We start from the raw sequence: 288358 nt of genomic DNA, 5'->3' as shown, positions 1-288358 counted from the left end.
GAAGTGCAAAAAGTAAAGTTCTTACATTTCCAGGAGGGATTACAGAGGAAGTGCATAAAGTAGAGTTCTTACATTTCCAGGAGAGATTACAGAGGAAGTGCATAAAGGAAAGTTCTTACATTTCCAGGAGGGATTACAGAGGAAGTGCATAAAGTAGAGTTCTTACATTTCCAGGATGGATTACAGAGGAAGTGCATAAAGGAAAGTTCTTACATTTCCAGGAGGGATTACAGAGGAAGTGCATAAAGTAGAGTCCTTACATTTCCAGGAGGGATTACAGAGGAAGTGCAGAAAGTAGAGTCCTTACATTTCCAGGAGGGATTACAGAGTAAGTGCACAAAGCAGAGTTCTTACATTTCCAGGAGGATTTACAGAGGAAGTGCATAAAGTAAAGTTCTTACATTTCCAGGAGGGATTACAGAGGAAGTGCATAAAGTAAAGTTCTTACATTTCCAGGGGGAATTAAAGAGGAAGTGCATAAAGTAAAGTTCTTACATTTCCAGGAGGGATTACAGAGGAAGTGCAGAAAGTAGAGTTCTTACATTTCCAGGAGGGATTACAGAGGAAGTGCACAAAGTAGAGTTCTTACATTTCCAGGAGGGATTACAGAGTAAGTGCACAAAGCAGAGTTCTTACATTAACAGGAGGATTTACAGAGGAAGTGCATAAAGTAGAGTTCTTACATTTCCAGGAGGGATTACAGAGTAAGTGCACAAAGCAGAGTTCTTACATTTCCAGGAGGATTTACAGAGGAAGTGCATAAAGTTCTTACATTTCCAGGAGGATTTACAAAGGAAGTGCATAAAGTAAAGTTCTTACATTTCCAGGGGGAATTACAGAGGAAGTGCAGAAAGTAAAGTTCTTACATTTCCAGGAGGGATTACAGAGGAAGTGCATAAAGTAGAGTTCTTACATTTCCAGGAGGGATTACAGAGGAAGTGCCCAAAGTAGAGTTCTTACATTTCCAGGAGGGATTACAGAGGAAGTGCACAAAGTAGAGTTCTTACATTTCCAGGAGGGATTACAGAGGAAGTGCACAAAGTAGAGTTCTTACATTTGCAGGAGGGATTACAGAGGAAGTGCGCAAAGTAGAGTTCTTACATTTCCAGGAGGGATTACAGAGGAAGTGCATAAAGTTCTTACATTTCCAGGAGGATTTACAGAGGAAGTGCATAACGTAAAGTTCTTACATTTCCAGGAGGGATTACAGAGGAAGTGCACAAAGTAGAGTTCTTACATTTCCAGGAGGGATTACAGAGGAAGTGCACAAAGTAGAGTTCTTACATTTCCAGGAGGGATTACAGAGGAAGTGCGCAAAGTAGAGTTCTTACATTTCCAGAAGGGATTACAGAGGAAGTGCATAAAGTTCTTACATTTCCAGGAGGATTTACAGAGGAAGTGTATAAAGTAAAGTTCTTACATTTCCAGGAGTAATTAAAGAGGAAGTGCAGAAAGTAGAGTCCTTATATTTCCAGGGGGAATTACAGAGGAAGTGCATAAAGTAGAGTTCTTACATTTCCAGGAGGGTTTACAGAGGAAGTGCATGAAGTAAAGTTCTTACATTTCCAGGAGGGATTACAGAGGAAGTGCATAAAGTAAAGTTCTTACATTTCCAGGGGGAATTACAGAGGAAGTGCAGAAAGTAAAGTTCTTACATTTCCAGGAGGGATTACAGAGGAAGTGCATAAAGTAGAGTTCTTACATTTCCAGGAGGGATTACAGAGGAAGTGCATAAAGTTAAGTTCTTACATTTCCAGGAGTAATTAAAGAGGAAGTGCACAAAGTAGAGTCCTTACATTTCCAGGAGGATTTACAGAGGAAGTGCATAAAGTTCTTACATTTCCAGGAGGATTTACAGAGGAAGTGCATAAAGTAAAGTTCTTACATTTCCAGGAGTGATTACAGAGGAAGTGTCTAAAGTAAAGTTCTTACATTTCCAGGAGTAATTAAAGAGGAAATGCACAAAGTAGAGTCCTTACATTTCCAGGGGGAATTACAGAGGAAGTGCAGAAAGTAAAGTTCTTACATTTCCAGGAGGGATTACAGAGAAAGTGCATAAAGTAGAGTTCTTACATTTCCAGGAGGGATTACAGAGGAAGTGCATAAAGTTAAGTTCTTACATTTCCAGGAGTAATTAAAGAGGAAGTGCACAAAGTAGAGTCCTTACATTTCCAGGGGGAATTACAGAGGAAGTGAATAAAGTAGAGTTCTTACATTTCCAGGAGGGATTACAGATGAAGTGCATAAAGAAGAGTTCTTACATTTCCAGGAGGGATTACAGAGGAAGTGCATAAAGTTAAGCTCTTACATTTCCAGGAATAATTTAAAGAGGAAGTACACAAAGTAGAGTCCTTACATTTCTAGGGGACATTACAGAGGAAGTGCAGAAAGTTAAGTTCTTACATTTCCAGGAGGGATTACAGAGGAAGTGCACAAAGTAGAGTTCTTACATTTCCAGGAGGGATTACAGAGGAAGTGCATAAAGTAAAGTTCTTACATTTCCAGGAGGGATTATAGAGGAAGTGCAGAAAGTAGAGTCCTTACATTTCCAGGGGGAATTAAAGAGGAAGTGCAGAAAGTAAAGTTCTTACATTTCCAGGAGGGATTACAGAGGAAGTGCATAAAGTAAAGTTCTTACATTTCCAGGAGGGATTACAGAGGAAGTGCAGAAAGTGAAGTTCTTACATTTCCAGGAGGGATTACAGAGGAAGTGCATAAAGTAGAGTTCTTACATTTCCAGGAGGGATTACAGAGGAAGTGCAGAAAGTAGAGTTCTTACATTTACAGGAGGGATTACAGAGGAAGTGCACAAAGTAGAGTTCTTACATTTCCAGGAGGGATTACAGAGGAAGTGCACAAAGTAGAGTTCTTACTTTTCCAGGAGGGATTACAGAGGAAGTGCATAAAGTAGAGTCCTTAAATTTCCAGGAGGATTTTCAGAGGAAGTGCATAAAGTTCTTACATTTCCAGGAGGATTTACAGAGGAAGTGCATAAAGTTCTTACATTTCCAGGAGGATTTACAGAGGAAGTGTATAAAGTAAAGTTCTTACATTTCCAGGAGTAATTAAAGAGGAAATGCACAAAGTAAAGTCCTTACATTTCCAGGGGGAATTACAGAGGAAGTGCAGAAAGTAAAGTTCTTACATTTCCAGGAGGGATTACAGAGGAAGTGCATAAAGTAGAGTTCTTACATTTCCAGGAGGGATTACAGAGGAAGTGCATAAAGTAAAGTTCTTTCATTTCCAGGAGGGATTACAGAGGAAGTGCATGAAGTAAAATTCTTACATTTCCAGGAGGATTTACAGAGGAAGTGCATAAAGTAAAGTTCTTACATTTCCAGGAGGGATTACAGAGGAAGTGCATAAAGTAAAGTTCTTACATTTCCAGGAGGGATTACAGAGGAAGTGCATAAAGTAAAATTCTTACATTTCCAGGAGGATTTACAGAGGAAGTGCATAAAGTAAAGTTCTTACATTTCCAGGAGTAATTAAAGAGGAAATGCACAAAGTAGAGTCCGTACATTTCCAGGGGGAATTAAAGAGGAAGTGCATAAAGTAAAGTTCTTACATTTCCAGGAGGGATTACAGAGGAAGTGCAGAAAGTAAAGTTCTTACATTTCCAGGAGAGATTACAGAGGAAGTGCATAAAGTAGAGTTCTTACATTTCCAGGAGGGATTACAGAGGAAGTGCAGAAAGTAGAGTTCTTACATTTCCAGGAGGGATTACAGAGGAAGTGCACAAAGTAGAGTTCTTACATTTCCAGGAGGGATTACAGAGGAAGTGCACAAAGTAGAGTTCTTACATTTCCAGGAGGGATTACAGAGGAAGTGCATAAAGTAGAGTCCTTACATTTCCAGGAGGATTTACAGAGGAAGTGCATAAAGTTCTTATATTTCCAGGAGGATTTACAGAGGAAGTGCATAAAGTAAAGTTCTTACATTTCCAGGAGGGATTACAGAGGAAGTGCATAAAGTAGAGTCCTTACATTTCCAGGAGGGATTACAGAGGAAGTGCATAAAGTAAAGTTCTTACATTTCCAGGAGGGATTACAGAGGAAGTGTATAAAGTAAAGTTCTTACATTTCCAGGAGTAATTAAAGTGGAAATGCACAAAGTAGAGTCCTTACATTTCCAGGGGGAATTACAGAGGAAGTGCAGAAAGTAAAGTTCTTACATTTCCAGGAGGGATTACAGAGGAAGTGCATAAAGTAGAGTTCTTACATTTCCAGGAGGGATTACAGAGGAAGTGCATAAAGTAAAGTTCTTAAATTTCCAGGAGGGATTACAGAGGAAGTGCATAAAGTAGAGTTCTTACATTTCCAGGAGGGATTACAGAGGAAGTGCAGAAAGTAAAGTTCTTTCATTTCCAGGAGGGATTACAGAGCAAGTGCATAAAGTAAAATTCTTACATTTCCAGGAGGATTTACAGAGGAAGTGCATAAAGTAAAGTTCTTACATTTCCAGGAGGGATTACAGAGGAAGTGCATAAAGTAAAATTCTTACATTTCCAGGAGGATTTACAGAGGAAGTGCAGAATGTAAAGTTCTTACATTTCCAGGAGTAATTAAAGAGGAAATGCACAAAGTAGAGTCCTTACATTTCCAGGGTGAATTACAGAGGAAGTGCAGAAAGTAAAGTTCTTACATTTCCAGAGGGATTACAGAGGAAGTGCATAAAGTAGAGTTCTTACATTTCCAGGAGGGTTTACAGAGGAAGTGCATGAAGTAAAGTTCTTACATTTCCAGGAGGGATTACAGAGGAAGTGCATAAAGTAAAGTTCTTACATTTCCAGGGGGAATTACAGAGGAAGTGCAGAAAGTAAAGTTCTTACATTTCCAGGAGGGATTACAGAGGAAGTGCATAAAGTAGAGTTCTTACATTTCCAGGAGGGATTACAGAGGAAGTGCATAAAGTTAAGTTCTTACATTTCCAGGAGTAATTAAAGAGGAAGTGCACAAAGTAGAGTCCTTACATTTCCAGGAGGATTTACAGAGGAAGTGCATAAAGTTCTTACATTTCCAGGAGGATTTACAGAGGAAGTGCATAAAGTAAAGTTCTTACATTTCCAGGAGGGATTACAGAGGAAGTGTCTAAAGTAAAGTTCTTACATTTCCAGGAGTAATTAAAGAGGAAATGCACAAAGTAGAGTCCTTACATTTCCAGGGGGAATTACAGAGGAAGTGCAGAAAGTAAAGTTCTTACATTTCCAGGAGGGATTACAGAGGAAGTGTATAAAGTAAAGTTCTTACATTTCCAGGAGGGATTACAGAGGAAGTGCATAAAGTAAAGTTCTTACATTTCCAGGGGGAATTACAGAGGAAGTGCAGAAAGTAAAGTTCTTACATTTCCAGGAGGGATTACAGAGAAAGTGCATAAAGTAGAGTTCTTACATTTCCAGGAGGATTTACAGAGGAAGTGCATAAAGTAGAGTCCTTACATTTCCAGGAGGGATTACAGAGGAAGTGCAAAAAGTAAAGTTCTTACATTTCCAGGAGGAATTAAAGAGGAAGTGCAGAAAGTAGACTCCTTACATTTCCAGGGGGAATTAAAGAGGAAGTGCAGAAAGTAGAGTCCTTACATTTCCAGGAGGGATTACAGAGAAAGTGCACAAAGTAGAATTCTTACATTTCCAGGAATATTTACAGAGGAAGTGCAAAAAGTAAAGTTCTTACATTTCCAGGAGTATTTACAGAGGAAGTGCATAAAGTAAAGTGTTTTCATTTCCAGGGGAAATTAAAGAGGAAGTGCAGAAAGTAAAAATCTTACATTTCCAGGAGGATTTACAGAGGAAGTGCAAAAAGTAAAGTTCTTACATTTCCAGGAGTAATTAAAGATTAAGTGCACAATGTAGAGTTCTTACATTTCCAGGAGGGATTACAGAGGAAGTGCACAAAGTAAAGTTCTTACATTTCCAGGAGGAATTACAGAGGAAGTGCATAAAGTAAAGTTCTTACATTTCCAGTAGGATTTACAGAGGAAGTGCATAAAGTAAAATTCTTATATTTCCAGGAGGGATGACAGAGGAAGTGCATAAAGTAGAGTTCTTACATTTCCAGGAGGATTTACAGATGAAGTGCAAAAAGTAAAGTTCTTACATTTCCAGGAGGGATTACAGAGGAAGTGCATAAAGTAGAGTTCTTACATTTCCAGGAGGGATTACAGAGGAAGTGCATAAAGGAAAGTTCTTACATTTCCAGGAGGGATTACAGAGGAAGTGCATAAAGTAGAGTCCTTACATTTCCAGGAGGGATTACAGAGGAAGTGCAGAAAGTAGAGTCCTTACATTTCCAGGAGGGATTACAGAGGAAGTGCATAAAGTAAAGTTCTTACATTTCCAAGGAGAAATAAAGAGAAAGTGCAGAAAGTAGAGTCCTTACATTTCCAGGAGGGATGACAGAGGAAGTGCACAATGTAGAGTTCTTACATTTCCAGGAGGGATTACAGAGGAAGTGCACAAAGTAAAGTTCTTACATTTCCAGGAGGAATTACAGAGGAAGTGCATAAAGTAAAGTTCTTACATTTCCAGGAGGATTTACAGAGGAAGTGCATAAAGTAAAATTCTTATATTTCCAGGAGGGATGACAGAGGAAGTGCATAAAGTAAAGTTCTTACATTTCCAGGAGGGATTACAGAGGAAGTGCATAAAGTAAAGTTCTTACATTTCCAGGAGGGATTACAGGGGATGTGCATAAAGTAAAGTTCTTACATTTTCAGGAGGGATTACAAAGGAAGTGCACAAAGTAGAGTCCTTACATTTCCAGGAGAATTTACAGAGGAAGTGCCTAAAGTAAAATTCTTACATTTCCAGGAGGGATTACAGAGGATGTGCATGAAGTAAAATTCTTTCTTTTCCAGGAGGGATTACAGAGGAAGTGCATAAAGTAAAGTTCTTACATTTCCAGGAGGAATTATACAGGAAATGCACAAAGTAGAGTCCTTACTTTTCCAGGAGGATTTACAGAGGAAGTGCATAAAGTAGAGTTTTTACATTTCCAGGAGGATTTACAGAGGAAGTGCATAAAGTAAAGTTCTTACATTTCCAGGAGGATTTACAGAGGAAGTGCATAAAGTAAAGTTCTTACATTTCCAGGAGTAATTAAAGAGGAAATGCACAAAGTAGAGTCCGTACATTTCCAGGGGGAATTAAAGAGGAAGTGCATAAAGTAAAGTTCTTACATTTCCAGGAGGGATTACAGAGGAAGTGCAGAAAGTAAAGTTCTTACATTTCCAGGAGAGATTACAGAGGAAGTGCATAAAGTAGAGTTCTTACATTTCCAGGAGGGATTACAGAGGAAGTGCAGAAAGTAGAGTTCTTACATTTCCAGGAGGGATTACAGAGGAAGTGCACAAAGTAGAGTTCTTACATTTCCAGGAGGGATTACAGAGGAAGTGCACAAAGTAGAGTTCTTACATTTCCAGGAGGGATTACAGAGGAAGTGCATAAAGTAGAGTCCTTACATTTCCAGGAGGATTTACAGAGGAAGTGCATAAAGTTCTTATATTTCCAGGAGGATTTACAGAGGAAGTGCATAAAGTAAAGTTCTTACATTTCCAGGAGGGATTACAGAGGAAGTGCATAAAGTAGGGTCCTTACATTTCCAGGAGGGATTACAGAGGAAGTGCATAAAGTAAAGTTCTTACATTTCCAGGAGGGATTACAGAGGAAGTGTATAAAGTAAAGTTCTTACATTTCCAGGAGTAATTAAAGTGGAAATGCACAAAGTAGAGTCCTTACATTTCCAGGGGGAATTACAGAGGAAGTGCAGAAAGTAAAGTTCTTACATTTCCAGGAGGGATTACAGAGGAAGTGCATAAAGTAGAGTTCTTACATTTCCAGGAGGGATTACAGAGGAAGTGCATAAAGTAAAGTTCTTAAATTTCCAGGAGGGATTACAGAGGAAGTGCATAAAGTAGAGTTCTTACATTTCCAGGAGGGATTACAGAGGAAGTGCAGAAAGTAAAGTTCTTACATTTCCAGGAGGGATTACAGAGCAAGTGCATAAAGTAAAATTCTTACATTTCCAGGAGGATTTACAGAGGAAGTGCAGAATGTAAAGTTCTTACATTTCCAGGAGTAATTAAAGAGGAAATGCACAAAGTAGAGTCCTTACATTTCCAGGGTGAATTACAGAGGAAGTGCAGAAAGTAAAGTTCTTACATTTCCAGAGGGATTACAGAGGAAGTGCATAAAGTAGAGTTCTTACATTTCCAGGAGGGTTTACAGAGGAAGTGCATGAAGTAAAGTTCTTACATTTCCAGGAGGGATTACAGAGGAAGTGCATAAAGTAAAGTTCTTACATTTCCAGGGGGAATTACAGAGGAAGTGCATAAAGTAAAGTTCTTACATTTCCAGGAGGGATTACAGAGGAAGTGCATAAAGTAGAGTTCTTACATTTCCAGGAGGGATTACAGAGGAAGTGCATAAAGTTAAGTTCTTACATTTCCAGGAGTAATTAAAGAGGAAGTGCACAAAGTAGAGTCCTTACATTTCCAGGAGGATTTACAGAGGAAGTGCATAAAGTTCTTACATTTCCAGGAGGATTTACAGAGGAAGTGCATAAAGTAAAGTTCTTACATTTCCAGGAGGGATTACAGAGGAAGTGTCTAAAGTAAAGTTCTTACATTTCCAGGAGTAATTAAAGAGGAAATGCACAAAGTAGAGTCCTTACATTTCCAGGGGGAATTACAGAGGAAGTGCAGAAAGTAAAGTTCTTACATTTCCAGGAGGGATTACAGAGGAAGTGTATAAAGTAAAGTTCTTACATTTCCAGGAGGGATTACAGTGGAAGTGCATAAAGTAAAGTTCTTACATTTCCAGGGGGAATTACAGAGGAAGTGCAGAAAGTAAAGTTCTTACATTTCCAGGAGGGATTACAGAGAAAGTGCATAAAGTAGAGTTCTTACATTTCCAGGAGGATTTACAGAGGAAGTGCATAAAGTAGAGTCCTTACATTTCCAGGAGGGATTACAGAGGAAGTGCAAAAAGTAAAGTTCTTACATTTCCAGGAGGAATTAAAGAGGAAGTGCAGAAAGTAGAGTCCTTACATTTCCAGGGGGAATTAAAGAGGAAGTGCAGAAAGTAGAGTCCTTACATTTCCAGGAGGGATTACAGAGAAAGTGCACAAAGTAGAATTCTTACATTTCCAGGAATATTTACAGAGGAAGTGCAAAAAGTAAAGTTCTTACATTTCCAGGAGTATTTACAGAGGAAGTGCATAAAGTAAAGTGTTTTCATTTCCAGGGGAAATTAAAGAGGAAGTGCAGAAAGTAAAAATCTTACATTTCCAGGAGGATTTACAGAGGAAGTGCAAAAAGTAAAGTTCTTACATTTCCAGGAGTAATTAAAGATTAAGTGCACAATGTAGAGTTCTTACATTTCCAGGAGGGATTACAGAGGAAGTGCACAAAGTAAAGTTCTTACATTTCCAGGAGGAATTACAGAGGAAGTGCATAAAGTAAAGTTCTTACATTTCCAGTAGGATTTACAGAGGAAGTGCATAAAGTAAAATTCTTATATTTCCAGGAGGGATGACAGAGGAAGTGCATAAAGTAGAGTTCTTACATTTCCAGGAGGATTTACAGATGAAGTGCAAAAAGTAAAGTTCTTACATTTCCAGGAGGGATTACAGAGGAAGTGCATAAAGTAGAGTTCTTACATTTCCAGGAGGGATTACAGAGGAAGTGCATAAAGGAAAGTTCTTACATTTCCAGGAGGGATTACAGAGGAAGTGCATAAAGTAGAGTCCTTACATTTCCAGGAGGGATTACAGAGGAAGTGCAGAAAGTAGAGTCCTTACATTTCCAGGAGGGATTACAGAGGAAGTGCATAAAGTAAAGTTCTTACATTTCCAAGGAGAAATAAAGAGAAAGTGCAGAAAGTAGAGTCCTTACATTTCCAGGAGGGATGACAGAGGAAGTGCACAATGTAGAGTTCTTACATTTCCAGGAGGGATTACAGAGGAAGTGCACAAAGTAAAGTTCTTACATTTCCAGGAGGAATTACAGAGGAAGTGCATAAAGTAAAGTTCTTACATTTCCAGGAGGATTTACAGAGGAAGTGCATAAAGTAAAATTCTTATATTTCCAGGAGGGATGACAGAGGAAGTGCATAAAGTAAAGTTCTTACATTTCCAGGAGGGATTACAGAGGAAGTGCATAAAGTAAAGTTCTTACATTTCCAGGAGGGATTACAGGGGATGTGCATAAAGTAAAGTTCTTACATTTTCAGGAGGGATTACAAAGGAAGTGCACAAAGTAGAGTCCTTACATTTCCAGGAGAATTTACAGAGGAAGTGCCTAAAGTAAAATTCTTACATTTCCAGGTGGGATTACAGAGGATGTGCATGAAGTAAAATTCTTTCATTTCCAGGAGGGATTACAGAGGAAGTGCATAAAGTAAAGTTCTTACATTTCCAGGAGGAATTATACAGGAAATGCACAAAGTAGAGTCCTTACTTTTCCAGGAGGATTTACAGAGGAAGTGCATAAAGTAGAGTTTTTACATTTCCAGGAGGGATTACAGGGGATGTGCACAAAGTAGAGTCCTTACATTTCCAGGAGGAATTAAAGAGGAAGTGCAGAAAGTAGAGTCCTTACATTTCCAGGAGGAATTAAAGAGGAAGTGCAGAAAGTAGAGTCCTTACATTTCCAGGGGGAATTAAAGAGGAAGTGCAGAAAGTAGAGTCCTTACATTTCCAGGAGGGATTACAGAGAAAGTGCACAAAGTAGAGTTCTTACATTTCCAGGAGGGATTACAGAGGAAGTGCACAAAGTAGAGTTCTTACATTTCCAGGAGGGATTACAGGGGATATGCACAAAGTAGAGTCCTTACAATTCCAGGAGGATTTACAGAGGAAGTGCATAAAGTTAAGTTCTTACATTTCCAGGGGGAATTAAAGAGGAAGTGCGGAAAGTAGAGTCCTTGCATTTCCAGGAGTGATTACAGAGGAAGTGCAGAAAGTAGAGTTCTTACATTTCCAGGAGGATTTACAGAGGAAGTGCAAAAAGTAAAGTTCTTACATTTCCAGGAGGGATTACAGAGGAAGTGCATAAAGTAGAGTTCTTACATTTCCAGGAGAGATTACAGAGGAAGTGCATAAAGGAAAGTTCTTACATTTCCAGGAGGGATTACAGAGGAAGTGCATAAAGTAGAGTTCTTACATTTCCAGGATGGATTACAGAGGAAGTGCATAAAGGAAAGTTCTTACATTTCCAGGAGGGATTACAGAGGAAGTGCATAAAGTAGAGTCCTTACATTTCCAGGAGGGATTACAGAGGAAGTGCAGAAAGTAGAGTCCTTACATTTCCAGGAGGGATTACAGAGTAAGTGCACAAAGCAGAGTTCTTACATTTCCAGGAGGATTTACAGAGGAAGTGCATAAAGTAAAGTTCTTACATTTCCAGGAGGGATTACAGAGGAAGTGCATAAAGTAAAGTTCTTACATTTCCAGGGGGAATTAAAGAGGAAGTGCATAAAGTAAAGTTCTTACATTTCCAGGAGGGATTACAGAGGAAGTGCAGAAAGTAGAGTTCTTACATTTCCAGGAGGGATTACAGAGGAAGTGCACAAAGTAGAGTTCTTACATTTCCAGGAGGGATTACAGAGTAAGTGCACAAAGCAGAGTTCTTACATTAACAGGAGGATTTACAGAGGAAGTGCATAAAGTAGAGTTCTTACATTTCCAGGAGGGATTACAGAGTAAGTGCACAAAGCAGAGTTCTTACATTTCCAGGAGGATTTACAGAGGAAGTGCATAAAGTTCTTACATTTCCAGGAGGATTTACAAAGGAAGTGCATAAAGTAAAGTTCTTACATTTCCAGGGGGAATTACAGAGGAAGTGCAGAAAGTAAAGTTCTTACATTTCCAGGAGGGATTACAGAGGAAGTGCATAAAGTAGAGTTCTTACATTTCCAGGAGGGATTACAGAGGAAGTGCCCAAAGTAGAGTTCTTACATTTCCAGGAGGGATTACAGAGGAAGTGCACAAAGTAGAGTTCTTACATTTCCAGGAGGGATTACAGAGGAAGTGCACAAAGTAGAGTTCTTACATTTCCAGGAGGGATTACAGAGGAAGTGCGCAAAGTAGAGTTCTTACATTTCCAGGAGGGATTACAGAGGAAGTGCATAAAGTTCTTACATTTCCAGGAGGATTTACAGAGGAAGTGCATAAAGTAAAGTTCTTACATTTCCAGGAGGGATTACAGAGGAAGTGCACAAAGTAGAGTTCTTACATTTCCAGGAGGGATTACAGAGGAAGTGCACAAAGTAGAGTTCTTACATTTCCAGGAGGGATTACAGAGGAAGTGCGCAAAGTAGAGTTCTTACATTTCCAGAAGGGATTACAGAGGAAGTGCATAAAGTTCTTACATTTCCAGGAGGATTTACAGAGGAAGTGTATAAAGTAAAGTTCTTACATTTCCAGGAGTAATTAAAGAGGAAGTGCAGAAAGTAGAGTCCTTATATTTCCAGGGGGAATTACAGAGGAAGTGCATAAAGTAGAGTTCTTACATTTCCAGGAGGGTTTACAGAGGAAGTGCATGAAGTAAAGTTCTTACATTTCCAGGAGGGATTACAGAGGAAGTGCATAAAGTAAAGTTCTTACATTTCCAGGGGGAATTACAGAGGAAGTGCAGAAAGTAAAGTTCTTACATTTCCAGGAGGGATTACAGAGGAAGTGCATAAAGTAGAGTTCTTACATTTCCAGGAGGGATTACAGAGGAAGTGCATAAAGTTAAGTTCTTACATTTCCAGGAGTAATTAAAGAGGAAGTGCACAAAGTAGAGTCCTTACATTTCCAGGAGGATTTACAGAGGAAGTGCATAAAGTTCTTACATTTCCAGGAGGATTTACAGAGGAAGTGCATAAAGTAAAGTTCTTACATTTCCAGGAGTGATTACAGAGGAAGTGTCTAAAGTAAAGTTCTTACATTTCCAGGAGTAATTAAAGAGGAAATGCACAAAGTAGAGTCCTTACATTTCCAGGGGGAATTACAGAGGAAGTGCAGAAAGTAAAGTTCTTACATTTCCAGGAGGGATTACAGAGAAAGTGCATAAAGTAGAGTTCTTACATTTCCAGGAGGGATTACAGAGGAAGTGCATAAAGTTAAGTTCTTACATTTCCAGGAGTAATTAAAGAGGAAGTGCACAAAGTAGAGTCCTTACATTTCCAGGGGGAATTACAGAGGAAGTGAATAAAGTAGAGTTCTTACATTTCCAGGAGGGATTACAGATGAAGTGCATAAAGAAGAGTTCTTACATTTCCAGGAGGGATTACAGAGGAAGTGCATAAAGTTAAGCTCTTACATTTCCAGGAATAATTTAAAGAGGAAGTACACAAAGTAGAGTCCTTACATTTCTAGGGGACATTACAGAGGAAGTGCAGAAAGTTAAGTTCTTACATTTCCAGGAGGGATTACAGAGGAAGTGCACAAAGTAGAGTTCTTACATTTCCAGGAGGGATTACAGAGGAAGTGCATAAAGTAAAGTTCTTACATTTCCAGGAGGGATTATAGAGGAAGTGCAGAAAGTAGAGTCCTTACATTTCCAGGGGGAATTAAAGAGGAAGTGCAGAAAGTAAAGTTCTTACATTTCCAGGAGGGATTACAGAGGAAGTGCATAAAGTAAAGTTCTTACATTTCCAGGAGGGATTACAGAGGAAGTGCAGAAAGTGAAGTTCTTACATTTCCAGGAGGGATTACAGAGGAAGTGCATAAAGTAGAGTTCTTACATTTCCAGGAGGGATTACAGAGGAAGTGCAGAAAGTAGAGTTCTTACATTTACAGGAGGGATTACAGAGGAAGTGCACAAAGTAGAGTTCTTACATTTCCAGGAGGGATTACAGAGGAAGTGCACAAAGTAGAGTTCTTACTTTTCCAGGAGAGATTACAGAGGAAGTGCATAAAGTAGAGTCTTTAAATTTCCAGGAGGATTTACAGAGGAAGTGCATAAAGTTCTTACATTTCCAGGAGGATTTACAGAGGAAGTGCATAAAGTTCTTACATTTCCAGGAGGATTTACAGAGGAAGTGTATAAAGTAAAGTTCTTACATTTCCAGGAGTAATTAAAGAGGAAATGCACAAAGTAGAGTCCTTACATTTCCAGGGGGAATTACAGAGGAAGTGCAGAAAGTAAAGTTCTTACATTTCCAGGAGGGATTACAGAGGAAGTGCATAAAGTAGAGTTCTTACATTTCCAGGAGGGATTACAGAGGAAGTGCATAAAGTAAAGTTCTTTCATTTCCAGGAGGGATTACAGAGGAAGTGCATGAAGTAAAATTCTTACATTTCCAGGAGGATTTACAGAGGAAGTGCATAAAGTAAAGTTCTTACATTTCCAGGAGGGATTACAGAGGAAGTGCATAAAGTAAAGTTCTTACATTTCCAGGAGGGATTACAGAGGAAGTGCATAAAGTAAAATTCTTACATTTCCAGGAGGATTTACAGAGGAAGTGCATAAAGTAAAGTTCTTACATTTCCAGGAGGATTTACAGAGGAAGTGCATAAAGTAAAGTTCTTACATTTCCAGGAGTAATTAAAGAGGAAATGCACAAAGTAGAGTCCGTACATTTCCAGGGGGAATTAAAGAGGAAGTGCATAAAGTAAAGTTCTTACATTTCCAGGAGGGATTACAGAGGAAGTGCAGAAAGTAAAGTTCTTACATTTCCAGGAGAGATTACAGAGGAAGTGCATAAAGTAGAGTTCTTACATTTCCAGGAGGGATTACAGAGGAAGTGCAGAAAGTAGAGTTCTTACATTTCCAGGAGGGATTACAGAGGAAGTGCACAAAGTAGAGTTCTTACATTTCCAGGAGGGATTACAGAGGAAGTGCACAAAGTAGAGTTCTTACATTTCCAGGAGGGATTACAGAGGAAGTGCATAAAGTAGAGTCCTTACATTTCCAGGAGGATTTACAGAGGAAGTGCATAAAGTTCTTATATTTCCAGGAGGATTTACAGAGGAAGTGCATAAAGTAAAGTTCTTACATTTCCAGGAGGGATTACAGAGGAAGTGCATAAAGTAGAGTCCTCACATTTCCAGGAGGGATTACAGAGGAAGTGCATAAAGTAAAGTTCTTACATTTCCAGGAGGGATTACAGAGGAAGTGTATAAAGTAAAGTTCTTACATTTCCAGGAGTAATTAAAGTGGAAATGCACAAAGTAGAGTCCTTACATTTCCAGGGGGAATTACAGAGGAAGTGCAGAAAGTAAAGTTCTTACATTTCCAGGAGGGATTACAGAGGAAGTGCATAAAGTAGAGTTCTTACATTTCCAGGAGGGATTACAGAGGAAGTGCATAAAGTAAAGTTCTTAAATTTCCAGGAGGGATTACAGAGGAAGTGCATAAAGTAGAGTTCTTACATTTCCAGGAGGGATTACAGAGGAAGTGCAGAAAGTAAAGTTCTTTCATTTCCAGGAGGGATTACAGAGCAAGTGCATAAAGTAAAATTCTTACATTTCCAGGAGGATTTACAGAGGAAGTGCATAAAGTAAAGTTCTTACATTTCCAGGAGGGATTACAGAGGAAGTGCATAAAGTAAAATTCTTACATTTCCAGGAGGATTTACAGAGGAAGTGCAGAATGTAAAGTTCTTACATTTCCAGGAGTAATTAAAGAGGAAATGCACAAAGTAGAGTCCTTACATTTCCAGGGTGAATTACAGAGGAAGTGCAGAAAGTAAAGTTCTTACATTTCCAGAGGGATTACAGAGGAAGTGCATAAAGTAGAGTTCTTATATTTCCAGGGGGAATTATAGAGGAAGTGCAGAAAGTAAAGTTCTTATATTTCCAGGAGGGTTTACAGAGGATGTGCATAAAGTAGAGTTCTTACATTTCCAGGAGGGATTACAGAGGAAGTGCATAAAGTAGAGTTCTTACATTTCCAGGAGGGATTACAGAGGAAGTGCATAAAGTAAAGTTCTTACATTTCCAGGAGGGATTACAGAGGAAGTGCATAAAGTAGAGTTCTTACATTTCCAGGAGGGATTACAGTTCACCTCTGGGAACAGTGTCTGGGAGGCTGTTGTGGCTGCTGCACGCAATGTTGATGGAAAACAGATCAAGCAACTGACAGAATCTATGGATGGAGGCTGCTGAGTGTCATCATAAAGAAAGGTGGCTATATTCATCACTAATTTTTTTTGTTTTTGCATGTCAGAAATGTTTATTTCTATATTTTGTGCATTGATATTGGTTTACCTGGTGAAAATAATCAAGTGAGATGGGATTATATTTGGTTTTTATTAAGTTGCCTAATAATTCTGCACAGTAATAGTTACCTGCACACACAGATATCCTCCTAAGATAGCCAAATCTATAAAAAAACACTCCAACTTCCAAAAATATTAAGCTTGGATATTTATGAGTCTTTTGGGTTGATTGAGAACATAGTTGTTGATCAATAATAAAAATAATCCTCTAAAATACAACTTGCCTAATAATTCTGCCCACAGTGTAGAAACATTTGTATCACAATGATATCACAATACGATCTTCTATTTAAAAAATGATGATAAGGAAACTCACATGAATATACAGCGCTCTCAGAAAGAGACCACTGCACAGTTTTCTAACAATCCCCATCTCTACATGTCTGACAGCCATTCTATTCCAGCGTCAGCTGAATTCCAACCACAGTCCACCTCATTCTACTTAATGTGCTTCTGATTAGGTGATCACCTGAACCAAATCTTATGTAACCAGGGAAAGTATAAAAAACACTGCTGTGGTCTTCACAATCCTCTTGTAATAGGACAAGCTGGATGGCAAAACAAGTGCTAGGAATAGCACAAAACTAATATGAATGAAAAACTAACTTTTAACCATGCCAAAGGAGTTGAAAAGAAAAGTCTTGAGTGAGGAAAAGAAGGGCTCAATTCTGGCTTTACTAGCAGAGGGATACAGTGAGCGTCATGTTGCCTCCATCCTTAAAATATTGAAGATGGCAGTCCATTACAACAAGGTCAAGCAGCAGACATTGGGGACAACAAAGCTACAGACCGGCAGAGGGCGAGAGCGACTCTCCACTGACCGGGATGACCATCATCTTATTCTAATGTCACTCAGCAACCGCAGGATGACATCAAGTGACCTACAAAAGGAATGGCAGCTGGGGTGAAGTGCACGGCAAGAACAGTTCATAACGGACTCCTAGAGACCTCAAGTCATGTAAAGCTAGAAAAAAGCCTTTCATCAATGAGAAGCCAAGGAGAGCCAGCCTGAAGTAAGGTACTAGAGGACCGGAGTAAGGTAATCTTCTCTGATGAGTCTAATTTTCAGCTTTGCCCAACACCTGGTCGTCTAATGGTTAGACGGAGACCTGGAGAGGCATACAAGCCACAGTGTCTTGCACTACTGTGAAATTTGGTGGAGGATCGGTGATGATCTGGGGATGCTTCAGCAAGGCTGGAATTGGGCAGGTTAATCTTTGCGAAGGACGTATGAATCAAGCCGCATACAAGGTTATCCTTGAAAAAACACTTGCTTCCTTCTGCTCAGACAATGTTCCCCAACTCTGATGACTGTTTTTTCCAGCAGGGCAATGCCCCATGCCACACAGCTAGGTCAATCAATGTGTGGATGAAGGAGCTCCACATCAAGACCCTGTCATGGCCAGCCCAATCTCCTGACCTTAACCCTATTGAAAACCTCTGGAATGTAATCAAGAGGAAGATGGATGGTCACAAGCCATCAAACAAAGAAGAACTGCTTACATTTTTGTGCCAGGAGTGGCGTAAGGTCACCCAAAAGCAGCGTGAAAGACTGGTGGAAAGCAGCCAAGACGCATGAAAGCTGGGATTAACAATCATGGTTATTCCACCAAATATTGATTTCTGAACTCTTCCTGAGTTAAAACAGGAGTATTGTTGTTTCTAAATGAATAAGAACTTGTTTTCTTTGCAGTATTTGAGGTCTGAAAGAACTGTTTCTTTATTATTTTGACGATTTCTCATTTGTTGCAAATAAATACAAAATTTTTAGCTTTGATTTTTGGAGACAAGTTGTCAGTAGTTTATAGAATAAAGCAACAATGTACATTTTAATCAAAAATAGACCTATAAAGAGAAAAATCAGAGAAAATGAAAATTTTGCAGTGGTCTTTTAATTTTTGCCAGAGCTGTATATACACTGCTCAAAAAAATAAAGGGAACACTTAAACAACAGAATATAACTCCAAGTAAATCAAACTTCTGTGAAATCAAACTGTGCACTTAGGAAGAAACACTGATTGACAATCAATTTCACATGCTGTTGTGCAAATGGAATAGACAATAGATGGAAATTATTGGCAATTATCAAGACACCCTCAATAAAGGAGTGGTTCTGCATGTGGGGATCACAGACCACATCTCAGTACCAGTGCTTTCTGCCTGATGTTTTGGTCACTTTTCAATGTTGGTTGTGCTTTCACACTCGTGGTAGCATGAGACGGACTCTACAACCCACAGAAGTTGCTCAGGTAGTGCAGCTCATCCAGGATGGCACATCAATGCGAGCTGTGGCAAGAAGGTTTGCTGTGTCTGTCAGCGTAGTGTCCAGAGGCTGGAGGCGCTATCAGGAGACAGGCCAGTACATCAGGGGATGTGGAGGGGGCCGTAGGAGGGCAACAACCCAGCAGCAGGACCGCTACCTCCGCCTTTGTGCACGGAGGAACAGGAGGAGCACTGCCAGAGCCCTGCAAAATGACCTCCAGCAGGCCACAAATGTGTATGTGTCTGCACAAACGGTTAGAAACCGACTCCATGAGGGTGGTATGAGGGCCCGACGTCCACAATTGGGGATTGTGCTCACATCCCAACACCGTTCAGGACGCTTGGCATTTGCCACAGAACAGCAGGATTGGCAAAGTCGCCACTGGCGCCCTGTGCTCTTCACAGATGAAAGCAATTTCACACTGAGCACATGTGACAGACGTGACAGAGTCTGGAGACGCCGTGGAGAGCGATCTGCTGCCTGCAACATCCTTCAGCATGACCGGTTTGGCAGTGGGTCAGTAATGGTGTGGGGTGGCATTTCTTTGGAGGGCCGCACAGCCCTCCATGTGCTCGCCAGAGGTAGCCTGACTGCCATTAGGTACCGAGATGAGATCCTAAGACCCCTTGTGAGACCATATGCTGGTGTGGTTGGCCCTGGGTTCCTCCTAATGCAGAACAATGCCAGACCTCATGTGGCTGGAGTGTGTCAGCAGTTCCTGCAAGATGAAGGCATTGAAGCTATGGACTGGCCGCCCATTCCCCAGACCTGAATCCGATTGAGCACATCTGGGACATCATGTCTCGCTCCATCCACCAACGTCACGTTGCACCACAGACTGTCCAGGAGTTGGCGGATGCTTTAGTCCAGGTCTGGGAGGAGATCCCACAGGAGACCATCCGCAACCTCATCATGAGCATGTCCAGGCGTTGTAGGGAGGTCATACAGGCACGTGGAGGCCACACACAATACTGAGCCTCATTTTGACTTGTTTTAACGACATTACATCAAAGTTGGATCAGCCTGTAGTGTGTTTTTCCACTTTAATTTTGGGGGTGACTCCAAATCCAGGCCTTTATTGGTTAATAAATTTGATTTCCATTGATGATTTTTGTGTGATTTTGTTGTCAGCTCATTCAGAGGAGCACCGTCGCGAACACGCCATACATGCCGCCGGCCGGGATCAGCCGAATGATTCACTGACCGCTGCCATCTTTGTACAGGAGGAGCGCATGCACAGTTTTAATGTGACCGCCGGTATCTGCCTGCACAAAGATGGCGGCGATCTGATTTACTGCACGGGGAGATAGCTCAAACGAGAGAACACATGAGGGAAGAAGACAGCACCGGGGTGGAGAGAGAGAGCAGACAAGGGGGATAGCACATGGGGTACACAGGTCAAAGAAGAGATCACATAAGAGGAGAAGACAGCAGATGGGGGAGAGAGAAAGTGCACGGAGGGGAAAGAGACAGAGCACAGGGAGGAGACAGCTCAAACGGGACAGCACATGAGGAGAGAACACAGCACAGGAAGGAGAGAGACAGCAGACAAGGGGGAGAGCACATGGGGTACACAGGTCAAAGAAGAGAGCACATAAGAGGAGAAGACAGCAGATGGGGAGAGAGAAAGCGCACAGAGGGGAAAGAGACAGAGCACAGGGAGGAGACAGCTCAAACGGGACAGCACATGAAGGGAGAACACAGTACAGGAAGGAGAGAGACAGCAGACAATGGGGATAGCACATGGGGTACACAGGTCAAAGAAGAGATCACATAAGAGGAGAAGACAGCAGATGGGGGAGAGAGAAAGTGCACAGGGGGAGAGAGACAGAGCATTGGGGGGAGACAGCTCAAACGGGACAGCACATGAAGGGAGAACACAGTACAGGAAGGAGAGAGACAGCAGACAATGGGGATAGCACATGGGGTACACAGGTCAAAGAAGAGAGCACATAAGAGGAGAAGACAGCAGATGGGGAGAGAGAAAGCGCACAGAGGGGAAAGAGACAGAGCACAGGGGGGAGACAGCTCAAACGGGACAGCACATGAAGGGAGAACACAGTACAGGAAGGAGAGAGACAGCAGACAATGGGGATAGCACATGGGGTACACAGGTCAAAGAAGAGATCACATAAGAGGAGAAGACAGCAGATGGGGGAGAGAGAAAGTGCACAGGGGGAGAGAGACAGAGCATTGGGGGGAGACAGCTCAAACGGGACAGCACATGAGGGGACAACACAGCACAGGAAGGAGAGAGACAGCAGACAAGGGGGAGAGCACATGGGGTACACAGGTCAAAGAAGAGAGCACATAAGAGGAAAAGACAGCAGATGGGGAGAGAGAAAGCGCACAGAGGGGAAAGAGACAGAGCACAGGGGGGAGACAGCTCAAACGGGACAGCACATGAAGGGAGAACACAGTACAGGAAGGAGAGAGACAGCAGACAATGGGGATAGCACATGGGGTACACAGGTCAAAGAAGAGATCACATAAGAGGAGAAGACAGCAGATGGGGGAGAGAGAGCAGACAAGGGGGAGAGCACATGGAGAAGATAGGTCAAAGAAGAGATCACAGACGGGAGAAGTCAGCACACGGGGGAAAGAGAGAGTGGATAGGTGGGTGAGCACATGGGGGGGGAGAGATTCTCAGCGATTCAAAGCCTGCCCCCATCGTGACATTACTGCTCTCCCGATGAGACAGCATCGGGCCTCCATCTAGTACACTATCTAAAAAGACACATCTGCATGTTTTTCTCAATATCTGACATGAAATCAGAATAAACCTTTCCAGTTTTAGGTCAATTAGGATTACCATAATTTTTAATATTTGCTAAATGCCAGTATAATGAGAAAGCGAATGTTTTAAGGCATCATTTTTATTAGTTACTGCAAAGTCTGTAACATCTGTCTCTGCTGAAACGACACTATGAATATCATATCCTTTATACAGTATATAAGTATAAAGTCAGTAGGCTGTAGGCTACAACATAATTTTGTGACAGGAGCCATATAGTAATCATCAGTAACTGTGATAGGAGTTTCTAACCCCCTCGGTGGAGAACTTCAGTGGCCCCATATGGTTCCCCAAAGCGTAATGGCCCCATATGGTGCCCCACAGCGTAATGGCCCCATATGGTGCCCCACAGCGTAATGGCCCCATATGGTGAGTCACAGCGTAATGGCCCCATATGGTGAGTCACAGCGTAATGGCCCCATATGATGAGCCACAGCGTAATGGCCCCATATGGTGAGCCACAGCGTAATGGCCCCATATGGTGAGCCACAACATAATGGCCCCATATAGTGAGCCACAGCATAATGACCCCATATGGTGGCCCACAGCGTAATGGCCCCATATGAAGACTTAATAGCTGTCTACAAATATGTCAAGGGCTGTCACATTGTAGAAGGATCATCTTTATTCTCTTTTGCACAAGGAAAGACTAGAAGCAATGGGATGAAACTAAATGGGAGGAGACACAGATTAGATATTAGAAAAAACTTTTTGACAGTTAGGGTGATTAATGAGTGGAACAGGCTGCCACGAGAGGTGGTGAGTTCCCCTTCAATGGACGTCTTCAAACAGAGGCTGGACAGACATCTGTCTGAGATGATTTAGTGAATCCTGCTTTGAGCAGGGGGTTGGACCAGATGACCCAGGAGGTCCCTTCCAACTCTACCATTCTATGATTCTATGATGCCCCACAGCGTAATGGCCCCATATGCTGAGTCACAGCGTAATGGCCCCATATGATGAGCCACAGCGTAATGGCCCCATATGGTGAGCCACAGCGTAATGGCCCCATATGGTGAGCCACAGCGTAATGGCCCCATATGGTGAGCCACAGCATAATGGCCCCATATAGTGAGCCACAGCATAATGACCCCATATGGTGAGCCACAGCAAAAGAGCCCCATATGGTGCCCCACAGCGTAATGGCCCCATATGGTGGCCCACAGCGTAATGGCCCATATTCTGAGCCACAGCGTAATGGCCCCATATTCTGAGCCACAGCGTAATGGCCCCATATGGTGCCCCACAGCGTAATGGCCCCATATGGTGAGCCACAGCGTAATGGCCCCATATGGTGAGCCACAGCGTAATGGCCCCATATAGTGAGCCACAGCGTAATGGCCAGTAGCGTAGCTACTGGGGGGGCAGAAGGGGCCCACCGGGAGCTACGCTAGTGTAACTGTATCCAGCGTGCGCATCAGGTCCCCCCGCCCATCACTGCCGCAAGTTCCCTCTCCCAACAGTCCCCTTTCTGTGACGGACGTCTCAGACGTCATCACTCGGCGCCCGGCCCGCTGTGCGGAAGACTTGTGCGGGCTGGGCGCTTGAGCAGCGAGGGAACGAGGAGAAGAGGTGAGTACTGTTTATTTATTTTTTGCTGGGTGGGGGGCCGCATTATATTACAGACTCTGCCTATGGGGAGGGGGGGCATTATACTACAGACTCTGCCTATGGGGAGGGAGGGGCATTATCCTAAAGACTCTGCCTATGGTGAGGGGGGCCATTGTACTAAAGACTCTGCCTATGGGGAGGGGGGGACATTATACCAAAGACTCTGCTTATGGGGAGGGGGGCATTATACTAAAGACTCTACCTATGGGGAGGGGGGAGCATTATACTAAAGACTCTGCCTATGGGGTGAGGGTGGGAGTATTATACTAAAGACTCTGACTATGGGGAGAGGGGGGGAAGCATTATACTACAGACTCTACCTATGAGGAGGGGTAGAGCATTATACTAAAGACTCTGCATATGGTGAGGGGGGGAGCATTATACTAAAGACTCTGCCTATGGGGGGGGGGCATTATACTACAGACTCTGCCTATGAGGAGAGGGGGAAAGCGTTATACTAAAGACTCTGCCTTTGGGGGGGCATTATACTACATACTCTACCTATGAGGAGGGGTGGAGCATTATACTGCAGACTCTGCCTATGGGGGGAGGGCATTATACTGCAGACTCTGCCTATGGGGGGGCATTATACTGCAGACTCTGCCTATGAGGAGGGGGGGGAAGCATTATACTACAGACTATCTGGTGTATTATACTATATGTAGGCTATTTATACAGTGTGGGAGATAATGTGGGGTCTTTGCATAGTGTGGGGGCCATCATACAGTGTGGGAGATAATGTGGGGTCTTTGTACAGTGTGGGGGCCAACATACAGTGTGGGAGATAATGTGGGGTCTTTGTATAGTGTGGGGGCCATCATACAGTGTGGATGATGAATAGGGTCACACACGATAGTCACTTCAGTACCTTTTACTGGTGGTATTCAAGGCACAATCCGGAGCACTGTAGGGTGAGGAGTGCATATCAGGACTCTCCCCAGTGAGCGGGTGTATGGCCTCCTGTCTCTTGCCTTTGTTTGGTAAGTCTCTGACCTGCTTGGAGCTAGGCCTAACTTGGTTTCTGTCCTGCACCGGCTGATCTTGTGGTAGGGCCTTCTCTTGGAGATCACTCTCCCTGCTTGCGGGGCCTTTGTGACTCCTGGCTCTGGTACGTATCAGCTCTTAGGTGATGCTGGGACCTGAAGTCTTCCAGGGGATCCCGGTTGTCTCTACAGGGGAATATACGGCCCTGTAGACGCGGACCCGGTGTCCGGTATATGTTTTCTGGGGTGAGCTGGTAAAGCTCCTCTGCCCCCAATGCTACTGGGTCTTATTACACGGGTAGGCGCACTGGCATCGGGGTCTTATTACACGGGTAGGCGCGCTAGCATCGGTGTCTTATTACACGGGTAGGCGCGCTGGCATCGGGGTCTTATTACACGGGTAGGCGCACTGGCATCGAGGTCTTATTACACGGGTAGGCGCTCTGGCATCGGGGTCTTATTACACTTGTAGGCGCGCTAGCATCGGTGTCTTATTACACGGGTAGGCGCGATGGCATCGGGGTCTTATTACACGGGTAGGCGCGCTGGCATCGAGGTCTTATTACACGGGTAGGCGCTCTGGCATCGGGGTCTTATTACACGGGTAGGCGCGCTGGCATCGGGGTCTTATTACACGGGTAGGGGCACTGGCATCGGGGTCTTATTACACGGGTAGGTGCCCTGGCATCGGGGTCTTATTACACGGGTAGGCGCTCTGGCATCGGGGTCTTATTACACGGGTAGGCTCGCTGGCATCGGGGTCTTATTACACGGGTAGGTGCTCTGGCATTGGGGTCTTATTACACGGGTAGGTGCTCTGGCATCGGGGTCTTATTACACGGGTAGGCGCCCTGGCATCGGGGTCTTATTACCCGGGTAGGCGCTCTGGCATCGGGGTCTTATTACACGGGTAGGCGCTCTGGCATCGGGGTCTTATTACACGGGTAGGTGCTCTGGCATCGGGGTCTTATTACACGGGTAGGCGCGCTGGCATCGGGGTCTTATTACACGGGTAGGTGCTCTGGCATCGGGGTCTTATTACACAGGTAGGCGCGCTGGCATCGGAGACAATGGGAAAACCAGTGGGCAAGGCTTCACAGATACAGAAAATAGCACAGAATTTACTAGTAGAAGTTGCCTATTTATTATGTAAACACACGTTTGGAAATGATATAAGTAGATGGCCCAAGCCCTCCACAAAGCTTTTCATCCTGGAGGGCACAGGCTTTACCAATGTGACCCTCTGACATATGGGAGCATCATTATAATAGGGTACTGCCATTACATGCCAGCTAGTCCGTGTCCAGTTACTGCTTTCTCTGTGACAGGGTGTACATATTTGCGTGAATGTAATGTGGATAATGACTGTATACGCCATCTTGTGCTTCAGGTCTGGAGGCAGATGCGGCACATTGGGGTAAAGCCGGATGTAATCACCTATAACCTGCTTCTTCGTGCCACCCGAGACTGTGGGATTGGAGACACAGCTGACTCTCTACATTTACTTACGCACTCTAAGGAACTGGCAGCCCTGACTTTAAGTGCAGGCAAAGAGAAGCAAGACAGGAAAAGCCAGCAAGCGAAGAAAAGAAAGGATAGTCCTGAAGAGGTGGGGCACTTGCAAATGTCAATACCCCATCTGACCGATTGGCACTGATTGGCGACTTCGGGGGCGTTCTTCAGAAGATGAAAGAAGACAACGTCTGTCCTACAATAAAGACCTTCATCCTCCTAGCGGCAGTCATGACAGCAGAAGTGGGGTCAGAATCTGCCGTCCTGGCCACTATGGACGCCTACGGAGTACAGCCAGATCTCACCTTTTTTAACACTTTGCTATTGAAGAGGAGTAAAACTCTGAACCTGCAGTCGGCTTTGGGAAGGGAATGGTTTTTATTTTATCATTTAAATGTTAAAAAGCCATCATAAAACAATTAACACGGCTTGTGAGAAGATCCACGATATCTGACAGTAAAGAGGCTGAGGTACAGTAGGTGAATGATGTTACCGCATTGTGGGATTATATTTGCTGTATGAAATTATTTGTAAAGTGTGTGACAGATCTGCCTGACTTTTTATATATATTTTTTTTCTTTAAAGTGAATGCCTTTTTTTTTTTTTTTTTTTTTTTTACTATTGCTTAATAACGATCCAAAACAAATGGTTCCAACCGTGTTCTTTTCATTGAATGCCTCTTTTTTTTCCCTGTACACTCTATGTTGATGCTTTTTCCCTAAAAGCTCTACTTTTGTCTCATCTGACCAGAGAACATTCTTCCAAAACGTTTTAGGCTTTCTCAGGTAAGTTTTGGCAAGCTCCAGCCTGGCTTTTTTATGTCTCGGGGTAAGAAGTGGGGTCTTCCCGGGTATCCTACCATACAGTCCCTTTTCATTCAGACGCCGACAGATAGTACGGGTTGACACTGTTGTACCCTCGGACTGCAGGGCAGCTTGAACTTGTTTGGATGTTAGTCGAGGTTCTTTATCCACCATCCGCACAATCTTGCGTTGAAGTCTCTCGTCAATTTTTCTTTTCCGTCCACATCTAGGGAGGTTAGCCACAGTGCCATGGGCTTTAAACTTCTTGATGACACTGCGCACGGAAGACACAGGAGCATTCAGGTCTTTGGAGATGGACTTGTAGCCTTGAGATTGCTCATGCTTCCTCACAATTTGGTTTCTCAAGTCCTCAGACAGTTCTTTGGTCTTCTTTCTTTTCTCCATGCTCAATGTGGTACACACAAGGACACAGGACAGAGGTTGAGTCAACTTTAATCCATGTTAACTGGCAGCAAGTGTGATTTAGTTATTGCCAACACCTGTTAGGTGCCACAGGTAAGTTACAGATGCTGTTAATTACACGAATTAGAGAAGCATCACATGATTTTTCAAAGGGTGCCAATACTTTTGTCCACCCCCTTTTTTAGGTTTGGTATGGAATTATATCGAATTTGGCTTTAGGACAATTCTTTTTGTGTTTTTTTCATTGAAGACAAATTAAATGAAGAGAATAATAAGATTTATTGCCTTATAAATGGGGTTGGGACCATCAGTTGTGTTGTGCAGAAGTCTGATGGATACACAGCTGATAGTCCTACTGAATAGACTGTAGACTTCTTGTATTATGGCAAGAAAAAAGCAGCTAAGTAAAGAAAAACAAATGGCCATCATTACTTTAAGAAATGAAGGTCAGTCAGTCCAAAAAATTGGGAAAACTTTGAAAGTGTCCCCAAGTACAGTTGCAAAAACCATCAAGTGCTACAAAGAATGTGGCTCACATGAGGACCGGCCCAGGAAAGGAAGACCAAGAGTCACCTCTGCTTCTGAGGCTAAGTTTATCCGTGTCACCAGCCTCAGAAATTGCAGGTTAACAGCAGCTCAGATTAGAGACCAGGTCAATGACACACAGAGTTCTAGCAGCAGACACATCTCTTCAACAACTGTTAAGAGGAGACTTTGTGCAGCAGGCCTTCATGGTAAAATAGCTGCTAGGAAACCACTGCTAAGGACAGGCAACAAGCAGAAGAGACTTGTTTGGGCTAAGGAACACAAGGAATGGACATTAGACCAGTGGAAATCTGTGCTTTTGTCTGATGAGTCCAAATTTGAGATCTTTGGTTCCAACCACCGTGTCTTTGTGCGAAGCAGAAAAGGTGAATGGATGGACTCTACATGCCTGGTTCCCACAGTGAAGCATGGGCCAACAAGTGCTAAGCTTCTCTGGGAACTCCTTCAAGATTGTTGGAAGACCATTTCCGTTGACTACCTCTTGAAGCTCATCAAGAGAATGCCAAGAGTGTGCAAAACAGTCATCAAAGCAAAAGGTGGCTACTTTGAAGAACCTAGAATATAAGACATAATTTCAGTTGTTTCACACTTTTTTGCTAAGTATATAACTCCACATATGTTAATTCATAGATTTGATGCCTTCAGTGTAAATGTACAATTTTCAAAGTCATGAAAATACAGAAAAATCTTTAAATGAGAAGGTGTGTCCAAACTTTTGGTCTGTGCTGTACTCCTACCCAGGATGGATGGAGGGGCACATACATCTACCGAGGATGGATGGATGGAGAGGCATCTATGCCTTCCCAGGATGGATGGATGGCGGGGCATATACACATACCCAGGATGGATGGATGGGGCATATACACCTACCCAGGATGGATGCATGGATAGAGGGGAATATACTCCTACCGAGGATGGATGGATTAATGGAAAAGCATATACATCTACCCAGGATGGATGGCTAGCTAGAGGGGCATTTACACCTACCCAGGATGGATGGATGCAGGGGCATATACACCTACCCAGGATGGATGGATGCAGGGGCATATACACCTACCCAGGATGGATGGATGGAGGGGCATTTACACCTACCCAGGAGGGATGGATGGATGAAGGGGCATATACACCTACCCATGATGGATGGATGGAGGTGCATATACACCTACCCAGGATGGATGGATGGAGGGGCATATACACCTACCCAGGATGGATGGATGGAGGGGCATATACACCTACCCAGGATGGATGGATGGAGGTGCATATACACCTACCCAGGATGGATGGATGGAGGAGCATTTACACCTACCCTGGATGGATGGATGGAGGGGCATATACACCTACCCAGGATGCATGGATGGATGGAGGTGCATATACACCTACCCAGGATGGATGGATGGAGGTGCATATACACCTACCCAGGATGGATGGATGGAGGGGCATATACACCTACCCAGGATGGATGGATGGAGGTGCATATACACCTACCCAGGATGGATGGATGGAGGTGCATATACACCTACCCAGGATGGATGGATGGAGGTGCATATACACCTACCCAGGATGGATGGATGGAGGAGCATTTACACCTACCCTGGATGGATGGATGGAGGGGCATATACACCTACCCAGGATGGATGGATGCAGGGGCATATACACCTACCCAGGATGCATGGATGGATGGAGGGGCATATACACCTACCCAGGATGGATGGATGGAGGGGCATCTACACCCACCCAAGATGGGGACCTTATTCCATATACCAGGATGGGGCATATACAAGGATGAGGGGCATATACTGTAGGGCATATATTGGGCCATTACGCTGTAATGCAATATATAGGGCCATTACGCTGTGGCTCACCATATGGTGTCATTACGCTTTGGCTCTTTTAATACCTGTGATACGTCTGACCTCATAGTATGTCCCCCCCTTTTTACTCTTTTGAAGGAGGCTGTTTTACACTTGGAAGCATATATGTGTTACAATCCATAACTAAATCTTGTATATTTTTTATTTTTCCTCTTTAGTGGTTAACTCTGGAATGAACCACCGCTTTGTATTCATTTATATGAGATATTTTCATGTGCTGAGTGTCGGCTTATTTGTTACCCCCCCTCTTTTTCTCAGATATGATTGTAATTTGATTTATCTTGAGACGATGGATTTTCGTTTTTTATACAGTTCTTCCCATTTTTGTATTGTTTTAGATAAACCTTGATAAAGGCTGAGGCCGAAGTGTTGGTCATACATCTGTATAATGAACAATTTATTGTCTGAATAAATACCTTGATTTGCATCAATATCCATTGTGCCTAAAGGTTTTCTTTACTTTTTTATATAGTGTATGTAAACTTCTGGTTTCAACTGTGTGTATATATATATATATTAAATATATATATAAAATAAGTATTTTTGCATGTGAGTTTTCTTATAATGTTTTTAAATAGAAGACCTTATTGCGATATCATTGAGATACAAATGTTTCTGTTGCGATCCTCAGCTCTACCTGAGAACACAATCTGCGTGGGACTGGGCCGAGTGGGGGGCATCTGGCCAACATATAGCGGCGGGCACTCTGCAGCAACTCAGCACTGTTGACTTTGGAGGTCCTCTTCATTCCCTGGTGATCAGCGGCTGCATGCATCCCCTAGAACTGGATATGCTAAGACTGTTTGCTGTGGAGCCCTCTAGTTTCGATCAGATAAATGTGGAGGACAGCTCAACATATCTGTCATCATAGACAATCTGTGCCGAATCCGCACCCCTCACTGCTGAGCAGCTACCCTGTCTAGGTGGCAGCACACAGTGCTTTGTGTGTGTCCCATTGTGTTACTAGTGATATAGCAGTATACTAGGGATGCACCAACTCCACATTTGTATTAATATTACTCCAGATATGGACGAAACCCTCCAAGATGCAGTCTTTATTATACTACAGAATTTTGGTGCATCCATAATATATGCTCAAGCACTTTAATAGAAACCTGTTCCACCATGTCCATCCTTCACTGCGTTACTGGTATTTATTTGGAAACACAGGGATATTCCAGGAAAACGTGTTTTATGCTTAATAAGAATAAACTGATCACATTTTCTAAGAATTTCCATTGGTGTTTATCTCCTTTTTGTATTTTACCTGTCTGGTTAATTCACACCTTTCATGTTTTTTCTACAACCAGTTAATGGGGTGGTCTCAGTTTCTTAAAGGGAGTCTGTCACCCCCAATACTCAAATCATTTATGGATTTGTATAGGAATCTTGGCCCCTATAAAAAAAATTATACTTTAGGTACAGATGATATTTTTATGCAAAAACAGCATTTACACCCCACGCTTAATTACCATTCTCTGACCCCTCCCCCTTATGATGATTGACAGCGCTGCCTATATTGAATCCTCAGCCCTGCACACACTGACACTGCAGGAGCTGAAAACTCAGTGTCCGAGCTTGGGGGCATCCTCTGATCCCCTTGTCCAGTCTACAGTTGTCTCTTTCAGTGAGCAGAAACAAGCTTTTACTTAAAAATTGTAAGGCTCGATTTGAGTTTGCCAAAAGACATGTGGGAAACTCCCAAAATATATGGAGGAATGTGCTGTGGTCAGATGAGACCAAAATTTAACTTTTTGGCCACCAAGGTAAATGCTATGTCTGGCACCAAACCAACAGCTCATCACCCCAAGAACAACATCCCCACAGTGAAACATGGTGGTTGCAGTATCATGCTGTGGGTATGTTTTTCTGCAGCAGCCACCTCCATTATCTGAATGCAAGGAAGATTGTGAACTTGTGCTACTTGTGCAGTAACACTTTGTCATTTCTGCTCCATTCTGTCTTCAAGCACAGCGTTAACAATGCTCTGACTCCATATCCGGCTTCATGGCTTGATCATAGATGCTGGATCCTGATTCCCAAGAAAATCCCACCAACCCAAGATTGTGAAAGAAATGCGCAAAACACTTTTAGTGAATGTTAAATAGACCAAATTTTATTACAAATCATATTATTTCATTCAGTGTCTGAAATTTAGAATCAGCCAATTGCTATGAAAAAGACACTGAAAATGGCAAACCTCCGACTCACGAAGAATCATCCGTCAGCACTCAGGAGAGGAAAACCCCCTGTGGAGGAAACCTCTAGGGAACCATGGCTGGAGGACTTGCCCATCCCTCGGGCTTAGAAGGATAGTGCCAACAAGTAACAGCAAATTGTACTAGAATTTGTACATTGTATCATATTTACAGTGAGACATAATATACATCCACTATAGATATGATAGCAGTGACATCATATAGTCACACAAGTTACACATTACATCATCAGAAAACAGACAGTAATGGAGAAGGTCAAAGTAGGTGCCCTGTGCGAGCACCATATGGAGAAGTCTAATGCGACATCTCCAGGCCGTACACATAAAGGTGAAGGCAACTAGTACCGGACGTGAGGGAGATCTGGCTGCAACATCTGTCACCCCATTGATCGCTAGGGTTAGTTTGATCTGGCTGGCTAGGCAGTACGGCTGATCTGGCTGGCTAGGCGGTATGGCTGGCTAGGCGGTATGGCTGATCTGGCTGGCTAGGCGGTATGGCTGATCTGGCTGGCTAGGCCGTATCCCCTTCCTCCCTTACAGGTTATGGAGTGATGAAGCTCCAGGTCTCCAGACACATCAAGTATGGCGCTTCATACGGCTGAATGACCTGTGGTTCCGGAATCATCTTCTATATCATAGATGTAAGTGTTTATGACATCAGCACAGTTGCCGTAGTTACCACAGGTTCATTACTGGTGCTTCACTGGCTAGAAAGTCTCTCTCAGTGTTCCAAAGAATTAACCCTTGAATGACTGGCACTGTACATTTGTCCAGAATCCTGTAACATAATCTTGTCACTGTGCAGGACCATTATCAATATTATACTTTAAAATTACCCTAAACAAAGTCTAATTAGTAAGCGCATCTACAGATTTGATGGGTAACAAGCACAATAATCCCCTTAAGCCCTACTAAATGCATAAATGTCCAATATGAGTACAGAGCAGTCCATACAGAATGGATGATATAGAGGGCAATACAGTTAGATAAAGAAGTAGAAAGCCAAACCAAGTAAATGTCTCCTGAGATCTCGGCTACTGAGGTCTCAATTGCGCATCTGCTGCCTCAGGCGGCCATTTGTGTAACACAAGCGATCGGAAGATCACAGCTTCTAGTCTGCTAAGGAGACTATTGAAGCAGGTAAAAAGTAAAAAAAAAAAATATTTAAAAGTTCAAATCACCCCCCTTTTACCCCATTCAAAATAAAACAATCAAAAATCCACGTTTGGTATCGCCGCATTTAGAATCGCCCGATCTATCAATATATAAAAAGAATGACTTCGATCAGTAAACCGTATAACGAGAAAAAAAACAAAACTCCAGAATTAAGTTGTTTTGGTAGCCGCAACATTGCATTAAAATGTAATAACAGGCGATCATAACATCATATCTACACCAAAACGGTATCAATAAAAATGTCAGCTCAGTGCGCAAAAAATAACCCCTGACCCGGCTCTAGATCACGAAAAATGGAGACGCTACGGGTCTCGGAAAAATGATTATTTTTTTTTACAAGCTTTGAATTTTGATTTCACCACTTAAATAAAATAGAAGCTCCACATGTTTGGTAACTACGAACTCGTAATGACCTGGAGAATCATAATGGCCGGTCAGTGTTAGCATTTACTGAACATGGTAAAAAAAAACCTTTTGTGGAATTGCACTTTTTTTGCCATTTCACTGCACTTGGATATTTTTCCCATTTTCCAGTGCACAATATGGTAAAATCAATGGTGGTGTTCAAAAGAATAACTCATCCCACAATAAAACAAGCCCTCACATGGCCATATTGACGGAAAACTAAAAAAGTTATGGCTCTGGGAAGAAGGGGAGCAAAAAATGAAAGCGCAAAAACGGAAAAACCTGAGGTGATAAAGGGGTTAACTGGAATTTTCTGCCATGGACTCATTGGCAAATCTGAAATAGATATTTCTCGCTCCCTTATCAGTGTGGAAACATATATCTTTGGCCTCATTCAGACGTCTGTTTTTCATGTTTGTGTCCTCTTCATATTTGTTACGGATAGATCACATACACAATATAATCTGTGGAGTCGTCCACGTGTCATTTTTTTTTTGAAAACCGTGTAGTGTCCGTTTTTTATCCTAGTGGTTGATGAAAATTCTCCAGTCAGATCTATGGGTCCATGACATCGCTGACAGCTGGCATTGCCATCCATGTGCTGTCTGTGATAACACTGTTACCAGAGGAGAAGCTTCTCAATTTATGGATTTATTTTGCATACAAGAAAAGCTGATGAAACGCTGAAGATAAAAACTGACCACTTTCAGACATTTTTTGCATATACGATAAGTCACTGACATCTGATTAAGGCCTAAGTCCCCGTTCACATGTCAGGTTTTAATCAGTGTTTTTTTCTGATTTTCATCTGATTTTGGTCAGTGTGGCAGTTTTTCTCCTCAGTGGGGCATATTTTTTTATATGTAAAGTAAAAAGCTAAAGGTTTCCTGGCCTCGCTTGCCCGGCCTATAGACCCTGGAAAACAAGCAGTACAGGCAACATGGTTGGTTCTGGCCATTTTTCTGACAGACTCATTGACTTCAATAGATGATTTTTATCTACAAATCGGATGAAAATCGGACCAGTCTCAGTTCTGATTTACAGATCAATCGTCCACAAAAAAATAGAGATGTAAACCTGTCCCCGGTCTATAACGGAGCATATTCTACCTGTTAGAGAAATAACCAGACGTGAAAAGAGCCGTGTGCTATTCTTACAGGGAAGGGGCCACCATTTTATGTTTTGTAATAATAATTATGTAATCAATTATTTTTAATACAAAATTAAATGTCCCACTTTATTAGTTTTTTAGTTATTTATTTTTACATTGGCCACTAGGGGCTGCCATTTTTATTTGGGGGGTGTAAGAAGCGCTCTTACACACCTCATTTACAGCAGCCCTGGCCATAAGAGACAGTAGTCTGTCACCGACCCTATCTCTAACATTAGAGGCCGCTCCTCCTGCCTCTAGCTGTGACCTGGGCACGCCCCCTTGGCTGTCCAGGTCGCAGCCGTAGGAGGAGATTGCAGCCATCTTTGTGGAGCCTGCAGTGTAAGCTGTACATTCCCCCTGTCGTCGCACGCACTGCTCAGTCAGAGCGTGCCATGACAGGAGCTGCCGGGGAGGAAATGCCTGGGAGTGGACGTCCCGAGTGAGTATCTGCGGCGGCGCCGTGCGGTGATCTCAGCTTCTCTGCTGTTATCACTGCCGACATCTTCAGGCAACACAGACACAGCACTGCATGGGAACATGGAAGGTGAGTAGAAGCGTTTATTGTTTTGTTTTTCTTTGCATTAAATATATGGGGGCATAAACCCACCAGGATGGAGGAGGAGGCATAAACCCACCAGGATGGAGGAGGAGGCATATATCCACCAGTATGGAGGGGGCATATACCCAACAGGATGGAGGAAGGAAATATACCCACCAGGATGGATGGAGGGGGGGCATATACCCACCAGTATGGAGGGGGTGCATATACCCACCAGGATGGATGGAGGGGGGCATATACACACCATGATGGATGTAGGGGGGCCACATACCCACCAGGATGGATGGAGGGGGGGCATATACCCACCAGGATGGAGGGGGGCATATACCCACCAGGATGGAGGGGGGCATATACCCACCAGGATGGATGGAGAGGGGGCATATACCCACCAGTATGGAGGGGGGCATATACCCACCAGGATGGATGGAGGGGGGCATATACCCACCATGATGGATGTAGGGGGGGCACATACCCACCAGGATGGATGGAGGGGGGGCATATACACACCAGGATGGAGGAGGAGGCATAAACCCACCAGGATGGAGAGGAGGCATAAACCCACCAGGATGGAGGAGGAGGCATATACCCACCAGGATGGAGGAGGAGGCATATACCCATCAGGATGGAGGGGGGGAATATACCCACCAGGATGGATGGATGGAGGGGGGGCATAAACCCACCATGATGGATAGAGGGGGGGCATATACCCACCAGGATGGAGGAGGCATAATCCCACCAGTATGGAGGGGGGCATATACCCACCAGGATGGATGGAGGGGGGCATATACCCACCAGGATGGAGGGTGCATATACCCACCAGGATGGAGGAAGGGCATATACCCACCAGGATGGATGGAGGGGGGGCATATACCCACTAGTATGGAGGGGGGGCATATACCCATCAGGATGGATGTAGGGGGGGCATATACCCACCATGATGGATGTGGGGGGGGCATATACCCACCATGATGGAGGGGGGCATATACCCACCAGGATGGATATAGGGGGGGCATATACCCACCAGTATGGAGGGGGGGATATACCCACCAGGATGGATAGATGGAGGGGGGCATATACTGACCAGGATGGATGGAGGGGCATATACACCTAACCAGGATGGATGGAGGGGGGGCATATACCCACCAGGTTGGAGGAGGAGGCATAAACCCACCAGTATGGAGGGGGGCATATACCCACCAGGATGGATGGAGGGGGGGCATATACCCACCAGGATGGAGGGCATATACCCACCAGGATGTAAGGAGGGGCATATACCCACCAGTATGGAGGGGGGCATATACCCACCAGGATGGATGTAGGGGTGGCATATACCCACCAGTATGGAGGGGGGGGATATACCCACCAGGATGGATAGATGGAGGGGGGCATATACTGACCGGGATGGATGGAGGGGCATATACACCTAACCAGGATGGATGGAGGTACATACGTTCCTCTCCCAAAACGCCAACAATTGGTCTCCTCACTACCCGGAGGTTTACTGACTGCTGTACAAAGAAGAGGAGATGCCACACAGTGGTAGACATGACCATGACCTGATTTTGAGTTGTGTTGCTGTCGTCAATTTCTACATTAGGTAAGTTTTTCAAATGAAATGGAAAATGTCTGATGTTCACCCTCTGATCTGTGATCTATGTTCTGTTGTGAATAAAATGTGGCTATAAGAGATTTCCCAATCATTGCATTCTTGTTTTCTTTCCATTTTTACACACGACCCCAACTTTTTGGGAATTGGGGCTGTAATATATGGTCATGTTCACAGAGCCGGCCCGAGAGATTACGGCGCCCTAGGCGAAACTATTTTGTTGCGCCCCTACTATTCTTGGCAGTAGATGAAAACTTGGAATATAAATTTAGGAGCAAAATAAACCACAACAACAATGATTAATTAACTCTCTCCTAACTCTTTAATCTTCTGAGAAGTTGTATAGGACAAATATATACAAAGTAATCAATAACACAAAACAAAAACGACCATAGGTAATTAAAATTTTTGTTTCCTTGCCTTTATTTTTTTTTAAAAGGATGACACTAAGTCACCGAGATTAATTTGTTTAGCAACTTCAGATTCTATCGAAATTGTTGCCAACCAAACCAACCTCTCTTGCGTCATATTTGCCCTTAAATATGTTTTAATTAGCTTTAGTTTTGAGAAGCTTCTCTCTCCTGAGGCCACGGACACAGCAGAGTCAAAAGAATTCTTAGAGCCACCACCAGGTTGGGGACACTTTCTTTCAAGTCAGATTTAAGCAAAAGTTCAAGAACGTCTTTTGGTGATGAATCTTCTGGAACACGTCTTGACATTGCCTGCAGTTCACCACATAGCCCTATGGCATCGATGTCTTTTACTTCGTTGTGTGTAAGAGACTTTTCCAGAGCTTTACACTTATCCAGAACAAATTTGCTTGGTTTTCCCTCAAGTGAACGGATGTGGTACAAAAATCCAAATTTCAATTCCATTTCTTTCAGCTGAGTGAACCGCTCATCAACTGAATTTATAGCAGTATCTAAGATCGCAAAGTAAAAGTTAATTTTGAAACTCTGTTTCTCATCTCTTATGGGCTCATCTTTCCCTTCATAAGAGAACTGTCTGTTTTTTTTCTTTAAACGTTTTGGCGCAGAACTTGACTCAAAATTAGCTGGTATGCCAAGCTCTTCTGCGATTTCCCTCGCATCAACTACTAGCTTCTCAAACTCTTCATCGCTTCTTAATGATTGCTGGTATTTCTTTGTTTTGTCAAGGTGTTGAGAAGCAGCAGCTAAATTGAATTCTTGTGACTGAAGTAACTTACTTGTCAAATTGATTTCGTACAAAATGTTGAACCATACTAGAACAGATGTAACAAAAGAAAAGGTTCCAACTTGTTTAGCAAGACCTTCAGCTTCTAGCCGGGAGACATTTCCAGAGCTTCCTGTGAGACTAATATTTTCTGCTTTGTCCATTAGGGCATCATGGACTTCGCTCAATTGGTAACGGAAGGGGGCCAGAGCATCAATTCTACTTTCCCACCTTGTTTCGCTTAGAGGTTTTAGAGTCAGAGATGGCAAATGACGCTCGAGTACTTCCCAACGCTGAGTTGACGAAGAGAAAAATACGTAGAGATTTTGAACTAACAGGAAAAAAGTTGTCGCTCCAAAACAACATTTAGCGGCATCGTTGACAACTAAGTTTAGAGAATGGGAGCTGCAAGGCACAAAGAATGCACGTGGGTTTATGTCCAAAATTCGTCTTTGTAGTCCAATGTTTTTTCCCTTCATGTTGCTCCCATTGTCGTAGCCTTGCCCTCGTAAGTTGTCCACAGAGAGCGACAGTTCTTCAAATTTGTTCAAGACAGCGGCTGTCAAACCACCTCCAGTTGTATCAGAAACAGGAATGAATCCCAAGAAGTGCTCTTTAATTTCAAACTTTTTGTGTTCTGATGTGGAAACAAACCGAACAATGATAGTCATTTGTTCAACATGAGACGCGTCAGAAGTACAATCCAGCTCTACAGAAAAGTATTTTGCAGTTTAGACATCGTCAAGAATCTTTTCCTGAATACCATTACTTAGCAGTTGAATCATCTCATTCTGTATTGTTTTTCCCAAATAATGTGCATGAATCTCTTTGTCCCGGATTTTCCGAATGTGCTCACACATGACGGGATCGAACATAGCCAAATACTCCACAAATTTCAAAAAGTTCCCATTATTAGATGCAAACAATGCATCATTTGATCCAAGGAACGCTACGTTTTGCGTACCTAGTACCCTTACTAGAGCTATCAACCTTTCTAAAATTTGATGCCAGTATTTTTCTTGCTCTTCAATTTTGCGTAAGTGTTCTTCGTCAATGGTCTTGTTCATCTTAAGTCTATTTTCGAGTTCCTTCCATTTTTGAAAGCTAATCATGTGATCTTTGCTTTTTTCGTGGCTGGCTAAAATAGCAGATATGTTTTTCCAGTCATTTACACCATCAGTACCTAAGGCTGAGCGTTTGATGATTCCTAGTTGAAGTGATGAGTCTGGAAACAACGTACAGCAAAAACAAAAAACTGAATTTTTCTGAATAGAATACGTTAGCCAATTGCGTTCAAGACTTTCACCATTGACAAGACGACGTTTATAGTGAACACAAGAAAATTTTCTACGATTAGTGTCCAAAGGAAAATCGAAATCTTTAACTTGTGTGGGGCCGAGTTTTACTACATCTAGGCGTAAGTCATCATTGATTACGGTCCACGTAGCGGGATCGTCCGAATAGTATTTCTATAGATGTACCAGCCTCCATGTCAGTACTGGTACTTTGATCAGATCTACCACCAGATATTGATGGTTGTAGTTCACTATTTTCAGCATGAGAAACAAATTCTATTTCCACATTCGATATTTCCGAGGCAACAGAAGCCTGTTGTTCCAACGTTTGGAATTCCGCGTCTTCATTTCTCTTGCTTAGATATTTTAAAAATGACCCTTTGATTTTTGAAAGTGATTTCTCCTTCTCAGCTTTTCTTTTACGGTTCTGAAACCCCGAAAGTTTTTTCTTCTTATCAGCCATGACTCATTACAACACACAGCATTTACCTAAAAGTTAACGCGCCGATTAAAATTGTTATCTGAACATTATATAATACGATTTTACTTTTAAGACAAAAAACACAAATTTCTTTAACAATTTCCAATGTTTCCAATATTTTTGAAAATCAAAACAATATACCTACCTCGCAGCGCCTAACACTTTAGAACCTAGGCCAAAAATTTACTAAAAACCTCCTATTTTCTATTTGCATTCATGAAACCTCATGGAACAATGAATCTAATGAATATATAAAATAACAGCAATGGCTCACATGATAAAGCATGCAAACAGTAGAGTCATACCTCGAAAATATTATAATCGCGCGCGCCGATATGCAAAAAACGTAGATACTATCTCCCTTGCCTTAGCTGGCCTGACTGGCAGTCCAGGCAGTCTACGCCAATGCGTCAAAACAGACTCCTCCCACTAGCCGCATCGACTGCTGATGACATCTATCAATATAATCGCCAACTAGTACCTAGTACCTAAAGTCAAAACTACGTATAAATAGACCATATGGTACACCTACCTTTTAAGTATACGTATTTTTTTCTCTCGGGCGCCCCCTTAGTGTAGTGTGTGCATTTTTGGTTGTTTGCTTTGCTTTGCCAACATTTGAAAACTTAGGAGCGAAATAAACGCACGGGATCAAACACCTGTCAGCAGACGATGCAAACGACTCACGTCCGTAGTTTAGCGCCTCCTTTCCGTGCGTAAATTGAAGCTCAACGGTTTTTCTTTTAAATTTATGGAAAAAAAATTTATGTACACTTTTCTTTCCATCCCTAAAACTTTTTGCCTTTTGAAAAGATTTTTTATAATTTTTTCTATTTTTTCTCTGGCGCCCCCTTAGGGTCGGCGCCCTAGGCGGCCGCCTAGTTCACCTATACGTTCTGGCCGGCCCTGCATTCAGTGGGCGTGTTTGCTCCAATGTGATGCGACCGGCTTGCACTTACTGTAAACAACAGCATCGACCCACCAGTGGCCTTAATCAGCTGCTTAATGTCCGGCCCAGAGGGCATATGCCCCTCTACCCCCTGACCCAGCCCTCCCCTGCTCACATATGAGTGAAGTGACTGTGTGATGACTGCTGGAACCTGCAAGCAGAGCTGAATCCTGACAGTGAGTATATTACACACTGTTAGGATTGGCATGCTACAGGGCTTCATTTTATAATTAAAGGGTTTGTTCAGGTTTGAGATGAAATTCTGCAGTCACAGCACATGCAGTACACACTTTTAGGAGTCTCCCTTGCACAAGTATGCGATTTGTATACTTCTGGCCACATTCTGACTAGACGTATCCAGCCTCACTCAATTCATTTTCATCGAGTTAGGCCACACATGTCTAGTTGGCATGTGACCGCATTTATGAAAATCGCCAGCACAAGAAAATCCTGACAGTGTGCAGTGCACTGTTAGAATTCAGAAGCCTGCAGTCACATAGAGTGACTGCTGACTCACCACAAACTTGGACAATCCTTTTAATGCTTCTAACATAAATAAAAATATGAGAATCAGTACTGAGTTAGTATCACAAATAACATTTACATCCAGGTACCTTATAGATGTTGTTGTTTCTAGTCGTTCTCTTTCTTTTCTTCTTCATCTTGTCCAGACTCCATAATGAGTTTTCTCATCCAAAGCTCGTCTCTGCAGACTTCTATCTTCTCTGATCTTCTGCAGCACATCCCACACGATGCCCTTAAAGATAACAATGGCATTATAATGCTCCTGAATAAAAATATGTGTCCTATGCTGAACCCCTGAATAAATAATTGCCCCTCACTATATTCCCGGCATGAATTATCACCCCCACACTGTCCCTCCTATGGTACATGCTCTGTACACTGCACTCTCCTTTCCATACTGGGTCCCTTCTTCACACTGTCCTCTCACACTGTGTCCCCCTTATAGGGCCCAGTGTCTATTCTATGCCCCTGCACCATACTCTCCCCCTCCTTGGCTTACTATCTCTTCCTGGCTATGTCCTTACACTGTTCCCCAATGCTTACCCCCAACTACTCAATCTCTATTCTGTGCCTTCTCATCACACTGCTCATCCCCTCCTTGGTATACTGTTCCCTCCTGGCTGTGCTCTTACACTGTCCCCCTATGGTACCCACTACACCACTCAGTCTCTATTCTGTGCCCACTCACACTTTTATCCCCCCTTACTGTCTCCTCGCACTATTCCCCTCAATAGTCTCCTCACACATTTCCCCCTTCCTCTTCATACATTTACCCTCTCACTAAACAATACTGCCTCCTCACACATATCCTCAACTCCCCAAACTGTGTCTGAACCCATCCCATCACCCTCACTGTCACGCCAGGTGTGGGAAAGACTAGTGCAACACAAAGGGAAAAGGGAAAGGGAAGTCCAGACTCTAGGGAAAAGGGGGAAGGGGAGACCTCCTAGTCTGGTCTAGTGTTACCCTGTCTCAACTACCCTCCCTATATTGGCTCTTCATCAATCGCTACACAGGTGCCTCGCCCTGACTTTCCCTGGCTTATGGCTAAGGCTAGGGACGGGAGGAGATGAGCACTAGTAGATCTCCACTAAACTCTATAGACAGCAAGGGTAGTCAAACAGGGGGATATTGCTTAGCTTTAGACGACTCCAGACAAATGCACACATGGCCTCAAGCTCCAGAGAGGACGAAGTACTGCTCTTGCTAAAGCCTCACAAGTCGTAATGACACACCAGGTATTTCTACACCCAGGCCAGGGAGCTAATTAGCCAGAGGGAGGTAGTCACTGGGTCCTAGAGACAGCCAGCCTCTAACAAGATGTCTGTAATGCCAAACGTAGAGATCTCCTGCAACCAACTGCAGGGCGACTGTCTGTCACCTCTGACACACCCATGACAGTACCCCCCCCCCCTCTACGAGTGGCCTCCTGACACTCAGGACCGAGTTTCTCAGGAAAAGAGGTGTGAAATGAGCGAACCAATCTGGGAGCGTTCACCTCTGATGCTGAAACCCACATCCTCTCCTCTGGACCATAGCCTTTCCAGTGCACCAAGTATTGTAGAGAATGACGTTGGAGACGAGAATCTACAATCCTCGAAATCTGGAACTCCAGATTAACATCAACCATTACTGGGGGCGGTGGTAGAGGCGAGGGTTCAAGAAGTTCCACATGTTTTTTAAGTAAGGACCTATGGAACACGTTGTGGACTTTAAGGGCCTGAGGAAGTTCAAGACAAAACGCTGCTGGGTTAATGACAGCGGTTATTTTATAGGGACCAATAAACCTAGGTCCCAGCTTCCAAGAAGGAACTTTCAATCTTATATTCCTGGTAGGCAACCACACAAAGTCATTCACATTCAGGTCTGGACCTTGCAAGCTTTTTCTGTTAGCCGTACGTTTATACCTGTCTCCCATGATCTTTAAATTACTCAGCACACCCTGCCATACAGAGGAGAGCGACGAAGCAAACCGTTCCTCCTCAGGAACTCCTGAAGCTTCTCCCCCACTAAAGGTATCAAACTGTGGGTGATAACCGTATGCACCGAAGAACAGTGACATGCCAGTGGATTCTTGACGATGATTATTAATGGCAAATTCTGCCAGCGGTAGGTAGGATGCCCAATCCTCCCGATTTTCGGAAACGAAACACCTGAGGTAGGTCTCCAAATTCTGATTGACACGCTCGGTCTGACCATTCGACTAAGGGTGGAAGGCAGAGGAAAAGGACAGCTGCACCACCAGTCGAGAACAGAATGCCCTCCAGAACATGGAAACAAACTGGGTCCCCCCATCTGACACCACATGGGAGAAAACCCCGTGAAGCTTCACAATCTCATTTATGAACACCTGAGCAAGTGTCTTGGCATTTGGAAGTGCAGGCAATGCGACAAAATAAACCATTTTACTGAACCTATCTACTACCACCAAATCCACCGTTTTGCCTGCAGAAACCAGTAGGTCAGTAATAAAATCCATGGACAATTGTGTCCATGGCCTACTAGGGATAGGTAGCGGAAGAAGAGTACCAGACGGATGGGTATGCGAAACCTTAGAACGCGTGCAAATACTACAAGCAGCTACATGTTCAATTACATCCTGATGCAACCCCGGCCACCAAAAACGACTAGCGAGGAGGTCTACCGTTGCCTTACCACCTAGATGCCCAGAAAGCACAGAGTTATGATGTTCCTTAATTACTTTGCAGCGCAGATTGGATGGTACAAATAACTTTCCTGAAGGGCAGGAGGCAGGGGCGTCCCCCTGTGCCACCAGCACCTCACCCTCCAGTTCAGGATAAAGTGCCGAAATGACTACACCTTTCTGTAATATCGCGGTAGGGTTCTCATGGTCACCACCACCAGTGAAACTCCGGGACAAAGCATCAGCCTTGACATTTTTGACCTCTGGATGAAAAGTGACAACAAAATTGAACCTAGTAAAAAACATGGACCATCTGGCTTGCCTACGGTTGAGACGTTTAGCTGACTGGATATATGACACGTTCTTATGGTCAGTAATAACAGTAATAGGATGGACAGCCCCCTCCATCCAATGTCGCTATTCATCGAATGCCAATTTGATCGCCAAAGGTTCCCTATTACCCACGTCATAATTTCTCTCAGCCGAAGACATTTTTTTAGAAAAGAAGGCGCATGGACGCCATTTACCAGGGGACGAATCTTGAGACAACACAGCCCCAACCCCGACATCAGACGCATCAATAAAGAGTTGAGAAATATCGGGTTGACTGAGTATAGGTGCAGTGGCAAAATGATTCTTTAAGGAAGAAAAAGCCTGGATGGAAGAATCCGATCATTTGGAAAAATCAGACCCCTTCTTAGTCATGTCAGTAAGGGGTTTCACAATAACAGAGTGATTCTGGATGAATTTCCGGTAAAAATTAGTAAAGCCCAGAAAACGTTGTAGAGCCTTCAGGTTCTCGGGATGTTCCCAGTCAAGGACTGCACGGATCTTCTCCGGATCCATCCGAAAACCCGAAGATGACAACAAGTACCCCAAAAACTGCACCTCCTGAACAGCGAAAACACATTTTTCTTTTCTGGCTTAAAGTTTGCTATCCCTTAATATCTGGAGTACCTGCTTAACATGCTCCTGATGAGTCTCAAAATCAGTGGAGTAAAGCAAAATATCGTCCAGATAGACCACAACAAACCTCCCTATCAAATGATGGAAAATATCATTTATGAAATTCAGGAATACCGCAGGTGCATTGGCCAAACCAAAAGGCATAACCAGACTCTCGAAATGTCCTTCCGGGGTACTGAACGCTGTTTTCCATTCGTCCCCTTCTCTGATTCTAACCAAGTTGTAGGCTCCCCTTAAATCCAACTTGGAGAATACCTTAGCTCCCACAACCTGGCTGAACAAATCAGGAATCAGAGGAAGAGGGTATGGATTATGGATGGTAATTTGATTTAATTCCTGGAAATCTAAACAGGGACGTAGACCGCCATCTTTTTTCTTCACAAAGAAACCTGTAGCCACGGGCTAAGATGAGGGTCTGATATGTCCCATCTCCAGACTTTCCGCAATGAAATCCTTCATGGCTTGTCTCTCAGGGCCAGAAAGATTATACAGTCCGGACTTCGGTAGTTTAGCTCCGGGGGTCAGGTTAATAGGACAGTCATAAGCACGATGAGGGGGCAAATCCTGACATCCCCTCTCGGAAAAAACATCCTCAAAACCAGACAGAAAAGCAGGTAATATTTCCGTAGAGACAGTAGCAAGGGAAATATCTAGGCAGTTCTCATGGCAGTAATCTCCCCATTCAATAATCTCCCCAGTTTGCCAACGAACCAACGGATTCTGTTTAACAAGCCAAGGGATAACCAAGACAATCAGTGTGGGAAGATTGTCCAGAACATAGCAAGGGATGATTTCACAATGAACTGACCCCACCCTCACTTTTACATTATGTACAATCTGAGTAAATGCTCTCTCTGCAAGGGTCGCCGAGTTGATGGCGAAAATGGAAATAGGTTTATCTAAAGTACAGCAAACAAGACCATGAGTTTTCACAAACTCAGCATCCAAAATGATGACTCCGGCTCCACTGTCAGCAAACACAGAAATTTTTTCCCCACAAAAAAACATGCCTTTTTTCTTGTGAATCTCCGGGGAGATGTATAATGCAGATACACCCCCTTACTGCATGGGTTCTTCCACCTCCCCCAAAACTGGTTCACCCCCAGACCGCTCCCCTGGCAGAGATACACAACCCCAACAAGAAGGCCCCGGAGAAGGTGGTCTCACCTGTCAATCCCGAAGGCGTCTATCAAGACATATGGCCAAAGAGATGGCAGCCTCCAAGGACTGAGGGGTTTCATATACTGCCAAGGCATCTTTCAACCTTTCAGTAAGCTCCTTACAAAATTGACTTCTAAGGGCTGAGTCATTCTATTTGGAATCCGTTGCCCATCTGCGGGATTCCGAACTGTATGTTTCCACTGACCGATTTCCCTGCTTAAGGCGACGTAGCCTAGACTCAGCCAAGGCGACTCGCTCAAGGTCATCATAAATGAGGGCCAGAGCCTCGAAAAACCCCTCCACAGACTGGAGACAAACAGAGTCCTGCGGTAAAGAAAACGCCCATGACTGAGGATCTCCCTGTAATAGAGAGATCACAATACCAGTCCGTAGCTCCTCATTACTAGAGGAGTAAGGATGAAGTTTAAAGTATAATTTGCATTCCTCCTTAAATACAAAAAAATGTATCCCTACCTCCTGAAAACCTGTCCAGGAGGGCAACCTTGGGTTCAGGCTGGACCGGCCTACCTGCAGAGACCCTCAGATTGGCGACCTGTAACCCCTGATGCTGCTGCTAAACCTCACAGCGGAAGTCATTCACCTCCAGAGACAGACTGTGAAACTGCTCTGCGAGCTCTGCAACTGAACCCGTACGAAGGGAGAAAGGAAAAAAAAAAAGGTCCACGCCCAAAAACACACAGAGAAAGAAAAAAAAAAAGTCAGATTTTTTTTTTCCTTTTCAAAACGTGCTCGGTCGGTGATAATGTCGTGCCAGGTGTGGGAAAGACTAGTGCAACACAAAAGGAAAAGTGAAAGGGAGCCCAGATTCTTAGGTTTAGACGACTCCAGACAAATGAACACACGGCCTCAAGCTCCACAGAGGACGTAGTACTGCTCTTGCTAAAGCCTCACAAGTAGTAATGAATATCGCCGGCACCTCCCTCTCAGACAGAGCAGTTAATTATACACCCAGACGAGGGAGATAATTATCCAGAGGGAGGTAGCTGCTGGGTCCTAGAGACAGCCAGCCTCTAGCAAGATGTCTGTAATGCCAAACGTAGAGATCTCCTGCAACCAACTGCAGGGCGACTGTCTGTCACCTCTGACACACCCATGACTCTCGCTCCCAATACTGTGTCCGCATACATTTTCCCCTCGCTCCTCATACTATGTCCACACTCATCCCCCCACTAATCATACTGTGTCTGCACCAACCCCACACACAGTAAATGCACTCACACACACAGTAAATGCCCTCACACACACAGCAAATACCTCCCCTACAAGCAGTAAATACACCCCCCAGGCAGTAAATATCCCCCTGCAGTAAAACCCCTCTGAGACAGTAAACCTCTGACTGGCACCATGCTTGACCCGAGCCTCAGTAATAACAGGGCAACCCCTGTAAATGTCTGAAATAAAATTGCATTGAATATTAATTGAACAAAATGTACAGCAGTCCTTTAAATCTCAGTATACCACTCTAAAGAAAATCATTATACATAACCGCATATTTAAATAACCCTCCACAGGAGCATCCCTAAGGTGTCATTTGTCATTAGAGGTGCCTCATATGGTCGTCAGCTAGAACATTGAAAAAATGTTGGGACATCTGAAATGTAATCCCTCTTAAATGGGAAATGTATACTATCAACCTTCCATTTATCCTGTTGCCTATAGTTATACTGACCTATTCTGTAGTATGTGTGTAGATATTGTAATCTTTTGGCAACTTTACCTGCATATAAATATACTTATACGTTTTTCTGTGCTCCAGCTCTGTGTGCTGCTTGGTCTGGAATACGTGAGCTGCGGGGACTTTAACACCTTCCTACTGACGAAGGGGCGGCTTGACATCCCCAGCGCAAGGTACATTTTATATTACCAACAATCCTGATCATAACTGTACATAAATGTCTAGGGTTGGTTCTGTTCACTTTGGTGCTGTATTATATGCCTTTGGGTTCTGGTGCTTTTTATATCAAAAATATTGTAGACTGCAGCGACAGAAACCTGAGAGGCTCCATTATTCATCAGTGGGATCTGGCAGGATTTGTTGTATGTTCTGTATATAGTCATCTTGTTCTGGTCGATCATGTAGATAATATTGGCTGGATCTTGGTGTTTCTTGTCTTCTCCTCGGGAAGCTACACTCATTCATGTCTTTCTGTCAGATTCTATGCCGCTGAACTGGTCTGTGGAATCCAGTACCTCCACTCCAAGGGCATCATCCACAGAGACCTCAAGCCCGAGAACATCCTGGTGGCTGAAACGGGCCATATTAAGATCACAGATTTCGGTCTCGCAATTGACAACATGCATGGAGACCGAACAGCCACCGAATACGTTGGAACACCGGGCTACATGGCTCCTGAGGTGCAGACAATAGTGCTTTCCTATTTAATTTTCACAAAAATTATAGTCCATGGGGTGTTAACATTTTGACCTTTCTGTTCTCTCTTCCATGATAGATTTTTCCTGGCAAGGAGTATAACGCCGGAGTAGACTGGTATTCTTTTGGTGTCATCTTAAAAGATATGGTTACCAGTGAGTGTACGTTCCATCTGACACTCGATGAGGCATCCTCCGGTATTGATGACATCATTAAACAGGTCAGTATAGTTCCAGGTTATTAGTACTAGGGGTTGTACAATATTCATTTAAATGGTGAAGTTGTGAGAATGTTTTATTGCCTCTACCGCTTACCTTCATGGGTTTTACTTTATTGTTTTTAGCTCCTACAGAAAGATCCAGCCAGACGCTTAGGAGTCCATGGTAACATCCGAGAGCAGGTGTTTTTCCAGTGTATTGACTGGGTCTCTGTGGAAGCCCTGAAAGTGCCTCCACCACACATCCCTGTAGTAAGTATATGTCCAGATCACATTGCACCATCATCTCTGCATAGGGGAAACAATGATGGGTAGAGAACACTTATTGAAAGCTGATAGTTGTTTCTATCATTTTTTGGTGTTGACTTTCTGTTGAGTATTATTTACCGCTGACACTAACATTGTTAAATCAACATCATCCAGAGCTGCAGGTCCTGGTCTGATGGTTCAGATCATTTCACTTTTCACTTTCAAGTTAATGTGGACATCATCCTTCTCCAGAAGGATTAAGATTTTGGTCATTTTAGTACAGTTTAAAACCAGGACTGTGATAAAAAGTCATATTCTTAATGTTATGTTTCTTTTTTTGTTTTATAGCCAACTAAAGCTCATCACCGTTCTCGACCACACCATCTGGAGAAATTAGAATCAGCAGAGGCCAAAAAGTCACCTCTATCAGCAAAGGACCAGGCCATGTTCAAGGGATTTTCTTTTGTCAACATGGAAACCCTTGACAAGACACCAGCTCCATAGTCATCAGAGCCAGCTGTCTTCCTCAGCCTCCAGTAGACCTTGAAGAACCGAAGAGTGAACATCACTGATCATCTGGAAAAACTGCTGGAATGAAGATAACCATGGACACAACACTGAGGGACCCCAAAGACAGACTCTAAAGATGGAGAAGCCAGATATTGTAATCATATGCTGGCGGTAAGTATAAGCGCCACAACACCTGCGCTTCACTATAATCATAGACATGTGCAGAACTTTTTACACTAACCGGTAATTGGGTTTCTTCTTGCTCATGACAGCTCCATCTTTCGGTGCTGTCTTGGGCTGAGAAGAAATAACATGGTGTGCGATGGCCGGCTATTAAGGGGAGGAGGAGGCCGGATTTTTTTATTTTAAACAAACATCATTGCACATGTCTATGATCATTTTTACCATTATCGGTAGTAAGATTTCCTCACACTCATGAAAAAGCTGTCATGGGTGTTGGGAAAAGGTGTGTGATGGCCGGCTATTAAGGGGAGGAAGGAGGCCGGATTTTTTTTTTTTTTTTTTTTTTTACAGGTGAGCATAAAGATGACAGCGAATCCCAGTGGAAGAAAGAGATGCCAGCAGATCTACTCATATGCTGGCGGTAAGTATATGTACCACAATATCTGCGCTTCACTATAATCATAGACATGTGCAGAACTTTTTACACTAACCGGTAATTGGATTTTCCTCTTGCTCATGACAGCTCCAACTTTCGGTGCTGTCTTGGGCTAAGAAGAAATAACATGGCGTGCGATGGCCGGCTATTAAGGGGAGGAGGAGGCCGGATTTTTTTTTTAATGCAGCTGAGCATAAAGTTGACAGCGGATCCCAATGGAAGACATCGAAGATAAAGGAGTCAGCAGATCTACTCATAAACTGGCGGTAAGTATATGCACCACAATATCTGCACTCCATTATAATCATAGCTATATGCAGAACATTTTACACTGTCAGTCAGTGCCGGTGCGCGGTTAGAGCAGCCGATTACTATGTACTGAGCAGTGACTGAAGCCGCGTCGGCTTTATTAAGATCTGGGCCCCAGTCACTCACAGCCGCAGCTACTTACACTGTATGGCCGCAGCAGAGTGGGCTGGCCTCATCTGACATCAGTGACGCCAGACACTGCCGACCCGCTCTTTGTTCCCAAGCTGTCGGCGCACCCTGGTTCTTGCGGCACAATAGGAGTTGAGGGCCCCAAAGTGATGAGGTGCACGCGCACACACACTCGTAAAAAGAGGATGCTGCTATGCCAACTGGTGCAGTAACAGAAGAATCTGCGGAAACACGGTCCAGTACCATGTCACCAAAGAGTCCTTCTCACAAAATGCTCCCTCCCACTGTTTTTATGGAGATGGAAGAAGAGCCAATGCCTTCATGTTCATGTTCCATTTTAGAACATGTATATGAAGGACAAGCTTGCGGCCAAAGTGCAGATGTAATGCAGTTGCCGGAATGCAACGCACAGAGACACAAGGCAGGGACAGTCAGAGATGATTATAAACAGTTTATGTATATATAAAACAGGTATTTTGAACAAGGGGATAGTAACAAGGGTATTGAACGGTAATTTGAAATATTAGCAATATACGAAGTCTCTCAAAGTAATGTGGTGCACCCAGTCAGGGGAGTCACCACGTCTGTTCTTTATCTCTATATATGGCTCTAGCGAGGATCACCGGTTATTCCACCTAGGCCGCAAGTCTTTTCCGGACAAAATCAATTAAAGCAAGTTTAGCTTCTTCCGCCCCAACTGTTCCCCTGCCAACCTGAGTACCTAAACCCAACTGGCCCCGGTACCGTGAGTGAACAGAAGAAGTGACGGCCCTGTTCACATATGCAGCTCTTCTGCTTTCACTGGCGTGACTTTCCTGGCCCAGCAGTCTCTCAACTCCTCTCTTCCTGGCCGTTGGTGGCAGTCTCTCAAGCCGGGGATAGGGGGGTCCAGACCTCGTCTGTCGGAGGGCGACGTCGGGTTCCGCGAACTCACTCAGCACCACAAGCAGGTTCCGACTCTCCTCAGTAGGTACAGCACTCGGGTCACATCTGTGAGGGATCCGATGCTCATCCACCGCTGCCCGGCTATGGCACCTCGCAGGCCTCCGGCTTAGGCCTGCCACGCAGGGCTTCTCAGCATGCAGGGAGCAGGTCTGCTCCTCTCTGCTGCTTGGTGCCAAAAACTCCTCAGGCTTGGCGCGCTGGCCTCTTATCTCCAGGAACTCCTTCCTGGAAGTCACCTGACCGGGTCCAGCATCTAAATCTGTTCTCTCTTCAACTTCTCTTGTATATCTTGGTTCCACTTGACTGTGTCTGGACAGCAGATGGCAGTCTCTCTCCATCTTTGAAGCATCATGTAAGAGTTCTCTTAACCACTTCGCACCAGAGCCTGTTTTTGCCTTCGTGACCGGGCCAATTTTTTCAATTCTGACCACTGTCACTTTATGAAGTAATAACTCTGGAACGCTTCAACGTATTCCCCTGATTCTGAGATTGTTTTTTCGTGACATATTGTACTTCATGATAGTGGTAAAATTTCTTCGATATAACTTGCGTTTATTTGTGAAAAAATCTGAAATTTGGCGAAAATGTTGAAAATTTTGCAATTTTCTAACTTTGAATTTTTATGCCCTTAAATCAGAGAGAAATGTCACACAAAATAGTTAATAAATAACATTTCCCACATGTCTACTTTACATCAGCACAATTTTGGAACCAACATTTTTTTTTGTTAGGGAGCTATAAGGGTTAAAAGTTGAACAGCAATTTCTAATTTTTCCAACAAAATTTACAAAAACATTTTTTTAGCGACCACATCATATTTGAAGTCACTTTGAGGGGTCTTTATGACAGAAAACACCAAAAAGTGACACCATTCTAAAAACTGCACCCCTCAAGGTGCTCAAAACCACATTCAAGAACTTTATTAACCCTTCAGGTGCTTCACAGGAATTTTTGGAATGTGGAAGAAAAAAATTAACATTTAACTTTTTTCACAAAAATGTTACTTTAGACCCAATTTTTTCTATTTTCACAGGGGTAACAGGAAAAAATGGACCCCAAATTTTTTTGTGCAATTTCTCTTGAGCGTGCTGATACCCCATATGTGAGGGAAAACCACTGTTTGGGCGCACTGCAAGGTTCGGAAGGGAAGGAGCGCCATTTGACTTTTTGAATATAAAATTTGTCTGAATAATTAGCAGATGCCATGTTGCGTTTGGAGAGCTCCTGATGTGCCTAAACAGTGGAAACCCCCCATAAGTGACACCATTTTGGAAACTAGACCCCTTAGGGAACTTATCTAGATGTGTGGTGAGCACCTTGAACCCCAAGGTGCTTCACAGAAGATTATAATATTGAGCTGTAAAAATAAAATGTTCACATTTTTCCCACTAAAACGTTTTTCATCCCTTAATTTTGCATTATCATAAGGGTAATAGGAAAAATTGCACCATAAAATTTGTTGTGCAATTTCTCCTGAACACGCTGATACCCCATATGTGGAGGCAAACCACTGTTTGGGCGCATGGCAGGGTTTGAAAGGGAAGGAGCGCCATTTGACTTTTTGAATGTAAAATTTGTCTGAATAATTAGCGGACGCCATGTTGCGTTTGGAGAGCTCCTGAAGTGCCTAAACAGTGGAAACCCCCCACAAGTGACCCCATTTTGGAAACTAGACCCCTTAGGGAACTTATCTAGATGTGTGGTGAGCACCTTGAACCCCAAGGTGCTTCACAGAAGTTTATAATATTGAGCTGTAAAAATAAAATTTTCACATTTTTCCCACTAAAACGTTTTTCATCCCTTAATTTTGCATTATCATAAGGGTAATAGGAAAAATTGCACCATGAAATTTGTTGTGCAATTTCTCCTGAATACGCTGATACCCCATATGTGGAGGCAAACCACTGTTTGGGCGCACTGCAGAGTTTGAAAGGGAAGGAGTGCCATTTGACTTTTTGAATGTAAAATTTGTCTGAATAATTAGCGGACGCCATGTTGCGTTTGAAGAGCTTCTGAAGTGCCTAAACAGTGGAAACCCCCCACAAGTGACACCATTTTGGAAACTAGATCCCTTAGGGAACTTATCTAGATGTGTGGTGAGCACCTTGAACCTCAAGGTGCTTCACAGAAGTTTATAATATTGAGCTGTAAAAATAAAATTTTCACATTTTTCCCACAAAAACGTTTTTCATCCCTTAATTTTGCATTATCATAAGGGTAATCGGAAAAATTGTACCATGAAATTTGCTGTGCAATTTCTCCTGAACACGCTGATACCCCATATGTGGAGGCAAACCACTGTTTGGGCGCACGGCACGGTTTGAAAGGGAAGGAGCGCCATTTGACTTTTTGAATGTAAAATTTGTTTGAATAATTAGCGGACGCCATGTTGCATTTGGGGAGCCCCTGATGTGCCTAAACAGTGGAAACTCCCCACAAGTGACACCATTTTGGAAACTAGACCCCTTAGGGAACTTATCTAGATGTGTGGTGAGCACCTTGAACCCCAAGGTGCTTCACAGAAGATTATAATATTGAGCTGTAAAAATAAAATTTTCACATTTTTCCCACAAAACCGTTTTTCATCCCTTAATTTTGCATTATCATAAGGGTAATAGGATAAATTGCACCATGAAATTTGTTGTGCAATTTCTCCTGAGTACGCCGATACCCCATATGTGGGGGAAAACCACTGCTTTGGTGTACGGCAGGGTTCTGAAGAGAAAGGAGCGCTATGTTGGCTGGGATAGGCAGCAGACACCGTGTCACATTTGAAGAGTCGCTGACATGCCGACACAGCAGAAACCCCCACAAGTGACCCCATTTTGTAAACTACACCTCTCAAGGAATTCATCTAGGGAAGTAGTGAGTATTTTTTAATTTTTTAATTTATACCATTGGACAGTGAAAAAGCATAATTATATTTTTACCACAAAAAAATGTTTTACCCTCAGATTTTACATTTTCACACAGGGCAATGGGTAAAAATGGTGCTGAAATGTGTCACACAATTTCTTCTAAAAGTGTCAATACCCCATATGTGGCTGTATCGTACCGCTCAGCCATACGGCGAGATCTGGGGGGGGCGGAGCGCTATTTGACAATTGGAGAACAAATTATTGTAGAATAGGCATTTGGATTTGGGAGCACAAAATTTTCTGAATTTCTTTTAGGGGGCAAGGGCCATTTCGCTTTTCCAGAGCCTTTCTGCTACCAGTAACTTGGAAGTCCCTTATATTTTTAACAGATGACAGACCTGAGTGGGGACTAGCTTTTTTTGAGGGCTGAGTTGAAGCTTTTATTGGGAACATTTTATGTAACATTTATCCGGGGGTTTCCATCTAAATTTCCAAGTGATATAATTTAGATGAAACCCCTGCGGCATCCATTCACTGTAATGAGGCAGCAGAGTTACTCTGGACTTCGTCTGGCCTCTGTTTAGCGCTGTCCTTTTGTTCAGAAGTGCACAAAACTGTGGCCAACCGCACTTTTATGCACGCCTAAAACAAATGACACCGTGGGATCCCAGGCTAGACGGCTTCCACAGTGGCCTATATCGGCCTCATTACAGGGAATCTTCCGTCATGGGTTCTGGCTAAATCACGTATTTCAGAGATTTACACGGAAACTCTGGTGTAAGTGCTCAGCGCAGAGCGCAGGATAAATGTGAGCAGAGCCTTACTGCGATCTTTCGGAGACATAATAAACAAATCAGTAGCAGGTGAAGAATTGGTTTTATTTATTTTTTACGCCGCTCCTGGTGCGGTATAAGTGATGAGATTACTTTATTCTTTGGGTCGGTGCGATTACAGAGATACCAGATTTATATCGGGTTTTTATGATTGACAGCTGTCACACACTAAAAGACGCTTTTTTTTGCAAAATCTAGTGTTTGCATCACCATATTTTGAGAGCTATAATTTTTCTATATTTCGGCCGACAGAGTCATGTGATGGCTTGTTTTTTGCGGGACGAGTTGACATTTTTATTGGTACCATTTTTGGGTACGTGACTTTTTTGATCGCTTTCTATTCCGTTTTTTGGGAGGTAAAATTAACAAAAACCAACAATTCAGGAATTGTTTTCGGAGGTTTTTTTTATGCCGTTCTGCGTGTGGTAAAAGTGATCAGGCAGCGTTATTCTTCGGGTCAGTACATTTACAGCGATACTACACTTACTGTATTTTTTTTTATGTTTTGGCGCTTTTACACAATAAAACAAATTTATAGAAAAAAATATTTTTTTTGCATTGCTTTATTCTGAGCACTATAACTTTTTTATTTTTCGGCTGATGGAGCTGTATGGCGGCTTGTTTTTTGCGGAACAAGATGACGTTTTCAGTGGTACCATTTTTATTTCTATTTTGCTTTTTGATCGCATTTTTTTCCACTTTTTGTTTGGCGACATGATGAAAAAGCATATTTTTTTGCTCCGTTTTTTTATTTATTTTTATTACGGTGTGCACAGAAGGAGTTAATTAGTGTGACAGTTTTATAGCTCAGGTTGTTTTGGACGCGGCGATACCAAATATGTGTTCTTTTTTTGGTTTTGTAAAAATATACGGATTTATTGGTTTAATATTTTATTTATTTATTTTTATTTATTTTGTGATTTTATTTTTAACAGTTTAAAAACTTTTTTTTTTACTTTTTTTTTACATTTTTACTTAGTCCCTGTATGGGACACTAATTTTTATTTTTCTGATCACTGATCTCATGTAATGTAATAGACATATATTACATTACATGAGATCTTCCCTGACTGTTTCAGTCAGAGTCTCCTGTCTGACTCAGCTGCAGCTGAGCCAGACAGGACACCATATATGGCAGAGCTGGAGGCGGTCATGTGACCTCCAGCTGCCATAGCAACCCCAGGTCCTGGAAGGAATCGGAGGTCTTCGGAGAGGTAAGTAAGACGACCCCCTCTCCTCCTGCTGTCTCCTATATGCGGCGATCAATATAGATCGCAGCATATAGAAGACAGCAAAGGGTTAACATCACTGGGACCTGATCCAATCAGGTCCCGATGATGTTCCCTGTCAGAGCTAACGCTCTGCACCGGAATCGCAGCACTTGCAGGACCCTGGGGGTCCTGAGCGCTGCGAGACCACCCACCGTTTTTAAACGTCCGCGCTGCACAGAGCCCAGGCAGCGCGGACGTTTATGTACAGTGGGCGGTCGGGAACCGGTTAAAGGCTCTCTCGCCTCTACTACACAGAGTCGTTTTCTTCAGAGGAGTGCACTCATGTAACATTACAAGGAGAAGAAATCGATTGGAAAAACCCAGCAATGTGGCCAGATGTCATCATGGACAAGGAAAGGGAGAAGATTGTATTTTCAGGGCTTTCTAATAACGAAGAATTGAAGCAGATAGTACAATCTCTGCCTAAGGATGTTGATGACCGTTCTTTTAGTGACTTTCTCCTATATGCCAAGTCATCTAATGGGCGTGAACATTTTTTCTTGGATTGGCTAACATGGAGCCCAAGTAAGAAAGCAATGTATTGTGTAGCGTGCATGGCATTTTCTGTTGATCAGAGAATCAAGACTGGGAGCAGACTTTATCGGAAAGAAGGTTTTAATCCTTTGGTTTTCAAATGGCATCGCCTGTACCTCAAGTTACCAGAGCATGAACATATTGCACAGAACAGGAAGCACTACTGGAGTTGGAGAACCCTCCAAAATGCCCTAGGTGGCCATGCTGTTGACTTTGAGATGCAATGAAGTTTAGCGAAGGAAGCGGAGAAGCTCGTGACTCTTCTAGAAAGACTTTTGGATGCGACACTGCAATTAGGTTAATGCAACATGGCTTTCAGGGGAATATTGCAGAGAATTTGAGAACTACATAACGGCAATTTTCTTGGAACTTTGGAAATCCTGTCACAATATGACAGTGTACTGAAAGAGCATCTAGAAAATTCAAGGTTAGTCAAGAAAAGCAAAAAAATTCCAGCTCATTATCTATCTTGGACAATAAAAAATACATTTATAAATATTTATAGAAAACATGTCCTGGATGCCATATTTTCAGATAGGAAAGAAGCTATTTATTTTTATTTGTGATGCTACTTCAGATGTCTCACGCACTGAACAGAACGTTGTACTTTTGAGGTATGTCTCCAGAGAGACATACATTTTTTTTTCAGAAGACACGAGAAGAAATTGAGGACATGGTTATATCAAGACTGAATGAGCATGCCATTGACCTAAAAACTGCAGAGGCCAGGTATATGATAAAGGAGCAAACATGTCTGGTAGGATTAAAGGTGTAAGGGCCAAAATTCTAGTGATATTTCCAAGGGCTCTCTTTTGTCTTTGTACTGCCCATTCTATAAACTTTGTGGGTGTTCATGCTGTTGCAAGCTGTCCTGAAATGAAGACTTTTTTGGAAGCCTAAACCGGCTATACATTCTGTTTAGCAACGGTCTTCCAACTTGATGCAGTTGGAAGGCCTTTACATGGTCTAAGTGACACCCGGTGGAGCTCAAGAATTGAGGCTGCCAAGCATTTTGAAGTTTCTTGATGAAGTTCTTTCTTACGGAAAACTTACAAATGATGCACATTCAGAAGCTGAAGATGTCTAAGACTATTTTTTGTCTTTCAGGGCAGTGATTTTAGCAACATTTTGGGTAAAAGTTCTTACGACTTTTGAGGAGAGAAAAAAAATACTACAATCTAGATCTGTCTCTTTTAGAAGTTGGAGCTGCCAACATTAAACCTCTCTCTGAAGAAACGATGTTACTCAGGGAAAAGTGTCCCATTCTGCTTTCTGAAGCTGGTTTGGTAGCAGATTCCAGATGGCAAAGGACCTATTGAATGCTCAACAATAGTGCCAAAGAAAGTCAAAGCATCATGAAGCTGCAAATCCTGAAGAGCACTTCAAAGCTAATGGCCTTCTTGTGGCAATGGACACTATAATTTCTCATTTTCACCAGCGCCTCAGATCAATGGAATATGTCTGCAAGTTGTTTGCTCCAGTTCTTAAGGAGAGGACAATTAGTGAAAAAAAATCTGGTGGCATCCACTGAAGAATTGATCTCTGCATACTCTAAGGATCTAAACATCATCGTTACTTTCTGAGCTGCAACATCTTCGGACAGTTTATGAAGCTACATTTACAGAAAATATGGGTCCACTGGATTTACTAAACGCCATCTACAAATTCGAGCTTCAAGGAATATATGGAGAGGTGTGTATTGCACTCAGAATTTTTAGCATCCTACCACTTTCAGTAGCAGAAGTACAGATAGCATTTAGCAATCTCTCATTGGTAAAGAACTATCTGCGTCCAACAATGACAGAATAACGGTTAAACAGCCGAGCCCTTCTGTCAATTGAGCATGAGCTCTGCAGACGCCTGAATATTAAAGACCTGATTAAGGATTTTTCTAACCAGCAGGTAAAACGACTGCCTGTTCCATACATGTAAATTTGCATCTTCACATCTTCTACATTGCAGCCAGTTTTACATTAGTGTGTTATTGCCATGTATGTTCCCCTGTATTATGGATGAGTGTCCTAGCCTGACTGCGGGATTACTGACCCAAAGTCATAGTATTAGAGATGTAACAGATCGGATAGTGATGTTTCAGTTGTGAGACCTGCACCTGACTGACCCAGCGATGTACTATCGGTACCCCAGATGGGAATACCCATTTATTATTAGGGCTCAGTTTTTAGGATAGAGCGCACTATTGTCTGTTGTTCTTAGATTTATGGAAATACGTCTTTATTATTATGGTTCAGTTCCTTAGATCGTGTGCAATACTGTTTGTTGTTTTTATATTGCATTTTCCTGACCTCACAAAATGACCTTATTTTCATTGTATTAATTGGTTATACGTTTTGTCTTTGTTTTGTTACATTATAATTTGCACTTTACATAATTGACCAAAGGATTTAACTAAATGACTCTTATGAAAAAGAGCGAAATGTTTAGTGGGAATGTGTTACGAAGCTTTTATGTTAAGGGCATTGACCACTCTCTGGTTATTGTTAACCAATGTGTTTGTGAGAGGAATAAAAGGCACTTAGTGACAAAATTCAACATAGACTATATTTCTATTTCCCATATCTCATATTTAGTGCCAAAATTCAAGAAAGACCATAATACTAAGTGCCTTATCATCCTCTCAAACACATTGGTCAACAATAAGCAGAAAATGGCCAATCCTTTTAATCATAGCTTAAAGTTTTGGAAGAATTTACTTTAAAGTTTGTCACCCCTTATATCACAAAATAATAAATATTCAGAAACTGCTTTTCTAATAGACTGACACATCCAGAAGAGATCCCTTTTCATCAGTCACCTCATTATTATAACAAGCAGGATTACAATGAGAGATAACAGAATCCACCATTCACATTAGGTAGTGTCACAGCTCACCTCTTCCCCTTTCCTGCACAATGATATCTGCATGTCACTAAATATAAGAACATGTAAAGAAAACTGTCCCATGGAAATACATAGAGTCCCCTATAATGTCTAATGTCCATGTCTCCAAATAGGCAAGAGAGCAGCTTCCATAAATGTACAGAAAACAGAATACAATAATCTGCAATCAGAAATACAGATTATAAAAAATGATCACAATCTGATTTCAATTAGTTTAAAAATGTATGTGACACATTCCCTTAAAGAAAAATAAAGAAAAATATCACTAAACAGAGTATTGGATATTTTAAGAAATGTTTAATAGGTTAGAGTAGAGTAGGGCCCTGCCAAAGGAGTCTACCTTGTCGTGGTGGCAGGCTTAAAAAATCTTTTGGCCAAAAGAAAAGCTGCTGGCTGTGTATGTGATATAGTGTTTGATGGGAACTGTTAATGTGTGATTGGTAAGGACGTGGTGCAGAAGTGGAGTTTTTCCAAGATTGGGTGGTGGGAGTGTGGAAGATTTAAGAGATGGAGGCGGAGCTGGGGTGGAGTTTCAAGGGGGCTCGAAAATTTTGCCAGAATGGGGTGCTGAAATTCCTGATGACAGCCCTGCTTCTTTATATATCAAAAATCACAGTCTCCTACTCTCCATAGGCTGGTGTTCAAAGGAGTACTGTCATGACAAGCACTGGCGTGTTCAGCAGACCCAAGGCTGTCATGGCAACTCTACGTGTAATCTATTTTGGGAAGAAGAGGTTAAATATAGGGGGAGAATCTCCCCTATTTGTATCTCAATCCGCCTGTTGGTAGACCCAAAATGACATAAAAGGGATTTTGTATCATAAAATATAAATTTTATTGAATGATATTTAAAGTTATACAAAGACAATAAATAAGGAAAGGAGAGGAGGGGTTGGGGATAGGAGAGGACAGCTACAGAGGCAGGATGAGATGGTAAAGATCCTGCAAGGAGACTAACATCCCTAAACCAGCATAGATTGTATCACAAATGTGAGTGTAAGCTGCCGGCCAGGTAATATAATGGTAAAAAACCCAGCATAGATCGTATCAAAAGGTACCTTCACATAAGGAGCATTGATAGCAAAGGTAGGTATAACATGTGGCTTTCAAGGTAATAACCTTATAAGGTAAGTCAGTGACAATAGTAGGTATAACATGTAACAAGAAAAGGTAATAATAGACAATAGATTCAGAGGTTACATTATAAAAGATATCGTCATTGTCAAAGATTTCCATTACCTTGTGCCATAAAGATAAGATCTAAGGCAGCGTGCACTAAGATGCTGGGGGGGTGTAGCAGCCGCAGGTGCAGCTTCCCTCCATTCACTACTGTTAGAAGCAGATGATGGCTGAATAACACAGCCGTCATCTGCCAGCTCAGTTCCCAAGTCCACATCAAAGAACAGGGATGTATGTTATTTTTTTTTATAAACATTTTATTTTATTGTTTTACTTTTTTTATTTTAGTCCCTATACAGAACGTGAATCTGGTTGCTTCATTGCGCGATGCTGCGAGGCATGATTTAACATTGCAGCTGTGGGGGCCATTGTGTAGGTTTATTGACAAAGAAAGCCCCCTAATTTTATTTAACAACCTAGATGCCACTGTTACTATAGGTTGCGGCATCAAAGAGGTAAATTAAAGAAAACAGTTAGGATCAAAGACATTGACTGCTCAGTTCCTGCGGGAGCCCCTCAGTGATCCAGCTGGAATGGCGCCACCACCAGAGGTGAGTATAGCTGCTATTACTTTACTTCGTGGAAACAGTAATTGAGAAGGGTTGGTCCTAGTAGTGGACAACCCTTATATAGACTAAGGGCTTGATTCATTAAGGGGTTTATGTTGGAATTGTGTAAAACTTCTTAACAGTGATGAGCGAGCGTGCTCACCACTGCTCGGTACTCGCCCGAGCATCACCCTGCTCGACATGCTCGGCGAGTGTTTTCGGGGTTGCTCGGGCCCTGCATGTTTGGCTCTCTTTAGAGAGCCAATGACCATGCAGGGATTGTTTGCCACACACTGTAATGTCGTAGCCATGTTGGTTGTGGCAATACAGTGATTGGCTGGCCGAATAGCGTCATTGAGTCTATATAAGACCGGGCGCCGCTATGCTCATCAAAGTCTATCCTGGAAACAGGCAGAGTAAGGAGAGGTCCTGCTGTGTGAGGGAGAGAATTGGCGGTGTAATAGTTACATATAGGTAGTGGTACTCCAGGAGTATATATATATATATCCATCTGAACTAACAGTCCTTCTGAGGACTAATCCAGCGGCATATATTAATCCTGATAGCACGAGTTAGGCAGGCAGGCAGGGCTTGTGGCAGTGTACACAGCACAAGAGGGTCCACTGCACGTTCTGTCTGCTCCTGCTGTTACAGATATCCGTAGACATAGTCCCAGATATCAGGGGCCAGAGCTATTTTTTTTATGTTAATCCTGATCATTTGCTTAAAAAAGCTATCCAGAGTACACCATTTTACTTCTCCATTTGCTTGTTAGCACTGCAGAATACAGCCAGATCTTTTCCATCATCAGACGTGATCCCATATTACAGCGATAAAAATTCAGAAATTTGTACTGAACGTGGAAAATATTATCCTTCATTTACAGTTTGTAGCAGTGTGTCAGTGAAGCTATTCACACGTGGTCGCTGTGAATAATAGGAAACTACAAGCCCGCTATTTAAAACAGTAGGCGTCCATCAGACATATCACATATAACTGCGGTACAAATCCAGCCATTTGTAGCGAGCGTGTAAAATATTGTCTTCCATTTACAGTTTGTAGCAGTGTGTCAGTGAAGCTATTCACAAGGGTGCATTGAGGAGCATTTTTGTTTTTGGTTATTTATTTTGCCTTATATACAAGTTGTAATGCACACGCCCGGGCTGAGCGGCGTGTGCGTGTGATTCCACTGGACCGTGCCGGAGAGTGAATGCCTGGAGGGGCGTAACTAGGTTTTCACCCGATCCGACCAGGGTCGCACGACGGCATACGACGCCAGTGCACCAAGGAGGAACTGAGCAGAGGGACCAGGTGCTACTCCAGGACAGACCGCGGACACGGCTGTTGACCCACACAGGGGAATACAGGAACAGACTGGTTAGGGTGGCACACAGACTGGTGGGCATAGGCTGGCACGACTGGTATGCAGGCAGGCGGGTATGCAGACAGGGGTGTACAGGCAAGCATGGCTAGAGTGCAGACAGGGAGGCACTAGCAGGTAGGAACACAGGCAGGATAGGACCCAGTACACACTGGGACTCAGGAACAGAACCACAGATGTGGCGGACAAACACAGCAGAGTGAGGCCGCCCAGAGAAGTGAGCGAGAGCAGGGCAGGACGAGGCCGCCTGGAGCAGTGAACAAGAGTAGAGCAGGACGAGGCTGCCTGGAGCAGTGAGCAAGGAGTCAGAGCAGAGCGAGACTGCCGGGGCAGTGAGCAAAGGAGTCAGAGCAGAGCGAGACTGCCGGAGCGGTGAGCAAAGGCAGAGCAGGCTAGAACCGCCGGGGCGGTGAGCAAAGGCAGAGCAGGCTAGAACCGCCGGAGCGGTGAGCAAAGGCAGAGCAGGCTAGAACCGCCGGAGCGGTGAGCAAAGGCAGAGCAGGCTAGAACCGCCGGAGCGGTGAGCAAAGGCAGAGCAGGCTAGAACCGCCGGAGCGGTGAGCAAAGGCAGAGCAGGCTAGAACCGCCGGAGCGGTGAGCAAAGGCAGAGCAGGCTAGAACCGCCGGAGCGGTGAGCAAAGGCAGAGCAGGCTAGAACCGCCAGAGCGGTGAGCAAAGGCAGAGCAGGCTAGAACCGCCGGAGCGGTGAGCAAAGGCAGAGCAGGCTAGAACCGCCGGAGCGGTGAGCAAAGGCAGAGCAGGCTAGAACCGCCGGAGCGGTGAGCAAAGGCAGAGCAGGCTAGAACCGCCGGAGCGGTGAGCAAGGCAGAGCAGGCTAGAACTGCCGGAGTGGTGAGCAAGGCAGAGCAGGGGGGACAGGGCTCTGTTCACACGGAACAGACAGGAAGTGAAAGGCAGAACCAGATACCCACAGGGTACTTGCAGTGAAGTAGCGAGTGGACCACAAACTCACAAACGGGAGTACAGTGACAACGAGCAGGAGTTAGGTACGAGTTCAGACTCTGCAGAAAAAGGAAAGGTACGGATATAGAGAAACACGAGAAAACAGGCTAGAAGAGTATACAGACAAGAACAGACACAGTAGCAAGATACAGGAGCGGGTCTAGGAATGCAGCCCCTAGAAGGCGGATGGAACAGGCCAGGAGCGTGTTCAGACAGGACTGACAAGATACAGGAGCGGGTCTAGGTATGCGGCCCCTAACAGGCAAGGAGCGTGTTCAGACAGGCCTGGAAATACAGCCTCCAGGATAGGCAGACAAGAGAACACAGAAGGGGACCTGGCACATTCAGAGTGAAAGACCACACTGAATGAAACACAATGCTCAGGCAGGGATTCATTGGAGCAGCTGGTTTAAATACCAGGTGACAGACAGCAATAGGCTGAGGACGCACAAGGGGTGTGCCTGCAGCAGGTACAAAAAGCAGGAAGTGATCGGGCGCCGCCCTTAAGCAACAGAAACAGACACAAACAGACAGCATGGAGGGAAGCCAGAGAGACATTCTGGACTGGAGATCAAGTGTGCGCTCTTGCACAGTGGGAGATGGACCACTATGCAAGGACGCCGCCAGGTATGTTACACAAGTCATTACCTTGGAAAGGATGTTCCTTGACATTTTTCCCACGAAAATCCATTTTGGTTTAGTTTTTGTATGTTTCATTGTGAATCCGTAAAAGTGGGGTAATACTCTGACAACATTGTTCACAGCAGTGACCTGGGAGTCAGAGATGCTTCCAGGGGTCTTCCCCATGCTGTTCCCATGCCATTTGAGCACTCTTCCTATTGATTTGGACAGTTTTTGTCCCCCTGCAGACCTCCGGGGTGGGGGGGTGCCGCCGAAAAAATGCTCGAGTTTCCCATAGACTTAAATTGGGCTCGTTGCTGGGGTCGAGCACTCGAGCATTCCAATTTGCTCGATTCGAGCAACTAGTACCCGAGCATTTTAGTGCTCGCTCATCACTACTCCTTAATAAGTTGCAATGTTTAGCATAAACGCCAGCTCCACTATTATGAGATAGAATGTGCAGGATATAGACGGGGCACGGCTACTCAAATCATGATACATTATGCCACTCTAGTGGTGTAACTTACTCCAGAAGTGTACTTCAGTCACTAATTGGAGGACACGTTTGGCTACAGCGCATGCTGGTTATCAGATACACCTAGTCCATTAAGAGTCATACTCTACTTAATGAATAAGGCACATTGTACTCCAGCAAGCCCCTTCATTAAAACTTATGTGCGTAACGCCAGTCTAAATGAATGTGCTTCTAAATGTACACAGAGAAACCTCAACTGAATAAAACTTAAGGCACCAACAAAAAAGTATAAGCAAATTTTAGTTTACAAGCAACTTATTACTTATATACACTATTAAAGGGAATCTGACGGCAGGTTTTTGCTATGTAATCTGAAAGCAGCATAATATAGGGCAAGAAAGCCTGATTCAAGCAATGTATCACTTACTGGACTGCTTGGTACAGTTTTGATATAATCCATGCTTTATTTGCTGTTGATATAGCAGCGCTATAAATGCTGAGCTCGATGTAACCCCTCCCCCACCGCTGATTGGCAGCTTCCTATGTACACTGTACAGTTTCAGAAAACTGCCAATCAGTGGTAGGGGCGGGGTTACACAGATTAACCTGACTGGCCTGCACATGAGACCTAGTCAGGCTGTGATAATCTCCTGCTGATAAATTAATAAAATTCAGTGAAACACATGTGGTGTCAACATGTGCACTATACCTCTAAATTCATTGAATGGTGCAGTTTTTTTTTTTTAAATGTGGTCACTTTGGGGGTTTCTGCTTTTCTGGTACATCAGGCGTTCTGCTGATGTGACATGGCACCCCAAACCATTCTGGCCACATACTGGAGATTTGTATTTTCAGGAGAAAATTGTATTATGATTTATAGGGTCCAATTTTTCTTGTTATCCTTGCAAAACGTTGGGGCTAAACCAACATTTTGGTTGAAAAAATGTCATCCTTCAATTTCACCTTCAAGTGTTTAGTGACTTGTCACCCGGTTTAAGATGCTCACTACGCCCAGAAATGAATTCCTTGAGGTTTCCAAAATGGGTTAAATTATGGGAGTTTTTGTGGGTTTCTCACCTTATGGGCTCTTGAAATGTGACATGTCATCTGCAATCTATTCCAGGTAAAATTGTGAGCCAAAAGTTTTATAGCGCTTCTTCCCTTCTGAGCCCAAAGAGTAGTCTCCGACCACATATGGAGTATTGATGTACTCAACGTTACCCTTGTAAAAATGAAAATTTGTGGCTTCTTCAACATCTTAGTGGAAAAAAACTTTTTTTTTCTTTTTCACGGCCTAGTGTTATAAAATTCTCTGAAATGCCTGTGGGTTCAAGATGCTCACCCCACCCCTAAATGAATTCATAGTGGGTGTAGTTTTTATAATTTGGGTAATTGTGGGAGGTTTTGGATTTTAGCACTTCAGGAGCTCCGCAAATGTAACATGATGTTTATAGCCTATCTCTTCCAAAATAGCTTAACAAAGGCCAAATAGCGCTCCTTTCCTTCTGAACCCAGCTATGGGCCCCAAAAATAGGTTTCAGCCTCTTATGGGATTTCAGTGTACTGAGACATTTGGGGCTAAAGTAACATTTTCAGAGAAAACATTTTTCTTGTTCCAATGTTATAAACTTTTGTGAAGCATCTTTGGATCTAAAATGGCCAGCATAGCCTTAGTTGAATTCCTTGAGGAATGCAGTAACTAACATGGGGCCTTTTCTAGGGGCTTTCCGTTCTTTGGGCACCTCAGGAGCTCTGCAAATGTGACATGGCATATGGAATCTACTCCAGCCAAAATTGTGCTCCAATGTAAAATTTTGCTCCTTGCCTTTCAAGCCCTGCCGTTTGTCCAAAAAGTATCTTCCAGCCACATGTGGGGTGTTGGCCCAAAATTAATTGTCTATTTTCTTCTGCTCCGTTACTGAAATGACAAAATTGGGAGCTAAAGTAACATTTTTGTGCATAAAAAGTAATTTTTCATTTAACAGTATGAAGCCCTGTGGGGTATACAAAATTTCTCAATACAGTTTTGAATATCTTGAGGGGTACACGTGACATAGGCCCCTCAAAATCACTTCAAATGTGTAAACGGCCCCTAAAAAAAGAGAGTTTGGAAATCTCATTGAGAAAAAGAAAAATTACTGCTAAACTTTTAACCCTTATAAAAAATCCTAACAAAAAATATCAATTAAAAATAGAGCTTATTTAAAGTAGACATATGGTAAATGTTATTTATTTTAAAAAATTCAGCAGTATGGCAGTTTTTAGGGACATAAAAATTTCAACGTTCAAAAATGGATATTTTTTCAAAATATATGCATCAAATTTCTATTTCTTTAATATAAATGCCAATCATATTAACCTAAATCTACCACTAACATAAAATACAACGTGTCAAGAAAAAAATTATTACCACATAAAATAGCACATTGGTTTAAAAAATTTGGCCTGGTCAGGAAGGTGAAAACTACCTTAGACGGGAAAGGGTTATTCCCAATATATGTGATAACTCTGAAGTGGAGCAGACTCCACCATACAAGCTGTTCACATTATTAAATAGATTTCTTAGACCTGATGAGGCTTGTTTAGTTACGTTGAAAATCCACTTGCTTTTGAGCTGAAGCATTTCCACCTGTTCACACGGGCCAATAAATACACCATTTATTATGTAATTTTCTATAAAGTGCTGCCCTCTTTTTCGCTTACTTATGTGCCATAGCTTGGTGGGTTGCAGTCTGTGTGCTGGAGCCTTTCTTTATGCTTTTCCAGCTCCTTTTTTTGTTAATCTATCTATCATCTACATTTTGTATTAGTAACCATCCTCCAAATCCCCTTGTCCGGCCACTTTCTGAATAGTTTGGATATTCTATTTGGACACATCACGGCTCATGGAAGAAATAAATCACACAATGACAGCACATCCATATAAAAAACATTCTGTTTCATTATGAAGCTTACAACAGAGTGGCAAGTGACAAGACATAAATACCAGAGATATTATAAAAATCCAAGTTAAAAACAACATCACTAAATATGCAGGGAATCGATTGTACGAGCCAAGAGACTGTATTTTTATTTGCTCAAAATAGGAGAAGGGGAGCAAAAAATGTAAAACATAATTCACACTTAGTTTTGGGTGATGAGTATAAATTCCAGTGAAGTGGTAACTTATAATAAGGAACATACACTGGTAACACAATGACGTTCCTGTAAGTATAACATGTTGTAATGATGGGACATTCATTCCATGCTATGAGAAACTAGCGTAACTCTCTCAGCAGTAATGTCATCTTCCACCTCTTCACATCGTCTGCACTGACTTGTGGTATTTGCCAATTACGGAAACAGCGAGTGACGGCAGAAACCAGTGCGTCGTTTTACCGTGATATACAAAATGGGTCACATCTATATAAATGTCACCAATTCCTTATAACCCCATGCACTGCTCTCATTGAGATCACTTGGTTGCACAGTAACTTTACATACAAATTATTAAATATATACATACAGCAAAATCCCTTTAATCGGGCATCCGATAGTCCAGAAGTTCTGATTATCTGGCATCTGACCTGTACATTAGACTTTCTTCCTAGAGATTCTCTAGGTAGAGTTCATCCACAACATATACATGACAGTCCAATAATCCAGTGTATAAGTTCATCTGTCACCTCTCAGGTCCCATCAAAGCTGAATTAAAGACATTTTATTGTATATATACATACAACACTCAAGCACCCAGATTTCTAGGTGTTTGTCCTGGTTCTTAGACCCCATGTGGGGAGCAGCTTGAGAAAGGGCAACGTCACATATAAATATGGGAGAGACATGTCACATTACATTTATCTTCTATACTTTCCCATTTGCGTTCACTCGAGGATGACAGAAAATGAGACATATTCAGCATCTTCTTCATTCTTGCAACCTAAAGAGGCAAGTCTAATAATACAAGTGCAGCCACCGACCTCATGGCAACACCGATAATCCACACAATTGTCGCCTCCAACACAAGAAGCTATTTTGAGTAGAATCTTAACCAGTTTGTCTACAAATATGATTATTAATGCTTATTTTTGGGCTTTGTTATACATTTTTTCTATAACATGTTGGACATCAATACAGTATATACTTATATTGCGGTTTTTGATTTAAACATTTGCGCACCATGCAATTAAAAATATAGTCATTCGTATAACATGTCTTTTACAATTTGTACCACTAGAGGTCTCTGTTGTACTCTATCCAGTGGCTTCAAATACGCTGCACGCAGTACCAAACGTCACCACTAGAGTGAAATTCAGAAATCTCAGCTGCTTGTAAACAAGGGACGCCTTGGCTTTCACAATCATTGTCTTTCTTCATTGCTTCTTATTATTTCATTACTTGGAAAGATAATGTAAACTAATCCAAAGCCCTATCCTAAAATACATTTACGATCCCTTGTAATGCATACTTAACTATTGTAAAGTATTGTCCAATTAGAATTCCATCACTACTGAATCTAAAGATATATTCAATGTGGTCACTTATTTCTCACCAACCATTTGCATCTTTATTTTACTTTTAGCATAAATCTATAATTCTTCCTCCATTACTAGAATGATAATTGTTTTTTTTGTATTTTTAATTTGCATCCTGTCTCTTTAAAATAAATGTAACCGTACTTCCTAAATGATAAAGTTTATTTTTAAGTTATTTTATTGCATTTTCTATTATTATAACAGTCCTATTAACCTCCTGTCTCAGGTGACGTCCGGAGAAGGGCGTTCTTACCCTACAAGCTTCGTCTGGCCGGTCCGATCACCAATGTAGTTAGGGCCAACTTGTAACTACTATGTTTCTGCAGGAATCAAAAATTAAAAAAAGGCACAAATTATCATTAAACGCCATACTTTTCTCTCTTAGGGAACACATTCGTAAAGTACAGTGAAAAGCAAAGCGTTTCATCACATTGTATGAACAGTACTTTGCACATGAACGTTTCCAGTCACAGTCAGAGATCCAAACCCATATAGTATGTCTCCGAAGGTAACAGAAAGGACAAGAAAGGGTTACTCAGCTGCACGGAGATTTCAGAAAATCCGAGATAAAAGACGTAATAAAAAAGGAAAGAAAAACAACCATAAAATTATAAAGCTTGTAAACAGACAATTGGAAATACTCTTTATTCATGGAAAAATATCATAAAAAAGTGCCACTCTGAAGTAAAACTGCCGGAGTTTCCTTCATGCGCAGTTTCGAGGAGGAACACTTGAGCACAACGTGGAGTCCACCGATATTCACGTGGATGAGAGCTAGAAAAGTCACCAGGGCGTCCTTGGTAGGTGAACGGCTGTTGTGCTTGTCGCGTTTGAGGCAAATTTTAGATCATTTGGCACCAAAAGTATTTTGGCCTTGGAGGGAAGAAAAGTTCATGATTCTAGGACTTCTGATGTGGGCTGTGACATATCCATTGTTCTCATTTGGATTGTAGAGATTTCTTAATTTCATTGACATCCATCTGGAATAAAAATGGATAGAGAATGTTTAGAGCAACAACTGTTTCTTGTACAAAGAAAAGAAGAACCCCCTGGACCTTCAAGATACTCCTGGACCCACCTCTGAGGCCCACCATCAAGATCCAATGGGACCACTACCTCCACCTGAGGTAAAAAGAAAGGAACTCACCGTGGGAAGCAAAAGCCCAGCGCTGACAGGAATCACTGAAGAGCAGCAGTGAGTAAACTCCCTCTACCCCGGAGCAGCACCGCACGCCTCACTAATGACACGGAGCGCCGTGCCAGCAATAGAGCGGGCAGCGCCAATGTCATTCAGAAGCCGGGCTACTTACCAGCTCAGGAGACGTCCCTGCACTTGGGGAATCCCTCTTGACAGACAATAGCAACGCGCCGCAATCACGCTGTTTAATAGCAGAGTTTCTGGATACTGAGCATACAGCGCAGCTCCAAGATAAATGATGACAGGCAAAGATGAGGAACTGTCTGATAATATTATTACATATACTTCCAGTACTGCCCCTATTAATATGGACACATCGTTCACATTAGGTGGATCTCATACAAGGAATAAAAGAAAGAAGCAGGCAAGTGGCATAAAGGGTAACAATGATAATAAAAAGGACTTACACTCATCTGAAATAGATGATGGTTCAGAGGACATATCTCCCAATTTGACCCCCTCTAAACATAGACCTAAAAGGGACCATACAACTTCTCCTGATATGTCTCCTATTCTGATACCCATTAATAGATATAGTGACAACGCAAACACAATTTTAATAAAAGAGAAACCTGTTAATCTTTCTCCATCAGAAAAATACTTGCTAGACCTCCATTCATCTTTCATTCAACAACTGAACATAATTATGGTCAATGGATTCCAAAGCCTAAATACAATACTGAAAAGATATTAATCAGAAAATCAATGACACAAATAAAAAGGTAAAATCCCCATATCTGGCAGACAATACGCTTTGGAAAAGGATCATTGTTTACTTAAAAGCGAAGTTAAAACACTAAAATTAAAACTTACAGATTTAGAGGACCGCAACAGGCGGAACAATCTAAAATTTAGGGGAATACTTGAGAATGTTTCCCCGTCAGAAATGGCTCCATATATTAAAGACTTAATATATAAAACACTACCATCGGTTCCTAATGCAGAACTGACAACAGACAGAGCCCATAGGCTACCAAAACCTAGTTTTCTGTCAGGAGACACTTCAAGAGAAGCAATTGCGAGAATACATTTCTTCCAGACTAAGGACCGGTCGCCTTCTGGACTATCTAAAGAAAAATTAATATCTACCTCCTCCTTACCAGTCAATAAAAATATTTCTGGACTTCTCAAAAGAGATATGCTAGGAAAATCCTTTGCTGGCATAACTAGCATCTTAAGAGCGAATAACATTTCGTATAGTGGTGTTTTTCTGCTTGACTCATAGTCTTCTTCAATGGAAAAGCCAACCTTATTCAAGACGCAAAGGACGGACGGAATATGTCCGAGAATGGTCATAATCCAGAACAAGGAAGAAAAGTAGACCCCTCAGAGTAAATTCATTTTAAAGGTCTAACCATAAGTGGTTACATAATTATTTTATTGCGCAAATACTAGTATTTGAGATGTCCATAAGGCAGTACTTAGAGGGATCCTTATCCAACTCAATGCACAACACAAAAGGAAAACAAAAGAAAATATATAAAAAAAATCACCCAAAAGATTAGCAAGGCAGTGGCAAAACAACAACAAAATCCGACGAAAAAAACTCACTTTGCCATAATAAATCTTAGAGCTGAACTTAAATCCAAGATGGAATCAACTACATACACCCGCAAGTTATAGTGGAACAATTTGCTACATTTTATTCTTCCCTATACAATCTGAAAGACGATAAAGAAACTACCCAATTAAATATTAAATGAATAAATAATTTCCTTTCAGAAGAACTCCCGCAATTAAACTCAGAGCAAATTAAATTATTAAATTCCCCTTTCTCTACTAACAAAACTGATATTGCCATCAAGAAATTGCAGGAAAATAAATCCCCCGGACTTGATGAATACCCACCGAATATTATAAATTATTTAGACATCATCTCTCTAACCCCCTAACTTCTGTTATATCAAGCCACCAACAATGGCCTATTCTCAAATGAATCCCTAATAGCCACCATTGTTGTTATACCTAAACAAAATAGTAATTCTGAGGAGATGTCGAACCAAAGGCCGATATCTCTTCTAAATACAGACATTGAAAATATACGCTAAGCTAATATCTGAAAGATTAATTAAAATTATGCCTATACTAATTCATTCTGATAAAGTAGGGTTTTATTAAGGGAAGACAAGCCTCAGATGACACAAGAAGACTTTTAAATTTACTTATATATGTGGAAAAACAAAAATTGTCTTCCATACTACTATCTTTAGAAGCCGAAAAGGCATTTGTTCGCATCAACTGGGATTTCATGGTCGCCACTTTAAACGAATTTGGATTTCAAGAACAAATTCTTAAAACTATTACTGCTCTTTATTCATGCCCTTCAGCAAAGATCCAAATTAACTATTTACTCTCTAAAACCTTTACTATTACTAATGGTAAACGTCAGGGAAGTCCATTATCTCCACCCTTATTTGATCTCATAGTGGAACCCTTTGCTGAAATTACCAGAACCAGCAACCTCATAAAGGGAATCCCACTTAATTTTAGACAACATAAAATTAGTTTATTTGCGGTTGACACGTTCATTTCCATTACTGACCCTATCAACTCACTAAGAGTTATTACCCAAAATATCAAAGAAATTTCAGCGGTTTCCAATTATAAAATAAATGGCAAAAAAATCAAAAATGTTAATTTTTTTCTTAGATTATCAATTTACAAAATTAATGGAAAAATCCCATAATCGCTATTTTGGAATCAAATTCACTAACCTTTTACATAAAATCCTAGATGAGAACTTAAACATATTGCAAAAGCAAATTCAAATAAGCATTGGTAACTTTGATAAATCTAACACTTCGTGGATGAGTAGGATTACTATCTACAAAATGATTATACTACCTAAATTACAGTATATTTTCAGAACAATTCCTATCCTAGTCCCAGAAATATGGATTAAATCTCTTCATAAACAACTGTCAAATTATAGATGGCAAAAAAAGTTTCAGAGAATTGCAGAAATGTTACTATTCAAAAATAAAAGGGGGAATTGCCCTACCAAATATCCAGGCTTCTTCTGAAGCTAATATTATTATTCAAAGCAGAAAATAGCAGAAAACGAATCAATTATAAACTTCCTCTCCCTAAAAACTTTTCATAATCTTCCAGAAGAGGAATTGTACAGCCAGACTAAAGAAAGCCTTTGTGGACTACTCTGATTCATGTTGGAGATACTGTGGACAAAAAGCCAACTTACCGTATTTTTCGGACTATAAGAAGCCCTTTTTTCCTCCAAAGTTTTGGGGGAAAATGGGGGGTGCGTCTTATAGTCCGAATGTTGGAGGGGGGGGTGTATATATATGTGGGGTGTGGGGGGAGCAGTAGCGGTGGAGGAGCGGGGAACAGGAGGCAGCAGCCGCCCGCTGCAGCCTACATTGTCCCCGCTGCTAAAGAAAATGAATATTCAGTGCTCCCCACGCTCCTTAATAGCAGCACACAGTGTAGCCGCAGCGCAGCTCCTGCTGTTGCCGGAATCGCCTGTGCCCGCTGTTAAAGGGCATGAATATTTAACCTCTCTCCATGCCTATGGGCATGGAGAGGGGGTGAATATTCATGCCCTTCAATAATCGGGCACACGCGGTAGCCCGGCAGCAGCAGGAGCCGCAGCGCGGCTACGCCTTGTGTCGGCTATGAAGGAGCATGAAGTCACTGCTCCCCGTGCACACAGTACCGGCGTGGGGAGCAGTGACTTCCGGCAGCTGATCTCTCCTTGCGCATGGTAGTGACGCCATTCGCGGCTCACATGGAGAGATCAGTGTGGGCAGGCAGGACGAAGCGCTGGAGGAGAGAAGAAAGGTGAGTAGGAGTGCTTTTTTTATTGAGCAGCATGATAGGGATTAGGGGGACCATGCATACTAGGATAAGGATGAGGGGACCATACATAACAGGGTAAGGATGAGGGGGCAATACATACCAGGGTAAGGATGAGGGGGCCATACATACCAGGGTAATGCTGAGGGGGGCATACATAACAGGAGAAAGATGATGGGGCCATACATAACAAGATAAAGATGAGGGGGCCATACATACCACGATAAGGATGAGGGGTCCCCCATTCTAATAGCTAGTAAAGGATAGGTATTCAGCGGGGGGCTGATATTAGTAGCCTGGGAAGCTCCGTGGGTATTACCCCCTTCCCAGGCTTCAAACATCTGCCCCAGCTGTCTGCTTAACCTCCGCTAGAGACTAAAATTAAGGGGAACCCCACGCCAATTTTTTTTTAAATAAATCCGTTATTTTAACACTAGATGACAAGTACAGTAACCAGCACTGTCACTGTACTTCATATATATGTGACTGACATGTTTCTGTCTATCTAATCTATGTGTGATGCTCTATTCTTTCTGTTATAAATTGTCGGGTACCGCTGCTGAATTGCCGGCCGGCTTTTTTAAAGAGACGGTGCATGGAAACACTATTATTTGTTTTAATAAATCCTTTACACTAAATGACAAGTACAGTAAGCAACACTGTCACTGTACTTCATATATATGTGACTGACATGTTTCTATCTATCTAATCTATGTGTGAAGCTCTATTCTTTCTATTCTAAATTGTCGGGTGCCGGCTTATGCCGCTGCTGAATTGCCGACTTTTCATATATTGTCACAGAAGCGATGCGAACTTCCCTGCTCCGGACACAGCGCAGCGCTTCTGTGACAAGTGAAAGCTGTCGGCACAGAAGCCCTGCGCTGTGTCCGGAGCTGGGAATACGCAGCGATGTGTCAGTTTCAGCACAGAAGCGCTGACTGTCTGGACCTACCGCCGCCGTATTTTAACTCCCTCCACCTTATATTAACTCCGACATGGCAGGGATACGGCCACGGCAGCTTATTAACACCCCCAGAGTATCCCCACATGTCAATTTCTGAAAGTTCAAAAGCATTACCGGCGTATAAGACGACCCCAGACTAGACAGAAGATTTTTCAGTCTTCAAAAGTCGTCTTATACGCCGGAATATACGGTATTTTGTTTTCACCTCCCTTTCCCCTGTTTACCTCATACATCCTTCCCTTTTTTCCCCATCCCATTCCTCTCTCCCTTTCCTTCCTTTCTTTCCTTTCTTCCTCTCCGGCTATCCTTTTCCAGATTTTTCCTCCAAGTTAACAGTTTTGTTAGGATGATGTAACTGTTGTAATACTACTATACTGTCTTTATCATATTTTATTTTCCCTTTCCCTTCTTTTGTAAAACATCCCTTAATAAAAAGTATATTATTGAAAAAAGACAACTGGATTTTCTTTACACCGTTTTAATGAGTAAGCCTATGATTGATGATGTACTAACAGGACTCTGAGAATTTCAGACTTTTATCATATCACTGGAACCTGCTGTCAGAGCACAACTACAGCATACATTTCCAAACTACTATTTCGGAAGGGCTTCAAGTCAAATATTGTGTACCTGTAATCGAAGACGAATCTTCTTTTCTTCATCCAGCTCGGACAGTAATTGTTTTATTTCTTTTCTAAAATAAAAATGCAAGAACGATGGAATTAATTTTCTGGGGTAACCTCGAGTATACTAAACTATACTTTAAAAGGCAGCAAAGTGAAGAACAAGGACAATGAAACATGTGGAGAATCCGAATAAACAAATAGTTTGAGTAGGAATCTGACTCCTGAAATACTGCTTGGGGTAAGCAGTGCTGAGATCTGAGATGATATGTGCTCCACAGATTATCTATTTCACAGTTTTCTTTGCATATACTGAATATGACATAGGGAGAAGCATCTTATTTTCAGATAATTTTCATCTAATATATCACCCTGTGCTTATATTGGACACAGACAAATGTTCAGCAGAAAAGCAACAAATGTTCAGATGACAAATGCTCATTTGCAAAAAAAACAATTATATATATAAAAAAAACAGTCAGCTGATGTGGACACATCATCCAGGGTTCCACATCGAGCCTCTTAATAATCCTAGGCCTACATATGTTTAAGCATAGAGCCCATGAATTTACTGCTTACGCATGGACCAATGTTTCAAGCCTAGTCTGGACAGGATCTGAATAATTCTGATGCTGAAGCCTCAAATTCATAGTTGAGCTCTCACCCCATTGCAAGATACCAGTGGTACAACCTATACCTACCACCTAGAAAAACCCTTCATCTTTGGGTTGGAGTTTGGTTTGTTTGGCTTGCGAGACCTCTGAGGCTGGAAATACCCAAAGGGGCAGGTTCTGAGGAGACATGGCAGTGACAGTCCACAAAAGGATTACCCACTATGGTGATTGTACTGGATCCCTAAGAGGAAATGCGACACAGTATTCATCTCCAGGAGAGACTCAGGCAACCAAGTGAGAATCAACTGAACCAATCAGTTATGTATTTATGTGCGTCCACTATAATCACACTTAGGTCAATCCCTGCTGTGCCATAGTTACATGTGCTACGCCTATCATCTCCTCTACTCTGCCAGATACACCAGGCTCCTTATTGCTGACCTGGTGATATGCTCAGTGACTATAAGACCTGCTTCAGACACTACATCACATTAGCCAAGAGACTCCACTGTCTTATATTTCAATTTACTCCATCCTTCTCGCATTTTTAATATGGCACTAAATATAAAGACGTTTTTGTTCCACTGACCATCCATTTAAATTATTGAAATTAATTACTTTGGTGCTACCTATCGTTGGCAAATAGAACTCACAGATTGTATAGATTATAATATATCATGCAACCCAGAATTTCACTACCAAGAAAGAACTAGTCTGCCCCAAATGCTCCACCATAGTGACGTCTACAGTCACTACCATCAAGAAATCTACCCCCCTTTGCACTCAGGCCTGAGTTATTCTAGATCAGTGATCCCCAACATTTCTTACCTTGGGAATCGCATTCAGCTCTGAGAGAGGGTCATGAGCAACATCCAGAGCCCCCCGACTAGTGACATCCAGATCCCGCTCCCTATCCCACAGTAGTTACACCCAGAGCCCCATTACTGGTAAAATAACAGCCAGAACTTCCCCATAGAAATAAAACCAAGGCAGTGTGCTTACATACAGGGGTTCTCACCGCACTCATATTCGGTATTCTCGCAGCAGGCACTCCCACCACATTATTGCATCCAACTTCAAGCAACCCTTTAACTAGCAGTATCATCTTATCTCCAGTCTCATCTCCAGACTTAATTTATCTCTCCAACTCTTAAAGGGGTTGTCCAGTACTAGGACTAGGACACCAGTATTGATATGGTGCAGGGCTCACGTGACATAACCGCACGAGAGCCCCAGAACGTGAGTGCCGACACCACTGGAACTGCGCCAGCACGGGAGGTGAGGACAGGTGTTGTTATTTTAACGAGGGCAAACATTCAGAGTGATAAAGGGTTGTCCTAGTAGTGGACAACCTCTTCTATATGTGCATCTAGATCTACTCTTCTGTATGGGGTTATTCACAAACGTCAGGAACTAGAGACCTGCTCTTCATATCTGTTTGTTAGACATGGTGCTAAGGCAACAAGCTGACACACAGCCGCGAGCCACACATTATAGGTCTGCGAGCCACAGGTTGGGGAGCCCTTTTCTAGACCTTGTACTGTACAAGATCTAATTTTTTCTTTTTCTCCTCTTAGAGCGCTGTCCCAATGTTTTAGATTCCCAGTGGATTTCACTATATACAAGCAGAAGAAAGATAGGTACATTCACGGAACTTGCAAAGTGTGATGTACTAAATGTAAAAAAGTATGAAAAACTATAGCAAAAATATAGTCATATAGTCACACAGTCTGAGGTTTTATTCCGCCCTGTCAAAAACAGCATCCCAACTAATTTCTTTTAATGCGGGAAGCTAATAGTAAATGGACCTAAGTATATGGCTGTACATTTGCTCACTGCACCTTTAGATCCATCTAGAGAAAAGGTCCATTTTCTGAACGTATAGCAAAATTGTCTGCTTCCAATGTGCTGAATGAAGTCTTATAACATCCATTACAGACTGTTATTAGATGAGTGTGAATAGTTTTTGTTAATTACTTCCTATTCTTTGCTAAATTGATATTTTGGAACATTATTGCAGATTTGTTTTTGGTCTTTTGCACATTCTTCTTTTAGCCAGATGGAAATCACTGACTGTGACAATTATAGTGTCTCTTAGCACTGATCTGATGAAAAGAAGCTCCGACTGAATTCACGCTCAGAGAAAAAATGGTATGGATTAATTATTAAGACGATGAAATAAACAAATACTCCATAAATAATACAATGTATCATGACATTTTAAGAGTTTCTTTCATCAGGAAAACCTGTTAGAGAGGACAACCTCCAGGGAACCTCTTTTTTGAGCCCCGACAAGCAGTGGTTCTCCATCTTGTGGACTCGGGCTATCTATGTATGACATCATAGCCATTCATTTGGTTTGCACATTATAAAAAAGTCATCCATGACATTTTTGAAACTTTACACAAAAATATTAAATCAGAACAAGTCCTTTAATTCCCGGCTGCCGGCATCTGGTATAATAAAGCTTACTTTTGCTGGTCCTTCATTGTCTCAATGATGCTTCGAAGCTCCTTGACTTGTGCCTGCAGCTCTTCTAGTGATGACTGGCCAAGCTCAACTTTGTGCCTTGCATCGGAGCTACCAAAGGACGGAGAGTTTGACCTGTGACTACTTGAGGTGACAATGTGAAATGCTGATGGGGCTCCAGGAGCGCCGTGTGAGAAACTAACACTTGAAATCAAGCCTCCTGGTTTGGGGGGCAATGCAGCTCTGTTCTCTGGTACCTACAAGACAGGAATACACTGAATATGTACAGAAAACTATTATTATTAAAAGGACACATGTAGTAATCATAAATGAATATTTCCCATATGCTGGTAAATCATTGCCTAAATACAGCGGTATTACATGTGCTATTAGGTGGTCTTCATTATTGAAAGATATTAAGAAAATGCAGGCACAACTGCAGCCACAATTACAGCTCAGTCATAGGCAATGCTCTGATTAAAGAGAAAAAAAAACACAAAAAAAACACTTTCATTTAATATTCTAATGTATACAGTGACCCCCACAGAGCTGACTTGGCTAATGCAGCATAAGCTATCTATTAGATAGGGGATAAATGTAAGATTACTGGGGGTCTGTTCGCTGGGACCTCCACTAGTCATGAGAACAGGGGTCTTATTTCTGCAATATGGAGCAGCAGTGCACCACAGTGTGTGACTACAGCTCCATTCACTTCTATGGTTTTGTGGAACAGCAGTATGTGTGACCACCTGTGCCATAGGCAGTCAACAGAGCGGCGGTCATGCATATGCCCTAATGCTCCATTCACATGTGAAATACAGTCCTCAGGATTGGTGGGACTCCCAGCAGTTGGACCCTGCATCATCACATAATCACCTGTTGCTTGTAGCACTGGTGTATACAGACAGAAAAGGGCCCGGGTACAAGAACAATATATGGGCCCTTTGCAGTCCAAGAGCTCCTAAAAATGCAAAATTGCACCTGCTTTGGAGGTAGAAATGGGCCCCCTTATCTCTTGGGCCCCTGTGCGGCCCCATAGATTGCACCAATGATATATCAGGCTGGCTGGTCGGATTCCTCCCAGAACGCGGGCGACATCCGGATGGGAGGTTAGTGCGCCCGCCTCCCGGAGGTTCCCCTGGAGCGTGGAGTCACGTCAGGGCTCAATCTCTCGGGTGGCCTGGTCCTTCAAGGCCGCCGACCGGCAATCTCCTGCACTGGCTGTGGCACTACTGCTCCCCGCAGTCCGGACAACTGCTCTTCCAGCCACGCCTCACCTCTCAAGCCTGCAGCCGTTCTCAGCTGGCCCAGGAGGGCTTCCAGGTTAGCCATTCTGTCCCTAGCAGTTGAGGGTGAATGGGGGGATATACTGTTTGCAATAGGATAACGCCTGAAATGGCTCCTTTCCCGCACTTTTCCCCTTTATACCACCTTTCTTTACTCCACCCCCCCCTTTTTCCATCCAATGCCCTAACCATAATTCAAATCCCTATACTCTCCTGGCCCAATCACAGTCATGCGGGCCTTTACCTACAAGTACAGCTCCGGCCCCTTCTTGACCGTGTATGGCCAACTCGTTCATTTCCTACCATCCATCCGATAAGATCCTCTTCCCTCTCCCCATACCCTTCTATTTCTATTTAATAATATACTTGAGACAGGTTTATTTGGATATAACTGGCCATAGCGGCCATTTATTAACAACAATAACAATAATATTTAAATGACGAACATTATGGGGAGGGAAGGTCCTTGAAGCTCCAAGATCTGGCACATTTAAAATCCAAGTGTTTTCCAATCTGATTATCCTTTACCCTTAGCCGCGACCCCAGCTCAAAGGCACCACACCACCATCAGTGGTAAAAGAATGCCTCCACTGGCCCCATTAAGTGCCAGATCAGCCGACCATAATTCCATCCTGAAGGGAATCATCCATATAAATTCCCCCCATAACAAATTCCACCAACTCCAAGGACCCCCCCGCCACCGCCAATGCAAACCCACTCTGAAACCTCAAGTGCGTGCGCCCCCAACCAACTCCAATGCTCGTTCGATCCCCTCCTGGATAGCGAGAGCCCACAGATCTATACCCACCGCATTTAAATGAATGCCATCATTTCTCCAAAAATTCCCATCACCCGTTTCCAAGACATAATGGCGCACTCCGACACCCCCATTACACACTACAAAAGCTGAAATAGCTTTGTTCAATTTAACCCTTGCTCCGCCAAACTTTTCTGGGCACTATATCCGACGACACTACTATCATTTTTAGAGACACCATCCAAAAACGCAAAAGGTCAAACCGTATATCTTTAATCAGTTCCCTGACTGACCTAACCCCCAAATCATTGCCTCCCACATGTAACACTAGAATGTCAGGCATCCTATCCAAACGCGCTGCCTTATGCAGTTCCGGTAAGATCCTATTCCACACCATACCTCTGAATCTGAGCCATCTAATAATCAAGTTGTCTCTATTGAAGCCTAGTTGTCTTCATTTGGGTCTGATATCAGCACGGAGAGCCCCCCAATGCACGTAGGAGTGGCCAAAAAGCCAGGCTAAATATGGACCTCCATCCGCAATAGATAACCAAATAACAAGATCATCACAAACCAACCTGTCTAAACTTAAAACCACTACAACCAATTCACTTTAACGACGTATGTATGACTTATAGCGACTAGAGTTCTGACGCGCCCCCTGGGCCGCGCGTGTGTGGGGATACCCAGAACTGGGCCCGTTGCGGATGCTGGGGGCCGTAGTCCTCGTGTGGCGGGGACCTGGTCCCATGGCTCAGGGTGGTCAACTCGAATGGCAGTGTATTTGTGTGGTTTTGTGATATTAAAATGTCCGACTACGCCACCCGTGCATTGCGGTCAGGATGAATCACCGTTGCAGGGCAGACCGCTGAGGCTGGTCTTGTGGGTGCAGCTGAGTGTAGTACAACTCCCCACAGGAGGAGTGTAGCCTCTTGGCAGTGTATGCGGAGGATGGGGGTGATGGTGCAGGAGTAGCAGTGACGACACAGAGTCAGTGATGCAGTCCAGGGTCTTTACTCACAGTTCTTATTATCCATACCACTTCTGCAGGTAACGGCTGCCCACGTCGTACTGTGTTCACCTGTTGAGGGGCTCAGCCGACTCCCAGGTATCTCTGGAGTGTTTCACAGGACCCGCTTTGTGTGTCCATTTTCTGGCCTGTCATACCCCGCCAGTGACCTCGCTTCTGTCCGGCTGCCTCGGGCCTTCTCTTGGTAAACTTGGCGCCAGTTTCCCTGACCCTATATGGTGCCTTCCTAGCGGGTGTAGCGAGGGGATGCGCCACGTGAAATGTCACAGCCTCCGGTTTCTAGCTGAGGGTAGTTCCCCGCCTCCACTAGTTTCGGGGACCGGTCTCCCCCTTTGGCCTGACCCTTCTATGCAGGTAGATTCGGGTGTGCGGTGGCGACTCGCCGGTCCACACCCCTGGGGTCCCTTCGTTCCTTGTTCCTGGAGCCTTCTTCGCTCCTCTTACTTCCTTCTCCTTCCCCTTCTGCTTCCTCCAGGCTCCGGCCTCTCTCTTAGGCCTGCCTGCGGAGCAAAGCCCATGCAGAGCCTCTGCTCCCACCTCCTGCTCCCTCTTCTTCTGTCTGTCCTTATCTAACTCTCTGATCTAAGATGGTGCCCACCTTTTATACCTCCCTTTAGGTGCACCCAGGAACTGCCCTCTCCCTGATTCTGCACTACAGGGTTCCCCCATCCTCGGTGCTCCCTCCCCCCACTCCAGCCAGGGACAGGGACTGTCGTGCTCTACTTGGAGCATATCGGTCGCCCTGCCCCCCGGAAATGTGGTGTAATGCATTCAGGTGTCGGGGTCCTGATCCTCACTCCATCCTTACCTGAGAGTGAGATATCGCACATCTGGTTGAGATGCAATACCTCTGTAGCAACCGAGCCCTCGGGGTGCTACAGTTCCACCTCCCTATTCGCTGTATTTCTCACGGCCTGAAACCCCTGTTCTCTGCCTCCGTTGCTGCGCCTATCCTAAAAGAGTGAGACGCAAAAGAAGAAGAGTTCAAGCCCAACGCGTTCAAACACTTCCGCATCACAGCCGTAAACTGATACCTAGAGAGAAAAAAACCATCCTTGTGTCTCAGCAATGGGCCCCTCGTCTCTTTTCCCAACCTTTTATATTCCATGAAACAATGCACTGGGCACATCACCGATCCCACCACTGACCTCAGCAACTCTTCTACTCCCACCAGCCTGATCAGTTTTTGACCTCCTAATCCAAAATACCAAAGAACTATCTGAACAACAAATGTCGTCCCGCAGCAAACCACCCACTCTACTTTTTACTTGGCGACACTAATTCTCCTATTCTCATTGCCCCAAAGAAAGCCAAAGAAAAGGCTAACTTAAATAAATCTCTTTCAAAAGCCGAAACACAGACTAAAACCAATTGGCCCCCAAGTCTTTCCAAAATTTCAAATGATACTGGACGCCTTTTATCCTTCATTAAATGCCCTTTTCTATAACCTTTTAAAGCTTGACTAACCATAAAGTCTTTTGTCACATCCTTCTGACCCCAAAGTTTAAAACCAAACGCCAATGCCGCTGTAAAGCTATTAACCTTTGACACTGACCAGAGTAGCTCACCAGCTCGACCAACAAAAAACAACACAGCAAACATTCTGTCCTTATCCGAAGTAACATTGCCCCAATACATTAACTAGCTACACCATACTCACCACGCCGATTCGTACGACTCCCATGTACGTCAGCCACCGAACCGCGAATCAGCCGTCCTGCTCCGAGGTAACTAATCTCCACAGGTGCCCTGGACATTCCAAACCCGACTCCTGTGCTTCCGGGACCAAGCTCCGAAAACGCTGCCACTGAAACCGAGATAAAGAATCAGCAATAGAATTCTCAATTCCCGGAACATTAACTGCCACAATACTCGCATTTAATTCCAGGCACCGCAAAACTAATTCCCTAAGTAATCTTATTACTGGCGGGGATGAAGCCGTAAGACTGTTAATAATGGCTACCACCCCCATATTATCACAATAAAACCTGATTCTATTGTTCTTGAATTCTTCTCCCCAAATGGATACTGCTACCACTATTGGAAATAACACCAACAAAACTAAATTCTTTAACAAACCTTGTCTTCCCCATTCCCCCGGCCACTCACCTGCACACCATTGCCCCTTACAATAAGCTCCAAAGCCAGCACTACCCGCAGCATCTGTGTAAATCTCCAGATCAACGTTGTCCTGCACCTCGCTTTGAATGATGGACCGACCGTTGTAATTATCCGAAAACCTGCTCCAAGCCGCCAAATCCTCCCTAAGGTCTTTTTTTAATCGCACATAATGGTGCGGGACTCTCACTCCCGCTGTTGCAGCCGCCAACCTCCTACTAAAAATTCTGCCCATAGGCATAATCCTACATGCGAAATTTAACTTTCCCAATAATGATTGCAATTCCTTCAATGTCAATTTATGCAAATGCTGCGCCCTATTTACTTCTTGTTGTAACGACAACAGCTTATCATCTGGCAGGCGACACTCCATGGCCACTGAGTCTATTTCGATGCCCAAAAAAACTCAAACACGTGTTTGGTCCTTCTGTTTTATCACCAGCTAAAGGTACTCCAAAACGTTTTGCAACCCAAAACATGGTTACTAACAAATTTTTACACATTGACGACTCAGGTGGCCCTATGAATAAAAAGTCATCCAGATAATGAATGACTGACCGGATACCAGATACATCTTTAATTACCCATTCTAAAATTGAGCTAAACGCTTCAAACAATGAACAAGAAATTGCGCAACCCATCGGCAAACACCTATCCAGGTAGAAATTCCCTTCCCAAAAACAACCCAATAAACGTATACTCTCTGGGTGAACCGGCAATAACCGAAAAGCCGCTTCAATGTCCGTCTTAGCCAATAGTGTCCCCGGCCCATATCTCCATACCCATTTAAACGACTCATCAAACGATGTGTAAACTACTGAACTTAATTCAGGGTCAATTCCATCATTCACCGACCGACCCTTCGGATACGAAAGGCGATGAATGAGACTAAATTTATTCGGCTCTTTTTTGGGTACGACTCCCAATGGCGACACAATTAAATTCGCTATTGGAGGAGATTGAAAGGGACCCCCCATACGTCCTAACTGTACTTCTTTTTGAAGTTTTTCAGCCACAACCCAAGGGTATGATAAAGCCGACCTTAAATTATTTTTTGAAAACGGAACCTGATGCTGCGGAGCTGGAATTTTTAAACCTTCCATAAAACCTTGGAAAATACACTCTGCCCTTACTCAAGGGGCAGCAAAGAAAATATTTCTACATATTCGTCCTTCCAAATTTTTTCTTTTATTTCCTTTTTTAGATGTGCCCCCAATGGCCCTTCAAAACACACATACACCTCTCCCTTTGCTCTGTCGTCCAATTTTATAGCTTCACTTTTTTCTTTTTCAGTTTGGACTGACACTGACACTCCTCACAACACCGACTCCGTTCCCGGGCGAACACTAACACCTACATTCCCCAGCCCCGTCGGGTTAACTTGATTTGTCACCCATGCAGAAGTTGGGGACGCTATGACCCCCGGATCCGATCCCCGCTCCATCTGCACAAAGAGCTCCCTCACGCTGTTTAATAACTCCCTGACCCCATACCTTCCACATCATTACCACAATCACTAGGATCTGCCATCGGGATCTCTGCCTGCCCCCCCCCACTCTCAGATAATGGTCTATTATTTGTAAACGGACAAAACATTGATCCATACTCACCAGGCTGCGCAGCTGGTGAGACCCCGCCAGCCGTAGATCCCGCATCCAGCCGATCGCCTCTGGGTGCTCCTTGTCCCGCTGAGTCTTGACCATTCCTGTCAACCCTTCGATCCTCACCCCTCACCTCAAATGAGGAAGGGGGTATTTGTGGTCAGTCTGAATTTTCTTCTTCCAGGCCAGCTGTTTGCTGCCCGCTCCTGCCTCCGTGCCATTGCTGCTGACTTCTCCCTGCGGCCCGTTTGTTCACTCCGCTTCTTCCAACCTTCATCTTCTGACCCCGCTTCCTGTTGTCCCGAGAAGGCCCTGCCCCTGAAACATCAGGACCAGGACCCACCGTTCTCCTGCTCACTACCTGTCGTCCAGCTGAACCACCAGCCGTCATTCTGCCTGCAATATCCGTAGCGTCCACTAGATGGCGATGTTCCCCTTCCATAGCTGAATTTTCAGCCATCTTCTTGCCTGCAGTACCCGCGGCGTCCACTGTTCTTCAATACAAGCAGGCCCTGCGACAGGGAACATCGCCGACAGAGCCCACAGCTGCACTTCTGACTTCCTGTCTTCTAGGAGAAGCAGGCCTTGCGGCCCGCTCCCGCTGCGGACTGCTTCCTCCCGCGGCCCCAGGCTGGCTGGTCGTATTCCTCCCAGAACGCGGGTGACATCCGGATGGGAGGTTAGTGCGCCCGCCTCCCGGAGGTTCCCCTGGAGCGTGGAGTCACATCAGGGCTCAATCTCTCGGGCGGCCTGGTCCTTCAAGGCCACCGACCGGCAATCTCCTGCACTGGCTGTGGCACTACTGCTCCCAGCAGTCCGGACAACTGCTCCTCCAGCCACGCCTCACCTCTCAAGCCTGCAGCCGTTCTCAGCTGGCCCAGGAGAGCTTCCAGGTTAGCCATTCTGTCTCTAGCAGTTGAGAGTGAATGGGGGGATATACTGTTTGCAATAGGATAACCCCTGCAATGGCTCCTTTCCCCCACTTTTCCCCTTTATACCACCTTTCTTTACTCCACCCCCCCCCTTTTTCCATCCAATGCCCTAACCATAATTCAAATCCCTATACTCTCCTGGCCCAATCACAGTCATGCGGGCCTTTACCTACAAGTACGGCTCCGGACCCTTTTTCATTTCAGCCCCTGCACTGGGGATTCCCAACTACGAATTTCCATTCTTTCTATTTGTCTCTGAAGCGTGTGGCCATGCCTCAGGAGTTCTGGCACAAAAACATGGAGGCCACATGAGACCCATCGGATATTATTCCAGTAAATTGGATCCGGTGGCGCAAACAGCTCCAACATGTCTTAAAGCAGTGCTGGCAGCTACAGAACTCCTCCGCAGAACAGCAGATGTTGTACTTGGCCATCCTACAACTATATTAGCCCCTCATGATTTGAAAGCTATCCTTGCACAAACCCAGCACAACCATCTATCTATGCAACATCATGTCAGAATCCAATGTGAGCTCCTTTTACCAGAAAATATAGCTCTTTGGGGATGTACTGTCTTGAACCCCTCCACTCTGCTTCTTCTGTCAAGGGGGGACTGCTCTGAAGACTTAGGGGGGTCCTCAGAAGACCATGAATACCCTGATTCGAGTGACCATGATTGCCTTGAGGTCATGAAGGCAAAAACCTCTCACCTACCTACTGTCTCTGAGCAGCCACTGCCTGAAGCGGATCTGATACTGTATACTGACGGGTCCAGATACGCAGATAAATATGGAACGTACCATACCAGATACGCGGTGGTGTCCCCACCAATAGTTATTTCTGCTGGACCACTGCCATCTTATATGTCAGCTCATGAGGCCGAGCTGTATGCTCTGACTGAAGCCTGCAAGTGAGCAGAGGATCAAGTGGTCAATATTTACACGGACTCGAGGTACGGATTCGGGATTGCCCATGACTTCGGCCTGATATGGGCCCTGAGGGGCTACTAGACAGCCAGTGGAGCTCCAATCCAGAATGCAGCGGCAGTGAGAAGTCTGCTAGAAGCTCTGAAGTTACCTAGGCAAGTGGCTGTGATCAAAATTAATGCAAAAAGAAAAGGGAAAGGGCGCATGTGTAGACTCACAGGGCTATTTATATAAATTAAAAAGTGCCAGTGCACTCACCTGTGATGGTTGTGTACGTCTACACAACCAAGATTAAGCGTGTGATTAATGAGGCTCCGGGTCGCCTCTCTCTATTTGTAATACCGTCCTGTCGGTGTCTGCATCGCAACTCCGTGCTCCTCGAGTGGTCACGCGATCCTGCCGGACCGGATAACACGTCACCGCAAGTCCTCAGTTGCTTATCCCGGTGGCTGGATAACCGCAGGTCCTCAAACATCCAAATATGCCCGGCTGCTCCTGCCGCTTTGGCTCCGTATGGAGATATTTCACATGTAGACAATGGTGCAGCGGTCTCAGGGAGCGCCAAAGGAATACTGGACAATTTAATATATGATAACCGACCTTTATTCTTCCTCCAATACCACTGCCACAACCCGTTTCGACGGTCTAAGCCGTCTTCATCAGGTGGGGTAGAGGAGAATGTTACAATAACAGTTTTATAAAGGGGTGGTATTTTACATAATTTAGACCACTTGTAATCAATTAACTCTTTCATTGAAAAGCTCCATATAATGCATTATTTACCAATTAACCTCTTATTTCCCCTTGAAACAGTATTGTGCACTCATATTTAAAAATCCCTACATGGATTCATAAACTCAGAATTCTTAATAAAAACTTCCTATTTCTGTTTAAAAAAAATTTAAAAATTATTATTATTATTTTTTATTTTTTTTATTTTTATTAACAACTATTAAAATCACCCTGGGAGACTTGACAGTGCTATACTGCGATTTCCAGCCCCCAATTCAAAAGTTACGTTTCTTAAAGAGACAGTACACTTTCATATAAAATGGCCGAAAATAACCTTGTACCATTGCCCACTACGATTATAAACCCCATACATTTTTAAAAACACCCTGGGAACCTTCCCAGGGTGTCCTGACAATGCTATACTGCGATTATCAACCCCCAATTCAAAAGTTAAGTTTCTTAAAGAGACAGTAAACTTTCATATAAAATGGCCAAAAATAACCTTGTACTGTTGCCCACTACGATTATAAACCCCATAAATTTTTAAAAACACCCTGGGAACCTTCCCAGGGTGTCCTAACAATACTATAATGTGATTACCAATCGCCAATTCAAAAGTTAAGTTTCCTAAAGAGACAGTACACTTTCATATAAAATGGCCGAAAATAACCTTGTACGGTTGCCCACTACTATCATGAAGCTCCTAAAACCCAATACTATCCATTATCATGATCGGAACCTATGCTTCCAGTAAACCAAGTAACCGACGACAATAGGAAAAATGAGCTAAATGACAACCCGAAAGGGTGAGCAAGTCTCCTGCTAGGCTGCCTCATACCATACCTTCAATCCTGTGCAGGTAACCCCACAAGCCGTCATTATACGGCTGATGACAACCCGGGAAAGATATGAGAGGGATAACATTAAACCTTCTCGGATTTAATGGTTTGATGTGTTTTCAATCGTAAGGTTCAAACACTCAGGGTACAAAGTACCCATTTTGTATATCCCAAAACTTTCTTTCTTTATAAGTGTACTCAAACGTTCTTGTCCATTATCCACAATGTGGTCGAAGCTCGGGCCGAGCTCACCGTGATACTCTGGTGCTCGACCTGAGCAACGAGCCCAATGTTAGTCTATGGGAGACCCGATTTTTGCGGCGGCACCCCCGGCAGTCTTTTAAAAGCCTAACAAGTGCCCAAAACGATAGTGACAGAGCTCAAATGACATGGGGACAGCATGGGGATCGCCCCAGGAAGCATTTCTGACCCCCAGGTCACTGCTGTAAACAACGTGGTCAGAGGTATTAAGCCACTTTTAAGGGCTCACAATAAAACGTTCAAAAACGAAACTGAAACGGTTTTCCTGTGAAATATGTTAAGGAAGTTCCTTTCCAGGGTAAAGACTTGTGTATAAGGTAAAATAAATAACCAAAAACAAAAATACTCCTCCACACCATGGGCTATGTTCACAAGTAGCATTTTGTATGCGTTTTTGCACTTTTGTATTGCTTTCAACTGTGACAAATGCATTCACTGGGAAATGTCATTTTAACATTTTACAACCCTATCTGGCCATGTGCTGTGTGACACATGCATACAGTGCTGAAAAGACATGGGAACAGCATGGGGAAGACCCCTGGAAGCATCTCTGACCCCCAGGTCACTGCCTAAAAGTGTGCCCATCAGAAGTGATCCTTGCCGCATCAGAAGATGCAGACTTGCAACTATCCCCATGCAAGTCCTTGTCCCAGGGCAGTGTTCAATTGTACCTCCCCCATTCCTTGCAATGCAAGCGCAAATATGCAGCCAACCAACCACCCACCCACCCGCAGGCTGCAATACCATACTGCTAGCTTTCACTTGAAATGGGGCCTTTTAGTTTGGAGGAGGCCGAAGCTGGCCACTACCTCATGGCTGCTTCGGCAGCGAGGTATCCATACTCAGTCCCCAGCCGCCCGGCAGCCGGGTGTCCACACTCAGTCCCCAGCCGCCAGGGGGCAGCCGGGTGTCCATACTAGGTCCCCAGCCGCCCCGCCGCCGTGGGTCCACACACGGTCCCCAGCCGCCTGGGGGCAGCCGGGTGTCCATAAATGGCCCCCAGCCGCCTCTATTTCTCCTGTTACCTTCCCACACCCTTTTCTTAGCCTGGCCTGCTTTAGGGCAGCATTGGACGAGCCCACCAGAGAACCAGACTCCTCCGGCGGTCCCTGGCTTCTCCATCAGGGGAGTTGAGAGTGCCAAGGTGAGGAGCATGATGATGATAGAAGTTAGCATCTGCTTTGTTTTCTTGGAATTCAAGCGCATGTATGTAGTAGCGGCTAGGCCTGAGGTGGTCAGCGTTTTGGCGCATATCCTACCTCCTCCGAGGATTGCTGGATGTTTTCCTGCTACTATCCCAGTTCTATTACTCCCGTTAAAACAAAGCTTCAGGTGATAAATGATGGATGAGGTGGTGGCAAAGGATAAAGAGCAGGAGGAACAGGGACCATTCACATCAATATCAGGCCAGTCAACCACACATGTCTTGTAGGATTTGTTTCTGTACCAAAAGGAGCGGTTTGGCTACACAGTTATAGGGCATACAGTGAGTGCAATGCCTACCAAAAATTTAGAGGCACTCTAATGCCCCTTGGAAGTGACATGGAGGTCAGAGAGCCTTCACTAAACCATTTTTTCCATTTATAGCAACTGGGTCTCCTGTGCACTGTTGGCCTAAGCAGTGAATGGAAGGCTTTCCAAAAATTATGAGGAACTGCAATGCCCCTTGAAACAGACGTGGATTCCAGTGTACTAAAAACCTTCTACCCATTATTGGGGAGTGGGTCTCCCTTAGTGCTTGCCTATGCATTGAAAAGCCAAAGCTGACTAAAATTAGGAGGAAATGCAATGCCCGTTGGAAGAGTCGTGGAGGTCGCAGTAGCTTAACAAGACGGTTTTAATGCCCCTTGGAAGAGACGTGGAGGTCGCAGAAGCTTAACAAGATGGTTTTAATGCCCCTTGGAAAAGTGGTGGAGGACACAGTAGCTTAACAAGACGGTTTTAATGCCCCTTGGAAAAGTGGTGGAGGTCGCAGTAGCTTAACAAGATGGTTTTAATGCCCTTTACAAGAGCCATACAGTACAGCATCTTAAAAACATTATTCCCATTATTGGGGAGTGGGTCTCTTATAGTCTTTGCTTATGCCTTCCAAGCAAAATCTGCCATAAATTAGGACGGAGGAACTTGCAATGCCCCTTACAAGAGCCATGCAGTACAGCATATTACAAACATTATTCCCATTATTGGGGAGTGGGTCTCCCATAGTGGTTGCCTATGCCTTCCAAGCAAAAGCTGCCAAAAACTAGGAGGAAATGCAATGCCCGTTCGAAGAGTCGTGGAGGTTAGAGTTAATTAAAAACAACATTTCAATGCCCCTTGGAAGAGCTGTGGAGTTCAGAGTGCTTTAACAATACTCTTTTAATGCCCCTCAGAAGAGACGCGGAGGTCCCAGTAGCTTAACAAGACGGTTTTAATGCACCTCGGAAGAGAAGTGGAGGTCGCAGTAGCTTAACAAGACGGTTTTAATGCCCCTTGGAAAAGTGGTGGAGGTCGCAGTAGCTTAACAAGACTGTTTTAATGCCCCTTGGAAAAGTGGTGGAGGTCGCAGTAGCTTAACAAGACGGTTTTAATGCCCCTTGGAAGAGACGTGGAGGACCCAGTAGCTTATCAAGACGGTTTTAATGCCCCTCGGAAGAGACGTGGAGGTCGCAGTAGCTTAACAAGATGGTTTTAATGCCCCTTGGAAAAGTGGTGGAGGTCACAGTAGCTTAACAAGACGGTTTTATTGCCCCTCGGAAGAGACGTGGAGGTCACAGTAGCTTAAAAAGACGGTTTTAATGCCCCTTGGAAGAGACGTGGAGGTCCCAGTAGCTTAACAAGACGGTTTTAATGCCCCTCGGAAAAGACATGGAGGTCCCAGTAGCTTAACAAGACGGTTTTAATGCCTCTTGGAAAAGTGGTGGAGGTCACAGTAGCTTAACAAGACGGTTTTAATGCCCCTCGGAAGAGACGTGGAGGTCCCAGTAGATTAAGAAGACGGTTTTAATGCCCCTCGGAAGGGACGTGGAGGTCCCAGTAGCTTATCAAGACGGTTTTAATGCCCCTCAGAAGAGACTTGGAGGTCGCAGTAGCTTAACAAGATGGTTTTAATGCCCCTTGGAAAAGTGGTGGAGGTCATAGTAGCTTAACAAGACGATTTTAATGCCCCTTGGAAAAGTTGTGGAGGTCACAGTAGCTTAACAAGACGGTTTTAATGCCCCTCGGAAGAGACGTGGAGGTCGCAGTAGCTTAACAAGACAGTTTTAATGCCCCTAGGAAGAGACGTGGAGGTCCCAGTAGCTTAACAAGACCGCTTTAATGCCCCTTGGAAGAGACGTGGAGGTCGCAGTAGCTTAACAAGATGGTTTTAATGCCCCTTGGAAAAGTGGTGGCGGTCGCAGTAGCTTAACAAGACGGTTTTAATGCCCCTCGGAAGAGACGTGGAGGTCCCAGTAGCTTAACAAGACGGTTTTAATGCCCCTCGGAAAAGATGTGGAGGTCGCAGTAGCTTAACAAGACGGTTTTAATGCCCCTTGGAAAAGTGGTGGAGGTCGCAGTAGCTTAACAAGATGGTTTTAATGCCACTTACAAGAGCCATACAGTACAGCATCTTAAAAATATTATTCCCATTATTGGGGAGTGGGTCTCCCACCGTCTTTGCTTATGCCTTCCAAGTAAAATCTGACAAAAATAAGGACGGAGGAACTTTCAATAATGGCAACACGGACCACGGTCACCCTGGTAGTATAGTGGTGGTGGAGGCTGAGGATAAGGAGAAGAACATAAAACAGCCGAAATGAGGAAGCATATACCCATGTGTGGGTGTGAAGCGGTGCATGTGAATACATCTTCCGAAATAACACAGTGGATTTGACTTTATGTTACTCTGCTGTCATTTGGTGGTGATGAGAAGTCTGGCCCAATGCAGCCCTTGTTCATTTTGATAAGGGTCAGCTTGTCAGCATTGTCAGTTGACAGGCTAGTGTGCTTATCAGTTATAATTTCCCCAGCGGCACTAAAAACACACTCCGATAACACGCTAGCGGCAGGGCAGGCCAGGACCTCCAAGGCCTATAGAGTGAGTTCATTCCAAGTGTCCAGCTTGGATACCCAATAATTAAAAGGCACAGAGGAATCACGGAGGATGCTGGTACGGTCGGCAAGGTACTCCCTCACCATCTTTTGAAACTTTCCACTCCTTGTGAGAGTACCCCGCGCCTCAGGGTCTGTCCGAAGGGAGGGTCTGAGAAAACTGTCCCAGAGCGTTGACAGTGTTCCCCTGCCTCTGCTGGATTGGAGTTGCGTCTCTCTCGGATGTACGCCTTAGTTGGCAACGAACTGTGACCTCTGCCGCTAGCGTGTTCAGATGTGAATTTTTTTAACAGTTCTGCAGCAAGGGCCTTCTGGTACTGCCCCATTTTTGTAGACCTCTCCACCTCAGGAATAAGAGAGTGAAAGTTCTCCTTGTAGCGGGGGTCTAAAAGTGTCACCAACCAGTAATGACTGTCACCCAACATTTTGACAACGCGAGGGTCACGGTTAAGGCAGCGTAACATAAAGTCAGCCATGGGTGCCAGACTGGTAACGGGCAAGACTTCCGTGTCCTCACCAAGATGATGACTGACCATGCTCTCCTCCTCCTCCTCCTCCCCCCTGTCCTCAGGCCAACCACGCTGAACCGATGGTATGACAGTTGTACAGGTACTACCGTCTACAGCGCATGATACAAGCTCCTGTTCTTCCTTCTCCTCTCCCTCATTGTCCCCCAATGCTCGTTGGGATGAGATGAGGCTGGGCTTTGTGTAATCAACCGCTACGGCTTCTTGATCCATCTCATCATACTCTGGCTGCAATGCCTCCTCTTTAATTCTCTGCAGAGAGCGTTGCAAAAGACAGACAAGTGGAATGCTGATGCTAATGATGGCGTCATCGCCACTCACAATCTTGGTGGACTCCTCAATTTTTGTCAAGATGGTACATATGTCAGACATCCAGGTCCACTCCTGAGGTCTTATGTGTGGAGCCTGACCTGAATATCGATGGCCTTGTTGCAGCTGGTACTCCACAACTGCTCTCTTCTGCACACAAATCCTTTGCAACATGTGGATGGTAGAGTTCCAACGTGTGGGGACATCACACAGCAGTCGGTGTGACAGAAGCTGCAAACGCTGCTGCAACACAGCAAGGGAGGCGGAAGCTGTAGCTGACATGCGAAAATGAGCTGACAGGTGGATCTGGCAACTCGGGGTAATATTTAAGAAACCACTGAACCACGAGGTTAAGCACATGAGCCAGGCATGGTATGTGTGTGATCTCGCCTCGCCTCAGAGCCGCCGCCAGGTTACGGCCATTGTCACACACGACCATGCCTGGATGTAGGTTCAGCGGTCTCAGCCACAGATCTGCCTGCTCTTTCACAGCTGTCCACAACTCACAAGCAATGTGAGGTTTATCACCTAAGCTTATGAGTTTGTTGCCGCTTGGCGGAGCCAGTACTGCAGTGCTTCCAGCTTGTAACTGATGTGGTGATATTTGGGATGGAGGCTGAACATGAGGAGGAGGAGGAGGAGGATGATGCGCAGGAGCTGTACACTGTGGGGGCAACTCTGACTGACATAGGGCCCGCAATCCTCGTTGTGGGGAGGATGTGTTCCGTCCCAATGTCCGACTGGGTCCCGGCTTCCACTATGTTTACCCAGCGTGCCGTCAGGGAGATGTACCGTCCCTGGCCACAAGCACTTGTCCACGTGTCCGTGGTCAGGTGGACTCTCCCAGTAACTGCGTTGTTGAGGGTACGGCAGATGTTTTGGGACACGTGCTTGTGTAGTGCGGGGATGGCACACCGTGCAAAATAGTGTCGGCTGGGGACCGAGTACCGAGGGACGGCCACCGCCATAAGGTTGCGGAAGGATTCGTGAAATGTGCGAATTTAGGACTGTGGCCTGTGGGGTGTTGGCTGCGAATTTCCGCTTTCGTTCAAAGGTCTGGGATATGGACAATTGAACGCTGCGGTGGGACGTGGATGTGGACGTTGATGCTGTTTCTTGAGAAACTGCCATAACAAGTGAAGACTGCGAGGAGGGGGCATCTTTGCATGCAGTATGGATAGGGGATTGCCTTGCACACACAACAGAGGGTTCTATTGCACGCACAACAGCGTTAGAAGCAGTGGTGACACCCGCTGACACTGGTCGTGGACCCTGGGGTTCGCCCAACAAAGTCGGGTGCTTTGCTGACATGTGCCTGATCATGCTGGTGGTGGTCAGGCTGGTAGTTTTGTCACCCCTGCTGATGCTGGCATTGCAGGTGGTACAAATGGCCTTTTTGGGGTTATCAGCAGAGTCTTTAAAAAAATTCCAGACTCTGGAAGACCTACAGGTTGTACTGTCAACGTCCCTCGTGTTGGTGTTACGGGGAACTGTTGCCTGCCTTCTGTGTGCGGCCACCACCCTGCTTCTTCCTGCCTGTTGGGGTACTCTGCCTCCCTCACACTGTGTGCTGCTGGCCTCGCTCTGCATGTCTTCCTGCCACGTTGGGTCAGTTACTAGATCATCCACCACCTCCTCCTCTTCCACTTGCGCACCACGATCCTCCTCCTCACTTCTTGGCAATTGTGTTTCGTCATCGTCCACCTCTTGTGACAAATTACCAGCGTCGACTTCCTGTGGCCATGGCTGTTCAAATATTTGGGCATCGCTACATGGGATCTCCTCTTCCCCCACTTCAAGTGGAGCAGGCGAGGGGCACAAATCTGGAAATGGACAAGTGAACAGCTCTTCAGAGTGTCCAAGTGTGGGATCAGTTGCTGTCTGACGACACTCGGCATGGTGGGAGGAAGGAGCATCAGGGTGTGGAGGAGTATGCGGTCGAGACTCACGACTACTAAGATTTGACCGTGTGGAAGACAGACCGGAGGTGGTGGTGCCCAGGTAACTGGAAGTATTATCTGCTATCCAATTAATAACCTGTTCACACTGATCAGTTCGCACTACTGGTGTTGTTCTGTGTTTCCCTAGTAATTCGGTCAAGAAGTGGGAGCGAGAAGATGTGGCTGTTGGTTGTGGCACATTTTCACCTTGGCCAGGGCCCCTTCCTCTGCACGCACCATCACCAGAACGTCCATTTCCACATCCCTTGCCACGCGCCTTGCCCATTGTAAAGGAAGTAAAATAGCTTACACTCGCACTATCAATGGAAAAAGGGTAATAAAAAGTAGATTAGAACCGTGGAAGAGGAACACCACAGTTCTATTTCTCTGGCCTACACCCGACTCTTTTAAACAATCTGAACAATCAGAGAGAAACTTTTACTGTTTTTCTTTACGGAAAAAATACCAAAAGCTGAATAATAGAGATTTTTTACTGTGGAATGGCAAAACCACAGTTATTGTTTACTGGGGTATACCAGACAATTTTAAATCTATATATTTGCGGTTGAACAGTGAGCGACACACTCAAACTGTTTTTTTTAGGTACAAATGGCCCAAAAGTGGATAATACAGAAGTTTGAACCGTGGAACTGCAAAACCACACTTCTGTTTCTCTGGCTTACACCAGACTATTTTAAACAGATATATTTGTGTCTGAACAATCAGGGAGACACTATTACAGTTTTTTTTAACGGAAAAAAATGCCAAAAGCAGGATAATAGAGATTTTTTACCGTGGAACAGCAAAACTACAGTTATAATTGACTGCTGTATACCAGACTTTTTTAAATATATAAATTTGTGGCTGAACAGTGACCAACACACTCAAACTGTTTTTTTTTAGGTAAAAATGGCCCAAAAGTGGATAATACAGAGGTTTGAACCATGGAACTGCAAAACCACACTTCTGTTTCTCTGTCTTACACCAGACTATTTTAAACAGATATATTTGTGTCTGAACTGTCACAGACACACTTTTTTTTTTTTTTTTGGGGGGGGGGGGCACCGAAAGGTTAATAAGATGGGTATTTGTACATTGTGAAGGAGGGAAAAAAAAGAGGTTTTAGATGAAATAAAAAGGATTTTTCCTGGCCCCCCAGGACCTGGAGCTAAGTCCAGAAATTTCAGCAACAGGAGCACACAGGTCTGTAATGCAGCGTTTGCTGGTATAACCACTGCGTCTCCTATACAGCCTGCCTGCCTGATATTTGGGATGGATATTAGTCCTGAGAAGGACTGTTTGTTTGATTTGGCAGCCTTTACAGACCCTATACTAACTATTTTGCAGTATAAATCTTCTCCTATCTCAGCAGCACTGACCCTACACTGGCTGATCTGGAGCGACGGTGTCCAAGATGGCGGCGCCCTTGTTTTAAATACTCGAGGTGACGCTGTGCGGCCAGCCAATCAATGTAATGCCCACAACCAACATGGCTGCGGCATTACAGTGACTGGCTGGCAATACCTGCATGTTCATTGGCTCTGTAAAGAGCGCCAAACATGCAGGGCGGAGACCAGAGCTCCCGCCCGAGTAACCCGGAAATGCTCGGTGCTCGCCGAACATCCCGAGTAGCATGATGCTCAGGGGAGTACCGAGCTGTGTCGCGCATGTTCGCTCAACACTAGTCTTTATGATGATGGTTTGCATAGTGTCTTGAGACACTATGTAATTGATATCCTGCCCTTATATTAGATCTGTGTTTATTTAATCGGGCATGGGCCGTTTGAATTGTCCGGCCTATGTATTGTGTGGCGTGTGGCGCCCCTGAGGGTTCAGTCGCCACAGGGATACTGCACCTCAAAATGAGGTGTGGTATCTCCTCTCCTAGGTAAGGATGGAGCACCAGACAGGACCCCTACCACACACTCAACACTACACCACTCCAGTTCTGAAGGGGGCCTAGAAAGCACCATCGTGCTGCCCCGGTCCGGAATGGAGGAGTTGGGGGGAACCAAAATTAGGGGGAACCATGTAGTGAGTGAGGGTGGAGGAAGCACTTTACTTTAGCACTTAATAGAATCATATATAATTGGAGGCCATTTTATTAACCGGGTCTTTAGTTGTGGGTCTTTAGGACGGCAGGTCAGCGCAAGGGTGCCCTCGCCTCAGGGTCCACTGTTCCCGGTCTCAGGCCTCGAGACGGGGGACTGGGGCAGAGTTAAAACCGTCTCTGTCCCCGGTCAGAGTCCAACCAAGAAGGCCCAGGAGGGGAGCAGAGGAGTTAGGCTCCACAGGCGAAAGGATCTCAGGGGGTGCGGACGGAGCGGAGTCGCCACCTGCATACCTTATTCTGGCCCTGCCAGAGAGACCCTGCAACAAGAGGGGGTACCGTTCCCCGATTATCTGACTTTGCACTTCACGTCTTTGTCGGAAAAGTCCGGAGGCTTATGTGGATCCCAGGGGGATACGGACGGAGCAGAGTCGCCACGTGTATTCCCTAATCTGAGTTCATCCAGAGAGACCCGGCCTTACGCCACATTCTCACCACTAGTAACCAAGAAGGGCACCCAGTCGATCCGGGAGCTACACTCTACCCATCAAGGACATCGCAGTACCCGTACGGGACACAGTGGGGGACACAAGGCAGGAGAAGTTCACAAGGAAAGGAACACTTTAGAGTGGGGGTCCTGTCAAGCACTCCTGAACAACCTGGAGTGTACTGAACCCCTCCCTGGCGGCCGCAGCTCACCGTGTGACAGCAGAGAGAAGCTCTGAGCTGAGAAAGCACCACCATGAGTAAAGACTTGGATGACTTCAAATACTGCCTCTGTCTGTTCCTTTCTCCGCGGGCCTGCACCCGCCAACACTCTATCCTGCATCTCTCCTTCTTACTCTGCCCTGAGGCCCTGCTCCACCTGTGGGGAGCTGCGCCAACTAAGCTGCCTGATCACCTGCCTCAGAGGACTGTAGCAGCGCTGGTTATCCTCACCAGACACCACGGGTGGTGTCATAAACAATTTCCACTTTTTTCCCATATAACTTTCCCCCATTCCTTCTTTCTTTTAAAGAGAGACCCCAGGGTACTGGCCCGGGAGCCGGCCACCGCGGCATCCCCCAAAACTAACAACAAGGCCCGGGCGCCGAGTAGTCGTCCCCCAACACCCTGGGCGCGTCAATTGCAAGCCACAAGGGCACTCCAAAAGATATACTACATAGGTGGATTGGCATGTTAATCTCTGTTTGATCTGAAAAACCTCATTAGTGGTATTAGATTTAAAGGATTTTGCATTATTGGTTATAACGCCGCAACACATACATTTAGGTGTATTGCATGCGAAACAGCCTCCTGTGTTAGTATTAGTTGTCACATCCCTTATTTTTTTCTTTCTATTCGTGTTGCTGGGAGCAAGCAAGGTTTTTAAACTTCTATTCTTCCTGAAGATAATATTTGGTTTCTCTGGAATGATTTTGGAGAGAATGGGGTCACCTTTTAAAATAAACCAATGTTTCTGTAATAACTCCAGTACTACCGACCTGGATTGGCAAAATGTAGTAATTAAACTCCACTTTGTCTTTTCCTCTGTTCTTAAAGAAGCCCTATCCTGATTCTCCCTTCTATCCAAGCACGAATCTTGTGATAGGGTGCAAGTTCTTTTATATGCATCTTTTAAAAGTTTTTTTAGATAGCCTTTTTCCATAATCTCTTTTGGAGAATCTTGGATTCCACCTCAAAGTCAGAATACAGAGTACAGTTTTTCCTGACTCTCCAATACTGCCCGTAAGGCACATTTTTGATCCATCCGGGAAGGTGTCCACTGTTGAATTTGAGGTAGCTATTCACATCCACTGGTTTAAAAAACGTGGATGTGAATACCCTCCCCAGGTGGTCGAACTGCACCCATAGATCCAAGAATTGGAGAGAAGTGGATGATGCTGTGGCCGTGAATTTTATCCCCCAATCATTGATATTTAGTTTGTTCACAAAGCTCAATGCCTCCTCCATTGATCCATGCCTTATAATGAATAATTCATCTATAAAGCGCCTATAGAAAAGTACTCCACTCGTGGATGATCCCGGCTGCGCGATGAGGACGGATTCCACCGCAGCCATAAAGAGATTGGCTTAGCTTGGTGCAAATCTCGTCCCCATCGCGCAGCCCTTGATCTGTTTATATAATCCATCCTCAAAAGAAAACACATTGTTCTCCAATATGAACGCTATTGCGCTCAGAATGAATTCTCTTTGGTTTATAGGCATATTGATGTCTCCAGTTAAAACCTCTTCGATGACCTTTATTCCCAATGTATGTGAAATATTATTGTAGAGGGCCACTACATCCAGAGAGAGGAAGATGCATCCCTCCATGGGTGGTAGAGCCCTTAATTCTTTAATTAATTGTGACGAGTCCTTTAGATATGATGTTAATCTCAGCACATATGTCTGCAAAAATAAATCTACATAATGCGATAGATTACTTGTAATGGATTGGATCCCTGATATTATTGGGCGTCCAGGAGGATTTTTTGGGTCTTTATGCAGTTTGGGCAGAAAATAGACAATAGGTATTCTATATTCCGCAATATCTAAAAAGTTATTTTCTTTTTTATTGAGTATCCCCTTTTCATAAGCCTTCTTAATTAGAAGATTATACTTAATAAAGATACTGATATTAGGATCATCCTCCAATTTTTCATAAAATTCCGTATCACTCAATATTCTCATGCCCTCTTCCACATACCAAGATCAATCCATAAGGACAATTCCTCCTCCCTTATCTGCATTACGAATGATAATATCATTATTTTCTCTGATGGATTCAATGGCTGCTCTCTCTTTTTTTTTCAAATTATCTCTCATTTTCATGCGGGGAATTGATCTTACTTCCATTAATATTAGTTGTTGGAATGCCTCATTATGCGACCCCTTATGGTGTAGAGGATAAAATTTTTTATTTGGGTGTTTGATCTCTACATGTACTATTTCATCTATTGTGGTTCTATCCTTTTCTGTCTCTTGTTAATCATGGGGGGGTTTACTCTTAACATTTTTACCATTTTTTTCTTCAAGTAAGAAATGTCTTTGTACCGTGAGTTTCCTAAAAAACTCATTAAAGTCAAGTAAAGCGAGAATGTGTCTTTTTCTGCTGTGGGACAAAATGAGAGCCCCTTGCTTAGAAGGGAGTGTTCATCATTAGTAAGTGTATAGCTCGATAAGTTGTATATTCCACTATTCTGATCATCAGGATGCACTATTTGTATCATGCTTATGGAGTTTAACCTGATTTAGTCTTTTTCAGAGTGGTGCTCTGTGCTGTGGGGTTCTCTTCTTCTAGTTCTTCCACTGCCTCTACACCCTCTTGTTCTCTTTTTCGTTTGGGGTGTCGCCCTGGGGCCACCCGAAAAAATTGAGTGATTTTTGAGTCTTTTAGGTTTGTTTGGATAATAGATTTTGGTAAGTTACCTTCATTGGAGTTTCTTTACTTTTGAGGTGCATACATATTTACATTTGATGTCTCTGTGATTACAGGTAAAATTTCCAATTGACCCCCAATTCAAACGGCCCATGCCCGATTAAATAAACACAGATCTAATATAAGGGCAGGATATAAATTACACGCACTGTGTGCAGACTTATTAGGCAAGTTGTATTTTAGAGGATTATTTTTATTATTGATCAACAATAGTGTTGAGCGAACATGCTCGACACTGCTCAGTACTCGCCCGAGCATCACGCTACTCGGGATGTTCGGTCGAGCACCGAGCATTTCCGGGTTACTCGGGCGGGAGCTCGGGTCTCCGCCCTGCATGTTTGGCGCTCTTTACAGAGCCAATGAACATGCAGGGATTGCCAGCCAGTCACTGTAATGCCGCAGCCATGTTGTTTGTGGGCATTACAGTGATTGGCTGGCCGCACAGCGTCACCTCGAGTATTTAAAACTGGGCTCTGCCATCTTGGACACAGTCGCTCCGGATCAGACAGTGTAGGGACAGCGCTGCTGATTTAGGGAGAGATATATCCTGCAAAATAGTTAGTGTAGGGTCTGTAAAGGCTGCCAGATCAAACAAACAGTCCTTCTCAGGACTAATATTCATCCCAGGTATATCAGGCAGGCAGGCAGGCTGTATAGGAGACGCAGTGGTTATACCAACAAACGCTGCATTACAGTCCTGTGTGCTGCTCCTGTTGCTGAAATTGCTGGACTTAGCTCCAGGTCCCGGGGGCCAGGAAAAATCCTTTTTTTTTATCTAAATCCTCTTTTTTTTCCCTCCTTCACACTGTACAAATACCCATCTTATTAACCTTTTGGTGTCCCCCCCCCCCCCCAAAAAAAAAAAGTGTGCCTCTGATTTTTCAGACACAAATATATCTGTTGAAAATAGTCTGATGTAGGCCAGAGAAATAGAGGTGTGGTTTTGCAGTTCTATGGGCCATTTGTATCTAAAAAAAACAGTTTGAGTGTGTCGCTCACTGTTCAGCCGCAAATATATATATTTAAAAAAGTCTGGTATACACCAGTAAATTATTACTGTGGTTTTGATGTTCCACGGTAAAACATCTCTATTATCCTGTTTTTGGCATTTTTTGCTGTATAAAAATAATAATAGTGTCTCCCTGATTTTTCAGACACAAATATATCTGTTGAAAATAGTCTGGTGTAGGCCAGAGAGACAGAAGTGTGCTTTTGCTGTTCCACGGTAAAAAATCTCTATTATCCTGCTTTTTCATTTTTTGCTGTAAAAAAAAATAATAATAGTGTCTCCCTGATTTTTCAGACACAAATATATCTGTTGAAAATAGTCTGGTGTAGGCCCGAGAAATACAAGTGTGGTTTTGCAGTTCCACGGTACAAACCTCTGTATTATCCACTTTTGGGCCATTTGTATCTAAAAAAAACAGTTTGAGTGTGTCGCTCACTGTTCAGCCGCAAATATATATATATTTTAAGAAGCCTGGTATACACCAGTAAATTATAACTGTGGTTTTGCTGTTCCACAGTAAAAAATCTCTATTATCCTGCTTTTGGCATTTTTTGCCGTAAAAAATAAATAGTGTCTCCTGATTGTTCAGACACAAATATATCTGTTGAAAATAGTCTGGTGAAGGCCAGAGAAATACAAGTGTGGTTTTTCAGTTCCACGGTTCAAACCTCTGTATTATCCACTTTTGGGCCATTTGTATCTAAAAAAAACAGTTTGAGTGTGTCGCTCACTGTTCAGCCGCAAATATATATATATTCAAAAAAGTCTGGTATACACCAGTAAATTATAACTGTGGTTTTGCTGTTCCACGGTAAAACATCTCTATTATCCTGCTTTTGGCATTTTTTTGCCGTAAAAAATAAATAGTGTCCCTGATTGTTCAGACACAAATATATCTGTTGAAAATAGTCTGGTGTAGGCCCGAGAAATACAAGTGTGGCTTTGCAGTTTCACTGTTCAAACCTCTGTATTATCCACTTTTGGGCCATTTGTATCTAAAAAAAACAGTTTGAGTGTGTCGCTCACTGTTCAGCCGCAAATATATATATATTTTAAAAAGCCTGATATACACCAGTAAATTATAACTGTGGTTTTGCTGTTCCACAGTAAAAAATATCTATTATCCTGCTTTTGGCATTTTCTGCCGTAAAAAATAAATAGTGTCTCCTGATTGTTCAGACACAAATATATCTGTTTAAAATAGTCTGGTGTAGGCCCGAGAAATACAAGTGTGGTTTTGCAGTTCCACGGTTCAAACCTCTGTATTATCCACTTTTGGGCCATTTGTATCTCAAAAAACAGTTTGAGTGTGTCGCTCACTGTTCAGCCGCAAATATCTCTATTTAAAAAAGTGTGGCATACCCCAGTAAATAATAACTGTGGTTTTGCCATCCCACGGTAAAAAATCTCTATTATTCAGGTTTTGGTAGTTTTTTCCGTAAAGAAAAACAGTAGTGTCTCCTGACTGTTGTGACACAAAAATATATCTGTTGAAAAAAGTCTTGTGTAGGCCCGACATCCCAGTGTGGTTTCGCAGTTCCACGGGTCAAATCGCTGTACTATCCAGTTTTGGGCCTTTGGTATCTAAAAAAAAGCAGTTTGAGTGTGTCGCTCACTGTTCAGCCGCAAATATCTCTATTTAAAAAAGTGTGGTATACCCCAGTAAACAATAACTGTGGTTTTCCTCTTCCACGGTTCTAATCTACTCTTTATTACCCTTTTTCCATTGATAGTGCAAGTGTAAGCTATTTTACTTCATTTACAATGGGCAAGGCGCGTGGCAAGGGACGTGGAAGTGGACGTTCTGGTGATGGTTCATGCAGAGGATGGGGCCGTGGCCAAGGTGAAAATGTGCCACAACCAACAGCCACATCTTCTCGCTCCCACTTCTTGACCGAATTACTAGGGAAGCACAGAACAACACCAGTATTGAGAACTTATCAGTGTGAACAGGTTATTAATTGGATAGCAGACAATACTTCCAGTTACCTGGGCACCACCACCTCCGGTCTGTCTTCCACACGGTCAACTCTTAGTAGCCGTGAGTCTCGACCGCATACTCCTCCTCACCCTGATGCTCCTTCCTCCCACCATGCCGAGTGTCGTCAGACAGCAAGTGATCCCACACTTGGACACTCTGAAGAGCTGTTCACTGGTCCATTTCCATATTTGGGCCCCTCGCCTGATACGCTTGAAGTGGTGGAAGAGGAGATCCCATGTTGCGATGCCCAAATATTTGAACAGCCACGGCCACAGGAAGTCGACGTTGGCAATCTGTCACAAGAGGTGGACGATGACGAGACACAATTGCCAGGAAGTGAGGAGGAGGATCGTGGTGCGCAAGTGGAAGAGGAGGAGGTGGTGGATGATCTAGTAACTGACCCAACGTGGAAGGAGGACATGCAGAGTGAGGCCAGCAGCACACAGGGGGAGGGAGGCAGAGTACCCCAACAGGCAGGAAGAAGCAGTGTGGTGGCCGCAGACAGAAGGCAGGCAACCGTTCCCCGTAACACCAACACGAGGGACGTTTCCAGTACAAGCGGTAGGTCTTCCAGAGTCTGGAATTTTTTTAAAGACTCTGCTGATACCCCCAAAAAGGCCATATGTTCCACCTGCCATGCCAGCATCAGCAGGGGTGACAAAACTACCAGCCTGACCACCACCAGCATGATGAGGCACATGGCAGCAAAGCACCCGACTTTGTGGGGCGAAACCCAGGGTCCACGACCAGTGTCAGCAGGTGTCACCACTGCTTCTTCCACTGTTGTGCGTGCAATAGAACCCCCTGTTGTGTGTGCAAGGCAATCCCCTGTCCATACTGCATGTAAAGATGCCCCCTCCTCTCAGTCTTCACTTGTTATGGCAGTTTCTCAAGAAACAGCATCAATGTCCACGTCCACGTCCCACCGCAGCGTTCAATTGTCCATATCCCAGACCTTTGAACGAAAGCGGAAATTCGCAGCTAACGCCCCACAGGCCACAGTCCTAAATTCGCACATTTCACGACTGCTTGTGTAGCACCCCGAGGGCTCGGCTGCTACAGGGGTATTGCACCTCGAACCAGAGGTGTGGTATTCCACTCCCGGGTAAGGATGGAGTGTGGACTAGAACTCAGTTAGCTGCATGCACCACATACATCCCATTTCCGGGGGACAGATCAACGGTACTCCCACCAGATAGATGTGCAGGTACGACAGCGTCTGTCCCTGGCTGGAGTGGGAGGGGGGGAGGAATATCCCAGTGGTGCAGGAGCAGAGAGGGGAGGGACTCTGGGCATAGGAAGAAGCCCATTGGTGGCTAGTCACCTGGGCTCGGGTGTCAGAGGGAGTATAAAAGGTGGGCACCATCTTAGGAGTTCAGTCAGACAGAAGAAGAGGAGAAGAGTAGTGACAGGGAGCAGCAGCCCTGTCTGGGTGCTGCTCCTGAAGGGAGCAAGAGAGAGAAAGACAAGAGGAAAGGAACAAGGAACAAGGAAGGAATGGAACCTGGAGAAAGGCCCAGAGACATGAAGGAAGAGGGAACCCGAACACGCTAGGAGTCAGCGGGTGAAGGGTTGGCAGATCAGGGTACCGGATCCCGAACTGGTGGAGGCCACTTATCCTCAGCCAGGAACCGGAGGTCGTGGCCACGTCTTGGCGCGACCACTCACTACACTCACCACGAAGGCACGCCACATAGGGTCAGGGAAACCGGAGATAGGTTTCGCCACCAGAAGGCCCGAGGAAGCTGGACATGGGTGGGTCCCTAGTGGGGACGGCCAGAGAAAGTAACGGAGAAAGGAGTTCAAGGTCATACTCTGGAACTGCCTGGGGGTTGGTCGAGCCCCGTACCTGGTGGACGCAGCACGGCTCGGGTCGTCATCACCTGCAGGACTGACACTGATAACATCTGTGAGTAAAGCATTGAAAACTGCAATCAGTCTCTGTGTTCCATCGCACTACCAGCACTAAAGGTACCGGGACGCCCTTTCTATCACTCCCTTCACCCGCACTAGCTGCCCTGAGGCCATACCTCTCCCGTTGGGGGTTATACCACCATTGCTGCACACATACCACCGGCCTCAGCGGACTGTTCTGCAGCGGCGGCCTTGCGACCGCAAATCAACGGGTGGCGTAGTCGACACTTAAACAACATCTACAAAGACTGCCACACACTTAGTTTGACCACCCTGGGCACGGACCGGGTCCCCGCCACTCGGAGACTACTACCCCCATCGGATCCGGCTCCGGGTATTCCCCCGCGCACACGTGCGCCGCACTACAGCACTGGCCCAGGGGGCGCGTCAACTTTGGCGTAGTCGGCAGGATCTCGTGCCCGTAACCACCGGGTACTGCGTGCCTGAAAAAGAGACTTTTTACTTACCTGTGGTGAAGTTTCCCGCCGTCCGGATTCGTTTCCCGCCATCCGGAGCCGATTCCCGCCATCCGACGCCATCTTCTGCCTTCTTCCCGCCATCCGTGGAGTTTTCCCGCCATTGGGCGCCATCTTGAGGACGCCGCGCGAGAAGAAGAGGGGCGTGGACTCCGAAAGCCCGCGAGAATTGAAGCCCCGCCTCACGTCCGGACGTTGCGTCAGGTCCTGGAGAGAGCCCAGCGACGCCGACGTCACAGGAGCGCGACGGAAGGTCCTCAACCCTGACTATCCACTGCGGAGCCGCGGCCTACGGAAGAGGATCATCGCCAGGTAGGCCACGGTCCACTAGGGGGGAGGGGGATGTCGGATACGGAGGAGAGCTTCACCGCCACAGCCGCCATACCAGATTGCAGAGCTGCTAGCGGTGCTCCAGAAGGAAGAACCGGAGTACGCGCAGGCCGCGCTGGAAGAGCTGAACAGGAGGATGATCTGGGCGCAACGAGACGTGCTCGCCGGGTGGAAGGAGGAGTTGACCCGGCGCACGCTGACCTGCCAACCGGAGGTGCAGCCACCATCCAGCACCACGTCGATCCCGAGAGGCAGCAGAAGCGGACCGGAGGCCGGGGACGACGCCGCGGGGGAGGCCGCAACGACAAGTAAGGGGAACGCCGTTACTCCGGGCCCTGAGGCCGCGGACCTGCCCCTACCTCCCGCCGCAGGACCCGAAGCTCTGGGTGCCGCACCGCCCACCGTACCTCCACCACCAGTAGTCAGCCCTCCAGCAGCAAGCTCTGCAGCGGAGCCTCGCCCTGAACCGTGCTCCCCAACACCAGGAACGATCAGAAAGTCACCGGCCTGGTTAAAAGGCCGAGTGCCCGCGGGCGCTGCACCCCAGCCGGGGCCCCCAGTCGTGCCATCATTGGGGAAAGACCTGTATGAGCAGCACACCTGCCCGGATGGGACACCATTCGTCTGGCCGCCTGAGTACACCAACCCCCGCTCCAGGAAGAGTCATCCCGTAGGAGCAAGGGCCCCAGATGAACCGCTAATCCCAGCTCCGGAGCCCGTGGACCTCTCTTCACCCCGCTGGAGGACGCCCAATTCGAGGGGGACCCCACTGGAGAAGACCTGATGGGGTTCACTCAGGAGACCCGGGCGGGCGCCGCCCGGCGCTATGAGACCTGCCGCCAACAACTGGCAACGTTTGAGCGGGAGCGGAGAGAGAGGAAAGTGAAGGAGGAGTGGCTCCACATTAAAAAAAACGTAGAGCAGAAGACAAGGACCCGCCAGGACCCCCCCCGTACAGCTCACGGTCCCCGAGTCACCGGGACTGTTGTTAAGTTTCACATGGCATGTGGCTGGGGCATCATCTAAGACCCGAAGACCATGAGCCAGGTGTTTGTAAACAGGAGCGACGTAGAGTCCCATCTACCGGAGGGGCACAGTGGACGGGACCTGGTGCCTGGAGATACCGTCACCTATACCAGGCATAAGGGAGTGAAGGGGTGGTTCGCCCTTCATGTCCACCGGGTCAAGGAAGAAGAGAAGCAATCGTACCAGGAGGAGGAGGAGAAAGAGGGCCCGGACGGGTCTGAACCTGAGGAAGAGAAAGGAGCGTGTGGAGCACACCGTTAATCGTAAACGGTAAAAGAGGAGATGTAAATAGTTACCCGACCGGGTATAAGGACTGTTGTGGGACTGTTTCCACTAAGAGTGTGGTCCCCGTTGGGACAGAAAGAGAACTGTTGCCTATTTTTGCCCTAATCCCTAACCTGACCGAGGACTGAGAGCGGTCATCCCTTCCCTCTACCTGGCCGAAGACTGAGAGCGGCCAGATCCCAAGATCCCAAGAACCCGAGAATTCAAGAATATTTTATTTGAGAATGCCTTAATATGAAATTTGATATGATGCCAAAGTTTTACATAGTGTTTTTGTAAAAGAGTTCCGGTGGCATTAGCCAGCTGTTGAGAAAACCTCCCATAAAGGGATAGATGAAAGTTGATGTGTTTTATGTGTACGTACACTTTAAAAATTGTTTTTACTCTATTTCAGCCCGAGGACGTGCTGTGGTTTACCAGGGGGGAATGTAGCACCCCGAGGGCTCGGCTGCTACAGGGGTATTGCACCTCGAACCAGAGGTGTGGTATTCCACTCCCGGGTAAGGATGGAGTGTGGACTAGAACTCAGTTAGCTGCATGCACCACATACATCCCATTTCCGGGGGACAGATCAACGGTACTCCCACCAGATAGATGTGCAGGTACGACAGCGTCTGTCCCTGGCTGGAGTGGGAGGGGGGGAGGAATATCCCAGTGGTGCAGGAGCAGAGAGGGGAGGGACTCTGGGCATAGGAAGGAGCCCATTGGTGGCTAGTCACCTGGGCTCGGGTGTCAGAGGGAGTATAAAAGGTGGGCACCATCTTAGGAGTTCAGTCAGACAGAAGAAGAGGAGAAGAGTAGTGACAGGGAGCAGCAGCCCTGTCTGGGTGCTGCTCCTGAAGGGAGCAAGAGAGAGAAAGACAAGAGGAAAGGAACAAGGAACAAGGAAGGAATGGAACCTGGAGAAAGGCCCAGAGACATGAAGGAAGAGGGAACCCGAACACGCTAGGAGTCAGCGGGTGAAGGGTTGGCAGATCAGGGTACCGGATCCCGAACTGGTGGAGGCCACTTATCCTCAGCCAGGAACCGGAGGTCGTGGCCACGTCTTGGCGCGACCACTCACTACACTCACCACGAAGGCACGCCACATAGGGTCAGGGAAACCGGAGATAGGTTTCGCCACCAGAAGGCCCGAGGAAGCTGGACATGGGTGGGTCCCTAGTGGGGACGGCCAGAGAAAGGAACGGAGAAAGGAGTTCAAGGTCACACTCTGGAACTGCCTGGGGGTTGGTCGAGCCCCGTACTTGGTGGACGCAGCACGGCTCGGGTCGTCATCACCTGCAGGACTGACACTGATAACATCTGTGAGTAAAGCATTGAAAACTGCAATCAGTCTCTGTGTTCCATCGCACTACCAGCACTAAAGGTACCGGGACGCCCTTTCTATCACTCCCTTCACCCGCACCAGCTGCCCTGAGGCCATACCTCTCCCGTTGGGGGTTATACCACCATTGCTGCACACATACCACCGGCCTCAGCGGACTGTTCTGCAGCGGCGGCCTTGCGACCGCAAATCAACGGGTGGCGTAGTCGACACTTAAACAACATCTACAAAGACTGCCACACACTTAGTTTGACCACCCTGGGCACGGACCGGGTCCCCGCCACTCGGAGACTACTACCCCCATCGGATCCGGCTCCGGGTATTCCCCCGCGCACACGTGCGCCGCACTACAGCACTGGCCCAGGGGGCGCGTCACTTGCATTGGAAATGCTGCCTTTTAGGCTGGTGGAGAAGGAATCCTTCCGCAATCTTATGGCGGTGGCCGTCCCTCGGTACTCGGTCCCCAGCCGACACTATTTTGCCCGGTGTGCCATCCCCGCACTACACAAGCACGTGTCCCAAAGCATCTGCCGTGCCCTCAACAACGCAGTTACTGGGAGAGTCCACCTGACAACGGACATGTGGACAAGTGCTTGTGGCCAGGGACGGTACATATCTCTGACGGCACACTGGGTAAACATAGTGGAAGCCGGGACCCAGTCGGACCTTGGGACGGAACACATCCTCCCCACACCGAGGATTGCGGGCCCTATGTCAGTCAGAGTTGCCCCCACAGTGTACAGCTCCTGCGCATCCTCCTCCTCCTCCACCTCCTCATGTTCAGCCTCCATCTCAGATATCACCACATCAGTTACAAGCTGGAAGCATTGCAGTACTGCCTCCGCCAAGCGGCAACAGGCTGTGCTGAAACTCATAAGCTTAGGTGATAAACCTCACACTGCTTGTGAGTTGTGGACAGCTGTGAAAGAGCAGGCAGATCTGTGGCTGAGACCGCTGAACCTACATCCCGGCATGGTCGTGTGTGACAATGGCCGTAACCTGGTGGCGGCTCTGAGGCGAGGTGAGATCACACACGTACCATGCCTGGCTCATGTGCTTAACCTCGTGGTTCAGCGGTTTCTTAAATCGTACCCCGAGTTGCCAGATCTGCTCGTGAAAGTACGCCGCCTGTCAGCTCATTTTCGCAAGTCGGCTACAGCTTCCGCCGCCCTTGCTGTGTTGCAGCAGCGTTTGCAGCTTCCGGCACACCAACTGGTGTGTGATGTCCCCACACGTTGGAACTCTACCCTCCACATGTTGCAAAGGATTTGTGAGCAGAAGAGAGCAGTTGTGGAGTACCAGCTGCAACAAGGCCGTCGATATTCAGGTCTGACTCCACACATAAGACCTCAGGAGTGGACCTGGATGTCTGACATATGTACCATCCTGACAAACTTTGAGGAGGCCACCAAGATGGTGAGTGGCGATGACGCCATCATTAGTGTCAGCATCCCACTTGTCTGTCTTTTGCAACGCTCTCTGCAGAGAATTAAAGAGGAGGCATTGCAGCCAGAGTATGATGAGATGGATCAAGAAACCGTAGCGGGCGATTACACACAGCCCAGCCTCATCTCATCCCAACGTGCATTGGGGGACAATGAGGGAGAGGAGGAGGAGGAGGAGGAAGAACAGGAGCTGCTATCATGCGTTGTAGACGGTAGTACCTGTACAAGTGTCATACCGTCGGTTCAGCGTGGGTGGCCTGAGGACAGGGGGGAGGAGGAAGAGGAGAAGGAGGAGGAGAGCATGGTCAGTTGTCATCTTGGTGAGGACACGGAAATCTTGCCCGTTACCAGTCTGGCACGCATGGCTGACTTTATGTTACGCTGCCTTAACCGTGACCCACGCGTTGTCAAAATGTTGGGTGACAGTCATTACTGGTTGGTGACACTTGTAGACCCCCGCTACAAGGAGAACTTTCACTCTCTTATTCCTGAGGTGGAGAGGTCTACAAAAATGTGGCAATACCAGAAGGCCCTTGCTGCAGAACTCTTAAAAAAATTCCCATCTGAACACGCTAGCGGCAGAGGTCACAGTTCGTTGCCCAACCAAGGCGTACAGGCGAGAGAGATGCAACTCCAATCCAGCAGAGGCAGGGGAACACTGTCAACGTTCTGGGACAGTTTTCTGACACCCGTCCAGCTTACAGGCCCTGAGGCGCGGGGTACTCTCACAAGGAGTGGAAAGTTTCAAAAGATGGAGAGGGAGTACCTTGCCGATCGTACCAGCGTCCTCCGTGATTCCTCTGTGCCTTTTAATTATTGGGTATCCAAGCTGGACACTTGGAATGAACTCGCTCTGTACGCCTTGGAGGTCCTGGCCTGCTCTGCCGCTAACGTGTTATCGGAGCATGTTTTTAGTGCCGCTGGGGGAATTATAACTGATAAGCGCACTCGCCTGTCAACTGACAATGCTGACAAGCTGACCCTTATCAAAATGAACAAGGGCTGGATTGGGCCAGACTTCTCATCACCACCAAATGACAGCAGAGTAGCATAAAGTCAAATCCACTGTGTTATTTCGGGAGGTGTATTCACATGCACCGCTTCACACCCACACGTGGGTATACGCTTCCTCGTTTCGGCTGTTTAATCTTCTTCTCCTTATCCTCAGCCTCCACCACCACTATACCACCAGGGTGCCAGCATTGCAAGTTCCTCCGTCCTAATTTTTGGCAGCTTTTGCTGGGAAAGCATAAGCAAATACCATGGGACACCCACTCCCCAATAATGGGACTTATGTTTGTAATATGCTGTACTGCATGGCTCTTGTAAGGGGCTTTGCAAGTTGCTCCGTCCTAATTTTTGGCAGCTTTTGCTTGCAAGGCATAAGCAAATACTATGGGACACCCACTCCCCAATAATGGGACTTATGTTTGTAATATGCTGTACTGCATGGCTCTTGTAAGGGGCATCGCAAGTTGCTCCATCCTAATTTTTGGCAGCTTTTGCTTGCAAGGCATAAGCAAATACTATGGGACACCCACTCCCCAATAAAGGGACTTATGTTTGTAATATGCTGTACTGCATGGCTCTTGTAAGGGGCATTGCAAGTTGCTCCGTCCTAATTTTTGCCAGCTTTTGCTGGGAAAGCATAAGCAAATACTATGGGAGACCCACTCCCCAATAATGGGACTTATGTTTGTAATATGCTGTACTGCATGGCTCTTGTAAGAGGCATTGCAAGTTGCTCCATCCTAATTTTTGGCAGCTTTTGCTTGCAAGGCATAAGCAAATACTATGGGACACCCACTCCCCAATAATGGGACTTATGTTTGTAATATGCTGTACTGCATGTGACGCGCCCCCTGGGCCGTGTGTACACGTGTGTGGGATACCCGGTGCCGGGTCTCTGGGGTCTGTAGTCTCCGTGGCGGTGACCCGGTCCCGTGGCTCAGGCTGGTCTAACCAGTGGCAGTCTTTCTTAGGTTTTGAGGTTAATTGTCCGACTGCGCCACCCGTGGATTGCGGTCAGGGAGTACCACCGCTGCGAGGCAGACCGCTGAGCCTGGTGTTGTGTGCGCAGCATAGAATGGGATAACTCCCCTCGGGAGGAGTATAGCCTCAGGGCAGTGAGTGTGGATGATGGGGGTGATGGTGCACGAGCGCAGCAGGAACAACTCAGAGTCTTTGCAGTGCAGTTCAGGGTCTTTACTGATGATTATAAGGTAGACCCTCCCGGGAGTACTGGCTAGCATAAGAGGCCTGGTCAGTCTGTGAGCAAGCAGGAGTTCCCCTGGCCAGGTGGAGTTGTAGGCTTCCCCGTCTGTCTGCACTCTTCCTGTCTACCTTGCTGTAAGCGGGTAGAAGTAGCCCACATCCCTGAGAGTACCGTGTAGTGCTCACCCATATGGCTGGTGACTTGGGGCCTTCTGTTAGCCTCCGCTCCACGACGGCGGTGCTGGTCCCTTGCTTGTGACTGAGCCTCCGGGCTTCTATGGCCAGAGGACCTGAAATCCCCTGCCGGCTGGTTTCTGCTGCTGGATATATAAGTCCTCACAGCTTCGGACTCCTGTGTCCGGTTCCTATTGTCTTCTGCCAGGGCGAGCTCTGCTCAGCTTCCAGCCACTGGTCTTTAGCTCCTAGCTCCTACAGAGCTCCTTGCTGTTACTTTCCCTTGCTCTCACTCTGACTCTGACTGTTCTCTGACTCACTCAACCCTGCCCCAGACCCAGTTTATAAGGGCAGAATTCTCCCCTCCCAGGACTGGGGCAGGAGGATGTTGCATGTTTAAGGGATCCTGACCAGGAAACCTCCCACTTGCTCACCGACGTAATATCTCTATTACTGTGGTGACCAGACCCTGGGGTGCCACACATGGCTCTTGTAAGGGGCATTGCAGTTCCTCATAATTTTTGGAAAGCCTTCCATTCACTGCTTAGGCCAACAGTGCACGGGAGACCCAGTTGCTATAAATCGAAAAAAAAGTTTAGTTAACGCCCTCTGACCTCCATGTCATTTCCAAGGGGCATTGGAGTGGCTCGAAATTTTTGGTAGGCATTGCACTCACTATATGCCCTATAACTGTGTAGCCGAACCGCTCCTTTTGTTACAGAAACATATCCTACAAGACATATCTGGTTGACTGGCCTGATATTGATGTGAATGGTCCCTGTTCCTCCTGCTCTTTCTCCTTTGCCACCACCTCATCCATCATTTATCACCTGAAGCTTTGTTTTAACGGGAGTCATAGAACTGGGATAGTAGCAGGAAAACATCCAGCAATCCTCGGAGGAGGTAGGATATGCGCCAAAACGCGGACCACCTCAGGCCTAGCGGCTACTACATACATGCGCTTGCATTCCAAGAAAACAAAGCAGATGCTAACTTCTATCATCATCATCATGCTCCTCACCTTGGCACTCTCAACTCCCCTGATGGAGAAGCCAGGGCCCACCGGAGGAGTCTGGTTCTCTGGTGGGCTCGTCCAATGCTGCCCTAAAGCAGGCCAGGCTAAGAAAAGTGTGGGGGAAGGTGACAGGAGAAATCAGGGCGGCTGGGGACCGAGTATGGACACCTGGCCGCCACCTGGCGGCTGGGGACCGAGCATGGACACCCGGCCGCCGGGCGGCTGGGGACAGAGTATGGATACCTCGCTGCCGAAGCGGCCCTGAGGTAGTGGCCAGCTTCGGCCTCCTCCAAACTAAAAGGCCCCATTTCAAGTGAAAGCTAGCAGTATGGTATTGCAGCCTGCAGGTGGGTGGGTGGTTGGCTGCATATTTTCGCTTGCATTGCAAGGAATGGGGGAGGTACAATTGAACACTGCCCTGGGACAAGGACTTGCACGGGGATAGTTGCAAGTCTGCATCTTCTGATGCGGCATGGATCACTTCTGATGGGCACACTTTTAGACAGTGACCTGGGAGTCAGAGATGCTTCCAGGGGTCTTCCCCATGCTGATCCCTTGTCTTTTCAGCACTGTATGCATGTGTCACACAGCACATGGCCAGATAAGGTTGTAAAATGTTAAAATGACATTTCCCGGTGAATGCATTTGTCACGGTTGAAAGCAATACAAACGTGCAAAAACGCATAAAAAATGCTACTTGTGAACAAAGCCCAAGGTGTGGAGGAGTATTTTTGTATTTGGTTATTTATTTTACCTTATACACAAGTCTTTACCCTGGAAAGGATGTTCCTTAACCCCTTTCCGACCTGGTCAGTAAAGAGTGGGTCTACTATACTGTTTTTGTGTATGCAGTAACTGCAAGGGCTGCCAAAAATTTGGCCGCACTATAATACCACTTTGAAGAGACATAGAGGAGGGCCTCATTAAAAACATTGTTCCCATAATAAAGGAGTGGGACTGCTATAGTGGTATTGCCCATGCAGTGACTGCAAGGGCTGCCAAAAAATTGTACGCACTCCAATACCACTTTGAAGAGATGTAGAGGAGGTCCTCGTTAAACAATTTGTTACCATTGTTAAGGAGTGGGTCTCCTATACTGGTAATGCCCATGCACTAGGTGCATGGGCTGAAAAACATTTACCCCTGGGGGGTATACATAAACATATTGTATAACATACAGAATGTTACAGGTAAGCCTCTAAAAAAATTTCCTACGGGCATCATAAACATGCTTAAAAAAAATTATGTGGCTGTTGCATCACGTTCACCCTGGTGATATGGTGGTGGAGGATGAGGAGATGGAGGAGGACAACAGAAAACAAAATCAGGAAGCATATACCCATGTCTGGGTGTGAAGAGGTGCATGGGAATAGACCCCCCCCCCCAAAAAAAAGCCACTGAATTTGACTTTATGTTCTGCTGCTATCATTCGGTGGCGTTGAGAAGTGTGGCCCAATCCAGCCCTTGTTCATTTTGATAAGAGTGGCAGCACAGTGGCTCAGTGGTCAGCACTACAGCCTTGCAATATTGGGGTCCTGGGTTCAAATACCACCAAGGACAACATCTGCAAGAAGTTTGTATGTTCTCCCCGTGTTTGCGTGGGTTTCCTCCGAGTTTTCCGGTTTCCTTCCACACTCCAAAGACTTACTGATAGGGAACTTAGATTGAAGCCCCAATGGGGACAGTGCCCATAATGTATATAAAGCGTTGTGGAATTAATGGTGCTATATAAGTGAGTAAAATAAATAAAAAAAAAAAGAGTCAGCCTGTCAGCATTTTCAGTTGACAGGTGGATGCGCCTATCAGTTATATTACCCTCGGCGGCACTAAAAACTTGCTCTGACAAAACGCTAGCGGCCGGTCAGGCCAGGACCTCCAAGGCGTAGAGAGCCAGTTCATGCCATGTGTCCAGCTTGGATACCCAATAGTTATAAAGCACAAAGCAATCACAGAGGATGTTGGTACGGTCGGCAAGGTACTCCTTCGAATCTTCCAAAACGTTTCCCTTCTTGGGAGAGTACCCCAGGTATCAGGGCCTGGGAGCTGGGAGGGTCAGAGAAAACTGTCCCAGACCTTTGACAGTGTTCCCCTGCCTCTGCTGCATCGTATTTGGGTACTCCTTGGTTGTCCAACGAACTGTGACCTCTGCCGCCAGCATTATCAGATGGGAATTTTTTTAATAATTCAACAAGGGCCATCTGTTACTGAAAAATGTTATAAGACTTCTCCGCCACGGGAAGGAGAAATAGAAAATTCTCCTTGTTGAGTGGATCTAGACGTGTGGCCAACCAGAAATTACTGTCATCCAAAATGTGTACTACACGAGGGTCATGGGAAAGGCAGCAGAATATAAACTCAGCCTTGTCTGCCAGACTGCCAACAGGCAAGACTTTCCTGTCATGACGACTGTCCATGCTCTTCTCCTCATCCTCCTCCTCATACTCGCACTCCTCAGGCCATCCACGCTGAACAGATGGTATGACAGTTGTGTGGGTAGTACTGTCTGTAGTACAGGAAAACAGCTCCTATTCTTCCTCCTCTTCCTCCTCCTCATTATCACCCAATCCACATTGGGATGAGAGGAGGCTGGGCTGTGTGACATTACCCTGTATGGTTCCTTGCTCCATCTCATCGTGCTCTGCCTGCAATGCCCCCTTTTTAATTTTGAGCAGCAAACGTTTCAGAAGACAGAGAAGCGGGATAATGAAGCCAATTATGTCATCATCGCCGCTCAACATCTTGGTGAAATCTTCAAAGTTTTGAAGGACAGCACAGATGTCTGACATCCATGCCCACTCATCAGCTCTTATGTACGGAGGCTGACCTGAATAACGACGGGCGTGTTGAAGCTGGTACAAAACAACTGCCCTCTGCTGCTCACAAATCCTTCTCAACATCTTCAATGCTGAATTCCAACATGTGGTGACATCACACACCAGTCGGTGAGCTGGAAGCTGCAAATGCTGCTGAAGTACGGAGAGGGCGGCAGAAGCTGTAGTTGACTTTTGGAAATGGGCACACACCCGGCGTACTTTGACAAGCAGCTCAGGCAGATCCGGGTAGGTTTTGAGAAATCGCTGAATCACTAGATTGAACACATGGGTCAGGTATGGTAGGCGTGTGAGCTTGCCTAGCTTCAGAGCCACCACCAGGTTCCGGCCATTGTCACACATGACCATGCCTGGCTGTAGGTTCAGTGGTTACAGCCACAGATCTGCCTGATTTTTTACAGCTGTCCACAACTCTGCAGCGCTGTGCAGTTTATCACCTAAGCATATTAGCTTCAGCACAGCCTGTTACAGCTTGACCAAAGCAGTGCTGCAGTGCTTCCAGCTTCCAACTGTTATAGTTATTTCGGAGATGGAAGCTGAGGGAAGAAGGAGGAGGTGCGGGAGCAGGAGCTGCAGAATTTGTGGGCAACCCTGATTGACCCAGGGCCCACAATCCTCAGCGTCGGGAGGACGTGTTCCCTCCCAGGATCTGACTGGGTCCCAGTTTCCACTATATTAACCCAGTGTGCCATCTGTGAGATATACTGTCCCTGGCCACAAACACTTGTCCATGTGTCCGTGGTTAGGTGGGCTGTCCCAGTAACTGCGCTGTTGAGGGCACAGCTAATGTTCTGGGACACATGTGTATGTAAGGAAGTAATGGCACACCTGGAGAAATAGTGGCAACTGGGGACCAAGTACAGGGGGACAGCCACCTCCCTTAGGTGGTGGAAAGATTTCGTCTTCACAAGCCTTAAAGGCAACATTTCAAGTGCAAGCATTTGAAAAATGTAGACATTTAGTAGTGTTCCCTGTGGGTTATTGACTGCGTATTTGCGCTTGCGTTCAAAGGAATGGGGTAGGGGCAACTGAACGCTGCGCTGGGACAAGGATGTGGAAGTGGTTGCTGATGGTGGTGGTTGCAAGTGTACAACGACAGGTGCAGGACGGGAGGCATCTTTGCCTGCGCCAAGGACAGGGGATTGGCGCACATGCACAACAGCGGAACAGGCAGTGGTGTCACCCGCAGACACTGTTTCTGAGTGGAAAAGTGTACAGCTCTTTGGAGTGTCCAATTGTGGGATCACTTGTTCCCAGCCCTCAGCATGGTGGGAGGAAGGAGGATCAGGGTGAGGAATATGTGGTCCAGACTCACAGCTACTAAGTGTGGAAGTCAGGATGGTGGTGGTGGTGGAAAACTGACTGGAAGCATTATCTGCTTTCCAAACAACAACCTTTTCAGACTGCTCTAGCTTCAATAGTTGTGCTCTGTGGCCCCCTAGAAATTGGGACAGGAAAGTAATTCAACATTATGTGAGTGTTTGTTGTGCTCCCTCAGGAGGCTCAGTTTTATCTTGCCCACAGCCTCGGCCTCTGTGTCCACCATCAGCATCGTGTTCACTTCCCCGTCCCGTGGCCTAGTAGTATGATATTGGTCAGCGACCAAGTGTGAATAGGTTGAACAACACACAACTGGCAGATTTTAACTGGACTGTAATATTTGGCACGCTCCAGAAAATGTGACGATTATTACGGCAGTAATATCGGATCACGTCTGATGATGGACAAGTTTCTCTGTTTCCACAATACAGGAATGCGAATAAAATAAAAAATCTGGCTGAACTCTGCTATCAAGCAACTGGAACAGTGAAATTGTGTACTATGTTGCTTTGTAAGCAAATTATCAGAATTAAGAGCAAAAATAATATTAGCCCTGATATCTAGGGCTATGGATATCTGTAACAGCAGCAGACAGAACATGCAATGGACCATATTCTGCTGTATACAGTGTCCACAAACTTTGCCTGCCTAATTCCTGCTATCACCAGTAATAAATATATGCATCTGAATTAGTCCTTAGAAGGACTTTTAGTTTGCATGCATATTGCTGTGGAATATCTATACCTAACTAATAAACCGCCAATTCTCTCCCTCACTCAGCTGGGGCTGTCGCTACTCTGCCTGTTTCTTGGGTAGACTGGGAAAAGAATAGGGTTACCGGATCTTATATAGACCAGATGACGCTATTTCAATCACTGTAATACCACAACCAACATGGGTACGGCATTACAGTGAGTGGCAGGCAATTCCTGCATGTTTATTCGCTGTGTAAAGAGCATCAAACATGCCGCCCGAGCAACCCGGAAATACTAGCCGAGCATCTTGAGCACGCTCGCTCATCACTAATAATGAAACATCCCATCCCTTCTAAAATTCATTCCCTGGTGTCCTCTAGTTTACAAATTAATGATCTAGCCATGTTTTCCTAGTAAGCAGGAGACGATTAAATAGTTGATCGGCACAAGATGCCGATGAAAAGCAGGAAGAATCAATTTGATCTAATTTTGTTAACAGCTTGTATGTATTTAGCATGAGGTACATACAGGATTATTCATTATGATCATTGCTTATAAATCAATTATTTCATAACTTAAAGCAAGTAAGGGTGAGAATCCCGTCTTAGTAAAGGAAACAAATTGGTAAATCAGACATCTGTCGTCTTATAACAGCTTTATTGTGTGCACTTAAAATAATGAACATCTAACCCCTTCATGGAAGACATGAATGTGAATGGATCATCAGTATTTTTCACCCTATAAATGATAGTTTCATGAATGCATGATGCACAACACTTTTTATAATAACGGAAGAACGATTATATTTTTATACACTTGTGTCATGCACTAGACACAGATTAAGGATATTAATAGGATTTAAGCTTTACATACAACCCCTGACAAAAATTATGGAGTCACCGGGCTCGGAGGATGTTCATTCAGTTGTTTAATGTTGTTGAAAAAAAGCAGATCACAGACATGGCACAAAACTAAAGTCATTTCAAATGGCAACTTTAGGGCTTTAAAAAACACTAAAAGAAATCAAGATTAAAAATGTGGTACTCAGTAAGGGTAGTTTTTTTCAGACCAAGCAGAGGGAAAAAATTATGGAATCACTCAATTCTGAGGAAAAAATTATGGAATCATGAAAAACAAACACACAAAAGAACACTCCAATACATCACTAGTATTTTGTTACACCACCTCTGGCTTTAATAACAGCTTGCAGTCTCTGAGGCATGGACTTAATGAGTGACAAACAGTACTCTTCATCAATCTGGCTCCAACTTTCTCTGATTGCTGTTGCTTGATCAGCTTTGCAGGTTGGAGATTTATCATCGACCATTTTCTTCAACTTCAACCAAAGATTTTCAATTGGATTGAGATCTGGACTATTTGCAGGCCATGACATTGACCTTATGTGTCTTCTTTCAAGGAATGTTTTCACAGTTTTTGCTCTATGGCAGGATGCATTGTCATCTTGAAAAATGATGTCATCATCCCTAAACATCCTTTCAATTGATGGGATAAGAAAACTGTCCAAAATATCAATGTAAACTTGGGCATTTATTGAAGATGTAATGACAGCCATCTCCCCAGTGCCTTTACCTGACATGCAGCCCCATATCATCAATAACTGTTGAAATTTGCATGTTCTCTTCATGCAGTCATCTTTATAAATCTCATTGGAACAGCACCAAACAAAAGTTCCAGCATCATCACCTTGCCCAATGCAGATTCTCGATTCATCACTGAATATGACTTTCATCCAGTCATCCACAGTCCACGATTGCTTTTCCTTAGCCCATTGTAACCTTGTTTTTTCTGTTTAGGTGTTAATGATGGCTTATGTTTAGCTTTTCTGTATATAAATCCCATTTCCTTTAGGCGGTTTCTTACAGTTCGGTCACAGACATTGACTCCAGTTTCCTCCCATTCGTTCCTCATTTGTTTTGTTGTGCATTTCCTGTTTTGGAGTCATATTGATTTAAGTTTCCCGTCTTGACGCTTTGATATCTTCCTAGGTCTACCAGTATGTTTCCCTTTAACAACCTTCCCATGTTGTTTGTATTTGGTCCAGATTTTAGACACAGCTAACTGTGAACAACCAAAATCTTTTGCAACATTGCGTGATGATTAACCTTCTTTTAAGAGTTTGATAACCCTCTCCTTTGTTTCAATTGACATCTCTCGTGTTGGAGCCATGATTCATGTAAGTCCACTTGGTGAAACAGCTCTCCAAGGTGTGCTCACTCCTTTTTTAGATGCAGACTAACAAGCAGATCTAAATTGATGAAGGCGTTAGTTTTGGAAATAAAAATTTACAGGGTGATTCCATAATTTTTTCCTCAGAATTGAGTGATTCCATAATTTTTTCCCTCTGCTTGGTCTGAAAAAAATTACCCTTACTGAGTACCACATTTTTAATCTTGATTTCTTTTAGTGTTCCTTAAAGCCCTAAAGTTGCTATTTGAAATGACTTTAGTTTTGTGCCATGTCTGTGATCTGCTTTCTTTCAACAACATTAAACAACTGAATGAACATCCTTCAAGCCCGGTGATTCCATAATTTTTGCCAGGGGTTGTATAACATTTGACATTGAGACTCAACTTTTGTCAGCTCAGACCTACATCTCTTTGTGAGCTGCAATGAATATCATACTTTTATAGTCAACGAGGTCACTCACAGCCGTTCTCTTCTTAATCTTACAGCAGTCAATGATAAAACCTTCTCCAACTAGAGCTTTCTTGGCAAAATACTCATCATAATTAAAAGCATGGAACCTGTCTTTTCCGACTGAGAAATATGTCATCTCTAAAGCCCCAATTAATATTATGTATCCTCCAGGTTTCAGCAAAGAAGAGAACTTCCTGAGATATCTTATGTAATCATGCTGATCTTTGCTGATAACATCCAGGAGCCAAGTACTGATGACACAATCTGCTGGTGGTAAGATGATTGGATCCATCATATCTTCTTTCTTAAGGTCACATTTCACAACATGTTGAAGGGCTGATCTCACTTTTCCTTCTTTATCCTGTTACTGGTCACTGAAAGAAATGGAAAAATGATTAAAATGATTTTCCCACAGTCAATATTGAATAGGATGGCATTAGAGCTCAGTGGTCATCAGCTTCCAATAATGGGGAAAGACTTGAATCCAACCAAGATTATTATATTTTCGCAATCTTTTTATTTAGATATACATGTTTCATTCCTTCGAAAAAGAATGAAGGTATCTGTAGGTCCTCATTCACCTTACTGATACAATAAATTATTCTCTACTAAGATATTACATGTTGGTAAAACTTTTCTACTAAACAGAAAAGTGCATCAAATAGCACTGTCATATACAGAGGACCACTGCAAAAAATTTGTAACGCTATGTTAACGTCCCTTGTGGGCCCAATCTATGCTCCTGGCAGGGATGCCGACATTCTCACCGCCCTGACCACAGCGGCGTCTTCATTTTCTACTGTTGATCCTTCCTGATCTGAGTATGTGCACACCGCACAGGTCTCACAGCAGCACTCCTAGTGTGCTCTCACTCCCCAGTTCTTAAACAAGCAGCACTCGTACTTTGGTAATGCCCGCAGACAATAGCAGGAAGGCATTAAGTATTTAAGGCATGCGCCCCAGAAGGGAAGTGCCTGAGAATCTTCCTCCATTTAGTGGCATTATGTGCATCTAGTGAGTAGCCAAGTCCCTGTTTAATGTACTGTGTTTGTCTGAACCTTTCCCGTTATCACGTCTTGGTTAGTCCTGAATCCTGAAGCCACTTTGGCGGTACCCATGCCTAAAGCCGCTTTGGCAGCACCTGAACCCTGACCCCACATCGGTGGACTTGAACCCTGAATCCGCTCCCTAGTGGTCCCTGAGACTGAAGTTGCAACGGCAGGACATAAACCTTGACACCGCTCTCCGCGGTGCCTGAACTCTGAAGCTGCTCCAGCCTGTAACCATTCCGACCGTACTAGAACCAGCACCTGAGTCTTCCTGGCTAACATTCCAGAATCTGTACTGTCTGATCCTGCTTCAGTATCTGAATCCAGTCCTGCCTGTGACTCCATGTCAGTATCCATTCTACCTGATGACCTAGAGCCTGTGTTGTCTGAACAGTGTCCAAATCCTGTATTGCCAGTGACTCCAAGTTTGTGTCTGTGTCTGCTATCCTGACCCCTGGAGTCAGCTTCTGCAGTACTGGGGACTGCCTAGGAGTGGTACCTGGAGGCTACCTGCAGCTTAAGTCTAACTCCACCATCAGGAGCTCTAGAAAAACACTAGGTAAGTGTCACGGGTGTGTCAGATATAACAGACAGTCGCTCTGCATCTGGCTGCAGAAGGCCACTGCATTTGGCATTGCAATTGCTTATTTAATACTTCTGACTTTTGGACCCAGTGTCAATCTCCCTCCTGCTTTGATTGACACACCCTGGTCTGATTGTTTATAAACTCTCAGTCCGGTTCAGGGAGTCACCAGTGATATTTTCATTTTACCTTGTGTAGACTTGGAGCTATAGCTGTCAGCTAGCTTCCTCTCTGGTGCCCTTGGAGGACATTTGGTGTTATCCCTCTGATGTCTGATCAAGCTAAGTTTTACCCCTTTTGTTTGCATCACCTGTTGTTTTTAGTTTATAGTGTGGACTGACCAATGCTCACCCCCTCCCTGTATAGGGCCTAGCTCTAGGGATATACAGAGCTTAGGTTTCCTGCTCTGCGATTGGTGTGGAACCAATATAGGGATGGTAGGGTAGGCAGGGTGTTATTAGATCTGCCTAGGGGTCTCCACTCCCCTTTTCCCTAGCATCTGGGCTTCTTTCCCCTCATCCCTTCCTATTGCACCTTGTATTTCCCACATTGTGCATGACAGTAAGCCCGGATCATGGCACTGTGGATCCACGATCCACGATCCACGCATGTCACAGCAGCATGAAAAAATCTAAATTGTGGTTTATTCTTTTTTTTTTTTTACACTTTGGTCAGTAGTGATCATTTCATACTGTGTCTAATCAGAGGAATATGTTGGATAAATACATCAGAGCTGAGGTTTGGTATACTCCCATTTTATTCCTCTAACTCAAATGTGATGTGTACTTAGCATTATGGTGCCTTTCCATTAGCATCCATTTTTTCTACAGCTACCAACCTTGAGAATTTTGATCTGATTGGACAAATGTTGACTTTTATACTGAGGTCTAAGGGGTAACATTTCTCCTTATGGAGAGTGACACACCAGCTCTGGAACGTCAAGGTAAGGAAGTTCATTCGCCATGCAATGCTCCTCTGGGAAATTTAATATGCAAATTGTCTCTTCAGAGAAAAAGAGGACTTGTACTCTATAGCGCCACCTATTGGAAGCAGCAATCCTACAAGTCACAATCAACCCTTTAACGAATCGTGCAATATGATTTAGGATAAAAGCCAAATCAGAATCTCAATTTGCAGACACGGTGTTTCGGGCTGTTGGCCCTCGTCAGTGCAAAGTATGAGAACTGATTTGGCTAGGTGAGAGGCTCTGGACTGAGGTCTAAGGGGTAACATTTCTTCTTATGGAGAGTGACACACCAGCTCTGGCACGTCAAGGTCTGGCAGGTCATACTTTGCACTGACGAGGGCCAACAGCCCGAAACACCGTGTCTGCAAATTGAGATTCTGATTTGGCTTTTATCCTAAGTCATATTGCACGACTCGTTAAAGGGTTGATTGTGACTTGTAGGATTGCTGCTTCCAATAGGTGGCGCTATAGAGTGCAAGTCCTCTTTTTCTCTGAAGAGGCAATTTGCATATTGACTTTTCTACTGACATCAAAAATTTCATTTTGAACAGACTATCCTTGTAACATAAGCTAGACAAAACAAATGATATTATGATAAGATAGCAGTCATATCTTTTGTAAGGTAGAAAATAATTTTTGGACAAATACCTCACCTGCTTTCTACATAAAGTTTGGTAACATGGCTCCAATCAAACGCTCCTGTACGTTTGTTCACCCATCTTTTCAGCTCCAAGATGCATCTGTCATTGGCCCTCAGAACTATGACGTGTTTGAAAAACTCACAGGCGGCAAACAAATGATGAACCAAGGAACCATGACTGAGATCAATCAACACATCTCCTTTAATATGACCTGCAGAAAAAATCCAAATATTGAAACATACATACAGATAAATGAAAAATGAACACAACAGGATTTATCAACACTACTTTCACTGGGTGGGATTCATAATTTGCATTTTTTGAAGTCACTTTTCTTTTTATGGATTGTGATATTCGTTGACTTTTTTTGTACCAAATTCTTCAAAATGATGCATGTGATTTTTGAATTTGGTACAGAACAAAAATTATTTTTGTCCTTAACCTGTTTAGGTGCAAAATGGTGCCTAATTTGCTCCAAAATATCTGGTGTACAATAAATCACTACAGGGGGAGACTAAAATTCAGCACATGCGCAGTTGAGATCTTGGCTGGGTCGAGGTCTCAGTCTACGCATGCGGTCACTGGGAAAGCTCTGCCTGACCGCCAATATTGGGCCCACAGCATCGCACAGCTTCTGCAGCCATTGGCTTCCAGACGGAGGGACTCGGCTTTCTTGCGATTCTACTCCACCATCACCGCAATTACCCAGTAACCCTGTATTTGGACCATAAGATGCACCCCCCATTTTCCTCCCAAATGTGGGGGGAAAAAAGTGCGCCTTATGGTCGGAAAAATACGGTAGGTGTAAATAACAAACATAAAAAACTAGACAAAAAATGCAAATGCAATGAATCAAACCTTTTATCTCTGAATATTAAATGAGTGAATGGTAAAATTAAAACTTAGAGTAACCGTCGTTTTAATTTTTATTTTATAAATCATTAGTACATATGAAAATAAGCAACTTTGTAAAATATCTTATTAGAGAAATCTTTAAATTGTTTCTCCTCATAGACTTATTTTTCATTCTTAATTTACGGGTAAAATCTGTTGTTACGTCCATAGGTGGTGCACGTGGTTCATGGACCCATGGACTGGACTTACCCTGGAGGGGCGAAACTAAGCAGCTACCTTGTTATTCACTGGAGCCTCTAGTGGTGAGGTCAGGCTTGTGCGGCAGGTAGCTGTTAGGTGCCACTCCAAGGCAGCATCCGGTTGTAGCAGCTGACCCCAAGGGGCAGATGTCAATTCAGATTCCTAGACAGGGCAGGATGGCTATTTGGGACAAGTTCAGACTTTGCAGACAGGACTACCACTGGGACAGGTCAGACTGTGCAGACAGGACGGCCACTGGGACAGGTTCAGACAGTGCAGACAAGATGGCCACTGGGACTGGTTCAGCCTGTGCAAACAGGACGGCCAATAGGACAGGTTCAGACTGTGCAGACAGGACAGCCAATAGGACAGGTTCAGACTGTGCAGACAGGACGGCCATTGGGACAGGTTCAGACTGTGCAGACAAGACGGCCACTGGGACTGGTTCAGACTGTGCAGACAGGACAGTCACTGGGACAGGTTCAGACTGTGAAGACAGGACGGCCAATAGGACAGGTTCAGACTGTGCAGACAGGACGGCCACTGGGACCGGTTCAGACTGTGAAGACAGGATGGCCACTGGGACAGGTTCAGACTGTGCAGACAGGACGGCCACTGGGACCGGTTCAGACTGTGAAGACAGGATGGCCACTGGGACAGGTTCAGACTGTGCATACAGGACGGCCACTGGGACAGGTTCAGACTGTGCAGACAGGACGGCCACTGGGACAGGTTCAGATTGTGCAGACAGGACGGCCACTGGGACAGGTTCAGACTCACTGGTCTTGGGATAGCAAACAGGCACCACCGATGTGGATTCAGGATTTGACACCGCCAAAGCGGTCAAAGGAACACAGACAAACTATATTGGACTAACAGGACACAGGAATTACTTTAACTGACTAAGGACGGAGACCTGACAACATACAGTTGCACACACCAAACCATCTAACAGTAACTATGGTTTAAACGGGTTAAAATTTGCAAGTACCCGAGCGTGCTCGCCGAAAGGGTTAACAACACATGCTCGCTCATCACTACTCTGTGGTTTTGGAGCTTTTTTCTCTATAGGCTTGCTCTGAAAAAAACGCATGAAGAAAAAAAAGTTGCTGAATTTTTAAGCGCAGAATCAAAGCTTTTCTGTACTATTAAAAAGCATTATAAACTCTGCTTCATATCTGCCCCAAAATCGCATCAAATAAGCGGAAAAACGCATAAAAGAAATGCAGCAAACACAAAATAGTCATAGAAGATTGTTATTGCGTCATGTGGTGCGAACACCTGCAGATAAAAAGAAGCAGAAAGAAAGCAGCATTTACATTATGTGTGAACACGGCCTCAGCGTTACAGTTTTATTACATTTTTATGGGTTTATAGAGAAAAATATCAATTATGCCATTTTTTTTACGTCATTTACCAATCCCCATAAATAATCTGATCGCTGTGTTCTGCGGGTCGTTACGATTACGGGGACACCAAATATGTCTCTGTTATTTGCTGATTTGTTATGTTCATTATTTTTTACAAAACACATTAAAAATTACTATTTTTTTCATTATGAAATGTTTTTCTTTATTATTTTTTAGAAATTTTATAGGCTGAAAAAAAAAATACATTCATTGTACACAGCAGTGTATTTCTATCAGCCTAGGCAGAGCCTGCAGTACAGATCAAGTAGACAAAATTCTAGCAAAGCTGACATGCCTCTCCTGGTCTAAAAGTCTACACATGTCAAGGGCAGGTAAAATCAAGCACTTATTAAAAACACCCTTAGACTTGTGGGAGAAGCATCACCCAGGGTACCATGATTTGTCGGGGGCAGTGGGGGCATAATATTGTGTGGAGGAATGTACTATTGGGGTCATCATACTGTATGAGGGGCTGTGGGGTTCATCATACTGTATGAGGGGCTGTGGGGTTCATCATACTGTGTGGGGGGTTTGGATACCATGAAATTGTGCAGAGTTCTTTTAGGTCCATCATATTGTGGGGGGCTGTGTGTACATATATTGCATTTGTTTTTTATTGTATTTATAATTTTCTGGTGCACTATTACTTTTTTGCGAAGGTCTCAGGGGGCATAAATAGTTTATGTGGGGGGACTCAAGGAGACATTACAATTATATGTGCATGACCCTGAGACATTATTACCATATGTGGAGGGATCTGCGCATTAATACCTTGTTGAAGCACTCAGGCATTATTAGTTGGTAATGGGACATTTTTACTTTTTGCTGGTACTCAGGGGACAATATTAAATGTTAAGTGGGCACATCATACATTATAGGGGTGCACATGATATAACTATCAGGGACACACAGGGTGCATTATTACTTCCTTGGGGGGGCAAAAAGTGACCACTATTGCTTACTAGGGCACTGGCAGAGGGTAATAATATGTTTTTGGGGGAAATTTTATAACCTAGAAGGTACAAAGGAGGTATTTTACTATTTAAGGGGCACAGTGATGGCATTATTATGTGGTGCACTAGGAGAAGCACTGCTACCATGCCACACAGCAGATGCGGTAATGGGGACAAATACAGCAGGTATTTGTACAGGTTGGGAATAGATGGGGACGATGCTGGAATTGTGAGAAGTCAAATGTGTATTTATTGTAATCTCTGCAGATGAGTTATGCCTGGAAGAAATCATCATGTCGGTCTGGGCAAGAAAAAAATCATGGGAAAAGTGAACGACTCCATCAGAAAAAACATTACCTGTAAATGACAAGATATAACTGTCCTGTAACCTCTTAACCACTTCGCGCCAGAGCCTGTTTTTGCCTTCGTGACCGGGCCAATTTTTTCAATTCTGACCACTGTCACTTTATGAAGTAATTACTCTGGAACGCTTCAACTGATTCCCCTGATTCTGAGATTGTTTTTTTCGTGACATATTGTACTTCATGATAGTCGTAAAATTTCTTCGATATCACTTGCTTTTATTTGTGAAAAAAATCGGAAATTTGGTGAAAATTTTGAAAATTTTGCAATTTTCAAACTTTAAATTTTCATGCCCTTAAATCAGAGAGATATGTCACACAAAATAGTTAATAAATAACATTTCCCACATGTCTACTTTACATCAGCACAATTTTGGAACCAAAATTTTTTTTGTTAGGAAGCTATAAGGGTTAAAAGTTGACCAGCAATTTCTCATTTTTCCTGCAAAATTTACAAAAACATTTTTTTAGGGACCACATCTTATTTGAATTGACTTTGAGGGGCCTTTATGACAGAAAATACCCCAATTTTTTTTTGTTAGGAAGCTATAAGGGTAAAAAGTTGACCAGCAATTTCTCATTTTTCCTACAAAATTTACAAAAACATTTTTTTAGGGACCACATCTTATTTGAATTGACTTTGAGGGGCCTTTATGACAGAAAATACCCAAAAGTGACACCATTCTAAAAACCATTCAGGAATTGTTTTTTGAGTTTTTTTTATGCCATTCTGCGTGTGGGAAAAGTGATAAGGCAGCATTATTCTTCGGGTCAGTACGTTTACAGCGATACTACACTTACTGTATATTTTTTTATGTTTTGGCGCTTTTACACAATAAAACAATTTTATAGAAAAAATATTTTTTTTTTGCATCACTTTATTTTGAGAGCTATAACTTTTTTTATTTTTTGGCTGATGAAGCTGTATGGTGACTTTTTTTTGTAGAACAAGATGACGATTTCAGCAGTACCATTTTTATTTCCATTTTGCTCTTTGATCGCATTTTTTTCCACTTTTTGTTTGGCGATACGATGAAAAAGCATAGTTTTTTGCTCCGCTTTTTATTTATTTTTATTACGGTGTGCACAAAAGGAGTTAATTAATGTGACAGTTTTATAGATCGGGTTGTTTCGGACTCGGCGATGCCAAATATGTGTACTTTTTTTGGTTTTTGCATAAATATACGGATTTATTGGTTTAATATTTTATTTATTTATTTTTATTTATTTTGTGATTTTTTTTAACAGTTTGAAAACATTTTTTAGACTTTTTTTAAAAATTTTTTACTTAGTCCCTGTATGGGACATTAATTTTTATTTTCTAATCACTGTTCTCATGCAATGCAATAGACATGTATTGTAATGCATGAGAGCTTTGCTGACAGTTTCACACTTTGTCTCCTGCTAGACTTCAGCTGCAGGCCAAGCCTAGCAGGACACCATATATGGCAGATCCGGAGGCAGTCATGTGACCTCCGGCTGCCATAACAACGGCAGGTCCTGGAAGACATCAGGGAGCCGTCGGAGAGGTAAGTGGACGACCCCCTCTCCTCTCACTATCTTCTAAATGCCGCGATCACTATAGATCGCGGCATATAGAAGATAGCAAAGGGTTAACATCAATGGGACCTGATCCAATCAGGTCCCGATGATGTCCCCTGTCAGAGCTGTCACTCTGAACCTCAACCGCAGCACTTGCAGGACCCTGGGGGTCCTGAGGGCTGCGGGACCACCAACCATTCATAAACATCGGCGCTGCACAGAGCCCAGGCAGCGACGACGTTTATGTACAGTGGGCAGTCAGGAAGCGGTTAATATGTTTTGCAGAACTGGTATCTTCCACTAAATGGTCACTGTATAGCAGTAATATCCATATTGGTCCACATATAGTGATTTTTTTCATTTCCCGCTATGATCAGGGTGCACCCCCTACCTTTGCTGAACCCCTATCTACGTCTATGCTCTGCATTATTCTTTATTAAAGGAGTTGTCCACTACTTGAACAACCCCTCGTTGAACTAAATGTTTGGCCCCTATAAAATAAAAAAAACTATACTCACCTCCCATGTCGGCACCGTTTCCACAGTGTCAGCACTCGCTCTCCCAGGGGCTCCCATGCTGTTGTCGTGACTTGTGATGCCGGAGTCCAATCAGCGCTGACGTCAATGTCCCCGTCTATGTATGGATTGAACAAGAAGAGGAAATCTGGGCTGCAGCTCGTCTCGGACTTCCACTTCATGTTCAATCCGCACGTAGGCGGGGACAGTGACGCCGATGCTGATTGGACGCCAGGAAACACGTGTCACAAGAACAGCATGGGAGCCCCGATGAGAGCAAGTGCTGACACCGCTGGAACAGCGTCGGCATGGGATGTGAGTATAGGCTTTTTTTTCTATCGGGGCCAACATTTAGATCAACAAGGGGTTGCCCTAGTAGTTGACAAACCTATTTAAAAGCTAATATGCGGTACTGCCTTATGGAAGTAAACACAGATGCTGGAGAGCTTCTTCAGGCATTATACACCGCTCATTCATATCAATAGAAAGTCTATCTGCTCTACTTCCCTTGCATGATATGAGTCGAGCACTGTGCTTCCCCCTCTGATCTCCTAAACCACTAAAAATCAAATTTGCCCAATTTGTATCTAGGAAAAACCATCTAAAGAGAACAATTAGGATACATACCTTCTGTAAACGTTTTTATAAGATTTTCAATGGGAAATATCAAGGAATCCTCTTCAAAGGCGCCATCAGGGTCATTTGCCACGTAATCCTCCAAATGTTGCCTGGGATCAAAGTCATCTACATGGTAGAGCTTATAGGTGGCAGAATCCATCGTCTGATCTTCTATCACAGACAGTGTGTCTGTTTCTACTTCACGGCTCAAGGTTTTTATATCATAACCAGGAATCAATTTACAAAGTAGGTTAGTATATATCATATCATGAGTTCTTCTTTTCATGTAGAAAGTCATGCGACCATACATCTTGGAGATTGAAAAAAACAAAATGTTTAACTCTGTAAGGACCAAGCCTTCAGGATTGCACAAAATTATTGATTTTGCTTTCACTTCAGGCTCCCTGCCTGATACATTTCAATAATGTACTGGTATTTTTTTTTTTACATTTTTTCTACCTACTATCTTCCTTTCAGGCAGGTCTACCATTTGGTAGGTCCAACAATGTCACTTGGGGAATAAAAATTTATAGTAGTGTGCACCTTACCTAACATAACTACATGCAGCATGGTGGCTCAGTGTTATGCACTGTATGGTGTTCAGTGGTTAGCATTGCAGTCTTACAGTGCTGGGGTCCTGGGTTTAAATCCCCCCAAAGGAAACATCTGCAAGGAGTTTGTATGTTCTCCCTGTGTTTGCTAGTGAAAGCAAGGCGACGCGCGTCAGGCATGTGGCAATAGTGGAGGGTGTGTATACTTTTCTGGAATATTCTCTTTAATGATGTTTTGAGAAATGGATCTTATAATGCTGCTAATAGAATGGTGCACTGGTCACTTTACTATGGAATACAGTATATGACTTGATGAATTAATGGAGGAACTTATTTATTGAACTTTTTGCACTAGCCATTTTTTCAACAAATTAGATGATCCATGATGGATAAACAATGATTATAATATGAGTGAAGGTATATATTATATCTGTGGAATTGGATACAACCCCAGAGCTGTTTCCAACCTGATTGAGGATTTATTTGTTTTGTATGATAATAAATGTGTATATTTTAATATGATTAATAAAAGAATATAAATTTGAATTATTTTGTGTGCGTGCCATTTATTATTTGTATAGCCAGTAAGCACACACTCATTGCATAATGTATTAATTTTGTTACTAATGTACTTCTACTTCAGGGCTCAAGGTTTTTATATCATCACCAGGAATCAATTTACAAAGTAGGTTAGTATATATCATATCACGAGTTCTTCTTTTCATATAGCGAGTCATGCGACCATACATTTACTTGGAGATTGAAAAAAGAAAATGCTTAACCCTATAAGGACCAAGCAGGATTATACAAAATTAATGATTTTGCTTTCACTTCAGGTTCCCTGCCTGATACATTTTAACGTTTTACTGGTATGTTGTTTTCTATTTGTTCTACCTACTATCTTCCTTTCAGGCAGGTTTTCCATTTGGTATGTCCAACAATGTCACTTGGGGCATAAAGAATTCTAGTAGTGTGCACCTTACCCAACATGCCGACATGCAGCATGGTGGCTCAGTGGTTAGCATTACAGCCTTGCAGCTCTGGGGTCCTGGGTTGAAATTAACCCAAAGGAAACATCTGCACAGAGTTTGTATGTTCTCCTCATGTTTGCGTGGGTTTTCTCTGGGTTCTCTTGTTTCCTTCCACGCTCCAAAGACATCCTGATAGGGAATGTAGATTGTGAGCCCCAATGGGGACAGTGATGATAATGTATGTAAAGTACTGTGCAATATTAATATGATAGTGCTGTATAAGCATAATAATAATGCAGCATATTACACGTCAATGGTGCTTGAAAGGGAAGGTGCCACCATTTTTTTTTGTATTAATAATTATTGATTATACAATCAATTATTTTTAATACAAAATGAAATTTACTGCCTTAACTGTTTTTTTATTATTTTTTTTTATTCAACCACTAGGAGCTGTTACTAGTACAAGGCTGCAGATCACCATTCACTGCTGTATTCAGAGCACAGCAGAAAAATCATTCCACTGCTGTGCTGTGAACACACTGACTCAGTTCTGATATGTCGCTCTAAACTGACATAGCAGAGCTGTGTATGTAATGCCCATCATGGTGACTATATGGGGCCATTATACTGTATTGAACAATAAATGGGCCCATTATACTGTGGAGCACAATGTGGGGCCATTATATTGTATAGGGGACTATGTGGGGCCATTACACTGTATGGAGGACTATGTGGGGCCCATTATACTGTATGGAGGACTATGTAAGGCCATTATACTGTATGACGGACTATGTAAGGCCCATTATACTGTATGGAGGACTCGGCGGGGCCCATTATACTGTATGGAGGACTATGTGGAGCCCATTATACTGTATGGAAGACTATGTGATCCCATTATGCTGTACGGAGGACCATGTGAGGCTATTATTCTGCATGGAGGACTATGTGAGGCCATTATACTGTATGGCGGACTATGTGAGGCTCATTATACTGTATGGCGGACTATGCGAGGCCCATTGCACTGTATGGAGAACTATGTGGGACCCATTATTCTGTATGGAGGACGATGTGGGGTCCATTGTACTGTATGGAGCACTATGTGTAGCCATTATACTGTATAGAACACTATGTGGGGCCCATTATACAGTATGGAGGACTATGTGGGACCATTATTCTGTATGGAACACTATGTGGGGCCCATTATACTTTAAGGAGGACTATGTGAGACCATTATACTGTATGGAGGACTATGTGGAGCCATTGTTCTGTATGGAGGAAAATTTTGGCCCATTATACTGTATGGAGGACTATGTGGGACCCATTATTCTGTATGGAGGACTATGTGGGGCCATTATACTGTATGGAGGACTATGTGGGTCCCATTATTCTGTATTGAGCACTATGTGGGGTGATAATACTATATGGAGGACTATGTGGGACCATTATACTGTATGGGGAATATGTGAGGCCATTACACACCATGGAGCACTATGCGGGGCCATTATTCTGCATGAAGGGCTATGTGGGGCAATTATACTGTATAGAGGACTATGTGGGGCCCATTATACTGTACAGAGGACTATGTGGGGCCCATTACACTGTATGGAGGACTATGTGGGACCATTATACAGTATTGAGCACTATATGGGGTCCATTATACTGTATGGAGGACTATGTGGGGCCCATTATTCTGTATGTAGGACTATGTGGGGTCATTATACTGTATGGAACACTATGTGGGGCCCATTATACTGTATGGGGGACTGTGTGGGGCCCATTAAACTGTATGGAGGACTATGTGGGATCATTATTCTGTATGGAGGACTATATGGGGCCATTATACTGTATGGAGCACTATGTGGGGCCCATTATTCTGTATGGAGGACTATCTGGGGCTATAATATTATATGGAGGACTATGTGGGGCCATTATAATGTAAGGGGGACTATGTGGGGCGATTATACAGTATGGAGCACTATGTGGGGCCATTATTCTGCATGAAGGACTATGTGGGGCCATTATACTGTTTAGAGGACTATGTGGGGCCCATTATACTGTATGGAGGACTATGTGGGGACCATTATACTGTATGGAGGACTATTTTGTTTTTGTGGGCCGGGACGGTGCGACAGCTTGAGGATTTCATGGTGGAGCTTAATATGAACCCCTTTAACATCAAACTAATGTATAGTTATCATCAAAGGCGAGTTGACTTCCTGGATATCTCCTTAGAGATTGATGACGATTGGACCATCCAGACATACGTATTCAGGAAGCCGACTTCGGTTAACGCTTTGATTCATGCCAGCTCCGCCCATGATGTGGCCACCATCAGGGCTGTCCCAGTCGAACAGTTTCTAAGGATGAGGCGGATCTGTTCCTGCAATGAAATTTTTGAAAAGCAATCTGAAGATCTTAAAAGCTGTTTCCAACAAAGGGGTTTTAGCAGGAGGTGTATACGACGAGGCATCGACAGGGCAACACAAACTCCCCATAACCAATTGTTATATTCATCGACACACAAAATTAAAATGGGCGAAGATCACATTAGATTCATCACCACATTCAATCATGAATGGACGGGCATCAGAGATATTTTGAGGCAGCATTGGGATGTGTTGAGAACCGAGGCCTCCCTGGGTGCCTACTTGGGCAATATCCCATCCATGACACCTAGGAGCACCGGAAACCTGGGTGATTTCCTTGTCAAGAGTCACTGCATTCCTGTTAGAAAAAATCCTTTAGGCTCCAGTGGACCAATCTTGGGTTGTTTTACAGTACAGAGCAAAAGTTTGGACACACCTTCTCATTTAAAGATTTTTCTGTATTTTCCTGACTATGAAAATTGTACATTCACACTGAAGGCATCAAAACTATGAATTAACACATGTGGAATTATATACTTAACAAAAAAGTGTGAAACAACTGAAAATATGTCTTATATTCTAGATTCTTCAAAGTAGCCACCTGTTAAGGGGGCGGTTGCAGACAACTTTATTTAAATGGAACGCAACCGACCCCGGGGTCCGCGATGCAGCCAGGTGGGCTGCTGCCGAACACTTACCGGGTGAAAAGGTACACAACCAACTTAAACGATAAGCCCTTCTGTGTTACAGCACACAGGAATGGGTATAGCAGTTTGCACTATCTCCGTTAGCAGCACGTGAGATGAGCGACCGGAAAACTATCTGTAGCCATGTTACTGCACAGGGACTACTCTGGCGGCGCTAGGATGCGTGTGTGACTACGCCAACGGGTACACGTGCCCCCAGCCGGTGTGCTACCGGACTGATGGGTTCAACTCCACGTGGCGCACCGGTGTTAGCCGTGACGTCTGCAGGCTGCTCGGGGTGATAGGCGACCCCTTTGGCTGAGCCAGGCTGCCAGACAAAGCTACCTGCCTCTATGGAGCTAACCTCCCTCTATGGAGCTAACCTGCCTATGCGACCTGTGCTAATCAGCCGAGCGAACTCTGGCATCGGCAGGCCACGGAGTGAACAGCTAGGGAGCACGTGGAACAGAGTTGTCCACACAACGGCATCACTTGCTCAAATGATCAGAGCGAACCGCCATGTTTGTGGGCGGGCCTTTTAAAGACTAAGCCCGACCCACCTTCGCACCATTGGTGACGCCACCCGTGGGCCAATCAGGCGGTGGCAAATCACCGGGTCAGGTGGTTGCCAAACCACCAATCATGGTGCGCCAGGTCACGAGCATGCTCAGTGCGGCGCCTCTCGGACTTAGGCTGCAGTAGCCTAGTCTCTCTCCGCAACCTGTGCTTCATAGAGCTAGGCACAAACACCTGAGATACCACTTGCACATCTTATGCACTAGCTAGGCGTTGGGACCGACGGTGATGCTGTGCAACATCAGCCCTGGCTGGACCTCAATGGGAGACCACCAAATCCACTGATGATTCAGATCCAGCAACTGCCCGGCGCCTAACATTACCCCCCTCCACTTGATGCTCATATTCCTCAATGAGAAGGGGAGTGTGAATGTGGTCCATGGGTTCCCAGGAGCGATCCTCAGGTCCGTGGCCCCTCCAGTGTACGAGGCAATGTTTTTTCCCACGGACCATCTTGGACCCCACAATCGCCTGCACCTCAAAATCATCCCCCCTGATGTCAGGAGCAGGTTGGGGTTCCGAGAATTTTGACAGGCGAACCGGCTTAAGAAGTGACACATGAAACGAGTCGTGAATCCTCTTGTGTCGTGACAACTGTAGCTGATACACTACGGGATTTACCTTGGCTAAAATTCTGAATGGACCAATGAAACGGGGGGCAAACTTAGCGGATTCTCCAAGTATTCTGATATTCCGAGCTGCAAGCCACACTTTGTCGCCCGGCGAGAATACGGGAGCCGAACGGCAATGAGTGTCAGCCGACTCTCTCATCCGATTCTTGGAAGCCAATATAGCCTCCTGGGTACGATCCCAAACCTCCCGGGCCTCCAGAGCCCAATCTCTGACCCCAGGTTCCACAGAGGAAACCGGCATAGGGACCGGGACTTGCGGATGTTGCCCATTATTTAGGAGGAACGAAGTCTGACCTGTGGAATCCGCCACTGCATTGTTCAGGGCAAACTCAGCCCAGGGGAGCAATATCGATCAGTCATTCTGGTTGGCCGAAACGAACTGGCGCAAGTATGTCACAAGCGTCTGGTTAGTGCGTTCCACCAGGCCATTAGTCTCCGGGTGATAGGCAGTAGAGAGATTCAGTTCAATGGAGAGCAAGTTGCACAACTCTCTCCAGAACCGGGAGGAAAACTGTGGACTCCGGTCGCAGACAATCCTATCAGGCATTCCGTGGAGACAGAAAACGTAACGAATGAACAGTGATGCCAGAACCCGGGAAGAAGGAACACTGGGCAGAGGAACCAGGTGAACCATCTTAGAGAAATGGTCCGACACCACCCATATTGTCATGTTTCCCCGGGACTTAGGTAACTCAACAATAAAGTCCATCCCTACTAGCTCCCAAGGTCTATCCGCCACGGGTAATGGATGAAGAAGACCAGATGGCCTCTGACGGGACGGTTTATTTCTCGCACAGGAGACACATGCTTGGACATATTCCTTAACGTCTTGGGACAACCGAGGCCACCAATACGACCGTTAGAGAAGCTCCGTGGTACGTTTGACCCCAAAATGACCTCCGATCTTAGAGGCATGTGCCCAAGACAGTACTTCATTCTGTAAATTAGGAGGAATGAACGTCCTCCTGGGAGGAACCTGGTTTAGGGACACTGGAGCCACCGTCCGCATACACTCTGGCGGAACAATAAGCCGGGGCTCGTCCTCGTCCTCAGCCGTATCCATAGACCGGGACAATGCATCCGCCCGAGGATTCTTTTCCCCTTTTAAAAAATGAATGGAAAAATTGAACCGGGAAAATAAAAGAGACCACCTGGCCTGCCTCGGGTTAAGACGCTGAGCCGTCTGAAGGTACGAAAGGTTTGTATGATCGGAATATACCATGAAAGGATGTTTAGCTCCCTCCAAGAGGTACCTCCATTCCGAAAAAGCCATCTTAATGGCCAGTAATTCTTTGTCACCAATCTCATAATTTTTCTCTGCTGGAGAGAAGGTCTTGGAGAAGAAAAAACATGGCCTTGTCAGACCCTGTTCATTCTTTTGCGAGAGAACCGCTCCTGCTCCGACCGAGGAGGCATCGACCTCCAGAAAGAATGGCTTATTCACATCCGGGCGATGGAGAATGGGAGCTTTAGAGAAATAGGATTCAATCTCCCGGAACGCCTCGGATGTCTCCTTAGACCAAATCTTGGGATTGGCACCCTTCCGGGTTAAAGCGGCCAAGGGAGCCACCAGTGTGGAAAAATGTGGTATGAACTGCCGGTAATAATTAATAAAGCCCATGAAGCGTTGCACCGCTTTAAGAGAATGAGGCTCCTGCCAGTTCTGTACCGCTATCAATTTTTGTGGATCCATAGCCAATCCCTTACTGGATATGATGTAGCCCAGGAACAGTAACGACTATCGCTCAAACTGACACTTCTCCAGCTTACAATATAAAGAATTTGCTCACAGATGTTCAAAAACCCTGCGAACATCCTCTCTGTGTGTGGAGAGGTTCGGGGAAAAAATAAGGATATCATCGAGATAGACTACCACGGAAGATAGCAGCAAATCCCGAAAGATATCATTGATAAAATCTTGAAAAACCGCCGGGGCATTGCATAATCCGAAGGGCATAATGAGATACTCATAATGACCATCACGAGTATTAAAGGCAGTTTTCCACTCGTCACCTTCACGGATTCGCACAAGATTATACGCCCCTCGTAGGTCCAATTTAGTGAAGATGTTAGCCCCTCGCAACCTGTCAAATAGTTCAGAAATCAGAGGTAGAGGGTATTTATTCTTGATGGTGATAGCATTTAGTCCTCTATAATCTATGCAGGGACGTAAATCACCCTCTTTCTTCTGAACGAAGAAAAACCCCGCTCCTGCAGGAGAGACTGATTTTCTGATAAACCCCCTAGCCAAGTTCTCTTTGATGTAGTCAGACATGGCCTGGGTCACAGGTACAGACAGGGGATAAACCCTACCGCGAGGAGGCTCCGCACCAGGGACCAAATCAATAGGCCAGTCATACTATCGGTGGGGAGGAAGAGTCTCAGCAGGCTTTTTGGAAAAGACATCTGCGAAACTTCGATATTGCTCGGGTAGAGTGGACAAGTCAAGAGACGGTTCTGAGACTACCCCCCGGGCAGCTGTGACCATACATTGGGGCACACAATCCTTACCCCAGGAAGAAATTTTCCCTATATTCCAATTAATATGTGGAGAATGGCGACGTAGCCATGGCGGACCCAATAGCACCTCATCTAATCCCCCGGGGATAATAAAGAAGGAGATAACCTCCCGGTGACCCTGAGGAAACGACATGGTGAGGGGGGCTGACTGGTGAGTGATTTGTGTGTCCAGCAGAGAACCGTTGACCACCCTGATGTTCATTGCCCTTGGCAGTAACTCCAGAGGAATGGCATGCCTCTGGGCCAATGTAGATGACAAGAAATTGCCATGGGCTCCAGAATCCACCCACGCCTTGGTAGTAATCATGGTGTCTCCAAAGGACAATGTCACCTCATACAGTAATCTGGAGGACGAGACCCCTGAATCTAACACACCTCCTCCAACGGTGGTTAGACACCCTCGTTTCCCGACTGCTTGGAAACCTTATTAACGGGCTACTCCAAGGGATGTGCAGGTCGGGAACGAGGGGGCTTAGACTTAGTCCGGGATATGTCCATAGCCTCGGTCTCCAGGTTGGGAACCGCGGGTTTGGAGAAAGGCCTAGAGAAAGTGGGTGCCAACCGAAACCGAGGTCTGGAAACCTCCAGCTCTAACTTGCGTTCTGCATGACGCAGATCTATTCGGTTAGCAAGTGTAATTAACTCTTCCAGAGAGGTTGGGATCTCTCTGGTAGCTAGGGCATCTTTAATATGCCCAGACCCCTTTGGCTGAGCCAGGCTGCCAGACGAAGCTACCTGCCTCTATGAAGCTAACCTGCCTCTATGGAGCTAACCTGCCTATGCGACCTGTGCTAATCAGCCGAGCGAACTCTGGCATCGGCAGGCCACGGAGTGAACAGCTAGGGAGCACGTGGAACAGAGTTGTCCACACAACAGCATCATTTGCTCAAATGATCAGAGCGCGCCGCCATGTTTGTGGGCGGGCCTTTTAAAGACTAAGCCTGACCCACCGTCGCACCATTGGTGACGCCACCCGTGGGCCAATCAGGCGGTGCCAAGTCAACGGGTCAGGTGGTTGCCAAACCACCAATCATGGTGCGCCAGGTCACGAGCATGCTCAGTGCGGCGTCTCTCGGACTTAGGCTGCAGTAGCCTAGTCTCTCTCCGCAACCTGTGCTTCATAGAGCTAGGCACAAACACCCATGCTACCACTTCCACATCTCATGCACTAGCTAGGCGTTGGGACCGACGGTGATGCTGTGCAACATCAGCCCTGGCTGGACCTGAATGGGAGACCACCAAATCCACTGATGATTCTGAACCCATTTCAGATCCAGCAACCACCCAGCGCCTAACACACCTTTTGCTTTGATGACTGTTTTGCACACTCTTGGCATTCTCTTGATGAGCTTCAAGAGGTAGTCACTGGAAATGGTTTTCACTTCACAGGTGTGCCCTGTCAGGTTTAATAAGTGGGATTTCTTGCCTTATAAATGGGGTTGGGACCATCAGTTGTGTTGTGCAGAAGTCAGGTGGATGCACAGCTGATAGTCCTACTGAATAGACTGTTAGCTGCTTTTTTCTTGCCATAATGCAAATTCTAAGTAAAGAAAAATGAGTGGCCATCATTACTTTAAGAAATGAAGGTCATTCAGTCCGAAAAACTGGGCAAAGTTTGAATGTGTCCCCAAGTGCAGTTGCAGAAACCATCAAGTGCTACAAAGAAATTGGCTCACATGAGGACTGCCCCAGGAAAGGAAGACCAAGAGTCACCTCTGCTTCTGAGAATAAGTTTATCTGAGTCACCAGCCTCAGAAATCGCAGGTTAACAGCAGCTCAGATTAGAGACCAGGTCAATGCCACATAGAGTTCTAGCAGCAGACACATCTGAACAACAACTGTTAAGAGGAGACTTTGTGTAGCAGGCCTTCATGGTAAAATAGCTGCTAGGAAGCCACTGCTATGGATAGGCAACAAGCAGAAGAGACTTGTTCGGGCTAAAGAACACAAGGAATGGACATTAGACCAGTGGAAATCTGTGCTTTGGTCTGATGAGTCCAAATTTAAGATCTTTGGTTCCAACCACCGTGTCTTTGTGCGATGCAGAAAAGGTGAATGGATGGACTCTATATGCCTGGTTCCCACCGTGAAGCATGGAGGAGGAGGTGTTATGGTGTGGGGGTGCTTTGCTGGTGACACTGTTGGGGATTTATTCAAAATTGAAGGCATACTGAACCAGTATGGCTACCACAGCATCTTGCATTGGCATGCTATTCCATCCGGTTTGCGTTTAGTTGGACCATCATTTATTTTTCAACAGGCTATGACCCCAAACACACCTCCAGGCTGTGTAAGGGCTATTTGACCAAGAAGGAAAGTGATGGGGTGCTACGCCAGATGACCTGGCCTCCACAGTCAACAGATCTGAACCCAATCGAGATGGTTTGGGGTGAGCTGGACCCCAGAGTGAAGGCAAAAGGGCCAACAAGTGCTAAGCATCTCTGGGAACTCCTTCAAGATTGTTGGAAGACCATTACCAGTGACTACCTCTTGAAGCTCGTCAAGAGAATGTCAAGAGTGTGCAAAGCAGTCATCAAAGCAAAAGGTGGCTCCTTTGAAGAACCTAGAATATAAGATATTTTCAGTTGCTTTACACTTTTTTGTTAAGTATATAATTCCACATGTGTTAATTCATAGTTTTGATGACTTCAGTGTGAATGTACAATTTTCATAGTCATGAAAATACAGAAAAATCTTTAAATGAGAAGGTGTGTCCAAACTTTTGGTCTGTACTGTACGTGCAGTCAATGTCTTGCCTGCGCCAATGTCCTTCGCTGCTCTAAATTCTGCTCCACAGATGGCCTTAAGGAGTATAACATTAGATACCACATTTCATGTAGCACCTCTAATGTTATCTATTATGCGACATGTGGTTGTTTCCTAATTTATATAGGCCATATGTCAAGAGAACTTAGGGTGCTAGTTTGGGAGCATGTGACATTGGCATGGCCAAGACAGTGGCCGATTAGTGATGAGCAAGCATGCTCGCTACTGCTCGGTGCTCGCCCGAGAATCTCACAGCGTCATCAGGTCTATATCAGACCTGGCGCCGCCATGCTCGTCACAGTCACTCCGGAATCAGACAGTGTAGGGAGAGTTTCTGCTGAGCTAGAGAGAGATTTGTTTGTTTCTAGTTAGTGTAGGTGTACCAAACTATATTAGAGTCACAAATCCATCTCAACAAACAGTCCTTCTGAGGACTAATCCATCTGCAGTGATATCAGACAGACAGTGAATATAGGCAGGCAGGGTATATAGCAGACTGCAGTGCATATAGCACTAGAGACTCCATTCCAGTTTTGTCTGCTGCTGCTGCTGTTACATATTTCTAGAAATAGGCCCAGGTCTCAGGGGCAGGAATAATTTTTTTTAGATCAAAATCCTCATTATTTGCTTAAAAAGCAATCCAGAGAACACCGTTTTTCTGCGCCACTTGATTGTTGGAACTGCAGAATACAGCCAGGTCCTTTCCATATTACAGCGCTAAAAATTCAGCTATTTAAAACTGTGTTTTCTCCATCACATGGATCACATATACGTTTTCAGAAAATACTGCCATTTCTGGCCTCCATTAAAAATTTGTTTCAGTGTGTCAGTGAAGCTATTGACACCAGTTTGCTGTTCAAAATAGTTACCTTCAGGCCAAGTGTTTAAAATTGTGTTTTCTCCATCACACGGATCACATACACTGTGTTCCAAATTATTATGCAAATTATATTTTCTCAGATTCTCCCAAATTACCATGAATTGCAGTCATTGTAATTTTCCAGTCAAATAACTATTAGAGTACAACTGAAAGGTTTTTGTACAAACTGCCTATGATAACAGTATATTTTTAAAAAAATAAAAAACTCAAAATGCACTCAAAATGCATGTTCCAAATTATTATGCACAGCAGAGTTTTCAACTTTTTCATTTTAATAAAGAACAAAAAAATGGTCATTTTTGAAATTATAAGCATTAGCTGGTTATTACAAACTGAAATCAAACAGTTTTCAACTCAAAACTTTATTCTAGGTGATGTTACATTTGCACATAGGACCCCTTGTTCGAAAGGAGCTTCTGAACTCTGTCGTCCATTGAATTTGTCAGGTTTTGGATGGTTTCTGCTTTAATTGTTTTGCATGAGGACAGAATACCATCCCAGAGCTGTTGCTTAGATGTGAACTGCCTCCCGCCATCATAGACACTCCTTTTGATGATGCTCCAGAGATTCTCAATGGGGTTGAGGTCAGGGGAGCATGGGTGCCACACCATAAGTTTGTCCCCTTTTATGCCCATAGCAGCCAGAGATGCAGATGTGTTATGTGCAGCATGAGATGGGGCATTATCATGCATGAAAATAAACTTGCTGCGGAATACACGGTTCTTCTTCTTGAACCATGGAAGGAAGTGCTGTTTGAGAAACTCAACATACATTATGGAGTTCATCTTTACCCCTTCAGGGATCCTAAAAGGGCCGACAATCTCTCTCCCCATGATTCCAGCCCAAAACATTACTTCACCTCCTCCTTGTTAGCGCCGTAGCCCTGTTTGCATGGGGTGTCCATCAACCAGCCATCCTCCACTCCATCCATCTGGACCATCGAGATCATTTCATGCATGATAATGCCCCGTCTCATGCTGCACATAACACATCTGCATCTCTGGCTGCTGTGGGCACAATTCGCGACTGCTTGAAATATTGCCTTTTAGGCTCTATGAGACGGAAGCCTTCTGCAACCTGTTGGCGGGGGCCGTTCCTCGGTACTCGGTCCCCAGCCACCACTGTTTCTCTTGGTCTGCCGTCTCCACATTACACAAGCATGTGTCCCAAAACATTAGCCGAGCCCTCAACAACGCAGTTAATGGGAAAGTCCACCTAACCACGGACACGTGGAGAAGTGCTTGTGGGCAGGGATGGTACATGTCACTGATGGAACACTGGTTCAACATAGTGGAGGCCGGGACACAGTCGGACCTTGGGAAGGAACACATCCTCTCGACACCAAGGATTGCAGGCCCTAGGTCAATCATGGTTGCCCCCACAGTCTACAGCTCCTGCACCTCAGCCTCCTCCTCATCTTCAGCCTCCATCTCCAAAATGACCACATCAGTCACAAGCTGGAAGCACTGCTGCAATGCCTCAGCCAAGCGACAACAGGCTGTGTTGAAGCTTATATGTTTAGGTGACAAACCGCACAATGTTGAAGAGTTGTGGACAGCTCTGAAAGAGCAGGAAGATCTGTGGATCATACTGTTGAACCTACAGCCAGGCATGGTCGTGTGTGACAATGGCCGGAACCTGTTGGCAGCTCTGAGGTGAGGTGAGCTCATACATATACCATGCCTTGCCCGTATGCTTAACCTCGTGGTTCAGCGATTTCTCAAATCCTACACGGAGCTGCCGGATTTGCTTGTTAAAGTATGCCGCCTGTGTGCCAATTTTAGAAAGTCAACTACAGTTTCCACCGCCTTTGCCGTGTTTCAGCAGCGTTTGCAGCTTCCGGCTCACAGACTTGTGTGTGATGTCCCCACGTGTTGGAACTCTACACTGCAGATGTTGGGAAGGATTTGTGAGCAGAAGAGGGCAGTTGTTGAGTACCAATATCAACAAGGCCGTCGCTATTGAGTTCAGACTCCACACATAAGACCTCAGGAGTGGACATGGATGTCAGACATATGTACCATCCTCCAAAACTTTGAGGACTCCACCAAGATGGTGAGCGGCGATGACGCCATAATTATCGTCACCATTCCGCTTCTCTGTCTTCTGAAACGCTCTCTGCTCACAATTAAAGAGAATGCATTGCAGGCGGAGCACGATGAGATGGAGCAAGGAACCATACAGGGTCATTACACACAGCTCAGCTTCATCTCATCCCAATGTGGATTGGGTGACAATGAAAAAGAGGAGGAGGAGGAGGAAGAACAGGAGCTAGTTTCATGCGCTATAGACTGTACTACCTGCACAACTGTCATACCGTTTGTTCTGCGTGGATGGCCTGAGGTCAGAGAGGAGGAGGAGGAGAGCATGGTCACTCGTCCTCTTGGTGAGGACACGGAAGTCTTGCCTGTTAGCAGTCTGGCAAGCATGGCTGAGTTTATGTTACGCTGCCTTTGCCATGACCCTCGCGTTCTCAAAATTTTGGGTGACAGTCATTACTGGTTGGTGACACTTCTAGACCCACACTACAAGGAGAACTTTATATCTCTTTTTCCTGAAGCGGACAGGTCTATAAAAATGGGGCAGTACTAGAATTGCCTTGTTACGTAACTATTAAAAAAGTTCCCATCTGAAAACGCTGGCGACAGAGGTCACAGTTTGTTGGACAACCAAGGATTACAGGCAAGAGAGACACAACTCGAATCCAGCAAAGGCAGGGGAACACTGTCAAAGTTCTGGGAGAATTTTTTCAGCCCCTCCCATTGAACAGGCCATGAGGCGTGGGGTACTCTCACAAGGAGTTCAAATTTTGTGAAGTTGCTGAGGAAGTACCTTGCCAACCGTAACAACGTCCTCCGTGATTCCACTGTGCCTTATAATTATTGAGTATCCAAGCTGGATACTTGGAATGAACTGGCTCTCTACACCTTGGAGGTCCTTGCCTGCTCTGCCGCTAGTGTTTTATTAGAGCGGGTTTTTAGTGCCGCTGGTGGAATTATAACTTATAAACACATCCTCCTGTCAACTGAAAATGCTGACAGGCTGACTCTTATAAAGGGCTGGATTTGGCCAGACTTCTCAACAACACCGAATGATAGCAGCATAACAAAAACTCAAATCCAGTGTCTTTTTATGGGAGGTGTATTCCCATGCACCTTTTCACACCCACACACGGGTATACGCTTCCTGATTTTGGCTATTTGCTCTTGTCCTCCTGCTTCTCCTCATGCTCCACCACCATATCACCAGGGTGACAGTGGTCCGTGATGCAACACCCATATAAATTTTTTAAAGGGTGTTTATGATGCCCGTAAAAATTTTTCTTTATACAGTATGTTCATGCATACCCCCCAGGGGTAAATTTTTGTCAGCCCATACACTTAGTGCATGGGCATTACAAGTATAGGAGACTTGCTCCTTTCTAATGGGAACATTTTTTATGAGGCCCTCTAAGTCTCTTCCAAGGGGAATTGGAGTGCCTCCCAATTTTTGGCAGCCCTTGCATTCACTGCAAAGGCAAACACTATGGGAGACCCACTTCCTAATTATGGGAACATTTTTTCATGAGGCCCTCTACGTCTCTTCCAAGGGGCATTGGAGTTCCTCCAAATTTTTGACAGCCATTGCTTCACTGCATAGGCAAACAGTATGGGAAGCCATCTCCTTTCTAATGGGAATTTGTCAAATGTGTGGCCCTGCTCTATGTGTCTTTAAATTGTGATTGGTGTTTTTCCTAAATTTTATCAGCCTTTGGACTCATTGCATACCCTATAACTGTATAGCAGACCCTGTCCTTTCTAATGGGAACATGTAGTTACTGTGGCCCATCTCTATGTGTCTTTAAATTGTTAGTGGGATTTTTCCTAAATTTTGACAGCCATTGGACTCACTGCATACTCTATAACTGAATAGCAGACCCTCTCCTTTCTAATGGGAACATGTCGTACTCATTACTGTGGCCCTGCTCTATGTGTCTTTAAATTCTTAGTGGGATTTTTCCTAAATTTTGTCAGCCTTTGGACTGACTGCATGCCCTATAAATGTACATCAGATCCTCTCCTTACTAATGAGAACATGTCGTTACTGTGGCCAAGCTTTATGTGTCTTTAAATTGTTAGTGGGGTTTTTCCCAAATTTTGGCAGCCCTTGCAGTCCTTTATAATGGGAACATTTTTTTTTACTGAGACCCTTCTCTATGTCTCTTCAAAGGGGTATTGGGTTGCATCCGAATTTTTGGCAGCCCTTGCAGTCACAGCATACGCAATAACAGTATAGGAGACCTACTCATTAATAATGGGAACAACAAAGCATAGCTGGCTGATGGCTCTCTAACAATAGTGAGGGCCGACTTCTGGACTTTTAAGAATAGTAAGGGCCGCCTTATGACCCTATAAAAATAGGCTTTGTGACTTTCAGAGTCCCTCCATCATAAATGAAACAGGATGTGTCTGATGATGTGTCACACACCACATGGCCAGATAAGGTTGTAAAATGTTAAAATGACATTTCCCGGTAGGTGCAAGTTTCTTGTAGTAGGTGCAAGTTTCTCCAGCCTGATAGATATCAGAGGGTGAATGGCAGCTCATTGGATCAGTGGTTAGCATTGAAGCCTTGCAGCACTGGGACCCTGGGTTTAACTCCAAGCAAGGACAACATCTGCAAGGATTTTATATGTCCTCCCCTTGTTTGCGTGGGTTTCCACCTCAGTAAAAAAGCAGCCATAGAATGTCCGGGAACCTTCCCACACACTTTTCTTAGCCAGGACTACTTCTCGGCAGGGTTGAACGGTCCCACGGAGAATCTTCTCGTGTGCCCTGGCTTCAACATCAGGAGAGTTCATGATAGCGCTAACTTTGCAGCTGCTATGGGGCTCTTGAGTGGGGGAGGAAGGTGAACCCTCAAAATCAAATCCTCAGATGGGCCCAATGTTTTTCATTCTGAAACAGCTTCTCAGTGGGAGTTGTATTTCACCACAGCCATATTCTTTAGCTCTGTGAAAGGACTGGCATAGAGGGAAATCGTATCTACTCCGGCTGTCATTTCTCCGTCACCAGGTTCCGCCCATTGTCACACATGACCATGCCTGTCTGTATGTTCGGATGTGAGCGCCACAGATCAGGCTGCTGTGTTACAGTTTTCAACAACTGGGCGGTTTGTCACCTAAGCATTAAGCATGTTATCTTCAGCACAGCCTGTTGCCGCTTGGCCAAGGCAGTGCTGCAGTGCTTTCAGCTTGTGACTGATGCGGTCATTTCGGAGATTGAGGAGGAGGTGCAGAAGCTGAAAAATGTGATTACTTTGAGGTTACATTGGTGACTCTGTTTTCTTATACTAAAGAAAGATTCTACTGTTTGTTTGTTTTTTTTTACGTTATTTTTTAAGACAAATGCATTCACTGGGAAATGTCATTTTAACATTTTACAACCTTATCTGGCCATGTGGTGTGTGACACATCATCAGACACATCCTGTTTCATTTATGATGGAGGAACTCTGAAAGTCACAAAGCCTATTTTTATAGGGCCATCAGCCCGTCCTTAATATTCTTAAAAGACCAGCAGTCGGCCCTCGCTATTGTTAGAGGCCCATCAGCCAGCTATGCTTTGCTGTTCCATTATTAACAAGTGGGTCTCCTATACTGTTATTGCGCATGCAATGACTGCAAGGGCTGCCAAAAATTCAGACGCAATCCAATACCCCTTTGAAGAGACATAGAGGAGGGTCTAAAAAAAATGTTCCCATTATAAAGGAGCGGATCTCCTATAGTGGTAATGCCATTTCTATGACTGCAAGGGCTGACCAAAATTTGGGAAAAACCCCACTAAGAAGTTAAATAAACATAGAGCAGGGCCACAGTAATGAGTACGATATGTTCCCATTAGAAAGGAGAGGGTCTGCTATACAGTTATAGAGTATGCAGTGAGTCCAGCGGCTGACCAAATTTAGGAAAAATCCCACTAAGAATTTAAAGACACATAGAGCAGGGCCACAGTAATGACATGGTTTACTACAAAGGAGCGGGTGTGCTATACAGTTATAGGGTATGCAGTGAGTTCAACAGGTGACCAAATTTAGGAAAAACCCCAATAACAATTTAAAGACACATAGAGCAGAGCCACAGTAACGAGTACGACATGTTCCCATTAGAAAGGAGAGGGTCTGCTATACAGTTATAGGGTATTCAGTGAGTCCAGCGGCTAACCAAATTTAGGAAAAATCCCACTAAGTATTTAAAGACACATAGAGCAGGGCCACAGTAATGACATGTTTTACTACAAAGGAGCGCGTGTGCTATACAGTTATAGGGTATGCAGTGAGTCCAACAGCTGACCAAATTTAGGAAAAACCCCACTAAGAATTTAAAGACACATAGAGTAGGGCCACAGTAATGACATGTTTTACTACAAATGAGCGGGTGTGCTATACAGTTATAGGGTATGCAGTGAGTCCAACAGCTGACCAAACTTAGGAAAAACCCCAATAACAATTTAAAGACACATAGAGCAGGGCCACAGTAATGAGTACCACATGTTCCCATTAGAAAGGAGAGGGTCTGCTTTACAGTTATAGGGTATGCAGTGAGTCCAGCGGCTGACCAAATTTAGGAAAAATCCCACTAAGAATTGAAAGACACATAGAGCAGGGCCACAGTAATGACATGTTTTACTACAAAGGAGTGGGTGTGCTATACAGTTATAGGGTATGCAGTGAGTCCAACAGCTGACCAAATTTAGGAAAAACCCCAATAACAATTTAAAGACACATAGAGCAGGGCCACAGTAATGACAAATTCCCATTAGAAAGGAGAGGGTCTCCCATAGTGTTGAACTATGCATTGAATGCAAGGGCTGCCAAAAATTGGGAGGTACTAGAATGCCCCATAGAAGAGACGTACAGGGCCTCATGAAAAAATGTTCCCATTATTAGGATTTGGGTCTCCCATAGTGTTGGCCTATGCAGTGAATGCAAGGGCTGACAAAAATTGGGAGGCACTCAAATTCCCCTTGGAAGAGACTTAGAGGGCCTCATAAAAAAATGTTCCCATTAGAAAGGAGCCGGTCTCCTATACTTGTAATGCCCATACAATAAGTGTATGGGCTGACAAACATTTACCCCTGGGGGGTATACATGAACATACTGTATACAAATTTTTTTTACAGGCATCATAAACACCCTTTTAAAAAAGGATGTGGGTGTTGCATCACAGACCAAGGTCACCCTGGTGATATTGTGGTGGAGGATGAGGAGAAGGAGGAGGACAAGAGTAAATAGCCAAAATCAGGAAGTGAATACCCTTGTGTGGGTGTGAAGAGGTGCATGGGAATACACCTTCCAAAAAAAGACACTGGATTTGAGTTTATGTTACGCTGCTATCATTCGGTGGTGTTGAGAAGTCTTGCCAAATCCAGCCCTTGTTCATTTTTATAAGAGTCAGCCTGTCAGCATTTTCAGTTGACAGGCGGATGCGCTTATCAGTTATAATTCCACCAGCGGCACTAAAAACCTGCTCTGATAAAACGCTAGCGGCAGGGCAGGCCAGGACCTCCAAGGCCGAGAGAGCCAGTTCATTCCACGTATCCAGCTTGAATACCCAATAATTATAAGTCACAGAGGAATCACGGAGGACGTTGGTATGGTCGGCAAGGTACTCCCTCAGCATCTTCCCAAACTTTGCACTCCTTGTGAGAGTACTCCATGCCTCAGGGACTGTGCGATGGGAGGGGCTGAGAAAAATCTCCCAGAACTTTGACAGTGTTCCCCTGCCTCTGTTGGATTGAAGTTGTGTCTCTCTCGTCTGTACTACTTGGTTGTCCAACGAACTGTGACCTCTGCCGCCAGCGTTTTCAGATGGGAACTTTTTTAATAGTTCCGCAACAAGGGCCTTCTGGTACTGCCCCGTTTTTGTAGACCTGTCCGCTTCAAGAATAAGAGATAAAGTTCTCCTTGTAGCGTGGGTCTAGAAGTGTCACCAACCAGTAGTGACTGTCACGCAAAATTTTGAGTACGCGAGATTCATGGGAAAGGCAGCGTAACATAAACTCAGCATGCGTTCCAGACTGCTTACAGGCAAGATTTCCGTGTCCTCACCAAGAAGATGACTGACCATGATGTCCTCCTCCTCCTCCTCCTCTCTGTCCTCTGGCCATCCACGCTGAACAGATGGCATGACAATTGTTCAGGTAGTACCGTCTATAGCGCAAGAAACTAGCTCCTGTTCTTCCTCCTCCTCCTCCTCTTCCTCATTGTCACCCAAAACACATTGGGATGAGATGAGGCTGGGCTGTGTGTAATGACCCTGTATGGTTCCTTGCTCCATCTTATCATGCTCTGCCTGCAATGCATCCTCTTTGATTGTGAGCAGAGAGCGTTTCAGAAGACAGAGAAGCGGGATGGTGATGCAAATTATGGCGTCATCGCCGCTCACCATCTTGGTGGAGTTCTTAAAGTTTTGGAGGATTGTACATATGTCTGACATCCATGTCCACTCCTGAAGTCTTATGTGTGGAGTCTGAACTGAATACATATGGCCTTGTTGATACTGGTACTCAACAACTGCCCTCTCCTACAGTGGGGACATCACATAGCAGTCTGTGAGCCAGAAGCTGCAAACGCTGCTGAAACGCGGAAAGGGCAGTGGAAGCAGTAGGTGACTTTCTAAAATGGGCACACATGTGGCATACTTTAACAAGCAGATCCGGCAGCTCTGGGTAGGATTTGAGAAAACTGCTGAACAACGAGATTAAGCACATGGGATAGGCATGGTACGTGTGTGAGCTCGCCTCAAAGCCACCACTAGGTTTCGGCAATTGTCACACACGACCATGCTTGGCTATACGTTCAGCGGTGTAAGCCACAGATCTGCCTACTCTTTCAGAGCTGTCCACAACTCTTTAGCATTGTGCGGTTTGTCATATAAGCATATTAGCTTCAGCACAGCCTGTTGCCGCTTGGCCGAGGCACTGCTGCAGTGCTTTCAGCTTGTAACTGATGTGGTCATATTAGAGATGGAGGCTGAAGAGGAGGAGGAGGCTGAGGAGGATGAGGTGCAGGAGCTGTAGACTGTGGGGGCAACCCTGATTGACCTAGGGCCCGCAATCCTTGGCGTCGGGAGGACGTTTTCCGTTCCAAGGTCTGACTGGGTCCCAGCTTCCACTTTGTTAACCCAGTGTGCCATCAGCGAGATGTACCATCTCTGCCCACAAGCACTTGTCCACGTTTCCGTGGTTAGGTGGACTTTCCTGGTAACTGTGTTGTTGAGGGCACGGCTAATGTTTTGGGACAAGTGCTTGTGTAATGCGGGGACGGCACACTGGGAGAAATAGTGGCAGTTGGGGACCGAGTACCGAGGAACGGCCGCCGCCACCAGGTTGCCGAATGCTTCCATCTCCACGAGCCTAAAAGGCAACATTTCTAGCTCAAGAAGTCGCGAAATGTGGGAATATAGTAGTGTGACCTGTGGCGCTAGCATTCCAAGGACTGGGGTATGGACAACTGAACGCTGCACTGGTACAAGGATGTGGACGTGCTTCCTGATGCTGCTACTTGAGAGTGTGCAATGACAGGTGCAAGGAAGGAGGCAACTTTGCATGCACCATGGATTGACTTGCATGCACAGCAGCGGAAGGAGCAGTGGTGCCACCTGCAGACACTGTTCCTGGACCCATGGGTTCAGCCCACTTAGTTGGGTGCTTTGCTGCCATGTGCCTGATCATGATGGTGGTGGTAAGGCTTATTGCTTTGCCACCCCTGGTGATGCTGGCCTGGCAGGTGGTGCAAATGGCCATTTTGGGGTTATCGGCAGAGTCTTTAAAAAATAACCAGACTCGGGAAGACCTAACAGTTTTATTGGCAACTTCTATCGTGTTGGTGTTATGGGGAACGGTTGCCTGCCTTCTTTCTGTGTCCAACATACTGCTTCTTCCTGCCTGTTGGGGTGCTCTGCCTCTCTCTCTATGTGTGCTGCTGTCCTCATTCTGCATGTCCTCTTGCCAGGTTGGGTCAGTTACTATATCATCCACCACCTCATCTTCTACTTCCGCACCCTGGTCCTCCTACTGACTTTCTGGCAATTGTGTCTCATCATCGTCCACCTCTTGTGACACTTTTCCACCGTCGCCTTCATGTGACCGTGGCTGCTCAAATATTTGGGCATTGCTACATACGATCTCCTCTTGCCCCGCTTCAAGTGGACCGGGTGAGCGGCCCGAATCTATAAATGGAAAAGTGAACAGCCCTTCGGAGTGTCCAAGTGTGGGATCAGTTGTCTCTGGGCACTCGGCATGGTGGGAGGAAGGAGATTCAGGGTGAGGAATATGCGGTCCAGACTCACAGCTTCTGAGACTTGACCATGTGGAAGACAAGGTGGTGGTGGTGGCTAATTGACTGGAAGCATTATCTGCTATCCAACCAATAACCTTTTCACACTGCTCTGTGTTCAATAGTGGTGTTCTGCAATCCTCTATTAAAAGGGATAGGAAGGTCAAGCGAAAAGATGTGGGTGTTTGTTGTGGCACAATTTCAGCTTGCCCACTGCCTCGGCCTCTGCATGCACCATCATCACGTTCAGTTCTCCGTCCCTTTCCACATGCCATGCCAATTTTAAGTGGAGGACAATATCTTCCGCGCTCACTAGAAATGTCTGAATTTGGAGCGAACTTATATGTGATCCGTGTGATGAAGAAACCACACTTTTAAGTACCTGGACTGTAGGTAACTATTTTGAACAGCAAACTGGTGTCAATTGCTTCACTGACACAATGAAATTTTTTTTTTAATGGAGGTCAGAAATGGCTGTATTTTCTGAAAACGTTTATGTGATCCGTGTGACGTAGAAACCAGAGTTTTAAATACCTGGCCTGTAGGTAACTATTTTGAACAGCAAACTGATGTCAATTGCTTCACTGACACACTGAAACAAATTTTTAATGGAGGTCAGAAATAGTAGTATTTTTTGAAAACGTATATATGTGATCTGTGTGACGGAGAAAACACAGTTTTAAATAGCTAGATTTTTAGCGCTGTAATATGGAAAGGACCTGGCTGTTTTCTGCAGTGCCAACAAGGAAATGGCGCAGAACAACGGTGTTCTCTGGATTGCTTTTAAGCAAATACACTGTGTTCCAAATTATTATGCAAATAATATTTTCTCAGATTTTCCCAAATTACCTATATTAATTGCAGTCATTGTAATTTTCCAGTCAAATAACTATTAGAGTACAATTGAAAGGTTTTTGTACAAACTGCCTATGATAACAGTATATTTAAAAAAAAATAAAAAACTCAAACTGCACTCAAAATGCATGTTCCAAATTATTATGCACAGCAGAGTTTTCAACTTTTTCATTTTAATAAAGAACAAAAAAATGGTCATTTTTGAAATTATAAGCATTAGCAGGTTATTATAAACTGAAATCAAACAGTTTTCAACTCAAAACTTTATTCTAGGTGATGTTACATTTGCACATAGGACCCCTTGTTCAAAAGGAGCTTCTGAACTCTCTCGTCCATTGAATTTGTCAGGTTTTGGATGGTTTCTGCTTTAATTGTTTTGCATGAGGACAGAATACCCTCCCAAAGCTGTTGCTTAGATGTGAACTGCCTCCCGCCATCATAGACACTCCTTTTGATGATGCTCCAGAGGTTCTCAATGGGGTTGAGGTCAGGGGAGCATGGGTGCCACACCATAAGTTTGTCCCCTTTTATGCCCATAGCAGCCAGAGATGCAGATGTGTTATGTGCAGCATGAGACGGGGCATTATCATGCATGAAAACTATCTTGCTGCGGAATGCACGGTTCTTCTTCTTGAACCATGGAAGGAAGTGCTGTTTGAGAAACTCAACATACATTATAGAGTTCATCTTTACCCCTTCAGGGATCCTAAAAGGGCCGACAATCTCTCTCCCCATGATTCCAGCCCAAAACATTACTCCACCTCCTCCTTGTTAGCGCCGTAGCCGTGTTTGCATGGGGTGTCCATCAACCAGTCATCCTCCACTCCATCGATCTGGACCATCGAGATCATTTCATTCCAGGGAGATGCAGAAACGCTCAGAAAAACTCCTGAGCATTTCTGCATCGTGAGCCTAAAAATGAACAAGGGCTGGATTGGGCCAGACTTCTCAACACCACCGAATGATAGTGTGGCGCCCCTGAGGGTTCGGTCGCCACAGAGGTACTGCATCTCACCCAGAGGTGTGGTTTCTCACTCTCAGGTAAGGAAGGAGTACAGCTCAGAACCCTAACACCTGCATCCAACACACCACTCCAGGCCAGCAGGAGGGGCAAGATGCCTCCCACGTACTTGCTGAGCCCCTTCCCTGCCTGGAGTGGGGGGGAACCTAGTAAAGGGGAACCATGTAGTCGGTATGGGTGGAGGACGTAGTTAAGTGGAGCACATAGAGGAAAGATGTAAGTAGAGACACCATCTTAGAAAGACAAGCCAGTCAGAGGAGGAAAGTGACAGGAGCCCAGGCTCTGTATGAGCTCTGCTCCAGAGGCGGGCCTGGACAGTGAGGCCCAAGGCTGAGAGGAGAAGGAGAGAAGAGAGGAGAGGGAGCAGGAAGGCTCCAGGAACGGAAGAAGGGACCCTAGGGATACGGGCCGTGCAGAAGGCCCCTGGTATGCCTGCATCTACCGGGAGGTGGAGGGGTCAGGCTGCATACAGGGAACCGGATCCCTCAACTAGCAAAAGATTGCACATCTTAACTAGAAACCGGAGGCTGCAGTATTTTATGTCCTGTAGCCAACATTCCATACCAGTCTCACCATGAAGGTAACTACATAGGACCCAGGGGACAGAACAGACGTCGCCCGTTAAGGCCCGCAGATACTGGACTGGGACACTTGGTATGAGGTTCAGGGAGACAGCCAGAGAGAAGACACAGAAGGGGGTCCTGCTAAGTACTCCAGAGATATCTGAGGGTGGACTGAACCCCTCACTGAGTAAAGGCAGCACGACGTGGACAGTTATACTGAGCTCTGTAACTTGGACTGCAATAACCGTGAGTAAAGACCCTGGGACTGCACCACCTTGTCTCTGTGTTTCTTGCTGCGCCAACACTCCCTGCACTACAATGCCCAGCACAACCTGCAACATCTTCTACACTGCCCTGGAGCTAACTCTTCCTGTGGGGAGTCATAACATCCTTGCTGCAAGACCACTAGCTTCAGAGGACTGTTCCGCAGCGGCGGCCCCTTTAGCCGCATTCCACAGGTGGCATAGTCGGACTCTTTAAAAAAACCTATACATATAAAATCCCCTTGGATTGACCGCCCTGGGTCACGGACCGGGTCACCGCCACTGTGACTACAACCCCCAGAATCTACCGACCCGGCACCGGGTACCCCACGGCCCAGGGGGCGCATCAACTTTGGCGTAGTCGGCAGGATATGTAACCCACCCGTTATCACTGGGTATTGTGCGCCTAAAGACTGTGTTCAAAGACTGAATGTGGCACCCGCCCCAGAAGAACGGGCGCCATTATGTGCATGATCAAAAACAACAATACAGAACCTCCCATCGTGGGCCGGGTCCCAGAATAGCGCCAAAAGAGCAACCAGCCCCCTGCAACTGTGGCCATACACATAGATGTGTCCATCAAGGTGGGGAAGACGCCCCCAGGTGTGACTGACAGCAAGCAGCCATGGGACCGCCCCAAAAAGGGGAGAGGAGAAACAAAAACTGGGAAACAGGGTGTGGTCTCCAGCAGACCAGATAGAACACACCCGGCAGGCAAGATGGAGGGAGGTGAGCCTGAGATCCCGACCCGAGGCCTGCAGCCAACGAGACACCTCTAACCCTGGCGGAAGTGATCTACAAGCTGACCCTGGAGGACGCAGAGTTTCTTCAAGCAGAGATGCTTGAGCTCAGCCGGCGGGTAGGAGAGGCCAAGAGAACAGCCATCGCCGGCTGAAAGAAGGAGGTACTGGGGAAGATAGAGACCAGGTGGCAGCGAGCCCCGTGTTCCACCGACAGCGCCCCGCCCCCGGCGAAGCCAAACCAGGACCAGAAGGCAGAGAACAGCCAAGGAGCGGCCGCGGGAGCAGGTAGGAAGAGTTTACCTGTCCCGGGCCCAGACCGCGCTGACCTGCTCCTGGGCCCCCTGGCGGCGCCTCCGTACCCGGGCGCGCATGATCCCGACTTGCTCCCAGGCCCAGAGTCCACTACCCCGGAGGCCTGCTCCATCGACCAGCTCCGCGATACTCCGGCGAAATCTCCATCCCACCTGGCCAGCTCCGCCGATCCGCTCCTCGATCCCCTGGCGGAATCCTCGCACTACCCAGGTGCCTGTTCGGAAGACCTGCTCCTAGGCCCGTTACCAGAGTCGCCTACCTCCACATCCGAATGGGGATATGGGACCCCCTCCTTCGACTGGTCCACCTGGAATGAAGGTCAGCAGAGACCCCCACCTCTCTCCCACATCTGCGCCCCCGATTACCTGAGCAGAGGGAGAGGTGTTTCGATGGGACAACCGGGGGGGGGGGGACCTCATCGGGTTCCCGCAGGAGACTCAGGCTCAGGCCCTACGGCGAGAAGAGTACGATGGGAGCGAATGGAGGCCAGAAACATGGCGGCCAAAACACGAGCCCGCCAAGCAATGTCCACTAAACCCAGTCCCCGTCTGGAGGGGATAATAGTGAAGTTTGACTTGGACGCCGGGTGGGGCTTTATCTGGGAGTCGCAGACAGATCGAGACGTCTTCGTCAACCGGCGGGATGCAGAACCCCACCTCCAGCAAGGGGCATCCTGGCCGAGACCTCTATCCCGCTGAGGTTCAGGGAGACAGCCAGAGAGAAGACACAGAAGGGGGTCCTGCTAAGTACTCCAGAGATATCTGAGGGTGGACTGAACCCCTCACTGAGTAAAGGCAGCACGACGTGGACAGTTATACTGAGCTCTGTAACTTGGACTGCAATAACCGTGAGTAAAGACCCTGGGACTGCACCACCTTGTCTCTGTGTTTCTTGCTGCGCCAACACTCCCTGCACTACAACGCTCAGCACAACCTGCAACATCTTCTACACTGCCCTGGAGCTAACTCTTCCTGTGGGGAGTCATAACATCCTTGCTGCAAGAGCACTAGCTTCAGAGGACTGTTCTGCAGCGGCGGCCCCTTTAGCCGCATTCCACAGGTGGCATAGTTGGACTCTTTAATAAAACCTATACATATAAAATCCCCTTGGATTGACCACCCTGGGTCATGGACTGGGTCACCGCCACTGTGACTACAACCCCCAGCATCTACCGACCCGGCACCGTGTACCCCACAGCCCAGGGGGCGCGTCAATAGCAGCGTAAAATAAACTCAAATCCAGTTTCTTTTTTTGGAGGTGTATTCCTATGCACCTCTTCACACCCACACATGGGTTTATGCTTCCTGATTTTGGCTATTTGCTCTTGTCCTCCTCCTTCTCCTCATCCTCATCCTCCACCACCATATCACCAGGGTGATCGTTGTCCGTGATGCAACACCCACATATTTTTTTAAAGGGTGATGCCCGTAAAAAAAAATTTTTATACAGTATGTTCATGTATACCCCCCAGAGGTAAATATTTGTCAGCCCATAGACTTAGTGCATGGGCATTACAAGTATAGGAGGCCCGCTTCTTTCTAATGGGAACATTTTTTTATGAGGCCCTCCTCCACGTCTCTTCCAAGGGGCATTGGAGTGCTTCCCAATTGTTGGCAGCCATTGCATTCACTGCATAGGCCAACACTATGTGAGACCCACTTCCTAATAATGGGAACATTGTTTTCAGGAGACCCTCTGACGTCCACGTCTCTTCCATGGGGCATTGGAGTGCCTCCAAATTTTTGGCAACCCTTGCATTCACTGCATAGGCAAACACAATGAGAGACCCACTTCCTAATAATAGGAACATTGTTTTCAGGAGGCCCTCCTCTATGTCTCTTCCAAGGGGCATTGGAGTGCCTCCAAATTTTTGGCAACACTTGGATTCACTGCATAGGCAAATACAATGGGAGACCCACTTCCTAATAATGGAAACATTTTTTTTCAGGAGGCCCTTCTCTACGTCTCTTCCAAGGGGCATTGGAGTAGGTCTAAATTTTTGGCAGCCCTTGCATTCACTGCATAGGCCAATACTATGTGAGACCCACTTCCTAATAATGGGAACATTGTTTTCAGGAGACCCTCTGACCTCCACGTCTCTTCCATGGGGCATTGGAGTGCCTCCAAATTTTTGGCAACCCTTGCATTCACTGCATAGGCAAACACAATGAGAGACCCACTTCCTAATAATAGGAACATTGTTTTCAGAAGGCCCTCCTCTATGTCTCTTCCAAGGGGCATTGGAGTGCCTCCAAATTTTTGGCAACACTTGCATTCACTGCATAGGCAAATACAATGGGAGACCCACTTCCTAATAAGGAAACATTTTTTTTCAGGAGGCCCTTCTCTACGTCTCTTCCAAGGGGCATTGGAGTAGGTCTAAATTTTTGTCAGCCCTTGCATTCACTGCATAGGCATACAGTATGGAAGACCTACTTCGTAATAATGGTAACATAGTTTTCAAGGGGCCCTCTGACCTCCACATCTCTTCCAAGGGGCAATGGAGTGCCTCCAAATTTTTGGCAAACCTTGCATTCACTGCATAGGCAAACACAATGGGAGACCCACTTCCTAATAATGGGAACATTTTTTTTCAGGAGGCCCTCCTCTACGTCTCTTCCAAGGGGCATTGGAGTAGGTCCAAATTTTTGGCAGCACTTGCATTCACTGCATAGGGAAAAAGTATGGGAGACCCACTTCCTAATAATGGGAACATTGTTTTCAGGAGGCCCTCCTCTAAGTTTCTTCAAAGGGGTATTGGGGTGCACCAAAATTTTCAAAGGGGTATTGGCGTGCGTCCACATTTTGGGCAGCCCTGCCACTCACTGCATATGCAATAACAGTATAGGAGACCCTCTCTTTAGTAATGGGAACAACAAAGCATAGCCGGCTGATGGCTCTTTAAGAATAGTGAGGGCCGACTGCTGGCCCTTTAAGAATAGTAAAGGCCACCTGATCGCCCTATAAAAATAGGCTTTGTGACTTTCAGAGTCCCTCCTTCATAAATGAAACAGGATGTGTCTGATCATGTCTCACACACCACATGGCCACATAAGGTTGTAAAATGTTAAAATCACATTTCCCTGTGAATGCATTTGTCATGGTTGAAAGCAATGCAAAACTGCAAAAACACATCAAAAACGCTACGTGTGAACATAGCCCAAGGTGTGGAGGAGCATTTTTGTTTTTGATTATTTATTTTGCCTTATATACAAGTCATTACCCTGGAAAGGATGTTTCTTGACATATTTCCCAGGAAAATCCATTTTGGTTTAATTTTTGTATGTTTTATTGTGAGTCCGTAAAAGTGGCGTAATACTCTGACAACATTGTTGACAGCAGTGACCTGGGAGTCAGAAATACATCCAGGGATCTTCCCCATGCTGTTCCCATGTGATTTGAGCACTGTTCCCATCGGTTTAGGCAATTTTTAGGCCCTGTGCAGAGCGCCGGGGGAAGCCGCCTGAAAAATGCTCGAGTTTCCCATAGACTTACAATGGGATCATTGCTCGGGTCGAGCACCCGAGTATTCCAATGTGCTCGACTCGAGCAACGAGTACTCGAGCATTTTAGTGCTCACTCATCACTATTTTTAACGCATATCTAATAAATTGTATGTTTTAAAAGTAGTATTGCAATAAATGATGAATAGAGTGGTTCAGAGACCACGCTGGCAAAGGTTCAAAGGTACGTTCACACACGAAGTTGAAGCATGAATGTGCTTTATTATGTCAACATGTTTCAAGGTTTTCTATCCTCTTCATCAGGACCAAACCACAATGATCTAGTAGGAGAAATTTCTTCTTTCTGTGAATTATATTGATTTGGGCACTATTACATCTAATTTTCTGTGTGATACTCTTGTAGCACCCCGAGGGCTCGGCTGCTGCAGGGGTATTGTACCTCAAACCAGAGGTGTGATATTCCACTGCCGGGTAAGGATGGAGTGTGGACCAGGACTCGGTAGGCTGCATGCACCACACACACCCCATTTCCGAGGGACAGTTCAACGGTACTCCCACGAGACAGGAGTGCAGGCACGACAGCTTCTGTCCCTGGCTGGAGTGAGGAGGGGAAAGGACACCCAGTGGTGTAGGAGCAGATAGGGGTGGGTCTCTGGGCATAGGTAGGAGCCCATTGGTTGCTAGTCACCTGGGCTCACACATAGAGGGAGGTATATAAGGTGGGCACCATCTTAGAACAGAGTCAGTTCAGAGGGTCTGTTCAGTCCAGTAGTCAGCTCAGAGAAGAGAGGTGACAGGGAGCAGAGCTGCTGCATGGGCTCTGCTCCACGGGCAGGCCTTGTCAGGAGGCCGGGGCCCGAGAGAGAGAGAGAGAAGAAGGAACAGAAAGGAAAGTAAGAAAGGAACTGGAACAGAGGAGAAAGGAAGCAAGAAACGAAACATCAAGAGAGGCCCAGAGACACGAGTGAAGAAGGAACCCCATAGGCCCAGGAGATACAGGGTGAAGGGTTGGCAGAGCAGGGTACCGGAACCCAAATTGGTGGAGGCAACAAATTCCTCAGCCAAAGACCGGAGGTTGTGACCACATCTTGGTGCGACCCCTCACTACATCCACCAGGAAAGCATACCATATAGGGTCAGGGAAACCGGCGATAGGTTTCGCCAAGAGAAGGCCCGAGGAAGCTGGACAAAGGTGGGTCACTGGTGGGGACGGCCAGAGAAAGGAAGAGAAGGGAGCCCTGTGCCACGCTCTGGAATTGCCTGGGAGTTGGTCGAGTCCCCTGCCTGGTGGACGCAGCACGGCTTGGGCAGTCATCGCCTGCAGGATTGACACGAATAACAACTGTGAGTAAAGCACTGGAAACTGCAACCCCACGTCTCTGTGTTTCATCGCCGCACCAGCACCATTAGTACTGGGACGCTCACACCATCACTCCCATCTTCCACACTAGCTGCCCTGAGGCAATACTTCTCCCGTGGGGAGTTATCCCATACTCGGCTGCGCAAACAACATCAGCCCCAGCGGTCTGCAGTGCAGCGGCGGTCCCCGCTGACCGCAATCCACGGGTGGCGTAGTCGGACATTTGTTATTACACTAAGACTGCCACTGGTTTGACCGCCCTGGGCACGGACCGGGTCACCGCCACACTGAGACTACAACCCCCAGCGATCCGGCTCCGGGTACTCCCACACCGTGCATCCACAACACAGGCCCAGGCGGCGCGTCAACTTTGGCGTAGTCGGCAGGATTCAAACCAACCCGCCGCCAACGGGTATTGCGTGCCTGAAGAAGATTGTACATGTACCTTGAAAAGAAGTTTCCCGCCGTTCGGAGTCGTTTCCCGCCATCCGGAGCCAATTCCCACCATCAGACACCATCTTGGACCGTTTCCCGCCATCTTCATCCGTTTTTCCCGCCCTGGCAGAGCGGACGCCATTATGTGCGCACCAAAAGACAGCAGGAAGCCACCTCCCATCATGGGCCAGGTCCAAGAGTGGCGCCAGAGAAGGGACCCGCCCCCAGCAACAATGAGTGCAGCAGTAGAGATGTCCATCAACGTGGGGGGGCTGCCCCTGAAGGTGATTGTCAGCAGATGCCCCCAGGACCAACCCCCATGGGGGCGGATAGGAAAGAAAACTGTGGGGCCGGGTGTGGCCTGGATCAGTCTGGACCTCCTGCACCCAGAGATGGAAGGAGCAGCGAACTCCACCAGCACCCTGGCCCGCAGCCTGCTGCAAGCGGAGCCACCCTGCAGCCTGACAGAGTTGCTAGCCCAGCTGCCTAGAGACCCGGACTGCGCGGTCGCAGCCCTGGAAGATCTGAACAGGAGGATGGTCCGGGTGCAGCGGGATGTGTTTGCCGGGTGGAGAGAGGATTTGGCCCGGCAGCACAAAGACAGCCAGCAGAGGACCCCGCAGGGACCAGGCAGCGCGCTTGCCGCTGGGCGCGGAGAAGAGAGGCCAGCAGCTGCAGACGCCGCCGCGGAGGAGGCCGTCAAGACCAAGGCAGGTAACGGGGATGACACCACCCCAAGCCCTGAGGCCGCAAGCCTGCCCCCACCCTCTGTTGCGGGACCCGAAGCCCCGGGGACCGTACCTGAGACCACGCTTCCACCGCCACCAGCTAGGCCTCAGGCAGCAAGCACCGTCGTCACGCCCCGCCCCGCGCTGTGCCCTCTGAACCCGGGCGCGACTGCTTCACCAGCGCCCCCTGCCTTGGCGGTGCCACCCCCAGGAGCAACCAACAAACGACCACTGGCCTGGTCGCAAGGCCGAGTACCCCCGGGCGCTGTCACCCGCCCGAAGCCCGTGGTGCCACCCCTGGGTGCGGACCTCTATGCACAACATACCAGCCCGGACGGGCTGCCCTTTGAGTGGCCACCGGAGTTCGTTAACCCCCGTCTCCGGAGAGAACAACCCCTGAGCGAACCTCTGACCCCGGCCCCGGAGCTCGCCAAAGTTGCTCCACCCCCGCTGGAGGAAGCCCAGCGCGAATGGGACCACACTGGCGAAGATCTAATGGGGTTCCCCCAGGAAACACCGGCGGACGCAGCCCGTCGCCTAGATTGCTGCCGTCAACAGCTGGCCACCTTTGAAAAAGAGCGGCGGCAGAGGCGCATCAGGGAGTAGCAACTCCAGGACCGGAGCGCGGAGCAGAAGAGGAGGGCCCGGCAAAACCCCCACGCCATCCGCGGTCCTCGAGCCACCGGGACCGTAGTAAAGTTCCAGCTGGAGCATGACTGGGGCTTCGTCAGAGACCCGGAGGTCGACACCGACGTCTTCGTCACCAGGAGAGACGTAGAAAGCCACCTGCCAGAGGGACATCACAGATGTGACCTGTACCCCGGTGATGTGGTCACCTACACCCGGCACAAGGGCGCAAAGGGACTGTATGCCCTCCATGTCAACCGTCTAACAGAGGAGGAGCTGCGGTACCGCCCAGACATGGACTGTCCTGAGGGCCCGGACGGGTCTGAATAGTACGAGGAAAGAGCATCAGGAGGACACCGCTACCAGTGAACGGTAAAGTGGAACTGTAAATAGTTACCCGTCAGGGTATAAGAATTGTTGTTGGAACTGTTGCTGAATTGGAGTGTGATCCCCGTTGGGACTGTCATGGAACTGTTGTGGAATTGCTTGAAACTTAACCCCCTCCATCCCTAACCAGGCTGAGGACTGTGAGCAGCCATTCCCCTATCCCCACTGACCGAGGACTGAGAGCGGCCACCCCTGTAAATAGTTGCGCTTCCTAAAGCGCCCCCTACTGGTTTTATATAAAAACTGCAACGTCTACCTCAAGATTAACTGGACTGTTGCACCTTTACCTGGTCGCAAGTTGCACAGCGGCCAGAACTCAAGAATATGTTTTGAAAATGTTTTACTTGAAAATGCCTTAATGTGAAAAGTTTGATGTGCTGCTAAAATAGTAATGCCAAAGTTTTATATGATGTTTTTGCAAAAAGAGTTCCGGTGGCATTAGTAAAATGTTTTATAATGTTTTATACCAGTAAGGTTAAAAAGAAAAGAGTACCTCCCATAAAGTGATGAGTGAATAGTTAATGTCTTATATGCGAATGCATTCTAAAAATTTGTATGTTTTAAATTGTTTTATTCTTTTCCAGCCCGAGGACTTGCTGTGATTTACCGGGGGGGAATGTAGCACCCCGAGGGCTCGGCTGCTGCAGGTGTATTGCACCTCAAACCAGAGGTGTGATATTCCACTCCCGGGTAAGGATGGAGTGTGGACCAAGACTCGGTAGGCTGCATGCACCACACACACCCCATTTCCGAGGGACAGTTCAACGGTACTCCCACGAGACAGGAGTGCAGGCACGACAGCTTCTGTCCTTGGCTGGAGTGGGGAGGGGAAAGGACACCCAGTGGTGTAGGAGCAGATAGGGGTGGGTCTCTGGGCATAGGTAGGAGCCCATTGGTTGCTAGTCACCTGGGCTCACACATAGAGGGAGGTATATAAGGTGGGCACCATCTTAGAACAGAGTCAGTTCAGAGGGTCTGTTCAGTCCAGTAGTCAGCTCAGAGAAGAGAGGTGACAGGGAGCAGAGCTGCTGCATGGGCTCTGCTCCACGGGCAGGCCTTGTCAGGAGGCCGGGGCCCGAGAGAGAGAGAGAGAGAGAGAGGAGAAGGAACAGAAAGGAAAGTAAGAAAGGAACTGGAACAGAGGAGAAAGGAAGAAAGAAATTAAACATCAAGAGAGGCCCAGAGACACGAGTGAAGAAGGAACCCCATAGGCCCAGGAGATACAGGGTGAAGGGTTGGCAGAGCAGGGTACCGGAACCCAAATTGGTGGAGGCAACAAATTCCTCAGCCAAAGACCGGAGGTTGTGACCACATCTTGGTGCAACACCTCACTACATCCACCAGGAAAGCATACCATATAGGGTCAGGGAAACCGGAGATAGGTTTCGCCAAGAGAAGGCCCGAGGAAGCTGGACAAAGGTGGGTCACTGGTGGGGACGGCCAGAGAAAGGAAGAGAAGGGAGCCCTGTGCCACGCTCTGGAATTGCCTGGGAATTGGTCGAGTCCCCTGCCTGGTGGACGCAGCACGGCTTGGGCAGTCATTGCCTACAGGATTGACACGAATAACAACTGTGAGTAAAGCATTGGAAACTGCAACCCCACGTCTCTGTGTTTCATCGCCGCACCAGCACCATTAGTACTGGGACGCTCACACCATCACTCCCATCTTCCACACTAGCTGCCCTGAGGCAATACTTCTCCCGTGGGGAGTTATTCCATACTCGGCTGCGCAAAAACAACATCAGCCTCAGCGGTCTGCAGCGCAGCGGCGGTCCCCGCTGACCGCAATCCACGGGTGGCGTAGTCGGACATTTGTTATTACACTAAGACCGCCACTGGTTTGACCGCCCTGGGCACGGACCGGGTCACCGCCACACTGAGACTACAACCCCAGAAATCCGGCTCCGGGTACTCCCGCACCGTGCATCCACAACACAGGCCCAGGGGGCGCGTCACTCTTATAAGCATTAATAAAGGAGAAAACTTTCTGAGTACGCCATGCTAAGGTTGTGCTGCTTGATTTCCCGAGATCTCCTAAAATATTTCTTACTTGGAGTTTAAAAAAGCATAGAAAAAAGTGGATTTTGCTCACAGCCTTTGAGAAAAGACAGGCATTAAATTGTCTTTTTAGGCCCTGTTCAAGGTTGTAACAACAGAGCACAGGATTAGTGTATTCACTACGTTCTAAAGCTAGAACACAACCCCGAGATACTGCAACAATTATATGATAGTCTATATTGTACATAATAATACGGACAGCTAGTACCGAAGTTGTATGGGTGCTTTATGGCATTTTATGCAAATAGTGAGGTTTATTGAAAGTGTTTCATGAAAGATCAACTCTCTAAACCATCTGTTTTCATTGATTGATACCAATTTTATGGCTGCTAGATGGCCATCGAAAGCAGATATCTGTCAAAAAGCTACTGTGATTTATGCTGATTTCAGTTAATGGTTGTATGCATTTAGCATGAGGTACATCCCACTCAATATGATCAATGTTCATAAGTCAATTTTTTTTAATTTATTGCAAATAAATGTGAGAAGTTCTATGCTACTAAAGGACACAGATAGGTAAATTGTACATCTGTTGCATTAAAACTGCTTTATTATGTGCACTTTAATACTAAACATCCAACCCCATCATGGAAATATAAGTGTGAATGAATGATCATCAGTATTTTTTACCTTATAAATAATATTTCCCCTGGGAAACATGGTGCACAACACTTTTTACAATAACGACAGGACAATTAGGTTTTTATACTTCTATCATGCACTAGACACAAATTAAGGAAGATGATAGGATTTAAGCTTTATCACTTGAAATGGAAACTCAACTTCTGACATCTCAGACCTACTTCTGTTTGCGAGCTGCAATGAATAGCATGGCCTTATAGTCAGTAAGGTCACTCACAACTGTTCTCTTCTTAACATTACAGCGGTCAATGATAAAACCTTCCGCAACTAGAGCTTTCCTGGCAAAATCCTCATCATAACTGAAAGCATGGTACTTGTGTTTCCCGACTGTATAATATGTCATCTCTAAACAAGCTAGTAATATAATGTGTCCTCCAGGTTTCAGCAATGAGGAGAACTTCCTGAGATATCTCATGAAATCATCTTGATTTTTGCAGATATAATCTAGGAGCCAACCAGTGATGACACAATCTGCTGGAGGTAAGACGATTGGATCCATCATATCTTCTTTTTCAAGGTTACATTTCACAACATGTTGAAGGGCTGATCGTACTTTTCCTTCTTTGTCTTCTAACTGGTCTCTGAAAGAAAAGGGAAACGTGATAAAAGTGATTGTCCCACAGCCATTGTTGAATGGGATGACATTAGTAGTGATGAGCGAACGGGCTCGCCACTGCTCGGTACTCGCTATAGCATCTCTCTGCTCGAGATGCTCGGCGCACTGCGAGTATTTCCTGGTTGCTCGGGCGGAAGCTCAGGCCCCCTCCCTTCATGTTTGGAGCTCTTTAGAGAGCCAATGAACATGCAGGGATTGCCTGCCACTCACTGTAATGCTGTAGCCATGTTGGTTGTGGCATTACAGTGATTGGCTGGCCGCACAGCGTCATCATATTTAAGAAGTGGCGCCGCCATGCTCGTCACATTCTACCCTGGAAACAGGCAGTGTAGGGAGAGGTGCTTCTGAGCTAGGGAGAGATTTGCTTGTTTATTAGTTAGTATAGGTATTCCATAACATCTATATATCCATCTGAACTAACAGTCCTTCTGAGAACTAATCCAGCTGCATATTTTCAATGGTGAAGGTGATAGCAGGAGTTAGGCAGGCAAGCAGTGTATGTGGTAGACTGCAGTGCATATAGCAAGAGGGTCCATTGAACGTCCTGTTAGTGTAGATATTCGGCAACATACTGTATATATATGTATGTATATATATATATATATATATATATATATATATATATATATACAGTACAGACCAAAAGTTTGGACACACCTTCTCATTTAAAGATTTTTCTGTATTTTCCTGACTATGAAAATTGTACATTCACACTGAAGGCATCAAAACTATGAATTAACACATGTGGAATTATATACTTAACAAAAAAGTGTGAAACAACTGAAAATATGTCTTATATTCTAGGTTCTTCAAAGTAGCCACCTTTTGCTTTGATGACTGCTTTGCACACTCTTGACATTCTCTTGATGAGCTTCAAGAGGTAGTCACCGGAAATGGTTTCCAACAATCTTGAAGGAGTTCCCAGAGATGCTTAGCACTTGTTGGCCATTTTGCCTTCACTCTGCGGTCCAGCTCACCCCAAACCATCTCGATTGGGTTCAGGTATGGTGACTGTGGAGGCCAGGTCATCTGACGTAGCACCCCATCACTCTCCTTCTTGGTCAAATAGCCCTTACATAGCCTGGAGGTGTGTTTGGGGTCATTGTCCTGTTGAAAAATAAATGATGGTCCAACTAAACGCCAACCGGATGGAATAGCATGCCGCTGCAAGATGCTGTGGTAGCCATGCTGGTTCAGTATGCCTTCAATTTTGTATAAATCCCCAACATTGTCACCAGCAAAGCACCCCCACACCATCACACCTCCTCCTCCATGCTTCACGGTGGGAACCAGGCATGTAGAATCCATCCGTTCACCTTTTCTGCGACCCACAAAGACACTGTGGTTGGAACCAATGATCTCAAATTTGGACTCATCGGACCAAAGCCCAGATTTCCACTGGTCTAATGTCCATTCCTTGTGTTCTTTAGCCCAAACAAGTCTCTTCTGCTTGTTGTCTGTCCTTAGCAGTGGTTTCCTAGCAGCTATTTTACCATGAAGGCCTGCTGCACAAAGTCTCCTCTTAACAGTTGTTGTAGAGATATGTCTGCTGCTAGAACTCTGTGTGACATTGACCTGGTCTCTAATCTGAGCTGCTGTTAACCTGTGATTTCTGAGTCTGGTGACTTGGATAAACTTATCCTTAGAAGCAGAGGTGACTCTTGGTCTTCCTTTCCTGGGGAGGTCTTCATGTGAGCCAGTTTCTTTGTAGCGCTTGATGGTTTTTGCAACTGCACTTGGGGACACTTTCAAAGTTTTCCCAATTTTTCAGACTGACTGACCTTCATTTCTTAAAGTAATGATGGCCACTCGTTTTTCTTTAGTTAGCTGCTTTTTTCTTGCCATAATACAAATTCTAACAGTCTATTCAGTAGGACTATCAGCTGTGTATCCTTTTGTAACTGTGTAACTTTTGGTCTGTACTATATATATGTATACAATACAGATCAAAAGTTTGGACACACCTTCTCATTTAAAGATTTTTCTGTATTTTCATGACTTTGAAAATTGTACATTCTGAAGGCATCAAAACTATGAATTAACACATGTGGAATTATATACTTAACAAAAAAGTGTGAAGCAACTGAAAATATGTCTTATATTCTAAGTTCTTCAAAGTAGCCACCTTTTGCTTTGACGACTGCTTTGCACACTCTTGGCATTCTCTTGATGAGCTTCAAGAGGTAGTCACCGGAAATGGTTTTCACTTCACAGGTGTGCCCTGTCAGGTTTAATAAGTGGGATTTCTTGCCTTATAAATGTGGTTGGGACCATCAGTTTTGTTGTGCAGAAGTCTGGTGGATACACTGCTGATAGTCCTACTGAATAGACTGTTAGAATTTGTATGATGGCAAGAAAAAAGCAGCTAAGTAAAGAAAAACGAGTGGCCATCATTACATTAAGAAATGAAGGTCAGTCAGTGTGAAAAATTGGGAAAACTTTGAAAGTGTCCCCTAATGCAGTTGCAAAAACCATCAAGCGCTACAAAGAAACTGGCTCACATGAGGTCCGCCCCAGGAAAGGAAGACCAAGAGTCACCTCTGCTTCTGCGAATAAGTTTATCCAAGTCACCAGCCTCAGAAATCGCAGGTTAACAGCAGCTCAGATTAGAGACCAGGTCAATGCCACACAGAGTTCTAGCAGCAGACACATCTCTTCAACAACTGTTAAGAGGAGACTTTGTGCAGCAGGCCTTCATGGTAAAATAGCTGCTAGGAAACCACTGCTAAGGACAGGCAACAAGCAGAAGAGACTTGTTTGGGCTAAAGAACACAAGGAATGGACATTAGACCAGTGGAAATCTGTGCTTTGGTCTGATGAGTCCAAATTTGAGATCTTTGGTTCCAACCACTGTGTCTTTGTGTGACGCAGAAAAGGTGAACAGATGGACTCTACATGCCTGGTTCACACAGCGAAGCATGGAGGAGGAGGTGTGATGGTGTGGGGGTGCTTTGCTGGTGACACTGTTTGGGATTTATTCAAAATTGAAGGCTTACTGAACCAGCATGGCTTCCACAGCATCTTGCAGCGGCATGCTATTCCATCCGGTTTGTGTTTAGTTGGACCATTGTTTATTTTTCAACAGGACAATGACCCCAAACACACCTCCAGGCTGTGTAAGGGCTATTTGACCAAGAAGGAGAGTGATGGGGTGCTACGCCAGATAACCTGGCCTCCACAGTCACCAGACCTGAACCCAATCGAGATGGTTTGGGGTGAGCTGGACCGCAGAGGGAAGGCAAAAGAGCCAACAAGTGCTAAGCATCTCTGGGAACTCCTTCAAGATTGTTTGAAGACCATTTCCGGTGACTACCTCTTGAAGCTCATCAAGACAATGCCAAGAGTGTGCAAAGCAGTCATCAAAGCAAAAGGTGGTTACTTTGAAGAACCTGGAATATAAGACATATTTTCAGTTGTTTCATACTTTTTTGTTAAGTATATAATTCCACATGTGTTAATTCATAGTTTTGATGCCTTCAGAGTGAATGTACAATTTTCATAGTCAGGAAAATACAGAAAAATCTTTAAATGAGAAGGTGTGTCCGAACTTTTGGTCTGTACTGTATATATATGTATCAGAGATAGGCAGGCAGTGTATCTGGCTGACTGCAGTGTATAATACAGCACAAGAGGCTCCATTCCAGTTCTGTCTGCTGCTGCTGTTATACATATTTCTACAAATAGCCCCATGTATCAGGGGCCAGGGATAATATTTTTTTTATTTTAATCCTGATTATTTGGTTAAAAAGCAATCCAGAGAACACCGTTTTCCTGCTCCATTTGCTTGTTTCCACAGCGGAATACAGCCAGACTCTTTCCATATTACAGCGATAAATTTCCAGAAATTTGTAGTGAACATTAGTGTTGAGCCACCCCCGTAGTGTTTGAGTTCGGTTCGGTTCGTCGAACACCTTTGAACACTGTTAAAACCAATGGCAGGCAAACAAAAACACATAGAAACACATAGAAAACACATAGAAAACACTTCAAAAGGTGTCCAAAAGCTGACAAACTGCTCAAAAGACACAACTAACACATGGAAAAGTGACAAGTACATATAGTCATGCGAAAAGAAAAGAGGTGGAGGAGTAAAAGGAGGGGGAGACACAGATATAGGCATGTCATGCCCTTCTAAAACCAAAAAAGTGCGAAGCCGACATGGCCAGTCCGTTCCTGCCCGTGCGACCTCCGTGTCGCTGGGTTTGTGCCAGAGCTGCGGTGGACCCTGACGGCCAGCCCCCCTCTCCCAATACTGGTGCCTGTCCGCTGGTGGGTCGAGCGAGCCCCCCTGCGGTGGAGTCAGGTCTAATCTTTTTAATTTAAATTGTCTCTCTAATTTGAATGAGAAAATACAAAGAGAGAGAGAGCGCAAAGCCCAATAGGGTTACACCTGTAGACATAGGGAATAATAGTAAAATGGTGGTTCTCACCTGGTTGGGTTGTGTGAGGACACAACTACCATAACATATAAAAGGCAGCTGCAGCGGATCTCCAATAGATGTCCCACAGGACCAGAATAAATCCAAAGGCGGTGAAGGTAGAGATATACGTCCGCGCTGCTGAAAGATCCTCAAATCAGGAACATATATATCTGTTGGTGCCCTGATGAAGGGGTGTGGAACACCCAGAAACGCGTAGGCATTTACCAATAAACAAGGATTTTATTATATGTTCCTGATTTGAGGATCTTTCAGCGGCGCGGACGTATATCTCTACCTTCACCGCCTTTGGATTTAATTTGAATGAGTACACTTTAAATCCTTTTACAAGGATCTATTTGAGGGCAAGTCTCATGCCAGCAGCCACGGTAGCAGGAAGAGGCGGAGCCTGCCGTGTGCTGCTGGGTCTGAGGTGTGGAGAGAGCTCCTGGGAAGGGAGGTTTTGTTTTTCCATCTGGGACTTTTTGTCTGCCCCCTTCCCAGGAAAGCAGGCTTGCGTGGGGACTGGCCTCTGAGGCTGGGCCCCCGGCTCCCACCTCCCGGTCCATGCCGGCGGGGGGGGGGGGAACACCACTTCAGCTAAGGCAGCAAGATCTGGCCAAGCACCTGGCGAGGGGTCTAGCATGAGGACCAGGCTGAGGAGGAACAGTGAGGCTCCTTCCCCCAGAGGTGGGTCGAGTGCGAGCAGAGGTGTTGCGGAGGTGCCCCCTGATTGGGGCACCAAGGTGGAAAAGGAGGCTACCATCAGCTATATCACCCGTGTCCACGAGCAAATCTGTGAGTATGAGGAAGCCTCAAAAAAGCTAAGATCCCTCTGGGGGGAGTTGATAGCAGCTCAGGGAAGATCCGAGAGGGCCTCCAGCAGCAAGAAGCCTGAGCTGTCCGCCACGGTCCGGAAGATCAAGCGGGCCATCCATGAGTTGGAGGATCGGAGATGTACCATCTTGGCAGGCAGCGGACCCTTTAAGGAGAAGCTCAAGAATGAGGACCGGTTCAGAGCCATGACCGGTGGGGCTGTGGAGGGGTCTCAGAGCCCCAGCCAGGTGGTGGAGGACATGGAGGAAGAGGAGGCATGCGCTGAGGAGCTCGCGCCCTACCCACTGTCTGGTGGCCTGGTAAGTGATCTCCAGGCGTCGCATAGCGGGATAGCCCCCCAGCAGATGGCTCTCCCGTCTTATTCCTACCCTTCAGAGGGCAGCGGGAGCGAGGGGGAGGATGTGGAGGAGGGGAGTAGTAGTGAGGGGGGCTGCCTCATCATGAAGCAGATCCAGCAGGTCGAGTCCCCATTTTGTTTTGGTCAGCTAACATTAGGGGATGAGATCTGCGAGGATGAGGCACCCGGGAGGGGTAAGAAGAGGAAGGCGAAGAAAAGGCAGAAGAAAACTCTGGTCGCACATAAGTTTGTGTATGTACCCCTCCCTGGGGCCCCCCTGTCCCATTGTGTGGCACCCGCTACCCACCCCGGCACGGACCCTGTTGTGGGTCCGCAGCAAGGGAGCGGGGAGAATATAGGCCATGGCACGCAGAGCGCTGCCTCTGTTGGTAATAATGGAGGCAGTGGGGCGGATGTGTCTGACATGGAGCATGGCGCGAAGGGCGGTCCGTCGGTGGTTAACATCAGTGGTGGTGCTCAGGCTGGACCCCCTGTAAAAGGGGGGTCTGCTCTGGCACCTGGTGCACCTGGTCTGGCACCTGGTGTGCCTGTCCATGTGCGGGGGGTGGCGGGTGCATCTGAAGCTGCCCCTAGCACTGCTGGCGGCGCACCGACAGCCGGGGCCGCATCTTCGGCGGCACGTGCTGGGGTGTCTGAGTCCCTCACACACGGATCCGCTAAAACTGGATCGCTTTTGGGGGCCCAGGTACCTGCTAAGCTCAAGGCCGCTGGGCCTACAGCTCTGGCAGAGCCGGCTCATAAAAAGGTGGGGTCTGCTCCCCTGGCGGGGTCCGCGGCAAGGTCGGGGCCCCCTGCGCAGGGGCCCATTAATGGGTCTGTGCGGGGGGCTCCGCCACCGGTGGATGCCGAGGGGGAGTGGCCTATCCTGGGGCCGGCCGCCGGAACCAGGCTCTTTGCAGTCAAAGGTGTGACTCTGGGGGGTGCTGAGCCCCTGGGAGTTGGTTCCGTGAGTCCAGGGGCCACCGTGATTAGACCCGGTTCTAGGTCGGCTTCGGGGGCTCCGGCGCGGCCGGCTTCAGGGGGCGTGGCTTCCCTGGCATCTGCTGTACCAGTGGGCGTGGCCTCAGAGGACCTCTCTGCACCCTTGGGTGTGGGGGCGTGGCCTCAAGGGCAAGCCCCCCCGTGGGCGTGGCTACGCCCCGCCAACGGCGCGGCCAGCTGGGAGCAGTGGTGCCACAGCCGCAGCGGAAAGCAGGAAAAAAGGTGCCTGACGGGTGTCAGGAGAAGCAGGACTGGTCGGAGTTACTCCTGTTTCACTTCCCGTCTCACTTCATGTGGGTGGAACAGGAGGCTCTGCCAGTGATGCAGGAACTGTGCTGCTAAAGCCTTGTAGCGTCGTTCTTAAGGGGCCAGTAGCACCTGGAAAGCAGAACCCCCCGGCAGGGAAGGTGCCTCAAATTGGAGGTAAAGCCTCACAAAAACTTAAACATTGTGACCCCAGTGTGCATGGGAGTGGGAGTGGGGTGAGTGGGGTGAATGTTGACGAGGATGTGGATTGTGTGGGGATGGATGTGTCTGCGGCTGGGGATACGAGTGTTGGTATGTCTGTGGCAGGGGGAGAGAGTGGACTGGCTGGTAGTAGTGGGGGGCTTGGGGAGAGGGCTGGTCCATCTGCCCCCCCCGGCTGCGAGCCCCCGGTCTTTTGCGGGGGTGGTAGCCGGGGTTTCGAGGCTTCTCGGGGGGGGGAGCCCGTCTGGCGAGACTTTGCCGTACAGGCAGTGTCTCGCCAAAATGGTGTTAAGAGAGTGACCGTTCTGACCAACAACGAGTCACTCTCTGGAGTGGATATAATGACGTGGCTGTCCCGCTATGGGGAAGTCTCGGACGTCCCAAAAAAGAACAGGGACGAGTTTGGCATTTGGTCAGGGGGCTGGACCTTCATGGTGAAGTTGAGGGTCTCAGGCGGTACTGTCACCCACATCCCCTCCTCAGCATTCCTGGGGAGGGACAGGATTCTGGTCTTTTACCAGGGGCAACCGAAGGTCTGCCACAGGTGCGGTGATCCCCGCCACTTCAGTGCGGGCTGCAAGGTGCAGAAATGTGCCTTGTGTGGCGGGGTAGGTCATCTTGCCGCAGCCTGTGGTGACATTAGGTGTCACCTGTGTGGTGATCTAGGTCACCCGTATAGCCGCTGCGCCCGCTCCTTTTCTAATACCGTCTCTGGTCAGGCAGGGGAGAGCTGTGGGGTGGTCCCTGGCGGTGCATCATCTGCTGGAGCTGGAGGTGGGGGCAGGAGAAGAGCTGAGGGGCCAGTGAGGGATGGCGAGGCCGGTACATCCGCCCACCAATGGCAGCAGGTGAGGCGCCGTGGGGGTAGGAGGCAGGATAAGCCTCAAGCAACTGGGGTGATGACTGTCCCCTCCCCAGAAGCGGCAGCCGGAGCTCCTGAGGCCCAGGGGGAGGAGGCGGTGAGCGAGGAGATCAGGAGGATGGAGAGGGAGGAGGTGGCTGCTCCCGGGGACTCCTCCCAGTATGAAAGTCTGGACGAGGAGGTGGTGGAGCAGCCTAAAAGATCAGGTGACAGTAAGACTGGTAAGAGTCGGAGGAGGAGGAACAGAAAAGGGGCAAAAACATCTAAGGCCCCCCCCTGGCCGCTAAGGTGCCGACGGAAGGGCTCACCGGCTCCCCTCTGATCCCCCTCTCCAACCGGTTCCAAACCCTTGACGACTCTGCTGGGTCGGAGGTCGAGGGTGAGGGACCGGCAGTAACGTCTGGGGTGCCTTCAGGGAATAGCGGGGTCCGTCCTCCGGGGGACTCAGTTTTCCCTGGGGGGGGACTGCCCCGGGGTCCGGAGGTGAGGAACCCGTTACGGGGAAGGAGGTGTCCGGAGAGATGGATACCTCGGTATCACTTAAGAGGAGGGACAACTCGGGCTCCTCCTCGGATGGTGAAGGGAAGAAATCTGGGGGTACAGTAAAGAAGAAGGCCATCTAACTCAATCACCCATGATGGCGGAAGCTACCCCGTTGACTCTGGCATCGATTAATGTTGCCAGTATTAAGTCAGATGCGGCTAGATTCACGGCCTTTGATTTTTTCACCCGAGTTGAGGCTGATATTTTATGTTTGCAGGAGACCAGACTAACGGACATGGGGGCCATTTACAAGGCAGAGAGGGAGTGGAGGTGCGGGCCCTCATACTGGTCTCTTGCGGCCGAGCCGTATAGCGGGGTAGCGGTCCTTTTTAAGGCCGCTTCGGTGGAATGCAGACGGGTGATTGAGGTAGAAATGGGGAGGTGCTTGGTCCTTCACGTCTTCATGAGGGGACAAGAGCTCCGGCTCATTAATATCTATGACCCACAGTCTAAGTGGGACCGTAAGTGTCTCTTCCTGAAGATCAAGCCCTATCTTTTTACGAGCCGGCAGGTGGTCTTCGGTGGGGACTTTAACACTGTAACTAGGTCCCGTGATAGGGGAGGCCCCGGTGACCGGCTGGCTTATGATAGTATAGCCCTGAATAGTATAGTGAGTGAAGCTTGCCTGGTGGATGTCCACATCCGGCACACCTCAGGTCACGGGGGATTCACCTTTTATAGGGGAAGTAGTAGGTCCAGGATAGATAGTTTTTTTTTAAAGGAGGAGGCCGTCTCTACTGCAGTGTCCGTTGCTGAGGTGGAATTCTCCAACCACTGTTTAATTTTCTTTTCCTTGAATGTTACAGAGACCCCCCGGATGGCGAGAGGCCTATGGAAGCTGAATTCGTCCCTGTTGGAAGAAGCGGAGATGAGACAATCCTTTGAGGAGTTTCTTCGGAGCCAGGTACCACTTTTGGGTCTCTGTAACAGTAAGTCTGAGTGGTGGGAGATCTTCCAAAGAAGGGTCGCAAGGTTCTTCCGTCAGCTCTCGAGCCTCAGAGTCCTGAACAGGTACCGCCTGTATCGGGATCTGGGGAGGAAACTCGAGCAGCTCGTCTCGACTGGAGGGGACCGTGAGGAAATCTCCAGGGTGAAGGCCTTGCTCAAGAGGTGTCAGTATGATAGGCACACGTCCTTGGTTTTTGAGAGGGATTTCGGGAAGTACCGCTCACCCGAATCCTACAGGAACTGCAGGATGTCAGTGAATTGCAAAGTGGTAACGGGACTGATCGACAGTACAGGGTCCCTGAACAGATCCAAATCAGGGATCCTGGAGGTGGTCAGATCCTTCTACTCACACCTCTTGGGGAGGAGGGATCTGATCGGGATGAGATGTCGGCTTTCCTGGCTGAAGCCATCCCTGAGCCAGGGGATGACCACTCTCTTCATGTTTTGACAGAGGTGATCAGGGAAGAGGAAGTGAGACGGGCCATTGATGGGCTCCGGCCCAAGAAATCGCCTGGTCCGAATGGCTTAACATCCGAGTTTTTCAGGACTTTTAGGGACTCTTTGGTGCCCCTCATGACTGAGGTGTTTAATGAATGTCTCTCCTCGGACATTCTTCCCGGTTCAATGAGGAAGTCTGCCCTGATTATTCTGTCAAAGGGTAAAGACTCGTCCCATATTGAGAATTGGCGTCCCATAGCGCTTCTCAATACGGACCGAAAGCTTCTGGCAAAGGTGCTTTTTAATCGGTTGGTGAAGTCTGCGCCTCGGCTCCTTTCGGGGGCCCAGCACTGCTCTGTTCCAGGCCGCAGTACTTTTAGTGCTGTGCTCGGTGTCCGAGAGGCAGTGGAGCAGAGTAGGGCAGGTCACTGGAAGGGGTTCTTGCTGTCTTTAGACCAGGCGAAGGCCTTTGACCGGGTCAACCATGAGTACCTCTGGTCCGTCCTTCTGAGGTACGGTGTGCCCGGGCGGTTTGTTGATTGGTTAAGAGTGTTATACAATGGGGCAGAGACTTTTCCGCTTGTGAACGGTTGGGTTGGACACCCTTTTGAGGTGAAGTCTGGTGTCCGCCAGGGCTGTCCTCTGAGCCCACTGTTATACGTGTTCGTGATCGACCCCCTTCTAAGGAGGGTGGAGCGCGGACCGTTGGTGGGAGTCGGGATGGACCGGGCGGAGTCAGAGGCCACCTTGAGGGTAGTGGCGTACGCTGACAATGTTTCCCTTTTTGTATCCTCGAGAGAGGAGGTGGATTGGGTCATGTCTGAGGTTGAGCGCTACTCGGTGGCATCCGGGTCCATGATCAACCGGGATAAGTGTGAGAGTCTCTGGCTGGGAGGGGGAGATTCAAGTTTTGATCTCCCGGTCACACTTCCAGGGCCTCAGGCCACAGCAAAAATCTAGGCATCAGTTTCGGCCAGGGGGATTATCCCCAGCAAAACTGCGAGGGCAGACTAAAGATTGCCACCCAGAAGGTGGATCAGTGGAAGGGTTGGTCCTTGACCCTGAGGGAAAGGGTTAGCCTGGCCAAGGGGTATTTGCTCCCTTTACTTATATACCTGGGCAGCGTTTGCATCTTGCCAGAGCCTCTTTGGACACGGGTCTACAGCCTGTTCTTCCAGCTATTGTGGGGGAATAGGCTGAACCTAATCAAGAGGGAGGTCACGTACCGCACGAGGAGACTAGGAGGGTTGGGTATGGTCAACCCAGTGGTGTTTTTAGTAAACACCTTTCTTAAGGCTAACATCACCAACCTCTGGTTAGGGAGGGCTCCTCCGTGGGTATTCTCCTGTAGGGGGTGGTTTCGGCCTTTCTTCCAGGAATGGGAGACGGGAGGGCAGGTGAAGGACCTGCGAACGCCTCATGGGCATCTTCCGGCTTACGCTACCCCGGTTCTGAAGGTGATCCGCCGGTGGGGTCTGGGAGTGTGGGAGATCAGGACCTTGTCGAGAAAACTACTTGACAATAGGGTTCTGTTGACCCACTTCCAGAAGCCTCTGGCGCTCAAGGATTGCCCAAACTGGGATCTGGAGGTAGGGCTCAGGCTTTTGAACTCAAAACGGATCCCCGTGAAGTTTTGGGACTTGGCTTGGCGCTGCTTCCATGGGAGACTGTATGTGAGGGACAACCTGAAGTACAGGAACTCTGATGTCCGGGATTGTCCCCGCGAGGAGTGTGGCGGCATGCTTGAAAGCATGGAGTACTTCCTGCTTCGGTGTCCCTTTAATACAGAGGTCTACAGCAGGGTGGGTGCTTCCATTGGCTGGCCTCGGCTGGCAGGCCTTTCCTATGCAGAGTGGGCCTATGGGGCATTCAAGTCCCTTGGTGGCCGAGATCGAGGCACGGTTTTCTTAGTTAGCTTAGTGACTAGGTTTTAAACGTGGAACGCACAGTGTTTAGTGTCCACCCAGCAGAAAGCCCTCCCCAGGGAGAAGGTGATTAGGAACATCCTGGGTGACCTGGCAAAGGTGCGCTCGCAGGAGTACGAGAGGCTCGGTGCAGGGAGCTCCTCCCTTCTATGGAGGGGGTTCTCATTTAATGTGCCCTAGGGATAGTTAGGGTCCTGCGTGCTTGTTTATAGGGTGAGTTTAGTCCCTTTTATATTTATTTGTAGGGACAGATAGATGTGTAAGGACAGGGAGGGACAGATAGGGATAGTCTTTAGGGTCAGGCAGTTAGTATAAGGTTGGTAGTGAGGGCCAGTGATGGACAGGTAGGGATAGATAGGGAAAGATTGGTAGGGTGGCAGGGACAGATTTTTCTTTTCTTTATTAGAGAGGGTCAGGGTGAGGGCCTCCGCAGTTTCCAGTTTCCCAGTGGTGGGCTGTTACCCTCACTTTGTAGCTTTTTGGTATTTGAACCCGTATATAGGGCTTGCAGGCACCAAACTTGGGTCTGATTCTGGTTCATGATAATATAATAGGTGTTGTTATAAGATGCTGTAAAGTTGTGTATATTATTTTGTATGTTTATGTTTATCATGTATATTATTCTTGTAAGTGTGTGGGGGGTTTAATTTAGGTTGGGTGGGGGGTTTCGGGGGGGAGGGGGGGAGAGTTTTTGGGGTTCGGTGGAGGGGGGTGTGGTATCATGGACGTCCTGATGTGGATGAAAAGGCAAAAGGACCTGTTTTTTTCGGGCCACAAACTTTAGTGGGACTCTTGTGTGATGTGATAAGGCCACAAACTCTCGTGGGACCTTGGGTGTCGGGTGTGGTTATTTTAGTTCAGGTTTAGTTATATTATTAAAAATAAATAAATAAAAATAAAAATTCTAAAAAAAAAAAAAAAAAAAAAAAAAAAGTAAAAATTAAAAAAAAAAAAAAAAAATTTTTGTGTGCAGTGTTGTGTCGGCCAAGAGGCCTACTTTTCTCTTTTTTGGCAGTGGGCCCGGTTTTTAGTTCTCTTTTTTGGGGTTTGGCATGAGTGTATAAGAGTGAATGTGTGTATGTTAGGAAAGGGTAAAGGAAAAAAAGGAGGGTCAAGGCCTTCCCTTGCTGAGGGGGGTTTTGAGCAAGAGGTATTGCTTTAGTGGACATTTTTGTTGCTAAAGATTGCTGGACTTTGTGTTTTGGGCTTTTTTGGGGTTTCCTTGGGGATTTGTTTACTGGGGCTTATATTTGTATGTTGTTGTTTTTGTTGTGTTTTGTACTTTTATATAAATTAAAAAAAGAGTTCCAGCTCCAGTAGCGTCCACTAAAGCTGCTGCAGTTAAAAAGCTTTTATAAGGATCGAGCTTGGCGGTCCACCGCAAGGCATCCTACCACCAGTCCCAGCCCCTGTGCCTTGGGGTGCCACCCCGATGCTCTTCACTGAGTGTCCCGGGGGCCCGAACGATTTCCTTTGAAAAAATTAAGTGTCCAAACTACAGGTGGTGTAGCTTGCTTTTCAGCTGGGTTAATTTGCTGACTAGCAGACACTGCTACTAGGCCCAAAGCATTGCTTGGGCTAGATGCAGTTAAAAATTTGTAATTAGATACTCTCGTTGGATGCTGAGAAAGCATTCCATAGAGTCTCCTGGCACGCCATATATTATTCTCTTAAAAAGCTTGGGGTAAGGGACCCTTTTATAGCCAAAATCATGGCCCTGTATCGCAATCCGTCAGTTAGGCTGAAGATAAATGGAACATTATCATCACCTTTCATAATCACGAATGGGACAAGGCAGGGATGTCCTCTGTCCCCTCTCTTATACATCCTAGTGATGGAGCACCTGCTCTCATCAATTCACGATAACTCCAATATTAGGGGGATTGAGGTGGGAGACACCGAGTACAAGTGCTCAGCATTTGCTGATGATGTCCTAGTATATATCACTCAACCACATATATCCATCACTGCTGTTATGGCTGAAATAGATCACTTTGGTACATGGTCAAATTTTAAAATCAATGCAGCGAAGTTTGAGGCCCTCAATGTCTCCCTCCCCAAATCCATACAGGATTCCATCCAGTCCAACTTTCCCTTTGCCTGGCCCTCACAGGGTATCAAATACTTAGGAATTCGTATTCATAGAGACCTCTCCCGTCTATTTTATCTTAATTTTGGGCCCTTTATTGAACAACTTCATAGAGATCTTACTTATTGACCAGTGAAGGATTTTTCCTGGTTCGGCAGAATAAATATACTAAAAATGAACGTCCTACCTAAACTCTTATACCTCTTCCAAACCATTCCCGTGGTAATTCCCTACTTTTTGGAAAAGACTACGCAGTAGCTTTTGCAGATTTATCTGGGCAAGTGGGCGTCCACGCATTTGGGAGGACGTTCTGATCAGACACAAACAAAAGGGGGGCCTTAGCCTTCCGGATTGTAGAAGGTATTACATGGCAGCAGTACACGCTAGAATCCTGGACTTCTTCCATCATTCGGAGGGGAAATTGTGGGTCAAAATAGCTCAATCCATTTGTCCTAAAGCTCTTACCACTCTCCCATGGTGCTCCCATTTAATTGTCCCCTCTCTTGGCCTCATGTCATACAGTACTTATGCCACTGCTTTGGCTTTGAAATCCCCCAAAACAAGCTTATCCTCAATCGACCCCCAGGGCCCCTTGCTCCCGATTTCAGATAATCCAGATTTCCCACCAGGACTATCTGCAATTAGATTTCTCGGTTCAAATAAATCCCATCCGATATTATTTTCTCATGTCATCTCCAATACTTCGCTGCTCCCCCTCAATGACTTGTTACAGGGAAGAGCCACTTCCCCGAAGGCTAATTTTGAATATAGCCAGTTACAACACTTCTATTCAACTGTGAAGAAGTGCACACATCTTCATAGAGATCTCACAAACTTTGAAAAATTGAGCCTATCATTGTCACACCCTATACACTCCATCTCCCTACTGTATAATCTCCTCATTGCCCAGGTAACTGACAATAGGCCAGGATTCTGCGGTGCATGGGAAAGGGAACTGGGGAAGTCCTTCTCTGACTCACAATGGGATAAATGTTTCTTCCTAACACATAAAACCTCAATAGGGTCCAAAGCTCAGGAAACCTCCTTCAAAATTATCTCTAGATGGTACCGGGTACCAGGAGTCCTTCATAGATGGTATCCAGTGGTCTCAGATAGATGTTGGAGATGTGGGGAGGGGGAAGGGACAATGTCACACATATGGTGGGCATGCCCTATAATAAATGCATTTTGGGCAAAGGTGGTTCCCATGATTGAGAAAATAACTGGTTTGACTATCCCTAATATGCCAGAAGTCCTCCTTTTATCAATGTTACCAATAAGTAAACGTAGTTGTAAAAGGTCATCAATAGGCTATCTAATACAGGCGGCTAAGAATGTCATTCCACGACACTGGAAAAGCAGAGACCCACCCACTGTGGAGGAATGGTTTGCGGAGATCTCCCTCCTTAATAGGATGGAGCATCTGATTGCCATCTCACCGGCAGATGTTGATAGATACTGTGTGATTCGGAGGGATTGGATTGATTTGCAAAACTCTGACGCCTACCATCTAGCCCCCAACTAAAGTTATCCACTATTGATTGGTGGTCTGCCGTGGTCCGCTCCCTCTCTCTCTATCTTTCATATGGAAAAATACATGCTTGATCTGGATATTGATGGAAAACCCTCCCTGTACCCCCCAATGTACTGTCGTTATGCATAGATTTATAGTTATACTATCCCTTTTACTATGTATATTGTATTTTCTTGTACTTTTTCAACACAAAAATAAAAAAAAACTTGAATTTGCAAAAAAAAATTGTAATTTGATCTACAGGCGGTGGCTACTCCGCTGACTAGCAGACACTGAAACTTTGGAGCAGACCTCTGATTCCCAGGCTATAGTATGAGTAAACAGCTCTTCAGACTCAACCATCTGTGTTACCCCAAGCCATAGTGTATGTAGTTTCTTACGGTTAAAAGGGGGGGGAGAGACCCGACCCACCTGGAATTGACGATGTCAACATCGTGTAAAACACAGCAAGGGGACTCCAAAAAGAGTCTCCATTTTTTCCCAAAATTGTGGCACAGACACCACTTAAGTGGCATCAATTGTCCCAGAGTAGCTTAAAATGGTTGGTGAGGTGATTTTCCAAAATCCTCAAGCTTTTAGTCTCCCCAGAATGACACAGGTGGGGCAGATGGTGGTTGTCCCGGCCCGCTAGGCCGCATTGTAGCACAGTGAGCTTCGCACTGCAACTTATGCTTCATATCCGTGTGACGGTTCATGCATGAAGTACTCAAACTATGGATTTTTTGGCCTCTACTTAGCTTTTGGTGACAAATGTTACAGATAACACGAGTTGGGTCAAACTTATCGATCTGAAAAAATGCACAGGCTATGCAAGGTTTAGAGCCCATGCGACTCTGCTACTAGCAATACTATCAAATGATTGGCTGGGTTAGATGCAGAGCATCTGGGTTTGGTTGGGGGTCCCCACAGTCTGCCTAGGCTAGATGCAGTTAAAAATTATTATTAGATACACAGGCGGTGCAGCTTGCTTCGCAGCTGGGCTAATACGCCCAAAGTATTGGTAGACTCTATACTAAATAAGGAAGGATTCACTGACTGTGGTGTCCCCTCCTTGGGCCATGGTGATTGGTGGAGATTTGGTGGATGATTATAGGAGAAAGCTCCTTAATAGAGAAAGTTGGCGGATTTATACTTTAAATACACGTGTACCAGCGGGTTTAAACATCAGACATGATTTGATGTATCATTATGAATGATCATTTATAGATTATTATTATATATATGTTCCTTTTTTCTTCTTTTTTTTTTCTTTTGGATTATTTACATTTATATGCATTGTTTCTATGCTATACGATTTTAACATGGTATGTGTGTTTAAATTTCTGATTAACTCAGCCTTGAACAGGTGCATAGCAGAACATGACATATAAATACCACTTCCTTGCTGTTTTTTTGCTATGCAATGATTAAGAACCTTTAGTTTGAAACGCGTTTGCTGTTCTTCTCCAAGGTGGACTTTTAAAATATTTTTTGTATGACCCAATAAAAAGTGGATTTTAGAAGATTTGTTCAGCTGGATCTTCCTGGTTCCTCATGTTCTTCTGGTAGCACTCCTGGCTCCGTGCTGTTGATCTTCTAGGTGGGTGAGCTGATTTTTATCCTTTCTTTTTCTGCCATTTGGCGATTGGTCATCCACTTTCGCTGCCCCTTACTCAACGAATTCACAAACATCTCCCGTCGGTTTGGAGTCCCATTATGCCCAACCAAAAACATAGGCCCCACAACTAAAAAAAATCGTTCTTAGGCATCGAAATCGACACCACAGCAAGGTTGTTCCACCTCCCATGGGAAAAAATACCAAAACATTACACCTGATCTAGGTGTTTTGCGCAGTATGGAAAGTAACACTACAGCAGATGCAAGTATTTCTAGGTCTCCTCGTGTTTGCGAGTCGGGTGATGCCAGTCGGAAGGGTTTTTTCTCTTCATTTATCGCCCGCAACAAAAGGGGCATATAAACCGAGTCATACAATCAGAATCAGCAGGCAGCTACGGGCAGACTTAGAGGTGTGGAAAACCTTCTTATAATCATTCAACAGTCACACGTTATTTATGTCAGCAGAACAGTCCAACATTGAACTAAGATTATTCACCGGGGCGGCAGAATCAGGCGGATATGCAGCGATACTAAATAACCAAGGAGCACAAACTTATGGCCTCCGTATTAGGCAGAACAAGTGCTGACAAAAAAACAGACAGTCCTGGAACTGTTTCCAATAGTGGTAGCAATAGAAATATGGGGCGCGGGCCTGGCTAACAAAAATATACTCTTCATAACAAAAAACACCAGCCTAGCACACTTCCTTAATAATATGGCATCATCGTCTCTCCCAGTGCTAGGCCTACTACGCCGGCTAGCATTCCTGTGCCTAAAACACAATGTATGGGTCCGCGCTAGCCACGATGCTAAGGGGTCTAAAGCTACTGCTAACGCTTTATCACAATTCAATTGGCAGATTTTCACAGAGCTCCTCCCCAACGCCCACCCATCGGGCAACAGTTGCCCAGCCTCCCTATGGGATCTAGTAGAGAATAGTTGATGCCATTAATCAGAGCGTCAGTTGCCCCGTCGATGTGGCAAGCATACAATAAGGCATGGGAACAGTGGACACGACTAGTAGTAGGCAGACAGGTTGACCAATGTGAACAAGCCAGATTACAAGTCACCATACAATTTCTCCACCAGCTAATGATGAGGAGCATATCAGGGGCGTCAGCGCAGCAGTGGCTGACCGGAGTAGCATTTAACTTCCAACTACTGAATTGGGGACATGTGACAAAGAGATTCATCATCAGACAATCCATAAAAGGGTGGAAAAGGGGTCAGCCAAGTCAGGAGTGTAGACGTCCCGTCCCGTGTCACTAAAACTGATTTCTCACATCATATCCCTAACACCATTAACATGATACTCACAATTCGAAGCAACACTACTGTCTACTGTATTTGCGATCGCCTTCTTCGGGGAGCTATGCATAAGCAAATTAGTCCCTCAATCCAAAATTACCACCAGTGGAGGCTTATTACACCAGGACGTAGTCATAGCCAATAATGCAATACGTCTACGCATGCGCAAATCGAAAACGGTTCCAGCGGGCAGGGGCACTTGGGTACATCTACACCCCACAAATGGTACGCTGAGTCAGGTAACAATAGTAAACACATATATAACCATCAGATCACAAAGTAATTTCTTCCTATCACACATTGATGGAATGCCATTATCAAGATACCAGTTCCAAGCAATATTTAATAAATGCATAACATCGGCGGGGAACCACCCCAAAGATTATGGGACACACTCATTCCGCATAGGCGCAGTCACGGAAGCAGCAAGAGCAGGACTGTCACAAATGGAAGTTCAGAGAATAGGGAGATGGTGATCCACGTGTTTGGCGAGAAACATAAGACCGGACTTGTTATCCTAACGTGGTTTGTTTCTTTTACAGGTGACGCTAAGCCAACAGTGTGGGTGATAGGCCACTCGTATATATATTGGGCAGAAAAAAGGGCGACAGTCCGCCCAGGCAGGAGGAAATTAGAGTTTCATAACACATATTTCAACTGGAGAGGTATTGGAGGCCTGCAATGGCCACAGGTACTAATAGAGGTAATCAAGGTAGGGAGAGAGGCAAGAGGTCCGGTCATCTTAGTTATACAGGCCGGGGGAAATGACCTAGGTCATCACAAGAGCGCATAACTAATGGCAATAATGAAACTAGACACTGAGCGCTTCAGAGAATTTTTCACAAAAATAGTCAGAGATTGTGCCGAGCGCGGTATGGCAAGGTGCCCGAGACATCACGGCCATCGAACGGACAAGGCGGCTAATAAATATTTGGATGCCAAAATTTATGAGACAGAGGCGGACAACTGGAAGGAGATAAAGCAGGCCTCATACGGCCCGACTGTGTTCACTTAATGGATATTGGACTGGGCATATTCCTGTCAGGACTCCAGGACGGAGTGGAACAAGCGTTAAGAGTGATGGATGGGGGTCAGAGTCCTGCATACGAGTACGCAGGATCCTCTGTGGCCTGGAAATAGAAAGGACATGTTGGAGAGTTACACTTGTTGGCCAACTTGCCGTTGTGGAGACTGGAGACACAGGGCATGCTGCAACAAGCTGAATTATTTTACAAATAAAATGCCTTTCTAATGTAATGAGTATAAACAGTTAATAAAGCTATGACCGATCCTCACCAATCCAGTTGTAAGAGTTACATGATTGTATTGTCAATGAAAGGGGGGCGGTAGGGGGCTGAGCGTCTGGGTTTGGTTTGGGGTCACCACAGTCTGCCTAGGCTAGATGCAGTTAAAAATCATTATTAGATACACAGGCGGTGCAGCTTGCTTCACAGCTGGGTTACTACGCTGACTAGCAGACACTGAAGTTTTGGAGCAGACCTCTGAGTAAACAGCTCTTCAGACTCAACCATCTGTGTTACCCCAAGCCATAGTGTATGTAGTTTCTTACGGTTAAAGGGGGGGGGGAGACCAAACCCACCTGTAATTGACGATGCCAACGTCACGTAAAACACAGCAAGGGGACTCCAAAAAGAATCTCCATTTTTTCCAAAAATTTGGGGCACACACACCACTTAAGTGGCATCAATTGCCCCAGAGTTGATTAAAACGGTTGGTGATGTGATTTTACCAAATCCTCAAGCTTTTACTCTCCCTAGGATGACACAGGGGTAGAAAAGTCCTTGCAGATCCATGATTTGTTCATCTTTATGAACGTGAGTCTGTCTACATTGTCAGTGGACAGCCGCGTGCGCTTATCTGTCAGCACACCACCAGCAGCGCTGAACACACGTTCAGAGAGAACAAAAATTATTATTAATTTGAAAGCTGGTGGAGCTTAGTATAGATGGCCTAATAGAATGAGTACCACACACTGCTCCTATGCCCAAAATTATTTTCCAGACAAGATGCACCTAAAAATTATTATTAATTTGAAAGCTGGTGGAGCTTAGTATAGATGGCCTAATAGAATGAGTACCACACACTGCAACAGGCCCAAAATTATTTTCCAGGCAAGATGCAGCTAAAAATTGTTAGGAATTTTAAAGCTGGTGGAGCTTAGTATAGATGGCCTAATAGAATGAGTACCACACACTGCTACAGGCCCAAAATTATTTTCCAGGCAAGATGCAGCTAAAAATTATTAGGAATTTGAAAGCTGGTGGAGCTTAGTATGGATGGCCTAATAGAATGAGTACAACACACTGCTAATATGCCCAAAATTATTTTACAGGCAAGATGCAGCTAAAAATTATTATTCATTTCAAAGCTGGTGAAGCTTGGTATAGATGGCCTAATACAATGAGTACCACACACTGCTACTATGCCCAAAATAATTTTCCGGGCTAGATGCAGCTAAAAATTATTATTAATTTCAAAGCTGGTGGAGCTTGGTATAGATGGCCTAATACAATGAGTACCACACACTGCTACTATGCCCAAAAGGTTTTACTTGGCTAGGTGCAGTAAAAAATTTGTATTACATACACAGGTGGTGTAGCTTGCAACACAGATACGCTACTCCACTGACTAACACATACTGCAAGAGGCCCAAAAGGATTTGCTTAGCTAAATTTAGCCAAATGCTGTGAAAAACACTTGCACAGCACTAAAACAAACCTGCCTGGCAAAAAGTGATAGTAACTGATGTAACCTAGCCCTCAAAAGGGCTGGAATTACAACTAGTCACTACTCCCAACCTATCTGTCGATTTAAGAGCACAGACCTGCCTGCAAAAAGTGCTAGGAACTGCTGTAACCTAGCCCTCAAAAGGGCTGCAATTACAAACTAGTTCCTACTCCCTAAACCTTTCTGTCTATTTAAGAGAAAATTCGCTTGCAATTCAGTTACACAATATAGCGCTAACAGCAGCAGCAGTACCGTCTAACACTCAGCTGCAGCAGTGAGAAAATGGTGGCAACGGGGAAAATGTCTGGGTCTTATAGGGCAAGGACATGTGACATACACAGCCAATGACACATGCCCTTGCTTGTGTGATAAAAAGCACTTTGCGCCGTGTGTGCGCTGCTGATAGGCTGACAGACTGCACCTCCCCACTGTAAATGCGGGAAAGAAAAAAAAAATGGATATCTTCATTATTTCTGCAGAGATCCATCCCATGCCTCTCCCCCCACCCCGCTGTACACTCAAACTGCGTATTAACATTGATTATCAGCATTACTGTGAAAAAATCCAGTTACGATTTTGGTGCACGAACAGTTATCGAACATAACCTCGAACAGCCGGATTTTTTTCAAATCGCTCGGGTTCGTTGAACGGCTCGAACACCGCCCAAAACAGCTCGAATTTGAAATTGGCAAACAGTTCGATTCGAACACCACTCATCTCTAGTGAACATGGAAAATATTGGCCTCCATGTAAATTTTGTTGCAGTGTGTCAGTGAAGTTATTGATACCATGTCACTGTGAAAAATAGTAACCTACAGGCCAGCTATTTAAAACTGTCATTTTCTATAACACGTATCAAATATAAGTTTGCTTCAAATTCAGCCATTTCTGGCCTCCATGTAAATTTTGTTGCAGTGCGTTAGTAAAGTTATAGCCACCATATCACTGCGCTTCAAATGCAGCTATTTGTAGTGAATGTGGAAAATATTGTCCTCCATTTAAAATGGGCAAGGCGATGGTGATGATGGTGCATGCCGAGGACGAGGCCGTGGGCAAGCTGAAATTGTGCCACAACAAACACCGACATCTTCTCGCTCGACCTTCCTGTCCCAATTAAAAGGGGACCGCAGAACACCACTATTGAACACAGAGCAGTGTGAAAAGGTTTTTGATTGCATAGCAGATAATGCTTCCAGTCAATTAGCCACCACCACCACCCTGTCTTCCACACGGTCAAGTCTCTGTAGCCGTTAGTCTGGACTGCATATTCCTCACCCTGATCCTCCTTCCTCCCACCATGCTGAGTGCCTGGAGACAACTGATTCCACACTTGGACACTCCGAAGTGCTGTTCACTTTTCCATTTATAGATTCGGGTCTCTCGCCCAGTCCACTTGAAGTGGGGCAAGAGGAGATCGCATGTAGCAATGCCCAAATATTTGAGCAGCCATGGTCACCCAAAGGCGACTGTGGGAAGCTGTCACAAGAGGTGGATGATGATGAGACACAATTGCCAGAAAGTCAGGACGAGGACCAGGGTGCAGAAGTGGAAGATGAGGTGGTGGACGATGAAATCATTGACCCAACCTGGCAAGGTGACATCCAGAGCGAGGACAGCAGCACACAGGGGGAGGAACGCATAGTACCACAACAGGCAAGAACAAGCAGTGTGATGGCCGCAGACAGAAGGTGGGCAACTGTTCCCCGCAACATCAACACAACAGAAGTTGCCAGTACAACTGTTAGATCTTCCCGAGTCTGGTTGTTTATTAAAGACTCTGCCGATAACCCCAAAAAGGCCATTTGCAACACCTGCCAGGCCAGCATCAGCAGGGGTAGCAAAACTACCAGCCTGACCATCACCAGTATGATCAGGCACATGGCAGCAAAACACCCGACTAAGTGAGCCGAACCTTAGGGTCCAGCAACAGTGTTTGCGGGTGACACCACTGCTTGCTCTGCTGTTGTGCATGCACGTCTATCCCCTGTCCAAGATGTATGCAAAGATGCCTCCCGCCCTGCACCTGTCGTTGAACACTCTCAACTAGCACCATGAGCAAGCACGTCCATGTCCTAGTCCAGCGCATCGTTCAGTTGTCCCTACCTCAATCCTTGGAACGTAAGCACAAATAGGCAGCCAATGCCCCACAGGCCACGCTACAAAATTCACACATTTTGCGAATGCTTGCACTCAAAATGTTGCCTTTTAGGCTCGTGGAGACGGGAGCTTTCCACAACCTGATGGCGGCAGTCGAAACCTCGATACTCGGTCCCCAGCCGCTACTATTTCTCCCGGTGTGCTGTCCCTGCATTACACAAGTATGTGTCCCACAATATTAGCCGTGCCCTCAACAATGCAGTTACTGGGAAAGTCTACCTAACCACGGATATGTGGACAAGTGCTTGAGGGCAGGGACGGTACATCTTGCTGATGGCACACTGTATTAACATAGTGGAAGCCGGGACCCAATCGGACCTTGGGACGGAACACGTCCTCCCGACGCCGAGGATTGTAGGCCCTAGGTCAATCAGGGTTGCCCCCACATTCTACAGCTCCTACACCTTCTCCTTCTCTTTAGCATCCATCTTCAAAATGACCACATCAATCCCAAGCTGGAAGTACTGCAGCACTGCCTCGGCCAAGCGGAAACAGGCTGTGTTGAAGCTAATATGCTTAGGAGACAAAACACACACCGCTGAAGAGTTGTGGACAGCTCTTAAATAGCAGGCATATCTGTGGCTGACACCGCTGAACCTACAGCCAGGCATGGTTGTGTGTGACAATGGCTGGAACCTGGCCCATGCCTACCCATGTGCTTAACCTTGTGGTTCAGCGGTTTCTCAAAACCTACCGGAATCTGTCGGATTTGCTTGTCAATGTACGCCGCCTGTGTGCCCATTTTAGAAAGTCAGCTACATCTTCCTTCGCTCTTGCCATGCTTCAGCAGCATTTGCAGCTTCTGGCTCACCGACTGGTGTGTGATGTCATTGGAACTCTACATTGCAGATATTGGGAAGAATTTGTGAGCAGAAGAGGGCAGTTGTTGACTACCTGCATCAACAAGGCTGTCAGTTTTCAGGTCAGACTCCACACATAAAACCTCAGGAGTGGACATAGATGTCAGACATCTGTACCATCCTTCAAAACTTTGAGGACTCCACCAAGATGGTGAGCAGTGATGATGCCCTAATTACTGTCACCATCCCACTTCTATGTCTTCTGAAACGCTCTCAGCTCTCAATTAAAGAGTAGTGTTGAGCCACCCCCGTAGTGTTCGAGTTCGGTTCGGTTCGTCGAACACCCGTGTGTTCGCCGAACTGTTCGTCGAACTGTTCGTCGAACACCTTCGAACACCGTTAAAACCAACGGCAGGCAAACAAAAACACATAGAAACACATAGAAAACACCTTCAAAGGTGTCCAAAAGCTGACAAACTGCTCAGAAGACATAACTAACACATGGAAAAGTGACAAGTACATATAGTCATGCGAAAAGAAAAGAGGTGGAGGAGTAAAAGGAGGGGGAGACACAGATATAGGCATGTCATGCCCTTCTAAAATCCAAAAAGTGAGAAGCCGACACGTTCAGTCCGCTCCTGCCCGTGCCACCTCCGTGTCGCCGGGTTTAAGCCAGAGCCGCGGTGAACCCTGACGGCCAGCCCCCCTCTCCAAATACTGGTGCCTGTCCGCTGGTGGGTCGAGCGAGCCCCCCTGTGGTGGAGGCAGCTCTAAGCTTTTTAATTTAAATTGTCTCTCTAATTTGAATGAATACACTTTAAATCCATTTACAAGGATCTATTGGAGGGCAAGTCTCATGCCAGCAGCCGCGTAATTCCAGCTCCAGTAGCGTCCACTAAAGCTGCTGCAGTTGAAAAGCTTTTATAAGGATCGAGCTCGGCTGTCCACCGCAAGGCATCCTACTGCCAGTCCCAGCCCCTATGCCTTGGGGTGCCTCCTGCTGCTCTTCACTGAGTATCCCGTGGTCCCGAAGCATTTCCTTTGAAAAAATTAAGTGTCCAAACTACAGGTGGTGTAGCTTGCTTAACAGCCGGGATAATCCGCTAACTAGCAGACACTGCTACTAGGCACAAAGTATTTCCTGGGCTTGATGCAGTTAAAAATTTGTAATTAGATACTCTCGTTGGATGCTGAGAAAGCATTCCATAGAGTCTCCTGGCACGCCATATATAATTCTCTTAAAAAGCTTGGGGTAGGGGTCTAGGGGACCCTTTTATAGCCAAAATCACGGCCCTGTATCGCAATACGTCACCTAGGCTGAAGATAAATGGAACTGTAGCACCCTGAGGGCTCGGTTGCTACAGAGGTATTGCACCTCACCCAGAGGTGTGATATCTCACTCTCAGGTAAGGATGGAGTGTGGATCAGGAACCGACACCTGCATGCATTACACCACATTGCCGTGGGGCAGGGCGACCAATATGCCCCTGAGATGGGCACGACAGTCCCTGTCCCTGGCTGGAGTGGGGGGAGGGAACACTGAGGAAGGGGAACCCTGTAGTGCAGGAGCAGGGAGGAAGCAGTTCCTGGGTGCATTGAGAAGGGAGTATAAAAGGTGGGCACCATCTTAGTTCAGTGCAGAGAAGTCTGAGCAGAAGTGGCAGGGAGCAGGGGCTCTGCATGAGCTCTGCTCCGGAGGCGGGCCTAGTGACAGAGGCCCAGGCCTGGAAGAGGGAGAAGGAAGGAAGAGGAGCGGAGAAGGCTCCAGGAACGAGGAACGAAGAAATCCCAGGGGTGCGGACGGGCGAGTCGCCACCGCACGCCCGAATCCACCTGCATGGAGGGGTCAGGCCAAAGGGGGAGACCGGTCCCTGAAACTAGTGGAGGCAGGAAACGACCCTTAGCTAGAAACCGGAGGCTGTGAAATTTTATGTGGTGCAGCCCCTCGCTACACCCGCTAGGAGGGTAGCACATAGGGTCAGGGAAACTGGCGCCAAGTTTACCAAGAGGAGGCCCGATGCAGCCGGACAGAAGGGTTGGTAAGAAAGGCCAGACAAAGGACACACAAAGGGGGTCCTGTGAAGCGCTCCAAAGTTATCTGGGAGTTGTCTGAGCCCCTCACCTGGTGAGCACAGTACGACGTGGGCAGCCGTTACCTGCAGACGTGGTCTGGATAATAAGAACTGTGAGTAAAGGCCCTGGACTGCATCACTGACTTCGTGTCGTTACTGCTGCTGCCCTGCACCATCACCCCCATCCTCCGCATACACTGCCCTGAGGCTATACTCCTCCCGTGGGGAGTTATGCTACGCTCTGCTGCACCCACAACACCAGCCTCAGCGGTCTGCCCTGCAGCGGCGGTTCACTCTGACCGCAATCCACGGGTGGCGTAGTCGGACATTTAAACATCAAAACCACATAAATAGTTCCGCCACTGGTTTGACCACCCTGAGCCACGGAACCGGGTCGCCGCCACGAAGACTACAACCACCAGCATCCACCAAAAAGGGTCCGGCTCCGGGTGTCCCAAGGCCCAGGGGGTGCACCAGAACATTTTCATCACCTTTCACAATCACCAATGGGACAAGGCAGGGATGTCCTCTGTCCCCTCTCTTATACATCCTAGTGACGGAGCACCTGCTCTCATCAATTCGCCATAACCCCAATATTAGGTGGATTGAGGTGGGAGGCACCGAGTACAAGTGCTCTCTATTTGCTGATGATGTCCTAGTATATATCACTCAATCACATATATCCATCCATGCTGTTATGGCTGAAATAGATCACTTTGTTACATGGTCAAATTTTAAAATCAATGCAGCGAAGTCTGAGGCCCTCGATGTCTCCCTCCCCAAATCCATATAGGATTCCATCCAGTCCAACTTTCCCTTTGCCTGGCCCTCACAGGGTATCAAATACTTAGGAATTCCTATTCATAGAGACCTCTCCCATCTATGTTATCTTAATTTTGGGCCCTTTATTGAACAACTCCATACAGACCACGGTTGGCAAGTTAGAACTGTAAGATTCACTACGTGAACCACTGGTGTTTTGTGGAAAAGCACATGTACACTGTGTTCCAAATTATTATGCAAAAAGTGTTTAGGAGTGATAAGGGAAGAATTTGTTTGTTTGTCAGTTAAACTCATTGATGGTGATGTGTGTCAGGGCTCTTTATATCACTGTAAGCAATTGCAGACACCTGTGCTAATTAGTTTGGCAGGTGTGTCCAATGAAAGGCAAGACTACTTAAGAAGGCTGTCTCACATTATTAAGCAGCCTACATTTTCTGCCAAAATGGGAAAGAAAAAGGATGTGTCGGCTGCTGAGAAGCAACAAATTGTGGAGTGTTTAGGTCAAGGCATGACTACAATCAACATTGTGCGATGATCAGGATGAAGTGTCTTGGCAATCAAGAAGTATGTAGCTGATTCACAGTACACACGTGTGCGTGCTGATAAGGGCAAATTGAGGACTCTTTCCTACAGGCAATTACGTCAGGTTAAAAGAGCAGCGGCAAAAAAGCCTTGTCATAGCAGCAGACAAGTTTTTGAAGCTGCTGGTGCCTCCAACGTCCCCATAACAACAAGATGCAGGGTCCTTCAGAGGTTTGCAGCTGTGCATATGCCATCCTGTCGACCTCCTCTATCCACTTCACACAAGCAGAAACGGCTCCAGTGGGCCAAACATTACATGAAGACTGATTTCAAAACTGTTTTGTTCACGGATGAGTGCCGTGCAGCGCTCGATGGTCCAGATGGATGGAGTGGAGGATGTCTGGTTGATGGACACCCCACGCAAACACGGCTACAGCGCCAACAAGGAGGAGGTGGAGTAATGTTTTGGGCTGGAATCATGGGGAGAGAGATTGTCGGCCCCTTTAGGATCCCTGAAGGCGCTAAAGATGAACTCCATAATGTATGTGGATTTTCTCAAACAGCACTTCCTGCCATGGTTCAAGAAGAAGAACCATGTATTTCACAGCAAGATCATTTTTTTAGTACGAGTAAAGAGGCGCTGGTAGGCTAATCAATTTGTAGCAGCGAATTTGGGAGACACAAACCACTATGTGTCAGTAAATGAAGATACCAATATGACAAGTAGTAATTCGCGCTTAGGGAGCAGGATACAGACACGGAGAGAGGGGTTGGAAGTAAAAAGTGAGTCTTTATTATTTATTAGAATATCAAGACATAAAATGTAAAAAGTATAAAGGATATATATATAGAATATCTAAGAAGGGGGGGGTTTTTGAGTAAGGGCTAAAAAGGGGGGGATAAAAAAAGGGGGTCTAGAATCTAAAAAACACACAGTAAGGTGTGTATAGTGAAACAATGGTCCTGAGGAAACAATATTGCTGGGTTCAAATAGATCCTCTGTGGAGCTCAGAGTAGGAGGACCTGTAAGGAAAAGGAGTGGGTGGTTAAGATATTTTAAGATATTTTAAAATTTTTTAAAAATGGTGGTCCTGGGGGAGTTGTATGGGGTGGTATGAGTGGACTTATACCTGATCAGATGAGTAGAGATGATCGGGTGGGTCGTCCCGGGCGATCCTCAGGTTAATACCTATGGTATCATATATGATGAGTAACTGGTGTGATACGGTATTATGATACAATGTAGAGGCCTTAGTACCTGTATATGGGGTCGTGCTCCTGGGTCCAATTAGTCGATCACGTAGTAGGGATGCGGCTTATTGGGGGGTTATGTTAACCTGCTCAGTGGCTGGGTTCCAATGAAGGCGGTACCTCTGAATGATAGCAAGAAGATAGGTAAGGCAAATGAGAGGGTGGTGGGTTGGGTATACTGGTCTAAATGGGGGGAAGATGGAGGTTACCTTGCTTACGTCGTACTCAGATATGTTGTGGTTGGTTTGTAAATGGCCCAGAGGAGTCTGGTATTAAAATAGCCGTGGGGTTCCACAAGTGGTATTTATATCACCTGTAAATGGGAATACAATATTATAGTATTGGGCAGAGATAAGGACCAGGAGGAAATAAATGGTTGATGATTACCTGAGTCGCTGGGTATTTAAGGGCTATTCTATTATATTTCTGGTGGGATAATAGTGAGCTGTTCATGGTTTATAGCCTCTGATCCAATATGTCCAGTGGGGCACGGAAGTGGATGGTAACGTTTTTGAGAAGTCGTCACTGGTTGGGGTAGATAGTACTGGGGGGAGGTCAAGGAATAAGATTAGTTGTCAGAGGGAGATGGTGCAACATGCAGTATACTCACAGTTAGGTGGCCTTACGTGGGTATAGTAGCGATCGGTCGTACAGGGTGTACCGCTGTCGGTGGTACAGGGTGTACCGCTGTCTGATGGGGCGGGCAGGAATGTCCTGGATCCGGAGCGAGAGCGGAGTCCCGGCCGGTGACTACCGCTTCCTTCGTCTCCGGATGTAGATGCAAGTGTGCTCCCTGCAGAGAGCGCTTGAGGACCTGGGTCACGTGACGCCACGTGATGCTTAGGATACGGTGGCTGTAGTGGGGCAGTCTCCAACGCGTTTCGAAAGACACGGCTTTCTTCTTCAGGGATAGCCTCACACAGCGCTATGGCACCTATATATGGCCTGATGGGGGCGTAGTCCTATGGGTATCTGTCAATCATGAGTGCGTCTGTCAGTCAGCAAAAGCAAATAATTCAATTTCGCTGTTAAGTCCTCTGGGTTTGAGGGTGTTTAATTGAAAGATCCATTTGCTTTCTGTTCTAGACATAGTTTTGATGAAATCACCCGATCTCCAATGTTTTGGCACAATTTGGATCCCTGTGACCTGGGTCCCATTGGGGCATCCTTTGTGTTTCTCCATATAGTGTTTGGATAATGGGTGTCCGATATATTTGTTTTTTATATTTCTTAGATGTTCATTAATTCTGACGTTCATAGGCCGTTTCGTTCTCCCTACATACATTTTTTTACATGGGCATAGTATACTATATATCACCCCTGTAGTGGTACATGTGATAAAGTCCTCAATGGGGTATATCTCAGGTCCATGACTGACAGTACACTGTTTAGGTATTTTTAATGTTTTGCACATTTTACATTTTTTGCACAGAAAAAAACCTTTATTTTTTTGTTGAAAGGGGGTGTGTGGTTGGTTGTGTTGTTGGCAATTGTTTATTGTTGGGGCTATGATGTTTCCTAGGTTCCGTGCTCTTTTGTATATGAATTTTGGTTTGTCAGTAAGTAATTCTCCGATTGTTTTATCATCCCTAAGTATGTGCCAGTGTTTAGTGACAATTTTTCTGAACAAGTAAGTATTGGAACAGTATGGTGTGATTATTGGGATATTTAACTGGTGTTTCGACGATTTTTCATATAGGATTTTTTTATTATTATGGTTATTAGATATCCCCAGGAGGTGTTCTCGTGGTATTTTGGCTACCAAATTTACCGTTTCTTTCAGGAATTCTGCATTATAACCTTTTTCGATAAACTTCTTAGTTAGTTGGTCGGCCTCTTCTTCGAAGTCTGGACCCTTAGAACAGTTCCTATGTAGTCGTATAAATTGGCTACGGGGAACATTAAGTAGCCAATTTGGAAGATGGCAGCTGTCAAGTGGTATGTATCCGTTAGTATCTGTTGGTTTACAGTATGTGCGGGTGCGGATATGGTTATCCTCGATATAAATTTTTAGGTCCAGAAAGTTCACCGTTTGGGTGCTGGTAGTTGATGTAAAATGTAGGAAATAGTCATTAGTGTTTATATTTAATAAAAATTGGTCAAGGGAGGGTTGGTCACCCCCCGCGGGCCTGGTCCTATGGTGGCGCTTCATAGATGACATACTTTTTATATGGTCAGGTGACCAACCCTCCCTTGACCAATTTTTATTAAATATAAACACTAATGACTATTTCCTACATTTTACATCAACTACCAGCACCCAAACGGTGAACTTTCTGGACCTAAAAATTTATATCGAGGATAACCATATCCGCACCCGCACATACTGTAAACCAACAGATACTAACGGATACATACCACTTGACAGCTGCCATTTTCCAAATTGGCTACTTAATGTTCCCCGTAGCCAATTTATACGACTACATAGGAACTGTTCTAAGGGTCCAGACTTCGAAGAAGAGGCCGACCAACTAACTAAGAAGTTTATCGAAAAAGGTTATAATGCAGAATTCCTGAAAGAAACGGTAAATTTGGTAGCCAAAATACCACGAGAACACCTCCTGGGGATATCTAATGACCATAATAATAAAAAAAACCCTATATGAAAAATCGTCGAAACACCAGTTAAATATCCCAATAATCACACCATACTGTTGCAATACTTACTTGTTCAGAAAAATTGTCACTAAACACTGGCACATACTTAGGGATGATAAAACAATCGGAGAATTACTTACTGACAAACCAAAATTCATATACAAAAGAGCACGGAACCTAGGAAACATCATAGCCCCAACAATAAACAATTGCCAACAACACAACCAACCACACACCCCCTTTCAACAAAAAATTAAAGGTTTTTTTCCGTGCAAAAAAATGTAAAATGTGCAAAACATTAAAAATACCTAAACAGTGTACTGTCAGTCATGGACCTGAGATATACCCCATTGAGGACTTTATCACATGTACCACTACAGGGGTGATATATAGTATACTATGCCCATGTAAAAAAAATGTATGTAGGGAGAACGAAACGGCCTATGAACGTCAGAATTAATGAACATCTAAGAAATATAAAAAACAAATATATCGGACACCCATTATCCAAACACTATATGGAGAAACACAAAGGATGCCCCAATGGGACCCAGGTCACAGGGATCCAAATTGTGCCAAAACATTGGAGATCGGGTGATTTCATCAAAACTATGTCTAGAACAGAAAGCAAATGGATCTTTCAATTAAACACCCTCAAACCCAGAGGACTTAACAGCGAAATTGAATTATTTGCTTTTGCTGACTGACAGACGCACTCATGATTGACAGATACCCATAGGACTACGCCCCCATCAGGCCATATATAGGTGCCATAGCGCTGTGTGAGGCTATCCCTGAAGAAGAAAGCCGTGTCTTTCGAAACGCGTTGGAGACTGCCCCACTACAGCCACCGTATCCTAAGCATCACGTGGCGTCACGTGACCCAGGTCCTCAAGCGCTCTCTGCAGGGAGCACACTTGCATCTACATCCAGAGACGCGGGAAGCGGTAGTCACCGGCCGGGACTCCGCTCTCGCTCCGGATCCAGGACATTCCTGCCCGCCCCATCAGACAGCGGTACACCCTGTACCACCGACAGCGGTACACCCTGTACGACCGATCGCTACTATACCCACGTAAGGCCACCTAACTGTGAGTATACTGCATGTTGCACCGTCTCCCTCTGACAACTAATCTTATTCCTTGACCTCCCCCCAGTACTATCTACCCCAACCAGGGACGACTTCTCAAAAACGTTACCATCCACTTCCGTGCCCCACTGGACATATTGGATCAGAGGCTATAAACCACGAACAGCTCACTATTATCCCACCAGGAATATAATAGAATAGCACTTAAATACCCAGCGACTCAGGTAATCATCAACCATTTATTTCCTCCTGGTCCTTATCTCTGCCCAATACTATAATATTGTATTCCCATTTACAGGTGATATAAATACCACTTGTGGAACCCCACGGCTATTTTAATACCAGACTCCTCTGGGCCATTTACAAACCAACCACAACATATCTGAGTACGACGTAAGCAAGGTAACCTCCATCTTCCCCCCATTTAGACCAGTATACCCAACCCACCACCCTCTCATTTGCCTTACCTATCTTCTTGCTATCATTCAGAGGTACCGCCTTCATTGGAACCCAGCCACTGAGCAGGTTAACATAACCCCCCAATAAGCCGCATCCCTACTACGTAATCGACTAATTGGACCCAGGAACACGACCCCATATACAGGTACTAAGGCCTCTACATTGTATCATAATACCGTATCACACCAGTTACTCATCATATATGATACCATAGGTATTAACCTGAGGATCGCCCGGGACGACCCACCCGATCATCTCTACTCATCTGATCAGGTATAAGTCCACTCATACCACCCCATACAACTCCCCCAGGACCACCATTTTTAAAAAAATTTAAAATATCTTAAAATATCCTAACCACCCACTCCTTTTCCTTACAGGTCCTCCTACTCTGAGCTCCACAGAGGATCTATTTGAACCCAGCAATATTGTTTCCTCAGGACCATTGTTTCACTATACACACCTTACTGTGTGTTTTTTAGATTCTAGACCCCCTTTTTTTACCCCCCCCTTTTTAGCCCTTACTCAAAAACCCCCCCCTTCTTAGATATTCTATATATATCCTTTATACTTTTTACATTTTATGTCTTGATATTCTAATAAATAATAAAGACTCACTTTTTACTTCCAACCCCTCTCTCCGTGTCTGTATCCTGCTCCCTAAGCGCGAATTACTACTTGTCATATTGGTAAGATCATTTTTTTGCATGATAATGCACCATCTCATGCTGCACATAAAACATCTGCATCTCTGGCTGATATGGGCATAAAAGGGGACAAACTTATGGTGTGACCCCCATGCTCCCCTGACCTCTACCCCATTCAGAACCTCTGGAGCATTATCAAAAGGAGTGTCTATGATGGCGGGAAGCAGTTCACATCTAAGCAACAGCTCTGGGAGGGTATTCTGTCCTCATGCAAAACAATTGAAGCAGAAACCATCCAAAACCTGACAAATTCAATGGACGAGAGAGTTCAGAAGCTCCTTTCGAACAAGGGGTCCTATGTGCAAATGTAACATCACCTAGAATAAAGTTTTGAGTTGAAAACTGTTTGATTTCAGTTTCTAATAACCTGCTAATGCTTATAATTTCAAAAATGACCATTTTTTTGGTCTTTATTAAAATGAAAAGGTTGATCGAAAAGTTTGGGGGATCTAAGAGTGTGGCAACCCAGTAGTCATGATTACTTCGAATTCTGACAATATGAGGGTCATGTTGCAGGTAGTGCAGCAAGAAGGCACTTATGTGTCTTGCGCATCTCGGAGCCCCAAAATTATTTTCCGGGCTAGATGCAGCTAAAAATTATTATTAATTTTAAATCTGGTGGAGCTTAGTATAGATGGGCTAATAGGATCAGTGCTGCACACTGCTACAAAGCCCAAATTATTTTCCAGTCAAGATACAGATAAACATGATTAGTAATTTGAAAGCTTAAAACGGTTGGTAGGTTGATTTTAACCAATCATCAAGCTTTTACTCTCCCCAGGATGACACAGGGGTAGAAAAGTCGTTTCGGATCCATGATTTGTTCATCTTTATGAACGTGAGTCTGTCTACATTATCAGTGGAGAGCCGAGTGCGCTTATCTGTCAGCACACCACCAGCAGCGCTGAACACACGTTCAGACAGAACGCTGGCTGCGGGGCATGACAAGATCTCCAAGGCGTAAGTGGCTAGCTCCGGCCATTTATCCAGATTGGAAGCTCAAAAAGAGCAAGAGTCCAGTGACGCAGTCATGGCTTCAATGTTTACTGGGACATACTCCTGTACCATCGTCTCTAGGCGTTGACTATGTGTCAGACTTCTTGTCTCCTGTGGCCTTGCAAAGGATGGGCTAAAAAAGTGGTGAAATGATTGCGCAAAATTGATGTTACCAGCAGATACTGTGGTTCTGTTACGGTTTGAGTGCTGAACACTTGACGGTCCCACGGTTGGCAAGTTGGAACTGTGAGATTCACTACGTGCACCACTGGTGTTTTGTGGAAAAGCACATGTAAGATTCTGCAACAGTCTCTGCTGATACTCCTGCATGCGTGCATCCCTTTCTATGGCAGGAATAATTTCTGCAAATTTACTTTTGTACCAGGGATCTAACAGTGTGGCAACCCAGTAGTCAGGATTATTTCTAATTCTCACAATTCGAGGGTCATGTTGCAGGTAGTGCAGCAAGAAGGCACTCATGTGTGTTGCGCATCCAGGAGCACCAAGTCCCTGTTGTGTTGGTGGCGAGGTAACAATCATGCTTCCTTCCTCTGTCCTCTCCCCCCAACCTCGCACAACAGAAATGTGATCAAGGTCTCCCTCATCTGATGAGTCTTCCATCAGTTCGTCCTCCACTTCTTCCTGGGCTCCTGCACCTTCCTCACTAGTTTGGCTGCTACCATGCGCCCTGGTAAAACCATCTCCCCCACCCTCACATGCCTGCCGCCTTGGTGCTGCCGACCGTCTGGACCTTGCAGATGTTAGACCTTCCGCATACAACTCCTCCTCCTCTACTTCCTCCACCTCCTCTTGTGCCACCACCTGACTCCGAATTCTGTTTAACATGTGCTCCAGCATGTAAATCACCGGAATAGTCATGCTGATAATGGCATCGTCAGCACTAAACATCTTCGTCGCCATTTCAAAACTGTGCAGAAGGGTGCATAGGTCCCTGATCTGAGACCACTCCTCCAGCGTGATTTGCCCCACCTCCGGATCTCGTTGGCCCAGGCTATACGTCAGAACGTATTGCACCAGGGCTTGTCGGTGCTGCCACAGTCGCTGCAACATGTGCAGAGTTGAATTTCACCGGGTAGGCACATCGCATTTTAGCCGGTGAAGTGGCAGGCCCAACGACTTCTGTAGAGATGTAAGTCGCTGAGCTGCGGGATGCGAACGGCGGAAGTGAGCACACAGCGACCGTGGACTCTGCAGAAGGCCATCTAGTCTGGGATAGTGGGCTAAAAATTGCTGGACAACCAGGTTCAACACGTGAGCCATACAAGGCACGTGTGTGACATTGCCCCGGCGAAGGGCCGCACCCAGGTTTGCAGCATTGTCGCACACGGCCTTCCCTGGTTTCAGGTCCAGTGGAGACAACCATTCATGAAATTGGTTCTCCAGAGCTGACCACAACTCCTCAGCTGTGTGAGTCACATTTCCCAGACATTTCAAAGTAAAAACCGCCTGATGATGTTGAGCCCTACTGCCAGCATAGTAAGAAGGTGTGCAGGATCCCTTCTGTGCAGTTAGAAAGCTTGTGGCATGACCAGACAGGCTTTGGGTGCAGGTGGAAGACCGAGAGGAGGTTGAGGAGCCAGAAGCAGTGGAGGAACTTTGACATAAAGAGGATTGGCGCACAACTCGTGGGGACGGCAAGACTTGGACAGCAGCCCCTTGTCCTGCTGTCACCATAGTTACCCAGTGCCCAGTCAGCGACATGTAACGCCCCTGTCCATGCCTACTCGTCCAAGTGTCTGTGGTGAAATGCACCCTGTCACACACAGAGTTTCTCAAAGAAGCGGTGATGTTGTGTGCGACATGCTGGTGGAGCGCAGGCACACCTTTCTTTGAGAAGTAGTGCCAACTGGGCATCTGGTACTGGGGCACTGCGACGGACATAAGGTCTCGAAAATCCTCTGTGTCCACCAGGCGGAAAGGCAGCATTTCTGTAGCCAAGAGCTTGCAGATGGTGAAATTCAACCTCTTAGCTTTCTCATGGCTAGGAGGAAATGGTCTTTTACTTGTCCACATCTGAGGGACCGAGGGCTGGCTATTGTGCTTAGACGGGGTTGATAAGGGTGTCCCCGGCAAACTGCCGGTCTGTGAGGAAGATGCAGGCGGACATGTTAGGTTGCCTTGATCCAAAGGTGGTGCTATCGATGTCGGACAGCGCTCAACACTAGCTGGTGTTACCACCTCCAAAGAAAATGATGACATGCCAATCACGCTGGCTGTTGCGGGTAAAGAGGTGGCAGGTCTGCGCCCCAAAACAGGTGTGACTGCTGTCCCCCCAGTCACAGAGGATGAAGAGGCCGCGGATGCACAAGATATGGCAGACGGTGGTTGGCCCGGCCGGCTAGGCCGCATTGTAGCACACTGAGCTTCCCACTGCAACTTATGCTTCATGTCCATGTGCCGGTTCATGCATGAAGTACTCAAACTATGTATTTTTTGGCCTCTACTTAGCTTTTGCTGACAAATGTTACAGATAACACGAGTTGGGTCATCTTTATCGATCTGAAAAAATGCCCAGGCTATGCAAGGCTTAGCACCCATGCGACCTGAAGAGCCACCACGACTTGTGGTGAGAGGCAGAGTTGTGTTTGAGGATGCAGTTGTTGACGTGCTTCCAGTAATACGTCTCTGTCCAGGAAGGCGCAACCTGACCTCGTCGTCACTAGCATCTTCCTCCACCTCCTCTGCTGACCTCATCTCTTGGCTGACTGTGGGTTGACAGTAAGTGGGATCTCCAACCTCATCATCATCACCCTGTGCGTTATCACACCCGTCGTCCTCAGAGCCAACCTGTTCCTGCCCTGACAAAAAACTAAAGTTGTCGCTCCAATCAGGTATTTGAGTCTCATCATCGTCTTCCTCATTGTCTCCACCAACAGGAGTTACAGTTTGGGAATGAGGGTCTACATTATGGTCAGAACCTTCTGCGTCTGGTCCTGGATCCGACTCATAAAGATTCTGGGCATCAGTGCAGATCATTTCCTCGTCTGGATTCACAGAAGCGCTGGAGTCGACCTCTGATTCCCAGGCTATAGTATGAGTAAACAGCTCTGCAGACTCAACCATCTGTTCTACCTCATACTCAGACGGGCAGCTGGAGATTTGGGAGCTGTGAGGAAGCAAGTGCGATTGGGGTGACACCTTTGAGGACTGGAGTATTTGTGATGTTGAAGTTGATGTGGAGGAGAGCCCACCTAAAAGAGCACTTGATATCCGTTGAAGCACCTGCTGTTTTTGTGCCTCATCTGGAATTTGTAGCGATTGGCGTGGCCGTAAGAAAGGGATCTTATCACATTGTCCGCTAAAAGAAGTAGACATTTCAGTTTGGCTGGAAGATGGTCTTTCTTCTGCAGATGTTACTGTTGCTTTAACACCTACCCCACGGACACAACCTTTTTTCCCCTTCCCAACACGCCTATTCCCCTTTCCACCAGCAGCAGGCCTTTTTCCACTCATTTTGGTGGTTAACTAATTCACAACTCTGGAGTTGTTTGCACAAAAAAACAATGGATGGGAACCGAGCAGAGCTGAGTGGCCAAACTGTGGTATTAGGCCAAAACTATTGGCTGGGTTAGATGCAGAAAAAAATTATATTCAATTTGCAACCTGATGGAGGTCAGTATAGATGGACTAATAGAGAAAGTCCCACACACAGCTAGAAGCCCAAATATTTTTTCAGAGGTAGATGTAGAAAAAAATTATATTCAGTTTGCAACCTGATGGAGGTCTGTATAGATGGATTAATAGAACAAGTCCCACACACTACTAGAAGGCCAAATATTTTTTCAGAGCTAGATGCAGAAAAAAATTATATTCAGTTTGCAACCTGATGGAGGTCAGTATAGATGGACTAATAGAACAAGTCCCACACACAGCTAGAAGCCCAAATATTTTTTCAGAGGTAGATGCAGAAAAAAATTATATTCAGTTTGCAACCTGATGGAGGTCTGTATAGATGGATTAATAGAACAAGTCCCACACACAGCTAGAAGCCCAATATTTTTTCAGAGGTAGATGCAGAAAAAAATTATATTCAGTTTGCAACCTGATGGAGGTCTGTATAGATGGATTAATAGAACAAGTCCCACACACTACTAGAAGGCCAAATATTTTTTCAGAGCTAGATGCAGAAAAAAATTATATTCAGTTTGCAACCTGATGGAGGTCAGTATAGATGGATTAATAGAACAAGTCCCACACACAGCTAGAAGCCCAATATTTTTTCAGAGGTAGATGCAGAAAAAAAATATATTCAGTTTGCAACCTGATGGAGGTCTGTATAGATTGATTAATAGAACAAGTCCCACACAGTGCTAGAAGGCCAAATATTTTTTCAGAGCTAGATGCAGAAAAAAATTATATTCAGTTTGCAACCTGATGGAGGTCAGTATAGATGGACTAATAGAGAAAGTCCCACACACAGCTAGAAGCCCAAATATTTTTTCAGAGGTAGATGCAGAAAAAAATTTAATTCAGTTTGCAACCTGATGGAGGTCTGTATAGATGGATTAATAGAACAAGTCCCACTCACAGCTAGAAGCCCAATATTTTTTCAGAGGTAGATGCAGAAAAAAAATATATTCAGTTTGCAACCTGATGGAGGTCAGTATAGATGGACTAATAGAGAAAGTCCCACACACTGCTAGAAGGCCAAATATTTTTTCAGAGCTAGGTGCAGACAAAAAATTATTTTTAATTTGCAACCTGATGAAGGTCAGTATAGATGGACTAACAGAGAAAGTCCCACACACTGCTAGAAGGCCAAATATTTTTTCAGAGCTGGATGCAGATAAAAATTATTTTTAATTTGCAACCTGATGGAGGTCAGTATAGATGGACTAATAGAGAAAGTCCCACACACAGCTAGAAGCCCAAATATTTTTTCAGAGGTAGATGCAGAAAAAAATTATATTCAGTTTGCAACCTGATGGAGGTCTGTATAGATGGATTAATAGAACAAGTCCCACACACTGCTAGAAGGCCAAATATTTTTCAGAGCTAGATGCAGAAAAAAATTATATTCAGTTTGCAACCTGATGGAGGTTAGTATAGATGGACTAATAGAACAAGTCCCACACACAGCTAGAAGCCCAAATATTTTTTCAGAGGTAGATGCAGAAAAAAATTATATTCAGTTTGCAACCTGATGGAGGTCTTTATAGATGGATTAATAGAACAAGTCCCACACACAGCTAGAAGCCCAATATTTTTTCAGAGGTAGATTCAGAAAAAATATATATTCAGTTTGCAACCTGATGGAGGTCAGTATAGATGGACTAATAGAGAAAGTCCCACACACTGCTAGAAGGCCAAATATTTTTTCAGAGCTAGATGCAGACAAAAAATTATTTTTAATTTGCAACCTGATGGAGGTCAGTATAGATGGACTAACAGAGAAAGTCCCACACACTGCTAGAAGGCCAAATATTTTTTCAGAGCTGGATGCAGATAAAAATTATTTTTAATTTGCAACCTGATGGAGGTCAGTATAGATGGACTAATAGAGAAAGTCCCACACACAGCTAGAAGCCCAAATATTTTTTCAGAGGTAGATGCAGAAAAAAATTATATTCAGTTTGCAACCTGATGGAGGTCTGTATAGATGGATTAATAGAACAAGTCCCACACACTGCTAGAAGGCCAAATATTTTTCAGAGCTAGATGCAGAAAAAAATTATATTCAGTTTGCAACCTGATGGAGGTTAGTATAGATGGACTAATAGAACAAGTCCCACACACAGCTAGAAGCCCAAATATTTTTTCAGAGGTAGATGCAGAAAAAAATTATATTCAGTTTGCAACCTGATGGAGGTCTGTATAGATGGATTAATAGAACAAGTCCCACACACAGCTAGAAGCCCAATATTTTTTCAGAGGTAGATTCAGAAAAAATATATATTCAGTTTGCAACCTGATGGAGGTCAGTATAGATGGACTAATAGAGAAAGTCCCACACACTGCTAGAAGGCCAAATATTTTTTCAGAGCTAGATGCAGACAAAAAATTATTTTTAATTTGCAACCTGATGGAGGTCAGTATAGATGGACTAATAGAGAAAGTCCCACACACTGCTAGATGGCCAAATATTTTTTCAGAGCTGGATGCAGATAAAAATTATTTTTAATTTGCAACCTGATGGAGGTCAGTATAGATGGACTAATAGAGAAAGTCCCACACACTGCTAGAAGGCCAAATATTTTTTCAGAGCTAGATGCAGAAAAAAATTATATTCAGTTTGCAACCTGATGGAGGTCAGTATAGATGGACTAATAGAACAAGTCCCACACACAGCTAGAAGCCCAAATATTTTTTCAGAGGTAGATGCAGATAAAAATTATTTTTAATTTGCAACCTGATGGAGGTCAGTATAGATGGACTAATAGAACAAGTCCCACACACAGCTAGAAGCCCAAATATTTTTTCAGAGGTAGATGCAGAAAAAAATTATATTCAGTTTGCAACCTGATGGAGGTCTGTATAGATGGATTAATAGAACAAGTCCCACACACAGCTAGAAGCCCAATATTTTTTCAGAGGTAGATGCAGAAAAAAAATATATTCAGTTTGCAACCTGATGGAGGTCAGTATAGATGGACTAATAGAGAAAGTCCCACACACTGCTAGAAGGCCAAATATTTTTTCAGAGCTAGATGCAGAAAAAAATTATATTCAGTTTGCAACCTGATGGAGGTCAGTATAGATGGACTAATAGAACAAGTCCCACACACTGCTAGAAGCCCAAATATTTTTTCAGAGCTAGATGCAGAAAAAAATTATATTCAATTTGCAACCTGATGGAGGTCAGTATAGATGGACTAATAGAATGATGCTATGGCCAAAATATTTTACTTCACTAGGTGCAGTAAAAAAATTGGTATTCTATACACAGGTGGTATATCTTGCAACACAGATAGGCTACTCCACTGACTAACACATTCTGCAATAGGCCAAAAAGGATTAGCTTTGCTAGATTCAGCCAAATGCTGTGGAAAAAACTTGCACAGCACTGGCACAGACCTGCCTGGTAAAAACTGATAGGAACTGATGTAACCTTGTCCTGAAAAGGACTGCAATTACAATTAGTCTTTACTCCCACAATCTATCTATTTAAGAGCACAGACCTGCCTGATAAAAGTCGTAGGAAATGCTGTAACCTAGTCCTTAAAAGGACTGCAATCACAACTATTCCCTACTCCCAAGCTATCTGTAGATTTGTGCGAAAATTGGCTTGAAATTAACAAGGTATAGCGCACACAGCAACAGCGGTGCCGTCTAACACGCAGCTGCAGCAGTGAGAAAATGGTGGCGACGGGGAAAATGGCTGGGTCTTATAGGGCAAGGACATGTGACATACACAGCCAATGACACATGCCCTTGCTTGTGTGAAAAAAAAGCACTTCGCTCCGTGTGTGCGCTGCTGATAGGCTGACAGATTGCACCTCCCCACTGTAAATGCGGGAAAGAGAAAAAAAAATGGAGATCTTCATTATTCCTGCAGAGATCCATCCCCTGCCCCTCCCCCCACCCCGCTGTACACTCAAACTGCGTATTAACATTAATTTTCATCATTACTGAGAAAAAATCCAGTTATGATTTTGGTGCACGAACAGTTATCGAACATAACCTCGAACAGCCGAATTTTTCTCAAATCGTTCGTGTTCGCCGAACGGCTCGAACACCACCCAAAACAGCTCGAATTTGAGATTGGCGAACAGTTCGAGTAGAACAACGCTCATCTCTATTAAAGAGGATGCATTGCAGTTGTTGACTACCTGCATCAACAAGGATGTCAGTTTTCAGGTCAGACTCCACACATAAAACCTCAGGAGTGGACATAGATGTCAGACATCTGTACCATCCTCCAAAACTTTGAGGACTCCACCAAGATGGTGAGCAGTGATGACGCCCTAATTACTGTCAGCATCTCACTTCTATGTCTTCTGAAACACTCTCAGCTCTCAATTAAAGAGGATGCATTGCAGGCAGAGCACGATGAGATGGAGCAAGGAACCATACAGGGTGATTACACACAGCCCAGCCTCATCTCATCCCAAAGTAGATTGGGTGACAATGAGGAAGAGGAGGAGAAGCAGGAAGAACAGGAGCTAGTTTCCTGCGCTATAGCCGGTACTACCTGCACAACTGCCATACCGTCTGTTCAGCATGGACGGCCTGAGGACAGAGAAGAAAAGGATGGTATATAGATCTCATTCCTCTGCTCTGTGTAATCTCTTCTGAAATCTACATTGTATCTCCATGTTACTTGCAATGCTCTGCAGCTAATCAATCACTGGTATATATATCTCACTTCTCTGCTCCGTGTAATCTCTTCTGAAATCTACATTGTATCTCGATGTTACTTGCAATGCTCTGCAGCTAATCCATCACTGGTATATATATCTCAGTCCTCTGCTCCGTGTAATCTCTTCTGAAATCTACATTGTTTCTCCATGTTACTTGCAGTACTCTGCAGCTAATCAATCACTGGTATATATATATATATATATAGATATATATATATATCTATATATATATATAAAATTCACCTACGTTGTTTAATCCATGATACTTTAAGGTCATCACAATTAGTTTAACAGTTTATGATCCATGTAGAGTTGCCAGTCTGTTTTTTTCTGCAGTTTTATGGTCTCCTGTTGTCTTAACTAGTTGATTGATTGAGAACGAGTTAAATCTGTGTAGATCTAAGCAGATACGTCCCTATATATTGAGACATAGTCAAGGGGCAGCATTTATGCGGGGGCATTTATGCATATTACATTTATGCATACTTTATCGAAGTGCCACAATTTATCAAAGTGTCTCGGCAGTTAGATATGGCAGTTCGACAGGGCAGGAGACAGGTAAGACATGCAAGACAATTAAACAAACTTGCTTCCAGGTCATCAGTCTTGCAAACAGTATTCACCATTTGTATTTGTGCCATTTACATTCTGGCTGCTACAATCATCCACATTCACCGTTCTCCCACAAATTCTGCACACTTCATCCATATTAACCCCTCTCTCTTCTCTTCTCCTATGTACAGCTGTCATGCTCTCTTCACAATGTTATACCACACAGATCCATTCACTCCCACCATGCAACAGAGGAAACGCTCTCACAAATCTCTCAACCATGTGCTCACTCTCTGTATCTTCCTTCTCTTAGTCGCAGGTGATATTTCTCCTAATCCAGGACCCTCCAGTAATAACACCAACTCTTTCCCTGTTACATTCAGTAACCCTGCTAATCTCATTGATATTCCCTGCATATCTTCTGTCTCATTCAACTGTGCCCTTTGTAATGCGCGCTCAGCATGTAATAAACTCTCTTACATCCATGACTTTTTCCTCTCTAATTCCCTCAAACTTCTGGCTCTCACTGAAACCTGGATCCAGCAGTCGGACACCACCGCCGCGGCAGCTCTCTCCTACGGTGGCCTACACTTCTCTCATACTCCGAGACCAAACAACAGATCAGGTGGAGGTGTTGGTCTGCTTCTTTCAACAAAATGTACTTTTCAGGTTATCCCCCCAGTACCCTCCCTTGTCTTCTCTTCTTTTGAGACCCACACAGTCAGACGCTACCAGCCCTTCTCCCTGTGAGTGGCCATTGTCTATTGCCCTACAGGTCCCTCCCGTCAGTTTCTGGATCACTTTAATGCCTGGCTTCCAAATTTTCTATCCTGCGACATCCCCACGATAATCATGGGAGATTTTAACATCCCAATTGGCGATCCTCTTTCCCTATCTGCCGCTCAACTTTTATCACTAACCTCCTCCTTCGGCCTTTCACAGCTTGCTAATTCTCCTACACATGAGGACGGGAACACATTGGACCTGATCTTCTCCTGGCTTTGCTCAGTACATGACTTTACTAACTCTCCCCTTCCATTGTCTGACCATAATCTTCTTTCATTCTCTGTCAAGAACTGTGACTCTACTCAAGACCCCCCCACTTTCCACACTTATAGAAATATACGCACCATTAACATCCAGAAATGTATGAAAAAGTTGCAATCATCATTGGCCCCAATCTCCTCCCTCTCATGTCCTGACTCTGCACTGAAGCTTTATAACAAAACATTGCAATGTGCCCTGGATGAAGCCGCACCTCCTACACAGAGAACAATTCGGAATAGACGGCGACAACCCTGGCACACACCTCAAACACGTCTTCTCCAGCGGTGTTCCAGGTGGGCTGAAAGGCTGTGGAGAAAATCTAATCTGCCCGAAGATTTCCTCCATTATAAATTTATGCTGAAAACATATAACCCTGCGCTTCACTTCTCCAAACAAACCTACTTTAACAACCTCATAATCTCACTTTCCAATAACCCTAAACGACTCTTTGACACGTTTCATTCTCTCCTCAATCAAACAGCACAGGCCCCGATCACCAACCTCAGCGCTGACGATCTGGCCACTTATTTCAAAGAAAAAATTGACCATATCAGACAGGAAATTTTCTCCCAATCACCAAACGTTATGCATGCTCTCCCGCGCCACATTGTATCTTGCTCACTTTCTGACTTCGAACCAGTCACGGAAGAGGAAGTGATCAGGCTCCTTGCATCTTCTCGCCCTACCACCTGCACCAATGACCCTATTCCCTCACATCTCCTTCAGTCCCTTGCTCCAGCTTTCCCAATTCACCTAACTAAAATTTTCAACCTCTCTTTCTCATCTGGTATCTTTCACTCTTCTTTTAAACATGCCAGCATACATCCATTACTTAAAAAACCATCCCTTGACCAGAACTGCACGGCCAACTACAGACCTGTTTCCAATCTTCCCTTTATCTCTAAACTCCTGGAACGCCTGGTCCATTCCCGTCTAATCCTCTATCTCTCAGACAACTCTTTTCTTGACCCTTTACAATCTGGTTTCCGCTCTTTACATTCTACTGAAACTGCCCTCACTAAAGTCTCTAATGATCTACTAACAGATAAATCTAATGGTCACTACTCCCTGCTGATTCTCCTGGATCTCTCTGCAGCATTCGACACTGTGGATCGCCAGCTCCTCCTCACTATGCTCCACACTATTGGCCTCAAGGACACTGTTCTCTCCTGGTTCTCCTCCTATCTCTCTGACCGCTCCTTCTCTGTGTCTTTCGCAGGCTCCTCCTCCTCTCTCCTTCCCCTTACTGTCGAGTTCCTCAAGGATCAGTCCTAGGCCCCCGTCTTTTCTCCTTATACACTGCTCCCATTGGACAAACAATCAGCAGATTCGGTTTTCAGTACCATCTCTATGCTGATGCTGTGTCTAACATTCTGTCCTCCCTCTGTCTAAAACTGAATCTGTCAAAAACTGAACTACTCATATTTCCTCCCTCCACTAACCTACCTGTGCCCGATATTGCCATTTCCGTTTGTGGCTCAACCATTACTCTCCAGCAACAAGCCCGCTGTCTTGGGGTCATTTTTGACTCCGATCTTTCCTTCACTTCTCACATCAAATCACTCACTCGTTCATGTCATCTACACCTCAAAAACAACTCAAGAATCAGAACTTTTCTCACCTTTGACTTGGCAAAAACTCTTACTATAGCTCTTATTCATTCCCGTCTGGACTACTGCAACTCTCTACTTATCGGGCTCCCTCTTACTAAACTCTCCCCTCTCCAATCCATCCTTAATGCAGCAGCCATGATCATATTCCTCGCCAACCACTACACCGATGCCTCTTCCCTGTGCCAGTCATTGCATTGGTTACCCATCCAATATAAAGTTCAATTTAAACTTATCACGCTTACCCACAAAGCGCTCCATGCTTCAGTACCCCCCTACATCTCCTCCCTTGTCTCAGTCTACCACCCAACACGTGCCCTCCATTCTGCCAGTGACTTAAAACTAAAATCCTTCATAATCCGAACTTCCCAATCCCGTCTCCAAGATTTCTCTCGTGCTGCGCCAATTCTTTGGAATGCACTACCCAGGGCAGTTCGATTAATTACCAATACCTACAGTTTCAAGCGGACCCTAAAAACCCATTTCTTTAGACTGGCGTATCGCCTCCACACACTATCTGTCCATCCCAGTTTTCCCCCATATTAAAATCTTCAATTTCAGGTTCATACCAACCATGCACATAATAGCCTCTGTCAGGACTGCACACATACTGGCAGGCGACCAGTCCATGTATTATTTATCCTATTTAGTATATCAAGGCTGCATTATACAATATATGTTCATTCTACTATTCTCCCCCATTTCCTCATAGACTGTAAGCTTGCGAGCAGGACCCTCACTCCTTTGGATATGAAATATGCTTATTCTGTATTGTCTGTATAAGTTCCTCCTAAAATTTTTAAAATGCTGCGGAATATGTTGGCGCTATAAAAATAAAAAAATATTATTATTATTATTATGAGGAGGACATCATGGTCAGTCGTCTTCTTGGTGAGGACACAGAAGTCTTGCCTCTTGCAGTCTGGCAAACATTGTTGAGTTTATGTTACGCTGTCTTTCCCATGACCCTTGCATTGTTCAAATTTTGGGTGACAGTCATTACTGGTTGGTGATGCTTCTAGACCCACGCTACAGGGAGAACTTTATGTCTCTTATTCCTTTGCAGGACAGGCCTAATAAAATGGTGCAGTACGAGAAGGCTCTTGTTGCGGAATTAGTGAAAAAATTCCCATCTGAAAACGCTGGCGCAGAGATCACAGTTCATTGGACAACCAAGGAGTACAGGCGAGAGAGCCACAAATGCAATCCAGCAGAGGCAGATGAACACTTTCAAAGTTCTGGGACAGTTTTCTCAGACCCTCCCATCGCACAGGCCCTGAGGCGGGGGGTACTCTCACAAGGAGTGCAAAGTTTTGGAAGATGGTGAGGGAGTACCTTGCCGACCGTACCAACTTCCTTTGTGCCTTATAATTATTGGGTATCCAAGCTGGACACATGGCATACACTGGCTGTCTACGCCTTGGAGGTCCTGAACCGGCCCTGGGTATCCAAGCTGGACACATGGCATGAACTGGCTGTCTACGCCTTGGAGGTCCTGAACCGGCCCTGCCGCTAGTGTTTGGTCAGAGCGGGTTTTGAGTGCCGCCGGTGGAATTATAACCGATAGGCGCATTCGCCTGTCAACTGAAAGTGCTGACAGGCTGACACTTATAAAAATGAACAAGGGCTGGATTGGGCCAGACTTCTCAACACCACCGAATGATAGCAGCATAACATACAGTGCATTGTGAATGTATTTGGCCCCCTTGAACTTTTCTACCTTTGGCCACATTTCTGCCACATTAAGTTTAAAATATCCAATCAATTTTGCTCCTCTTCACGATTGTGTCCCACTTGTTGTTGATTCTTCCCAAAAAAATTAGAATTTTGTATCTTTATGTTTGAGGCCAGAAATGTGGCAAAAGGTAGAAAAATTCAAGGGGGCCAAATACTTTCACAATGCACTGTAAACTTAAAAAGAGTGTAGTTTTTTGGGGAGGTCTAACTCCTTCTCCGCATCCTCATCCTCCACCACCATATCACCTCCATACGTACCATATCAACATATCTACATCTCTTGCAAAGGGCATTGGAGTTCCTCTAAATTTTTGGCAGCCGTTGCTTCATTGCATAGGCAAACACTATGGGAGACCAACTTCTTAATAATGGGAACATTGATTTTAGGAGGCTCTCTGAACTCTACGTCTCTTGCAAGAGGCATTGGAGTTCCTCCAAATTTTTGGCAGCCGTTGCTTCACTGCATAGGCAAACACTATGGAAGACCCATTTCTTAATAATGGGAACATTGTTTTTAGGAGGCTCTCTGAACTTTATGTCTCTTCCAAGAGGCATTGTAGTTCCTCCAGATTTTTGGCAGCTGTTGCTTTACTGCATAGGCAAACACTATGGGAGACCCATTTCCTAATAATGGGAACATTGTTTTTAGGAGGCTCTCTGACTACTACGTCTCTTGCAAGAGGCATTGGAGTTCCTCCAAATTTCTGGCTGCCTTTGCTTCACTGCATAGGTAAACACCATGGGAGACCCACTTCCTAATAATGGGAAATTTGTTTTTAGGAGGCTCTCTGAGCTCTACGTCTCTTGCAAGGGGCATTGGAATGTCTCCAAGGTGTTGAGGAGCATTTTGGTTTTTGGTTATTTATTTTGCCTTATATACAAGTCATTAACCTTGAAAGGATGTTCTTTGACATATTTCCCTGGAAAATCCATTTTGGTTTAATTTTTGTATGTTTCATTGTGAGTCCGTAAAAGTGGCATAATACCTCTGACAACGTTGTTGACAGCAGTGACCTGGGGTCTTCCCCATTTTGTTCCCATGTCATTTGAGCACTGTTCCCGTCAATTTGGGCAAATTTAAGGCCCTCTGCTGTCTGCCTGGGGGAGCCAATGCTCGATTTTCTCATAGACTTACATTGGGCTCGTTTCTCAGACTGACCAATCGAGCATTCCAATTTGCTCGACCCGTGCAACGAGTACCTGAGCATTTCAGTGCTCGTTCATCACTAGACATTAGAGCTCAGTGGTTAGTGCTGGATCATCAGCTTCCTGTTGGGGAAATACTTGAATTCAGCTAAGAGTAAAGTTTTATGCTTTTAACTTATTGTATTTTCTCACAATTTTTGGATAAAAAAATGTTTTGTTTCTTTCAAATACAATAAAGTAGACATAGTTCTCCATTTTTCTAACTGAAACCAAATGCAGAAAATAGCTCCTTCTGGTAGAGTGTTCCACTGCAAAAAAATTATACCATGAAATACTCATTTTTGCACCTTGGTGAATGGCAAACATTTGTCTCCACATGGGGAATCAGTTGAATACACTGGATATATACATCAGTGCTGAGGTTTGGGAAGTTCCTAATTTATACCTCTAACTCTTATATGAAATGAATATAGCTTTACTCTATCCTTACACCAGTGTCATTTATTCTACAGCTTCGACCATTGAGAATTTTGTCCTCAGTGGACAAATGTAAACTTTCCTACCGAGATCTAAAATTTAATTCCGAACAAACCATCATTGTAACATCAGGTAAAACATAAGATATACAATATTACACTAAGAACTGCTTTCCTTAGGTTTTTCCTAATTTTGGAAAAATACTTCACCTGTTTTCTCCCATGTCTACATGAAGTTTTGTGGCGTGGTTCCAATCAAACGCTCCTGTACGTTCGTCCACCCATCTCTTCAGCTCCATGATGCATCTGTCTCTCATCTTCAGCACGATGATGTGTTTGAAAAAATCGCAGGCTGCAAACAGATGATGAACCAGAGAACCAATACTGAGGTCAATCAAGATATCGCCTTTAATATGATCTGCAGAAAAAAAAATCCAAATATTGAAAAATACACAGAGGTGAAAAAGTCACAATAACAGTCACCGACCTCTTAATGCCCTTCTCTCACCCTAAATTGTGTCTTTTAATACTGAATGGGAAAATGAAAACAGAACTTTTGATGCATTCACTTTAACCCTTTCCTGCAAATTCATCATATATCCACTGTATAGACCGAAGGCCGCTAATATGGGCGTCGTACATTTACCTCAGTCGTACGGGGCCGGCTCAGGATCTGTAATAAACAGCAGGACTTATGTCCATGTAAAATGATAGATGCAGCAAAAGAGTCTAATGGGCAGGCAGAATAATGAAATTAAATATTGAAGGGCTTTTTTATGAAAGATTTTCTCATCCCAACAAGACAATATGGTAAATCTGCTTCCAAGTTCACAATTCTGCTGCAGAATCCACCAAAAATATATTCTTTTTCCAGCATTAAAATCTTACAGTAGGAAAAATCAATTCTGCACAGATCAAAATAGGCACACATTTTTTGAAATTCACTGAAGTTTACGAATCAGAATAATTCTTGATTCATTTCAGATAACAAAATATAGAAAAGAGGGATCACATCACCTGGCAGGTCTCCGTATAATGCCTTTCAGGAGCAGTAATAACACAGCCGATCATGACGGACTATAGTTCTGAGGTCACTTGTGCTGTGTCTGTGCAAGTGTGACGCTCACAGCCCTCCCTGGGAAATGGGGTTACTCGGAACCGGGTCAGTTTAGGTGTCGTGGGTATGCAGTCGGGGCCCGGACCCGGTCTGTGCCCAGGGCGGTCACATAAAAGATTTAATGGGCTTTCAGGGTTGAGTGGTATTTTCCGACTATGCCACCTACGGTTCCCGGTGATGGACACCAGCACTGCTTCTGTGGCGCCCATGAGGGTTCAGTCGCCACAGAGGTACTGCACCTCATACCGAGGTGTGGTATCTCCTCTCCGAGGTAAGGGTGGAGCATCTCTCAGGACTCAGCCATCCATTCAATACTACACCACTCCTGTCCTGAGGGGGGCTTTAAGGCACCATAGTGCTGCCCCAGCCGGGATATAGGAGGTGGGGGGAACCAAAGATAGGGGGGGACCATGTAGTGGGTGAGGGTGGAGGACGCACTTTTAGGTTACACTTTTTCATTCATAAGTAAACAACGGCCATCTTAGGTTCAAGGTCTTTGATTGTGGTCTTCATCACTGAACGTGGCTTTCTGGTGGAACCTGCAGCTGATTGAAGATACACAGTCCTTGTTCTCTGGCCTTGAGGCGAGGAGCGGGCTAGAGTTAACGGTTGTCTCTACCCGGTCAAGGTCCCTACCTAAGAAGGCCTGGAGGGGAGCGGAGGAGTAAAGCTGCACAGGCAAAAGTACCCCAGGGGGATGCGTACGGAGCGGCATACGCCACCAGCTACCCTCATTCTGACCTAGTCAGAGGGACTCCTGCTGCTAGAGGGGTACCGGCCCCCGATATCTGGCTTTGCTACTTCACGTCTCAGTCAGAGAAGCCCGGAGGCTCAGAGGATCCCACTGGGTAATGGACGGAGCGGAGTCGCTGCCCGTACCCTAGTTCTGTGTATAGCCAGAGGGAGACCCAGACTGGAAACACGCACCACATACGGACAGGAGAGGACCTAGTGGGAAATTCTAGGAACACTCTGGTGCGGGGATCCTGATTGATGCACCTGAACTACCCGGAGTGTGTTGAACCCCCTTCCTGGTGGCCGCAGCGCGCCGTGAGGAGTGAGGAGAGGCCTTGCAGCTGACGTCTAACATCGTGAGTAAAGCTTGGAAGACTGCATCCATTGCCTCTGATTCATTAGTTCAGCGCGGCACCACACCGCACCGCATCACCCACTACTACTCCCCTGATCCCTCTTCTCTGCCCTGAGGCCCTGCTCCGCCTGTGGGGAGTAGTACCATCTTCTGCTGCCACTACATCCCGCCTCAGAGGACTGCCGCACTGCTGCACAGGTGGCGTAGTCGGAAAATACCACTCAACCCTGAAAGCCCATTACAACCTTTTAGTGTGATGGCCCTGGGCATGGGCCGGGTCCGGGCCACGACTGCAACCCACCAAACACGGTTCAGAGTAACCCCACTTCCCAGGGTGAGGGCTGTGAATGTCACATTTCTGGCGTAGTCGGCAGGATTGCGTGCCTGCAGCAACAGAAGAAATTGTCCCCATTGCTACCGGGTACTGCGCGCCTTTACAGAAAGACTGTCGTTTCACATTCCATGTGCCGCCCGCCCAAGAAGAACGGACTCCATTATGTGCAGAAAGGACAGCAACCCAGCACCTCCCATCGTGGGCTTGGCTCCCCAATGGCGCCAAAAGTGCAGACCGCCCCCTCCAGCAGAGACAGTCCACGCAGGGATGTCCGTCAAAACAGAAGGGACGTCCCTGGGAGTGCCCGTCATCCAGTCACCCTGGAGCCACCCTGAAAAGAGGAGGAGACGAAGGCAACAACGAGGTGTGGCCGCAACACTCCGAGACTCACCGCACACTGCAGCAGTGATGGACACTGCCGAGGAGAGTCGTTTTAAGCCCTCCAACGCTGGTCCACAAGCTGCCACCTTCCGTGGAATGGAAGGGATTCACTTGACCCAGGAGGAGGCCGAGTTCCTCCGTGAAGAGTCACAGGACCTGACCCGGATGGTTGCGGAGGCCCAGCGATCGGTGTCCGCAGCATGGCGGGAGGAGGTGTTGCAAAAGATCCGGTCCCGCCGCCAAGGTTCTGCAAGCCTAACAATAGGAGCAGCAGCCCAGGAGGAGGAAACCCAGGAGGCCGTGCGCAACCCAGGAGCGGGTAAAATGGAGATCCCCAGCCCGCGCGAGGAATGCACTGTACCCCTTCTTAGCATCATGCAGGCACCCCTGTCCCCGGGCGCCATTATCTGGGAGCAGCTATCAGCCCTGGAGATCGAGGCCCAAGCCACCGCCGTCACTGGAGACATGCTATGCCTCCCGACTCCCGGTCAGCAGGATCCTGCCCTTACTGGGGAGACCACCAGCCCCAACCCGGACTGGTCCGTTCTGGTTGAGGACCTGCAGCAACCCCTACTGTTGCCGCTACCCGCGCCCCTAGTCACCTGCCCGGCGGCGTAGGAGATGGCCTGGGACAACCAGGCGGGCGACCTAATAGGCTTCCCCCATGAGACCCGGGCTGAAGCGCAGAGGAGGAAGGAGTTCTGTCGAAGGGAGCTCCTCCAACTTGACAAGGAGCGGCGGGAGAGGAGAGTCCGCTTCGAGCGTCTGGAGGTACGCTCCAAAGCTGCCAAGACAAGGGCCCGCCGGGAGGAGGCCGCTCGTCCAAGCCCCCAGGAGGAAGGGCTGATAGTCCGCTTCCACCAGGAGGCAGGATGGGGCTTCATACGGAGTCCCCAGTTTGAGCAGGACGTCTTCGTCAGCCGGCGGGACGTCGAGCCACAACTGAAAGAGGGACACCCTGGTCGGAACCTCTTCCCGGGTGATCTGGTGTCATACACCCGCCACCATGGGGTGCGTGGCTGGTACGCCCTGGACGTCCATAGGGTGTTCAAGGGTGAGAACCCCGCGCGCCTGCCAGTGGAGGACCTTTCAGGCTCCATAGGGAAGAACGAGCCTTTTCCCAGGTGGGGATACCTGGACTAAGCAGCCCCGGAGGTTGAACCTCCCTGTTGACTAGCTAACTGTTGAACGTTATTATGTTGTTTTTCCTCCCGGTTTAAAGAGACATTTGTCCTTGCAGACTTTAGCAGTAGACAGACTCCTTTTGTATAAAGTTCTGCATCTCTTTAGGTGCTCCCTATTGGTTTTATGCAAAAACCGCATCTACTTCTACCTCAGACCTCAGAGGAATAACCTGTCTGGAGTGGCTCTAATGGAGGTCCAACAGGTCCCTCATGCTGCTGAACTGACTCTTTTCTACAATATTTTCTACAGAACTGTCTACTTGCATAATGTCTCTTGAATGTCTCCCATGTGTGCATAATGTCTTTTATACATGCATGATGGCACTTAATGTTTTTCTATATTTATATTGTATAGATATTATGCAATGTTCAAGAATTGAACCTCCCATAAAGGGAAGACAGTTTTACTGTTATGCAAAAATTTAAAAAAGTCTGTACCAATGCTTTGCTCTTTTTGCAGCCCGCGGACATGCTGTGTTTCACCAGGGGGGAATGTGGCGCCCCTGAGGGTTCAGTCGCCACAGGGGTACTGCACCTCATACCGAGGTGTGGTATCTCCTCTCCAAGGTGACGCTCACAGCCCTCCCTGGGAAATGGGGTTACTCGGAACCGGGTCAGTTTAGGTGTCGTGGGTATGCAGTCGGGGCCCGGACCCGGTCTGTGCCCAGGGCGGTCACATAAAAGATTTAATGGGCTTTCAGGGTTGAGTGGTATTTTCCGACTATGCCACCTACGGTTCCCGGTGATGGACACCAGCACTGCTTCTGTGGCGCCCATGAGGGTTCAGTCGCCACAGAGGTACTGCACCTCATACCGAGGTGTGGTATCTCCTCTCCGAGGTAAGGGTGGAGCATCTCTCAGGACTCAGCCATCCATTCAACACTACACCACTCCTGTCCTGAGGGGGGCTTTAAGGCACCATAGTGCTGCCCCAGCCAGGATATAGGAGGTGGGGGGAACCAAAGATAGGGGGGAAATATGTAGTGGGTGAGGGTGGAGAAGGCACTTTTAGGTTACACTTATTTGTTCATATTTAAACAACGGCCATCTTAGGTTCAAGGTCTTTGATTGTGGTCTTCATCACTGAATGTGGCTTTCCGGTGGAACCTGCAGCTGATTGAAGATAGACGGTCCTCAATCTCTGGCCTTGAGGCGAGGAGCGGGCTAGAGTTAACGGTTGTCTCTACCCGGTCAAGGTCCCTACCTAAGAAGGCCTGGAGGGGAGCGGAGGAGTAAAGCTGCACAGGCAAAAGGATCCCAGGGGGATGCGGACGGAGCGGCATACGCCACCAGCTACCCTCATTCTGGCCTAGTCAGAGGGACTCCTGCTGCAAGAGGGGTACCGGCCCCCGATATCTGGCTTTGCTACTTCACGTCTCAGTCAGAGAAGCCCGGAGGCTCAGAGGATCCCACCGGGAAATGGACGGAGCGGAGTCACCGCCCGTATCCTTGTTCTGTGTATAGCCAGAGGGAGACCCAGCCTTGTAACACGCACCACATACGGACAGGAGAGGACCTAGTGGGAAATTCTAGGAACACTCTGGTGCGGGGGTCCTGATTGATGCACCCGAACTACCCGGAGTGTGTTGAACCCCCTTCCTGGTGGCTGCAGCGCGCCGTGAGGAGAGGCCTTGCAGCTGACGCCTAACATCGTGAGTAAAGCTTGGAAGACTGCATCAATTACCTCCGGTTCATTATTTCAGCGCGGCACCACACTGCACCACATCACCCACTACTACTCCCCTGATCCCTCTTCTCTGCCCTGAGGCCCTGCTCCGCCTGTGGAGAGTAGTACCATCTTCTACTGCCACTACATCCCGCCTCAGAGGACTGCCGCAGCGCTGGTGGCGAATCACCAGGCACCACAGGTGGCGTATTCGGAAAATACCACTCAACCCTGAAAGCCCATTACAACCTTTCAGTGTGACGGCCCTGGGCACAGGCCCGGTCTGGGCCACGACTGCAACCCCCTAAACATCTGACCCGGCTCCGAGTAACCCCACTTCCCAGGGTGAGGGCTGTGAGCGTCACACTTCAGTCCACTGAGGCCAGTGTTACAGACAGCAAAGATGGGACGGCTCCCTGCAGGCGGAGCAGGCCTCAGGGCAGTGTAAGGAGGAATGGTGGGTGCAGTGCCGCGCAGGAAATAACAGGCTGAAGCGGGGTGTGAAGTCATCCAGGGTTTTTACTCACATTCAGATGAACTTTAGCCGCAAAGCTTCCCTCAGCTCCTCGTGGAGTACTGCGGCCAACAGGAAGGGGGTTCAGCACTTTCCAGGTAGATCTGGAGCACCTGTCGAGACTAGTGTTGAGCCACCCCCGTAGTGTTCGAGTTCGGTTCGGTTCGTCGAACACCCGTGTGTTCGCCGAACTGTTCGTCGAACTGTCCGTCGAACACCTTCGAACACCGTTAAAACCAATGGCAGGCAAACAAAAACACATAGAAACACATAGAAAACACCTTCAAAGGTGTCCAAAAGCTGACAAACTGCTCAGAAGACATAACTAACACATGGAAAAGTGACAAGTACATATAGTCATGCAAAAATAAAAGAGGTGGAGGAGTAAAAGGAGGGGGAGACACAGATATAGGCACGTCATGCCCTTCTAAAATCCAAAAAGTGAGAAGCCGACACGGCCAGTCCGCTCCTGCCCGTGCCACCTCCGTGTCGCCGGGTTTGTGCCAGAGCCGCGGTGAACCCTGATGGCCAGCCCCCCTCTCCCAATACTGGTGCCTGTCCGCTGGTGGGTCGAGCGAGCCCCCCTGTGGTGGAGGCAGCTCTAAGCTTTTTAATTTAAATTGTCTCTCTAATTTGAATGAATACACTTTAAATCCATTTACAAGGATCTATTGGAGGGCAAGTCTCATGCCAGCAGCCGCGTAATTCCAGCTCCAGTAGCGTCCACTAAAGCTGCTGCAGTTGAAAAGCTTTTATAAGGATCGAGCTCGGCTGTCCACCGCAAGGCATCCTACTGCCAGTCCCAGCCCCTATGCCTTGGGGTGCCTCCTGATGCTCTTCACTGAGTATCCCGTGGTCCCGAAGCATTTCCTTTGAAAAAATTAAGTGTCCAAACTACAGGTGGTGTAGCTTGCTTAACAGCCGGGATAATCCGCTGACTAGCAGACACTGCTACTAGGCACAAAGTATTTCCTGGGCTAGATGCAGTTAAAAATTTGTAATTAGATACTCTCGTTGGATGCTGAGAAAGCATTCCATAGAGTCTCCTGGCACGCCATATATGATTCTCTTAAAAAGCTTGGGTTAGGGGTCTAGGGGACCCTTTTATAGCCAAAATCACGGCCCTGTATCACAATACGTCACCTAGGCTGAAGATAAATGGAACTGTAGCACCCTGAGGGCTCGGTTGCTACAGAGGTATTGCACCTCACCCAGAGGTGTGATATCTCACTCTCAGGTAAGGATGGAGTGTGGATCAGGACCCGACACCTGCATGCATTACACCACATTGCCGTGGGGCAGGGCGACCAATATGCCTCTGAGATGGGCACGACAGTCCCTGTCCCTGGCTGGAGTGGGGGGAGGGAACACTGAGGAAGGGGAACCCTGTAGTGCAGGAGCAGGGAGGAAGCAGTTCCTGGGTGCATTGAGAAGGGAGTATAAAAGGTGGGCACCATCTTAGTTCAGTGCAGAGAAGTCTGAGCAGAAGTGGCAGGGAGCAGGGGCTCTGCATGAGCTCTGCTCCGGAGGCGGGCCTAGTAACAGAGGCCCAGGCCTGGAAGAGGGAGAAGGAAGGAAGAGGAGCGGAGAAGGCTCCAGGAACGAGGAATGAAGGGATCCCAGGGGTGCGGACGGGCGAGTCGCCACCGCACGCCCGAATCCACCTGCGTGGAGGGGTCAGGCCAAAGGGGGAGACCGGTCCCCGAAACTAGTGGAGGCAGGAAACGACCCTCAGCTAGAAACCGGAGGCTGTGACATTTTATGTGGCGCAGCCCCTCGCTACACCCGCTAGGAAGGCACCACATAGGGTCAGGGAAACTGGCGCCAAGTTTACCAAGAGGAGGCCCGAGGCAGCCGGACAGAAGGGTTGGTAAGAAAGGCCAGACAAAGGACACACAAAGGGGGTCCTGTGAAGCGCTCCAAAGTTATCTGGGAGTTGTCTGAGCCCCTCACCTGGTGAGCACAGTACGACGTGGGCAGCCGTTACCTGCCGACGTGGTCTGGATAATAAGAACTGTGAGTAAAGGCCCTGGACTGCATCACTGACTCCGTGTCGTTACTGCTGCTGCCCTGCACCATCACCCCCATCCTCCGCATACACTGCCCTGAGGCTATACTCCTCCCGTGGGGAGTTATGCTACGCTGTGCTGCACCCACAACACCAGCCACAGCGGTCTGCCCTGCAGCGGTGGTTCACTCTGACCGCAATCCACGGGTGGCGTAGTCGGACATTTAAACATCAAAACCACATAAATAGTTCCGCCACTGGTTTGACCACACTGAGCCACCGAACCGGGTCACCGCCACGAAGACTACAACCACCAGCATCCACCAAAAAGGGTCCGGCTCCGGGTGTCCCAAGGCCCAGGGGGTGCATCAGAACATTTTCATCACCTTTCACAATCACCAATGGGACAAGGCAGGGATGTCCTCTGTCCCCTCTCTTATACATCCTAGTGACGGAGCACCTGCTCTCATCAATTCGCCATAACCCCAATATTAGGTGGATTGAGGTGGGAGGCACCGAGTACAAGTGCTCTCTATTTGCTGATGATGTCCTAGTATATATCACTCAATCACATATATCCATCCATGCTGTTATGGCTGAAATAGATCACTTTGTTACATGGTAAAATTTTAAAATCAATGCAGCGAAGTCTGAGGCCCTCGATGTCTCCCTCCCCAAATCCATATAGGATTCCATCCAGTCCAACTTTCCCTTTGCCTGGCCCTCACAGGGTATCAAATACTTAGGAATTCCTATTCATAGAGACCTCTCCCATCTATGTTATCTTAATTTTGGGCCCTTTATTGAACAACTCCATACAGACCACGGTTGGCAAGTTAGAACTGTAAGATTCACTACGTGAACCACTGGTGTTTTGTGGAAAAGCACATGTACACTGCGTTCCAAATTATTATGCAAAAAGTGTTTAGGAGTGATAAGGGAAGAATTTGTTTGTTTGTCAGTTAAACTCATTGATGGTGATGTGTGTCAGGGCTCTTTATATCACTGTAAGCAATTGCAGACACCTGTGCTAATTAGTTTGGCAGGTGTGTCCAATGAAAGGCAAGACTACTTAAGAAGGCTGTCTCACATTATTAAGCAGCCTACATTTTCTGCCAAAATGGGAAAGAAAAAGGATGTGTCGGCTGCTGAGAAGCAACAAATTGTGGAGTGTTTAGGTCAAGGCATGACTACAATCAACATTGTGCGATGATCAGGATGAAGTGTCTTGGCAATCAAGAAGTATGTAGCTGATTCACAGTACACACGTGTGCGTGCTGATAAGGGCAAATTGAGGACTCTTTCCTACAGGCAATTACGTCAGGTTGAAATAGCAGAGGCAAAAAAGCCTTGTCATAGCAGCAGACAAGTTTTTGAAGATGCTTGTGCCTCCAACGTCCCCCGAACAACAAGATGCAGGGTCCTTCAGAGGTTTGCAGCTGTGCATACGCCATCCTGTCGACCTCCTCTATCCACTTCACACAAGCAGAAACGGCTCCAGTGGGCCAAACATTACATGAAGACTGATTTCATAACTGTTTTGTTCACGGATGAGTGCCGTGCAGCGCTCGATGGTCCAGATGGATGGAGTGGAGGATGGCTGGTTGATGGACATCCCACGCAAACACGGCTACAGCGCCAACAAGGAGGAGGTGGAGTAATGTTTTGGGCTGGAATCATGGGGAGAGAGATTGTCGGCCCCTTTAGGATCCCTGAAGGCGCTAAAGATGAACTCCATAATGTATGTGGATTTTCTCAAACAGCACTTCCTGCCATGGTTCAAGAAGAAGAACCGTGTATTTCACAGCAAGATCATTTTTCTGCATGATAACACAACATCTCATGCTGCACATAAAACATCTGCATCTCTGGCTGATATGGGCATAAAAGGGGACAAACTTATGGTGTGACCCCCATGCTCCCCTGACCTGTACCCCATTCAGAACCTTTGGAGCATCATTAAAAGGAGTGTCTATGATGGCGGGAGGCAGTTCACATCTAAGCAACAGCTCTGGGAGGGTATTCTGTCCTCATGCAAAACAATTGAAGCAGAAAGCATCCAAAACCTGACAAATTCAATGGACGAGAGAGTTCAGAAGCTCCTTTCGAACAAGGGGTCCTATGTGAAAATGTAACATCACCTAGAATAAAGTTTTGAGTTGAAAACTGTTTGATTTCAGTTTCTAACAACCTGCTAATGCTTATAATTTCAAAAATGACCATTTTTTTGGTCTTTATTAAAATGAAAAGGGTGATCGAAAAGTTTGGGGGATCTAAGAGTGTGGCAACCCAGTAGTCATGATTACTTCGAATTCTGACAATATGAGGGTTATGCTGCAGGTAGTGCAGCAAGAAGGCACTTATGTGTCTTGCGCATCTCGGAGCCCCAAAATTATTTTCCGGGCTAGATGCAGCTAAAAATTATTATTAATTTTAAATCTGGTGAAGCTTTAGTATAGATGGCCTAATAGGATCAGTGCTGTACACTGCTACAAAGCCCAAATTATTTTCCAGTCAAGATACAGATAAACATGATTAGTAATTTTAAATCTGGTGGAGCTTATTATAGATGGCCTAATAGAATCAGTGCTGCACACTGCTACAAAGCCCAAATTATTTTCCAGCCAAGATACAGATAAACATGATTAGTAATTTGAAAGCTTAAAACGGTTGGTAGGGTGATTTTAACCAATCATCAAGCTTTTACTCTCCCCAGGATGACACAGGGGTAGAAAAGTCGTTTCGGATCCATGATTTGTTCATCTTTATGAACGTGAGTCTGTCTACATTATCAGTGGAGAGCCGCGTGCGCTTATCTGTCAGCACACCACCAGCAGCGCTGAACACACGTTCAGACAGAACGCTGGCTGCGGGGCATGACAAGATCTCCAAGGCGTAAGTGGCTAGCTCCGGCCATTTATCCAGATTGGAAGCCCAAAAAGAGCAAGGGTCCAGTGACACAGTCGTGGCTTCAATGTTTACTTGGAGATACTCCTGTACCATTGTCTCTAGGCGTTGACTATGTGTCAGACTTCTTGTCTCCTGTGGCCTTGCAAAGGATGGGCTAAAAAAGTGGTGAAATGATTGCGCAAAATTGATGTTACCAGCAGATACTGTGGTTCTGTTACGGTTTGAGTGCTGAACACTTGACGGTCCCACGGTTGGCAAGTTGGAACTGTGAGATTCACTACGTGCACCACTGGTATTTTGTGGAAAAGCACATGTAAGATTCTGCAACAGTCTCTGCTGATACTCCTGCATGCGTGCATCCCTTTCTATGGCAGGAATAATTTCTGCAAATTTACTTTTGTACCGGGGATCTAACAGTGTGGCAACCCAGTAGTCAGGATTATTTCTAATTCTCACAATTCGAGGGTCATGTTGCAGGTAGTGCAGCAAGAAGGCACTCATGTGTGTTGCGCATCCAGGAGCAACAAGTCCCTGTTGTGTTGGTGGCGAGGTAACAATCATGCTTCCTTCCTCTGTCCTCTCCCCCCAACCTCGCACAACAGAAATGTGATCAAGGTCTCCCTCATCTGATGAGTCTTCCATCAGTTCGTCCTCCACTTCTTCCTGGGCTCCTGCACCTTCCTCACTAGTTTGGCTGCTACCATGCGCCCTGGTAAAACCATCTCCCCCACCCTCACATGCCTGCCGCCTTGGTGTTGCCGACCGTCTGGACCTTGCGGATGTTAGCCCTTCCGCATACAACTCCTCCTCCTCTACTTCCTCCACCTCCTCTTGTGCCACCACCTGACTCCGAATTTTGTTTAACATGTGCTCCAGCATGTAAATCACCGGAATAGTCATGCTGATAATGGCATCGTCAGCACTAAACATCTTCGTCGCCATTTCAAAACTGTGCAGAAGGGTGCATAGGTCCCTGATCTGAGACCACTCCTCCTGCGTGATTTGCCCCACCTCTGAATCTCGTTGGCCCAGGCTATACGTCAGAACGTATTGCACCAGGGCTTGTCGGTGCTGCCACAGTCGCTGCAACATGTGCAGAGTTGAATTCTACCGGGTAGGCACATCGCATTTTAGCCGGTGAAGTGGCAGGCCCAACGACTTCTGTAGAGATGTAAGTCGCTGAGCTGCGGGATGCGAACGGCGGAAGTGAGCACACAGCGACTGTGCCCTCTGCAGAAGGCCATCTAGTCTGGGATAGTGGGCTAAAAATTGCTGGACAACCAGGTTCAACACGTGAGCCATACAAGGCACGTGTGTGACATTGCCCCGGCGAAGGGCCGCACCCAGGTTTGCAGCATTGTCGCACACGGCCTTCCCTGGTTTCAGGTCCAGTGGAGACAACCATTCATGAAATTGGTTCTCCAGAGCTGACCACAACTCCTCAGCTGTGTGACTCACATTTCCCAGACATTTCAATGTAAAAACCACCTGATGACGTTGAGCCCTACTGCCAGCATAGTAAGGAGGTGTGCAGGATCCCTTCTGCGCAGTTAGAAAGCTTGTGGCATGACCAGACAGGCTTTGGGTGCAGGTGGAAGACCGAGAGGAGGTTGAGGAGGCAGAAGCAGTGGAGGAACTTTGACATAAAGAGGGTTGACGCACAACTCGTGGGGATGGCAAGACTTGGACAGCAGCCCCTTGTCCTGCTGTCACCATAGTTACCCAGTGCCCAGTCAGCGACATGTAACGCCCCTGTCCATGCCTACTCGTCCAAGTGTCTGTGGTGAAATGCACCCTGTCACACACAGAGTTTCTCAAAGAAGCGGTGATGTTGTGTGCGACATGCTGGTGGAGCGCAGGCACACCTTTCTTTGAGAAGTGGTGCCGACTGGGCATCTGGTACTGGGGCACTGCGACGGACATAAGGTCTCGAAAATCCTCTGTGTCCACCAGGCGGAAAGGCAGCATTTCTGTAGCCAAGAGCTTGCAGATGGTGAAATTCAACCTCTTAGCTTTCTCATGGCTAGGAGGAAATGGTCTTTTACTTGTCCACATCTGAGGGACCGAGGGCTGGCTATTGTGCTTAGACGGGGTTGATAAGGGTGTCCCCGGCAAACTGCCGGTCTGTGAGGAAGATGCAGGCGGACATGTTAGGTTGCCTTGATCCAAAGGTGGTGCTATCGATGTCGGACAGCGCTCAACACCAGCTGGTGTTACCACCTCCAAAGAAAATGATGACCTGCCAATCACGCTGGCTGTTGCGGGTAAAGAGGTGGCAGGTCTGCGCCCCAAAACAGGTGTGACTGCTGTCCCCCCAGTCACAGAGGATGAAGAGGCCGCAGATGCACAAGATATGGCAGACGGTGGCTGGCCCGGCCGGCTAGGCCGCATTGTAGCACACTGAGCTTCCCACTGCAACTTATGCTTCATGTCCATGTGCCGGTTCATGCATGAAGTACTCAAACTATGTATTTTTTGGCCTCTACTTAGCTTTTGCTGACAAATGTTACAGATAACACGAGTTGGGTCATCTTTATCGATCTGAAAAAATGCCCAGGCTATGCAAGGCTTAGCACCCATGCGACCTGAAGAGCCACCACGACTTGTGGTGAGAGGCAGAGTTGTGTTTGAGGATGCAGTTGTTGACGTGCTTCCAGTACTACGTCTCTGTCCAGGAAGGCGCAACCTGACCTCGTCGTCACTAGCATCTTCCTCCACCTCCTCTGCTGACCTCATCTCTTGGCTGACTGTGGGTTGACAGTAAGTGGGATCTCCAACCTCATCATCATCACCCTGTGCGTTATCACACCCGTCGTCCTCAGAGCCAACCTGTTCCTGCCCTGACAAAAAACTAAAGTTGTCGCTCCAATCAGGTATTTGAGTCTTATCATCGTCTTCCTCATTGTCTCCACCAACAGGAGTTACAGTTTGGGAATGAGGGTCTACATTATGGTCAGAACCTTCTGCGTCTGGTCCTGGATCCGACTCATAAAGATTCTGGGCATCAGTGCAGATCATTTCCTCGTCTGGATTCACAGAAGCGCTGGAGTCGACCTCTGATTCCCAGGCTATAGTATGAGTAAACAGCTCTGCAGACTCAACCATCTGTTCTACCTCATACTCAGACGGGCAGCTGGAGATTTGGGAGCTGTGAGGAAGCAAGTGCGATTGGGGTGACACCTTTGAGGACTGGAGTATTTGTGATGTTGAAGTTGATGTGGAGGAGAGCCCACTTAAAGGAGCACTTGATATCCGTTGAAGCACCTGCTGTTTTTGTGCCTCATCTGGAATTTGTAGCGATTGGCGTGGCCGTAAGAAAGGGATCTTATCACATTGTCCGCTAAAAGAAGTAGACATTTTAGTTTGGCTGGAAGATGGTCTTTCTTCTGCAGATGTTACTGTTGCTTTAACACCTACCCCACGGACACAACCTTTTTTCCCCTTCCCAACACGCCTATTCCCCTTTCCACCAGCAGCAGGCCTTTTTCCACTCATTCTCTGGAGTTGTTTGCACAAAAAAACAATGGATGGGAACCGAGCAGAGCTGAGTGGCCAAACTGTGGTATTAGGCCAAAACTATTGGCTGGGTTAGATGCAGAAAAAAATTATATTCAATTTGCAACCTCATGGAGGTCTGTATAGATGGATTAATAGAACAAGTCCCACACACAGCTAGAAGCCCAATATTTTTTCAGAGGTAGATGCAGAAAAAAATATATTCAGTTTGCAACCTGATGGAGGTCTGTATAGATGGATTAATAGAACAAGTCCCACACACAGCTAGAAGCCCAATATTTTTTCAGAGGTAGATGCAGAAAAAAATATATTCAGTTTGCAACCTGATGGAGGTCTGTATAGATGGATTAATAGAACAAGTCCCACACACAGCTAGAAGCCGAATATTTTTTCAGAGGTAGATGCAGAAAAAAATATATTCAGTTTGCAACCTGATGGAGGTCTGTATAGATGGATTAATAGAACAAGTCCCACACACAGCTAGAAGCCCAATATTTTTTCAGTGGTAGATGCAGAAAAAATATATTCAGTTTGCAACCTGATGGAGGTCTGTATAGATGGATTAATAGAACAAGTCCCACACACAGCTAGAAGCCCAATATTTTTTCAGAGGTAGATGCAGAAAAAAATATATTCAGTTTGCAACCTGATGGAGGTCAGTATAGATGGACTAATACAACAAGTCCCACACACAGCTAGAAGCCCAATATTTTTTCAGAGTTAGATGCAGAAAAAAATATATTCAGTTTGCAACCTGATGGAGGTCAGTATAGATGGACTAATACAACAAGTCCCACACACAGCTAGAAGCCCAATATTTTTTCAGAGGTAGATGCAGAAAAAAATATATTCAGTTTGCAACCTGATGTTGGTCTGTATAGATGGATTAATAGAACAAGTCCCACACACAGCTAGAAGCCCAATATTTTTTCAGAGGTAGATGCAGAAAAAAATATATTCAGTTTGCAACCTGATGGAGGTCTGTATAGATGGATTAATAGAACAAGTCCCACACACAGCTAGAAGCCCAATATTTTTTCAGAGGTAGATGCAGAAAAAAATATATTCAGTTTGCAACCTGATGCAGGTCAGTATAGATGGACTAATACAACAAGTCCCACACACAGCTAGAAGCCCAATATTTTTTCAGAGGTAGATACAGAAAAAAATATATTCAGTTTGCAACCTGATGGAGGTCAGTATAGATGGACTAATACAACAAGTCCCACACACAGCTAGAAGCCCAATATTTTTTCAGAGGTAGATGCAGAAAAAAATATATTCAGTTTGCAACCTGATGGAGGTCTGTACAGATGGATTAATAGAACAAGTCCCACACACAGCTAGAAGCCCAATATTTTTTCAGAGGTAGATGCAGAAAAAAATATATTCAGTTTGCAACCTGATGGAGGTCTGTATAGATGGATTAATAGAACAAGTCCCACACACAGCTAGAAGCCCAATATTTTTTCAGAGGTAGATGCAGAAAAAAATATATTCAGTTTGCAACCTGATGGAGGTTTGTATAGATGGATTAAAAGAACAAGTCCCACACACAGCTAGAAGCCCAATATTTTTTCAGAGGTAGATGCAGAAAAAAATATATTCAGTTTGCAACCTGATGGAGGTCTGTATAGATGGATTAATAGAACAAGTCCCACACACAGCTAGAAGCCCAATATTTTTTAAGAGGTAGATGCAGAAAAAAATATATTCAGTTTGCAACCTGATGGAGTTCTGTATAGATGGATTAATAGAACAAGTCCCACACACAGCTAGAAGCCCAATATTTTTTCAGAGGTAGATGCAGAAAAAAATATATTCAGTTTGCAACCTGAAGGAGGTCTCTATAGATGGATTAAAAGAACAAGTCCCACACACAGCTAGAAGCCCAATATTTTTGCAGAGCTAGATGCAGAAAAAAATATATTCAGTTTGCAACCTGATGGAGGTCTGTATAGATGGATTAATAGAACAAGTCCCACACACAGCTAGAAGCCCAATATTTTTTCAGAGGTAGATGCAGAAAAAAATATATTCAGTTTGCAACCTGATGGAGGTCAGTATAGATGGACTAATACAACAAGTCCCACACACAGCTAGAAGCCCAATATTTTTTCAGAGGTAGATGCAGAAAAAAATTTATTCAGTTTGCAACCTGATGGAGGTCAGTATAGATGGACTAATACAACAAGTCCCACACACAGCTAGAAGCCCAATATTTTTTCAGAGGTAGATGCAGAAAAAAATATATTCAGTTTGCAACCTGATGGAGGTCTGTATAGATGGATTAATAGAACAAGTCCCACACACAGCTAGAAGCCCAATATTTTTTCAGAGGTAGATGCAGAAAAAAATATATTCAGTTTGCAACCTGATGGAGGTCTGTATAGATGGATTAATAGAACAAGTCCCACACACAGCTAGAAGCCCAATATTTTTTCAGAGGTAGATGCAGAAAAAAATATATTCAGTTTGCAACCTGATGGAGGTCTGTATAGACGGATTAATAGAACAAGTCCCACACACAGCTAGAAGCCCAATATTTTTTCAGAGGTAGATGCACAAAAAAATATATTCAGTTTGCAACCTGATGGAGGTCTGTATAGATGGATTAATAGAACAAGTCCCACACACAGCTAGAAGCCCAATATTTTTTCAGAGCTAGATGCAGAAAAAATTTATATTCAATTTGCAACCTGATGGAGGTCAGTATAGATGGACTAATAGAATGATGCTATGCCCAAAAGATTTTACTTCACTAGGTGCAGTAAAAAAATTGGTATTCTATACACAGGTGGTATATCTTGCAACACAGATAGGCTACTCCACTGACTAACACACTCTGCAATAGGCCAAAAAGGATTAGCTTTGCTAGATTGAGCCAAATGCTGTGAAAAAAACTTGCACAGCACTGGCACAGACCTGCCTGGCAAAAACTGATAGGAACTGATGTAACCTAGTCCTGAAAAGGACTCCAATTACAATTAGTCTTTACTCCCACAATCTATCTATTTAAGAGCACAGACCTGCCTGATAAAAGTCGTAGGAAATGCTGTAACCTAGTCCTTAAAAGGACTGCAATCACAACTATTCCCTACTCCCAAGCTATCTGTAGATTTGTGCGAAAATTGGCTTGAAATTAACAAGGTATAGCGCACACAGCAACAGCGGTGCCGTCTAACACGCAGCTGCAGCAGTGAGAAAATGGTGGCGACGGGGAAAATGGCTGGGTCTTATAGGGAAAGGACATGTGACATACACTGCCAATGACACATGCACTTGCTTGTGTGAAAAAAAGCACTTCGCTCCGTGTGTACGCTGCTCATAGGCTGACAGATTGCACCTCCCCACTGCAAATGCGGGAAAGAGAAAAAAAAATGGAGATCTTCATTGTTCCTGCAGAGATCCATCCTCTGCCCCTCCCCCCACCCCGCTGTACACTCAAACTGCGTATTAACATTAATTTTCATCATTACTGAGAAAAAATCCAGTTATGATTTTGGTGCACGAACAGTTATCGAACATAACCTCGAACAGCCGAATTTTTCTCAAATTGTTCGTGTTCGCCGAACGGCTCGAACACCGCCCAAAACAGCTCGAATTTGAGATTGGCAAACAGTTCGAGTAGAACAACGCTCATCTCTAGTCGAGACCCCTCTGGTGTGTGTTCCTCTCCTTGGCAAGTTCTCCCACTAAGTCTTCACCTGACTGTTTGTGCGGTTAGAACAAGGTGTAAGACCAGGTCCCACTGGATAAACGCAGGTAGAGAGGTACAGGTGGCGTAGGCCGCTCCGTCCGTATGCCTCCTGGGATCCACTAAGCCTCTGGGCTTTTCTGACTGAGACATGAAGTAACAAAGTCAGATATCGGGGGCCGGTCACCCCTCTTGCAGCAGGAATCCCTCTGACTGGGCCAGAGTAAGAAATACAGGAGGCGTATGCCGCTCCGTCCGTATTCCCCTGGGATCCTTTTGCCTGTGGAGCCTATCTCCTCTGCTACCCTCCAGGCCTTCTTAGGTCAGGACCTTGACCGGGTAGAGACAGTGGTTAACTCTGACCCGCTCCTTGTCTCAAGGCCAGAGAACGAGGACCGTGTATCTTCAGTCAGCTGCAGGCTCTAGCAGGAGACCACAATCAGAGACGAAGATCACAATCAAAGACCTTGAACTTAAGATGGCTAAAGTTTAAATATGAATTAGTAAGTGTTTCCTAAAAGTGTGTCCTCCACCCTCACCCACTACATGGTTCCCCCTATCTTTGGTTCCCCCCATCTCCTCTATCCCGGCCCGGGGCAGCACCCTCGTGCATGTAGGCCCCCTACAGGACAGGAGTGGTGTAGTGTTGAGTGGTGAAGTAGGGTCCTGAGAAATGATCCATCCTTACTTGGAAGAGGAAATACCACCCCTCAAACTGAGGTGCAGTACCCCTGTGGCGACTGAACCCTAAGGGGCGCCACACAAGTATCATACAATATTGCTTTTTAATTTTTCTGCATCAAACGAGTAAATTGAACCCACTCCCATCTTTATTTTTAATTCAGTTTGTTAAAATTGAGTTTGTCACAGCATACTTTTTTTTGGCTTCTATCACTATGCGTTGTCTGAGTGCTGCAACCATTTTTGTTATTTGTGTTTTCTAAACTCTGCTGTTAATTATAGTTGGCAGCTCATCTTCCATCTATCCCACGATTGACTCTGAGACGTGCTATTAATTTGAAGGATTATCTTATCAAGAGCCACTAATTGGCAAAAAGTAGGCCAATGTTTCAAACAAGGGGACTCAGGAAAGGATGCTTCCCTTGTGAATTTGTCACCTGCCTAACATTTTTATAGGTGCAGTAGTTTCACTTCATCAGATAGGAAAGTAGAATATAAGATCCATGAGTTTATCTCATGAAATACTACTTTTGTAGTTTATTATGCTACCTGTCCCTGCTCCCTTATCTATATTGGCCTCACCTCATGTGACCTGAAAGTGAGGACTCGAGAACATGTGCATAACATGTACGCGATATTTTGGCAGCCAAAGAAATCACTGACCCATTGACTTTGAAGACCCTACCGAGACATTTTAGGGCTTACCATAATTTGGATCCACGTGGTCTGAGGGTGAGGGGTATCAATAGGATTCATAGTGGGATTTGGGGGAGTGACATGAAATTTATATTGGCCCAACGTGAGTGTCGATGGATTGTCACCCTGAACACTATGACACCCACTGAACTTAATGAAAAACTCAGTGTTGTCCCATTTTATGACCTGGGTCGCTCTGTGCATATTGTCTCTTTAATATATCCCTCCATTTTTAACTTCTGTCCTTTTTTTAAAAAAAAACTTGTTTTTAATTTGATGTCTGTCTTCATTTGGTTTTAGTTCTATTCTGCATTTTGTGCTATTTCTGCTGACGATGCTGCTATGAACCTGTGTGGAATGCATTTTCTATTACATCTGCCATGAATTGGATATGAGAGGACCAAGACTCATTACGGACTAGGCTATTTAACCCTTTCTGACATCTGGCTTAATAATCCGTACCTGCGCCCTGGGCTTATTGGACCAGTTACGGATTATTAGGGCCTGGCGATCACGCCTGCACAAAGGCTGTGCTGGCCTGATTGCCGTCGGGTGTCAGCTGAGTCTCACAGCTGACACCCGGTATCATGTGCCAGGAGCAGTGCCGCACCTCTCCCGGCACATTAACCCCTGAGTTGCTGTGATTGAAGTTAATCGCAGCATTCCAGGAGCAATCAGAGTCACTCTTACCTTCAATCGGGTCCCCGTGCTGTGTGCGCTGTGTCCCGATCGTTGCCATGGTGACATCCGGGTCACCAGGCATCAGGAAGTTACTTTGATCATGCACACTGCACGATCAAATTAACTTCTGCATGCCGGCTGACAGCCTGGATAGCATAGAGATGCTGCTGCTGCATCTCTATGCTATACAAGCGATTAGCCTGAAAAAAGTGAAAGTCCCATAGTGGGACAAAGTGTAAAAGTAAAAAAAAGTATCAAAAAGTGAAAAAAAAAAGAAAAAAAAGAAAAAATAATAATAATTAAAAAAATATATATACAGTATATATATATATATATATATATGTATATATATATATAATGTACTCATAAATAAATATTACTATGAAAAAAGCAAAAAATAAAACAATAACAGTACACATATTTGGTATCACCGCGTCCAGAACGACCTAACCTATAAAACTGTCCCAGAAGTTAACCCTTTTAACAAACGCGGTAAAGAATAAAATAAAAAACGAAGCAAAAAACAATGCTTTATCATCATTCCGCCAAACAAAAAATGGAATAAAACGCTGAAAACGTCTTCTTATCCTGCAAAAAACAAGCCACAAAAAAGCTTCATCAGCTTAAAAATAAAAAAATTATAGGTCTCAGAATAAAACGATGCAAAATTATTTTTTTTTCTATAAATGAGTTTTATTATGTAAAAGCGCCAAAACATAAAAAAATATAAATGTGGTACCGCTGTAAACGTACTGACCCGAAGAATAACGCTGCCTTATCAATTTTATTACACGCAGAAGGCCATTAAAAAAAAACAAACAAAAAAAACAATTCCTGAATTGTTGGTTTTTGTTTATTCTGCCTCCCAAAAATCGGAATAGAAACCGATCAAAAAATCTCATGTGCCCAAAAATGCTGCCTATAAAAACTTTAACTTGTCCTGCAAAAAACAAGCTCTTACATGACTCTGTCGGCTGAAATATAGAAAAATTATAGATCTCAAAATATTGTGATGGAAAAACTAGTCTTTGGAAAAAAAAAATTAAGTTTTCTTTTAGTGTGTGACAGCTGTCAATCATAAGAACCGATAGAAATTTTGTAATCGCACCGACTTGAAAAATAAAGTCATCTAATCACTTATACCGCACAAGGAACGGCGTGAAAAATAAACTCTACAGTTAGGGTTGTGCTAGGGTTAGGGTTTTGCTAGGGTTAGGGTTGTGCTAGGATTAGGGTTAGGGTTGTGGTAGGGTTAGGTTTGTGCTATGGTTAGGGTTGTGCTAGGATTTGGGTTAGGTTTGTGGTAGGGTTAGGTTTGTGCTATGGTTAGGGTTGTGCTATGCTTAGGGTTGTGCTACAGTTAGGGTTAGGGTTGTGCTAGGGTTAGGGTTGTGTTAGGGTTAAGGTTATGGTTAGGGTTGTGTTAGGGTTGTATTAGGGTTGGGGTTAGGGTTGTGTTGGGGTTAGGATTTTTTCAAAAGTAAAGAAAAACTAAGGATGACGATATGGCAACTAGGGTTGAGTGCAAGTGCTCGCTACTTGAGTTTGCATTGGGTGCTCGAGTATGCACCAAGTATCGGGGGTGCTTGACTGACATGCTCGAGTCTCCGCCCCAAATGTTATATGGCTGTTATATGGCCAAAAAAACACACGAGGGGATTGTCTGCCATGCATGGGCAATCTCCACATGGCTTTTTTTGGGTGTCTAACAACTGTGAAACATGTGGAGCGGGTACTCGAGCATGTTAATCAAGCACCGCAATACATGGTGCATACCCGAGTACCAGATGCAAATGTGGCGCCCCTGAGGGTTCGACCGCCACAGGAATGCTGCACTTCTCTAATGGAGTGTGGTGTTCCACCTTCGAGATAAGGCCAGTGTGATAGTCGTGACCCAGCCTTGCATCCAACACCACACTTCTCCACCAGAGGGAGCTAGTATGCACTAGGTGCTGCTCCCCTGGTTACAGGGAGACTGGGGAACACAAAGTGGTAGGAACCAGTTAGTGGGTCTGGGTGGAGGACTTACAAGTTAGTTACACTTCAGATTTCATATTTAATAAAAAGCCATTTTTGATCTTGGTCCTTCTGTCCTAAGTCGACGGTTCTAGTGGTCATACTGTGCTGTCAAACTACTGTGTGTTAATGTGACTTCCCTCCGGGAGCGCAGATCCTGTGTGGGCCTGCACCGGCAAGGGACACAGTCCTCGTACCCTGGCCTTGGGACGAGAGGTAGGTTGTAGACAAGGAATGTCTCAACCCGGCCAAGGACCAGGATCAAGAAGGCCCGAGAGCTCTAAAGTGTGGCGCCCCAGCAAATGGGTCCTGGGGAGGATGCAGACGGAGCGGAGCACGCCACCTGTCCTCGCCTACCTGATCTATTCAGAGGGATTCCGGCTGCAAGAGGGGTACCGGCCCCCGATACCTGACCTTGTACTTCATGTCCTGGACGGGAAAGCCCGGTTAGGCCCTGAGGATCCCACCGGGCATCAGATGGAGAGGAATTGCCACCCGTGCCCTAGTCCTGAGCGGAGCTCAGAGGGAGACCCGGCTTGTCTATACACACACAGACGGGAAAGGGTGAAGTCTGTAGTGCAGGAACACTCTGGTGTAGGGTCGCTACCGAACACTGGACTTTCTCGGAGGTAGTCGGACCGTCCCTGGTGGCCGCAGGATACCGCGGGGAGTGGGGAGTCGCCTTCCCGCTATCATCTCTAAGTGAGTAAAGCCTTGGAAGTTCACCCCTATGGCCTCCGGACTGTTCACTATGCGCCATACCATGCGACGCGGTGCCCGTACTCCCCACATCACTACTCCCCTCCATCCTGTCTGTCTGCCCTGAGGCCTTGCTCCGCCTGTGGGGAGCAGTGAGAACTTTGGCCGCCATGACACCAGGCCTCAGCGGACTGTAGCGGCGCTGGTGACCCTTCACCAGGCACCACAAGTGGTGTAGTCGTTAAAATAAGCCACTGAACCCGGACAAGCCCACACCATCTCTTTCTAATGTGACGGCCCTGAGCACGGGTCGGGCCCGGGCCATGGCTGCATCCCATCTCTCCATCACAGGGCCTGACACCGAGTCCCCCAACACCCAGGGTAAAACACGAGCTTTACGAGTAGAGGCGTCACACAAACTCAACTAAAGAGCACTTGCGCTCAAGACTAATGACAACTTATTCAATATGATGACCTAATGTTATCAAATTCTATGTCATACCTCTAGGTTCAAAATGTTCCCTATACCCCTTGATAAAATCCTTGAAGGGTGTAGTTTCCAAAATGGGGTCACTTCTGGGGTTTTCCACTGTTTAGGTGCATCAAGGATTCTCCAAACGGGAAATGGCATACGCTCTCGATTCCAGACAATTTTGCGTTCAAAAAGTCACACAGTGCTCCTTCTCTTCTGAACACTACCGTGAGCTCAAACAGTGTATAATCCCCACATAAGGGGTATTGGCATACTCAGGAAAAATTGCAGAACAGTTTTTAGGGTACATTTTCTCCTCTTACCCTTGTGAAAATAAAAAAAATTGGGGCTAAAAGATCATTTTTGCGGAAAAAGTTTGATTTTTTTATTTTCACGGCTCTACTTTATAAACTTCTGTGTAGCACCTGGGGGTTCATGGTGCTCATTACACATCTAGGTAAGTTCCCTGAGGAGTCAAGTTTCCAAAAATGGTGTGACTTATGGGGGGTTTCCACTGTTTAGGCACATCAGGGGCTTCCCAAACGTGACACAGCGTCCACTAATTATTCAAGCAAACAACATTCAAAAAGTCAAATGGTGCTCCTTCCCTTCCGAACCCTGCTGTGCGCCTAAACAGTGGTTTTCACCCACATATGAGGTATCGGCTTACTCAGGAGAAATTGCACAACACAATTCATGGTGCAATTTCTCCTGTTATCCTTATAAAAATGCAAAATTGGAGGCTGAAAAACAATTTTGTGGGAAAAATGTGAAAGTTTTATTTTTACGGCTGAATGTTATAAACTTCTGTGAAGCACCGTGGGGTTTAAGGTGCTGACTGTACATCTAGATAAGTTCCGTGAGGGGTATAGTTTCCAAAATGGTGTCACTTGTGTGGGGTTTCCATTGTTTAGGGACATCAGGGGCTCCCCAAAAGCAACATGGCGTAAGCTAATTATTCAAGCAAATTTTACATTCAAAAAGTAAAATGGTGCTCCCCCTATTCAAACCCTGTCATGAGTAGAGATGAGCGGTGTTCGACTCGAACTGTTCGCCAATCTCAAATTCGAGCTGTTGTGGGCGGTGTTCGGGCCGTTCGGCGAACACGAACGATTTGAAAAAAATTCGGCTGTTCGAGGTTATGTTCGATAACTTATGTTCGATACCTCCGGATCATTATTTCAGCGCGGCACCACACTGCACCACATCACCCACTACTACTCCCCTGATCCCTCTTCTCTGCCCTGAGGCCCTGCTCCGTGTAACATACCTGGCGGCGTCCTTGCATGGTGGTCCATCTCCCACTGTGCAAGAGCGCGCACTTGATCTCCAGTCCAGAATGTCTCTCTGGCTTCCCTCCATGCTGTCTGTTTGTGTCTGTTTCTGCTGCTTAAGGGCGGCGCCCGATCACTTCCTGCTTTTTGTACCTGCTGTGGGTCACACCCCTTGTGCGTCCTCAGCCTATTGCTGTCTGTCACCTGGTATATAGCTCAGCTGCTCCCATCTATCCCTGCCTGAGCATAGTGTTTCATTCAGTGTGTGCTTGCACTCTGAAGGTGCCAGGTCCCGTTCTGTGTTCTCTTGTCTGCCTATCCTGGAGGCTGTATTTCCAGGCCTGTCTGAACACGCTCCTAGCCTGTTCCTCCTGCCTTCTAGGGGCCGATTACCTAGACCCGTTCCTGTATCTTGTCTGACCTGTCTGAACACGCTCCTAGCCTGTTCCTCCCGCCTTCTAGGGGCCGATTACCTAGACCCGCTCCTGTATCTTGTCTGTCCTGTCTGAACACGCTCCTTGCCTGTTCGTCCTGCCTCTCTGGGGGCCGTATTCCCAGACCCGCTCCTGTATTCCGCTGCAGTGTCGGTCTCCTCCGTACACTCAGTTCCAGTCTGAACTCTCTCCTATCCTTTACCTGTTTTGCCTCTATGTCCGTTCCCTTCCTTTTTCTGCAGAGTCTGAACTCGTACCTAACTCCTGCTTGTTGTCTCTGTACTCCCGTTTGTGAGTTTGTGGTCCACTCGCTACTTCTCTGCTAGTACCCTGTGGGTGTCTGGCTCTGCCTTTCCCTTCCTGTCTGTTCCGTGTGAACAGAGCCCTGTCCCCCCTACTCAGCCTAGCCTGCTGTGACTCCTTTGCTCACCGCTCCGGTGGTTCTAGCCTGCTCTGACTCCTTTGCTCACCGCTCCGGCGGTTCTAGTCTGCTCTGACTCCTTTGCTTACCGCTTCGGCGGTTCTAGCCTGCTCTGACTCCTTGCTCACTGCTCCGCAGCCTTGCTCCGCTCTGACCCTTTTGCTCACTGCTCCGGCAGCCTTGCTCCGCTCTGACCCTTTTGCTCACTGCTCCGGCAGTCCTGTCCTGCCCTGCTTCTGCCCGCTGCTCCGGCAGTCCTGTCCTGCCCTGCTTCTGCCCGCTGCTCCGGCAGTCCTGTCCTGCCCTGCTTCTGCCCGCTGCTCCGGCAGTCCTGTCCTGCCCTGCTTCTGCCCGCTGCTCCAGCAGTCCTGTCCTGCCCTGCTTCTGCCCGCTGCTCCGGCAGTCCTGTCCTGCCCTGCTTCTGCCCGCTGCTCCGGCAGTCCTGTCCTGCTTCTGCCCGCTGCTCCGGCAGTCCTGTCCTGCCCTGCTTGTGCTCGCTGCTCCTGCAGCCCCATCCTGCTCTGTTCTTGCCCACCGCTTCGGGCGTTCCCTCTCTGCTGTGGTTGTCTACCGCATCTGCGGTTCTGTGACCCAGTCTGTACTGGGTCTTAACCTTTCTGTGCTCCAGCCCATCCTTTCGGCCAGTACCTCCCTGCCTGCATACTCGCCTGTATCCACCCAGCTGCATACCTGCCGTGTTTGCTTATATCCACCAGTCTGTGCCAGCCTAACCTGCCTGTTCCTGAGTCCCAGTGTGTACTGGGTCCTATCCCGCCTGTGTTCCTACCTGCTAGTGCCTCCCTGTCTGCACTCTAGCTGTGCTTGCCTGTACCCCTCTACCTGTATTGTTCCTGAGTCCCAGTGTGTACTGGGTCCTATCCCGCCTGTGTTCCTACCTGCTAGTGCCTCCCTGTCTGCACTCTAGCTGCGCTTGCCTTTACCCGCCTGCCTGCATACCAGTCGTGCCTGCCTATACCCTCCAGTCTGTGCGCCAGCCTAACCAGCCTGATCCAGTAATCCCTGTGTGGGTCAACCCCCGTGTCCGGAGGTTGACCTGGAGTAGCACCTGGTCCCTCTGCCCGGTTTCTCCCTGGTGCACTGGCGTCGTATGCCGTCGTGCCATCTTGGTCGGATCGGCCAGATACTTAGTCACGCCCCTCCAGGCACTCTCCGGTTCATGGTCCAGTGGAACCACAACACCCGCACACGCCAGTCAGTCCGGGCGTGTGCATAACACTCCGCCTGTGGAGAGTAGTACCATCTTCTGCTGCCACTACATCCCGCCTCAGAGGACTGCCGCAGCGCTGGTGGCGAATCACCAGGCACCACAGGTGGCGTATTCGGAAAATACCACTCAACCCTGAAAGCCCATTACAACCTTTTAGTGTGACGGCCCTGGGCACAGGCCGGGTCCGGGCCATGACTGCAACCCCCTAAACATCTGACCCAGCTCCGAGTAACCCCACTTCCCAGGGTGAGGGCTGTGAGCATCACACTTCAGTCCACTGCGGCCAGTGTTACAGACAGCAAAGATGGGACGGCTCCCTGCAGACGAAGCAGGCCTCAGGGCAGTGTAAGGAGGAATGGTGGGTGCAGTGCCGCGCAGGAAATAACAGGCTGAAGCGGGGTGTGAAGTCATCCAGGGTTTTTACTCACATTCAGATGAACTTTAGCCGCAAAGCTTCCCTCAGCTCCTCGCGGCGTACTGCGGCCACCAGGAAGGGGGTTCAGCACTTTCCAGGTAGATCTGGAGCACCTGTCGAGACCCCTCTAGTGTGTGTTCCTCTCCTTGGCAAGTTCTCTCCACTAAGTCTTCACCTGACTGTTTGTGCGGTTAGAACAAGGTGTAAGACCAGGTCCCACTGGATAAACGCAGGTAGAGAGGTACAGGTGGCGTAGGCCGCTCCGTCCGTATCCCTCCTGGGATCCACTAAGCCTCTGGGCTTTTCTGACTGAGACGTGAAGTAACAAAGTCAGATATCGGGGGCCGGTCACCCCTCTTGCAGCAGGAATCCCTCTGACTGGGCCAGAGTAAGAAATACAGGAGGCGTATGCCGCTCCGTCCGTATTCCCCTGGGATCCTTTTGCCTGTGGAGCCTATCTCCTCTGCTCCCCTCCAGGCCTTCTTAGGTCAGGACCTTGACCGGGTAGAGACAGTGGTTAACTCTGACCCGTTCCTCGTCTCAGGGCCAGAGAACGAGGACCGTGTATCTTCAGTCAGCTGCAGGCTCTAGCAGGAGACCACAATCAGAGACGAAGATCACAATCAAAGACCTTGAACTTAAGATGGCTAAAGTTTAAATATGAATTAGTAAGTGTTTCCTAAAAGTGTGTCCTCCACCCTCACCCACTACATGGTTCCCCCTATCTTTGGTTCCCCCCCATCTCCTCTATCCTGGCCCGGAGCAGCACCCTCGTGCATATAGGCCCCCTACAGGACAGGAGTGGTGTAGTGTTGAGTGGTGAAGTAGGGTCCTGAGAAATGATCCATCCTTACTTGGAAGAGGAGATACTACCCCTCAAACTGAGGTGCAGTACCCCTGTGGCGACTGAACCCTAAGGGGCGCCACACAAGTATCATACAATATTGCTTTTTAAATTTTCTGCATCAAACGAGTAAATTGAACCCACTCCCATCTTTATTTTTAATTCAGTTTGTTAAAATTGAGTTTGTCACAGCATACTTTTTCTGGCTTCTATCACTATGCGTTGTCTGAGTGCTGCAACCATTTTTGTTATTTGTGTTTTCTAAACTCTGCTGTTAATTATAGTTGGCAGCTCATCTTCCATCTATCCCACGATTGACTCCGAGACGTGCTATTAATTTGAAGGATTATCTTATCAAGAGCCACTAATTGGCAAAAAGTAGGCCAATGTTTCAAACAAGGGGACTCAGGAAAGGATGCTTCCCTTGTGAATGTGTCACCTGCCTAACATTTTTATAGGTGCAGTAGTTTCACTTCATCAGATAGGAAAGTTGAATATAAGATCCATGAGTTTATCTCATGAAATACTACTTTTGTAGTTTATTATGCTACCTGTCCCTGCTCCCTTATCTATATTGGCCTCACCTCATGTGACCTGAAAGTGAGGACTCGAGAACATGTGCATAACATGTACGCGATATTTTGGCAGCCAAAGAAATCACTGACCCATTGACTTTGAAGACCCTACCGAGACATTTTAGGGCTTACCATAATTTGGATCCACGTGGTCTGAGGGTGAGGGGTATCAATAGGATTCATAGTGGGATTTGGGGGGGTGACATGAAATTTATATTGGCCCAACGTGAGTGTGACGATGGATTGTCACCCTGAACACTATGACACCCACTGAACTTAATGAAAAACTCAGTGTTGTCCCATTTTATGACCTGGGTCGCTCTGTGCATATTGTCTCTTTAATATATCCCTCCATTTTTAACTTCTGTCCTTTTTTTTAAAAAAACTTGCTTTTAATTTGATGTCTGTCTTCATTTGGTTTTAGTTCTATTCTGCATTTTGTGCTATTTCTGCTGACGATGCTGCTATGAACCTGTGTGGAATGCATTTTCTATTACATCTGCCATGAATTGGATATGAGAGGACCAAGACTCATTACGGACTAGGCTATTTAACCCTTTCTGACATCTGGCTTAATAATCCGTACCTGCGCCCTGGGCTTATTGGACCAGTTACGGATTATTAGGGCCTGGCGATCACGCCTGCACAAAGGCTGTGCTGGTCTGATTGCCGTCGGGTGTCAGCTGAGTCTCACAGCTGACACCCGGCATCATGTGCCAGGAGCAGTGCCACACCACTCCCGGCACATTAACCCCTGAGTTGCTGTGATTGAAGTTAATCGCAGCATTCCAGGAGCAATCAGATTCACCCTTACCTTCAATCGGGTCCCCGTGCTGTGTGCGCTGTGTCCCGATCGTTGCCATGGTGACATCCGGGTCACCAGGCATCAGGAAGTTACTTTGATCATGCACACTGCACGATCAAATTAACTTCTGCATGCCGGCTGACAGCCTGGATAGCATAGAGATGCTGCTGCTGCATCTCTATGCTATACAAGCGATTAGCCTGAAAAAAGTGAAAGTCCCATAGTGGGACAAAGTGTAAAAGTAAAAAAAAGTATCAAAAAGTGAAAAAAAAAAGAAAAAATAATAATAATTAAAAAAATATATATACAGTATATACATATATATATATATATATATATATAATGTACTCATAAATAAATATTACTATGAAAAAAGCAAAAAATAAAACAATAACAGTACACATATTTGGTATCACCGCGTCCAGAACGACCTAACCTATAAAACTGTCCCAGAAGTTAACCCCTTTAACAAACACGGTAAAGAATAAAATAAAAAACGAAGCAAAAAACAATGCTTTATCATCATTCCGCCAAACAAAAAATGGAATAAAACGCTGAAAACATCATCTTATCCCGCAAAAAACAAGCCACAATAAAGCTTCATCAGCTTAAAAATAAAAAAATTATAGGTCTCAGAATAAAACGATGCGAAATTATTTTTTTTTCTATAAATGAGTTTTTATTATGTAAAAGCGGCAAAACATAAAAAAATATAAATGTGGTACCGCTGTAAACGTACTGACCCGAAGAATAATGCTGCCTTATCAATTTTATTACACGCAGAAGGCCATTAAAAAAAACAAACAAAAAAAACAATTCCTGAATTGTTGGTTTTTGTTTATTCTGCCTCCCAAAAATCGGAATAGAAACCGATCAAAAAATCTCATGTGCCCAAAAATGCTGCCTATAAAAACTTTAACTTGTCCTGCAAAAAACAAGCCCTTACATGACTGTCGGCCGAAATATAGAAAAATTATAGATCTCAAAATATTGTGATGGAAAAACTAGTCTTTGGAAAAAAAAAATTAAGTTTTCTTTTAGTGTGTGACAGCTGTCAATCATAAGAACCGATAGAAATTTTGTAATCGCACCGACTTGAAAAATAAAGTCATCTAATCACTTATACCGCACAAGGAACGGCGTGAAAAATAAACTCTACAGTTAGGGTTTTGCTAGGGTTAGGGTTGTGCTTGGATTAGGGTTAGGGTTGTGGTAGGGTTAGGTTTGTGCTATGGTTATGGTTGTGCTAGGGTTAGGGTTGTGCTAGGATTAGGGTTAGGGTTGTGGTAGGGTTAGGTTTGTGCTATGGTTAGGGTTTTGCTATGCTTAGGGTTGTGCTACAGTTAGGGTTAGGGTTGTGCTAGGGTTAGGGTTGTGTTAGGGTTAAGGTTATGGTTAGGGTTGTGTTAGGGTTGTATTAGGGTTGGGGTTAGGGTTGTGTTGGGGTTAGGATTTTTTCAAAAGTAAAGAAAAACAAAGGATGATGATATGGCAACTAGGGTTGAGTGCAAGTGCTCGCTACCTGAGTTTGCATTGGGTGCTCGAGTATGCACCAAGTATCGGGGGTGCTTGACTGACATGCTCGAGTCTCCGCCCCAAATGTTATATGGCTGTTATATGGCCAAAAAAACACACGAGGGGATTGTTTGCCATGCATGGGCAATCTCCACATGGCTTTTTTTGGGTGTTTAACAACTGTGAAACATGTGGAGCGGGTACTCGAGCATGTTAATCAAGCACCGCAATACATGGTGCATACCCGAGTACCAGATGCAAATGTGGCGCCCCTGAGGGTTCGACCGCCACAGGAATGCTGCACTTCTCTAATGGAGTGTGGTGTTCCTCCTTCGAGATAAGGCCAGTGTGATAGTCGTGACCCAGCCTTGCATCCAACACCACACTTCTCCACCAGAGGGAGCTAGTATAGGTGCTGCTCCCCTGGTTACAGGGAGACTGGGGAACACAAAGTGGTAGGAACCAGTTAGTGGGTGTGGGTGGAAGACTTACAAGTTAGTTACACTTCAGATTTCATATTTAATAAAAAGCCATTTTTGATCTTGGTCCTTCTGTCCTAAGTCGACGGTTCTAGTGGTCGTACTGTGCTGTCAAACTACTGGGTGTTAATGTGACTTCCCTCCGGGAGCGCAGATCCTGTGTGGGCCTACACCGGCAAGGGACACAGCCCTCGTACCCTGGCCTTGGGACGAGAGGTAGGTTGTAGACAAGGAATGTCTCAACCCGGCCAAGGACCAGGATCAAGAAGGCCCGGGAGCTCTAAAGTGTGGCGCCCCAGCAAATGGGTCCTGGGGAGGATGCAGACGGAGCGGAGCACGCCACCTGTCCTCGCCTACCTGATCTATTCAGAGGGATTCCGGCTGCAAGAGGGGTACCGGCCCCCGATACCTGACCTTGTACTTCATGTCCTGGACGGGAAAGCCCGGTTAGGCCCTGAGGATCCCACCGGGCATCAGATGGAGAGGAATTGCCACCCGTGCCCTAGTCCTGAGCGGAGCTCAGAGGGAGACCCGGCTTATCTATACACACACAGACGGGAAAGGGTGAAGTCTGTAGTGCAGGAACACTCTGGTGTAGGGTCGCTACCGAACACTGGACTTTCTCGGAGGTAGTCGGACCGTCCCTGGTGGCCGCAGGACTACGCGGGGAGCAGGGAGTCACCTTCCCGCTATCATCTCTAAGTGAGTAAAGCCTTGGAAGTTCACCCCTATGGCCTCCGGACTGTTCACTATGCGCCATACCATGCGACGCGGTGCCCGTACTCCCCGCACCACTACTCCCCTCCATCCTGTCTGTCTGCCCTGAGGCCTTGCTCCGCCTGTGGGGAGCAGTGAGAACTTTGGCCGCCATGACACCAGGCCTCAGCGGACTGCAGCGGCGCTGGTGACTAGAGATGAGCGGTGTTCGACTAGAACTGTTCGCCAATCTCAAATTCGAGCTGTTTTGGGCGGTGTTCGAGTTATTCGACGAACCCGAACGATTTGCAAAAAATTCGGCTGTTCGAGGCTATGTTCGATAACTGTTCGTGCACCAAAAGCGTGTCCTGCATGTCTGGCGCTATTTAGAGCACCAATCATGCAGGGATTGTCTGCCACTCACTGTAATGCCACAGCCATGGTGGTTGTGGCATTACAGTGATTGCCCAAATCGATGGGAACAGTGCCAACAGTGAAACATGAAAAGCCGGCAATTCAGCAGCGGCATACACCGGTACCCGACAATTTAGAACCGAAAGAATAGAGCTTCACACATAGATTAGATAGATAGAAACATGTCAGTCACACATATAAGAAGCACAGTGACAGTGTTACTTACTGTACTTGTCATTTAGTGTAAAGGATTTATCAAAAAAAATAATAGTGTTTTCATGCACCGTCTCTTTAAAAAAGCCGGCTGGCAATTCAGCAGCGGTACCCGACAATTTATAACAGACAGAATAGAGCTTCACACATAGATTAGATAGATAGAAACATGTCAGCCACATATATACGAAGTACAGTGACAGTGTTGCTTACTGTACTTGTCATTTAGTGTAAAGGATTTAATTAAAAAATATAATAGTGTTTTCGTGCACCGTCTCTTTAAAAAAGCCGGCCGGCAATTCAGCATCTGTACCCGACAATTTATAACAGACAGAATAGAGCTTCACACATAGATTAGATAGATAGAAACATGTCAGTCACATATATATGAAGTACTGTGACAGTGTTGCTTACTGTACTTGTCATTTACTGCAAAGGATTTATTAAAAAAAATAATAGTGTTTTCATGCACCTTCTCTTTAAAAAAGCCGGCCGGCAATTCAGCATCTGTACCTGACAATTTATAACAGACAGAATAGAGCTTCACACATAGATTAGATAGATAGAAACATGTCAGTCACATATATATGAAGTACTGTGACAGTGTTGCTTACTGTACTTGACATTTACTGCAAAGGATTTATTAAAAAAAATAATAGTGTTTTCATGCACCGTCTCTTTAAGAAAGCCGGCCGGCAATTCAGCATCTGTACCCGACAATTTATAACTGACAGAATAGAGCTTCACACATAGATTAGATAGATAGAAACATGTCAGTCACATATATAATAAGTACAGTGACAGTGTTGGTTACTGTACTTGTCATTTAGTATTAAAATAAAGGATTTATTATTAAAAAAAATTGGCGTGGGGTTCCCCTTAATTTTAGGCTCTAGCGGACGTTAAGCAGACAGCTGGGGCAGATGTTTGAAGCCTGGGAAGGGGGTAATACCCACGGAGCTTCCCAGGCTACTAATATCAGCCCCCAGCTGAATACCTAGCCTTTACTAGCTATTAAAATGGAGGACCCCCCCAAAAAAAATGACGTGGGGTCCCCCCTAATTTAATAGCTAGCAAAGGCTAGGCAGACAGCTGGGGGCTGATATTAATAGCCCAGGAAGGGAGCCTTGAATATTGGCCCCCTCCAGGCTAGAAACACCAGCCGTCAGCCGCCCCAGAAATGGCGCATCCATAGGATGCGCCAATTCTGGCACTTAGCCTCGCTCTTCCACGCTTCCCTGGTGCGGTGGCAGGGGGTAATAGGGCTGGAGTTGATGTCAGCTTATAATGCTAGCTGACATCAAGCCCAGGTTAGTAATGGAGAGGCGTCTATAAGACACCCCAATTACTAACCCCATAGTCAAAGTTAAAAGAAAACACAAACACCCAGAATAAAGTCCTTTAATTGAAATAAAGACACATTCCTTTATTGTTCTAAATTAAACCATACTTACCGTCACGCCCATTCCTGCTGAAGCCAACGATCTCCTGCAATAAAAGAAAAATAATAAAGCAACCTCCCGCAGACACTGAGAAGCGCAGGCATGCTTGCGCTCTGCAGTGTCTCGCTGTGACGGCATAAAGATGAGACGAGTTCATGTCCAATGAACTCGGCGCACCTCATGCACGTCACTGACAGCGTTGGAGAATTCTCCTGCACTCAGCACTTCAGCGTGAGAATTCTCCCACGCTGTCAGTGACGTGCATGAGGTCAGCTGAGTTCATTGGACATGAATGAGCTCACCTCATGCACGTCACTGACAGCGTGGGAGAATTCTCACGCTGTAGCGCTGAGTGCAGGAGAATTTTCCCACGCTGTCAGTGACGTGCATGAGGTGAGCTGAGATCATTGGACATGAATGAGCTCACCTCATGCACGTCACTGACAGCGTGGGAAAATTCTCCTGCACTCAGCGCTTCAGCGTGAGAATTTTCCCACGCTGTCAGTGACGTGCATGAGGTGAAGTGAGCTCATTCATGTCCAATGAACTCAGCTGACCTCATGTACGTCACTGACAGCGTGGGAGAATTTTCACGCTGAAGTGCTGAGTGCAGGAGAATTCTCCCACGCTGTCAGTGACGTGCATGAGGTGCGCCGAGTTCATTGGACATGAGCTTGTCTCATCTTTATGCCGTCACAGCGAGACACTGAAGAGCGCAAGCATGCCTGCGCTTCTGAGTGTCCGCGGGATGACAGGCTGGATGGCAGCGTTCTGCTGCGGTCCAGCCTGTCATCTCGATGTAGCAGAGCTGAAGCTGTCGTGGGAACCATGGAAAGGTAAGGATGATGTTGCTTTATTATTTTACTTTTATTGCAGGAGATCATTGGCTTCAGCTGGAATGGGCGTGACGGTAAGTATGGTTTAATTTAGAACAATAAAGAATTGTGTGTTTATTTCAATTAAAGGACTTTATTCTGGGTGTTGTGTTTTTTTAAATACTTTACTAGAAATTCATGGTGGTCATGTCTAATATTGGCGTGACCCCATGAATTTCGGGCTTAGGGCCAGCTGATAATGCCAAGCTGGCCTTAACCCCTTTATTACCCAGTGAGCCACCACACCAGGGCCCTGGATGAGTTGGGTACAGCGCCAGAAGATGGCGCTTCTATGAACGCGCCATTTTCTGGGGCGGCTGCGGACTGCAATTTGCAGCGGGTGGGGCCCAGAAAGCTTGGGCCTCCCTGCGCTGCGGATTCCAGCTCCCAGCTGCCTAGTTGTACCTGGCTGGGCACGAAAATAGGGCGAAGCACCACGCATTTTTTTTTTACATTATTTCATGAAATTCATGGAATAATTAAGAAAAAAAGGGCTTCCCTATATTGTTGTGTCCAACCAGGTACAAATAGGCAGCTGGTGGTTGGGGGCAGCCCGTCCCTGCCTGCTGTACCTGGCTGGACACAAATATAGTGCGAAGCCCCACGTCAATTTTTTTTTAATTATTTCATGAAATAATTTTTTTAAAAAAGGGCTTCCCTATATTGTTGTGTCTGGCCAGGTACAAATAGGCAGCTGGTGGTTGGGGGCAGCCCGTTCCTGCCTGCTGTACCTGACTGGACACAAATATAGGGCGAAGCCCCACGTCAATTTTTTTTAAATTATTTCAGGAAATTCATGAAATAATGAAAAAAAAATTGATGTGGGGCTTCGCCCTATATTTGTGTCCAGTCAGGTACAGCAGGCAGGAACGGGCTGCTCCCAACCACCAGCTGCCTATTTGTACCTAGCCGGACACAACAATATAGGGAAGCCCTTTTATTCTTAATTATTCCATGAATTTCATGAATTTAAAAAAAAAATACGTGGAGCTTCGCCCTATTTTTGTGTCCAGCCAGGTACAACTAGGCAGCTGGGGGCTGGAATCTGCAGCGCAGGGAGGCCCAAGCTTTCTGGGCCCCACCCGCTGCAAATTGCAGTCCGCAGCCGCCCCGGAAAATGGCGCGTTCATAGAAGCGCCATCTTCTGGCGCTGTACCCAACTCATCCAGGGCCCTGGTGCGGTGGCTCACTGGGTAATAAAGGGGTTAAGGCCAGCTTGGCATTATCAGCTGGCCCTAAGCCCGAAATTCATGGGGTCACGCCAATATTAGACATGACCACCATGAATTTCTAGTAAAGTATTTAAAAAAAACACAAACACCCAGAAAAAAGTCCTTTAATTGAAATAAACACACAATTCTTTATTGTTCTAAATTAAACCATACTTACCGCCACGCCCATTCCAGCTGAAGCCAATGATCTCCTGCAATAAAAGTAAAATAATAAAGCAACATCATCCTTACCTTTCCATGGCTCCCACGACAGCTTCAGCTCTGCTAGATCGAGATGACAGGCTGGACCGCAGCAGAACGCTGCCATCCAGCCTGTCATCCCGCAGACACTGAGAAGCGCAGGCTTGCTTGCGCTACTCAGTGTCTGGCTGTGACAGCATCCAGATGAGCCGAGGTCATGTCCAATGAACTCGGCTCACCTCATGCACGTCACTGACAGCGTGGGAAAATTCTCACGCTGAAGCGCTGAGTGCAGGAGAATTTTCCCACGCTGTCAGTGACATACATGAGGTGAGCCGAGTTCATTGTCGGCTCATCTGGATGCCGTCACAGTCAGACACTGAGGAGCGCAAGCATGCCTGCGCTTCTCAGTGTCTGCGGGATGACAGGCTGGATGGCAGCGTTCTGCTGCGGTCCAGCCTGTCATCTCGATGTAGCAGAGCTGGAGCTGTCCTGGGAACCATGGAAAGGTAAGGATGAGGTTGCTTTATTATTTTTCTTTTATTGCAGGAGATCGTTGGCTTCAGCTGGAATGGGCGTGATGGTAAGTATGGTTTAATTTAGAACAATAAAGAATTGTGTCTTTATTTCAATTAAAGGACTTTATTCTGGGTGTTTGTGTTTTTTTTTTAACTTTGACTATGGGGTTAGTAATGGGGGTGTCTTATAGACGCCTCTCCATTACTAACCTGGGCTTGATGTCAGCTGGCATTATAAGCTGACATCAACCCCAACCCTATTACCCCCTGCCACCGCACCAGGGCAGCGTGGAAGAGCGAGGCTAAGTGCCAGAATTGGCGCATCCTATGGATGCGCCATTTCTGGGGCGGCTGACGGCTGGTGTTTCTAGCCTGGGAGGGGGCCAATATTCATGACTCCCTTCCTGGGCTATTAATATCAGCCCCCAGCTGTCTGCCTAGCCTTTGCTAGCTATTAAATTAGGGGGGACCCCACGTCATTTTTTTTGGGGGGGTCCTCCATTTTAATAGCTAGTAAAGGCTAGGTATTCAGCTGGGGGCTGATATTAGTAGCCTGGGAAGCTCCGTGGGTATTACCCCCTTCCCAGGCTTCAAACATCTGCCCCAGCTGTCTGCTTAACCTCCGCTAGAGACTAAAATTACGGGGAACCCCACGCCAATTTTTTTTAATAATAAATCCTTTATTTTAATACTAAATGACAAGTACAGTAACCAACACTGTCACTGTACTTATTATATATGTGACTGACATGTTTCTATCTATCTAATCTATGCGTGAAGCTCTATTCTGTCTGTTATAAATTGTCGGGTACAGATGCTGAATTGCCGGCCGGCTTTTTTAAAGAGACGGTGCATGAAAACACTATTATTTTTTTTAATAAATCCTTTGCAGTAAATGACAAGTACAGTAACCAACACTGTCACTGTACTTCATATATATGTGACTGACATGTTTCTATCTATCTAATCTATGTGTGAAGCTCTATTCTGTCTGTTATAAATTGTCGGGTACAGATGCTGAATTGCCGGCCGGCTTTTTTAAAGAGACGGTGCACGAAAACACTATTATATTTTTTAATAAATCCTTTACACTAAATGACAAGTACAGTAAGCAACACTGTCACTGTACTTCGTATATATGTGGCTGACATGTTTCTATCTATCTAATCTATGTGTGATTCTCTATTCCTTCTATTCTAAATTGTCGGGTACAGATGCTGAATTGCCAGCCGGCTTTTTTAAAGAGACGGTGCATGAAAACACTATTATTTTTTTAAATAAATCCTTTGCAGTAAATGACAAGTACAGTAAGCAACACTGTCACAGTACTTCATATATATGTGACTGACATGTTTCTATCTATCTAATCTATGTGTGAAGCTCTATTCTGTCTGTTATAAACTGTCGGGTACTGATGCTGAATTGCCGGCCGGCTTTTTTAAAGAGACGGTGCACGAAAACACTATTATATTTTTTAATAAATCCTTTACACTAAATGACAAGTACAGTAAGCAACACTATCACTGTACTTCATATATATGTGACTGACATGTTTCTATCTATCTAATCTATGTGTGATGCTCTATTCCTTCATGTCTAAATTGTCGGGTACCGGTGTATGCCGCTGCTGAATTGCCGGCCGGCTTTTTTAAAGAAAGCGTCTTCTGAGTAGTTTGTCAGCTTTTGGACACCTTTGAAGGTGTTTTCTATGTGTTCCTATGTGTTTTTGTCTGCCTGCCATTGGTTTTAACGGTGTTCGACGGTGTTCTAAGGTGTTCGACGAACAGTTCGAGAACAGTTCCTCGAACATCCCGGTGTTCGACGAACCGAACCGAACCCGAACACTACGGGGGTGGCTCAACACTACTGGTGACCCTTCATCAGGCACCACAGGTGGTGTAGTCGTTAAAATAAGCCACTGAACCCGGACAAGCCCACACCATCTCTTTCTAATGTGACGGCCCTGAGCACGGGTCGGGCCCGGGCCATGGCTGCATCCCATCTCTCCATCACAGGGCCTGACACCGAGTCCCCCAACACCCAGGGTAAAACACGGGCTTGACGAGTAGAGGCGTCACACAAACTCAACTAAAGAGCACTTGCGCTCAAGACTAATGACAACTTATTCAATATGATGACCTAATGTTATCAAATTCTATGTCATACCTCTAGGTTCAAAATGTTCCCTATACCCCTTGATAAAATCCTTGAAGGGTTAGTTTCCAAAATGGGGTCACTTCTGGGGGGTTTCCACTGTTTATGTGCATCAAGGATTCTCCAAACGGGAAATGGCATACGCTCTCGATTCCAGACAATTTTGCGTTCAAAAAGTCGCACAGTGCTCCTTCTCTTCTGAACACTACCGTGAGCTCAAACAGTGTATAATCCCCACATAAGGGGTATTGGCATACTCAGGAAAAATTGCAGAACAGTTTTTAGGGTACATTTTCTCCTCTTACCCTTGTGAAAATAAAAAAAATTGGGGCTAAAAGATAGTGTTGAGCCACCCCCGTAGTGTTCGAGTTCGGTTCGGTTCGTCGAACACCCGTGTGTTCGCCGAACTGTTCGTCGAACTGTTCGTCGAACACCTTCGAACACCGTTAAAACCAATGGCAGGCAAACAAAAACACATAGAAACACATAGAAAACACCTTCAAAGGTGTCCAAAAGCTGACAAACTGCTCAGAAGACACAACTAACACATGGAAAAGTGACAAGTACATATAGTCATGCGAAAATAAAAGAGGTGGAGGAGTAAAAGGAGGGGGAGACACAGATATAGGCATGTCATGCCCTTCTAAAATCCAAAAAGTGAGAAGCCGACACGGCCAGTCCGCTCCTGCCTGTGCCACCTCCGTGTCGCCGGGTTTGTGCCAGAGCCGCGGTGAACCCTGATGGCCAGCCTCCCTCTCCCAATACTGGTGCCTGTCCGCTGGTGGGTCGAGCGAGCCTCCCTGTGGTGGAGGCAGCTCTAAGCTTTTTAATTTAAATTGTCTCTCTAATTTGAATGAATACACTTTAAATCCATTTACAAGGATCTATTGGAGGGCAAGTCTCATGCCAGCAGCCACGTAATTCCAGCTCCAGTAGCGTCCACTAAAGCTGCTGCAGTTAAAAAGCTTTTATAAGGATCGAGCTCGGCTGTCCACCGCAAGGCATCCTACTGCCAGTCCCAGCCCCTATGCCTTGGGGTGCCTCCTGATGCTCTTCACTGAGTATCCCATGGTCCCGAAGCATTTCCTTTGAAAAAATTAAGTGTCTAAACTACAGGTGGTGTAGCTTGCTTAACAGCCGGGATAATCCGCTGACTAGCAGACACTGCTACTAGGCACAAAGTATTTCCTGGGCTAGATGCAGTTAAAAATTTGTAATTAGATACTCTCGTTGGATGCTGAGAAAGCATTCCATAGAGTCTCCTGGCACGCCATATATGATTCTCTTAAAAAGCTTGGGGTAGGGGTCTAGGGGACCCTTTTATAGCCAAAATCACGGCCCTGTATCGCAATACGTCACCTAGGCTGAAGATAAATGGAACTGTAGCACCCTGAGGGCTCGGTTGCTACAGATGTATTGCACCTCACCCAGAGGTGTGATATCTCACTCTCAGGTAAGGATGGAGTGTGGATCAGGACCCGACACCTGCATGCATTACACCACATTGCCGTGGGGCAGGGCGACCAATATGCCCCTGAGATGGGCACGACAGTCCCTGTCCCTGGCTGGAGTGGGGGGAGGGAACACTGAGGAAGGGGAACCCTGTAGTGCAGGAGCAGGGAGGAAGCAGTTCCTGGGTGCATTGAGAAGGGAGTATAAAAGGTGGGCACCATCTTAGTTCAGTGCAGAGAAGTCTGAGCAGAAGTGGCAGGGAGCAGGGGCTCTGCATGAGCTCTGCTCCGGAGGCGGGCCTAGTAACAGAGGCCCAGGCCTGGAAGAGGGAGAAGGAAGGAAGAGGAGCGGAGAAGGCTCCAGGAACGAGGAATGAAGGGATCCCAGGGGTGCGGACGGGCGAGTCGCCACCGCACGCCCGAATCCACCTGCGTGGAGGGGTCAGGCCAAAGGGGGAGACCGGTCCCCGAACTAGTGGAGGCAGGAAACGACCCTCAGCTAGAAACCGGAGGCTCTGACATTTTATGTGGCGCAGCCCCTCGCTACACCCGCTAGGAAGGCACCACATAGGGTCAGGGAAACTGGCGCCAAGTTTACCAAGAGGAGGCCCGAGGCAGCCGGACAGAAGTGTTGGTAAGAAAGGCCAGACAAAGGACACACAAAGGGGGTCCTGTGAAGTGCTCCAAAGTTATCTGGGAGTTGTCTGAGCCCCTCACCTGGTGAGCACAGTACGACGTGGGCAGCCGTTACCTGCAGACGTGGTCTGGATAATAAGAACTGTGAGTAAAGGCCCTGGACTGCATCACTGACTCCGTGTCGTTACTGCTGCTGCCCTGCACCATCACCCCCATCCTCCGCATACACTGCCCTGAGGCTATACTCCTCCCGTGGGGAGTTATGCTACGCTCTGCTGCACCCACAACACCAGCCTCAGCGGTCTGCCCTGTAGCGGCGGTTCACTCTGGTCGCAATCCACGGGTGGCGTAGTCGGACATTTAAACATCAAAACCACATAAATAGTTCCGCCACTGGTTTGACCGCCCTGAGCCACGGAACCGGGTCGCCGCCACGAAGACTACAACCACCAGCATCCACCAAAAAGGGTCCGGCTCCGGGTGTCCCAAGGCCCAGGGGGTGCGTCAGAACATTTTCATCACCTTTCACAATCACCAATGGGACAAGGCAGGGATGTCCTCTGTCCCCTCTCTTATACATCCTAGTGACGGAGCACCTGCTCTCATCAATTCGCCATAACCCCAATATTAGGTGGATTGAGGTGGGAGGCACCGAGTACAAGTGCTCTCTATTTGCTGATGATGTCCTAGTATATATCACTCAATCACATATATCCATCCATGCTGTTATGGCTGAAATAGATCACTTTGTTACATGGTAAAATTTTAAAATCAATGCAGCGAAGTCTGAGGCCCTCGATGTCTCCCTCCCCAAATCCATATAGGATTCCATCCAGTCCAACTTTCCCTTTGCCTGGCCCTCACAGGGTATCAAATACTTAGGAATTCCTATTCATAGAGACCTCTCCCATCTATGTTATCTTAATTTTGGGCCCTTTATTGAACAATTCCATACAGACCACGGTTGGCAAGTTAGAACTGTAAGATTCACTACGTGAACCACTGGTGTTTTGTGGAAAAGCACATGTACGCCGCGTTCCAAATTATTATGCAAAAAGTGTTTAGGAGTGATAAGGGAAGAATTTGTTTGTTTGTCAGTTAAACTCATTGATGGTGATGTGTGTCAGGGCTCTTTATATCACTGTAAGCAATTGCAGACACCTGTGCTAATTAGTTTGGCAGGTGTGTCCAATGAAAGGCAAGACTACTTAAGAAGGCTCTCTCACATTATTAAGCAGCCTACATTTTCTGCCAAAATGGGAAAGAAAAAGGATGTGTCGGCTGCTGAGAAGCAACAAATTGTGGAGTGTTTAGGTCAAGGCATGACTACAATCAACATTGTGCGATGATCAGGATGAAGTGTCTTGGCAATCAAGAAGTATAATGTACCAAAAAAAGAACCAGACTTTGATATAAATCATGCTAACTCCATTATTAAGCATTTTACTTAGAGAGACAGAGTAATTACACATGCAGCAATTTTTATGAAAAAGTATAAATCCATTTATTTTACATATATGCTGACAAACAATTAAAAACAATTATTTAGCAGACAGTGAGCCATAGTAAATAATGAACCGATCAAATGGGGTGGTTTGCAGGTTTACAAATATATATCCTGAGTGGTATTAACATCAGTCAAATCACATTGCAGTAAACAGTTTAACACCAGTCTTTTTAGTAATCAGAAGGGCTTTATCTTCCCCTCTCCACGGGAGGTAGCAAACAGAGCAGAGAAAACACAAGTCACAGTTTAACAGCACGCCATTATATATATATATACCTCAGTCTATGCCTCAAGTGCAATCATAAATACAGGCTGCAGACTATCAATGCTCATGTGCCCAGTACACAGTTACCCTGTGCTGAAATCTCAGACCCCAGTTAGTGTCACCTCACTGAATCAAGCAAGAATATCTCATTTTGTGGTGTTAGCAGTGTTGAATCATGCTATTACCAGTCAGGAGGCTGTTAGAACCCACTTACCACGTGACCCCTGGCCCCAATGCGCATTTCGCACTAGCTTCCTCAAGGGGGCGTGGCTACAGGCTCAGCCAATCACTCTTTTATGTCGGGCTAAGAGATCACATGCTTCAATCTGTCCAATGCCGACTAGAAGGCGGCGCATGCATTCAGCCCCTCCTACCCTCCCCCCACCGTCCCTCGCTCCTCAACCACGCATATCTGGACATCAGGATTAAGTCACCTGCGTCCAGCATGGATACTGACAGCGATGGACGGTGGAGAGGGAGGGGGGCGCAAGGCACGCGCACCTAATCAGGAACAGGAGAGAGAGAGCACTGTAAACAAAGGGTAACCCTATAGAGTCTGTTTTGAGGCCGAGTGCCAGAGAATCAGATCTTAAAGGAGAACACACAAAGAATCTCTATGAAACATTCCTCAATCTGCTTATTACATTTTCAAATGTCAATGTGCAGACCGGCATGACATGAGTCTTGCAGAACCCAAAACCTTATAAATTAACTACTTTTTTAGTAAACTTCATTATTACATTACCTACTGGGCTTCTGCAAAACAATGTCTGCCAGTCTGCACTCACACAGTTCCTTCAAATAGGAGTCATGCAGACTTTATATGGGATTTCAGTTTCTTTAGTGTTCTGTCTTTCATATTCAACATGTGGAATCATCAGAATGAATTGAAATTCGGCCTGAAAATAATAAGGGCAATTTGATTAGAGCCCGAATATACATAAAATGAGAGAATGTGCTCAGAGAAGACAAACAGGTTAAAAAATATTTTTTTAAAATAAAATGGTTTTGTTAAAAACCAAGGCAATTTTCATAAATTTCAATTGACCAAAGGGTGCTGCTGATGTGGAGTATTTTAGTAGAACATGGGCCCTAGAGGAAACTATTATAAAAAGGGAGAAAAGCTAAAAGCTTCATTCAAACCCATGGGGGCTCTAGTTCCCAGAACGTAGATCCATTTACATTCCCGTTGTGCTAAGATTTTTCTAATATCGCCCCCTCTAATACCCAACTGGACATGTTCTATACCTCTTACTTTCAAACTTTTGGGATTACTCCCATGTTCCAGTTTGAAGTGTCGTGGGATAGTTTTTAATTCTTCAATGTTATCCTGTGTCTTGGAGGCTATTATATCAAGCACGTGTTCACGGGTTCTGATTTTAAGTTGGCGTGTTGTTAAGCCTATATAAATTTTGTTGCAGTTACAGGTGGCGTAGTATATCACTTGTGACGTATTGCAGGTTATCCTCTGTCTAATAAAAAATTCCCTACTACCATCAGATGTTGAGAAAGTCTTTGTTCTTACGATGTTGCAACAGGCCACGCAGGCGCCGCATGGGTAACAGCCATTACTCGGTGGTCCTAAGTTAAACAGACTGCATTTTGCCGGAGTATAGTGACTCTTTACCAGGATATCTCTCAAATTTTTACTCCTCCTGGAGGTCATCTGTGGATTTTTAGACAGCACTCCGGAAAAAGATGGTTCAGTCTGTAGAACTGGCCAATGTTTTTCCAGAACAGATCTCATGGTCTGCCATTCTGAGTTATACGTTGAAATAAATCTTATGGTGCCTCCCCTACCGGCGCCAACTTGGGTCGGCCGCAACAACGCATCACGTGACACCCCTTTTGCTCTATTATAGCCGTGTTTTATTGTTCTTTTACTATACCCACGTTCTGAGAATCTCACCCTCAGATCCTCAGCCTGCCTCTCAAATCCCTCTTTAGTTGAGCAGATCCGCTTAATTCTCAGAAATTGACCAACTGGGATGGCTTTAACTGTTGAATATTGGTGACCTGACCCTGCATGCAGCAGGGAGTTGACCGCAGTCTCTTTTCTATAGACATCTGTTTGTATTTGTAATTTCTCATCCACTTCTATCAAAATGTCCAAGAATTCGATCTTCTCCCTGCTGCATTTATAGGTCAGTTTAATGTTGAATTCATTCATGTTGAGAGAGGTCATGAACTGCCGGAGCACATCCCCATCACCCTGCCAAATAAACAAAATGTCGTCTATATAACGAAGCCACATGGGGACGGATGACATCATCTGCGCGTCCTCGTCGCCAAAAATTGTTCTTTCCCAATAACCCATAAAAAGGTTTGCGTACGAGGGCGCGCAGGCCGCCCCCATTGCTGTGCCTCGCTTCTGCACATAGAACTGATCTTTAAAAACAAAAAAATTATGTGTGAGGATGTACTCCAGCAGCTCGACCACCAACTCGCATGTTCGACCATCCCAGTTGCTCATTCCGAGAAAAAAGCGGACCGCTTCTATTCCCTGCCCATGATCTATACAGGTGTAAAGAGCCTCTACATCTGAGGTTACGAGTATCATATCTGTTTCTAGGGTAATGTTATTAATCCGGGTGAGGACCTCAGTTGAGTCCCTCACATATGAGGGTAAGGTCTGAGCTAAAGGTTTTAAATAGTAATCTATGAAGATACAAATGGGTTGACAAAGACCCTCCAGGCCCGACACAATAGGGCGTCCTGGGGGCTCCAGAGGGTTCTTATGTACTTTTGGAACAAATAATATTGTAGGGATTTTGGGAAATTTCACCAATAATCCCTCATATACTTTCTTTCAATCAAGAAGTATGTAGCTGATTCACAGTACACACGTGTGCGTGCTGATAAGGACAAATTGAGGACTCTTTCCTACAGGCAATTACGTCAGGTTGAAAGAGCAGCGGCAAAAAAGCCTTGTCATAGCAGCAGACAAGTTTTTGAAGCTGCTTGTGCCTCCAACGTCCCCCGAACAACAAGATGCAGGGTCCTTCAGAGGTTTGCAGCTGTGCATATGCCATCCTGTCGACCTCCTCTATCCACTTCACACAAGCAGAAACGGCTCCAGTGGGCCAAACATTACATGAAGACTGATTTCAAAACTGTTTTGTTCACGGATGAGTGCCGTGCAGCGCTCGATGGTCCAGATGGATGGAGTGGAGGATGGCTGGTTGATGGACACCCCACGCAAACACGGCTACAGCGCCAACAAGGAGGAGGTGGAGTAATGTTTTGGGCTGGAATCATGGGGAGAGAGATTGTCGGCCCCTTTAGGATCCCTGAAGGCGCTAAAGATGAACTCCATAATGTATGTGGATTTTCTCAAACAGCACTTCCTGCCATGGTTCAAGAAGAAGAACCGTGTATTTCACAGCAAGATCATTTTTCTGCATGATAATGCACCATCTCATGCTGCACATAAAACATCTGCATCTCTGGCTGATATGGGCATAAAAGGGGACAAACTTATGGTGTGACCCCCATGCTCCCCTGACCTCTACCCCATTCAGAACCTTTGGAGCATCATTAAAAGGAGTGTCTATGATGGCGGGAGGCAGTTCACATCTAAGCAACAGCTCTGGGAGGGTATTCTGTCCTCATGCAAAACAATTGAAGCAGAAACCATCCAAAACCTGACAAATTCAATGGACGAGAGAGTTCAGAAGCTCCTTTCGAACAAGGGGTCCTATGTGAAAATGTAACATCACCTAGAATAAAGTTTTGAGTTGAAAACTGTTTGATTTCAGTTTCTAACAACCTGCTAATGCTTATAATTTCAAAAATGACCATTTTTTTGGTCTTTATTAAAATGAAAAGGTTGATCGAAAAGTTTGGGGGATCTAAGAGTGTGGCAACCCAGTAGTCATGATTACTTCAAATTCTGACAATATGAGGGTCATGTTGCAGGTAGTGCAGCAAGAAGGCACTTATGTGTCTTGCGCATCTCGGAGCCCCAAAATTATTTTCCGGGCTAGATGCAGCTAAAAATTATTTTTAATTTTAAATCTGGTGGAGCTTATTATAGATGGCCTAATAGGATCAGTGCTGCACACTGCTACAAAGCCCAAATTATTTTCCAGTCAAGATACAGATAAACATGATTAGTAATTTGAAAGCTTAAAACGTTTGGTAGGGTGATTTTAACCAATCATCAAGCTTTTACTCTCCCCAGGATGACACAGGGGTAGAAAAGTCGTTTCGGATCCATGATTTGTTCATCTTTATGAACGTGAGTCTGTCTACATTATCAGTGGAGAGCCGCGTGCGCTTATCTGTCAGCACACCACCAGCAGCGCTGAACACACGTTCAGACAGAACGCTGGCTGCGGGGCATGACAAGATGTCCAAGGCGTAAGTGGCTAGCTCCGGCCATTTATCCAGATTGGAAGCCCAAAAAGAGCAAGGGTCCAGTGACACAGTCGTGGCTTCAATGTTTACTTGGAGATACTCCTGTACCATCGTCTCTAGGCGTTGACTATGTGTCAGACTTCTTGTCTCCTGTGGCCATGCAAAGGATGGGCTAAAAAAGTGGTGAAATGATTCCGCAAAATTGATGTTACCAGCAGATACTGTGGTTCTGTTACGGCTTGAGTGCTGAACACTTGACGGTCCCACGGTTGGCAAGTTGGAACTGTGAGATTCACTACGTGCACCGCTGGTATTTTGTGGAAAAGCACATGTAAGATTCTGCAGCAGTCTCTGCTGATACTCCTGCATGCGTGCATCCCTTTCTATGGCAGGAATAATTTCTGCAAATTTACTTTTGTACCGGGGATCTAACAGTGTGGCAACCCAGTAGTCAGGATTATTTCTAATTCTCACAATTCGAGGGTCATGTTGCAGGTAGTGCAGCAAGAAGGCACTCATGTGTGTTGCGCATCCAGGAGCACCAAGTCCCTGTTGTGTTGGTGGCGAGGTAACAATTATGCTTCCTTCCTCTGTCCTCTCCCCCCAACCTCGCACAACAGAAATGTGATCAAGGTCTCCCTCATCTGATGAGTCTTCCATCAGTTCGTCCTCCACTTCTTCCTGGGCCCCTGCACCTTCCTCACTAGTTTGGCTGCTACCATGCGCCCTGGTAAAACCATCTCCCCCACCCTCACATGCCTGCCGCCTTGGTGCTGCCGACCTTCTGGACCTTGCAGATGTTAGCCCTTCCGCATACAACTCCTCCTCCTCTACTTCCTCCACCTCCTCTTGTGCCACCACCTGACTCCGAATTCTGTTTAACATGTGCTCCAGCATGTAAATCACCGGAATAGTCATGCTGATAATGGCATCGTCAGCACTAAACATCTTCGTCGCCATTTCAAAACTGTGCAGAAGGGTGCATAGGTCCCTGATCTGAGACCACTCCTCCAGCGTGATTTGCCCCACCTCTGAATCTCGTTGGCCCAGGCTATACGTCAGAACGTATTGCACCAGGGCTTGTCGGTGCTGCCACAGTCGCTGCAACATGTGCAGAGTTGAATTCCACCGGGTAGGCACATCGCATTTTAGCCGGTGAAGTGGCAGGCCCAACGACTTCTGTAGAGATGTAAGTCGCTGAGCTGCGGGATGCGAACGGCGGAAGTGAGCACACAGCGACCGTGCCCTCTGCAGAAGGCCATCTAGTCTGGGATAGTGGGCTAAAAATTGCTGGACAACCAGGTTCAACACGTGAGCCATACAAGGCACGTGTGTGACATTGCCCCGGCGAAGGGCCGCACCCAGGTTTGCAGCATTGTCGCACACGGCCTTCCCTGGTTTCAGGTCCAGTGGAGACAACCATTCATGAAATTGGTTCTCCAGAGCTGACCACAACTCCTCAGCTGTGTGACTCACATTTCCCAGACATTTCAATGTAAAAACCGCCTGATGACGTTGAGCCCTACTGCCAGCATAGTAAGGAGGTGTGCAGGATCCCTTCTGCGCAGTTAGAAAGCTTGTGGCATGACCAGACAGGCTTTGGGTGCAGGTGGAAGACCGAGAGGAGGTTGAGGAGGCAGAAGCAGTGGAGGAACTTTGACATAAAGAGGATTGACGCACAACTCGTGGGGACGGCAAGACTTGGACAGCAGCCCCTTGTCCTGCTGTCACCATAGTTACCCAGTGCCCAGTCAGCGACATGTAACGCCCCTGTCCATGCCTACTCGTCCAAGTGTCTGTGGTGAAATGCACCCTGTCACACACAGAGTTTCTCAAAGAAGCGGTGATGTTGTGTGCGACATGCTGGTGGAGCGCAGGCACACCTTTCTTTGAGAAGTAGTGCCGACTGGGCATCTGGTACTGGGGCACTGCGACGGAAATAAGGTCTCGAAAATCCTCTGTGTCCACCAGGCGGAAAGGCAGCATTTCTGTAGCCAAGAGCTTGCAGATGGTGAAATTCAACCTCTTAGCTTTCTCATGGCTAGGAGGAAATGGTCTTTTACTTGTCCACATCTGAGGGACCGAGGGCTGGCTATTGTGCTTAGACGGGGTTGATAAGGGTGTCCCCGGCAAACTGCCGGTCTGTGAGGAAGATGCAGGCGGACATGTTAGGTTGCCTTCATCCAAAGGTGGTGCTATCAATGTCGGACAGCGCTCAACACCAGCTGGTGTTACCACCTCCAAAGAAAATGATGACCTGCCAATCACGCTGGCTGTTGCGGGTAAAGAGGTGGCAGGTCTGCGCCCCAAAACAGGTGTGACTGCTGTCCCCCCAGTCACAGAGGATGAAGAGGCCGCGGATGCACAAGATATGGCAGACGGTGATTGGCCCGGCCGGCTAGGCCGCATTGTAGCACACTGAGCTTCCCACTGCAACTTATGCTTCATGTCCATGTGCCGGTTCATGCATGAAGTACTCAAACTATGTATTTTTTGGCCTCTACTTAGCTTTTGCTGACAAATGTTACAGATAACACGAGTTGGGTCATCTTTATCGATCTGAAAAAATGCCCAGGCTATGCAAGGCTTAGCACCCATGCGACCTGAAGAGCCACCACGACTTGTGGTGAGAGGCAGAGTTGTGTTTGAGGATGCAGTTGTTGACGTGCTTCCAGTACTACGTCTCTGTCCAGGAAGGCGCAACCTGACCTCATCGTCACTAGCATCTTCCTCCACCTCCTCTGCTGACCTCATCTCTTGGCTGACTGTGGGTTGACAGTAAGTGGGATCTCCGACCTCATCATCATCACCCTGTGCGTTATCACACCCGTCGTCCTCAGAGCCAACCTGTTCCTGCCCTGACAAAAAACTAAAGTTGTCGCTCCAATCAGGTATTTGAGTCTTATCATCGTCTTCCTCATTGTCTCCACCAACAGAAGTTACAGTTTGGGAATGAGGATCTACATTATGGTCAGAACCTTCTGCGTCTGGTCCTGGATCCGACTCATAAAGATTCTGGGCATCAGTGCAGATCATTTCCTCGTCTGGATTCACAGAAGCGCTGGAGTCGACCTCTGATTCCCAGGCTATAGTATGAGTAAACAGCTCTGCAGACTCAACCATCTGTTCTACCTCATACTCAGACGGGCAGCTTGAGATTTGGGAGCTGTGAGGAAGCAAGTGCGATTTGGGTGACACCTTTGAGGACTGGAGTATTTGTGATGTTGAAGTTGATGTGGAGGAGAGCCCACTTAAAGGAGCACTTGATATCCGTTGAAGCACCTGCTGTTTTTGTGCCTCATCTGGAATTTGTAGCGATTGGCGTGGCCGTAAGAAAGGGATCTTATCACATTGTCCGCTAAAAGAAGTAGACATTTTAGTTTGGCTGGAAGATGGTCTTTCTTCTGCAGATGTTACTGTTGCTTTAACACCTACCCCACGGACACAACATTTTTTCCCCTTCCCAACACGCCTATTCCCCTTTACACCAGCAGCAGGCCTTTTTCCACTCATTTTGGTGGTTAACTAATTCACAACTCTGGAGTTGTTTGCACAAAAAAACAATGGATGGTAACCGAGCAGAGCTGAGTGGCCAAACTGTGGTATTAGGCCAAAACTATTGGCTGGGCTAGATGCAGAAAAAAATTATTTTTAACTTGCAACCTGATGGAGGTCAGTATAGATGGACTAATAGAACAAGTCCCACACGCTGCTAGAACCCCAAATATTTTTTCAGAGATAAATGAAGAAAAAAATTATTTTTAATTTGCAACCTGATGGAGGTCAGTATAGATGGACTAATAGACCAAGTCCCACACACTGCTAGAAGCCCAAATATTTTTTCAGAGCTAGATGCAGAAAAAAATTATTTTTAATTTGCAACCTGATGGAGGTCAGTATAGATGGACTAATAGACCAAGTCCCACACACTGCTAGAAGCCCAAATATTTTTTCAGAGCTAGATGCAGAAAAAAAATATTTTTAATTTGCAACCTGATGGAGGTCAGTATAGATGGACTAATAGAACAAGTCCCACACGCTGCTAGAACCCAAATATTTTTTCCGAGATAAATGAAGAAAAAAATTATTTTTAATTTGCAACCTGATGGAGGTCAGTATAGATGGACTAATAGACCAAGTCCCACACACTGCTAGAAGCCCAAATATTTTTTCAGAGCTAGATGCAGAAAAAAATTATTTTTAATTTGCAACCTGATGGAGGTCAGTATAGATGGACTAATAGACCAAGTCCCACACACTGCTAGAAGCCCAAATATTTTTTCAGAGCTAGATGCAGAAAAAAATTATTTTTAATTTGCAACCTGATGGAGGTCAGTATAGATGGACTAATAGAATGATGCTATGCCCAAAAGATTTTACTTCACTAGGTGCAGTAAAAAAATTGGTATTCTATACACAGGTGGTATATCTTGCAACACAGATAGGCTACTCCACTGACTAACACACTCTGCAATAGGCCAAAAAGGATTAGCTTTGCTAGATTCAGCCAAATGCTGTGAAAAAAACTTGCACAGCACTGGCACAGACCTGCCTGGCAAAAACTGATAGGAACTGATGTAACCTAGTCCTGAAAAGGACTCCAATTACAATTAGTCTTTACTCCCACAATCTATCTATTTAAGAGCACAGACCTGCCTGATAAAAGTCGTAGGAAATGCTGTAACCTAGTCCTTAAAAGGACTGCAATCACAACTATTCCCTACTCCCAAGCTATCTGTAGATTTGTGCGAAAATTGGCTTGAAATTAACAAGGTATAGCGCACACAGCAACAGCGGTGCCGTCTAACACGCAGCTGCAGCAGTGAGAAAATGGTGGCGACGGGGAAAATGGCTTGGTCTTATAGGGCAAGGACATGTGACATACACTGCCAATCACACATGCCCTTGCTTGTGTGAAAAAAAGCACTTCGCTCCGTGTGTGCGCTGCTGATAGGCTGACAGATTGCACCTCCCCACTGCAAATGCGGGAAAGAGAAAAAAAAATGGAGATCTTCATTGTTCCTGCAGAGATCCATCCCCTGCCCCTCCCCCCGCCCCGCTGTACACTCAAACTGCGTATTAACATTAATTTTCATCATTACTGAGAAAAAATCCAGTTATGATTTTGGTGCACGAACAGTTATCGAACATAACCTCGAACAGCCGAATTTTTCTCAAATTGTTCGTGTTCGCCGACCGGCTCGAACACCGCCCAAAACAGCTCGAATTTGAGATTGGCGAACAGTTCGAGTAGAACAACACTCATCACTAGTCTTTACTCCCACAACCGATCTATTTAAGAGCACAGACCTCCCTGATAAAAGTCGTAGGAAATGCTGTAACCTAGTCCTTAAAAGGACTGCAATCACAACTATTCCCTACTCCCAAGCTATCTGTATATTTGTGCGAAAATTGGCTTGAAATTAACAAGGTATAGCGCACACAGCAACAGCGGTGCCGTCTAACACGCAGCTGCAGCAGTGAGAAAATGGTGGCGACGGGGAAAATGGCTTGGTCTTATAGGGCAAGGACATGTGACATACACTGCCAATCACACATGCCCTTGCTTGTGTGAAAAAAAGCACTTCGCTCCGTGTGTGCGCTGCTGATAGGCTGACAGATTGCACCTCCCCACTGTAAATGCGGGAAAGAGAAAAAAAAATGGAGATCTTCATTGTTCCTGCAGAGATCCATCCCCTGCCCCTCCCCCCACCCCGCTGTACACTCAAACTGCGTATTAACATTAATTTTCATCATTACTGAGAAAAAATCCAGTTATGATTTTGGTGCACGAACAGTTATCGAACATAACCTCGAACAGCCGAATTTTTCTCAAATTGTTCGTGTTCGCCGAACGGCTCGAACACCGCCCAAAACAGCTCGAATTTGAGATTGGCGAACAGTTCGAGTAGAACAACGCTCATCTCTACTAAAAGATCATTTTTGCGGAAAAAATTTGATTTTTTTATTTTCACGGCTCTACTTTATAAACTTCTGTGTAGCACCTGGGGGTTCATGGTGCTCATTACACATCTAGGTAAGTTCCCTGAGGAGTCAAGTTTCCAAAATGGTGTGACTTATGTGCGGTTTCCACTGTTTAGGCACATCAGGGGCTCCCCAAACGTGACACAGCGTCCACTAATTATTCAAGCAAACTTTACATTCAAAAAGTCAAATGGTGCTCCTTCCCTTCCGAACCCTGCTGTGCGCCTAAACAGTGGTTTTCACCCACATATGAGGTATCGGCTTACTCAGGAGAAATTGCACAACACAATTCATGGTGCAATTTCTCCTGTTATCCTTATAAAAATGCAAAATTGGAGGCTGAAAAACAATTTTGTGGGAAAAATGTGAAAGTTTTATTTTTACGGCTGAATGTTATAAACTTCTGTGAAGCACCGTGGGGTTTAAGGTGCTGACTGTACATCTAGATAAGTTCCGTGAGGGGTATAGTTTCCAAAATGGTGTCACTTGTGTGGGGTTTCCATTGTTTAGGGACATCAGGGGCTCCCCAAAAGCAACATGGCGTAAGCTAATTATTCAAGCAAATTTTACATTCAAAAAGTAAAATGGTGCTCCTTCTATTCAAACCCTGTCATGAGTAGAGATGAGCGGTGTTCGACTCGAACTGTTCGCCAATCTCAAATTCGAGCTGTTTTGGGCGGTGTTCGAGCCGTTCGGCGAAAACGAACGATTTGAAAAAAATTCGGCTGTTCGAGGTTATGTTCGATAACAGTTCGTGCACCAAAATCATAACTGGATTTTTTCTCAGTAATGCTGAAAATTAATGTTAATACGCAGTTTGAGTGTACAGCGGGGCGGGGGGAGGGACAGGGGAAGGATCTCTGCAGGAATAATGAAGATCTCCATTTTTTTTTCTCTTTCCCGCATTTACAGTGGGGAGGTGCAGTCTGTCAGCCTATCAGCAGTGCACACATGGAGCGAAGTGCTTTTTTTCACACAAGCAAGGGCATGTGTCATTGGCAGTGTATGTCACATGTCCTTGCCCTATAAGACCCAGCCATTTCCCCCGTGGCCACCATTTTCTCACTGCTGCAGCTGCGTGTTAGACGGCACCGCTGTTGCTGTGTGCGCTATACTTTGTTAATTTCAAGCCAATTTTCGCACAAATCTACCGATAGCTTGGGAGTAGGGAAGAGTTGTGATTGTAGTCCTTTTAAGGACTAGGTTACATCATTTCCTACGACTTTTATCAGGTAGGTCTATGCTCTTAAATAGATAGGTTGGGAGTAAAGACTAATTGTAATTGCAGTCCTTTTCAGGGCTAGGTTACATCAGTTCCTATCACTTTTTGCCAGGTAGGTCTGTGTCAGTGCAAGTTTTTTTCACAGCATTTGGCTAAAAATCTAGCAAAGCAAATCCTTTTTGGCCTATAGCAGAGTGTGTTAGTCTGTGGAGTAGCCTGTCTTTGTTGCAAGCTATACCACCTGTGTATAGAATGCAAATTTTTTTACTGCACCTAGTGAAGTAAAACCTTTTGGGCATGGCATCATTCTATTAGTCCATCTAAACAAACCTCCACCAGGTTGCAAATTCAATATAATTGTTTTCTGCATCGAGCTCTGAAAAAATATTTAGGCTTCTAGCAGTGTGTGGGACGTGTTCTATTAGTCCATCTATACTGACCTCCATCAGGTTGCAAATGCAATATAATTTTTTTCTGCATCTAGCTCTGAAAAAATATTTAGGCTTTTAGCAGTGTGTGGGACTTGTTCTATTAGTCCATCTATACTGACCTCCATCAGGTTGCAAATTCAATATAATTTTTTTCTGCATCTAGCTCTGAAAAAATATTTAGGCTTCTAGCAGTGTGTGGGACTTGTTCTATTAGTTCATCTAAACTGACCTCCATCAGGTTGCAAATTCAATATAATTTTTATCTGCATCTAGCTCTGAAAAAATATTTAGGCTTTTAGCAGTGTGTGGGACTTGTTCTATTAGTCCATCTATACTGACCTCCATCAGGTTGCAAATTCAATATAATTTTTTTCTGCATCTAGCTCTGAAAAAATATTTCAGCTTGTAGCAGTGTGTGGGACTTGTTCTATTAGTCCATCTATACTGACCTCCATCAGGTTGCAAATTCAATATAATTTTTTTCTGCATACAGCTCTGAAAAAATATTTAGGCTTCTAGCAGTGTGTGGGACTTGTTTTATTAGTCCATCTATACTGACCTCCATCAGGTTGCAAATTCAATATAATTTTTTTCTGCATCTAGCTCTGAAAAAATATTTAGGCTTCTAGCAGTGTGTGGGACTTGTTCTATTAGTCCAGCTAAACTGACCTCCATCAGGTTGCAAATTCAATATAATTTTTATCTGCATCTAGCTCTGAAAAAATATTTAGGCTTTTAGCAGTGTGTGGGACTTGTTCTATTAGTCCATCTATACTGACCTCCATCAGGTTGCAAATTCAATATAATTTTTTTCTGCATCTAGCTCTGAAAAAATATTTCAGCTTGTAGCAGTGTGTGGGACTTGTTCTATTAGTCCATCTATACTGACCTCCATCAGGTTGCAAATTCAATATAATTTTTTTCTGCATCTAGCTCTGAAAAAATATTTCAGCTTGTAGCAGTGTGTGGGACTTGTTCTATTAGTCCATCTATACTGACCTCCATCAGGTTGTAAATTCAATATAATTTTTTCTTGCATCTAGCTCTGAAAAAATATTTCAGCTTGTAGCAGTGTGTGGGACTTGTTCTATTAGTTCATCTATACTGACCTCCATCAGGTTGCAAATTCAATATAAGTTTTTTCTGCATCTAGCTCTGAAAAAATATTTCAGCTTGTAGCAGTGTGTGGGACTTGTTCTATTAGTCCATCTATACTGACCTCCATCAGGTTGCAAATTCAATATAATTTTTTTCTGCATCTAGCTCTGAAAAAATATTTAGGCTTCTAGCAGTGTGTGGAACTTGTTCTATTAGTCCATCTATACTGACCTCCATCAGGTTGCAAATTCAATATAATTTTTTTCTACATCTAGCTCTGAAAAAATATTTAGGCTTCTAGCAGTGTGTGGGACTTGTTCTATTAGTTCATCTATACTAACCTCCACCAGGTTGCAAATTCAATATAATTTTTATCTGCATCTAACCCAGCCAATACTTTTGGCCTAATACCACAGTTTGGCCACTCAGCTCTGCTAGGTCCCCATCCATTGTTTTTTTGTGTAAACAACTCCAGAGTTGTGAATTAGTTAACCACCAAAATGAGTGGAAAAAGGCCTGCTGCTGGAGGAAAGATGAATAGGCGTGTTGGGATGGGGAAAAAAGGTTGTGTCCGTGGGGTAGGTGTTAAAGCAACAGTAACATCTGCAGAAGAAAGACCATCTTCCAGCCAAGCTAAAATGTCTACAATGTGATAAGATCCCTTTCTTACGGCCACGCCAATCGCTACAAATTCCAGATGAGGCACAAAAACAGCAGGTGCTTCAACGGATATCAAGTGCTCCTTTAAGTGGGCTCTCCTCCACCTCAACTTCAACATCACAAATACTCCAGTCCTCAAAGGTGTCACCCCAATAGCACTTGCTTCCTCACAGCTCCCAAGTCTCTAGCTGCCCGTCTGAGTATGGGGTAGAACAAATGGTTGAGTCTGCAGAGCTGTTTACTCATACTATAGCCTGGGAATCAGAGGTCAGCTCCAGAGCTTCTGTGAATCCAGATGAGGAAATGATCTGCACTGATGCCCAGAATCTTTATGAGTCAGATCCAGGACCAGACGCAGAAGGTTCTGACCATAATGTAGACCCTCGTTCCCAAACTGTAACTCCTGTTGGTGGAGACAATGAGGAAGATGATGATGAGACTCAAATACCTGATTGGAGCGACAACTTTAGTTTTTTGTCAGGGCAGGAACAGGTTGGCTCTGAGGACGACGGGTGTGATAACATGCAGGGTGATGATGATGAGGTTGGAGATCCCACTTACTGTCAACCCACAGTCAGCCAAGAGATGAGGTCAGCAGAGGAGGTGGAGAAGGATGCTAGTGATGACGAGGTCAGGTTGCGCCTTCCTGGACAGAGACGTAGTACTGGAAGCACGTCAACAACTGCATCCTCAAACACAACTCTGCCTCTGACCACAAGTCGTGGTGGCTCTTCAGGTCGCATGGGTGCTAAGCCTTGCATAGCCTGGGCATTTTTTCAGATCGATAAAGATAACCCAACTCGTGTTATCTGTAACATTTGTCAGCAAAAGCTAAGTAGAGGCCAAAAAATACATAGTTTGAGTACTTCATGCATGAACCGGCACATGGACATGAAGCATAAGTTGCAGTGGGAAGCTTACAGTGCTACAATGCGGCCTAGCCAGCCGAGCCTGCCACCTCTTTACCCGCAACAGCCAGCGTGATTGGCAGGTCATCATTTTCTTTGGAGGTGGTAACACCAGCTGGTGTTCAGCGCTGTCCGACATCGATAGCACCACCTTTGGATCAAGGCAACCTAACATGTCCGCCTGCATCTTCCTCACAGACCGGCAGTTTGCCGGGGACAACCTTCTCAACCCCGTCTAAGCACAACAGCCAGCCCTCGGTCCCTCAGATGTGGACAAGTAAAAGACCATTTCCTCCTAGCCATGAGAAAGCTAAGAGGTTGAATTTCACCATCTGCAAGCTCTTGGCTACAGAAATGCTTCCTTTCCGCCTGGTGGACACAGAGGATTTTCGAGACCTTATTTCCGTCGCAGTGCCCGGTACCAGATGCCCAGTCGGCACTACTTCTCAAAGAAAGGTGTGCCTGCGCACCACCAGCATGTCGCACACAACATCACCGCTTCTTTGAGAAATTCTGTGTGTGACAGGGTGCATTTCACCACAGACACTTGGACGAGTAGGCATGGACAGGGGCGTTACATGTCGCTGACTGGGCACTGGGTAACTATGGTGACAGCAGGACAAGGGGCTGCTGTCCAAGTCTTGCCGTCCCCACGAGTTGTGCGTCAATCCTCTTTATCTCAAAGTTCCTCCACTGCTTCTGCCTCCTCATCCTCCTCTCGGTCCTCCACCTGCACCCAAAGCCTGTCTGGTCATGCCACAAGCTTTCTAACTGCGCAGAAGGGATCCTGCACACCTCCTTACTATGCTGGCAGCAAGGCTCAATGTCATCAGCCAGTTTTTACTTTGAAATGTCTGGGAAATGTGAGTCCCACAGCTGAGGAGTTGTGGTCTGCTCCGGAGAATCAGTTTCATGAATGGTTGTCTCCACTGGACCTGAAACCAGGGAAGGCCGTGTGCGACAATGCTGCAAACCTGGGTGCGGCCCTTCGCCGGGGCAATGTCACACACATGCCTTGTATGGCTCACGTGTTGAACCTGGTTGTCCAGCAATTTTTAGCCCACTATCCCAGACTAGATGGCCTTCTGCAGAGGGCACGGTCGCTGTGTGCTCACTTCCGTGGTTCGCATCCCGCAGCTCACCGATTTACATCTCTACAGAAGTCGTTGGGCCTGCCACTTCACCGGCTAAAATGCGATATGCCTACCCAGTGGAATTCAACTCTGCACATGTTGCAGCGACTGTGGCAGCACCGACAAGCCCTGGTGCAATACGTTCTGACGTATAGCCTGGGCCTACGGGATCCAGAGGTGGGGCAAATCACGCTGGAGTAGTGGTCTCAGATCAGGGACCTATGCACCCTTCTGCACAGTTTGGAAATGGCGACGAAAATGTTTAGTGCTGATGATGCCATTATCAGCATGACTATTCCGGTGATTTACATGCTGGAGCACATGTTAAACAGAATTCGGAGTCAGGTGGTGGCACAAGAGGAGGTGGAGGAAGTAGAGGAGGAGGAGTTGTATGCGGAAGGGCTAACATCTGTAAGGTCCAGACGGTTGGCAGCACCAAGGCGGCAGGCATGTGAAGGTGGGGGAGATGGTTTTACCAGGGCACATGGAAGCAGCCAAACTAGTGAGGAAGGTGCAGGAGCCCAGTAAGAAGTGGAGGACGAACTGATGGAAGACTCATCAGATGAGGGAGACCTTGATCACATTTCTGTTGTGCGAGGTTGGGGGGAGAGGACAGAGGAAGGAAGCATGATTGTTACCTCGCCACCAACACAACAGGGACTTGGTGCTCCTGGATGCGCAAGACACAGGAGTGCCTTCTTGCTGCACTACCTGCAACATGACCCTCGAATTGTGAGAATTAGAAATAATCCTGACTACTGGGTTGCCACATATTATTCCTGCCATAGAAAGGGATGCACGCATGCAGGAGTATCAGCAGAGACTGTTGCAGAATCTTACATGTGATTTTCCACAAAACACCAGTGGTGCACGTAGTGAATCTCACAGTTCCAACTTGCCAACCGTGGGACCGTCGAGTGTTCAGCACTCAAACCGTAACAGAAACACAGTATCTGCTGGTAACATCAATTTTGCGGAATCATTTCACCACTTTTTTAGCCCATCCTTTGCATGGCAACAGGAGACAAGAAGTCTGACACATAGTCAACGCCTAGAGACGATGGTACAGGAGTATCTCCAAGTAAACATTGAAGCCATGACTGTGTCACTGGACCCTTGCTCTTTTTGTGCTTCCAATCTGTATAAATGGCCGGAGCTTGCCACTTACGCCTTGGAGATCTTGTCATGCCCCGCAGCCAGCGTTCTGTCTGAACGTGTGTTCAGCGCTGCTGGTGGTGTGCTGACAGATAAGCGCACGTGGCTCTCCACTGATAATGTAGACAGACTCACGTTCATAAAGATGAACAAATCATGGATCCGAAACGACTTTTCTACCCCTGCGTCATCCTGGGGAGAGTAAAAGCTTGATGATTTGTTAAAATCACCTCACCAACCGTTTTAAGCTTTAAAATTACTAATCATGTTTATCTGTATCTTGGCTGGAAAATAATTTGGGCCTTTTAGCAGTGTGCAGTACTGATTCTATTAGGCCATCTCTACTAAGCTCCAACAGATTTAAAATTAATAATCATGTTTATCTGTATCTTGGCTGGAAAATTATTTGGGCTTAGTAGCAGTTTGCAGTACTGATTCTATTAGGCCATCTATACTAAACTCCACCAGATTTAAAATTACTAATCATGTTTATCTGTATCTTGGCTGGAAAATAATTTGGGCTTTGTAGCAGTGTGCAGTACTGATTCTATTAGGCCATCTATACTAAGCTCCACCAGATTTAAAATTACTAATCATGTTTATCTGTATCTTGGCTGGAAAATAATTTGGGCTTTGTAGCAGTGTGCAGTACTGATTCTATTAGGCCATCTATACTAACGCCACCAGCTTTCAAATTAATAATAATGTTTAGCTGCATCTAGCACGGAAAATAATTTTGGGGCTCCTAGATGCGCAAGACACATGAGTGCCTTCTTGCTGCACTACCTGCAACATGACCCTCAGATTGTCAGAATCCGAAGTAATCCTGACTACTGGGTTGCCACACTCTTAGATCCCCCACACTCTTCGATCAACCTTTTCATTTTAATAAAGAACAAAAAAATGGTCATTTTGAAATTATAAGCATTAGCAGGTTATTAGAATCTTAAATCAAACAGTTTTCAACTCAAAACTTTATTCTAGGTGATGTTACATTAGCACATAGGACCCCTTGTTCGAATGGAGATTCTGAATTCTCTCATCCATTGAATTTGTCAGGTTTTGGATGGTTTCTGCTTCACTTGTTTTGCATGAGGACAGAATACCCTCCCAGAGCTGTTGCTTAGATGTGAACTGCCTCCCGCCATCATAGACACTCCTTTTGATGATGCTCCAGAGGTTCTGAATGGGGTTGAGGTCAGGGGAGCATGGGGGTCACACCATAAGTTTGTCCCCTTTTATGCCCATATCAGCCAGAGATGCAGATGTTTTATGTGCAGAATGAGAAGGTGCATTATCGTGCATGAAAATGATCTTGCTGCGGAATACACGGTTCTTCCTCTTGAACCATGGCAGGAAGTGATGTTTGAGAAACTCCACATACATTATGGAGTTCATCTTCACCCCTTCAGGGATCCTAAAGGGGCCGATAATCTCTCTCCCCATGATTCCAGCCCAAAACATTACTCCACCTCCTCCTTGTTGGCACTGTAGCCGTGTTTGCGTGGGGTGTCCATCAACCAGCCATCCTCCACTCCATCCATCTGGACCATCGAGTGTTGCATGGCACTCATCGGTGAACAAAACAGTTTTGAAGTCAGTCTTCATGTATTCTTTGGCCCACTGGAGCCGTTTCTGATTGTGTGCAGTGGATAGAGGAGGTCGACAGGATGGCTTACGCACAGCTGCAAACCTCTGAAGGGCTCTGAATCTTGTTGTTCGGGGGACGTTGGAGGCACCAGCAGCTTCAAAAACTTGTCTGCTGCTATGACAAGCCTTTTTTGCCGCTGCTCTTTTAACCTGACGTAATTGCCTGTAGGAAAGAGTCCTCAATTTTCCCTTATCAGCACGCACACGTGTGTACTGTGAATCAGCTACATACTTCTTGATTGTGCGATGATCCGGATGAAGTGTCTTAGCAATGTTGATTGTAGTCATGCCTTGACCTAAACTCTCCACAATTTGTTGCTTCTCAGCAGCCGACACATCCTTTTTCTTTCCCATTTTGGCAGAAAATGTAGGCTGCTTAATAATGTGGGACAGCCTTCTTAAGTAGTCTTGCCTTTCATTGAACAAACCTGCCAAACTAATTAGCACAGGTGTCTGCAATTGCTTACAGTGATATAAAGAGCCCTGACACACATCACCATCAATGAGTTTAACTGACAAACAAAAAAATTCTTACCTTATCACTCCTAAACACTTTTTGCATAACAATTTGGAACACAGTGTACATGTGCTTTTCCACAAAACACCAGTGGTTCACGTAGTGAATCTTACAGTTCTAACTTGCCAACCGTGGTCTGTATGGAGTTGCTCAATAAAGGGCGCAAAATTAAGATAACATAGACGGGAGAGGTCTCTATGAATACGAATTCCTAATTATTTGATACCCTGTGAGGGCCAGGCAAAGGGAAAGTTGGACTGGATGGAATCCTGTATGGATTTGGGGAGGGAGACATCGAGGGCCTCAGACAGCAGGGATGGATATATGTGATTGAGTGATATATACTAGGACATCATCAGCAAATGCAGAGCACTTGTACTCGGTGCCTCCCACCTCAATCCACCTGATATTGGGGTTATGGCAAATTGATGAGAGCAGGTGCCTAGTCACTAGGAAGTATAAGAGAGGGGACAGAGGACATCCCTGCCGTGTCCCATTGGTGATTATGAAAGGTGATGAAAATGTTCCATTTATCTTCAGCATAGGTGACGTATTGCGATGCAGGGCCGTGATTTTGCCTATAAAAGGGTCCACTAGACCCCTACCCCAAGCTTTTTAAGGGAATAATATATGGCGTGCTAGGAGACTCCATGGAGTGCTTTCTCAGCATCCAACGAGAGTATCTAATTACAAATTTTTAACTCCATCTAGCCCAGGAAATACTTTGTGCCTAGTAGCAGTGTCTGCTAGTCAGCGGATTATCCCAGCTGTTAATCCAGCTACACCACCTGTAGTTTGGACGTTTAATTTTTTCAAAGGAATTGGTTTGGGCCCCCGGGACACTCAGTGAAGAGCATCGGGGAGGCACCCCAAGGCATAGGGGCTGGGACTGGCAGTAGGACGCCTTGCGGTGGACCGCCGAGCTCGATCCTTATAAAAGCTGTTTAACTGCAGCAGCTTTAGTTGACGCTACTGCAGCTGGAATTACGCGGCTGCTGGCATGAGACTTGCCCTCCAATAGATCCTTGTAAAAGGATTTAAAGTGTATTCATTCAAATTAGAGAGACATTTTAAATTAAAAAGCTTAGACCTGCCTCCACCACAGGGGGGCTCGCTCGACCCACCAGCGGACAGGCACCAGTATTGGGAGAGGGGGGCTGGCCATCAGGGTCCACCGCAGCTCTGGCACAAACCCGGCGACATGGAGGTCGCACGGGCAGGAACGGACTGGCCATGTCGGCTTCGCACTTTTTTGGTTTTAGAAGGGCATGACATGCCTATATCTGTGTCTCCCCCTTCTATTACTCCTCCACCTCTTTTCTTTTCGCATGACTATATGTACTTGTCACTTTTCCATGTGTTAGTTATGTCTTCTGAGCAGTTTGTCAGCTTTTGGACACCTTTGAAGGTGTTTTCTATGTGTTTCTATGTGTTTTTGTTTGCCTGCCATTGGTTTTAACGGTGTTCGAAGGTGTTCGACGAATAGTTCGTTGAACAGTTCGGCGAACATACAGGTGTTCAACGAACCGAACCGAACTCGAACACTACGGGGGTGGCTCAACACTAGCCATGAGCCCAAGCAGTGGTTTTCCCCACAAATTGGTGTGCTCAGGAGAAATTGCGCAACAAATTTTGGGGTCCATTTTTTCTTGTTACTCATGCAAAAATAAAAAAATTGAGTCTAAAGCAACATTTTTGTGAAAAAAAGTTAAATGTTCATTTTTTATTTCCACATTCCAAAAATTCCTGTGAAGCACCAGAAGGGTTAATAACTTCTTGAATGTGGTTTTGAGCACCTTGAGGGGTGCAGTTTTTAGAATGGTGTCACTTTTGGGTATTTTCTTTCATAAAGCCCCTCAAAGTCACTTCAAATGTGATGTGGTCCCTAAAAAAATGGTTTTGTAAATTTTGATGGAAAAATGACAAATCGCTGGTCACGTTTTAAACCTTATAACTTCCCAATAAAAAAAAATTTTGGTTCCAAAATTGTGCTGATACAAAGTAGACATGTGGTAAATGTTATTTATTAACTATTTTGTGTGACATATCTCTGATTTAAGGGCATGAAAATTCAAATTTTGAAAATTGGGAATTTTTCGAATTTTTCGCCAAATTTCTGATTTTTTCACAAATAAACACAGGTCATATTGAAGAAATTTTATCACTATCATAAAGTACATTATGTCACAAAAAACAGTCTCCACTTCAACAGATCCCATTGATTCTTTCCAGAGTTATTACTTCATAAAGTGACAGTAGTCAAAATTGTAAAAATTGGCCTGGTCATTAAAGTGCAAACCACCTTTGGGGGAAAAGAGGTTAATTGGGGTGACATTGCTCAATGAATGTGTTAATTCTGATGCGGGGGATATGAGGTGGGGGAGTGGGGTTACTACTTTGTCACATTTTTGATATCTCATCATGTGTTGGTAATTTTATTTTTTATATATTCAATATCTGTATATTTATATTGTCATTTATTTTATTGCATTTTGTTATTTTAATATGCATATTTGCACTTAATAGATGATAATGTCTTTCTTCATTTTTTGTTTGTTTTATCTTGATATTCATTTATTTTTTATTTTAAGCAATTAATCTCTAATATCTATCTAATATCGCTATCCCTTATTTATACTATATTGTAATTGCACGTCATCACTTTACACTATTCAATATAATAGTTAGGTATGTAATTTCTTCACAGCGATTCTGTCACTGTAACACTATTGTAACATCATCCTTACCTCATCACTGATGAATGATGGGAACATTGTGTCCCCGTTTTTCTTGTATAACCACCTCTCACTGGGCTAGAACCTCAATAGAATGCTGCATTCACTGGTTTTAGCATTAGGCTCACTGCTGCGCTGTCCTGTGGATGGCCGTCTGTACTGTGTGGTGCGCATGTCCCCCTGGCGTCAAAGGGCTATAGTTTACTCGACATGGGCACTGGACTGTGACGGCCAGGACAGGTATGACAATATCAGCGCGGGGTCTGATGCACATGCGCTGCGCAAATTAGCTGCAGCTGGCACACACTTGTGGATTGATATATATATATATATATATATATATATACATACACTCATAGACAACATACAACATTTTCCTTGACAAAGCTATCACGTGAAACGCGCGTCGGACTGCAGGGAGTGAGCGTTCAATCTGGTAATACTATGGGTAAGCAGTATTTACTCTAATTTTGGCATATTGTTTCTGTATACATCTTTATATTTTATATAAGACTGACCCTTTGAGGTTGTGATCTTTTTTGGCTCCATACATTTGCTACACTTGACTTTACTTATCTCCTTCTATACTCAGTGTTGTTTTTCTATTTTCATCCTGATAAAACCTCAATACCTGTGATAAATATATATAATTTTAATCATGATTTCTAATAAAGTTTTTAATTTTTAATCAAAACTTCTGTGGTTGTTTATAGCTACTCCATTTTTTGGGGTTTTCACCCTATTGCTTTGTTAATTATACTTCAGACTTTCAATATTTTGTACCATAGCATTAATATTTTTCCCTCTGTCACTGTGCCATGTTTTATTGCTGCACCTAATATTGCTATTTTTATTTTGTGTGTCAAACTCGTGGAGCAGCAGATATATACACCACGATTAATTATTTGCAAAAAAACTCTGTTTTGCCTGAACACAAATCTTCTGTCATTTGCTTTGTGTGAATTCAGTAAAATGGTAACCTTAAGATAAACTGTGACTCTGTATTATACATCACATAGGAGACACTGGAACTTGTGTTTGTACATCACGTAGGAGGCACTTAGACTGTTGTATACATCACATAAGAGACACTAAGACTGGTGTATACATCAAATAGGAGACACTGAGTCTACTGTATATACATCACATAGGAGACACTGGAACTTGTGTATGTACATCACATAGGAGACATTGAGTCTGTTCTATTTTCAAATGTACCATTGATTTTTCAAATGCAAATTAAATCGATGGTTATTCTTTAAGCACACATTGCTCTTTCAAATTAATAAGATGTCTAAGATAAGTTTTCAAGAAAATTTATATACATACCTCAAATAAAATTTAGTGCAAGAATTGACCTTCAGTGCAGAATTTTACAGCGGATTTTTAATCTACAGGGAAAATTCAAAGCAAATCTGCAAGAAAAATCCACAACAAAATCCACAGCAAGTCCATATGAAACACCTGCAAATTTTGCTGTGGATTTTCTCTGGATGTTCAGTGAATGTACCAGCTGAAATGTGAATTTCAAGGTTAGGATTAGTGAAATGATGAAATGAGAAATGATCATATTATCATAATCAACCTATATTCTAGAGCTAGGGAATACAGAGGAGAGAACATTGACACTATTAACCCCAGAACATCTATATTCTTCATTGTTTATAATAACTAGAGCTTTGCTATGCTCACTTTGGTCTATATCCCTGGGGCAGTGTGCTTTACTTCTTTTATTACCTAAACCAATTTTGCTTATTTTTTATCATGTTAAAACCAATTAAATTCACAACAACTTTGATACATACCCTCTGTGAAAGTTTTTGTAAGATTTTCAATGGGAAATATCAAGGAATCCTCTCCAAAGACCATATCAGGTTTATCTGAAAAATAATTCTCCAGACTTTGTCTTGAATCAAACTCATCTTCATGGTAGCGCTTATAGGTGCTGGAATCCATTGTCTAATCTTGTATCACAGACAGGGGATTCTTTTTGCACTGGTACACAAGGTCTTTATATAAACAGTAAGAAGCGATTAATATAACATGTTAGTAAAACATTTACTTTTCATATCCTGAGTTCTTATGTTACTTTAGAGAATCATATGATCCTAAATTTAATTGGAATTTGAAGGATCATTATTTGTTAGTAAATAACAAAAACAAGTTGCTTAACCCATTATGGACTAGCCCTTCAGGAATACACAGAATTCTTTAATTTACTTTTCATCTATATCAGACCTGGCGCCGCTATGCTCGTTACAGTCACCCCTTAATCAGGCAGTGTAGGGAGAGCTGCTGCTGAGCTAGGGAGATATTTGGTTGTTTATTAGTTAGTGAAGGTAGAAAACAAGTATATTACACATATCCATCTCAGCAAACAGTCCTTCTGAGGACTAATTCATCTGCAGAGATACCAGTGCTAGGCAGGCAGGGTATATAGCAGACTGCAGTGCACATAGCAAGAGGGTCCACTCCAGTTCTGTCTGCTTGTGCTTTTACAGATATTTGTAGAAATAGCCCCAGGTATCAGGGGCCAGGAATATTTTTTTTTTATCTTAATCCTGATTATTTGCTTAAAAGCAATCCAGAGAACACTGCTTTTCTTTTCCATTTGCTTGTTGGCACTGCAGAATACAGCCAGGTCCTTTCCATATTACAGCACTAAAAATTCAGCTATTTTAAACTGTGGTTTGTCCATCACACAGATCACATATAAGTTCGCTGAAAATTCTGCCATTTCCGGCCTCCATTAAAAATTTTGTTTCAGTGTGTCAGTGAAGTTATTGACACCAGTTTGCTGTTAAAAATAGTTACCTACAGGCCAGCTATTTAAAACTGTGGTTTGTATGTCACAAGGATAACATATAAGTTCGTCCAAATTCAGCCATTTGTAGTGAGCGTGGAAGATATTGTCCTCCATTTAAAATGGGCAAGGCATGTGGCAAGGGACAAGGAAATGGACGTGATGGTGATGGTGCATGCAGAGGCCGAGGCCGTGGGCAAGCTGAAATTGTGCCACAACAAACACCCACATCTTCTCGCCTGACCTTCCTGTCCCAATTACTAGGATACCACAGCATATCAGTATTGAACCCAGAGCAGTGTCAAAAGGTTGTTGGTTGGATAGCGGATAATGTTTCAAGTCACTTTACCACCACGACCACCACCCTCTCTTCCACATGGTCAAGTCTCAGTAGCTGTGAATCTGGACCGCATATTCCTCACCTGGAACCTCGTTTCTCCCACCATGCCAAGTGCCAAGAGACAACTGATCCCACACTTGGACACTAAGAAGAGCTGTTCACTTTTCCATTTAACGATTCGGGCCTCTCGCCAGGTCCACTTGAAGCGGGGCAAGAGGAGATCGCATGTAGTGATGCCCAAATATTTGAGCAGCCACGGTCACATGAAGGTGACGGTGGGAAACTGTCACAAGAGGTAAACGATGATGAGACCCAATTGCCAGAAAGTCAGGAGGAGGACCAGGGTGCGGAAGTGGAAGACGAGGTGGTGGATGGTATAGTAACTGACCCAATCTGGCAGGGGGACATACAGAGCGAGGACAGCAGCACACAGGTTGAAGGAGGTGTAGCAGCACATCAGGCAGGAATAAGCAGTGTGGTGGCCGCAGACAGAAGGTGGGCAACAGTTCCCCTTAACATCAACACGATGGAAGTTGCCAGTACAACTGTTAGGTCTTCCTGAGTCTGGTTGTTTCTTAAAGACTCTGCCGATTTGAACAAAAAAGGCCATTTGCACCACATGCCAGGACAGCATCAGCAGGGGTAGAAAAACTACCAGCTTTACCACCACCAGCATGATCAGGCACATGGCAGCAAAGCACCCGACTAAGTAAACTGAACTCCAGTGTCCAGGAACAGTGTCTGCAGGTGGCACCACTGCTTCTTCTGCTGTTGTGCGTGCGTGCCAATCTCCTGTCCATGGCACATGCCAAGATGCCTCCTACCCTGAACCTGTCATTGCACACTCTCAACTAACACCATCAGCAAGCACGTCCACGTCCTTGTCACAGCGCAGCGTTAAGTTGTCCCTAACCCAGTCCTTGGAACGCAAGCACAAATAAGCAGCCAATGCCCAACAGGCCAAACTACTAAATTCACACATTGTGCTATAAATGTTGCCTTGTAGGCTTGTGGAGAGGGAAGCTTTCCACAACCTGATGTTGGCGGCCGTCCATCGGTACTCTGTCCGATGCCGCCACTATTTCTCCTGGTGTTCCGTCCCCACATTACAAGAACATGTGTTCCACAACAATGCAGTTACTGAGAAAGTCCACCTAACTACGAACACGTGGACAAGTGCTTGTGGGCAGGGATGGTACATTTCGCTGACCGCACACTGGGTTAACATAGTGGAAGACAGGACCCAGTTGGACCTTGGGACAGAACACGTCCTCCCGACGCCGAGGATTGCGGGCCCTGGGTCAATTAGCATTGCCCTCACATTCTATAGCTCCTGCACCTCCTGCTCCTCTTCAGCATCCATCTCCAAAATGACCACATTGGTGGCAAGCTGGAAGCACTGCATCACTGCCTCAGCCAAGCGACAACAGCTCTGAAAGAGCATGCAGATCTGTGGCTGACATCGCTGAACCTACAGCAAGGTATGATCGTGTGTGACAATGGATGGAACCTGGTGGCGGCTCTGAGGCGAGGCGAGCTCACACATGTACCATGCCTGTCCAATGTGCTTAAACTCGTAGTTCAGTGGTTTCTCAAAACCTACACGGATCTGTTGAATCTGCTTGTCAAAGTACGCCGCCTGTGTGCCCATTTTAGAAAGTAACCTACAGCTTCCGCCGCCCTTGCCATGTTTCAGTAGCGTTTGTAGCTTCCAACTCACTGACTGATGTGTGATGTCCCCACGGGTTGGAATTCTACACTGCAGATGTTGGGAAGGATTTGTGAGCACAAGAGGGCAGTAGTTGACTACCAGCATCAAAAGGGCAGTCGGTATTCAGTTCAGACTCCACACATAAGACCTCAGGAGTGGACATGGATGTCAGACATCTGTACCATCATCCAAAACTTTGAGGACTCCAAGATGGTGAGCGGTGATGACGCTATAATTAGCGTCACCATCTTGCTTCTCTTTCTTCTGAAACGCTGTCTGCTCACAATCGAAGAGGATGCATTGCAGGCGGATCACGATTAGATGGAGTAAGGAACCATGAAGGGTGATTACACACAGCCCAGCTTCATCTCATCCCAATGTGGATTGGGTGACAATTAGGAAGAGGAGGAAGAGGAGGAAGAACAGGAGCTAGTTTCATGCGCTATAGACGATACTACCTGCACAACTGTCATACCGCCTGTTCAGGATGGATGGCCTGAGGACATGGAGGAGGAGGAGAAGGATGAGGAGGAGAGCATGGTCAGTCATCCTCTTGGTGAGGACATGGAAGTCTTGCTTGTTAGCAGTCTGGCACGCATGGCTGAGTTTATGTTCCGCTGCCTTTCCCGTGACCCTCGCGTGCTCAAAATTTTGGGTGACAGTCATTACTGGTTGGTGAAACTTCTAAACCCACGCTACAAGGAGAAATTTCTATCTCTTATTCCCGAGATGGGGCTGTACCAGAAGGCCCTTCTTGTGGAATTATTAAAAAAATTTATCTGAAAATGCTGGCGGCAGAGGTCACAGTACGTTGGACAACCAAGGAGTACAGGCGAGAGAGACACAACTCCAATCCAGCAGAGGCAGGGGAACACTGTCAAAGTTCTGGGACAGTTTTCTCAGACCATCCCATCTTACAGGCCCTGAAGCGCGAGGTACTCTCACAAGGAGTGCAAAGTTTGGGAAGATGGTGAGGAAGTACCTTGCCGACCGTACCAA

At 45.7% G+C, this 288358-nt stretch overlaps 2 protein-coding genes across 2 annotated transcripts; both read right to left on the bottom strand.

The window, feature by feature from the left end:
- Window positions 1–121312: 121312 nt before the first annotated feature.
- Window positions 121313–132017, bottom strand: LOC141172731 (nicotinamide N-methyltransferase-like). The gene is made up of 3 exons (XM_073657202.1): window positions 131709–132017; window positions 125218–125416; window positions 121313–122339 (listed from the first exon to the last, which is right to left on the bottom strand). The coding sequence occupies exons 1-3, from the start codon at window positions 132007–132009 to the stop codon at window positions 122330–122332; spliced, it is 510 nt and encodes a 169-aa protein (XP_073513303.1). The 5' UTR covers window positions 132010–132017; the 3' UTR covers window positions 121313–122329.
- A 35293-nt stretch (window positions 132018–167310) lies between these two features.
- LOC141172730 (nicotinamide N-methyltransferase-like) lies at window positions 167311–284536 on the bottom strand. The gene is made up of 3 exons (XM_073657201.1): window positions 284311–284536; window positions 217628–217835; window positions 167311–168005 (listed from the first exon to the last, which is right to left on the bottom strand). The coding sequence occupies exons 1-3, from the start codon at window positions 284459–284461 to the stop codon at window positions 167582–167584; spliced, it is 783 nt and encodes a 260-aa protein (XP_073513302.1). The 5' UTR covers window positions 284462–284536; the 3' UTR covers window positions 167311–167581.
- Window positions 284537–288358: the final 3822 nt, after the last annotated feature.

Source organism: Phyllobates terribilis, unplaced genomic scaffold (assembly GCF_046119375.1).
Source record: "Phyllobates terribilis strain yellow unplaced genomic scaffold, ASM4611937v1 Scaffold_12__6_contigs__length_324123572, whole genome shotgun sequence".
In the NCBI taxonomy this organism is placed as follows: Eukaryota; Metazoa; Chordata; class Amphibia; order Anura; family Dendrobatidae; genus Phyllobates; species Phyllobates terribilis.
Note: the sequence above shows the minus strand (reverse complement) of the source record. Positions and strands in the feature narration are given on the sequence as shown.

Excerpts from the sequence above, each read along its gene's own strand:
- LOC141172731 (XM_073657202.1), bottom strand. The coding sequence starts at position 132,009 with ATGTATGGTCGCATGACTTTCTACATGAAAAGAAGAACTCATGATATG. Across the intron at positions 125,417-131,708 it reads TATAAAAACGTTTACAGAAG|GTCATATTAAAGGAGATGTG; the intron begins GTATGTATCCTA and ends TTTTTTCTGCAG.
- LOC141172730 (XM_073657201.1), bottom strand. The coding sequence starts at position 284,461 with ATGGATTCCAGCACCTATAAGCGCTACCATGAAGATGAGTTTGATTCA. Across the intron at positions 217,836-284,310 it reads TACAAAAACTTTCACAGAGG|ATCATATTAAAGGCGATATC; the intron begins GTATGTATCAAA and ends TTTTTTCTGCAG. Across the intron at positions 168,006-217,627 it reads GTAGACATGGGAGAAAACAG|AGACCAGTTAGAAGACAAAG; the intron begins GTGAAGTATTTT and ends CTTTTCTTTCAG.